At 46.9% G+C, this 263,934-nt stretch overlaps 2 protein-coding genes and 1 pseudogene across 19 annotated transcripts; 1 reads left to right on the top strand and 2 right to left on the bottom strand.

The window, feature by feature from the left end:
* Nucleotides 1-4,008: 4,008 nt before the first annotated feature.
* Nucleotides 4,009-17,813, top strand: LOC123592849 (alpha-1-microglobulin/bikunin precursor). Its single transcript, XM_045468254.1, has 10 exons — nucleotides 4,009-4,247; nucleotides 5,502-5,644; nucleotides 7,350-7,426; nucleotides 8,241-8,357; nucleotides 8,805-8,906; nucleotides 9,661-9,707; nucleotides 15,183-15,264; nucleotides 16,330-16,497; nucleotides 16,819-16,992; nucleotides 17,663-17,813. The coding sequence occupies exons 1-10, from the start codon at nucleotides 4,131-4,133 to the stop codon at nucleotides 17,692-17,694; spliced, it is 1,059 nt and encodes a 352-aa protein (XP_045324210.1). The 5' UTR covers nucleotides 4,009-4,130; the 3' UTR covers nucleotides 17,695-17,813.
* Nucleotides 17,814-21,003: 3,190 nt separating this feature from the next.
* On the bottom strand, nucleotides 21,004-206,974 carry ZNF618 (zinc finger protein 618). 18 transcript variants are annotated; one of them, XM_045469517.1, is made up of 17 exons: nucleotides 177,466-177,770; nucleotides 104,818-104,861; nucleotides 86,603-86,862; nucleotides 76,922-77,017; nucleotides 73,433-73,510; nucleotides 72,777-72,815; nucleotides 67,527-67,616; nucleotides 66,579-66,614; nucleotides 66,409-66,486; nucleotides 59,586-59,645; nucleotides 58,976-59,065; nucleotides 47,619-47,858; nucleotides 43,866-43,949; nucleotides 41,808-41,852; nucleotides 40,763-40,840; nucleotides 29,553-29,654; nucleotides 21,004-28,886 (listed from the first exon to the last, which is right to left on the bottom strand). In XM_045469517.1, the coding sequence occupies exons 3-17, from the start codon at nucleotides 86,769-86,771 to the stop codon at nucleotides 27,370-27,372; spliced, it is 2,802 nt and encodes a 933-aa protein (XP_045325473.1). In that variant the 5' UTR covers nucleotides 86,772-86,862; nucleotides 104,818-104,861; nucleotides 177,466-177,770; the 3' UTR covers nucleotides 21,004-27,369. The 18 variants fall into 18 exon arrangements, with proteins under 18 accessions (XP_045325473.1, XP_045325466.1, XP_045325467.1 ...); XM_045469510.1 differs by lacking the exons at nucleotides 76,922-77,017; nucleotides 177,466-177,770 and adding an exon at nucleotides 206,779-206,974; XM_045469511.1 differs by lacking the exons at nucleotides 76,922-77,017; nucleotides 177,466-177,770 and adding an exon at nucleotides 206,779-206,974 and having other exon boundaries at nucleotides 43,866-43,946.
* Nucleotides 206,975-240,888: 33,914 nt separating this feature from the next.
* Nucleotides 240,889-241,321, bottom strand: LOC123593628 (annotated as a pseudogene).
* Nucleotides 241,322-263,934: the final 22,613 nt, after the last annotated feature.

The raw sequence follows: 263,934 nt of genomic DNA, 5'->3' as shown, positions 1-263,934 counted from the left end.
CGGAAGTTCTCTGCTGCCCTCTAGTGGACACGGGGCACTCGTGCCTTCCAGCAGTGTAATTCCTGCCACGTAATTCACTTACGCTGTGCTAAGTGCCTGTGATGACACGGGTCCCTCCAGTGCGTACACTTGGGGAGCAGGAAGGACTTTCACAAATGTCCCTCACTGAGCTCTTATTTCAGCTGTGTCAAGCGAGGTATCATCTCCATTTGCAGGTCTAGATGAGGAAGGTGGGGCCGAGGATGGAAAGGACTGCCCACGGTCACCCCAAGCAAGTCACAAGGGCTGGGACTCGTCTGTAGGTGGCCCAGCTCTTTGGTGGGGAGGAAATAACAAAGCCTAGAAATAGGTGAGCAGTGAGAACATCCCTTTTCCCAATGGCAGGTTCTAGGGTCCCGGGTGCTGCCCACCTCCAACTTCACCATGAATGGACAGGTTACACTCTGAGTCCAAGGGAACTGGATAGAGTCAGGTATCTGGGAAAAGGTCTGGGGCTGGATACCTCCTTGTGGGGAAGGAAGGTCACCCTGCCATCCCCTTCCCCTGTTAGCAGAAGGCCCAAACCTTGACCACGCCCTCTGGTCTGAGTCCCAGCCAGTGTCTCTGATGTCCCTGTTGGTCCAGTCACCGGGTCCTTCCTTCTTCCTGGAAAAGCTTGTAGGGAGCTGCTTTCTGGGCCTCCCCCGATTCCAAATCTGACCGGCCATTCCCTTCTGAAAACCTGCCGGGACTCCCCACACGCTCCAGACTGACAAGCAGACCCCTCGGCCAGGCGTCACAGTGCCACCTGCTGGGCCTCGGCCCCCTCCCCGGCCTCGCTCTCCCCACTTGTCTCTCCCACCAAGCTCCAGCCCCGTGGTTTTGATGGTTGTGGGTTGGCTGGTTGTGTTTTGCTTTCCAAACGCATCTCTGTTTCTCTCCATTGGCCTCCTCTCTGGCTGTCGTCGTCCCTCTTTCCGGAACACCCTCTTCCCTCCTTGGGCCCCTGCGCACTTTTGTCTGGCGAACCCCTCTCTGGGTTAGACTCCCCTCCCCTGGCCGCTGCTCCCCGATCCCTGCAGGGACCATCTGTCTCCCCATCCTTTCCTCCCTCCCCCCCCGCCCCCATGGGGAGTGAGCACAGGGAGGTCTGTCATATGCTGCATCACACCCCCAGCGCCAGGCACAGAGTGCGGACCTGGTGAATGAAGGAGTAAATGAGTAAGTGATGGAGGAAAGCCTGGGCACTAGAGTCAGGCCCATGTGGCCCCCAGCTCAGCCGTAAGCTGGGTGACCTTGAACAAGTCCCACTCCTTCCCTGAGCCCCAGTGTGTTCATCTGAAAATGACCTTCCATTCCTGCTGCATCGGGCACATCTGAGGCGCTGAGGCCTCCTACGTGGGTAGGTCCTCCCCCTGGTTCCGGAGGTGGCCAATTCCTGCGCGCTCTTGGGCTCTGGGGCCCCAGGAGGGCAGGGGCCCCAGAGCCTCCACCCTCCTACCCTGATGGCCAGAGGCGGAAGAGGGGTCAGCACCCCCAGACCACTGCCGACCTTGCATCCTGTGGCCCAGGGTTAATTTTTAAAAAGCAGCTCAAAGTCCACATGGGCTCTGGAAGAGTTTGCTCTCTCTATTTGCTCTGGTTAATAATCTCAAGAGGGTAAACATCCCCGGAGGCAGGCGGAGAGATCGACATCCAGGCCTCGGTCCTCCCCCAGGAGAGGCCGTGTGGCTGAATGAACAGTCCCCTCCAAAAGAGACAAGGATTTGTCTCTACCTTTGTGTACCCCAGCCTTCCCGGGGGGCCTGGAGGGTCGACAACCCTGATGCAGACCTGCTGGGAAGGTCAGATGAGCCGTGATGGTGCTGTGGGCAACCTTCAGGGGAGGGCTCTAGTCCTGTCGAGTCACTGTTATTTTTTCATTTTATACCAGCTTGGTTTCTCCAAAAAGACACCTGGAGCCCATCACGCATACAGGGCAGTTTGCAGAGCACTTTCACACACTGCCTCACTTGACCTCTTGGCAGACAGAACAGGGACTGTTATCTTCAGTTTACAGGTGAGGAAAGTGGGCTTCAGAGAGGGAAAGTCATGCACAAAGCAGAAAAGAAGCTTTGGGTTCCGGAAGCTCAGGGCTTCCGGTTCCCAGTTCTCTGCCTCTGAAGTCAGACTGCCTTCTTACCACCACCGCTAGCCAAACCATAAAAGACCGAGAAACTTTGTGAACAAGAGGGAAGGTAATTGTCCCAGAAGTCTAACCCGAGACGGTTGCTGTGGCTAAACTTGGAACGTGGCTTTGAGCTCCCTGGCAGCCAAAGCAAAAAGGAAATGCCATCAGTAGCCAAGCTGTCAGTGATGGAGCAAAGGAAACACACTCGCTTAGGAAGGGAGACACACTTGTTCCCGATCCTGGTGAAAGGAGAGGTAGTGGGTGGCTCTTACAGAGGGACACGACATACCATTTGTCGGTGCTACTGTGCGGGGAAGAATTCCCAGATTCTCACACAAGCGTGGGTCTTGCTTTTGGAACCCCCTGTCTGTAGGGGCCATGCCCAGCTGTAGCAGGGGGCCTAGGGTGAGTATGGAATGTTCTATGCCAAGAACAGGGAGGACGTGAGGACAGCAGCTCTGACTGCTGGGAAAGAGATCTTCAAGGAGAGGACCTATAGTATCGCTGGCAAGAGTCTGAGCTTTGGAGACAAACAGGCCTGGGTTCTTTAATACTCTCATTTAAATTGCTTCACGGACCCTAAATAGTTTCCTAAGGCTGCCGTGAACAAAGTACCGCAACTGGGTGGCTTAAAACAACAGGAGTGTAATCTCTCACAGGTCTGGAAGTTAGAAGTCTTGACACCTGATTGTCAGCGGGGCCACGTTCTTCCTGAAGGTTCAAGAAAAGAATCCTTGCTTGCCTCTCCCTGGCTTCACACAGCTGTCTTCCCGGCGGGTCCCTCTGTGTCTGTGTGTCTGAGTCTCCCTCCCATGTCTCTTATGAAGACACCAGTCATTAGATGCAGGACCCGACCCCACCTTAACTAATCACGTCCGCAAATGAGGTCACGTTCTGAGGTTCCGGACGCACGTGAATTTTGCAGGGGACGCTTGTGTTCAACCTGCTATCAACACATTCAGCTCTTACCATGTGCCAGACATTGCCCTAGTGCTTTGCCAGGCGTAATGCCCACGCCCTCCCAACCGTGCTCTGAGCCAGGACCTGTTCTCTCCATTCACTGATGAGGAAACCAAGGCGCTGGGAGGGAAAGTCACTTGCCCAAGGCCAGCAGGGATGCAGTCGGCCTCCTGAGTCCGCGCTCTCAACCACCAGCCGCTGCCTCCTGTCCCAGCAGCGCTGCGTCCCAGCAGAGAGGCCCTGGGCAAGGCACCTTACCTCCCCTTTAAAGTCCCCCGTCTTTAAAGGGGAAAAACAGCACCTACTTTCTAGGGCTGCGGTGGGGATTGAGCTCAGTTCTGCGGTGTGCATGAAGTGTTGGAACAAAGATGGCACACAGCAGGTTCTCGGTGAACGGGAGCTGCTATCGTCATCATTCCTTCTATTATTTGCTCGGGCTGTGGGAAGCCGGGAGTCAGACGGGGAACTCTGGGGACACGATGCCTGAGTTCTAGTCTGGGCTGTGCCTTAGACCTCCCTGCGGTCTGTGCTACAGAAGTCATTTCTTCCCCCTTGGGTCTCGTTTCTCACGTGAGGAAGCGGCCCAATCAGGCTCATTCTGCCGGCTCACGGGGACGTGAGGTCCAGGTGGGATGAACGGAATGAACGACCCAGCGGGCGAGGCTCATCTTCCCCTGTGGCAGGTGGGGAGGTCTCTCCGGGAGCCATTCTGGAGCCTGAGCCTGAGCCCGGCCCTGGGCTGCATCTGGGCCACGTTGTGTTTGGTCAACGCCTTCTCTGAAACAGCCTCCTTGACCCCTTGGGACTACTGACCCCAGGGCAGGGCGCTACAAGGGATCGATCAGACCTGGCCTTGGGGCCCTGATTGGTTCCAGCTGAGCGGGGCAAATACCAAGGTCACCTACAGGCTGCAGGCCCCCTCCCCAGTCTCAGTTCACAGCTGCTGCAGGCAGAGAGACGGTGGCCTCTCTGTCCCCAGACTGAGCTTGTGAGTGACACCGAGGCAGAAGAGCCCAGAACCATGCGGAGCCTCAGGGCTCTGTTTCTGCTGCTGACTGCCTGCCTGGCGGTGAGTGCCAGCCCCGTGCTGACGCTGCCCGATGACATCCAAGTGCAAGAGAACTTCGACATCTCTAGGGTAAGGCTGGCCTCTCAGGCGGCGATGGCAGGGTGTCTGAGCAGGTGGGCCTTGCAGGGGGGCCAGTCTCCCAAGCTGAAACTCGGGGGCTGGGTCCCCAAGGGCCCTTCCTGCTCAGACCGCCCGGAATTCACCGAAACTACAACTTTATGCACCTGCCATTCCGTTGGGCCTCTCATCTGGCGATCTCTGAGTCAGATGCCCTCACGTGTGAACCTGCCTTCTTGGGGGCTCAAGGGGAATCCGTGCTTCAGTTATAACCCAGCCTGGAAAAGGCTTCGTGCTGTCTGCTACCCCTGCAGCCCCCTCACAGGGCTTAGCTTTTCGTGACCTCCTGCCCCCCTCCCCCCGCCCTTCACCTTTCGGCCCCTTCCCCCCCCCCCCCAACCCGTTACCATCCTGGGCCCTCTGCCTTTATGGGCCTGGCTGTGGACAGAGGTCTGGGTGGCACGGGGCGACGTGAGGGGTAACGGGGAGCAGAGAAACAGGACGGAGATCGGGCCGGTGGGATTAAGAGGGCCGGCTGTTAAGTGCTGTGTGGGGGAGCCCCAGGACCACTCTCTGACCCCAGTTCTGTCCCCAGTCACCGGGTGACCTTGAACAGGACCTTGCCCACCCAGGGCTCAGTGTCCGCATCGGTATGAGGGGCTCTCAGACCCTTCTGGCTGTGGATTTTGTCTATGCTAGAGACAAGCAAGGGTTGTGGGTGGAGGGGCCTGGAGGAGCAGGGTCCTGGGGTCATCTGGGGTGGCGAAGCAGAGGAGGCTCCCCGGGGTCTTCGGGGGTGTGACGGCTCTTTCCACCCTTTGCCCTGTGGGCGGGAGAAGGGGCGGCAGGCTTGTCCTGAATTACTAGTTCAAGGAAAGGAGACCATTTCTAACACGGAGCTACGGGCTGCCTCCAAGGCGCCGAGCTCCCTGTCCCCAGAGGAGTGAAAGACGGGACTCCTGCTCTGGGGGCTGTGGTTGACGATGACCTTCAACCACGGGGATTTGTGCCTCATCCACGTGAGCAGCACAGATCCTGTGCCTAAGCAGGCTAAGGCCTTCCCTCCAAGCAGCGTGGGACCCCGTGCACACACCCCCTTCCTAGGCTTGCTGCGGTAATGTGGGGCCGCCGTTAGGCCCCATCCGTCCTCGAAGCTGCGTGGCCTCCAGTTAGCTACTGGACATTAAAGCTTATCCTTGGTGTAGAGAGGAGGGAAGGGAGCAGGTGCCTGAATCCAGATCCTCGGAGCTTGTGGCTCTCTCCTAGATCTACGGGAAGTGGTTCCACGTGGCCATGGGCTCCACCTGCCCGTGGCTGAAGAAGTTCATGGACAGGATGTCCATGAGCACGCTGGTGCTGGGCGAGGGGGCGACGGACAAGGAGATCAGCATGACCAGCACTCGTTGGCGGTGAGAACGGGGATGCGGTGGGAGGGGCGAGGGGGACCAGGGCCCATCTGCCACCCCTGCCCGGCTTCAGTCACCACCCTGTCCCGGAGAGTTAAGGTCTCTACCTCCAGCCGGGACCTTGCCTCCGAGCTCCAGGGCCCTCCGCTGCCCTCCACCACGCAGTGCCCTGACACATGCCTATTTTGCAGCCTGGTTTGCAACTCGATCCTGCGGTGTCCCTTAGTCAGGGCCCTGCCAACCCCCAGGACCCAACCTGGAAACGTGGGTGGGAGGGAGGCATTGAGGCACAGAGACTCTCTCTGCTGCCATAGGCTGTTCAGTCCACCGTCAAGCCCTGTCCATTCTCCTCCTAAATCCCTCCAAGCTGCCCTCTGCTCCCTTCTTTACTATCCTCACCCTGCCAAGCCACCTGCCTTTCTCTCCTTGCTGTCTACGACACCCCGTCTCTACACTTCTCCCCACCTCTAATCTCCAACTGTTTACCCAGCAAACAAAAGACCTCTTGAAAACTCGCATCTGCTCAAACTTTTCCATAGCTCCCTATTGCCCTGGGAATAAAGTTCAACTCCATTAATGGGGCCTTCTAGGCCCCTCCCAGGACTCACCAGGTATTCGGTCACCGACCCAAGTAGACTTTCAGCTCCTGAAACCCTCCACCCTCTTGCACCTGATGTTCCTTCTACTGGCGAAACGTCTCAACGTCTCCCCACCTCTCTGGGCTAATTCCTATGGATCCTTTAGGACTCAGGTTCTAGGTCACTTCCTCCAGCAAGCCATCCCTGACTGCCACCCTCACCCCCACCCCCACCAAGGTTCAGGTTACACACCTTCCTTTGTGCTCTCGGAGCACCTCATGCTTCTCCCCACTTGGCACACTGATTGCATCCGCCTCTGGTCTGCCCATGGGCCCTGCTCAGTCCTGAGGTCCATGAGGGGACAGAGTCCATCTTGCCCTCCTCTATATCCTCAGCCCGTCACACGGTGCCTGGCTCGGTATAGATGCTGCTCGATAAATGTTGATAAGGTAAATAACACTCATCGTAACAACAGCTAGTATGTGCATAGTGCTAACTCTAAGCTGTTGTGGTTTTTTTAATGTTTATCTTTGAGGGAGACAGTGAGCAAATGGGGGAGGGGCAGAGAGAGAGGGAGACACAGAATCCAAAGCAGGTTCCAGGCTCTGAGCTGTCAGCACAGAGCCTAACGCGGGGCTCGAACCCACAAACCGCCAGATCACGACCTGAGCTGAAGTCGGGCGCTTAACTGACTGAGCCACCCAGGCGCCCCAAAGCTGTTTAATAGTATCCTATTGGATCCTGACAATGGCAATTTGAGGTGTCATTATCCCCCTTTCACAGAGGGACCTGGGGCCAGAGAGACACGGAGTAATAAAGGAATTAAAGCATTCATTCATCACTCCCCCCCCCACCGTGTGTCAGTCTGATGGGCAGATTTGGTTCAGGAAGCTGATGTTTAGGGCTGGCTTTGCCAAGGGGCAAGATTAGTCCCTTTTTCCTCTGTCCCTCTGTTCCCTTGTATGTGCGTGGGTCTCCTAGGACTGGCATGAGGATTAAACAGGATGTTTGGAAGTGCTACGTTCCAAATTACAAAAGAAAAACATGTGAAGAGGACCCCGCAGGGGAGTGGGTGTGGGGACCACGGTCTCTACCAGCGGTTACCTTTCTTTTGGTTTGTGCATCTCCAGGAGAGGCACCTGTGAGGAGATCTCCGGGGCTTATGAGAAAACAGACACTGACGGAAAGTTCCTCTATCATAAGCCTAGTAAGTTGAGTTGGAGGCGTCCTCCGCAGCTCTCTCCCCTTTGCCGAAAAAGAACTTGTGGTGTCTTAACCTGTTTTTCCTTCTGCCTCACCTCCCTGTGCCCCCAAAGCCTTCCCTCCCATTTTTCTGAGATGTCCTCTGGGCTTTCTGTATGTATTCCTCCTCTTTCCCTTCTCCCGCCTTCTCTCTCGTGCACTCATGAGCATCCAGAATGAAAGGGGGGTCACTGAATTCTGAGGATAACGTTGGGATTTTGTCAGCATTCATGGTGGCCATCTGCAATCAGTTGATAAAAATTATGCTAAACATCTACCGTGTACAGGGTGCATGGTGCTGTCACAGAAGGAATTTATTCCTTCTGGACGTGAATTTATTCATTCACCCAGCAGATGTTTATTCACTTTGCTCTATGTGTCAAATAACTGCGCTGGAAGTGGAACCTATGAATGTTTGGGTAGGTGGATGTTTGAATAAATAAATGAGAAAATAAGCAAATGATTGGTAAACGAGCGCATGTATGGATGGCAGATAAGTGAGTTAATCAGTCATCTAACAGATAAATCGATGGGTTAATGGGTGGAGGAAAGAAGGGGGGAGAGAAGGGAAGGGAGGTAGAAGGGAAGGACAGAAGGAAGGAAATGGTTTGACGTATGGAAAGGATGGATGGATGGGATGATGGTGGATGAATTAATGATAAATATATGGAGGAGATGGATGGATGAACAGATGATGTACGGGTGAATAGGTGAAGGAATTCAGGCTAGAGGAGCCTTCTGACAACCGATGCCTTTGGCCTCCTGCATCGCCCATGCAGGATGGAACATCACCATGGAGTCCTATGTGGTCCACACCAACTATGACGAGTACGCCATCCTTCTGACCAAGAAATTCAGCCGCCACCATGGGCCCACCATTACCGCCAAGCTCTATGGTAACGGCGTGGAGCTAGATAAGTCCGCAGGCCAGTGATTTAGGGACAGTGGAGCGGGGAGGAGTCGGGAGTTCTGCTCCACCCTTCTGATACAACTGTAGTTGTGGGAAAGGTGGAAACATTTACTCCCCCTGGAGGAGGTAGAGCTCAGTCTCCCGTCTGAGGTGGAATCCTTTTCTTTTGGTTTTTAATTCCAGAGTTTCCGGGTCTGTAACAGAACCAGCAGAAAAAGCCACGCGTGGGGATTTGGGAGACCTGGGGTCGGAGGGAGTCTGGGAGGGACACCTCTTCTTCTCGTGGAGCCAATCTTTCCATAAGTGTATTGAGGAGATCACACTGGGCTGATAGCTTCCAGCTCCTAAATGGCAATCACTGGGCAAAATAATCCCAGGCCTTGCTAGCCTAGGCACCTGTGGTTCGAGGCGTCTTCTCTGCTTCCCATTGCAGGGCGACAGCCACAGCTTCGAGAAAGCCTGCTGGAGGAGTTCAGGGAGGTCGCCTTGGGTGTGGGCATCCCTGAGGACTCCATCTTCACAATGGCCGACAAAGGTAAATGCGACCCCGCCCCGCCCCACCTTTCTGTCTCCTCGTCATCCTTCACGGTCCTCAGAGAGCATCTTCCCAGGCCCTGGGTCTTTCCTGTAACCCTCTGAGATACGTAGGATTATAGTCCCCCTCCCCTCTTTATGGAGAAGGTCGCCGGGGCCCCCAGATTTGTTCCAGGTCACACAGCAAATGTGCTTGGTAGAGCTGAGACTAGAACCAATTCAGCATTCAGCCTCGTGCCACCTGTTAAACTGAGGTTATAGCCAGAATCCACAGGTAGCTTGCAGAAGGCAATCCAGTATTGGGGTCAAGAGTGTGGGCTCGAGGGAGAGTACCGAAATTCAAGTTGAGCTGTGTGGCTTCTGGCTAGTCAACCTTCCGGAGCCTTATTTTCCTCATCTGTAAAATGGGGCATCATACTGCCTCTCTTGTAAGTTGCTGTGGGAAGTCAGTGAGAGGAAGCCTCTAAGTACGATAGCGCTGTGCCCAGTGTCTAGTAAGTGCTCAGTAAATGTTAGCCATTGCTGTTCTTCGATGGTGCCGCTGGCGATGATGGGGCGGCCACCAGCTTGTCGCTTTTCCAACGAATGACCTTCAGCAGGCCACGGGAGTGGAGCCATTCATGAAGTGGGCTAATGCACAAGACAGTTCCCAGCTGAGTGCCCACCCGGCACGCAGTCATTAGCATTATGACAGAAACAAAGCCCTCTCTGGGTCTTGGCCCTCTTACTCACCTCTCTCTTCTGTCCTGGCCTAGGTGAGTGTGTCCCTGGGGAGCAGGAACCAGAGCCCTCTCCACTCACGGTGAGCACCTCTTTTTCCCACCCCATCCCCACCCTGCCTGCTTGATTTTTGCTGCCCTTGCTTAGGTCCCCCTGTGGTGGTGGGTGGGATCATTGAGAGAGGTTGAGAGAAGGCAGTGGTAGGCATGGGGTCTTGAAGTCAGAACCCTCCCCCTGCCCCCCGCAGGGCTCAATCTCAGATCTACCATCTGGGCCAGTTGCTGCCCTATCCAGACCTCACTTTTCCTCATCTGTGAAATGGGGTAGTTACACTTACCTTCCATGGGCTAGAATTCAGTGACATACTGGAAGAATTCTTAGCATAGTGCCTAAAGCCAGTGAAATACTCAATAACGAAATGATGATACCCAATACTTAAGAAATAAAAGACAAAGTCAACTGATCTCCAAAAAACCAGCAAACCTGAGAGCAGGCAGCTTCTCAATCAACTCCTCTATCTACTATTCTGCCTTTTGATGTTTTGGGCTTCCTTACTCTTCTGCTTTATTTTCCTGCCTTTACCATATCGATTAAGCTTTCTTCGTTTTTTTTTCTGTGATTATTTGGAAATTATATATCGGGATTTATTCTACCAATGTGTGTGTGCATATACATGCGTGTATACATATATAAATTTTCAAGGCTATGTTTCTGAACAAATATATATTATAAATATATTACAAACATAGTCTCAAAAATTTTTTTAAAATACAAGAAAGTAAGAAAAGAGCGTCCTTATTCCTACATAGAATCAACACTGTTAACATTGTTTGTTTCTGTGTTTTTAAAGAAAAATTATCATTGATTTTACGAAAACCAACATGTGCTCGTTATACAGAATTAAAATTAAAAACGATAAAAATGAGATAAATAAATGAAAATAAAGAATTAAAATCATGCTGAAAAGGATGCAGAGTAAGAGTTTAAAAAAATGCCACCACCCAAAAACTACCAATATTCACATTAATCCAGCAATTTCGGCACGTGCACATGTGGAGGGAAGGACAGATAGAAGGAATGCACAGATTTATGCACAGATTCAGGCATACTGTTATTAAATGGGATGATATCGCAGATGCTATTTTGAGTTTTAAAAAGCATTCTTTGTAGTTTTATTTGAATTAAGAAAAAAACAACACGGTTGGACTTTTTGAACTTCAAATAAGCATCTGTCGCCATCTTTCCCAGTCACTTAGTAAAAGTTCTGGAATGGATTCTACACTCACTCTTGGTGAATATAACCACAGCGTCTCCATTCCTGAGTTACTTATTTCTATCAATCTCTTCATTAGTGCCTTCACCAAGTGGTGTTTACAAGGCGGGTTCATGGGTGTTTTAATCCTTGGATTCTTCCGTTTGAGAAAAGTCTGCCCATTTCCTTCATACTTGAATGGCACTTTGCTTGGGCGTCACATTCTTGGGTCATGTTTCCTTTCCCTCGGAATGTTGTCTGCACTGCTCTGTTGTTCTCAAGCGCTAATCATCAATCTGGGAAAGCCTGAGGCCAGCCTGCTGTTTCTTCTCCTTGTAAGCAATTTGTTTCTTCTGCCCAGATGCCAGGACAAACTTTATCCTTGAACTCTGTATCTTTTTTTTTCCAATTTTTTAAAGTAAGCTTTAAGCCCAATGTGGGGCGTGCACTCACGATCCTGAGATCAAGAGTCACATGCTCTACTGACCGAGTCAGCCAGAACACTCCACAGTCAGTATTTTAACAAGGACATGTCTTGGTGTTGAGAATTCCATGCCAGAATTTCCTGGAATTCAGTGTGCCCTTCCCATCCATAGATTACATTTTTTCTGTGGGGTTTTGCTACTTTGGGAACACTTGTTCTCTCATCCTGGAGCATCTTTGTCTTCCACACATGCTAGGTGTTCTTAGTTGCTTTCATCTGTATTCACTGGGCTTCTCCCAGGATTCTCACTCGTCTTTCTTCTGGGACAGTCATTCCATTTAGCAGCATCTATTCTGTTCCTTGCTATTTCTGACTTATTCACTAGCTCTGAATGTATGTTGTCTTCGTTCTCAATTTTTTATATCTAAGCCTGAATTTTGTCTTTTATTGCATTCTGAATTTTGTCTTTTATTTACCACTTTGTCTTTGAGTCTTGTTTTAATGAATATATGTTTTCGTTAAGCAATTCTATAGCTTGAGGCCACTGAAGAATTTCCTTCAGCTTGTTGAGTTGTATTTTCTTCTACATTGGTGTCATAGGTGGGGTTTCCTAGATCAACACCTGTAGAGCAGGTGTGAAGGAAGAATTGGGCAGGAGAAGCGGAGCTGTGATGTCTTCATGATGCCTCAGCCAACCCTGTGGGAGCTCTAGAATTGGGGGGGGGGGAGGGGGCTTTGGAGTTGTCTCATGATGGTGCCAAGGGGTGGGGCCTTAATACCCGGATTTTGATCATGTTCTGGGGATCAGCCTGGGGGAGGAAGCATGACCCTGAGTGAGAGGCGTCCCCTTAGCTGAGGCAGTCCCAACAGGGGCTGACAGCTCAGGCTGGGAATGTAAGCCCACTCCTCAGGGGAGGTCTAGGCAGTTCATGACAGGAGCCACCACAGTCGGGCTCTTTCTATAGTGCAGCCTATTTACTCCTTCATCTCAGAAATGGGTCTGGATAGTCTCTGTGCCATTTCTTTTTATCTTGTTCCTGCTCAGTTTTAGCCTGTCTGCTGTGATATGGTGGGGTGGGGGGTTTCATTTATTCCTTGGTCATTTCCCCCAATAAAATTGAGCTGAGCCCCCTCCTACCCAAATGTAGTCTAAGGTCTGGGTATTTTGTGTTCCATCGACTTTTCTGAAGTCCAAGGAAAGGGTGGGAAGGAGCAGGGGTGGAAGAACTTTCCTAAGGCATGCCATCTTGGCTGGAATACCCTTGCTTGCTTTCTCTTTTGAAGAACTACGTGGGGTTCATTCCACCTGATCAGGACAGTGACATCTGTCTGCCCCATGTCAATACCCCTGGTGCATTAGATCGTGTAGTCCCAGAACCTTCACTTAGAGAGAGAAGGCCTCTAGTCTGTTTCCTCTTTTCTTCCCAGAAGTCGTCTTCACGACTTCTCTGTCAGAAGAGGAAAAAGAAAAGGTCCCTCAATTTCCTTCTCTCAGGATTTGGGAGTCTTAGGGAGAATAATCAGAAATTTAATGACTTGGGAGTTAGAGGGCAGAGTTAGGACTTGACCATCCTGTTCAGCTCCAAAATACTTGATTTCTTTCCTTGATCAACAGTTTTACTTTTTGCTTTCAACTACGCCCCTTTCCTTGACTGAGCCATGCTGATGAACATTTGGAGATTCATATTCTGAATTCATTTTTTGCTGTTAGGAATTGGAAAAGGCAATTTTGAGGGAAATTTCGATCCGCCATCTTAATCCCCATCTCGACGGAATCTGTATTTCTTTATCACTGTCAAGAATGAAACCATAACTGGTGTCTCCCCTTGCAGAAAAGAAAAATGGAGCACACTCTCCATTTCTTCTTTCCAGGCTTCCCACATGTCTGTTTTTGTGGATGTAATCTGAGGTTGACATTTATATTTTCCACCTTTTGTTACATTTTTTTTTTAATGTTGATTCTTGAGGTAGAGACAGACTGTGAGTGGGGGGAGGGGCAGAGAGAGAGGGAGACACAGAATCCAAAACAGGCTCCAGGCTCTGAGCTGTCAGCACAGAGGCTGACACGGGCTCGAACTCACGCGCTGTGAGATCATGACCTGAGCCGAAGTCGGATGCTTAACCGAGACACCAAGGCACCCCTCCACCTTTTGTTCTGAGAATTACTTTTAACATTTACATTATGTGACCATTGTAACAACCATTTAACCTCAACTCTGTTTTATTGGCTTTATAGTTTATCATAATTTCTTGCTATTGCATCATCCATTTTTTTTTTGTACTTAGATTCCTCTCTCAATTGGTGGGAATATTTTTGTAGGTTTAAGATTTTATTTTTAAGTACTCTCTCTACCCCACATGGGGCTCGAACTCACAACCCAAAGATTAAGAGTCACATGGTCCACTGACTGAGCCAGCCAGGTGCCCTGGAATATTTCTATAAGTAGTTTTTTATTTTTGTTTTTTTCTGAATAAACACATGGGTGGCAAACTACTGGATCCTTGCATGTTTGAAAATGTGTTTATCACATGGTCAACAGCTTAGATGAGTACGGAATCTTTTCTCTCTTATAAACTTCAGATGTTGCTCTGCAGTTTCTGTCATTTAATGCTGCTGTTTACTACACGGTCCGTTAGGCTCTTTATCCTTTGTCTCTAGGAAGTGTCCGGGTGGGGCTCTTCATTAATTTTACCTCATTCCCTTTGACCCCAATTTATAATTGGACAACTCAAGTCTTTCTTCAACTCAGAAAAGTTTTCTTCTATTATTTCTATATTGATTGCCTCTCCTTCTAGAATTCCTACTATGTGAATGTATTTCTTATGATCATTTAGCCAGTTTATTATCTCTACGGTATGGTTAAATTAAACAAAATCCTTCCCATGTCCAGTAACTTCCTTCTTTCATTCTATTCATTTCCATAACCGTTGGCCCCTGTGATATTGACGCAGTGTCATCATGAATTCATTGATGGTTTAAGTTTTCTCCTGTTTCCTGCTGTCATCCTGCGTGTGATGGAGGCATTTCTCCTGAGCAGCTGCATTATTTCAATTGTTCCATGATTTTTTCTCTCTTCCTTCATCCTCACCAAGGAAGAAGGCCTGTGTGCAACCAGCTTGAGAGACAGTTGGGAGTCCCTGATCATAGTTTTAGTTGCACCTTAAAAGGAGAATGGCTTTTAGTTGTACCTTAAAAGGAGAACATTGAAAGTTACCACAGATTTACTTTTTCAGATTCTAGTCTCTCCCATCCCTGCTGGCTGGCAGTTTCCCTGCTCATCCCTTTTTTAATGGCCTTGGGATCCTGCCTCAGGGGACTCTACACTTAGCCTTTTGCCAGCTTTGGCAGCCTGCCCCGCTCTTTAGTCCCCACCACTCCCCACCACCACAGCTAAGAGTGTCAGGGTCAGTCTGGGGTCCCTTCTACATACCTTCTAGGTGGCTTTTCCTTTGCGAGCGACTGACAATGATAGTCTGGTCAGCCCTTCCTGCAAATCATTCACACCCACACTCCACCGTGTAGAAACACCTTCAAGTTTCTGGCACGGAAATGCTGCTCTTCCCTGGTTTCCAATTCAGATGATTTTTTTTTCCCCCCTCACTATTTTATTTCTTTGGGCATTTCAACTAGAATTTGGATACAGGGGTGTTGTTCTACTCCATGGTTCTGATTTTCCTTTCAGACTAGAAACCTATCTTGTGATGCCCATTCTGGGATTCAGGTTGACACTTTTGGGAAAACCAGTCCATTAACCAGTGTAGTAACTCTGCTTCTGTCTGCACCCTGATTCCCAGAGCAAATGGTTTTTATATATTCCAGGGGTACAGGTGAGCAATAGTGGCGTGGTCCCCACAACAGCTTCTCTTTCTCTCCACCCCAGAGAGCCCGGCGGGCTGTGCTGCCCCAGGAAGAGGAAGGATCAGGGGCCGGGCCGCTAGCAACTGATTTCACCAAGAAGGAAGGTAATGACCACTCACCTTTCCACCCGCTTCTGTCACACTGCAGAGAGGAAGGGCCCATGGGTGGCTCACACAAGCTGCTCTCACCACCACGAAGTCTTTCTTATTTGTCTGTTGGTCAAGGACTGCGACTAGGAAAGGCAAATCAAGGCCTCTGCGTGGTGCCAGGGGTCGTGAGGGGAGAGAGAGGAACATAAGGTGTGGCCCCTGGGCTCAGGAACTCTCCGCTCCATGATGAGAAGCGCGTTCTGGCCCTGTCTGTACCACTGTGTGGCCTCCTAGCCTACGTTTCCTCCTCTCCGCAGCGGATAACAGCCTGCTGTGCTCGCGATCAGGGCTTCTGTGGGAGCAAGTTGGAGCAGGATGTGAGGTTGCCCTGCGTGGTGGACAGTGTTCACGAATGACTCACCCTCCAGCTTGCTCAGCAGACGCTCAGCCCTGCTCCGCCCTGTGCTGGGTCCTGGGGGTCATCCAGACAAACCCGTGCCTTTTCCGAACTTGTGGTCTGGTAGGGGAGGCAGGCAGAGAAGCTGATGGACCCAAAAGGCAGGGTCAGCTAAGGGGGTGGGGGAGCTCAGAGGAGGGAGGAGTCAGGGGATCTAGGAGGACTTCCTGGATGAAGGGGAATTCGTGCGGTGTCCAGGTATCCAGGCAGGGGTCTATGGAGGAAGGTCCTCCAGGGGCCGGAGCAGTGGGAGAAAAGGCATGGGTGTGGGACTTCAGGGGAGAGGTCAGGCCGGCACGGCTGCTTTCGCTGAGCGCACCGCCACCTGCTATTAGAGTCCCTGGATGGACAAGACCAACACGGGACGGTGGGCCAGTGGGTCGCTGGGTTATGGCGTGGAATGGGCATGGATTTTGGAGCCCACGGGGTTTTGAATCTCAGCACTCTGTGATCCTGGGCAGGTCCCTTTACCTCTCAATTTCCTCATCTATAAAAATGAGTTGACAATCCTTCCTGTGAGTGTGGAGGGGAAAACTCAACTAGATGGTGCATGTTAAGCGTCCAGCCCGGTGACAGGTATACAGGAAGCACTCAGTAAGAGCTGTTGTTCTGCCCCTCTCCAGATGCCTGCCAGCTGGGCCACGCAGAAGGCCCTTGCCTGGGGATGGTCACGAGGTATTTCTATAATGGCTCATCCATGGCCTGTGAGACCTTCCAATATGGCGGCTGCCTGGGCAACGGCAACAACTTCGCCTCAGAGAAGGAGTGTCTGCAGACCTGCCGAACCGTGGGTGAGCACAGGCCCCTCACCTCCGTGCATGCTGACCCCACACCCTGTCCTCCCAACAAGACACCTGCCAGGTGAACAGGGAGCTAAGAGAGAGGAGGTTCCAGGGGTAGAATTCTGGGGCAAGCTTCCTGAAGTCACAGGAAGTGCGCATCTGGATGTGGGTGCCCCAGGCAAGTGACTGGTTTCCATGGGTCCCAGCTTCCCAGTCCGGAGGACCCAGGTGCTCTGGACGAGCAGGGCAACCTGGTTCAGGCCCTTTGCCGGGTGTCCCAGGTCGGCCGCGCAGAAGGACTGACGCTCCGCACCCCCCCCTTCCCCACAGCGGCCTGCAACCTCCCCATCGTGACCGGCCCCTGCCGAGGCTACAGCCAGCTCTGGGCATTCGATGCCGTCCAGGGGAAATGCGTCCTCTTCACCTATGGTGGCTGCCAAGGCAACGGCAACAAGTTCTACTCAGAGAAGGAGTGCAGGGAGTACTGTGGTGTCCCTGGCAACGGTAGGAGGACCCGTGGGTGCTACTGGGTCCAGGCGGGAGAGCCCTGGTAGGGAGTGGGGGTCCGGAGAGGTGAGTTCTAGACTCCACCAGATGACCGGCCCATCCGCTCTCTGGGCCTGTTCCCCATCTGTAAAATGGGGCTAAACCCTTACCCCAGCTGGGACGGGGCACCAGGGAGGCACAGGCCAGACCTGAGCTTGGCAGAAACGGCCTCTGCTTCTGGGGCTGCCACGTTCGGGCTGGCCACGTTGGGCGAGTACCAGTTTGAGCCTCATTTTGTTTTCTTCTGTAAAATGGGACAAAAGTACCCACTCGGATTTCACAGTGCCTGGACGGTGAGGACTCGGCTGACGGCAGCCGTCACTGGTCCTGATGGTCATGCTGTGATGACAACAGTAATAGCATGCCAGGGGAACAGCAGCCATTTGATTTCTGTGCCGTGTCTCCCCACTGGGAGAAGAGGCCAAAGACCAGATCATTCTGTGGGATGTGCTTTGGAGACACCAGGTCATGCAGCAAGCAAGCAGCAGTTTCTGGCCTCAAGCTCAGGTCCCAAGTCAGCCCAAGCTGCCTTCCCTCCTCCGTGAGGCATCCCCATCCCGACTGTCCCCATCCACAGACGCCCTGGGCGAGCCCCACACCTACTTGCCGAGCTTCTCTGTGTCCACAGGTGATGAGGAGCTGCTGCCCATCGCCAGCTGATCGGCCTGCAGGCCACACGGTGGCGGGGAGGGTGCGGGCCGTGTCTGTTCCGGTGCCCCACGTCAGGCCGGGCCGGGTGACCCGGGTTCAAATAAAAATGAAATTGTGGACTCCTGAAACTCCACGTCGTGACTGTTCATTGTCACGATAAAGCGTAAGGGGGTAGCAGGGAGAGGGGGAGACAAAGCCGGGGCAGGCGGGAGTTACCCCAGCTTTCCCCGGAAGTGAAAAGCGTGTTGGAAGTGTAATAGAACTGTCCTCGGGCCATGAAATTGGCTGTGCAGATTGAGACCCAAATCTCAGTTCTGTTTACTCCACAACACTATCAAACGGGCCTGTCGTTTTAATAAACCCAGAAAAGGAGAGAAGAAACACCTCTGGGGACTTGTTTGTGGGTGAGGTTCGAATAAGGTTCAGAAGAGAGGACCGTGCCCTCTTTGCCCAGGTGCCAGGCGGGTCACGGCCACCGGCCCACCGTGCCTGAAGCAACAAGCCCTGCCCTTTGCGGCACCAACACCCACGCCACAACCATGTGGCCGCAGCCATGTCCCCAGCACAAGCTGCCAGGGGCCAGAGAGCCTCGGGCTGCTTCTCCACGAGGCCCTGGAGGTCCTGTCTCCTGGGATCGTCACTCTGGCCCTCTGCCCCGGAAGGAGAGGGTTCACTGACCTCTGCATTGTGTCTGGGACCATCAGCGAGGCACTGGACCCGAGCCGGCAGCCCTCGGCCTGGCCTGGCTTGTCCTCCCTTGAGGAAGAGGACAGGTAGACTGTCCAGGGTGGCTCGGTCACCAACTTAGCAGAACGTGACTCCCAGAGCTCCCGAGAAGAGACACGCTGACACCTGACCTATAAATCTCTCTTGCGTGCTCCATCCACACAGAACCCTGACCGGTGCTGCTCCCGCTGCGTCTGAGGACGACAACCCCGGCCCCGAGCTGACCCAACGGCGCTAACGCGGGCACACGTCCTTGCCGTGGGCTGCGTGGCAGTCAAGGGTGCCTCTCACGCCCTCAGCCCATTTGCTTAAGAGACTCATCAGGAAGGAAGAAGGGAGGGGATGGATCCAGATGTAAGGACTTGGCTTGTAGGAAGCTTTGCAGCCCCCTTGGCCAGAACACACATAAAGACCCCCAGCTTCTCCCCCAAAGTCCCAAGCTTGGGGCTTGCGGGTTCCAACGGAGAGGACCGTCCTGAGGGACGAAGTTTGTGGTCACGGCCTGGACTCTCTGGGCAGGAGTGGGTGGTGCAGGGGCAGGGACACAGGTGACTGTTCAGGGAGAAGGGACAGGCTCTCCGGCCTGGAACGAACCAACGTCATCGCGTCCTATGTCCATATCTTGCTTCCCTGCACGCGTGCCTCACATACCAGGGCTGGCCACTCATGGCGGCTTGAAGAGGGCTCTTCTGAAGTGACCTAAAGGACAAATGCCAAAACCAGAGGGAACAAGCCACAGGTAGCAAGGCCAGCTGCAGCTGGGGGATGGGATGTGGGCTCATCAAGTTATTTTTTACGAGCCATTTAAAAACAGGCCTCCCGGGGGCGCCTGGGCAGCTCAGTTGGTTGAGCGTCCCACTCCTGATTTCCTCTCGTTTGTGAGAGGGAACCCCGTGCCACACTCGTGCCCACGGTGCAGAGCCCGCCCGCTTGGGATTCTCTGCCCACCCCTCCCTCCCCACCCCGCCCCACTCACACACAGGCTCTCTCCCTCTCTCTCAACGAACGTTAAAAACGAGGCTTCCATTAAAAAAATCCAAGATTTCTTGATCGTCTTGAAATCCACCCCAGCAGCTCACCACGGGGCAGGCACTGAGGGGGGACGGTCCCTCGAGATGAGGCCTCCCCTGCAGTGCCCCTGCTGGCCTGCCAGGTCCTAGAGACAGGTGCGACAGATGCGACCGGGTTGAAGCACGTCTGTCACCCTGAGTCAGGAGCCCAGGGTACTCGTCCCAGACGGCAGCACATTCTCTCTCAAGTGGCTGCCTGGAATACTCGGGTCTTAAATAGCCTCACCTCCAATTTTCTCCTACTAAAGATCCTGGTCACATCTGTCACGCGATCGACGTGGCTGGTCAGTAAAGAAACATACCCCCCTTTAAAAAAAACTTTAAGGGCGCCTGGGTGGCTCAGTCGGTTGAGCATCCGACTTCAGCTCAGGTCACGATCTCGCGGTTCGTGAGTTCGAGCCCCGCGTCTGGCTCTGTGCCCGGAGCCTGCTTTGGATTCTGTGTCTCCCTCTCGCTCTCTCTCTGCCCCTCCCCCACTCACACTCTGCCTCTCTCTCAAAAATAAACAAACATTAAAAAACAAAACAAAACTTGAAAACCCAGAGACAGGCCCTTGGGCCGTATGAAATCTCTGGGCCATGCCTGGGCCCTCTGCCACCGCGACATTCAAAGCATGGGGGAGGGCCCTCGGCTACAGTGGACTCAACCAACTTGTTCCAGCCGCACGGAAACTCCTCGATTAAACGTCCATCAGCCCCTCTGGGGAACGCCTACGAGGCACACTTCACAGGCTGCTCCCACGTGACGGTTCTGAGGGCAGGGCCGACGGCCCAGCTCGGCAGCCCACTCGCGATGCTCCACAGGATTCGGGGGGATTTGTTCGGCCAATCTGCGCGCCACCTCCTCTTCAAGGGCAGCACCTCGTCATCTGGTTGAGGCAAGGATAAAGCAAGACCGCGTTTGCCTTCGAGCAGACCCCTCACGGCCGCTCACCCTTCTGGCTCACCCAGGCCACGCTGCTGGCCTTCTGCTGGCGTCCTCTCTCCTTCCACTCGCTCGCCCTCCGCCTGACTATTCAAGCGAAGCCCTGAGGCGCGGGTCTGGGGTGTGGCCTGCAGAAGTCCACCCAGGCCGGAACTCGGCAAAGCCACGGACACTCTTCCCCAACCTGAGGGTGATACAACACACAAGTCACACGTGTCCCTGGGGAGGCCGATGTTGCCAGGCTCAGGGTCACAAGAGGCACACAAGTAACCACTGGACAAGGACACCTGGATGTGGCCCTCGGGCACTGGGCTTGTAGGACTCAGATGAAGTCCCTCCTTCTTGTGAGGGACAATGCTCCTCAAAGCAAGGTCCACACGAGCCCCTTCTTTCCCTCATTTATCAACACGTCTGCCGCGCTGGGTCTCGTGCCGGTTACGAGTAACGGACTCAGGTAAGGAGCTGACGCCCCGACCTTACTCCGGCTGTGTCATCCCCGGGATCCTGCCTCCGGCCCATCTCTACTCACCAGGGCCCTGCTCCTCACCGGATGACACGGCCCGACGCCAGACCTAAGAAATGACACCACACACCGCCATCTTCCTAAAGGTTGTTTTATTGTAAAACCATAAATACAACACTGACATGAAATCGTTTAAGTAACTGATCCTCTCTAACCATTAAAAGGATGTCTTTTTGCCTTGGCATCAACCAACTGGGAAATAATGTTGCAAGAATTCGGGGGTAGGGTGTGAATTCTGGGCGGGGGCTTTTGGCGATTTAAGGAACCAAGCGGAACCTTCCTCTTCTTCCTGGGAATGTCCCACTTTTGGACAAGAACAGACAGGTAAAAACAGCAACATTGAAACAGCTCAGTTTTAAATTTTATTACTTTGTAAAAATCTTTTTTTTTTTTTTTTTCCTGTTCCTTTCCTCCATTTCACATCAGAAAAAGTTTTAAACATCACGAAACGGGTTTGGCTGTAAATGGAGATACGGTACCAAAACAAAGTGAAACGAAAATCCCAAAGGACGAACAAAAAAAACCCTAAATAAACCCTCAAGTTTGGTCTCGGGGGTTTACGTATCACAAGAACCGTCAACTCAACCCCCATGCAACGTGACTCCTTGGAGAGCTGTTGGATCCACACCAACGACACAGGAGACCGCGAACAACGTCTTTTGTTAATTAACACAGCAAGGGTGACACTAGGTAACTTTTTTTTAAATACAGTACATGGTACGCAGGGTCCCAAGATGGCCCTGCATAAACCCCTCGTGGAGACTGGAGCCAAGCACTGGCTGTTTATAAAAATATTGTGTTGCTACAAAAGTATAAATTAATGCTACCGGTATTAAGAAATATTAAACACATAAAACTTATAAGGATTAAGAAAAATATTCATTAATACCTGTAGAAAACTCTGGCCTAAAAAAGATATTTTTTTTGTGTTTGTTTTTTTGTAAATTTTTTTTTTTTGTATTTTTTTAAGATGACTTGAGTTTCTTGCACTCGAAGAGAGAGACACAGTCAGATGTGCCTATGGTATTGCCTAGAACGTCTTAACTACTGAGAAAGGATGGGGTGCACGCATGTGGTTACTGAGCGGGGCGCAGGGAGGGAGGGGCACCAAGGCTTTCTCGAGATTTACCTGATGTGAAAGAATCACCGATGCGAAGTTGCAGGGAAAAGAAAAAGGCAGGATCAGAAAACAACTGAAAATAATTTACGCTTCTTAAAAAATATCTCTGCTTCGGGTGGTTGTACAAAATGATTTCCTGATGCTTGGGATCTGAATGGCCCCGGACGCGCTGCCCGGCGGGTCCTCTCTCTCCTGGCTGGCGAGTCCCAGCCCCACGCCAGTCCGCGAGCTGGCTCGCCGCCTGGGAACCCGGCCCCCCCCCCACACCCCCCGGCTGGGCGGAGGGGAGGGCCCCAGGCGGGGACCGGCTGGCACCTGGGTTGTGGGAGGAGGCCTCCTTCCGGCTGGCCGCAGACCCCACGGTCTCTGCCGACCTGGACTTCAGGAAGCGCCACAGGGATCCCAGGCCCCTGAGGTTGCGGACAAGGCTGGGCTGTGCCCCTTTAAGGAACTTTGGTTCGAAGAGTCAAGGTGCCCGGTGGGGACGCACGGGTGGGTAGGACCCTCATGGGTCCTGATGCTGACGCCCAACTGCAGACCTAGCGAATCCTTCTCTGGAACAGGAGCTGGATCTTTAAAGCGACACCCGTGGTGGTGGCCGGTGGCGGCCGTGGGGGCATGAACAGAAGCCAACGGCGACCTAAGGACCTTCCCCCTCATCAAAGCGGGAGCAGGTGCGTCTTCACACAGAACCCACAGGCCCCTCCAGGGAAAGGCAGGCCTCTACTGACCACCGTCCTCAAACCCGAACGAGAGAGGAAGAAAAACAATACCACCACCACCACCACCAAATCCTCCAGAAGACCCTGAAGAGGGGAAACCGGGAGGGAAACATAAGAGGACAAGACACTGTATCATTGGTTCACCATAACTGGCCTAGCAAACGTTAGCCACAGTGAAGAGGGGGGCAGGCCCCCTCCCAGTCCTCCCCGCGGCCCAGCTGGATCCGGGGGCCTGGGCTGGGGCCGGCAGGGCTGAGGCGGGAGCCCCCACCGACGGTCTCCAGGGGACGGCCGGAGCCTGACTCAGCCTCTCTGTTCTACCTAAACCAGCAGCCTTTCCGGGAGCTCCCCGGCAGGTACGCCCCGGGGACACAGGCGCCGTGCTGTGAACTCACCCCAGCTCAGCGGGGCGGGAGGAGACCGCTCCCGATGCCCCGTGTTACACACTCCTCTTCCCGTCTCTGCGAGCACAGCCATCCCGACGATGGCTCCCAGGTACTGCCCCCGTCCTGGGCGGTTGCTCACAGAAGCCCAGCTCCGTCCGCAACCCAGCTTTCCTTCAAGCCTTTCTCGTGAACGTGTGGCCCCCGAGAGTGCGTGATGCATCCCTGACGTCTCCCCAGGTTGCCCCTCGCATAAGCACAGGGGCCTCCTGAAGGCGAGATGAGGCTTCACAGTGGAAAACACGCCTTGCAGAGTTTTTCCCTGGTGTTTCTTGAAAGTGCAGGAGATAAAGAGCAAACTCAGGGAGAGATCACTTGCCAGCCAATGGACCAGATGTAAAAAGAAAGTCCTTCCTCGGACGGTTCTCTCACCAGGAAACCTTTGTACCCTTCTCCCAGCCAAGGGCCGGGCCCCGGCAGCCAAGCCAGAGGCCATCAGGTGGGGACGGTGGCAAAGGAACCTCGCCGGCAGGTATGGCCCGCAGCTTTCTGCACCACGAACCCCCAAGGTGAAGTGCAGGCAGGAGCTCTGCTCGCGCAGCCCCTCCGTTTCGCTTCCCGGCTTTCAGCCCCCATCTGAGGGGGGTCTGGCTGGTGGACCTGGGCACAGGGAGGGAGAACGGCGCTGGGACAAGAGCAGCCACGCCCAGGCTACTCCATCGACCACCTGTGAGGCTGCAGTCCTTGGCCCTGGCTTTGGTGGTGAAGCCCAGTGGCCTCACGGGAGGGGAAAACACCCTGCAGAGGGGAGGCGCGTTCTCTCCACCTCCCCCCTGGGCTCCATGGATGTCACCGCCAGACCATTTCTGTCCTGGGAATCGCATGGCTTGAGGCAGGCCGTGTCCGAGTCAGCAGACGACCACCTTGAGCGGTCGAGAACATGACAGAAATGGCCGTATTTCCTGCTCTGCCAGCAACCAAGGGCCTGTGGTGGAAAGTCCCAAAGTGGTCACAGAACGGGGGTGCAGAAGACAGAATCTTTCTGAAGGTCAATGCCAGGGGAGGTGCCGGGAGATGAACTGGAAGAGTCTACCTCAGTCCTTTGGCTAAACTAGAATGTGGGTAAGGTGGATATTGCTGGAAACGAGGGGCCAGTGGCTGAGCCTGTGAGATCTTTGGATTTTACTAAGCTGTTCACTGCAGCAAGACGTGCACTACGGGAATGGCCTGCGTGAGAAAGCCGACTGAAGGGGCACCTTGATACAGCCTTTCCTGTTCGCGACCCCAGTTTCTGAGGAACCAGTGGCTGCAAGAGAGAAAGGACCACCTGCCACCTGGTCACCATCCTGGAGGAGGCAGCCCCTGGAGACAGCGTTGAGAGTGTCCAGTGGCATCCACCTTAAACCTGCAGAGCAAGCCAAGCCCGAGGGTTGGAAAAAAGAACAGAACGGGGCGGGGGGGGACACACAGGACTTCATACCTAAAGTTTAGTTAACTAGACTTCCTCGAATTTTCACTCTGGAGGGCAGATATCCCCATGTTCCAAAGAGAATGTGGAGTGCTCTAAACGCATTATCTGGGCTTGGTCTCTGATGGCTTTGCAAGAGAGTAAAATGTCTGTTTTCTAACTAACTGGCCCAAACACGGGGCAACGGTGTAACCACTCTGCCTTCAGTAGAGGGAGGACGGGCTCCGAGGCTCTGCTCCCACCCACCACACCAAGTGGGCAACTCTGATCCTCCTCGTGCGGTTCAAAGGGCCAGGTCGCGGACCCTCCCCCAGCAGCAAAGCAAAACCGGAGGGGCCTTCTGCTGCAGGATGCATCTGTCACTCTTCAGCAACCCTGCAGCCGCCTTCTGGAATGTCCTCAAAGCTCCGATCATAAGGTCTGCTGATGCTCCCACGCGCTCTAGAAAGTGCCATCCGGTGACCGTCCAGTGCAGATGGAGGCTCTTCTGGTGACGTGACCCAACTGGAAATGGGGGGGAAATACCCAGAGCTTCTCCAGGAGAGGAAATGGCACATTGGTTCCCGAGACCACGGCTTCCTGGAGCGAAGCTTCGAACAGCCCACTTTGATGCATTTTAGTACGTCCAACACTTGGGAGGGGAAAGCTGGGTTAGTTCTCATGAGGTGACGTGAGCGGGCTCGGCCCCCAGGGACACTGTTCTGGCCTATAATCCTAAGCCTTCTTGAGTCTCTGAACCAACTCGACTTCCCCATCTGCTACGGACCCGGGGATGGGGATGTTGTACAGTGCTTTTTGGAATCGAGGTATCTCACGGCTAAGTAATGCTTTATTAACAGGAAGGGACGGAGTGGAGTCAACCCTCAAAATAGTAAAACGTGCCTTTGCAAAGAGTCCTCCGTGATGGTGGTCGTTCTTCGCCCAAAGCCCTTGGCGTAACCATCTGTATCCTACAGGTGTGGGCACCGGGGGGACAGGCGGCCACCGGCACGTTACTCGTGGAGAGGTGGGGTGGGGGGTGGAGTACTGACCGTGACAGACCACCTCTTGTAAGGGCAAAGGGGCCACCCTCTTGCCATATGGACTGAGTGTGTAAAACGTAAATTCCTCATGGAGAGAAAAGCCATCTTTCACAGCCTCAAGGGGAGTGTGGTCTGATAATGCCATTCTACCTTCAAGACATCAACTGTTAGGCCCACAAGGCACCGTGCTCAACTACTGTCCTGGAAGGAGGGCTGAGGCCCACGTGGGGAACCCCAGGCTGCGGGCAATGGAACCACCGGAATCCCTGGGGTCCTGGGGAGGGGGGAGGGGCCGTGGGTCCGAGGCGAGACAGACGTGAACATGGGTGGACTCAGGAGTCCCTGCGGAGCCGGAAGTGTCAGTGATGGGGCGAGTAGTGTAATGCACTCTGGGTATATAAATCAGACATTCGCAGTACCAGACACAGCGAACCAGGAGGGCGGGCCTTCCGCTTACATTCAGGAACACTCCCAAGCCACATGCTTCCCTATGGCTTCCACCGAACCCCACCTCTGTGAAATCCGTGACTCCAACCCCACTCCTGGTTCCCAAACAGCCAAGCCAAGTACGTTCATGGTCTTGGCTGTTCAAATACATGAAAATGGGACTGTACAGGGAGGGCTAATAAAAACCTTAGGATACTGAGTATACCACTGAGATGAGCTAGTTTACAGTGTGATTTGACGAACAAAAAGGGCAACTGGGAAAAAAAAAAAAAAAAACCTCCAAAACATAAGTTACAGACATTCAGTGCCTCCTAGCAGAGTCTAAAATCAAATTTGAAAAAAAAAAAAGGTAAAAACTGCTAAAATGTTAGGAAAAACAATTATTAAGGAGTGGAGACAGTATCTATACTTCTTTAAAAAATGTTTTTTTTCTATCTTATATTAAAAAGCAAAAAGTCAGCTTTATATTCTTAAAGTCTCCTTTCCTGATTTGGGGAGATAGATAGATGTGTTTCTAAGGCGGCTGCCCTGTGACACCCAAGGGTATCTCGAAGGCAACAGCTCAATGCCCTGAAGGTGAACGAGAACAAAGTCCAGTGCAGAAACTGTCCATCTGATGCAGTCTGGAGAATCCATGGCAGAGCAGCCGGGGAGGGGTGGGTGCATGAGGGTCAGGAGGGCGTGGAGGGGGGAGGGGGGGAGGGTCGGGAGGGACGGGCGGGGACCACGGGGTCAAGGACAGAGAGCGTCAAGTCACTTCAGATCTCAGCTGCCTGAACGTTTTACGACATCAGCTTTCTACCAATCTGCACACCTGAAAACGGAGTCTTTAAAGCCCCCTCACTGAGAAAAGGAGGTGAAGCGTCTTCCCTCTTTCCCACTCAGCTTTCCTGACACACCCAGTTTAATGCACACGCGCCCGCGAGCAGGCACGTGCACATGCACCAGGGCTGTGTGTGTGTGCATGCGTGCACAGAGCTGCCGTGGCTGCGCAGACGAGCACGGGGCCTCCACGCCCCACACCCAGGGTGCACGTGCTGGGACACGTCCACACGTGTGCGGGTGTGCACACACATGCACACACACACTGAAAAAGCACTTAAGTTTCCAGGGGGCATTTATAATGAGGTCCACAGTGTTTAGAACTTAAATTCCTTTTCTTTGTTTGCGACAGTGTTGTGTGTGTGTGTGTGTGTGTGTGTGTGTGTGTTTTCCTAATGTTTCTCTTCTCTTTTTCTTTTCTTTTCTTTCTTATTTCTTTTTGTTCCGAAGTCAAGTCTTAAAGCATGTTGGATTTCAGAAACATGAGTTTGTTCATATCTTCCGGACTGAGCAGTCGCCTCCTTTTGATTAGAAGTGCTTGCTCACACATATTTACACACCCGCTCCTGGCCCCCACGGCCGGGACCGCGAGCAGCCAGAAGGCCAGCTTGGCGAGTTTCGTGTGCTTTTGGGTAACGCACGACCAGTACTGGAAGAGATCAGGGGTGGCCTGGAAGAGGGGCTCCTGCAGGTAATCGTACACTTCATTTTTCCCAAGCCGATCGTCTTCCTGAGCTGCAGGGTTCTCGCCCGCGGCGGAGCGGGGCTTCTTGGCGGAGGGCTCGAAGTCGGCCTCCTCGGCCCAGGACTCCTTCACCTCGTTGATGAGCTCGCACACCTTGCCGATGATCTCCTCGTGCTGGTAGGGCGGGACGGGCCGCAGCTTCTGCTGCGGGTCCAGGATCATGGCCACCTTGTGCGCCGGGTGCACTTTGAAGTTCTCCTTGAGGGCCTCCAGGAAGAGGTGACACAGCTTGCTGACGGTGCCCGCGTCATTGGCCTTGGCTGTGAACAGCTTCTCCAGCCTGACGTAGGTGGGCAGCACGAGCTGCAGGGTGGGCTGGCTCTCGTTGCTCAGCTCGATGACCGCCTGCTTCACCGGCGTCAGGATGGCCGCCAGGTTGCTGAGCAGGTGCTTGTTGAGGCTCTGGATGAGGTTCATCTTCTTGGCGCGGCTGTAGAACTCGCAGATCTGCTCGTAGCGCTCGTGTACCAGCAGCAGCGAGTCCGTGACCGAGTTCCAGCAGGGCGGCGGCGAGGTCTCCTCGAGGGACCCGAAGGTCTCCTTGGCCAGGCCCGTGGAGCCCGCCAGGTCCTCGCACACGTTGAGCAGCTCGATGACCTCGTGCATGCTGCGGGCCTGCAGCGTCCGCTTGCTCAGCACGCTCTGCACCACCGAGTTCAAGGCACAGGCTGAGCAGCGAAGGCACATGCCGGCCTTGGAGAAAGCGGACGCGCTCACCCGGCAGTCGGTCACGTACACTGTCCTGATCTCGGACATCACGAACTCCGACAGCACGTTCTGCACCCAGTGGTGCACCAGGTCGCCGCTGTCGCGAATGTCCGCGCCCTTCACGCCCAGCACGTAGCTCTTGATGTGGTTGCCCTCGGCCTGGTAGGCTGTGAGGATGTAACAGGAGTCGGGGCCGACGCTCTGCGAGTGGCAGGTGACACCGATGCCCAGGCAGGCGTTGCTGCCCAAGGCACACGTCACCTTCACCTTCACCTGGTTGTACATGCGGGGCAGGTGCTTCAGCGCCAGTGTGTTGAAGTTGCCCAGGATCTCCGTGACCGAGAAGGCCCCGTAGCGGGCACCACTGTCCACCAGCGTCTGGGCCAGTTTCAAGAACTCCTTCCCACTCACCACGCTCAGTGCGCCCAGGTCGGCGCACATGACCCTCAGCAGCCGCTCTGCGATATTCTGCCGCTCCTTCTCGGGGATCATGCTGTTGGGTGTTAAACCGCCGGTCATGGCTGGCAGGGGACACAAAGAGAGACGAAATTCAACTCGGCATCTGAGGTTCCTTTCCCTGGCAGCAGCCTGCCACTCTAGGCATCTAGTGTTTGGAATTATGAGTAGGTTTCCTCTGGTACACAAACTGGAGGTGCTGGTGGCCTTTGATGTGTGACGGTCTCATGGGAATAATGTTCTAGGATCGATTAGTAATGTCTGCTGTGAGCACAGGAACAGAATACAGCAGCATGTGTATGACACACGTGCTACATGTGTCATTCACCTAGACCTTCAAGGCCAACTAGTCTACCTTCTTCCTCGATACAGAATTGTCTCCAGTAAAGGGATCTCTAGTGAATAAAAACAATGAGGCCACGGTATCAGGAAAGAGCAGCCAGCAGAAACTGAGGTGACTGTGATTCCAGTCCTGACTCTTATCGCTATTATGTGCTCTCTGACCACAAAAAGATCACCTCCTCTCCCTGGGCTTCCTTCTGCCCATCCCGTGAGGCCACGATTCCCACAGATGAGGTCTGAGGTGTGTAAGAGCTTCGGATGCAGTCTTGCGTCATCAGGAGAGGCACAGGTGGTGGGATGGGGGGCAGAGGGAAACGATGGGAGCGGGGACTAGGGGTGCCTGGGGCGACCTCCGCGAGCCCCTGGGCTCTGGCCTGGGAGACACCTACTGTTGTTGGCGCTGTTCCTCTGGGCCTGCGGTTTCCACTTCTCTTCCACAACAGCAGGTGGCGATCGGGACTGGTTGGAGGCGATGTTGTTCTCGTTGTCCGCTGCAGGCACAAAAGGGGACAGTGTGTGACCCTGAGGTGCAAGAGGCTCGCCAACGAACAAGAACTACAGCGTGGCGGGTGAAGTAAGTCCAAACCAGGCTTCTAGGACCCAGGCCTGGGTCCAAATCCTGGCTCCTGTCCAGACAATCATCTTGTTGTCCGCAAAGCCTCACAAAGCCTCAACTCCGTCACTTGAAAGAAAGAGGACGAGCACAAGGACGTGACCCATGTGCTGGAGGGACTAACCAGAGAAGATGCAGGGAGAGACCTGAGCACAGGGCTGAGGGCACAGCAGGTGCACAGTGGGCGGGAGTCTGTCCGGGGGGCCCCACACCCACACACAACACACATTCGAGCTCAGAAATGTGTGAGGGCAAGGGGACGCCTGGGGGACTCCGTCAGTTAAGTATCCGACTTCAGCTTAGGACATGATCTTGCAGTCTATGGGTTCAAGCCCCGCGTCAGGCTCTATATTGACAGCTCATGCCTATTCTCCTCCCTTCGTGGCTACTCCTTGCCATTTTCATACAATAAATTTTTTTAATGTTTATTTATTTTTGAGACAGAGAGAGACAGAGCCTGAGTGAGGGAGGGACAGAGAGAGAGAGGGAGACACAGAATCTGAAGCAGGCTCCAGGCTCTGAGCTGTCAGCACACAGCCCGATGTGGGACTCAAACCCACGAGCTGTGAGATCATGACGTGAGCCAAAGTCAGATGTTTCGCCGACTGAGCCACTCAGGAGCCCCTATAGGGTAATTTCTGAGTGGAAAAGGTCTGAGTAACATGCCTGTCATTACAAATGGCCACACAGTCTTCTGTCACATGATATACAATAGGTTGCTTAACTACATACCACATGCTGGGCTGTTTCCAATATTACTGCTCTGCTAGGAACTCACCTGCCTCAACTGATATTCTCATATTGTTTCTCTGTGCTTTTGTTGTTGTTATGGGTTTATTTCCCTGAAATATCATGTTACAGGTAGAATCACAAATCTGAGGATACGAACGGGTCAGTGACACTTGTTCAAGGTTGCCGGACATCTTCCATCCTTCTCAATTAAAGGCATCAGGCCTTGGAGGCCAAGGCCACAATTTTCATACTGAGAGAAGAGGATACCCCAATATCTATGTGTTCAGCCCTGCAGGGCTAATTAGGAAACTCTAGGACATCTACTGGAAGGAGCGTATTACCATCACTAGGGCAGGTGGATGTGAAGACTGTAACAACAAGGGAAAAATGCATAATGAAAAGGGAAGACCTCATCACAGTTTTGTACGCATTATTCATATATGCATTTGAGACTTGCAAGTCAGGTAACAAACAAATCTACGCATCAAAAATAGACGGGGAGGGGACTTTCACTTCCACCCATTAAGGACGACCTGCTGTGGTGGTGGTTCATCAAATACAAGCAACTGTGAATGCTCGTACCACTGCTTTCAGACAGGTAAGCCGGAAAAAGAAAAACAACTGTGGTAAAGCAATAGGATGGCCCGGCTTGCCTGAACACCATTCCCAAGTTGCAGCACAGGGACAGGGAACTGGCACAGAGCCCAGTGGTCTTGTGGATTTGAAGAGGCAAAAATCAATGTTTAGAAGGCCCAAGGGAGCTAGAATTTACAGGGAAAAGTACCAGAGAGGAGGGACTTACACACAGAAAGCTCCAGAGACCTTCAGTAGGGCTCCCTGGAGTCTGCTCAATACTCACCTGCCCCAGCACAGGGTCAAATTCTGTAAGACTGGGGAAAGAATCACTAGAAAGCAGGGAGTGGGGCGGGGGGGGGGGGGGGGGGGGGAGAAGGAAACAAATTGCATTCTCTTAACCAGAAAGGAGACCTCAATGCATAAGGAATAATGAGGGTCCCCTCATTATGGGGCAACATTAGCCATAGATTAAGGGCGGCACTAGACCTACCCTAATACGAGTCAGCCTCCAAAGTACCAGGGTGGTCCTAAGTAACTAAACTGTAAACCAGAACAAAGTTCAGTGCTTCTTCAAAATCTAATGCCTAACAATATAAAAATTCACAATGTCAATTATCCAATGAAAAAGCATCAAGCATTTGAAACAGCAGGAAAATATGACCTATCACCAGGAGAAAAACCAATCAGAAGCCGAGCCACAAAGGACACAGATGATGGAATCATCCAGTAAGGAGCTTACGGCAGCAGTCACAAATATCAGAACTGTGCTCAAAGTCATGAAGGAGAACATGAATACCATCAGGAGAGCAATGGAAGATGTGAAACACCCCAAACAAAAACTAACCAACCCAAGTGGAACTTGTAGATATACAAAGAAACTGTATAGTTAAAAAACACACAGTATAGGATCGGGGGTGCCTGGGTGGCTCAGTCGGTTAAGCGTCCACTTTGGCTCAGATCATGATCTCGTGGTTCATGAGTTTGAGCCCCACGTTGGGGTCTGTGCTAACAGCTCAGAGCCTGGAGCCTGCTTTGGATTCTGTCTTTCTCTCTGCCCCTCCCCGGCTCACGTTCTGTCTCTGTCTCTCTCTCAAGAATAAATAAGCATTAAAAAAAAAAAAAAAAAAACCAAACATACAGTAAGAAATAAAAGATCAGATGCCACAGAAGAAAAAATCAGTGAAGAAAGAGCAAGAGAACTACCCAACATGAAAAGCAAAAAGGGTAAAAGGCTTAAAATGAATGAACGGATCATGGGCCCTATCAGTTTAGTATATATATGTAATTGGGGTTCCTTTTCCTGGGAAAAGGAAAATAGAAAAATAGATAGAAAATAGATAAATACAAAAGAGAAAAATAATGAAACTAAAAGCTGATTCTTTGTAAAAATAAAGAAAATGGATAAAATTCTAAGCCAAAAAGGTTAAAAAAAAAAGAGGGCACAAATTATTAGTATCAGGAATGAAAGAAGGGGATAGCAATACATACACAGATATCAGAAGCATTAAAATGATTATGAACAAATTTATGCTAATAAATTCGACCACTCAAGTGACACAAACACCCTAAAAGATACAAAATACTCAAGTTCACTCAAGAAGACACAGATAACCTGAAACAGTCCTATATCTATTACAGACATTGAGTTCATAGTTAAATAACCAGTCACAAAGAAAAATCCCATATGGGTTCACTGGAGAATCTGACTAAAGAATTAAGGCAAAAGCAATACAAATTCTACACCAATTATTCCAGAAAAAAGATAAGAACATCTCTCAATTCATTCTATGAGGCTGGCATTACCCTGATCCTAAGCTAGAAAAAAACACTGCAGGTGAAGAACTATATATAACCTAATATCCCTCACAAATATACACATAAACATCCTTAACCAAATATTAGCAAACTAAATACAGCAATATAAAAAATAATATATCATGACTAAGTGGAATTTACCCCAGAAATGTAAGCTGAGGTTAAAAAAAGAAATCTAATCAGTGCAATTTTCCACTAAGAGAAAGTAAGAAAAGGGGCGCCTAGGTGGCTCAGTCGGTTAAGCGTACGACTTAAGCTCAGGTCATGATCTGTCTGTGGGTTTGAGTCCCGCATCAGGCTCTGTGCTGACAGCTCAGAACCTGGAGCCTGCTTGGGGTTCTGTGTTGTCTCCCTCTCTCTCTGCCCCTCCCCTGCTCTCTCTCTCTCTCTCTGTCTCTCTCTCTCTCTCAAAAATAAATACACATTAAAAAAAAATTTTTTTTAATTTATTTTTGAGACAGAGCATGAGCAGGGGAGGGGCAGAGAGAGAGGGAGACACAGAATCCCAAGCAGGCCCCAGGGTCTGAGCTGTCAGCACAGAGCCTGACATGGGGCTCGAACTCACAAACCATGAGATCATGACCTGAGCTGCAGATGGACGCTCAACCGACTGAGCCACCCAGGCGCCCCCCAATTTTTTTTTTAAAAGAGAAAGTAAGAAGAAAAACAACCTCCATAACCTCCATGGATATACACGTACAGTAAAATGTGACAAAATTTAATACTCCCTCAGGACACAAACTCTTAGGAAACCAGGAAGGAGAAGGAAACTTCCTAAACCTTGATAAAGGAAATCTTAAAATTAAAAAAAAAAAAAAGAAGTTTGCTGACTTGATAGAAACAAAAAAGATTTTAAGGAAATACTACGAACAAGAGTATTCCAACAAATCAAATAACCTGGATGCAACAGACAAATTCTTAGAAAGACTTAAACTACCAAAAACCAACTGAAGAAATAGAAAATCTGAACAGACCTAAAGAAGAAGTTTGATTTATAATCAAAATACTTCCCACAAAAAGAAAGGAAAGCAAAGTCCAGAGTCAGAAGGTTTCACTGGTGAATTCTAATCGTATGTTAAAGGAATTTGTCACAAATTCTTCCCAAAAATAGAAGAGGAGGGGATGTTTCTCAATTCATTCCATGAGGTAAATATTATGCTGATACCCAAATCAGACAAAACAATTACAAGGAAAGAAACCAGAGGCCACTATCCCTTATTGACTACAGACACAAACATCTTCAATAAAACAGAGCAGACCAAATCCAGCAATATATATAACAGATTAAACATCATGAACAAGTGGGATTTATTTCAGGAATACAAGGTTGGTTCAGCATACAAAAATCAATGGAATATGCCATATTAATCCTAACAAAAAAACAAAAAAAATCATCTCAAAAGATGCGGAAAAGGCATTTGACAAATTCAATAACCTTTCACGATAAAAACATTCAGCAAACTAGGAATCGAAGGAACTTTTTCAACCTGACAAGGGGCATCTATGAACAACCCACTACTAACATCATACTTAATGGTTAAACACTGAACACTTTCCCTCTAAGATCAGGGACGAGACAGGAATATCCATTCTTATCTCTTTAATTCAACATGTATCAGAGATTCCAGACAGGGCAAGTAGGAAAAAATAATAATAATTTCAGAAAGCATCCAGATAAGGGGCACCTGGGTGGCTCAGTTGGTTGAGTGTCCAACTTCGGCTCAGGTCATGATCAAATAGTGCATGAGTTCAAGCCCCACAAAGGGCTCACTGCTGTCAGCGCAGAGCCCCTTCAGATCCTCTGTCCCCCTCTCTCTGCCCCTTTCCTGTTTATGCTTTCTCAAATTAAAAAAAAAAAAAAACAACAATCAGCATCCAGATTGGAATGAAAGAAAAAAATACATCTCTATCTGCAGATGACGTGATTGTGTACATAAACAACCCTATGGAATCCGCACACACACAAAACTATTAGAACCAGTAAGTAAGTTTAGCAAGGTTGCAGGAAACAAGATCAACATACATGAAAAAGAAATCAATTTTATTTCTTTATACTAGCAAATGAGCACCCCCTAAAATTAAATTAAGAAACGAATTCCATTTTGTAATGGCATCTAAAAGAATAAAAGTTAGCAATAAATTACAAAGGAAGTGCAAGATTTGTACACAGAAAACTAAAAACACGATTGAAAGAACTCCGAGATTTAAATAAATAGAAAGACATTCCATGTTCGTAGATTGGAGGATTTAATACTGCGAAAATGGCAATACTCCCCAAACTAATCTCATTTTAACACAACCCCTATCAAAATCCTTGCTGGCTTTTTTCTTTTTTTTTTTAACAGAAATTGACAAGCTGAGCCTAAAATTCATGTGGGAATGCAAGAGATGCAGAAGAGCCAAGTCAATCTTGAAAAAGAACAAAGGTGGAGGGCTCACACTTCCTGATTTCCAAACAACTGCAAAGCTACATTATTAATCAAGACAGTGTGGTACTGACACAAGGACATACGGACTGATGGAACAGAGTTCGGATTTCAGAAACAAACCCTCACACATACGGTAAACTGATTTTTAAAAAAAAATTTTTTTTTTCAACGTTTATTTATTTTTTTGGGACAGAGAGAGACAGAGCATGAACGGGGGAGGGGCAGAGAGAGAGGGAGACACAGAATCGGAAACAGGCTCCAGGCTCTGAGCCATCCGCCCAGAGCCCGACGCGGGGCTCGAACTCACGGACCGCGAGATCGTGACCTGGCTGAAGTCGGACGCTTAACCGACTGCGCCACCCAGGCGCCCCAAACTGATTTTTGATAAAGGGTGCCGGGACAATTTAATGAGGGAAAGAATAGTCAATGGTGGTGGGACAACTGGATATCCACATGCAAAAGAATAAAGCTGGGCCCTTCCCCTCATACCACATACAAAAATTAACTCGAAATACAGTCATAAATGTAAAAGGTAACACTCTGATTTCTTAGATAAGACACCAACAGCACACACAGTGACAGAAAAAATAAATGGGGGCACCTGAATGCCTCAGTCGGTTAAACGTCTGACTTTGGCTGAGGTTATGCTATCACGGTTCGTGAGTTTAAGTCCCACATCAGGCTCTGTGCTGACAGCTCAGAACCTGCAGCCTGCGTCAGATTCTGTGTCTCCCTCTCTCTCTGCCCCCTCCCCTGCTCTCTCTCTCTCTCAAAAATAAACACACATTAAAAAAAAAAAAGTGGACTTCACCAAAATTTAAACTTCTGTGCTTCAAAGGACAATATCAAGAAAGTAAAAAGACAACCCACAAAATGGGAGAAAGTATTTGCAAATCATGTATCTACAGAGGTCTTGGGTCTAGAATAATGCGTCAAACAACACTGACAATTCAATACTAAAAAGACAAAAAATTTAAAAATGGGCAAAGGATCTGAATAGGCATTTCTCTACGGAAGATATCCAAATGGCCCATAAGCACGACAGAACGTTCCAGGTCATTAGCAGGAATATACAAATCAAAATCACAATGAAATACCGCTTCCCACACACTCGGATGGCTAAAACAAGAAGTCAGGTAACTGCAAGTACCTTGAGCGAATGTGGAGAAATCAGACCCCACGGTCTGGCAATTCCCAAACACGAGTGATCATGTGACCCAGAATTTCCACTCCCAGCGATACACCCAATAGAGATAAAAAACACATGTCCACACAGAAACGTGTATTTGAACGTTCACAGCAGGTTTGTTCACAATAGCCCCAAACTGGAGACAACTTCGATGCCCATCAATTGGTGACTGGATAAACAAACTCTGGCATATCTAAACAATGGTGTAGTACTCAGAAATAAAAAGGAATTACTGATAACACAGAACATGGATTGAACTCAAAAGTACGCTGACAGAAGCCAGACACAACAAACGAAATGCCATATAATTCCATTTATATAAAATTCCAGTAAAAGCAAAACTCTGGCAAGAGAAGCAGAGAGTAGTTGCCAGGGCTGAGGTCGGGGAGGAAACTGGCTACAAGGAGGCAGGAGGGAACTTGTGGGGTGGATGGTGAACGTGATACATCTTGATAGATTCAATGGCTACCAGTTGTCAAAATGATCAAACCGCACTCTTAAAACTGGTGAATTCCATTCATGCACATTGTATCTTCATAAACCCAGTTTTTAAACAACGGAAAAGAAACCCACTGAAAGAGTAACAACAGCGGTTAAGCTCTGAGTAGTGAGATGATGGCTGATCCTTCACTTGCCAATTTCCCTGCCAGGTTCCCAATTTCTTTTAATGAGTAGATATTGCATTTAAAAGGGGGAAACACAAGTTTGAAAATGGAAACCAGCAGCCGTCCTTGTGGACTCTCTCCACCAGGGGACAGGGGTTTGAAGGCCCCGGGTGTGAACCCGGCTCTGCCACGGCTGTGGGGTGTGAGCTTCAGCTAGTCACTTCAACCCTCTGGGCCTCAGTTTCCCCTCCTCTTCCAAAATGCTGAGGTTGGGGCAAAGCCCCAGGGTGATTTCCTCATTCTCTGCCTTTTTGCAGGACCTGGAATCGAGATTACTCAACCTAGCAGTGGATAACAACGTCTGGTACTAGTTGACTAAAAAAACTTTTTTCTCCATATCCCACCAATACTGCTCCTGACATGGGGGAGGTACTTGGCAAATGCCCCCCCCCCCCCAAAAGCCTTGATTTATAGCTTGAGCTGAAAATAAGGTGGACTCGGTGTGGCTATCCCCTAAGTACCACAGACGCACATGCACACGTGTACCCGCATCTGCTCGCGGCCGGGTGCCAAGCTGGAATCAAGGCCATATCCCGGGGAGGGACCACTGCAGGAAGGAAGAAGCAGTGGTTCCCGGCAGAGGATGGGAAAAGAGACACCACTGGTTGTTCGGTAGCTGCGAACGTACCACAACCCTCAATATTTGACATATGTCACACCTCCAGAACCCTCATGCAGCCTGTGAAGGCACTGATTAGCCCACTTCACAGATGAGATGCTTGAGGCCCAGGGAGGTGAAACACCTCCAAGGGTTCCAGAAATCAAGGGTAGCCATTCCCAAATCCTAACCCCCCAACGGCCAACCTGTGTGCTGCCGGGGGGGGACGTCCCCATGCCTCTTCTGGCTTAGGTCCTCCTGAACTACTTTAAAAAGAGGCTGGCAAAGGTGACCTCTGAGAGGACCTCCATCTCTGGGAACCTTCCACGTACCCGGCTGAAGAGAGTGGTTGTCATGAGTACAGGCTCTGGAGCTCACTGCGAGGGTCACGATCCCTGTCTAACACCGTAGCTGCACAGCTCTGAGTAACTCACTCAGCTCTTCTGTGCCTCGATTTCCAGATCTCTTGAGTGGAGCTAATAGGGACACTTAACTCAGAAGGCTGTTCTGAGGAGTAAATGAGCCAACATGAGTGAAAGTCTTAGAATAAGGTCTGGCACCCAAGGAAGAGCTCAAATGATGTTACATTTTACAAGCTGTTCAACTCTCGGCTGGTGATTATGTTCTGTGAACCTCAATTTCTTCATCTATATAGTGGGGATGATAACGTCCTCTTGTTCAGGAGATGGGATGAAGTCACCTTTTCGGACACATAGTAATTGCTCACTAAATGTTAGTGATCTCCGGTATTGCCACTGCCAAAACATGCTCTTGAACTGTCACCAGGGGCAAGACAAATTTTCCTACAGCACAGAAAAGAAGTTTATTAGGGGGAATTACCCTGTGCCATTCAGCAGGCTCTTAATGAGATTGGTGTTATTCGAGGCTGATCCCCCTTATCAGCGACACCGTGAACTGCACAGATCATGACGCTTAATTTTTCTCTATGGAGTCAATCCTTTAATCCCGACTCAGCCTGGCTGGGATTCAGGCTGGCTTTGCACCGGATTGCCAGCGAGGTATTCTCTGCCAGCACTGGACCAGAACAAAGCAGCCCAAAGCTCTCCCTAGAAAACAAGTCAGGATGCTTGGGAGACACAGGGCCACCGGGCACAGCCTTGATTTGCATTTTAATGGCCTCCACCCAACTGCCTGAGGAATGGGGAAGGGCGGCCTCCCAGACTCTTCCCTAATTAGCCTCAGCTTCCCAAAGCTGGTGGGGGGGGGGGGGGGCGGGGGCAGGTGGAGGGTCTGGGTTTCAGAAGAGGAATACACGGACCCTGGACTGTGGGAGTCTCAGGTCCAAAAGGTATATACTGTTACTGATTCGCACAGGGTCAGGTCTGAAGGCCTTCAGCTGGCACTCAAGACCTTCCACGGCCAAGGACGGTTGATGGCAAAGGCAAACAGGAGACGTGAGGCACCCGAAGACTTCCAGGAAGGCAGCTGGAGATCACAGGTTTGCATGCCCTTGTTTTTGAGATGGAGAAGGCTCAGAGAGGGGGACGAGTTTCCTGCCTGGGTCATGTGGCAAAAGGAGGCACACCAGAGCTTGTAGCTCACGGGTCCTAGCTGCCAATCCAGCTCTGTCTGCTTTTAGAGGAGTTCACCAGAAATAAATAGTAACTCCCCCCACCAGGGAGCATGTGAATGAGCGCCTGGGGGACAGCACACACCCAACGAAGAAGCGAAGAAATGAATGAATGCCAAAAAACGAGAGGTCTCACCAAGAGAACAGTCCCTAGCCGACATGAGAGTCCAGTCCTGTGTTCCTCTGCGCAAGTCAGGCCAGACCTGAGAGATTCTACGAAAGATCTGCAAACCCAAGAGAGGTGCAAGCAACAGTAATAACTGTCGGAACAACAGCAACTACGGTCACTGAAGCGGCACATGTCAGGCACTTTTCTCTCAGCGGTTCCAATGCCTCCCGAGGACTACCTGGGGCAGGGGCGGCAAGGACAGCTGGCTGCCTCCCTCAGGTTCATGTTTCCCTTTGCAGAGTGCCAGGCTGTCCCTGGACAGTGGCTCTGGGCGTGCTCCCGCCTCTGGAATTTGAGCACATATGACATGTGTCACTTGTGATCCAAAGTGGTAAAGGAGGAAGGGTTTCTCTCCCCGGCGCCCAGTCCGAGAGAGAGGCTCTGAGGAGCCAGGGGAGGACAGAGCCATGCAAAGGAAGGAACTCTGCTTCGGTCCCAGAATCACTGTGTTCAAGGCCACCCCACCAGGCCACTTACATTAGGCTGTGATGTGACCCGAGAAGTAAGTGATTATGTTAAACCACTGAGCATCTCAAGACAGGAAGTAGAACAGAAGTGAAGGCGCTACAGTGAAAAAACCCTACAACGGGAGGCTTGGCTTTGAAGGCAGGATGGTTTAGAGAAGGGGGCCAATCCCACGAACTTGGAAGGTGGCAGAAGAGCTGAAAAAAGGTCACCTAGACAGCAAGTCACCAGCCTGCAGCCCCGCACCAGTGGTTCTCCATGTACTCCCTGGACACGCGGCCTGAGGACCTGTCACAGGTGCTGAAACCAGGCCCCGCCCGGGACCTGCAGACCCCGAAATCAGGGTGGGGCCTGTCAATGTGCACCCTCCCCGGCCCTCCAGGGGACCGGGGTGTGCTCCATCAGGACGGCGGCCGTCAAGTGTGGGACAGTGTGACGGCGAATGCACCTCTCCTGCCTCTGCTCGCCCGAGATCTCAAACCACACCTTGACGTCTCTCATGGTCAGCTCCTATCTGGCATTAAGGCTCAGCTCAAGAGCTACAGCCTCCAGGAAGCCTTCTTCAGCTCGTGCCCCTCTCTGTGCACTCACCTCCCAGGTACACACCTCCCCCGTGAGGCCCCGGGGCCCCCTGAGGGCAGGTCCCATGTCCTGTGGCCACCTCCACTTCCGGGAAAAAGGCGGCCTTCGGGCAGGCCATGAGGGAGGGGACTCACAGGGACAGCCCCCGGGGGGAGGCGGCTGCCGGTTCCCTTACCTGCGTGGGACTGCATGTGCTCCAGCAGGTTGTTGTAGAACTGGAACTGGATCCCACAGGCGCCACAGGTGTAGGGCTCTGGGGCGGGAGGGGGAGAAACGAGGCCGTGTTAGGGGCAGAACCACCTAGGATGCCCTGGAAATGGGAACCCAGACACACACTGGGCTCTGGGCCCCGCCTGCCCGCCCCCGACACTGACTAGCGAGGGACAGGCTCGGGGGCAGAAGCAATGCCGAGGGGGACTTGCGGATAAACAGACCATCTAATCCAACCAGGCAGACATTTATTGAGTGCTTACTGTGTGTCAGGCACTGTTCTGGGCACTGGGGACGGGGAGGGGGCGACACTAACGGACCGAGTGCTCTCCGGGGGCAGAGACCATGTCTCGCGTGCTCCACAGCCCACCCTCTGCACACACGTCGCCGTGAGCCAACAAACGAGTATATGAATGAATGAAAACAAGGCAAAGAACACAGAGGGCAGTAAAGGAGGCGGAAAATAAGCGAGAGCGAAAGGTGGAAAGTGGAGAAAGCCACAGAAGAGGCAAGAGCAAACAGGACAGGGTGAGGACCGGGAAGACAGAGCAGGCGGGTGGGAGGGACAACAGCACACGTGGGAACGGGACCACATAGGCGGGGGGGACCTGAGCTTCCACCTCTGTGTCCCCAGCACTCAAGTCAGCACCTGACACAAGGAAAAGAGGGAGGAAGAGGAAAGAAGGGGGAAGAAGAAGAGTGACGAAGAGACGCACGGGGAGGCGGAGATGGGCTCGGAAGAGGTGTCCTGAGGCTGCCCCCTGGGTTCCTGCCAGGGCTGGGGTGGCAGAGGCAGGCTGCTCAAGGCTCCGCCCGCCCCCCCTCCAAACTCCACCTCCCCCCTGGGGCTGGGCCCTCCTCCTGCCTCTGCTGGCTGTCAGGTCTGCCCGAGGGCGGCCTAAGGGGCAGGTGCTCTAGGGAGGTCTGGAGTGTGCAGCTGGGTGCGGCTGGCTGAGATCATTCCCTGCCCTGCCTTGCCCTCTCCAGCCCCCCATGGGACCATCACTTACTCTGTAGGAGAGGGAAAGGATTGGAAATCAGGGGACTTGCAGTTTCTGCAAAAGAGAAACAGTTTAGCTAAGTCTCTTCCCGTCCCAGTGCTCTCAGATAACTGTCATCACTTCTGTTCTTAATAAGCAGTGAGCCACTGGGGCTCTCAGAGGAGGAGGAATATCTGAGAGCCAGGCTCACATTCGGGGCTGGTGCCGGGGCACCGGGCAGGGCAAGGTCAGCCAGGGCCATGCCTCGAGGACGCCCTCAACTCCCAGAAAGTGAGCCCACAGCGCGCGAATGAGAAAATGTCCGTATGTGGCTGCTGCAGGACAGGGAGCTGGGAGCTGCTTCTAGATCCTGGCACTGGACACCCGAGCAGCCGCAGGGAGGGCTGTGCTGTGCCTTGAAGGGTTCTGCTTGCTGGAACTTTCCCCTGCTTCCTGGTGTTGTCAGGTGAGCCTCAAACGCAGAGGGCAGCAGGGGAGGGCCAGCAGGACTAGGCCTGGGATCCCAGCACCACCCCTCGCACACTGGGAACCTGGGCCAATGATCAACCTCTCCTGAGCCTCAGTTTCCTCATCCAGAAAATGGGGATCACAATTACACTGACCCTCCCCCCCCAACACCCAGGGCTGTGGTAAGGATGGAAACAGATAAGACACATACAGCTCTGAACACACGCCAGGCACGTAGTAAGCGCTCAATAAATGCTGGCTGCCGGCGGCAGCGATTCACCCTTCAGTCCCCTGCCCCAGTTCTGAGAGACTGTTCTGGAAGACGGAGAGGCAGGGGGTGCAGCCTGACTGCGGAGGAAAGGCTCCCTGGGAGGTGGCGGCTCCAGTCCTGGCTCTACCTCTTCCTGAGTGGCCTGGGGCAAGTCACTCCGTCACTTCTGGGCTCACCTCTTCGAGACTGGAGGCCATGTCCCAAAAGGGTGAGCAGCTCTCCAGGGTTTAGGGGATCACGGTGATCTTCTCGGGCTCCCACAGCACACCCCCCTCCTCCTCGGGGCACCCCACGTACCACCTGGTTCACTGAAGACCACCACCACCACCCCACCCTACCATGTGGGCACGGAATCTCTGTGGGGCACTGACCGTCCGCCACCACAGGGACGTGTGCGCGACTGATTCCGCCTTTACAGCGGAGGAGAAATTAAGAGGCTGGTCCGAGTCACCAGCTCGCAGGTGGTGCAGCTGGGGTTCACGCTTGGGCTACAGGTCAAAGCTGGAGCTCACTGAACTGTGCAGAAGCCTCCGTGTTCTTCTGGGCTCCTGGCTGTTTCATAAAGGCCCGGAATGACAGTCACCTGGGCCTCGGTGGTGACAGACCAACACCTATTCTGGTGAATTCAACTTCAGCTGTGCAAGAAAGCAAGGAGGTACCCTGCCTTAACGTAACCAAAGGATCAGAATTCTTTTCTCATCTTACCCTGGTTGTCACCGTGCAGGCCGGCTTGCTGTGCCTTTTTTCAGACAGGGGCTGCTCGTGACCACCCACGGCTCTAGCTAGGCTTCCTGTGGGTCCACGGGGGGAGCCTTTGGCTGCTCTGCTTTAAGGGACTTCGGGGAAGCCACCAGGGGGCGCCAAAACACCACCGGGAACCTCAGACAAACCTCCTCGGGCAGGTTGGGGCCTGAGGGGTACCTTTGGAGGGCCTCTGGTCTAAAATGGGGCCAGAACTCAAGAGTCTCTGGCTCTCAGGCTATAGTTCTAACTGCACCCCCATTGCCGCTCCTGGAAAGACCACGTTCACCCTAAAAACACAGCAACAGCGGTCTTACTCCTCCGGGGCCATTGGAGCCAAGGCTGTAGTCTCTGGGGTTAGGGGGAGGAGGGAGAGACAAAGAGCCACAGACCCCTCAGATGCTCCTGAGGCCCAGAGGGAGGCCCCTGGAAGAAAAGGTCCTTCCCACTTCTGCCTCACTCTGACCCCCTTCTGATTCCCCGCCCCCAATCTCCTCCCAAGAACACCAGCATGGGCCACGAGGAGCCCAGCCCAGAACACCCGCCGCCACCGTGGGCAGGAGGGTTGGGCGCCACAGTGCGCGACAGCCGTCACAGGGCACACTCACCGCTGGAGTTTTGGGAACTGCTATTTGTCTCTTCGAAGTGGTTTTGTGCTTTGCCTTCTACTCTCCGACTGAAAGCGCTTTCTGCTGGGTAGGGACAGGAGAGAGCGAGAGAAAGCAGCGGTGACTGGTTAGTGCTACGAGGGCCAAAGGGAAGGGCGTGACAGGGGACGTAGAGGCCAGGGTACCTCGGAACCGCCCTGGCACGAGGGCTGGCAGAGCCCGGGGCTTTATGCTGGGAACCTGCACGCTGAGGGGCTCCGGGAGCCCAAACCAGACCCCAGCTCCTCAGGCTCACCTGAGTCGCCTGATCCCTCATCAGGGCCCCAAGAGACGCCCCCCACACTACCCAGAGGGGGCAGAGGGCCAGGCACGGGGGCGTGTGTGCGTGACCCGTCCGAGCGCGCACGGATGAAATCCAGCTGAGCGGGCACATGGCAGGTGGGCCTGGGTCTCCCACCTTTGGCTCCTTAGGAGCTGCTCTGGCGACACTGAGTAACTTGGACCTGCCACCCACCACTCGTTCTGCCAGGTTCTGTTGCCTCAGGCTCCACACACGAGCAGGCAGTGTGACAGACGGTGTCCTGGTGGAGGCCCTGGCAGAGGAGGAGGGCCGGATGGCCGACCCCAGCTCCCCAAGCCAGGCGGAGGGCATCCTTAGGGAGGAGGTGTGTCGGGCAGAGTGGGGGCAGCCCCACACCCCGGGAGCCCAAAGACCAGGTGAGGCCTGGTCAGAGTTCATCCCGGGGAAGGGACTGGCTCCTCCAGTGATTCCCGGGGCACCTCCGCGTACAGGTGGCGCCTTTCCGGTGCTGCCTGGACACCCTGGGGTGAAGACACGGGGTCCAACCAGGAGGACACATACCAGAGTCTAGTCTCCAGCCCCACCCCTGAGACAGAGTATCTGAGCCAGAAGGTAGCTCTGCTTTTCCTAGTTGCTCTTGGCACTAGGGCTGCTGGACGTTCCAGGAGATAAAGGCTCCTGAGAGCAAGTCAAGTTGGGACGAGCAGCTGACTCGGTCCTTAAGGGGAAACAACAGAGGCTCTGAGAAAGCTCCACCAGAAAGAGACCCATTTAGCTTTGTTTGACCCAACCTTCCCAAATACATTTAGCCACCGAAGCCCATTAAAAAAAATAGCAGGTTTCCTAGAATCCCTCAAAAATGGCGATCCCTGGAACCCACTTTGGGAAATGCCAGTCACCCAGACCACCCTATGTCAGAAGGGCAAGTGCCCAGACCCTGGGGGCCAGGGTTCCCGAAGATGATGGGGTAATGGGGAAAGAAGCCACAGGTGGCTCCTACAGGCCCTGTCTCCTGAGCCCAACGACACTTCCTGAGATGGCCTCCTTTCTGCGGAGGCTATCGGTAACATCACAGGGGAGACCCACTCTTCAGAAGGTATCTATAAAATGCCTGGGCTGACAGCTCCCCAGCAGCCCATCTCAAGGTACCATCTGTACGTCGGCAAAGACCCTTAAGTCTTTGTCTAGCGGAGCGGGGTGGGGGGACTCTCATTTACTGAGCACCTGCTACGCACCAGGCATGGTCCGCACACCTTACGCCTGTGGTCTCCCACAGTCCTCCCGACAGCCCTATGAGGTTCACATTGTCATTCCCATGCTACAGATGAAAAGACAGGGGGGTGAGGCCATCCAGTGCCGGGGCTGGGTATGCTCCTCACTTCTCCGATGGCAGAATAAGGAGAGTTCGTTCCTGAGGCAGATGCATCGTTCTCTTTAAAAAGATCTGGGGGTAAGGAAGTGATTCCTTTCTTCACCTTCACCCTTATGCATTCAATGGCTACCCATCTGTGGAGGAATTTCATGCAGCCTCACCAAGGTTACACACTCCTACAATTAGTCCCCTTTACCGCTCAGCCCATACTGCAGATGCAAATTTTGACCAGCGATCCCTGCGTCGGCACCTCTGGCCTGGAAACCAGAGGGTGGCGCTGTGGGTCAAGTCCCACGCACAGGCACGCACGTACACACAGAGCACGGCCTTCTACCATGGTTAAGGGCGAGGACAACTTCCAGCTCTGACATGCAGATTCCTGTTCACAACCTGACCTCCTCTGCTCCGTGACCTCCACCGCAACTCTCCCAGGTCACACGAAGGCAGCCAGAAGCACATGCCATAGCTTGCTGGACACTTACTCTGAGGCGCTGAGGTCTGAGAGCCGACATAGACCACGCGGCCCTTGCAGGCAATTTTCTGCAGAATCCGCAGGTGTAAAAACTCCCAGCCACAAGGTCAAGAGCAAAAGCAAGATCTACCTGAAAGCCAGGATCCCATTATTGAGTTGAGCCAATACTTATCATCAATGAGCCCACGATGGCCAGTCTGTTTCCAACCAATTTATGACTACTGTTGCAAAAAATACAATGGCTATTGGCTTTTCTCAGCACTGTACCTGGAAAACCATTACCTTCAAGGTTGACTGACTGCTTACTCCTCTTTTGGAAGACCCTAAGCACAATAAGCCTATTTGCAGATGTTTTTAAGAACCAAATCTTTGCCCAAAATTAGCCTCCTGAATCAAAGAGTAAAGGCAAAGGACAACCACTTGGCTATTTCGCTCATCCAAGCTACTGGTTCGCGTAACAAAGTCCTGTTCGGTCGCTTGTGTATTAAACTGATGGCTTTGGTCCTCTTGTGGGCAATGAAAGGCCCATAGTCCCAGAAGGACCACATCATCATTCTATCCTACACCCCACACATCCTGGCAGTCAGTCCAAGGCTCATTCCACCCAGATACGAATCAGGAGTCCTGACAGCCACTACTCAGCATCCAGTGTGTCTTAATCCATTTTCCCGGGAGCAGTGGCTGCTGTGTACCTTTCACTGCCTGTCCACCTTCTGGAGCCAGAGCCCCTCTGTGCATGGACTCAAGAAAACACTGGAGCTGGCATCCACCGGTTTCCTGCCAGGCTATGGCCCAGGGAGGGGCTTCCCAGGTAGTACCAGGCAGGGGGAGGCTAAGAGAACAGAGCTTCTGGTCAACCACTCTGCTTCAAGGAGAGCAGTTCTTCCTAGAAATGAGTTTTTTAGATTGGGTTTTTCAGAAAGTTGGGGGATGCAAATTCATGCCAGGAGGGTCCAGGCAGGCAATGTAGATGGATGAACCGGGCTGAATGCAAGACAGACAACAGTGTGATCACAATGAGGAATGACACCTGCCACGCGGCCACTGTGTTGGGGAGGCAGGAGGGAGTGGTAAGGACTGCGGGATACTGGACAGCTCTATTCAAGGGGGCCGCTGTGGCTCCGCCCAAAGCCAACTGTTGCCCTCCAGGGGAGTGGGTCCAGACCTTCTGGAGGCAGAGCCCCTTTCTGCATGGACTCAAAAACACTGGAGATGGCATCTACTGACCTTCCAACGTCAGCTAGAAATCAAACGCCTTATGTAAAATCTCCTAATGCTCAAATGTTGGCAATTAAAAAACAATTTAACACCTTGGGCCATGACTTTGGGAAAAATATTCTCCTACTCAAAAAAAAAAAAAAAAGAAAGCTTGCAAACCATATACAAACCCTCTGATTTAGGGTAAAAAAAACCTAGCCTCAGAGAGGCTAGGTGGCTCACCAGGGTGAGAGCCAGCCAGAGGCACAGCTGGAACCCAGATCTGTCCCAGAGAGCCACGGGACCGCCACTCGCTCTTGCAAGGGAACAGTGACCTCGGGCACAGCTGTGGCAGGTGGAGAGAAGGGCAGGGAGTGGAGGAAGCGTGAAGGTAACATAGGCCATTGGTACCTGCAGTTGCCTTGCTTGCCGGAGATCCCGAATTTGGAGTGCGGAACGTCTGGGTTTGGGTGGCTGGAGGGGTGCGGTGTAAGAGGGTGGCGCATCGGACCACGGAGGCCGGAGCTTTTTTCCCCGACTGGTTCGTCTGGGTCTTCGCTGCCACGAAGCGTGGAGATGGGGAGACCTCCGGATGTGAACACTCAGAGCCCGTGTCTGGATCGTCCGGTGGCTCCCACCCAGGGGCGGTACCTGAGAGGGTCATGCTCTCAGTCCCCGTGGGCCCTCGGAGCTGGCTGAGTGAGTGGCCTCTTGGGCCACAGAACCCCACGCTCAAGGTTCAAAACCTCTTCTTCGTCCACAGGGTAGAGGACATCACTTCTACTCAAAAGCCTATGAAAGTCCAAGATCCTAGAACCTTCCCCAGCTTCTCCTAGAGGGAAGCCTGATCACCAGCTAACATTCAGAATTTCCCAGAGGCCACTGACCAGCTCAATGGGAAGTTCACCCATAACCCTTGACTCACCCAAGGCTCTCAGCGTCTATGAACGCAGCCTATGACCTGCGCTTGGGGGAACGTGAATTAGTCAACCGGGCACGAGAGCATTTTCTAGAACGTTGGCTCCTAAGCCAAGGCAGCCTGGCTCAGAAGTAATGACAGAAAGCGAACAAGCAGGGACATGCTGGAGTTGACTGGTGGTGGGGGGCGAAAGCAGGGGGGCTCAATGTCGCCTCAGGATTTTAGGGGAAGAGGCCCCTGGCCCCCTGGGCACTGTGGTGTTGCCCCCTGGGCACTGACGGTATTGTTGCCTTGGGGACACCGCTTAAGTGTACCCTGTCACTTTAATTCAAGTAAGTGCAGTAGTTCCCTGGTGGTGTTTTGGGAAGTCTGGGTCACCATTTCCCAGAACCCCTGCCTCCCTCACCTGAATTCTCTGCAGGAGCTGGAGTCACTGAGAACCGGGGGCTGACCCCTCGGTGGCCTCCACGACTGCCCTGGCCGTCCTGGGCGGGCAATGGTCTGCCTCCTTCGCACTGCCGGGGGCCATAAACTACCAGGTGGCCAAGCCCTGAACCTGGCCACACCCCCACATTTAAAACGGACAGGAACGGGGGCAGGGGTCTGCTCACTCAACTGCAACTCTTCCTCCGAAGGTGCAAAGGGGACCAGGCAGCATGGGAAGGGACTGCTTTGGTGCTGGCCAGGGGGCTCATAGATCTCACAGGAACTGGTACACATAACATCCCAGCCACAGCAGAGCTGCCCAAGAAGGCCGCTGTCACCGCCCCCCTGCATCTGGGGGTGCAGGAGGGGCTTCATTATACCCCTGCCCGCAGGGCAGTATCCATCCATCCTGGGCTTCAGCCACTCCACCCACTGCTTTCAGAGCCAAAAAATAAAAAGGCACTTCCTGGGCCTCCTCCGTCGGCCATTCCTGGCACAGATGAGGAAGCCCAGGCCCAGAGAAGCAGGAAGCAGGACTTTACCCAAGGTCACAAGGGAAGCCAGTCTTCGGTGCTTCATTCACCACCCTGAGACACTGAGACGAGCTCAGAGGATGGAGGCTGCCCCCTTGGAGGGTCACCTCCTCCTTCATTCAGTGGTGGCCACATGCCAGGAGCTGGGGGACCCTCCAGTCACAGCCCCCTAAAGCAGGCCCTCACCCGCCCATCCTAGGAGGAGTCCCCAAGGCCGCAGCCCGCAGAGGACACAGGTCTGTCCACTCTCTGCACTCCCATTCTCCAGAGTCTGGCTTCCTTAATCCCAAACTACAGAGGGCTGGGTGGGGAACGACACTTCTTTAAGTTTCCTCCTTCTCTCTCTCCCTTTTGGAGTCAAGGACCTTGGAGGTCCCGGAGTCCAATCAAAAGAGCGGCTCATCTCACGATTCCCAAACAACCTACACATCAGACTCCATGGCAGGTGTCCAGAGTCGTATCTCTGAGTTCCCTACTATCTCCCTGAAGCAGTTTGGGGACTAAGTATGGAGCAAAGTGAAGCCCCCTCTGGGTCCCAGGTCCCTCACCTTTGGCCTCTGAGGTCTTGGGACTCTTTACTTGCCCTCTCTTGACCTTTGTACCCCACCTGTTCCCCTTATGTCCGCCAATAAAAGTGAGACACCCACCTCTGTGCGACCAGCCTCACAGGGATTTTGTGAGGATCCAAGAACACACAAAATCACAGAAGTACCTTGAGTGGTAAATGGCTCTTCAAATGTGAATAGCTGTTACTCGCATTTTTTAGGAATAAGGAAACCGAGACCCAGAATGTTTAATAAGTTTACAGTGGCATAGGAAGTCCATGCCAGGATGGGACAGGAGCTCATGTTTGCCAGCTACTCAAGGAGGCCTCTGCACAAGGCCGTGTGGTCCCCTTTGGCCTCAACCCACACATGCTGGGAACCTGGACACAAGGAACAGAGAATTTCTGAGCAATACACTGAACACGTTGCTTTCTTTCTTAGGCCCCAGACTGTACCCTGAAGGACTGTTTCTAGGAGACCCTCTGATCAGACCTTTCCATGGTCTACAAATCCTGATGTCAAAATCCTGGCCATTTGTGTGAGAGACCCCTCGTTCCCTGTGGCAGGGAGCTCAGGGACACCCACGAAGCACATGATATAATAAATCTTCAGGCCTGGGACCTGCTCATCTCTTGTTTTCCCATTCTAGGACACCCTCTGCGTCTTCCAAGCCCCATGGCCTTTGCACATGCTATTTCCTCTGCCTGGAATGATCTTCCCTCCAATTTTTGCCTGGGTAACTAGTGCTGGTCCTGCATACTTCCACACGAGCATCACTTCCTCTCGTAACTGTCCCTGACACCTCACCTGGTCATTTTCAGTCCCCCGTCCACTTCCCTTCTAAGAACTGATCACCACCTATGATAATGACACATGTTGTGGTCTTTTGGTTGGGGTCTCTTTCCCCATTAGCCTGAATGCTCTGTGAGGACAGAGTCTGCCAGTTAGGCCCAACCATGTACTCAGGACCAGGCACATTCCCTGATACACAGGAAGTGCTCAAGAGGTATTATGGAATCAGAGAACCAATGCCTCAATGTCCAGAAAAGCAAAACTCAGAACCACACTTAAACAGACCACAACAAAGATGGGATGCCCAGGAGGGGACATGAGAAGCTACCTCATGTGTTACCCTCCGGCTGGCCACAGGGGTCTATCTAAGGCAGATGGGCACACGGAGCTCAGAGAGGTATAGGCACCACTCCAGGGTCACACAGCAGGTACGGACCAAGCAGGATGAACTTCCCAGACTCCTAATTCATTTCATTCAGCAGTTTGCTCCATCTGTTGACCTTGTCACATGGAATGTTATCAGGCTGGAATTCCTACCTGAGCCCTCACTGGGAAAAGAACAAAGAGCTTCAGACAGACTGGCTGACTGCCCTTATGAAGAACACACGTGAGATGTTTATATACAGGAGACATTTAAAAATAACAGCATGGGGGTCTCCCCTTTCTGTAAAATGAAAAATTCAATGGGAACAAAAAAATTCAGAGAATGTAAGGATTCGAGGAAAGTAACCACATAGACCAGGTGGTCTCCCTGAAACCTTCACCAGGCAGAGGAGGGTGAAGATGCATTTGAGGCAAATGGGAAGAGCATGCTCAACGGCCGGAGGCGGGAATGAACGGACGATGTGATGCAAAAGGAGTCTAGGTCGGAAACACTTTCTCAGGGATTTCCGTCTTCGAGACAGAACCAGAGAACTTACACTTCCGGCCGTGATGGACCACGGGGTATAGGGCTAGTGGTCCTCCTTCAACTATAAAGCTGGACAAAATACATAAAACAACGGTTTTCAGACGCTGAACAGTAGGCAGTGCAGGGTCGTGATTTACGACAGAAGACCTGTTGTGAGATCACTCCAGTCTCTGCCTGGAGACCTTCTGGACCACAGCACAGGGGTGGAGCCCAAAGAAGGCACTGCAGTCTGGGTGAACAGAGGAGACAGTGATCAGGGTTCAGGGATTCTGACAATGGCTGGAATTGGCGGGACAGAATAACAAAAAGGGATGAATTAAAAAAAAAAAAAAAAAAAAAGACCTCCAGAAATATGCAGAGGGGCCTCTTAAAGCGTCTGATGGGTGCCAAACTGATCTGTACAGAATGAACCTCTGCACAGCCTGGAAGGTAACAGCTTCTGGGGGGGAGTGAGCCGAGAACAGATTCAGAAGTCTCACGAGAGTAGGAGATGTCTGAGTTCCCACCTGCCAAAGCAGATAGACCTTGCTGAACACCTCAAGCATTCAGTTGAAACCCAGAAAGGTCAGGCCTTAGGATTACTCTAACCCTAGAATAAGAACACTCTAGACCCACCCTAACAGTTTACACACAAGCCTTTGAAGTATGAAGCTGATCTGTAAGTAAATTAACTGCCTGCCAGAACAAAATTTAACACCTTTCAAAGAAAGATAACAAAATCCAGATGCTCAACAAATATCACAATGTGCAGCACAGAATAAAAAATTACTTGTGAGGCAAAGCAGGAAAATGTGACTAAATACTCAAGAGAAAAATACCAATCAACAGAAACATACAGAAATGACAGGAATGATGGAATTGGTGGACAAGGACTTTTCAACAGCTTTCATAAATATGCTCAAAGATTTAAAGGATAATATGCACATAATGAGAAAAGACACGATATAAAAAGGAACCAAATGGAAATTACAGAGATGAAAACTAGGATAGCTGAAATGATAAATTCGCTTGATGATTTTCTAATAAAACAGACTGCACACTAGAGAAGAAAAGATCAGTGAACTTGAACACAGGATACTAGAAACTATCCAAATTGAAGCTCGAAGGGAAAACAGGGATGGTAAGCTGAACAGACCTTCATCACCAAACAGTTTAACGTATATGTAAACAAAATCTCAACAACAGAGGAAAGAGAGATTGAGTAATAAGAATATTTGCAGAGGGGCACCTGGGTGGCTCAGGAGTTGAGTGTCCGATTTAATTTAGGCTCAGGTCATGATCCCAGGATCATGGGCTCGATCAAGCCCTTGTGTCAAGCTCCACACTCAGTGTGGAGCCTGCTTAGCATTCTCTTTCTCTCTCCTTCTGTCCCTTTCTCTGACTCATGCTCAATCTCTCTCTAAAATAAAAATTTAAGAAAATATATTTGAAGAAAAAATGGCTGAAATTTTCCAAATTTGATGAAAAATATAAACCCACTGATTCAAAAAATTCAGTAACCCCAAACAGGATAAACACAAAGAAAACTACACGCCATAATCAAACTGATAAAAACAAAAAAACAAAAAAACAACCAGTAATATGTAGATATATTTAAAAGCACCCAGACAGGGACGCCTGGGTGGATCAGTCGGTTGAGTGTCCGGCTTCAGCTCAGGTCATGATCTCGCGGTCCATGAGTTTGAGCTCCGCGTCGGGCTCTGGGCTGATGGTTCAGAGCCTGGAGCCTGCTTCCGATTCTGTGTCTCCCTCTCTCTCTGCCCCTCCCCCGTTCATGCTCTGTCTCTGTCTCAAAAATAAACGTTAAAAAAAAAAAATAAAAGCACCCAGACAAAAAGACACATTAAATATAGAATCACAATCAGAATGATCTCTGACTTCTCACCAGAAACATAAACCAGAAGATAAAAGAGTGACACTTTTAAAGTGCTGGAAAAAAAAACAAACATCTCAACCTAGAATTTCATATCCAGAGAAAACATCTATCAAAAGAAACAGGTAAAATAAAAACATCTTCAAGTAAGAGAATCTTTCCCCAACAGACGTACAATAGAAAAAATGTTAAAGGAAGTTCTTCAGGGAATAAGGGAAAATGATTATAGATGGAATTCAGATTTATTATACAAAGAAAGGAAAAGCACAGGAAATGGTAAATATGTTAGAAATATAAAAGGCATTTTCTCATTTCTTAATTAACAAATAACAGACTGTTTAAAGCAAAAAAAAATTATTGGGCTTATAACTTATGTAGACATAGATGTATGGTAAGAACATAAAGGACAAGAGAGTAGTAAATAGAAGTACACTGTTATAAGGTTCTTACGTTATGTATGATGTTATGAATTAAATTTATGATAGATTGTAATACATTAAAGATGTATATTATAAACCACAGAGGAACCACTAAAGAAAAAGGGGGTACAGCTAGAAAGCTAACAAAGGAAATTTTTTTGGAAGTTCTTGATTAATATTAAAGAAGGCAAGAAAAGAAGAAAAAATGAACAATAAGAAGAGATGGGACAACTAGAAAAAAATATAAGGCAAAATATACAAAATATAAAAAATATGAACTACGAAATACAAAAATCCAACCATATCCATATATAATATTAAATGTAAGTGGATTAAACACTTCATTTAAAAGGCAGGGATTGTCAGACTAGAGAAAAGAGTGAGAACCAATTATATGTACATACTTCAAATAGAAAGACACAGAAACATTAAAACAAAAAGATCGAAAGAAATACACCATGCAAACACTAATTCTAAGCAAGCTGCAGCAGCTATATCAATATCAGATAAAGTAGATTTCAGGACAACAGGTATTACCTGTTAAAGAACTTAAGAAATAAATAAAGGTACTGAACAATTTTTAAAGGGTCGTCAAAACATAATGGTCCCAAGTGTGTGCACCTAAAAGCAAGGTTTCAAAACACATGAATCAAAAACTGACAGAACTAAAGGGAGACACAGCATATCCACAACTACAGTTGCAGACTTTAATGTCTGTCTCTCAGTACTAGATAGAACGAGTGTATTTTTTTTTTCTAAAGCCTGAAAAGGTGTAGAGATTTGATTATTAACCAGCTTAACCTAAGTGACACTACACTCAGGGAATATTCTTCCCAACTCATTCTAAGAGGCCAGTTCTACCCTGACACCCAGCTGAGACCAGGACATTACAAAAAAGAAATGTACACTACTGGTTGGAACGTAAATGGCATAACCACTTTGAAAAACAGTTGGGTTCTTTCTTAAAAGTTAAATACACACGTATCATATGATCCAGCTATTCCACTCCTAGGTACTTATTCAAGATTAATGAACGCATTTGTCCATACAAGGACATGTACACCAATGTTGAGAAGCTTTATTTGTATTAGCTCTAAACTAAAAACAACCCAAATGTCCATCCGTAAGTGAATAAAGGAAACTGTGGTATCTATATCTATCCAATGGAAAGCTACTACTCCTCAACTAAAGGGAATGAACTACTGATAACATGTAACCATGGATGAATCTTAAAACAATCCATGGTGAGTGAGAGAAGCCAGACCCTGCCCCCACACATAAAAAGGGTACATACTCTAAGATGCCATATATGCAATGTGCTAGAAAATGCAAATTGATCTATAGTAACAGAAAGAAAATCAGTGTTTGCCTGGGGATGGGAAAGTGGTGAGTAAGGGATTATACAAAAGCACAAAAAACCTTTAGGGGTGATGAGATGCTCATTATCTTAACGGCAGTGATGGTTTTGTGAGTGCATACATAGGTCAAAACTTATCAAACCGTACACTTTAAATACAGGCACTTTAGGGGTGCCTGGCTGGCTCATTTGGTTGAGTGTCCGACTTCAGCTCAGGTCATGGTCTTGCAGTTCGTGGGTTCAAGCCCCGTGTCGGGCTCTGTGCTAACAAACAACTCAGAGCCTGGATCCTCCTTCAGATTCTGTATCTCTCTCCTCCCCTCCCCTGCTCATGCTCTGCCTCTGTCTCTCAAAAATAAATAAATGTTAAAAAAAATTAAATACAGGCACTGTATTGTGTAACAATATGCCTCGATATTGTTTAAAAAAACTTCACCAGAAGAATTTTATTTTCTTGATTATGATGATGATCATCATCAAACCACTGATTGAACATGGGGCTCTGCTAATTCTAGGATTGTAGCTCCCTATCCTTGAGAAATCAGTTGTGGGAGTGATATTAAAAACCAGGTGAAATCCTAGGGAGTTTTAGATAGGAGTGATCAGAAAATATGTTCTTGAGATCAAATAACTCTACAAACTACCCCAGGTCTTAAAATAATTCAGATGCCTTTCCAAGAAAAATAAGTTTCAAAGAAGAAAATCACTCTCCAAACAAAGAGGAAACATTCCAACATTTTAAGTTTCTTCAGTTCATTTCAGAGTTGGACTTTCTGATACTCTTAATGTGTTTTAATAAAGTATAGGCATTGTGACTTATTTAAGAACAATGACAATAAATCAATCCATGTAATACACATGATCAGAATAAAAGATGAGAATCATAGAATCATCTCAACAGGTACAGAAAAAAACATAAAACACCTATTTATGACAGAAGAGTTCAGTAAACTAGGAATAAGAGGTAACTTCAACTAATAAAGGGCATTTATAAAAACCTACTTCAGCTAATATAATACTTAATAATGAAAATGATCATCCTTAATGATGAAAAACTGAACCTTATGATTATGAAAAAGGCAGAAATACTCACTGAAGTTTTATACTCAACACTGCACTGGAAGATCCTAACCAGTATAGTGAAACGACAAAAAAATACAGACTGGAAAGAAGCAAAGTTATGTATTAGTAAATGACATCAGTATGTATACAGAAAATCCTAAGAAACTCGTAAAAATGTTATTAGAACTGGTAAGTGAATTTAGTAAAACTGCAAGATACAAATTCAATATACAAAAATTATGTCTTTATGTAATAGCAATAAATAATTGGAAAACTGAAAATCCTAATAGTGTCAAAAAACATGAAGTACTTAGAGATAATTTCATGAAATATGTACAAGATCTGTACTCTGAAAAATACAAACTATTGCTGAGAGAAAAAGACCTAAATACATGGAGAGATATACCATATTCATGGATTGGAATTGCCAATATTATGATGATGTCTATTCTCTCTAAATTGGTCTGTAGATTCAGAGTAATCCTAAACAGAATCCCAGGTGGATTTTTTGGTCGAAATTGGGAATCAGAAACTCCCCTAACATTTATATGGAAGAGCAAAGTTCCTAGAATTGACAAATATTCTTTAAAAAGAGCAAAGTCGAAAAACCGAGAGTACCTGAATTTAAGGCTATAAAACTCCAGTAAATGAGACCATATTGGCATAAACATAGATAAATAAATTGACAGAACAGAAATAAACTCATACATATTTATGCATTCAACTGATTGTCAATTCAATGCAATGCAACGGGAGAAAGGACAATCCTTTTAACAAATGATGGAACCACCAGATATCTGTATGGGATAAAATTAATCTCAACTCCTACCTCTCACCATTCACAAAAGTTAACTTGAAAAGATCACAGACCTAAATGCAAAGGCTAAAATTTTAAAGCTTCCAAAAGATAATTAAGGAGAAATCCTCACAATCTTGAGGTAGTTAAGATATTCTGGGTAGGACCCAGAAAGCACTAGCCATAGAAAAAATTGGTAAATTAGACTTTATAAAAATTAAAAACCACTCGTCGAAAGATACTGTATGAAAATCAAAAGGCATGTTGAAGACTGCAAGAAAATATTCATAGTACATATACCTGATACAAGACCTGGCTCTACAATGTATAAAGAACTCTTACAATTTAAAAAAAATTTTTTATTATTATTTTGAGAGAGAGAGAGAGAGAGACGGAGAGACAGAGACAGAGAGAGAGAGAGCAAGCAGGGAAGGGGCAGAGAGAGAGGAAGACACAGAATCTGAAGCAGGCTCCAGGCTCTGAGCTCTCAGGACAGAGCCCAACGAGGGGCTCGAACTCATAGACTGCGAGATCACAATCTGAGCTGTAGTCAGCCGTCCAACTGACTGAGCCACCCAGGTGCCCCAAGAACCCTTACAATTTAATAATACAAAAAACCCAACCACAAAATGGGCAAAAGACTTTAGACAATCTCCAGAGTAAAATACACACATGGCCAATATGCAGAAGAAAGCATGCTCAACATCATTGGTCACTAAGGAAATACAAATTAACACCACAATGACCAGTAAGCACTCATCAGAACAGCTAGAATTAAACAGCCCATCGCCTACAAACTCTGGCAAGAATGTGGAGGAAGTGGAACTCCCATATGTGGCTGGCGGGAGCGTAAGATGCTACAGCCATTTTGGAAAACGGTGTGTAAGTTCTTAAAAAGTTAAACACACTCTCCCCTATGACCTAGCAATTTTACTCCTTGGTATTTTACCCATGAAAAATAAACACATATGTCCCCAAAAAGCCTCCTACAAACACTTTCGTAGCAGGTTCAGTCATAAGAGCCTAAAATGGGAAACAACTGAAATGAACAAGCAAATGGCTAAACAGGGGTATTTTCATACAATGGAATACTGCTCAGCGGTAAAAAAAAAAAAAGAAAGAACAACTGATACATACAACGTGTATGTGTCTTACAGACATTATGCTAAGTGAAAGCAGCCAGGCACCAAAGAGTATCATCAGATGAATCCATTTGTAAGGACTTCCTCTGCAGTGAGCACAGATCCTTCTGGATACTCTCACCAGACCCAGGGTCCTCAAGCCCTAGACCTGGGTACCACCTGATGAAGCCATCCAGTTCAGCCCCTAATTCTACACAGAACCCATCGGCACCCAAATCTCTAGATCCAAAGCCCACTGGAGGGGCTGTTTCAACCTCAGCAAACTAATCCTCTGTTGGATCTAGCCTAAATCTCTCATATCCTCCTAGCCCACATATCTGGGGATCTAAGGATGGTGCCCCCGCTGACATCCAGGAGGGAAGCTGGGAAGTCAATCAGTGGTATCAGGAGAGTGGAAGGCTGGGATGTCCCAACGGAAGGGCCCTTAGAACTCTTTTCCTCCCAGGCCAAGGGAAAAGGGAGAGATTGAGGGCCAGAAACAAGATGGGGCCCGCCCAAGGTCATGCAACCCTGCAACCCAGCTGATTAAACCCAGGGCTTCTGAGTCTTGACTTAGCATCCCTTCCCCCTTGTTACCTTTTCCACCACCGAGGGCAAAAACGGAACTGTCCTGTCTAGTTGGCCATCGCCTAGCCTGGGTTAGGCCATGCGTTGGTTCAGACTGAAGCTGTATCACGGGTCACTGGCTCCGGAGTGGGGGTCTCAGGAACCACAGGATTCAGAGGTGCTTAGGGGTGGGGCCACTGGAGGACTTGGATGAATGATGCCCACCCTGAGTCTACTGAGGGAGACCCAGGCTTTCCTGGCTGAAGGGTGGGGCTTTCCCAGCTAATCCAGCTACTGGGTAAGGTGGCCCGGGTCAGGCCTGGACACCTGGAGGCTGCCCCAGGCCAAGCCCACCTGTACATCCACCCTGCCCTGGCAAAGCCTCGGCCTGTGGCTGGCCCGCCCCTCCCTCCAGCTCCTCCAGGTCCCAAGCAGAGAAGGTACTCACTGATGGGGGCGTGTAAGGCCACGTGCTCCTGGTAGGGCGTGTAGTACTTGTACTGCTTTCCGCAGAATTCACAGGTGTAATTGCCAGTTTCTGTCCAAGGAGAGGCAAGTGTGGGAATGGGCACGTGACCCCCAGCAAGCAGCAGCAGCATGCTCCCTCCCCTCCGGCTCCCCTCATCCTGGGACCAACTACAGCCCTGAGCCCACAGGAGTCAGCCTGCCTGGGTTCAGCTCCCAGCTCCTCCTCCATGTCCAGCCGTGTGACCTTGGGCAAATCTCTTAACCTCTCTGTGCCTCAGTTTTCCTGTCTATAAAACGGGGGTAATAATCGGACCACCTTGTAGGATTGCTGTGAGGATTAAATTTATACGTCAAGTGCTTAGAACAGTACCTGGCACACGCCGTTTCTCCGTCCACACTCCCCCCCCGCCCCCAGACCCTGGTGCTCAGGAAATGTGTGGTGACCAGTGCCAACCTCTCGCTCAGCCCCTCTGCGATGGCCACGCTTGGGTCCCCTCGTCTCCAAGACCTTCCCCGCCCCCAGGCACCCCCACCCCCCCGGCAGAAGGGGTCACGTCTTCCTCTCAGGCCCCACCAGACTTTATCTTTACCTCTCTTTGGGCACTGCCTAACTTCTTTCTTCTTAAAAATTTCTGATGTAATATTGTTCACTGGGGGAAAATTATAAAATACTGATAAATACAAATACAAAACTTAAAGAGTACGAGAAATTTCAATCATCTGTCACCCCCAAACAAAGAGCAGCAGCTGCCCCCTGGGGTGGAGTGTGCAACCTTGCCATCTGCCCCCGGGGCCCACCCCTCACTCCCATCTCCTCCGGAGCGGGCTCCTCTCCCTGACATCAGCTGTCTAGCTCCGGTGGGCCTTGAATTAGCCAGCCCTGATCCGTATCCTCTTTGTAACCTGGTGTATTCAATCGACGATACTTTGTGGACATCTTGCTCAATCAATAAGCATCGATCCCTACTGCATTTATTGGCTGTATGGTTCCCTCTGGACTTTGAAATCTGCTGAGCCAGTCTCCTGCACCAGGGGATGTTCAGATCGTTTCAAATTTTTTTCCCTTACCAAAAAAAAAAAGGCAGCGATCCACATCTTTGTAGAAATGTTTGCACATTTGCTCATCATTTGTCACATCGTTGCAAAGTAAAGATTATTGTGCATAATCTTTGCTCATTATTTCCTCAGGATAAATTGCGGGCATGCATTTTTAAGGCTTTTGATAACCACAGCACCAACTACATATCAAAAGGTTGGGCCAATTTTTATCCCAATCAGAAAGCTGTGCCTTACAGGGAGAATTCTATTGCACTGCTGGTTTTATTTTCCATTTGTTTTGAGTTCTAAGGAAATTGACTATTTTTCATGTTTAATTAACTGTAGTTTTTCTTTCGTGACTTTTCCATTTGAGTTTACAGCCAACGTTTCCATAGGCGTATTTACATTTTTTTAATTGCTAAGAACTCTGCAGATTAAGGACATCAACATTTTGCTCTCTATGTCACAATTTTTCTCAATTTTTTAAAATTGTTTGTGGTCTTTCTCTCTCAATACAGATTTAAACTTTTTCATAGATAACTTTTATAACTGATTCATGAACACTGGAAAAGATAGACGATTTGCTATTTACAGGCTTCGAAGTTGTTAGTTAGATCAACCGTATTAATTATATTATTCAAGCCCTACATGATCCTGTTTGTCTGCCTGCTCTCTCCAAGACGGTCATGATCAACCTTTCTATTTTGTCATATTCCTAAATGTATTTTGTATTTTTAGATGTGATGTTGTATGCCGCATTTAAGGCTCACGAAATCAAAACTGTCAGTGTTAACTAACTAACATGACACGATTTTCTAACACGGTGCTTCTCAAAGGGTGGTCCCTGAGTCAGCAGCACCGGTATCGTCTGTCAAACTGTTAGAAATGCATATTCTCTGAGACTTATCCAAGACGCTGAAAGCAAAATTCTAGGAATGGGATCTAGCAATCTGGGTTTTAACAGTTCCCCTAGAAAACTGTGATGCAGAGGAAAGTTTAAGAACCACTGCTCAAACTTCTAATTATACTCTTGTATTAGTTTGATGGACATTAATTCCGAATAGTTACTTTCTAGGATCTCTCTTTCTATTTGTCTGCATGTGCCTAAAAACACTTCCCTAAACTGTCTTGGGAAAATTCATTAAAAAGATACTTTGCTAAATGTCAGCCAAAAATGATGAGCAAAAGCAGTCATGGTTCCTGCCTTCAAGGAGCTTACAATCTGGGAAAGGAGACAGAAAAATCAAAGAATCACACAAGCTTAACACTGCAACCACAAGAGGGGCTCTTAAAGGAGACTCTTACAGTGCTATGAAAATCCTAACAGGGAACTCAATTTAGTTAAGGAAGCGAGAGCGAGTTCCCTGAGAAAGATAAAAGATGAGGAATTAACTAAGTGTGTTGCTAATAAACCATTATTTCAAATTACCCTGAGAATCTCTGTCTTCTAATAAAAGAGACTATGCCATTTGCTTTTATTTAAAGCTATAATTGACTTGGTTTTACGTCTTTTATTTCTTTTTTTTCGTGCTCCACCTTTTCTGGTTTCCTTTGTTTCAGTTGTTTGATGAATGAAATCTTCTCTCTGCCTTTCCATTATTCTCCAATATTCCATTATTTTCCAATATTCTCCTTTGTTTTACACAGCATGTAAGATACATCTGTCTGTTACAGTTAAGCAGAAAATGGTATTTTCAAGTCTATTACCATTGAGAAAGGCAGTTTAACTCCATGCTTCTCATACTTTTGCATGTTTAAGAATCATCTGGAAAGATGGTTACAACACAGATTGCTGGGCTCCACCCCAGAGATTCTGAATCCGTGGCTTGGGGGTGGAGCCTAAGAATTTACATTAAAAAAATTTTTTTTAATGCTTATTTATTTTTGAGAGAGAGAGAGAGAGAGAGCACAAGCGGGAGAGGAGCAGAGAGAGAGGGAGACACAGAATCCAAAGCAGGCTCCAGGCTCTGAAGCTGTCAGCACAGAGCCTGACATAGGGCTCAAACCCACCAACCACGAGACCATGACCTGAGCTGAAGTAGAACACTTAACCGACTGAGCCACCAGGCGCCCCAAGAATTTACATTTCTAATAAGCTTCTATGAATGCTGCTGCTGCTGGTCTAGGGCCCACACCAAGGGAAGGGCTGGTTTAACCTACCTCTACTGTATCTTCACCTATTCCTTCCTTCTCATGTTTTTAAAATTCATTTTTAGTATTTTACAATGATCTTTGTCCTTTGCCTTCAATTTTGTAATGAGTGTCCAACATTTTAAACTTAGCTTCTAGCTTATCTGGTTTGACCATTTACCACCAGTCCTCCCGAGCTAGGACTTCATTCCTGACAATGGACTCTTCAATGTGCTCTACTGCTTAGTTCCCTGGAGTGTGTTTTTTAAATTTTCTGAAGATGGGTACATAGGAGAAATAGTGGGTTTGGGGGCCCTCACTTTCCCCTTTACTCCTAAATTGTAAGCTGTCTAGATACAAAATTGTTAAGATTACAACCTTTTCCCTTCAAAACGTAGTGTCGTCTTCTGACATTTAGTACCGTACCCAAGTCTGAGGCAAGTCCCCCTTGGGTTCATCTTGGATAACACCTGGCTTTTCTTATGTCTAGATGCCTGTGTATTTCTTCTTTATATTTACAGTTTAAAAAATCACTAAGATCTATTTAGTTATGGGTCTCTTTACATGGAGACAGGTTACACCACAATCATCTGTCATCACCTGAAATATCATGAGCCCTTAAATCTGCACACATAGGTCTTCCTTTAGCAAAATTTTCTTCTATTGTATCTTTGGAGTATTGCTTCTGTCCCACTGGCACAACACCACTAATTATCTGAAACTGGCTCTCCACGCTCTGTATTTAGCTTGTTTTCCTTTCCCCTGGTTATCTTGATCCGTTCAGGTTTCTCATCCCCATAACTAATTCCATTTCTGCAGATCAATTCTGCTCTTTACTATCTATACTGTAGGTTTTAATTCTGCGCTTCTATTCTGTTTCTCTGCAGTCCTTTACGTCATTCTTTTCTCTCTGCCTCTTCGTTCTATCCTCCTGCTCTGTCACCACACTTCAGGATCCTCTTTCACACGGGTCATGCTGTGGACTGAACCGTGTCCCCCTAGCTCTCCAAATTCAATCGTTGACGCCCCACCTCCCCAGGTGATGGTGTTTGGAGACAGGGCCTGTGGGAGGTAACTGGGTTGAGATGAGGTCATGAAGGTGGGGCCCTCACGACTGGATTGGTGCCCTTATTACAAGAGACACCAGGGAGCTTGCTTCCACTGGTCTCCCATCATGTGAGGGCACAGACAGAAGGTGGCCATCTGTGAGCCAGGAAGAGGGTTCTCACCAGAACCTGACCAGGCTGGCACTCTGATCCTGGACTTCTAGCTTCCAGAACCGTGAGAAAATAAATTTGCTGAAACTATCCAGTCGGGTATTTTGTTAGGACAGCCCAAGGAGAGTAAGGTAAGTCATATTTTCTTATACTTGATTATGGTTGTCACAGAATGTTCTTCTAGATTTTGTAGTAGGGTCATCTTCAGAGGTATGCTTGTCCTCAGAGTCTCCTAAATTCTGTGGAATTTTCACAGATTCATGGTTTGGGGTTTTTTTTTAATTTAAAAAAATTTTTCAGTTACTCTTCCTTATCCACATTTTTAAAAAATCAAGTAAACTGCAGATGAATTCAGACTTACTGTTTTCGATAGACATGAGTGAACTGTCCTTGACCCTCCCATTATCATCATAGTCATGAGCACGGAAGACCACTGCCATGGTAGTATTTCTCAGATCTGCAGCAGGAGAGCAGCTGACATGCAAGGCCCGTAGGACAAACTCTCTCCTTCTAGAAGGATTCCTCTGCTCTGTCATGGCTCCAGCTTCTTCCTCCCTAATTCTCCAATTTGCTCAGATGATGCGGATATGGAAGGCGTACTTCCCAGCATGCACTGCTTCAGGGTCTCTCCTCTTCCCGGACCAACAAAACTCTATTCGTGGTGCGGCGTGCCTCTCATGGCTCCTCTCACTCTATGCCTTCTCATTTTTAGAGTTCTGTGGCCTTGGCCTGCTTGAAACCCAAGCAGCAGCGTTCTTACCTCATAAGGCAGCTCCTGAGCGGTGACGGGAGATGGTCACACTATTTTAGCAAGCTCCGCTCCGTAACGTCAAGCTGGGAGCATTCAGGGAGCCAAACCCAGTTCCCTTTGCTCAGTGCAATTCCCAACTGCTTACGGTGTGTGACAATTCCACCGGCCGTCTGTCTGACTCAGTTACTGATCTACAGAACAAGTTTCATCTAGTTCTGTACCTTCCTGGGTAATAGGTACCACTTATTTATTAATGCCTTCCGTGTGTGCATAAAAGACTACGCTAATTCCTGTGCAAACATAACCTCATCTCACCTCCACGACAATCCTGAAAGAACTGTCACCACCCCATTCTCGAGTTAAGGAAAGCATAGATTAGGGAGATTATAGAGGATGTACGCCCTCACGCAGGTATTAAATGTAGAGCTGGGGTTCATAGATGGGGTGCTCTAAAGCTCTTACAATTGGCCGTCTCTCGACAACACCACTCATGTGTTAAGCCCTGGATGCAAGCCAGGTGCTGGGCCAAACACTTCCTGCAGGCATCCTCCAACAGCCTTACAGAACAGATAGACGCTCTTGTCCCCAGCTTACAGATGAGTCAAAGGACACTCAGAAGGGGGATAAGTAGCTGGTAAATTGGAGATGGCAGCATTCAAATGTGGGCCGGATTCCAATTCTACTTTCATAATTATGATGCTGCAGACAGAAGGGCAGTGCTACCCTGGGGCGGCTGGCAGACAGTACTAACATGGCAGGTCACAGACCCCGATGTCCCCGTCCTGTATCTGTCTACGAATGTCCATCATAGAACGTGTCTGATTCCCATGTAGGTTTCCCCACGGTTTAACTTATAGCAGTTTCAGTGTTGAGGATTTCATCATTTTCTGAGGGAAAAAGAAAACGTGTCATATGCACGGTAAACACATGACAAGCGCTATGCTAACCGCTTCGCAAATACTGCTGCCTCTCCCGTTTCTGGAGTGCTTTAAGAGTTAAGACAAAGCAGGCTCATCCTCTACCACGGAGGAGGAAGGAGGGAGAGACAGGATGGGGATCGGACCAACGGCTTCCAAGGGTCAGGGCCAAGCTCCACCCTTGGAAGAGCATCCCCAGCTTCCCTGCTTTCGCTCCTCGACTTTCGTTGCCTTGGATTTCCTCATCCTTTCATTCAGTGTCTGTGTCTATTCTGCAAGCTACCTTCAATCCTTATTGTAGCGAGGCAGAGTCGACAAAGGCCTTTTCCTTTGCAAGGAAGGGGAATGTGAATTCCTGAAGGGCTGGGCCAGACCCCTCTCACTCGTGAGACTCTACTCAATCCATTCTTCTAGCAACAGCCAAAATAGTCTTCCTAAAGTGCAAATCTGATCAAGTCCCTTCCCCATGTGGTAAACTCTCAGGCTCCTTGTCCCTCAGAATGAAGTCTAGATGCCTTCCTCTGGCATTCAAGGCTCTCTCTCAAGACTTCACCTCAGAATTGATCTGCCTTTCAATTCCCAGAACAGGCGCTGCTCTCCCACTTCCGCCTATGACGCAAGAGCTCATTCCCCACCCTCGTCCCCAAACAGAAGCCTCCAGGATTCCCGAGGCTGGCCAGGTACTGCGCCAGCCCCCATGGCTCCTTGCACTTCAGGTTATGCTGGAACTATCTGCTACTGACCCACTGCCCCCTCCCGGTACCCAAGGGCAGGGCCACAAATGCCGCGTCCACTGCTGTGTCCCCACCACACTCAATGCAAGTATGCTGAGAACAGGCAGGCCGCTGTGTGACTCCTGCCCTCAGGGGTTTACTTGGGACAAGGACAGAGTGTCTACATGTGGCTCCCCTGGACAGCTTCATTTGCTGAGGAACCCCTTCAGATGACAAGAGTTATTTTCCGAGCACCTACTATGTACCAGGCACTGTGCTAATAGGTGATTTACATTCACGATCTCATTTAATCCCCCAACAAACCTTCGGGGAAATGTCATCCTCATTGACATGTAAGGAGCCGAGGCTCAGGACGGCTAACAGACTACCAGGGCACCAAGCATGTGTTACTTTCACTGCCCTGACCATGACCCTGTGCTGTTCTGCTGCTCCTCAAAAGCTAAAGTCCTAAGACTGGCCCATTTGACAGGTGGGCAAAGTGAGGTCTAAGGAGGTCAGTGGTCACTGGCCAGCACCACTGTTTCAGGATAAGTGATGTCACCCTCTTCCAATGGCAAGACTTAGCCCTCAGCCAGTCTCCCCCCACCGGCCCAGCCCAGCCCAACCCCAGAGAGAGGCCCGCATACTTGGCCCGATTTTCTGGAACGGTTCCGGGGGTTCCTCCTTCACTTCGTCAGTGGCCACGACACCTTGGTCGAAGGGGTCTGTGGGAGAACACACAGCCCTTAGCGCTCTGGCAACCAGGTCTTGGGAGTCCAGCCGGGCACAGGGAAGTGGGCAGCCACCAAGGACTTACCTGCCCGATTCTCAGGGGCCCCTTCCACACTAAATACTGCACCCGGGCAGGAGGCAGCAGCCGCAGAAGGAAAGAAGCAAACGGGAGGCCTGTTAGTCCCTGCCCACAGCTGCCTCTGCCCAACGCTCCCAGCCTCTGGGGCCCAGGAGAGCCTACCCTGGCCAGCATGGAGGCCCCGGAAAACCAGGGGCCACAGGAGGGCACATCCCAACTGGGACACACAGCCTGTGCCTCCATCCCCCATCCACCCCACGGGCTAGGGTCCAACCCAGAGGCGGGCGATTTCTGCCTGGCCTGTTTCTGGGTCGCCAACAGCTACTTGAGGGGTCAGGGCAGGAGAAAAAAAGGAAGAGACCAGTAGGAAAAAAGAGGCGATGTGAAAAGGACAAGCCAGCGGGAGTGAGTGGCAGGGCCTGGTTGTCACAGCCTGCGACGGGCTGGGGATGTGGGGCTGGAGTGGGAGCCCCCCTCCATCCTTTCCAGGCCCAAGACCCTATTTCTAGGATTGAGATTCTAAAAATAAATTACCTAAATTTATTGTTCCAATTTCTAACTCTATAACCGAAGACACTAAAATACCATCATTCATTTTAAAAAACTGGTTTAATTTCATCAGAGCATGTGAATACTCAGTATGAAACTGTAAAATGCATCGATATGAAATTGCTAAAATTCGACGGATTTTGACCTACAAAATGCAATTTCACTTGGGTTACCCTAATCAGAAGTATGTATGGAGTAGGACAGGGACCTTCTCTCTCCCAGAATCCTCAGGGTTCGGTCACTGTCCTCCTGGTCTGACTGCCCTCTGACCTTCCTCTGGGTGGGAGGAGGGCGGGGACAGCTGGTGGGTGGGGTGGCAGGGGGACAAGCAGCCCTGGGGGCGGTGGGGGGGGGGGGCTCCTCTTTATCTGACTCTACTTCCCGGCAGTGAGGGGCCTCACTCACCATCCACCGCGTGCAGGTCCCGGTGCTCTTGGAAGCAGCTGTAGTACTTGTACTTCTTCCCACAGATGTCACATGTGTACCTGAAATTGTCTGCGGGGGACAGAGAGACACGTGTAGTTACCAGGACTTCGGTCACTCGGGTGGGGTTTCTTTGGGCCAGCTCATCGGCTTCACGACCCAAACATGAGACTAGCCCAGACTAGCCCCAGCTGGTGAGCCACAGAGAATCAGTGCCGGGGACATCAGGGGTCCTCTCCACAAGGAGACTGGAGGGTGCTGAAGCGACTTTCAAACCAACCCGCAATCCCACTCTGTGAGCTGAGACCTTAAAAGGGCCTGACCCCACCTCCCTTCTCGAGGCTCTGCATGTGCAAGGTGCCAGACCAGGCACTTCCTGTCTTTCCTCCATTGGTTCTTGTGACTGAGGGGGAAGAAGTAAGCCATTAAAAAAAAAAAAAAATTTTTTTTTTAATGTTTATTTATTTTTGAGAGAGAGAGAGAGAGAGAGAGACAGAGCATGAGCCAGGGAAGAGCAGAGAGAGAGAGAGGGGGAGACACTGAATCCAAAGCAGGCTCCAGGCTCTGAGCTGTCAGCACAGAGTCTGATGCGGGGCTTGAATTCAGGGACTGAGAGTTCATGACATGAACCAAAGTTGGATGCTCAATCGGCTGAGCCACCCAGGCGCCCCAAGAAGTAAGCCATTTAACACACAGGTAGGCTGAGGTTCAGAAGGGACCTGTCTGTCCCAAGCCCCACAGTTAGGAGGGCCTGTGGTAGGCAGCTTCCCAAAGACCCTGGCCTCCTGGCGTTTACCCCCTGTACGATCTCTTCCCCTTGAGTCTGAACCAGATCTAGTGACTTGCTTCTAATAAAGAGAAGGGAATGAAGTGATAAGATGTCACTTCTGAGATCAGGTTACAAAAGCCCGCGACTTCTGTCTCTCTCACACCTCCTGCCTCTTGCTAGCTGCCATGTTGTAAGCTGCCACAGAGAGAGAGCCACACAGGAGCCTCTGGTGAACAGCCAGGCGGGGAGTGACACCCTCGGTCCAACAACTTGGGAAGGATCCTGCCAATAGCCACGTGCGTGAGTGTGGGGAGGTTGGGCCTTTCCCCGGTTGGGCCTTGAGAGGAGACCACAGTCCTGGCCAATGCCTCACGTGCCTCATGAGACCATAAATCAATGTTTGTTTAAGTCATTCAGCCGTGGGGCAGTGTGTTCCACAGCAATAGATAATGCACGCAGGGCCAGAGTTCGGATGATCCCTACCTAGGTCTATCCAAATTCTGGGGCGGGACTCCCTCAGGACATTGCTCTCACCACGCACTAGCACAGACGTCCTGTGTGTCTTCCTCGGGCAGATCTCGGGATGACCCGCCCACCTCACCTTCCGGACTATGTCCAGCACAGGGAGACAGAGTGGCTTACTCAAGGCTGCACAGTGGGGCGAGGCATAGCCAAGATTCAAATATTCACTCAGCTCCATGCCATAGCTGAATCAGGGCACATGGCCTCTCTCTGCCTGGATAAGCCCACCTTCCGCTCCTGACTGAGGCACCAGCCTTCTGGCCCTCCTTCTGCTCCCCAGCACTCAAATACAGGATTGAGGACGCTCCTTCCATCCCGATGTTGCAATGCCAGGAAATTCTATGGGAAGGTTCTGGTCCCTGCTTAGCTGAACTTAGGGGCACAGATGACATCGGCCATCTCCCTGCCTCTGCCCCCACCTCTTAGACTGCACCTGTGATCTCCCAAAGTGCCCTGGCAACTGCCACAGAGCCTCACTTGGTCCCCAAGTGAGATGCACACAGCGTCAGCACACACAGTCACTCTGAGGGTCTGGGGACCCGGCATGCCACCATCCCACCAGGCCCTACCATTTCTGTGCCCACACCTGAACCAGCCAGGCAGTGGAGGGGAGTGGGGGGAGAACAGGTGGAGAGCAGAGGAGGAGAGGCCTGGTCCTGCTCTGCCTCATCCAGACTGCCAGCAAGGGCTGACCCCACCTTGGGATTCACCTTCTGCTCTTTCCCCCCTAATGTGAGGGCACAGGAAGGTAGTAATGAGCTGATTCCCAGGGCCTCTCCCAGGCCGGCCATTCTAGGATTCCAAGCCTGGCTCAAGTTCCGATCCAGCCTCGACAATAACCTCCCCTCTTCATGTCCCATCTGGACCACAATCCTCTCTCAGTGCTGGATACTGGGGAGCAGGTGGAGAAGTCAAGAGCATCCAGGACCTGCTGGTTCCAGATGGAGCCCCGCCCCAGAAATTCCTCTCGCATACGGGCCAGTGCCAGTCGCACTCCGCAGCTGCCGGCCACACTCGTCTCACATCTGCTCACACGGCCCCTCCTACCACCTCCAATGAACGGTGAACCCCCAGCTTTCTGCCACTGAGACGCGCCTTCGCCCTGCTCTGTCGAGTCCCATACCGCGACCTCTTCTCAATGCGGGTGGGGACCACAGTGCCAGGCCTACCTAAGACAGGAGTAGATGAGAACCAAAGAGTTATCCCCACAGGAAGAAAGGCAAAATAATTTTCTGTCAATGAAACGACACTTTCAGAGCCTCCAAGAGAGCTCAGAAATGTCTCCCGGAAGGGCACCACGAATCCATCTGGAGAGACAGATTCCGCAGTGGGGCCGCATGACTCCAACCCGACTCAGATGCCAATAAGCACAACTAACGCTGGACACACTCCCTAACCCGAGCGCCTTGGTCTTCTCATCTGCAAAATGGGAATGAGACGGTTCCTTCATCTCCGAGTTGTAATGAAAAATGAACAGAGCACAATGCCCAACCGACAACAAATACCTGGTAAATGTTGCCTACTATCCTTTTGGAAAGGGAATCAACGTAACGGCTGCAACAGAAGTAGACACGGAGTTAAGCTTTTCTTTTCTTAGTTAGGATACGGGTGAGCGCATATATGCCTCCATTTATGACGATATAATTTTTCTAACAGCTAAATGAAAGACCCCTGGACTAGAAGGCGTGAGGCCTGGTTTCTATGCCCACCTCCATTACTAACAAGCTGCATGCGTTCTCTCTGGGACTCAGTGTCCCCATCTGCAAAATGGGTAGGCTGGACTTGGTATTCTCAACATGATGCTTTTGGCTCCAGGACTCCACGGTCAGGCTCCTGTCACGAGGCTGGTGTTGTGAGGATGCCAGGCTTTCTAAGCAGGCACTGCTGGCTTGGGTCAGGATAGGGGTGCAGGACTGAGAATAAAATAAAGCACAGTGGCCATGGGGAGAAAACTCCCTCGGGAGGAAGGCAAAAGTAATGGAAGGACTAAAAATACCCTTGGCTACAGAGTCCTCAACAGCCAGGGGGCCTCCGGGAACCACGGAAGCCAGATGGAACACAATGGATCATTGAGGGGCTGCCGGAGAGGCCAGGGGCCCAGAATAGCTAAGGAAGGAAAGACAAATAGAGAAGATCTTTAAATGTGTGGCTGACCACAGGCAGACCATGGGAGCCGGAAGAGAAGGAAGCTTTTGAAGAGGAAGGGAGCCAGGGGCCAGGCTGGGGCAGGGCTCGGAGAGGAGGGACAAGCATTCACTACCTCCTAGCCGTGGCCCTCAGGCAGGTGTCTGACCTACCTGAGCCCCGAATGTCTGGAAAATGGAAGCTTAGCCTCAGCACTGCCTGCCTCTCACGTGCTGTGGGAATCCAAAGAGAGAATGGATGGGAAATGCTTTTTGGACCCAGTGCAATTAAGGCCCTGCTTTAGCTCATACACCTCCTCAAACTGCTTTGTTTTAGACTTTTTTTGGTCATGTCTATAATTTAAAAAAATAACTTTTTTAAGCTGACTTATTTTGAGACACAGAGAGAGCGAGCAGGGGAGGGGAAGAGAGAGAGGGGGAGAGAAAGAATCCCAAGCAGGCTCCGCACTGTCATCGTGGAGCCTGATGCAGGGCTCAAACTCACGAACTGCGAGAACCATGACCTGAACCTAAACCAAGACTCAGAGGCTTAACAGACTGAGCCACCCGGGCACCCTGGACATGTTTATTATTTTTAAAAACCTTTTATGGCAGGAGGAACAGGCTGACGAACTATGGGCTGCGCACCCTCTGTTTTGGTGAAAAATTCATTTCCGTCTGTCTCTGGCTGTGTTCATGCGGCATGGCATAGCTGAGTGGTGGGGACAGAGATGCATGGCCTGCAAAGTCTAAAACATTTACTATCTGGTCCCCACGGAAGGGTCCGCTGACCCCAATGCAGAAACCTGTTCAGCTCCTCCAATTTTCATAAACCAAAAACACCTGCGCCATGACCACCCAGAAACCCCTGCCCACGATTTCTTCCAGGACGAATTACTTTCCCGATCTTGTACTGCCCGTGCACAGACGTTAGAGGAGGAACTCTGTGTCGGGCTTCTTTTGCTGACAGTGTTTGTGGGTAATCCGTGTGGCTAGGTGTGGCTGTACGTCTTTCTCCCTCGTTGCTTCACGTGAACACGCCACGACTTATCTGTCCACTCCGAGCACTGGACACTCGGGTGGTTTCCAGTGTGGGACTGTTGCAAACACGGCTGCTAAGAATGCCCGAGTCGCCGTCTTTTGGTGGCCACGTGCACACAGTTCGGTTGGGATACACCTGGGAGGCGAACTGCTGGGTTCTGGAGCTCAGGTTTGTTGGCTGGGGAGAGGTTCTGCCCCAGCCTACACTCATCTGGCTTCTTACCAGGCCCGTGGGTTTAGACCTGGAGGCAGGGCGAGCAGGGCCCACGAACAGCAAAGCAGAACACTGTCCTCAGCTGGCGAGGCCCTGTGGCTCCCCAGGCGCTGCTGGGATGGCACACCCCAGAGACGAGTGCCCGTGGGTGTTCGCGAGATAACTCTCCGAAGTAGCATTTCCCAAACATCAGCCATGAAGCCCCAGGCCCATCCAGGAATTGGGAGTCAAAAGAACAGAGGAGGAGATGATGCATACACTGGGTTCCGCACGTGAGTGCTTGCCCGTGAAGGGCCCCGAGAAGTCCACAGCAAAGAAACGTGTTCATCTGAGCGGAACCCAAGGCTGCCCCGGGTTATCTGGCCAGAGAACCCTTTGCTGATCGAACACCTATCTGCCGCCCTAGGACGTGGGCCGTGGGACACACCTTGGGAAAGGTTGTTCTGAGGTTGCTACAATTCCATAAAGACCCTGTGGCCGGCCCCACAGCCTGAACCACAGCAACGTGGTTCAGGACTCCCAGAGGGCGGTCCTGAGGGACAAGAGCGAGGGGAAATACTCACTGCCTTGGGAGGCTCCCTCCCCTGAGGTGGCTTCAGTGTCTATAAGAGAGAGAAAATGAGAGGGAAGTGAGCGGACTGGACCCGGACTGGGCCGGGCCAAAAGAGCGAGAAGAGCAAGGGCAGGCGGTCCACCCACCACCGTGTGCCCAGGACGCTCTCTGCGCATTCAGGATGCAGCGCACACAGCCTCACAGCCCTTCTCCGTGCCCCCTGACCCAGCGCCCTTCCTCCTGGACCATCTCTCCCGTCCCCTCAGCCCTCTCATCTTCATTAACGGCCACAGCGCCCCACCCCCGCTCCCGGGGCCGCCTCGAAGAGCACACCAGATGGACCCGCGAGCACCTTCCCTGCAGGGGCCGCCACACCAGGTGGCACTGAAGCATCCTGGGGGGAAGCGGGCCCGCGTGGGGCAGGCAGGGGCACTGGTGACAGAAGTCTGGTGGCATGACCTCCCGTCCCCTCTCCCCTCGCCAGCCCTGTGTGCTCTCCCAAGTTAAGGAGGCCTCTCCTGTCCGCCTGGGTCTCCCGCCTGCTGCAGAAAGAGGGAGAGGACTGCAGCTCTGGGGGAGGGGGGCCCAAGGTCATCCCCAAGGGGGCCCAGGGAGAACACCAGACAGAGAACGGGGAGGTGCGGCCCTCAGCCCTGCCCCACTCACCTCGGTGTGCCCGTACGTGGGTCTGGAAACAGTTATAATATTTGTACTTCTTGCCACAGATTCCACACTCATAGGATCCTGGACAACAGAAAAGGAAGGGACAGGTCAGTCGGTACCCAACATGTGCAACCATGAGGTCCCAGGACCCGCAGTGATGTCCCCAAGCAGCAGGAACTCTGTGACAAGGGGTCAGGGGTCATCCAACGGGCTGTCTCGTCCCCGGCAGGCAAAGGGGCAACAAGGACCAGCAGAAACAGCATTGAGCCGGAGGTTGGGAGGCCAGGGTCTCATTCACAAGTTTTTGCCCCAACTCTCTAAGTCAACTTGGGCAAATCACTTCCATCTCTGGGCCTCGGTTTCCAAATCTGCAAGGCGGAGAAGGCAACTCTCATACTTACTCCTTGAGAGGAAAAAGGAAATGAACATAAAAGTGTTCTTTCAGAATAAGGAATAAATGGCATCCACGGAAGGAAATCAACACGCATTCAAGTAACTTCTACCTCCGCTCCCTACCGGGATGGGACAGAGGTTAAGAGGACAGTCTTCGAATCACATGGATCTGGTCTCTGTCCCTCTTCTGCCATCTACCCACACCACAACCTTGGTAATTCCCTTAAACACACTAAGCCTCAGTCTGCTCACGTGTCAAGGGGCTGTAAGTACCCACCTCACAGGGGTGGCCCCACGATCCCCCTAGGAAGCGCCCAGCCCTCCCACGGATGTGCCCTCCGGGGAGAACACAGAACACCGGGAGGCGGAGCAGCTTTCTTGTTCTCTTGGGCATGCGGAGACCCACACGGCGTGATTGCCTGATTCCAGCCCTCTGCAGGGCCCTTTTCCCGGGAGTGGGTAGACTGAAACGGCCGAGTTGCCAGCAGGCATTTCAGACAGGTCAAGGTGGAGCCCACCCACACGGAGCACGCGGGAAAGGCCCATGGCAGGAAGCCAAGCAGAGCCCCTCAGACCTAGCCTGGCAGGGGCCCCACGAGCAGAGGCCCTGCCCAATCCCTCACATAGGCCAGCTAGCACCTGGGCTCAGGCCGCATCCTTCCCAACAGAATGGCCAGGAAGCTCGCACCAATAGAGGCCCTGGCCCCACTCCGGGGTAAGTGCGCTGGAATGGCTGGGGCTAAGGGCCTAGGAACCTGCCTTTTTCAAAAGGGTCCTCAGGGGATTCTGACTCCCAGCAACGAGGTACGGGAAGCACTGGTTTCAGAGTAAGGCAGGCCCGGCAAGGAATCTCCGCTCTACCATTCACTGGCTGAGCCTTAGTGTCCTCCTGGGTAAAGTATGGACAATGCAACAGCATCGAGTGAAGACTGAAGAAACCTCAAGTGTCCCTGCCGTGAGCCCAGATGTTCGGTGAGTGTAGGCATCACCGGTTCCTATTGTCTTCAGCCCCTCCTGGGGGCAGAGGCCTGGTTACGTGTAAACTCCAGGTATTAAGTCACAAGAGCACTGAGCTTGGAGACTGTTAGCTCCGTTCCACCACCCCCCTGCCCCCGGCTGATCTCAGGCACATCCTTCTTCTGGTCCGAGCCTCAGCTGCCTCACCTGTAACACAAGACGAAGATCCTACACCTCATGACTGAGGTCAGGATTAATAAGACACCACATGTGAGCCGGATGCCACACAGGCAGCCTCGCCACCGCACTCCTGTGGGTCACTAAAGGGGACGCTGTCATCCCAACACCAGCATGGAACTTAGCAGTCTGTCATCCAGTGGTTTTCTATGTGTTACCCTGGTCTCACAGGAAAAAATACACATATGTGGAGCAAAGATCCAGTTGTGTATTTCTTCGTTTTTAGCCCCGTGACTGGCACACAATGGGGGGGGGGGGGGGGGGCTCAATAAATTCACAGTGTCCTGCTGTTCTCCTCATCTGTCCCCGAGTCATAATGACCCTGACTCCCCTCCTATGGCTGGCTATGACCCACTCTCCAACAGTTTCTGCCAGTTTCCCTTCAACCAACTGAGAATTTATGGAGCATCTTAAACATGCCCGGCACCGGAGCCCCAGCCGTGAGCGAGAGTGTGAGTGATCGCTGCCCTCTGTCTGCCAAGAAGCAGACAGGCCACTAGGCAAGGGGACGGGCAGGGTGATGGGGTTACCACAGTCAAGTGCAGGACGTGGTGGGCCCAGTGCAGGACCCTAGGTCAGGGGAGTGAACAGAAGAGGCGGAAGGAAAGGGGGAGATGGACGAAAGGTGCCCCAGGGAAGGTGGAGTCTCTCCCCAGAGGACTGAGGTCACAGCCTCTGACAAGGAAAGACTTGGTTCAGACTTAACCCGCTTCCAGGTGAGGTCTCTATGCCCCAGCCCTGCCACAGCCCTGGGCCTCAGTTTCTCCAACTGCAGTCAATGACCTAAAGACTTTTTTAAGCTGTGTAATAACTGCAGGCTGCAATGGGTCCCCCCACTTGCCAACCCCCTTGATTCTGTTCACAAGCAGGCCAGGTCCCAACTGGCTTCGTGGGGTTTTCCCTCAACCCACAGAGGGAGCTGAGGATCTGTGCAGCCTTGCTCATGGATCTCAACCCACACAGAGTCACAGCGGGTACGGTCATCAGTCTTACATCCTCGCCTGGCTCCCCAGGGCAGAGCGGGGCCCTAGCCCAGTGCACTCCTAGGACTGAGTTCAAGGTCCTGCCTGCCTCCTCAATGCCACTCACCCTAAGCCCTCAGGCTTCAGGTGCTGTGTCTGCAGAGGGGCTGGGTGTGCAGACAGCTGGAGGGTGAGGCATGAGGCAAGGGCACCAGAGTGGCAGCCCCACAGGGCAGTGGTGCCAGCAAACCTGGGCTCAAATCCTGGCTGACCACATAAGCAGCAAGAGGCCCCAGACAAGTCATGGAAACACTCACGCCTCGGGCTTCCTCTCTGAACACAGGAAAATGGCACCCACCTCGGGGGGCGGCTATGAGCAATAATACTGTGGCTACTTAGAGCACAGTACCCAGTACAAAGCCAGCATTCAGTACAGAGAAACTGCTGTGACGATCAGCATTTTCCAAAGTTCTTTACAACCCAACTTCCTGAACGCACCCCGGGAAAGAGAGACCCACAGTCAAGCTGGTGGGAGGCATGGCCGTCTTGGGGAGGTGCAGTGCACGGGAACTTGGAGAGGTCCTGCACTAACCTGACGGTTTAACCCAAGCTCTTCTAACGCATTTGGCCACAGAACTCCTTTATACCCCTGGCCTGTTTCAGAGTTGCAGCCCATAGCAAGTGCAGCCAGAATGTTCCCGATTTCCCGATTTCCACGTGCTCTGTCGTCCCTCTAACGGCCAAGTCTTCCAGGGCCCCTGGCGGGCTCAGATTTGCTGCCCTGTGGCAGCGACAGGGTGGAGGAGGGCGGCCCCTCATGGCCCTGCAGATGCTATAGCAGGTTCAACTTAGCAGGGGTCTGCAGGTGGCGGCTATGTCCAGCCGTGCCCCCACCCTCATGCCGGCCCCAGTCAGGTCCTCCTGCCCCTCAGCCCTCACGTACCAGATGCATATCTCAACGCTTGGTCAAAAATCCAGGTCCCTGAATAGCGGCTTCGCACAGATCCACCGTGGGGGCTGCCTTCGGGCGCTTTTCCATCTGAATTACGTAAGAAATCAGAAAGAGCCCTTAAAGTTGGGGGTGCCTGGAAGGGTGGGGAAGGAGCCAGGTGAGGAGGGGCTCCAAGTCTCAGGTCAGCCAGTCACCTGAGCTCCCGGGGCCTTGGCTTCTCCATCTGAACACGGAAGGGTGACCAAGATCGTGCTGTCTACGTTTTCACTAAAGAACTTGTCCTGGCAGGAGACATCCACACATTCCGCTGGGAGGCTGGCCTATGGCAGAAAGCAGCGGCTACAGGCCCAAATCCCCCCAAAGTTTTGTTTTCTCTATTCTCTGACTTAATATAACATAACATTATTCGCAGTATGGTTATAATGCTTCTCCCCAGAAGCCTTCCAGCAAAATGAGCCTACAGGGAGACCATGCCCTGCGTATGCCATGGTCTTATGTCCCCCAGCCCACAGCCACTGCATACCCCAGTGTGGCGCATGGGGCCCTGACCAGCCTTCCGGGGGATTCTCAGCTCAGACCATCCTGGCCGGATGCCTGACTCTCTGCCAGGTAAGCTTCCTCACTCTGCGGGTTCCCCAGCTACCCTTTTGTCATCACCATCATGGTCTACTAAATGCCAGGTGCTCTAACACTTTTCACTCGAGCCTCTCTTACGTCTCCGCACAGGCTTGGCCTCTGAGCCCAACGCACAGGTGAGGAAGCAAAAGCTGGCCGGGTGCGCGGCGATGTGCCCAGCCCACACAGCCAAGGAGGGCAGGGTGTGGACTCCGTGCCTCGGCACACATCAGCTCAGCTCCCCATCACACACCCAGTAAGACAGGTGATTATCATCCCCACTGTTCAGATGAAGGAAGCGAGGGCTGGAGGGACACATATGGCCAAAGGCTGCCCAGATCGACCTTGATCCAGAACCTACGTGTGTGACCACCACACCTCTGGGAAAGCACCAAAAAGAAATGATGCCTGTTGGGGCGCCTGGGTGGCGCAGTCGGTTAAGCGCCCGACTTCAGCCAGGTCACGATCTCGCGGTCCGTGAGTTCGAGCCCCGCGTCGGGCTCTGGACTGATGGCTCGGAGCCTGGAGCCTGTTTCCGATTCTGTGTCTCCCTCTCTCTCTGCCCCTCTCCCATTCATGCTCTGTCTCTCTGTCCCAAAAATAAATAAACGTTGAAAAAAAAAATTAAAAAAAAAAAAAAAAGAAAAAGAAATGATGCCTGTTAACATGCACCATTTGCCGACTGCAGTCAGGTCTCATGCCCATCCTCCATCCTTCCAGAAGTCCTCGTGTGGTTGGGACAACTCAATACCCATTTCGGTGATGCACATGAAAATTCTAGGGACCAGATGGCTCACGGTTGGGGCTACCCACAGCTAACGGCTGACCAGCCTTCAGGCCTCCAGAACCATCCTACTGGCACGACACCAGGTCACCTCCAGACGCCAAGGTGATTCCCCTTCAGTCCCGGGGCTCCCCCCAAGTGCTGCCGGGCAGCAGATCCCACCCCCACCCCGGCGCCGTGTCTGGTCCTACCACAGGACCCCTGGCGTCCCCTATCCCCTATCACGGCTGCCAGGAGCAGCTGATACAGCATGCCAGCACAAGGGAGCCAAGCCTCTACCTCTCCCCAACCCTGCTGTTGCTACTGACACAAGAAGCCACAGGTGCTGAATAATAGCACCTTTCCAGCATTTTCCAGAAGTACCTGGCAGAAAGCCTGGCTCCTTTCCCAAGAGGATGGGACAGATCAGGTGAGGCCAGCTGAGACCAGAGGGGTCTCAAGGGGGTGGGAATGCCAAGGAACACCCAGCCCTCTTGGTTCCGGGACCCAGCACGAGTTGGGCCCACAGCCTACTGGGGGACAAGGGACCTGGAGAGGTAGTAAATCATGGACAAGTGGGTTTCCTGAGCCTCTCAGGGCTTGGACTCAGACCAAATGTCCTTGGGTCCAGGGTCTTCCGAGCAGAGTACAGATCACCTGGGGATACATGAGCAGTCAGTTTTAAGAGAGTCAATACCCCAATCATCAACTTTCAAATGTATTCTTCCCTAAATTCAATGTGCTGGAGACGTGGCAGTGTCTGGGGAGGCCCCACGCAGCTGGCCCTCCTTCCTACTTCCCTCCTGACCCCAACCCTTATGCACTACAAACAAGGTGGTTCTTTCGTCCCCCATCCCACCATGGTGCCCCCCCCCATGGGGGCTGCCCACCTCAAGGCTCCAAGCACAGAGGGAATCCCAAGTTTAAGAGCAGACCTAGAAAGTGGGTGAAATCTAGGGAGCAACGCCTTCGGCGAATCAGGTGATTCCCAATTCTTTGCTCTTAACAAAACTGAAGAAGCATCTAATGGGGCTGTCAGCAGAGAAACCATGAACAACAGCGTCTGATGACAGACCCCGTGCAATTTTCAGTACACAATTTGGAAAGAGTTCCAAAAATTGAGTGACGCTCAAAACTCCATGCATCCCTGGTGCCTTATGTATGTGATTAAGCTTTCTAAGTACTTCCGCGTATGGAAACCAAAACAGAGGAGTTAAATGAAAGCTGAATGTTGTCTCGCGCAACAAGAAATACTAATTCACTGAAACAGCAGCCAATTGAAAAAGAAATGAAGCCCCATCCATTTCACTAAGAGGTGAATTTTCAATTAATTATTTATTTTTACATTTACTGTTTATCTGAATTTGTTTTTGACAAACTGTATACTAACAATAACTCGATCGGGGGAGGGGGGGACGTTTTAAAAAGTACAGTTTTATGATCCCAACAAAATTTTTAAGAATTTCAATTTATGTACATCTTGTTGTGGGAGATGACTCTAAAACAGTGATCAATAAAAGACTCTCAAGCATAAAAAATATATTACATTAGGATAAAATCCTGCGAGGGAAGTGGACTGGAAATATGAGTTCAAGGAGAGAAAGGAAAGATGTAAAATTTCTGACTGTTAAAGACAAGCTTGTTCGTATGTTTTTAAAATGGATGATGGCAGATATCAAATCGCAGTGGGTTTGGATTCTCTCGGATACATTTAAAACAATGGTTTCACGGTTATATTTCCAAAATGACACTTTTTTTTTTTACACAATACTCCAGAAATTATATCCTTTGAAATTATCTAAACTCTGGATAAAAATGTGAGACGTCAACTCAAAAATATGAAAGAATGTACGATTTCTCAAAATTCTTCTGGGAGGTAATGAACAAAAAGAAGCTGGAAAGCCGTTGGCCTTTTTGGCTCCTGTCTCTCCAGATGTAACCCCAGGTATGTCAATGTCCTGAGGCTTCAGCTAATACTGCTGGTATCTGCTTTGCATTTTGGGTCTCCCGCGTAAAAACGCTTTCATACCTATTACTTCACTCTGCCCCCAACAAGTCTACTGGAAAGACAGGCGGATGTCACTACACCCACGGATCGATGAAGACAGTGTGGCTCAGAGAGGTGAAGGATCCTGTCCAAGACTCCACAGCGGGGCAGGTCCTGGGTCTCCTGGATTATAGTCCGGGGGCCCTTTCCCACGGGGACGCTCTAACTAGGACCCCTGCCCACCTTGAACCAGCAGATGAAGAGCCAGTTGCAGAGATAAGACGTGCCCGGGAGGGCAGCCAGAACTCCCCTACTCTCTGCCCCGCTTCCCTGGTGGCTGTGGCAAAGAGCTGAGTGTTGGTTCTGGCAGGCTCAGGTACAAAGCCCTGCCAACAACCTACTGAAACAGGAAACTATCAGCTGGAGCCACGGAGCGGGACCTGGCACCCCTGCCTGGGTTTGTCACAGACCAAAGCCCGTGTGGCCGTGTCTGAATGATGGCCTGCTCCTTCCAGAGCCGTGGCTGAGCCGCCGCCTCCTTTCCCTGCGCCTCCTCCCCGGGCAACCCTGCACGTGTGCAAACACCTCTACCCCTTGATGCTCAAAGCTCACTGCCTAGAAACATCCATGTAGCCCCCCATCTGAGCCTTCACTGTGCCTGCTGCATCCCGTCCAGAGATTTCCAGGACAGAACTCTCTTCCTCACAGGCCTGTATCCAGTTCTAAACAGTTCCCACAGTCACAGACGCCTTCCTTTTACAGAGCTGAAATCACCTCCTGGTGACGGCCCTGTATCGGTTGGAGCTCAACATTCTAAAGAATGTGTCCGCTCCTTCCCCTCCCCCTCAAATGCTTCAAGTTGTGAATACTTATCCCCCATCATCTCCCCCACACCCCCACTGGCCCTGCTCCCAGTCTCTTCCTCCCCAGGACAAAGAGCGCTTAGCTCTTCTTTGGGGCTCCTCCCCACGCCAAGAATGAACTCTCTGGATATAACCTGGTTGGCCCACACCCCGTATCTGAGGACAGCCCAGCGGGGTGCTTGTTCCCTTCATGGGTTCCTGTACCTGCCGCTCCTCCTGGGCTCCCTCATGTGCAACTTCCCCAGGATTAAGGGCCGATGCTCCCACCCCACAGGGAAGAGCACCCACTGCTCGGTAGTACGTTCTGACCACGCAGATCATGGCATCTGAGCATCCTTATCTCTCAGGAAATGTTCCGGGGACTGAATGTCCTGATTGTTGTAAACTCCGCTTGCCTCCTCTTTACCATCTAGGACAAGAAGGGCAAGCAGGTTTCCACATCGTAGTTTTCAACTCTGGCTGACTGGCAGTGACGTCTTGGTGAGCATTGTGTTGAGAAGGATTCTGAAGCGCACTGTTACAGTGTGCAGGGATCAATTAGCAATGCCTGCCACGACTGTGGACCGAGGTGTATCGACGGGAATACCTTGTGTTCAGAATTCTCCATGGTGTTCTTAAAACCTCAAGTGTGGCTCTACCCTTCCTCGGGCTGCTGTGCAGAGGTCCGCATGCAGCTTGACAGGTGGAAACGGGAAGCTGTTGCCTCACTTCCTTTCACTTCTGGTCTTATCCAATAAAGTCATCAAGTTCAATATTACGATCTCTGCTCTTCTTGCTGAAAACCCCTGAGTTTCCCCACACTGGCTCCAGTGGCAGTGATGTTCTTTCTAAGAGTGAGAGATATCTTTCTCAGCACGGGGAACTTCTGGGCAGCTGGGAAACGGCAGCCGACACTGCAAGCTTGGCAGCCAGCCTCCTGGGCACGGATGCCCCTCCCGACTCTCCCAGCCTGGGAAGCTGCCAAGTGCCACGCACGTGTCCAAGCCCCAGCTCCTCCATGGGAAGTGCCTCAGATGATGTTTGTGTCATTGGGAACACTGTTTGTTTGATGGCAGTTACAGGACCAGTGAGGACCCGGGGGTGGGGACAAGGGGGGGATGGAGCTCAGAGGAAAGGCAAACGGGAGGTTCCCGCATGGCACAGCACGGAGTGACCAAACAGGGACGCTATTCTATTCGGCTACAGAGGCCGGCTCTGAGCCCCGAGCGTGGCTGGGTGAGCAGGGCACTCCGGAGGCCCTTGGCTCTGCAGAACCTCATGCTTCTCTGCCAAGTGCCGGGGGAACACGTTAACTCCACGACACCCGGCCACCGGGGCACGGAATGCACACCGTGGCAGGTGCACATTTAAAGGGATGGCTCTAACCGGCATTCTGCCCCTGGCCACATCCCTGAGAGGGCTTTCCCTCCTTGTTTTCCTTCCAGGTGGGAGGGGTTTGCTGTAAGGGGGATGGACCCTTCAGGAAGTGGAAGGAAACATCACTGACTTGCTGTGTGGCCCAGGACAACTCTTCCTTTCTGTAGAATTGTTTGCCCCTCTATAAAATGAGGGGATAAGGGGGGTCAAATCTATGGCATGTATACCCCACTGACCATCTCCACGTCCATGGCAGACATCAATAATCAATCATGCCACCCTTTAGAATCGTGAACACGGGACTCCTTATAAACAGCAGCAATTACTTGGCCCACAAGACAAAATCTAGTTGTTGTCTTGAGATGAGATGAATTCAAAAAGCTCAATTCTAACTATTTGATTTTTTTTTAATGCTTTTCTTTCCTGGCTCTGAGGCCAAACCAGATTTCTCTGAGCCTGACCGTCGGTAGAAACTACACCCTCGAGGAGGAAGGTCTGCCTTGATGGATGCGAGATGAGCCTCCATAACGAGCAGGAAGTGCTCCCAGGCCCTGCGACAGTACAGGCTCCAAAATGGCGGCTCCACTCCCGACTTGCGGGAGTGGCTTTATTCCTTTTTCTCTTTTTTACTCCTCTGACTAGTGACTTTACTCCTTTTTCGTGAAGAGTTTGCCAAAAGCAGGTTACTTAGAAATGTCCCTGGATTCTAGGGAGGGAGGACTAGAAGGGGCCCCAGGGACAGGACAGATTGCCCTGTCCAGTCCTCAGATGAGAAAATTGAGACTCAAATTAGACGCTCAGAGCCCATGTCTTCTGACACCTCATCCAGTGCCAGCCTTTCCCCCCCCCCCCCATTTTTTTTTCTCTACACCACACTGGCTTATTTCTTAGGCTTTAGAAAAAAGCAGAAACTATTACCACTCTTCCCCCTTGAAGTGGTACTTCAAAGAGGTACTCTTCCCCCTTGAAGAGTCACGCTAATACTACTGATAATAATAGCAAATCATTTACGAAGTACAATGCTGAGTGCTTTATGTACATCATCGTATTGAATCTTCACGGAACCCCAGGAATTTGCAATTGTGAGAACTGAGGCACAGAGAGGTCAAGTAGCCTGCCTGAGGTCCGACAGCTATTACAGCAGAAAGCCCGGATTCACTTCCAGACTGAAGACCCAAGCTCATTCTCTCTGCACAATGCTGTCCTCCTCCACCCGCCTCTTTTGATTTGCACACCCATGAGGTGGGCAGGACAGGGAGCATGCCTCACTGGATAGAAGAGGACACGAAGGCACAGCAAGGCCCAGGACCCTGCTGCTGAGCAGCCGCTGAGTTGGAAATCACCATCAGAGGCTGGCACGAGGCCGTGGGGCCTCTTGCTGTGCAGGCAGCTGGCCCAGGGAGGACTCCTCCCAACACTTGCCTAGCATGGCTGCTATAGGCCTTCCCCACCAAATCCTGGCTGCTGGCTCCAGCCCAAGATTCAGATACAACTACCCTTCACTGGCCGTCTCCGGGTGAAGACACACACATATATATATCTACTGGGCCCCATGAGTCTCAAAACACACACCCCAAAGTGAGGAAGGGCACACCCTCTCTTGGGGTAGCTAACACTAGTGGCTAACACTGGCCTTGGCTCTGGGAGAGTGAATACTGAGGGAAGAAGGACAGACATGGGCTCCTGATAAGCCCCTTCTTCCACTGGGCACTGAGCTAAGTTACTCCTGCTCCTCACCAAATACTTCTGGTTCATTCCAATTCTGTCATGAGGGATGATGGCATTTCCTGGCCACCTGAGATTGGGAGGGGCCATGTGACTAATGAGGCCAATGACAGGGAGAGAACTTAACTTTACTCCTTTCTGGGCTGTAGCAGGTAATAGCTAGTGTGAATCTCTCCAGAGCTTTCTCTCCCTCTGTCCCTTGGCTGGCAGCATTTCATACAATAGCTGCTTTTAGCCTGGGTCCAGAGCAGAGCCCCCAGATGACCCACAATGGGCACGTAATATGACTTAAGAAATAAACCTTTGTGGTTTTGAGCTACTAAGATCTCATCACTCTCAGGCTCGTTTGTTACGGAGGCATAACTTAGCCCCATCCTGACAGTTATGGCCCCAATGTCAATACTTCTCCCTAGAAGCCAGTCCCTACTAGGCATTGTGGGGTGGGAGCAGGGAGCACAGAGGCACGGGGCAGAAAAGTCCAGGGGCTCCTAGTCTCATGGCAGAGGTAGGCACAGGCAAGACCCCTCTAATTTAAAATAGATAATGGGAAAGCCGCCTGGGTGGCTCAGTCGGTTAAGCATCCGACATGATCTCGGCTCAGGTCATGTCTTAGGTTTGTGGATTCGAGCTCCGCGTCAGGCTCTTCACTGACAGAGCAGAGCCTGCTTGGCATTCTCTGTCCACCTCTCTCTCTCTCTCAAAATAAGTAAATAAACTTAAAAAAAATTTTTTTAAATAAATAACGGGAAGTACTCACGTGAGGGGTAGGGTATAAACGGAACTCTGACCAGAAGAGATTAAAGAAAGCTTCTGGAAGGTGGCGGCACAGGAGCCGGCCTTCAAAGATGGGCTGGATTTGGGCATGTGGAAATGGACAAAGGCTTTCCAGGGAGAGGGAACGGTATGAGCAAAGGGCAAGAAATGCTGCATAAAGGCAGAGTGTGCTAGAACGAAAGGTCCAAAAAGATCATAAATAGGAAAGAGGAATCAGGTTACAGAGGATCTCGATACTATGGCCTTGACCTCACACAGCGGAGTGGGAAACCCCAAGTTTATTAGCAGGAAGTGACATGGTCACTGATTTGTTTTTGCCAAGGCCCCTGGCAGCCAGAGTAGAGGGCAGGTGAGGGCAGAAAGACACACAGGCATGGCTGTCAGTGGGATGCCGCAACGACCCAGATGGGGCTGACAGGGTCACAAGGAACCGCAGAGAACAGCCGGGAAAGGGAACACGAGGTTGAGCCTCGGCAGCTGGGAAGAAAAGGCAACAGGACTTGAGCATAAACTTGGGGACACGCAACAGGGGAATCTCTGCACAAGGCCCTGTGTGCCAGACACGTGACGTGAGCCAGAAGTCAGGAGGAAGTGAGCCAGAGCTGGACCAGGAAGGACAGGCAGAGGGGAGGGGGGGCGGCAGCGTCTAAGAAAACACTGAGCACGGGAAACGTGGAGCAGCGCGGATGAGAAGGGAAGTCTGGGAACAGGCGAGACAAGTCCTCCATGGCAGGCGAGGCACGCGGACTTCACAGACCAGGGTTTGCAAACCTGTGGCCTCGGAGTGACTCCGACCCACAGACAGGTTTGTTTTGCTTGGCAGATTTCAAAAGTCAGATTAGTTGCCAACATTTAAAGCCAAAAGAATTCACCTCAGATTTCTCACTTCTGGCGTGTGGCACGTCTACACTGAGCCCGTCTCCCACCCAGTTCCGGCGGCAGCTGAGGACCGAGCCCCTCTGTGTGTGTTTTGGGGGAGGCCTTGCGGGCATCTGGGTCTGTGAGCCCCGCCTGGTGCAGGTGGCCCTGAGGGGAATCCCCTGGCTCCCGCTGGAAAGTGAGGGGGGAGAGAGAATTTCTAAGAAACTCATTTCCACAGAGCTCCTCTGAACCTGACCCAGACCAGAAGAGGCAGGGGAAGGTGCCAGTCTGTCACGAGTCCGGTCCCGAGGGGGCCTGTTCCAAGCAGGACGTGCACTGGGAGCTGCTTGCAGGAGCCCGCGGTGAAGCCAAGGAGAAAATAAATGCAGACAGGCATTTAGGACAACGAGCGACGTGGCGGTGCTAGACCTACCTGGGGCACGGGAGCCCACGCCATGAGGGATTTGCCACGCCTACAGAAAGTTCCGGGCATCTGACCCGAGCAAGTCTTAAAGCACGGATAGGGCTCTGGCATGTCAGGGAAGGAAAGAAGAGGTCCAGACTACAACTGTCCAAGCAGAGGCAGGTCTAAGGAGCCTACGTCCTTCCCCAAGGGCAAAGCAGAGCCACCTAAGGTTCTCTCAGCCACGGACAGGCAGGGCTCTTCTCTCCAGGGCTCCGACCCCACGCCCGGGTCCCGGCCCTGACCCTCCCGGAGAGGCACTCACCGAGGGTCTGCTGGTTACGAACGCCACCGATCACCACGCAGATCTCGGCGGGCACGTCGCCTGGCCCGTCCTTGCTGACCACCTTCTTCTCCTCCTTGGCCTCCCCCTGCCAGATCACCTCCTGGATGTAGTCATCAGGTAGCTCTGTCTTCACCTTCACCTCCGTCATCGTTCCCTGCTCGGCACTCAGGGAGGCCTCGGCCGGCGCGGGCTCGGGCCCCTCCACCTTGGTGCTCTTCTGGCTGCGCTTCAAGCGCTCCCTGGGAAAGAAGAGAGTCTGTTCAGCGTGGACCCCGTGCCAGCCCCCAGACCTATCTGGGAGCCCACCAGCCCAGGGGGTTGCAAAATGTTTAGTGACAGACCCATTTCTCCGTGAATCTCACCTTGAGGCACCGGCACCCATGGCGGCCCCTATGGGTCCTCCAGGGAACCCCAGGGCTCCGAGGAACACCGTTTGAAAATCATTGGGCTAGTATGGCTCCAACGCCACTCAGTTTACAGATCTAAAGAGGTCTAAATGTGCCCAGCAACTCCTGTAACTGGGGTTAGAAAAGACCTACGAGGGCAGCTACGGGTGGTTGAAATCAGTTCTTCTCCAGGCTTGATACGCACATCAATCAGCTGAGAATCTTGGTAAAATGCAGATTCTGGTTCAGCAGATCTGGGGTTTAGCCTAAAACTCTGCTTTTCTTGCTTTCTTTCTCTCTTTCTCTCTCTCTTTCTTCTTTTCTTTCTTTCTTTTTCTTTCATGTTTATTTACTGTTGAGAGGGAGAGAAGAGCATGAGCAGGGGAGGGACGGGGAGAGAGAGAGAGAGAGAGAGAGAGAGAGAGAGAGAGAGAGAGAGAAACCCAAGCAGGCTCCGAGCTGACAGCAAAGAACCTGACACGGGGCTCAATCTCACAAACCGTGAGCCAGGTGTCCTGAGATTCTGCTTTTCTACCAAGCGTGCAGCAAGGCCGATGCTGCTGGTCTTCAACCTGCACTTTGGACAGCAAGGGTTTAAGTGGTTTGATGGGTACAAAGTGCCCAGGGCTGTTCCCTTCCCTCCTTGGCGGAAGGGCTGAAGATTCATCCAAGCCCCTCCCGGTTCCATCTCACGGACGGGAGACTACAAGCCAAAAGCGTCACTCAGGCCTTACCATCTGGCTTCCACATGGCTCTGCAAATACCAGAAAACATTCTCAGGGTAATGAGCTCAATACTGAGGTGGGCAGGGAGGGCACAGACCACCGAACCTCCTTTTGGGCGGGGGGGGCACATTGTGGCCCAGAGCACAACTGGGACTTGCCCAGGGCCACACACAAGACAGGTGGCAGGCCAAGGCATGAAGCCTTGACATCTCTTGAACAGAGCGGTTCAACGTGACTCTCTGTGTTATCATAAGGGGGAGCCTTCTGGCAAGGGGATCATCACGATCACTCCCACCTCTGAGGTACTGAGGCCAAGGTGTGCCACACTGGGAGATCACATCACGTGCCAGCCCAGGGATGCCACCCTGTCACATCCGGCCCTCTCCACTGCTTCAGAGAAGCTTCTGGACTGAACTTGAAGGCCCACACTTGAAGCACACTCAGGCAAGCCCACTAGCATGCCAACCGAGCTTCGTGGAGGTGCCAGGATGGGAGGCAGGGACCCGGGTTCTGACCCTGGATCTGAAGTGGGTTTGTTGTAGGACTTTGGACAAGACTTTTCTCTTCTCTGGGCTTCAACAGCTCCATCTTTCACAGGACCATGAGTTTTTATCACATTCACTGTCCCTCCCAGCTCTGAACTTTCTCTCAGGTTGGTGACTGAGCAAAGAGAGGAGGAGGGTCCCAGCTAATGAGGAGGGGACAGCAAAAGGCCACTGGGGAGGTCCTAGTATGGACTGAACTGTGTCCCTGACCTGCCCAATTTGTATGGTGAAATCTTTTTTTTTTTTTTTAATGTTTATTTATTCTTGAGAAAGACAGAGAGAGAAAGAGAGAGCAGAGGAGGGGCAGAGAGGGAGAGAGAGAGAGACAGACAGACAGACAGTATCTGAAGCGGGCTCCAGGCTCCGAGCTGTCAGCACAGAGCCCAACGTGGGGCTTGAACCCACGAACTGCGAGATCATGACCTGAGCCAAAGTCGGACACTTAACTGACTGAGCCACCCAGGCGCCCCTGTATGGTGAACTCTTAATCCCCAACACAACTACAGCTGGACACAGGGTCTTTAAGAGATAATTAAGGTTAATAAATAAAGTTATAGGGACCTAATGTGACAGAACAGGAAGAGAAATCTCTGTCTCCCCACCACGTGAGGACACAGAGAGAAGGTGGCTGTCTGTAAGCCAGGAAGAGGGTTCTCACCAGAACCCAACTGTGCTGGCACTGTGATCTCAGACTTCCACTCTTCAGGACCGTGTGACAATATATTTCTGTTGTCCAAGCCACCCGGTCTGTGGTCTTCTGTAATGGCAGCTCGAGCTGACTACTGCTCAGGACTCAGATGGACCAAGCCAGAGTGAAAAGGTAGGCTGGGAGTGGCCCGGGTGACTCAGTCAGTTGGGCGTCTGAGTCTTGATTTCAGTTCAAGTCATGATCTCCTGGTTTGTGCTCAAGCCCCGCATCGGGCTCCGCGCTGATGGCACAGAGCCTGCTTGGGATTCTCTGCCTCTCTCTGCTCGCTCTCTGTCTCTCTCAAAAATAAATAAACGTTAGAAAGAAAATGTCTTAAAAAAAGGCAGGCTTGTGGGGAACCAGCCAGGAGCCAGGGCTGTCCGGTCAGGCACCTCCTTGCTGTGTGACTTGAGCCACCAGCTGCCCAACCTCCACGCCCCAGTTTTCCCATCTGCAAAATGGAGCTAACAGGATTGGCAGGCAGATTTCAATCAACTAACAAAACACTCAGCACAGTGGCTGGCCTGTAACAGCTATCAAGACATGGTCATCATTACTGTTCTTAATAATGACGAACTGTTATGGCATCCTTAGCACTCAGTGGGCCCAGTGACGCCTCCTCCCAGCGTGTGCCACATCAGGGCCACCATACACTCTTTGGGCTCTTACTCTTCTCTGCATCAGGAAACATAGATCGGGATGGTTCGATCGCCTCAGTGTTCATTTCTTTTACTTACTGAAGAAACACTGAAGTTGCTTTTTATGTGCCGGGACTGTTCTAATATACGGACTCTTTTCATCTCTTTCATCTCGGTTAACAAATGGTGAGGAAGTCCTGGGATTATCTCTGCTTTACAGATGAGGAAACAGAGGCACTGAGAAAAGTGACTTGACCCAAGTTACACGGGTAGTAAGACATGAAACCAAAATTAGACGTAGGCATCTTGGGTCTTAGCCACGGTGCGCTGAGACTCGGGGAGAAACCTACAGAAGGAAGCCTGTCCATCTGCCCCTGGCAGCTCCCACACCACCCACTCTTTGACCTTCTGCATCTAGAACACTCCAAACCGTGGTGCTAGTGGGTAAGCCAGAGGAAGGCAGACTGCCTGACTTTTCTGGCTGCTGCTTCCTCCAAGGGGGTATCTTGAACCAGAGCCCCCTTGCTGAGGACCAGTGCCCCTGGGAAGGGATAAGCCTACCCACTCCCTGCTGTGTTTAAGAGTCATCACAGGACAAGGGCACCTGGGTGGCTCCGTCGGTTAAGCATCCAACTTCAGCTCAGATCATGAGATCATGATTTCACAGTTTGTGGGTCTGAGCCCTGCGTCGCGCTCTTTGCTGACAGCTCAGAGCCTGGAGCCCGGTTCGGATTCTGTGTCTCCCTCTCTCTCTGCCCCTCCCCGGCTTGTACTCGATCTCGGTCTTTCAAAAATAAATAAATGTTAAAAAAAAAAAAAAAAAAGTCATCACAGGACAAAAAAGCCTCTTAGTTCAGTGAGGCCCCAGGAGCCACGGGAGCCACAGGTCTAAGAAGTGACCAGGGAATAGCTATGGCTTCAGGAAGGGAGGACAGTCTGCAGCCAGCCACAATAGAAGGGGATGTCCTGGGAGCGAGGTCTCCCTGGTGCTGGGGCACCAGAGCAGAGGCGGGCAGACAGCCCGGCAGGAACCCCATGTGATGAACTAAGATGGGAGGTTCTGAAGCTGGATGGTCCCACGGCCAATTTTGGAACTGCCATCACCAAGCTGTGGGATCCTGCGCAAGTGACTCCAATCCCCTAAGCCTCAGTCTTCACACCCGTACGATGGGGATAAACACAGCACCAACCTCACAGCGCTGTGAGGCAGAGACAAGGCAATGTCTGCAAGGTGGCCCCAGTGGAGATGTCCTACACATATCTATGGTCTTATGTAGGGGTGCAGGGGAGGGAAGCATGCAGAGGACACAGGGGAAGGGTCTTACACGGCACAGACGTGCAGGGGCTGTGGAGGTAAATCAACAGGGGTTTAAATCCCATCACCATCACATCCCAGCTGGGGACCCTGAGTGAGCCCCTGACCCTCTCTGAGCCTGTTTCCACATAAGTGATGTGGGGAGCCCCGTATCCGCTCAAAAGGTATTGTGAAGATCAACCACAAAAATGTAAATCCAGGACCTCATCTAGAGTGACTCATACAGCAGAGGTGATCATGCCCATGGGAACCGGTGACAGCTGCTGAAGTCGCTGCTCCCTGACAGAGACGGACCACGGGGATGCTAACCACCAATCCTGCTGGCTCACTGGGCACAGGGGTGGAGCTCGGGGACCCTGTCTGAACCCGAATGCCAGCCCGGCAAGAACAAAGCTCACGGGTCTCAGGGGGGCTGCTAGGCAGGCTGGTGGCTGAGGATTCCCTCTGGCTTGGCCCTGGCTGGTCCTGAACCTGCCTGCACAAAGGGTTAAGCCCCAAGCACAGGGCAGATGAGTTCCCCAGGACAGCAAAGAGGCCCAGTGGAGATGAAGGGTCCAACCTGCTTGTGCTCCCCACAACTGAGGTCACGGAGAGGGAACAGAACAGACCCTCCCCCTGAAATACCCTCAATTCACTGCCGACACCTGGAAGCTCAGCCTGAGAACTACGAATGCTTGTCCACCCACCCAAACAGACTCAGTGTCCTTTCCTGCTCTCAGGCACCCCTGCCAGCATCAGGACGTCCTGGTGGGAGGGAGGAGTTGCTGGAATCAGACAGGCTGGGCATTCACACGCCCTGTGACCTCGGGCTGGGCTCCCCCTCTGAACCTCAGTTTCCTTGTCTGTTAAAGAGGGACCATGATCCTTGCCAATGTGGGGGTGAGAGATGAGCCGGGGAGCTGGGGCAAAGTAGATTTCCATATATGGCGCCTGCCATGATGATGACATCACTGATTCATGAGGACATCCTCACCTCTGGGAGGCCTTTCTTATCTGCTGGAAGTGGAGTCAGACCCCCTTTCTGAACGCCCATCCGCCCCCACACAGGAGACTCTTACTCTGCGAGCTACATGAGCTATCCTGTCCCCCAAAAGGCACTCCCTTAAATGGGATATCCCCGAGCCCTGGAGGTACCAAGGACACTGGCAACTTCTCCCGGATCCATGCTGTAGATTTACAAGCCCAAATGTTGCTTTTCTCGGGTGCTTTGCATTTAATTAGGTGTCCTAATAACAATGGAATCACCGAAGTACTTATATCACTTTGAATTAGTGGTGTAGCATCTTCTAACTTCTTTAAAAAAATTTTTTTCATATATCATTTTTTAAAATAGAGCTCATTATTTTAATTATATCCATTTAAATGTACAGTGGAGCCCTTGGATATTCTCAGCACGAATCATTAGGTATATTAGTGAAAAAGCACTCGGAATCTATCTACATGCTGACACTCCATAATCTATTCTATTTGTGTCGCTGTAAAATAGATTTATATATAGATAACTACAAAATAGTTGCTCAAGATATGCTATGAATTTTATATTTAACCTGAGTCACACTTCAACATAAAATCTAAAGTCAGGCACTAAAAGGATATTTCTCGGTAAGAATATACCGTCTGTGGTCACTGGTTACTGCTCATGCCAGAAGGCCAAGAGAGAAGCCGGACCAAGTGGCCTCCTTGCCCCCTAAGAACGGTGACCCCTCATTAGAGCAATGGTTCTCAAAGTGTGTTCCTTGGAGGCTTAAGGGTTCCATAGCAATGGTCCAGAGGACTGAATGAGGCCTGAATGAAAAGAGTGGTGTTGAGTGGGGCTCCAAGACCCCTACTCTCTCTTTGATTTTAGCCTGATGTACTACATATACGTGCTTCTGTCTCTCTGTAGCGGGGTAAATGGTGCCCCCCCCACACCTAAGATATGCCCACATCTTCATCTCCAGAACCTATGAATGTGACCTGACTTGGAAAAAGCCTCTTTGCAGATGGATGTATTTAATTTTAGGACTTTACGACGGGATCATTGTGAATTACCTTAGGTGGACCGTAAATGCAAGGACCAATGTCCTTGTAAGACAGACAGAAGAAGGGACAGTGCAGACAAGAGAAGCCAACATGGGGCGCCTGGGTAGCGCAGTCGGTTAAGCGTCCGACTTCAGCCAGGTCATGATCTCACGGTCCGTGAGTTTGAGCCCCGCGTCGGGCTCTGGGCTGATGGCTCGGAGCCTGGGGCCTGTTTCCGATTCTGTGTCTCCCTCTCTCTCTCTCTGACCCTCCCCCGTTCATGCTCTGTCTCTCTCTGTCCCAAAAATGAATAAACGTTGAAAAAAAAAAAAATTTTTAAAAAAGAGAAGCCAACATGACCACCAAGGCAGAGATTAGAGAAATGCAGCCACAGGTCGAGGAAGGCTACAGACAAGAGAGCTGCAAGAGGCAAAGAACAGATTGTCCCCTGGAGCCTCCAAAAGTGTGAGAGAACAAGCTTCTGTTTTAAGCTCCCCAGCTTGTGGTAATTTGTTACAGCAGCCGCAGGAGACTAATACCCTCCCTGTGTTAGACTCTGAAGAACCCGCTCCACCGCAATTAAGTCTGCCAACCACCGCCCTCCACCACCTTCAGCCTTCTTCTGCTTCGTTCTTACTCATCCCCAGCGCCGCGTGCGGCCGGTCCAATGTGCCCGCAGAGCCTGCCTGGGAAAGTTTCAGAAACAAATCTCTTCCTCTGGGTTTTGCCAGATGGCTCTTCAAGTGCTTGGGCCCGCCCCACCCCATCTGGCATCCACAAGAGCCCTGCAGCCAGATGCAGACACTGAAGCACAGAAGGAGGCCCAGCCCCGGCACCGCCGTGCGCGGCAGCAACTCAATCAACACTGTGAACGAAGGGCATGCGCGAGGTCACGCACCTTCCAGTGACCAGAAACAATTTTCCCGACTCCTATCCGGGTGCTGTTCCCACTAAACCCTGCATCAGTGGACCGGGGACCCAAAGGCCATGCCATCTCTGGCCATGTGGGAGGAGGAGTTTCAGATGACGTCATGTGCCCAGGAGTCAGATAACTTTGCTTGCGGGTATAATTTCTTCATCATTCCACCAAAAATGCTAATACCTGAAGCTCTGCCAGGTCACGGAGATCTGCCAGCACACCGGAGATCAGTCCTACCCCTGCCTGATTCGGTTTTCCCACCTGCATGACGAGGGACTTGGAATCTAAGGCAGCGGTAGAGGCTGGACCTCCACCCAGCAGGGTAAGGGTCTCCTCGCACAGGGCGGGGAGAGTGTGCCCTGAGGCTCTGCCTGAGGACCACCCACCTCCTGCAAAGGCTACTGCCTCTTCACTCTGGCACTTGAGCCACCGGAAACAATGTTAAGGGTGGTGGGGGAGGGGGCGGATCTCTAATCAGTGTGTAAATAATGACTTAGTTAACTCCCTCTAGAATAAAACTTCATTAAAAGACTCCACTCATTAGCAATGAGGGTTAAGTAGCCTCAAGCTGAGCTTAAACACACTCTCCACAAATGCACGGGGTGTTAAAAGAATTAATGCACATCCAGCCATGACTTCAGGGTCAGCATTTACCCTGATGCACGGGCTGACCGCTGACCAAGTCCTCCTGCACTACCCAAGTGCCTACCTACCGATGATCTAAGAGCAAAGGATTCTTCCTATTCGGGAGTCGGCAGGGCCCTCCTTGGCAATGCTTCCAAGTCCAATGAGGCTTCTGCCTCCCCCGTTCCACCAGGGCTGTTCTTCCCAAGGCCCCTGGTGACCTCCATGCTCCTAGAGCCTACGGTCCCTTCCCGTCCTCAGCGACCTTGTCCTCTGTCAGTAGCCCTGGACGAGCTCCTCCCTCTCTCCTCTGTCCAGCTCTTTGTTCCCTTTGGCTCTGTGCTCGCCTGGTGGGCCCCTCCTCTATCTTCACCAGCCCAACCCTTATACACTGACAGGCCCCAAGGGTCAGTTCTAGAACCTCTTCCATCTTTATCCACACTCACTCCCTAAAGTGATCTCATCCAGACCCATGTTTTTAAATATTAACAATGCGATGATGAATCTCGAATTCTGTCTCCAGCTTGGACTTCCCCCCAAACTCCAGACCTGCACACACAAAACTGCCTGCTGGACACCTCCTCCTGGATGCCCCACAGGGACCCATATTTAACAGGCCCCAACTGAGCTGTTGTAACATACCTCCCCCCAAGTCAAGACAACTATCCTTCTGACTCCCATCCCACTACAGCTTGCAGTCCATGATGCCACCGTCAAATAACTGCAGACTTTATTTCAGTTAGTAGCAATTACGTCCCTCCAGCTTCTCGGGCCCCGGCTCTGGAACTAACCTCTGTTCCCTCTCTCTCACTGCGTACTAATGAATCTACTGGCAGATCCTGTCAACTCCCCCTTTAAGGTATGTCCAGAACCTGACCACCCCCTGGTCCCAGCTGCCTTCCCCTGCCTCCTGTCTTGCTGCCATAACCACACACAACCACACCCCCATACCTCACAGCCGGTCTCCTGCTCCTGCCCCTGCCCAACGCCCCGATGTCGACGTTCAACATAGCTGCCAAGGTGACCCCGTCCAAACAAGCCAGGTGATGTCACCTCTAGGCCCAAAACCCACTGTGGTTCCACATCTCAGCCAGAATAACAGCCAGAGCCCTCATCCCAACCCTCAGGGCTCCCTGCGACATGCTCCAAGCGCCCGCTGGCCTCATCTGCTAACACACCCCCTTGCTGGCCACACCGGACTCCCTGCTCTTCTCTGAGCACATGGGGCCTCCAGTTTTGTTGAGATATTGCTAACATAGAAGACATGAAAGTCTAAGGTGCACCAAGTGATGATCTGTACTGCAAAATGACACCTGCTCTTGAGGCTGCAGGGCCCAAGATGGGGCGCTGGGCTCCCCAGTGGCTGCTCTCTCTGACATCCATCAGGGAGCCTGCAGCCTCAGCCCTGTGGTTTCTGAGAGTGCCCCCTCTGCTTCTAAACGGCTCCTGCTCTGAATGTGCTCTCTGATTCCACGTGCTTGGGAGAGACCTCCAGGGGTAAGGGCTCTACCCCACTGCCATTTTGTATCCCCGTGCCCGGCTCCCAGCAGATGACAGCTAATGTCTGCTGAACGACACAAGCAGACAATCACCGGAGATAGATACGCCAGCGTGAAGGTGGAGGTGAGAACGGCAACGGTACCACAATGAGGGAGTGAGGACAAGGGCCCCTGTGGCGTACTGGGTGGCTGTGACATGCCAGGCATGGTGCTTCACATCGGATCCACGCACCGTCCCACTGATGCCAGGCATATCACAACGCCTGACAGGCTGGGTAGTTTTGCTTTAAGATAAGAAAACTGAGAATCAGAGAAACAGAGTGACTTTTTCATGGCCACACAGCTTCCTAGTGACAGAATGGGATTCAATCAGATCTGCCCAACTCTAACGCCTGGGCTTTGAATCACTTGGAGGACTTCTGTTTCTCTTCTCAAAAGAAGAGACGACTAAAAACAACGGCAACAAAACACCTGTTGAATGAATGAACAAATTAACGACTGATGGACCAGAAATTCCAAGAGACGAGTACGTCCCCTCATCTCCTACTGTATCCTCAGCATCCGGACAGACAGGGGCACATGCTAAGATGCTTCAAACAGCAACATAGAAACGCAATAAAATTAAGGAACGAGGAGTTCCACGTCTGCCACAGAGAAATGTGCTTGGGCTTTTTGTTCACTGTTGACCTCTAACTCTCCTTGAAGTCTTCTAAAATGGCTGCTGTTCAGATACGGCCTTTGGACACAGGGTCTCCTGCTTTCAGTGACGAGGACAGGAATCGTAACCAGGTTAGAGACTGCGGCTTCCACCAGCCAGGAAGGACCAAGAGAGAGACCCCTAGAGCAAAACCCCAGTTTCCACAAACCCTGATAACGAGGCCCGTGTGTTTACTATTCCACCCGTGTTTCAAATCTTCACATCGCCCATGCCTTAATAACCCTCAGAATTATCTGTGCTTCCATTTGTCATGTATCACTGATATATTTTAATAAATAGTCAAGCAGAAAAGATTAGATTAATAGATTAAAACTATTAACCTATTAAACAACTCTTAACAGTCTAGAAATTCAAAATAACCTACAATGCATAAATATATCATTAGTTTGAGATAATTCGTAGGCACTTAATTTTCTTCAATGTATGTTGTCAGTCAGCCACGACGCTGGGTAATACTGCAGTTCCGAAAGACAGCATGAAGATTTAAATATTAAGAGTTAATTCCCTGGTTAATTTAAACCTAAAATAGAGAAAAGCAGGAGTCTTGAGCAATGCTGTCAAGTCACCAACTCCGACATTTAGCAGGATGGGGCCCTCCGGGGACAGCTGGGAACTTCTTTTACGGGTGTCATGGCACAGGGAAGGTTGGCCCAGGTCATTAAAAAGAATTACTGCTAACAGCATTTTAAAGAGACATGCTGCATTCCTCGTCCAATGGGTGTAGCGATGGTACAATTCGGAACCGTGAGGAAGGTGCACTGCTCTCCCAAGACTCACCTTTCTGAGTTTCTCCTCACCCAACTGTCAGGGACACTGCAGACTCAGGATTTCTTACTCGGACAGCATTCCCTCCGCTGGCAGGTGGGGAAGGGGGGGAGTCACAGCAGAGTCCCTGCCCGCAGTCCAGCAGAGACCCTCTGGGGCACCTGCGGGGTCCCATGCAGACCCCAGAGAGCAGCCGACTCAACCAGCGAAGACCGAGACGACTCCTACGTTGGTCGTCACGCTGGCTGATGTGAGAACAGAGAAAAATTACGCTCCCTCTGCCACCAATATGATTCCCTACTGAGGCTGAGACTTAGCTACTATCTCTCTCTCTCTCTCTCTGACGCCCAGCTCCTCCGGCCACTTTCTCCTTGGAATGAAAGGTAAAGAAGCTTCCCAGCAGGACCCCTCTGCTCCAACATCCTGCCCACACTGACAGCTGATGCCCGGAGCTGCCCTTCGGCCGCCAATGTGCCCCTAACGTGGTCCACATCTTCCCAAGGTGTTCGGGGGTAATAAACTAGACGCTGAGCCATTGCCAAGCTTTCTAACCTACTTACGCCCTGCTCTCCTCGCATGGAAGCTGGTGAAGTTAATGCAAACCACTAAGAGTTGTTTAGAAGATTCAAGGACAGAGATGTACACGAGGCACCCAGCACAACACCTCACACATAGTGGGGCTCCATAAATGTTAGCTCTTTTCTCCCATCCTTACCAAGTACTTGCCAGACAAAAACGTGGAAAGTTTGGCCAAACTATGAAAAATATCAGCTCGTAGGCCAATGATGGAGTACTCCTAACTGAATGCAGAGGGGCGATTTTTCAGCCCCAGAAAACAGAAGAAGTGGTGGGCATGGCCGCCCCCCTCCCCAGGCAGCAGCGATGAGGAGGGGGAGGAGGACACACTGCAGCCAAGTTCACTGCAGGATGCGAAGGCGGCAGTGAGCAGGAAGGTAGGTTTGGAGCATAAGGGCATTCTTAAGCATCACGCTTTGCATGGAAAGCTGGAGGAAGCACAAGCTGAGGGTGAGAATCTTTCTGTTCCGTTAGCAGAGCCAGACAAACGGTGAGGCTGTGGAAACTTCCTGAGCTGTCTTCTCAGATCGAGGGCCTTTGACATCAAGGGGCTCAAGAAGCAACCGGGTTGGACGATCCGAGTTACCCTTCTCAAGATGGCGCCTCTTCAGGACGAGGCGAGACTTCTGAATGCCCTGAACGGGTCGGGTAGGGTCGGTGCAGGGGTGCCACTTACTGAATCTGTTCAGGCTCCTTCTGGGTGCGTGCACTGAAAACTCCTGGGTGCATGCACTGAGCACAGGGCTCCCTAGGGACCCCAGTCACCTCCCTCTGCTCGACCACCGCAAGCCATTTGGCAAAAATGATTCACCACTTTCGATGTGCATTAGCTTGCATTTCTGTGGCTGTCTCCACAGGGCAACCTAAGGACATGCCTGAATTTTCCGGAATCTGCCCTATCTGCAGAGCCTAGGTTTAACAGTAACTGATCAGGCAGACAGGAAGCCCTGCCCACCAAAAAAGCACTGGCCTCGTGGAATGGGTACAGGGTCCCCAGAGTCAGCCTGCAATTTTATGGCATTTTGTGGCCCGACTTCGCCCCAAGTTTGGTATGGTGAGCATACACATTTCTGGAAACCAAATCCGAGCTCCAATAACTGCACCATAAGGCTAGAATCAAGATAAAGATGTGCCCTGGCTAAAATATACCCAGCATGCTCTAATAATCCATTCTCCTAATATCGTACTGGTCAGGGACCACCATCGGGGCCAACTGCTACTGTGAGTTTTTTGTCCAAATGAAGTTAATTTGTTCAGGGATACTTTGATTTTACTGCTGAAAACCAAAATGCGAAACAACAAGAAGGTATTCTTTTAAAAGTAATAATAATAATAATTATGCGGCTGCACACACGTGGTAATCCGATTAAGTAATGGTCCACCAGGGAGAAAGCTTGGCCTGAAGGACCGAGACTCAGCTACGTCCAAAGCTATTTTACGACGTGTGTGACCTTGGACAAGCCTATTCCTCAATTCCCTCTGAGGTGGAGGGACAGTATCACACTACCTCAGAGGGGAGGACCAAAGGAGATCTGTGCGTGACTGGATGGGGGTCAGCCCTTGACAAATATGAGCTCCACCCCCACCCTCGTCCCTGACTCCAGTCCTCTCTCCAGGGTCCAGACTCAACAAGAAATCAATCGCCATCCCACTGTCATCTCCTCCTAGGAAGGGAATCCAGCACGATGGTGATAAAAATAAACGTTTCCTGAACACCTACTATGGGCCAGGCATTGTGCTAGGCGTATGCATATTACTATTTCACTGACAACACTATGAGGGAAGGTCTAATATAATTCCCATTTTCCAGATGAGGAAACTGGAGATTGTGTAACTAGCCCAAGGTCACACAACCAGGCAGTGGGTAGCCCCGGGACCTGGACCCAGGCAGTCTGGGCTCCTCAGCACGGTGCTAATGAGCTGCTTGGCCCTCAGTGGGGCTAGAGAGAAGGTGAGGAAGTGACCTGGCAGACCAGCCACGGAGAAGTGTGCATTATCTGGATTCAGAACTCACACAATGCTTTGCTGAACTGGATTCCTCGGGCCTGAGAAGATACAGCCTTCGGAAACTCACTTCCAAGGCTACCTTTTAAGGTCCTGCCTGTCCTGAACTCTTGGCGACACCTCTTTAATCCTGCCTCTTGCTGTTTATTCACCTTCTGGCAGCCAGAATGATCCTTTTAAAACCAAATCACATCATACCATCCCTCTGCTCAAACTCTCCAGTGGCTCCCCACACCTCACGTAGGGTAATGGCCAAAGTCCTGATGACAGCCTCCAAAGCGCTATCTGCCATATCAGCTTCCTTGCTCCTGCTCCAACACAATCTACACACCACTGCCCCAGGGCCTTTGCACCTGTTGTTCTCTCTGCCTGAATGTGTTTCTCCCCAATGACTGCTTGGTTCAGTCCCTCATTTTCTTCAGATCCTTTCAAATGTCACCTTCTGGTGATGCAATACTCCTTCTGGCTCTCCCAATCCCCATTCTGCTTCTCTCTCACTCCCATCACTGTTTAGCCTATGACATACCACACATTGTAGGTATTGATTACATCGCCTCCACTCTCACTAGAAAACGAGCTCCCCAAGGCCAGGGATTTCTGTTTTGTTCACCACTGTATTTCCAGCACCCAGATCAGATCCTGGCCCTTTGTAGGCGCTAAGTATTTGCGGAATGAATGCATGAGATTTGGTCTTATCACCAACCCCCCACTCCCGACCAAATCTCTCTGTTTACAAGATCCTGATTGCTTGTTAGGCAACCGGTCTACACAGCAAGGCAATGAGTCCCTTAACCTCTTCTATCCCTGGTTTCCTTATCTGAAAATGAGACAGTTACTCCAGATTATCTATAGAGCCCTATCAGCTCTAAAAACCTTCAACTGACAAAAAAGGCATAATTCTTCATTACAGCAACCCTGTAGCTACGTTTACTTGGTTACAAAAACTGCATTTCCTTTAGAATTTTCCACAGTTAAGGCCCCACAGCCCCCACGCCTCTCAGAATAAGTGAAGTCTGGCTACAGTTGTGCTATGTGGTTTGTAACCTGCACACCAAGTCAGCACTGACCTCAAGTGCAGGGATCACCGGTCCTGTAAAATCGACCCAGGTTGGGTTACAGAGAAGTAAACCAAACCACATTCGGCTGTTTCTTAGGATCAGAAACACCACCTCTCCTTGTCCCCCTCAATTTAACACTAATTCCTTAGCAGTCCGTGCTGTTGGTTTTGGGGTTTAGCCAGAGGCCCTCTGGAGAAGTAACAAAATTAGGCGTTCTGGGCCAAAAGACAGGCGCTGGGAAGAAAGCAGGCCTTGGCATAATAACCGAGTGCGCCGGGACCCGGCCGGGAGCTGGGGGAGGAGGCCCGTGTCAGAGGGCTGGGGCTCCTTCTAGGTCATTCCTGGCCAGGATGGCATAGCCTAACTCTGACTTCAGGGAGCCCCGGGCCTTTGTTTCTCCATCTGAAACAGGGACTAAATGTGTCTAATGCTCTGCAAAGTGCCGAGGTGTCTAAACCCCACCTGGCCGATCTAACGCAAGGCCAGGGTCAAATTCGCAAATGGCCTCAGCTAAGGCCTGCATTAATATTCTCCTGATATTTAACGCATAATTCACTTCTCAGACTGAATGCTGGGTCACTATACAACAATACTGTTTGGGTCTCTCAAAGATGCTCTATTAGCTTTAATTACAGAATCAGTATAAACTCACTGGTTGAGCTCCTTCAAAGTCCCTGGCTTCTTGACAAGCACCTAGCCGATGGCACAGCCCCCAGCCCCTAACAGGCTCCTCTAACATCTGTTAACTGACCACTTCATCCTCAGAAGTGGGAGGGAACAGTGGTTAAGTGTACCTATCAGAGAAGTGAGACCTGGGTGGGCATCCCGGCTCTACTGCTCACTTCCAACTGGGCAGCCTGAGGCCCGTTAAGTGCTCCATGCCTCAGTTTCCTCTTCTGTAAAGTGGAAATAATAAGAGTACCTCCTTCATAGCGCTATTATAAAGATTACATCAGTTAACAATAATCTAATATATGTGAATCACTTAGCTCAGAGCCTGACACAGAAGTGCTGAATGAATGCTAGTTGTTACCACTAGAAATTTCTTCTTTAAGTCACACATGACCCTAAGACTTGAGCTGGCCCTTCCTGGTGCATATTCATTCTGGCACTGTGGGGATACCACGGCGCTCTGTCACAGAGTATGTGCAAGCCCAGGCTACTGAGGCCGGGCAAACTGATGGTACACGTGCCATCCCCCCCTCCCCTGACCAGGCCAGGCACCTCTTCTCCCTCTGACGGCAGCCTGAGGCTGGTAAGACTCAATTCAGAACTTCAGGCAGCCACTGCCGCTATGGGGAAACCTGCCTGCGGCCTTCTGACCTGGTGTGGGAGAAACTCACGCATCGGAAAGTGACGGCAAGAGCTACACCTGCATGAAAGTCCTGAGAAACAGATGGAGGCTCGTCCTCTGTCCACACTCAAGAGTCTGCTGGATGACTACTTTAGCATCGAATCCGTCTGAGTTCTAACACACGGCACTGGGCCTAGCAGAACAGCTGCTCAATAAACATGGGGGTCAGTGGGAGAGGCTGGCCAGACTCTCACTCCAGCACAGCACTGTTGAGTGGGGAAAGCACCCTGCTTTAGCAGGTTCGAGGCCTGACATCACTTATTCATCACAAGACCCCGAGCAGGGCCGTCCCTCCCCAAGTGTCCAGGGAGAGGGTGGGACTGGACAAGCTCCGAGGCCCCTTCCAGTCGTGACAATCCAATCCAGGAAGCACTTCCAGGCACCCGCAGTCTAGGGACTGCCGCCGCCCCATGCACTGCTCTTACACGAAATCCCACGACCAGGGGCCCAGCAGCCAAACACAAGGCGCTGGGCAGCTGCCGGCCACAGGTGTCACTGCCAGCGTTCACAGGCCTGAGCCTGGTGGTCTACCCCCCCACCCCCACATCATCCCCACATCTCCCATCTCATTCAGGATATCCGTCCCCCAAACACTGAGCGCCTGCTAGGGGTTTCTGCCTATGGATCTGGTACCCTAAGGGGAGAGGCAGAGAAAATTACACAAATACGTGGGATAAATACAGAGCATGAACAGCCTATGAGGGACACAGGCCACAGGCCACAGGCCCTTGAAGGAGAGGTGCAGGGAAGGTTTCTCCCAGGGGAGGATGGAGTCAAGACGTGAAGGAAGATCAGAGAAAAGTACATTCCAGCCAAAGGGAACAGCAGCTGGAAAGGCTCTCAGGCAAGAGTCAGCTGAGGCCAGGGGTTGGCAAACCACAGACTGGGTATTTATGGATCACCTATGGTGCTTTCACAGGCACTGATGGGGCAGAGAAGTTGCCAGAGAGACCTATGGCCTTCAAACTGTAAAAATATTTACTATCTGGCCTTTCACAGGTAAAGCTGGTCGACCCCTGGTTTAGGGGGGTAGATAAACTGAGAGGAGGTCAGGGGGAGCAAGGGGGAGCCGGACACACGAGGAGACCGGGGAAGCGGCTGGGAGCCGGGCCGTGCTGGGTGGTGTGGGTCACGGTGAGCTCCGGCCCGGTATCTCTGCCTCCATTCTAGCCGCCTCTAACCCACCCTGCACACGGCTGCTGGGGTGATCTTCCCAAACCACAGAGCCAAGCATGTGACTCTTTCTCAAAGAGCAATAGCTCCCCGTCGTTTCCCGAAGCGCGTTCCAAGGAACCCTTGCTCCACAGCCAAACTTTCAATAAAAGGGTTCCACAGTTAAACAACTTGGAGAAATACGGAATTCTCATCCCAGATGTTGTCAGGCGCACACGTGAGCAGGTGAGAGACTGAAAACGACCCACAGCAAAGAAATCTGTTGCCTCTGTTGAACCCGCTGTCCTTCACACTCACTTGGCCACAGACCCTCTCTTTTCTACAAAAATCTCTTAACGTTCTAAAGAACCAGCTGTGGACTAAAGGGAAAGTTCCTCTGCCTGGCGTTCATACTCTGACCCCAACTCCAGTAGGTAATCCTAGAGCCCGGTCCAGATCTGGTGTGTGTGGCTTGGAGAGCCAACTCTCGTCTGTCCCTTGCCTTCCTCCTATCTCCAGTGGCCCCCGTAAAGGTCATCTGGCCACTCCAGCTCCGCCCTCCCTGAGGGAACACGGCGACAGCAGAAACAGCACTGACATGTACCAAGTGCCTGCCTGTGCCACCACCAGAGGCAGACATCTGCAGCGTGGGCCTATCCAGCATATCTTCCCGCCTTCTTCGGGAATGACCGCCCAGCTTTCCTTGAGGGACCCCCACCCCGCTCCGTCCAAACTCCTGCCAGCTCCCAGGGTGAGGACACAGCCCTGGTCTGGCTACGCAGAGTATCCCCTCCCCCTGCTGGGGCGGGGGGGGGGGGGAGCGGTTCAGGGAGACGAGCACAGGACTCAAGCTGGGCCACGAGTTCCAGACTAGGATGGGATGGGCAGGCTGCTCTGGAGGTCACTGCACGGCAGCCGAGATGGGATTCGAGCCCGGTCCTCTGCCCAGTCTCGTGCTTCACCATAATTCCCCCCAGCTCGAGCACCCAAAGGCCAGTTCAGAACCCAGTCATCCTTGGTCCATTCGTGGCTGCTCAGAGAGGGTACCGGGGGCTGACCACGACCGCACATCCTCCGGGGAAGTATGGATACTTGTCAGCAAAGGGAGCTGGCCTGGACCACCCACCCCCTTTCAGGGGAAGGGAAGGACCAGAGAGAGGTGGCTGTCAGCTGTGAAACAGGGAGGGGGGGCAGGGAAGGGGACAGCCATGGGCACGGGGAGTGTACCTGCTCGCCGTGCTTTTCCTTCCAGCTGCACTGGCTCCGTCAGCCTGCAAAAGAAACCCAAAACACCTCCATCAGCCATGGGGGAAACCACAGACTCTACCCACTGATGCCCCACCAAGCTCCCCCTCGACACCCGCCTCCAGACGGAAGGGAGAGCTAGCACAAACCCCTGCTCCATTCTTCCAGGTGGGGGAAAATCTGCCCCTAGTGGTAAGAGGGAGTCAGACCACCCACCCCACCCCCGGCCCCCACCCCCGGAATTTGCTTGGCCCTTTAAATCCAGAGGAGCACCCATTGCCAACACAAACCCAGCAACCACAGGGCCCTGGGGACTCAGTGAAAAGTAAGTAACCAGCTAAATCTGAGATTGAATTGCACCATTTTTATTTTCATCTGGGATTTCCAATAAAACAGTAGCCGCAGATTTATTCCTACCAACCGGAGGGGGAAAATCCTATTATGTTAAAATATTCTGTCCCCCAACCCTCCTAGCAGGGAGAGACAAGAGAGTACTGGTTCTTAATCTCTTTTTATTTGGGGGTGGGGGTGGGGTAGGGGTGGACAGGGAGATAAGGCTGACCAAATGAAAATTTCAGAAATCATAAAGTTCTGGTTCAGATGGAGAGACCCAGGGCCTGAGCCAGGAGGGAGCTGCCTGAAGTCTCATGAGGACAGAATGACCAATACCTGGGGTTCCTGACCACTAGGCTGGTATTGGGGGGACCTCTATGCAGAAGCTGAAGTAGGCTGCAGAAATGGGAAGGACGCACTGGTCGAAGATGCGTTTTCCTGGCTTTGTCAAAGCATTTACAATAATAGTAATCACACTTAGAATAATGCAGGTTCAAAACTCTGGCACACACGTGTTTCCAAATTCAGAATCCTTCCAAGTTTAGAAAGGTAATGTAGCGTATGTGTTCTGTATTTTGAAACACCCTGGCACGGTCTGGGGAGACACCCCACCCCCCGACCCCGACTCAAGCACACAGTGATACTTCCAGAGTGAAACGTATGCGGTCAGCCCTACAGAGGCTCAATGAAGACAGAATGAGTCTCTTCTCCCTTCAGGCCAACTTGTGCCACCTCACCAATTACAAAACATCTTTCTGCTTTCAAGGTTTTTGAATTTCAGGATTGTGGACCTAAAAGAAAGACAACAGCAGCCACCTTTGGATGAGCGTGCTTACTAAGAAGTTGCAAACTGGCAAAACCAGATGGTGGACTTCAATGCGGGTCAATATGTAAAAACACCAAGGATTTCACCCAAAGAAGGCCGGATTTCAGCATGTGAAAGCAGCACTCAGGCCCACATGACCACAGCCAGCTAGAGCTGCCATACCTGGTTTTCCACAGTGCCCGCTGCTCCCTCTTGCCTTACGCTCGGCCCTCCAGCCTGGCCCCCAGGGGTGTCCAGACTCCCTCCCCCAGCTAAGTTCCCATCAGGAGCCAGTGTCTGCACATTTAATGCTTCTTATTCAGTCCTCCTGATGGGTCGGTCCCCCAACATACATACACAATATCCCCATTTTACAAGTGAGGCAACAAGAGTCCAAGAATGTAAGTCATTTATCCAACATCCCACAGCTACAAGCCTAGGTCTGGGTCACTCCGGTGCCCTCTTCGCTCAGCTCTGGAATATTTTATCTCCCGCCAACATTCAGAAGAAGAGCCAATCGGGAAATGGAGGAAACCCACACAGCCCCCACTGCCCCGACCGGGGAAATGCAAAGATGAAGGACAAGTAAGGAGGTAGAAACGTGAGGCGTGGGAGGGAGAAATTAATGGGATGCTGGTGTATTACTTCAGTGGAAGAAACAAGAAAGCGGAAAATGGTTTGCATATTATTTCACTGGGAGCAAAAGAATGGGATCAATTACAGCCTCTTTCCGACATCTTGCATTCCCCAAAACTTCTATGGAAAGTGAATGGGAAGAACTTGTTTTAATCTTCATATCCTAAGAGGCAGAAGTGGTAAAGGGTGGAAATTCTGCCCCAGAGAGCTTTAAAACATTATAAAATCCCAAATGATCTCTCATCTTTCAGACTCAACTCTGGGCCATGTATTTCTAGCATTTCATACATATTTTCATGTTGTCTTTTTTTTTTTTTTTTTTTTTTTTTTTTTTGGTCCTTTCCCTTCCCCGTTTCACCCAGGGTTGATCACATGAGGACAGTGAACATGACACCAGGTAGGAGAAAAGATTCTCTCTCTGGCACACCTTCTCATCTCCACCTACGTTTCCCTTTTAATGTTTGTGATACTTGTGCTTTTGCCACCAACAGCAACTCTCAGTTTTGTTTTCCACCAATTTTTATAAAACAAAGACAAAATGCTAAAAAAGTTCAGTGGTCCAAACAAATCCTTGCACAGAAACTCAGGCGGTGCGGCAGAGGAAACGCAGCCGCTGGAGGGCCGAGGGCCACCTGGGCAGATGTGACATGGCCGCTTACCGGAGCTGATGCGGGTGGGCGCATTGGTGGACGACAGGCGCAAGGCAGAGATGTCCGAGAAAGCATGTGTTCATATCACAGCTCCCGTCAATCATGGCACTTGGGCCTGGCTGAGTCCAGACCAGCCGTGAGGGGCCCTCCCAGCCCCAGCGGGAGCCCACAGTGCTGAGGGCGCCGACCTTCAGGTGGAGAGATCTGTGAGATGCCAGGCGAGCTCTGCCTGCATCCTCACAACTACCTGCTGCTTGAATTAAGCTGAACCTCTGAACCTCTGACGGTCATTTTCCAAATGGTCTAATACCAGCCATTTCCTAAGATTCAACCTAAACCACCAACTAACTCACTTTTACCCAGGGTAATCTGACCCGCTTCTCAATTTGCATTGAAGGTGAATGGCACGGGGTCTGGCGTCAATAGACGGTCTTGAGTTTGGAGCCCTGCTTTTGCCATTTCCGGGCTGTATGATTCTTGGTAAGTCACCTGCACCCTTAAGGCCTCAGTTTCCTCAGGTGCAAAATGGCAATATGCCACCCCCAGGACTATCTCCTAGGACTGGCGAGACTTCTGATAAATAAGGTAACGCGTGTAAAAGTACCTAGCACGGACTAAGTACTGATTGCACGGCAGATGAGCGAGGGGCAGGGCCGACCTGCTCTGCTCCAGGGGTCTACCCGGCCTGTCTCAGGGAGTGATCCAAATCCCATGCTACAAGCCAGCATCTCATTAGCATCCACCAGACCCCACAGCTCTGAGGCTTCCCCTGAAGGGCTGGTCAAAACGATACCAAATACACTGAGTAGTAAGTACTTAGTACTTGTTAAGTACTAGGTACTAAACACAGGCCAGGTGTCTGTAGTACCCGCTTGAGCAATGGAAATCCAGCTGCCAATGGACCATGTGCTCCTATAGATGCAGCTTCTGTCTGGGTCTCACCTTGGGCAGGCTCCTTCCTCTTCCACGGACCTGAGGTTCTCACTGGTAGAAACAGGACGGGAGGCATGAGAGTTAAATCAGGTCTCCTGCCACCCTTCATCTCTGTTTCTCTGTATGGAGCTGATCCAATCTTAACCAAGCCCCTCTATGGCAAGTGAAACGGGGCGGGGCACGGTGGGCGCATGAGAGACCCTCCTCCTCACGCTTACAAGGTGGGGGTACAGGCATCCACACACCCCCCAGCTCTCCACAAGGGCACCTGGCCCCCTTTGCCCACCCCATCCATTCCTTTTACACCAGTTTCTCCTTAGGACCCGGGCAAAGCTATTTTCGGTTTCATTCGACCCTCCTCTTCCCTCCCAAATGAATGTTAAGTTGTTCTTTTCCATTCTCTTATTAAGGATTTTCTTGGAAAGAAAATATTATTCCAAACCCAGAAATTTTATTTCTGAATTTGTGCAAATGTAAGTTGTAGGACATTAGCTGCATTTCACATTTTGTGCAAATGGCAGAAACAGGCAATTCGTGTGCTACGGGATGGGGGCTGGCCAACGATTTCGATAAAATAAACCCTTTTTTAATTTAAATGCTAATGCACTGAATTAAAATTTAATAACTGAGGAAATTGAAAAGCCGAGCAGGAATATTGGAAATAAATCCAAGCAGAAACAGCTGAAATTAAAAATTCTAGAGAGTAGGAGGATAGCAGCTAAGCTGTCTTATATGATTACATTTTTTTTTTCAGAATGAAGCAAAAAAAAAAAAAAAAAATCCTATCTCTCGCTGGCTCTAGGGCAGTAAATCCACAGTGCTGTGATTTATTGCTCAATTTTCCTGAGGGAAAAAGGCTTTCTTTCATGCTGAAATATTTCATAAATTTCAAGCCAGCATAAATTCTTAATTTAAAAGTTATGGAGGTCACATTTAGTGCACTGGTACGGTTCCAAAATCTTAAAGGAATAGCAGCAACCCAAAAAAAAAAAAAAAAAAAAGGCAAAAAGGAGGGGTAGAATTTGCTCCTTTTTTTTTTTCTTTTTCTTTTTTTCATTTTGGTTTTAATTCACGAGTTGAAATTTCATTATTAAAGATTCCTTCTGGATGGATAGAACTCAAGCACATGGGGAACTGGTATGTGTTTGGAAATCTGCTGCAAAAGATAAAGAGATAAAGATTTAATTCAATTATAAAAAGGCATTTTTTTTTTTTAAAGCCACTTGAGGAATTTCTGGTAAAAATTTCCTCCCTTCATTGCCCGGGAAGGGGTGAGGGTGGGGGAGGGTGGCCAACGTAATTGCTTCTCTTAGATCTCCAATCTTTTGTGCACACTGATATATTCATTTGTTATACAGCTGTTCAGCGGCGGAAAGAATGCTGGGGCGCCCATAATTCTAAGCAAATCAATCAAAAATTAATGATTTGTCATGCTTGCACAATGGAGGAAAACAGCTCCTTGGGTCCTGGCTGCCTGATCTCGAAGAATGAAATGCCTTTCTGCGATAAGAGAACCAAGCCAGAGGCTCAGCAAGGCTGAGGTACCACTGCGAATGTGGGTGCTCGTGGTCCCCTGAGCCCTGAGAGGATGGAGGAGGGCCGCCATCTTGGAAAGGGCATCTCCAAAATGGCGCCTCAGCCAGTTAAGCCCAAGACAGACCCGATACAGCACATTCCCATGGTGGTATAATTAGGATCTTGCCTTCTCCCTCCCCTACTGCAATGCAAAAACTGCTTCCTCTTGGGAGACATCAATGACTCCCCCCATCTCCCCCGCCAGATTTGACGTGTCCCTATTCACTGTTCCCCCAACACTCCTAACACTCCATCACCAGCACTTCTTACCAACTCTATGGAATGGGATCCACAGTTCCTGGAGCACCAATGTCCCCCAGGCCGGGCGCTCCTTCTGGACAAAGACCATATCCCACACGTGGCCATGACTCCAGCACCCAGCTCGGGGCCTGACACATGGCAAACATTCAGCAAATATGGTTGAATCCATTAGGTTATTTCTCGGGAAACAATGACAATGAAGTTGCTTAGATGAATAAATGATCTGCATTGGCAACTAGGATGAAGTATAACAACTGATCTTAAATAATCACTCACTCCTTTATTCATTCAACAGATATTCCTTGAAAGCCTACTGTGTTCAGCTTTGGGTGGACAAACTCAAATCCACTGATGGACAATTCCAAATACCCAACATTTACTACTTCTTGGCTTTCTCCTCCCTTGGAAGGGAAAAGTGAGTGTGAACTCAGCAGAGAAAAGAAGTTCCCCACATGCCCAAATGCCTTTCAAGTCTCATCGTCTCTCTTAATTCACATGAATGTTATATTCACAGGTACCAAATGCACATTACTCCAAAATAAGCCTGTGTACTTCACACGTGCATATGTTTGAATATAAAAATACTGTTTCATATTACTAACAGGTACAACTGACCCTGTAGGAAGACGCTGAGCCTCAGGACTGAGGGAAGCCAAGTGCACTCGACCTGGAAGCCTGGAGGAGGCACTGCACTTACGAGTGAGAAGCAGACCCTGCCTAGAGGATCATTCTACATCTCCTAACACTCCGGAGGACAGGAGGACAAGTGGGTTCCAAACAACTTGAGCCTCACTTACACACCTCTTTCCTTTCCAGCAGCCGTGGATCCCCAAAATTTAACTTGGAATTTCCTGTCTCTCCCACTGAGGCACAAGACTCAAATCAGGAGAAAGTCATTTGTTTACCCTGCGAGTATTCAATGAGCTCCTTCTATATACACCAGACATTGTTCTAGTCAGTTGGGGTATATCCCTGCCCTCACGGGGATTACATTCAATTCAGAGGAGACAGAGGCATTAGGTGTAATCAATTAGTAAAATGTATCATATACTCGAAAGGAATCAGTTCCGTGAGGGGAAAACAGAGAAGGGGAAGGGCAGTCAATGCTGGGCCAAGGGAGGGGCCACAGGCTGCAGTTTTAAGTAAGGTGAGAAGAGCAGGTGTCATTAGGCAAACAATGGAAGGTAAGGGAGTTGGTATCTGGGGCAAAGGGAATGACCAGTGCAAAGACCCAAGGGCAGGAGTGTGCCTGGTGTGCTCCAGGAACAGCAAGGGTGCCATGAGCAAGGACGAGAGGAGGAGAGGTATGGGAGGCTGGCCCATGTGGGGTCTTGGCGGCCACTGAAGGCCTCTGGCTTTTACCCTAGAGTGCCACTGGAAGGTTTTGGCAAAGTGACATCATTTGACTTCCATTTTTACAAGATCCTTCTGGCTGCTAAGCTGAGAATGGACCAGGGGCAAAGGTCGAAGGAGGCAGGAGGCCAGGTAAAAGATGATGTGGCTGGGACCAGGGGGAGTGGCAGCAAGGGGGTAAGGAAGTGGGTTCTGAATATACTGGAAGGTAGAACCAGCAGGACCTCCTGACGAACTGGATCTAGGCTGTGACAGAAAGTAAGAGTCAGGGAAGACACCAAAAATCTTGGGCCTCCACACCAAGAAAACAGGAATCGTCTCTCCGGTACATGAGAAGATGAGTCACACGCCTGACACGGATCGTCACGCGACACCAAATCCTCCCCCAAACCCTGCTCAGGAGACACTGCAGTTTAACTATCCCCCTTGGCCCAAGAATTAGCCAACGACCCAGTGGGGCCAAGTGACTTGCCCAAGGCCACACAGCAGGTCCCTGACTTGGCCAGGGCTCACACATCTTCTCACCCCAGTCAATGGCCATTTCCTCTACACACTTGGCCCTTCAGATCTAGAAGCAACAAGGCAAACCTGGCCCAAAACAATGTAGATCAACTATTCACCTCCTGAACCATCAGGCCCCAACTCAAGCAAAGGCCACCCCTGCTTTTTCATTCTTGAAAAACATCTATGAAGGGTGACTGTGCCAACACCAAACAACAGTTTTGCATGTTACAAAGAGGATACCGCTCCCAGGAAACGAAATATATTCTAAATTCCCTAATTAGACTCTGTTTCTTAACATCACGTTCAGTGATACGCTTCTAGCACGTGATGCTTGGTTTTTAATTCTGTATTTGCTTTCTACCTGAACGTGGTCACTCAAAGCCACAGACCACTCAGGGATCCGAGCTGGAGGGGTGGGAGTTGGCTGCCGGAGAAGGCTCCGAGTTCAAAGAAGTGCATCTTTCAATGGGTATTCATAGAATGCACAGCAAACATGTGATTCTGAGAAAGGCCGTGGGAAACTGATGCCGAATCAGACCTCATTCCTCATCATTCACCCCGATACGAGCTATTAAGTGCTTGTGTGTGCAGGACACCAGGGTTGTTACTGGGGACACAACGGCCACAAGAACAGTCAGGGAGATGGGCAGTGATTGCTTAATTATTTCACACAATCAACTTATAATTCCCAACCGAGGTATGTGCTCTCAAGAGAAAGGCCTAGGTTCCCCAAGCATCTTTGACAACAGGATCCAAGGAGACTGCAGGGTCGGAAGAGCTTCCCCGAGGGAGGGAGGCTGGAACAGGGCACACAGAGCTCTGGCTCAATAGGGAGAATGTACAGTCTAGATGCAAATGAAGCTAACACAAGCTGAGTGCCAGAGGGCAAAGAGAAGGGCCCCATGTTGCCCAGCAGGGAAGCCTGGGTCACTGAGGCCTACAGGGCCACAGCCTTCTCTGAAGGCCTTACCCCTGGACAAAGGGACCAGCCCACTGACATGCCCAGGTTCACATAGGGAACTCCTGATTAGACCCTGGTCCGGAGCCCAGAGGCCAAGGGAGGCCCAGACATGTCATCAACTGGCCAAGTTTCCAACCACCAGGGAGAACAAAGAGAAATGACCAATGTCTTTATTCCTCTACGTTACAATGCCCTTCTGCCCCTCCCCAAGCCCTTGTTGTCTGAAGTCATGTGGTCAAGAAATAAATCAGATTTCCTAGGAATGGAACCGGTACAGTTTTGTTCCTTTCACAGTCATTGCCAGGTGTAGGCAGGTTCTTCTCCCTCTGGTGGACAGCCAGACGGACCAGAGGACCCTAATGCTGACATCGTCATCATCACTGCCACCACCTTGTCATTACTGTCCCCGTCATACCATCAACAGCTGGTGATTACTGAGCACATGCAGACCAGGCACAGGGGTTTGGGCTTCACTCCAAGGCTCATGGGCTTTCCTGAAGGTTCACGCACCTCCAAAAGCAACCACTGGCTGCAGGATGGAAGCAGGGAGCCCAGCATGGAGGCCACTGTCATCTTCCAGGGAAGAGATGGCAACAGCTGGGGACAGCAGTGGAGGAGAGAAAGCTCTGGGTCAAAGGATTGCTGGGAGCGCCAAGGATCACCTAAGACAGTGTGTGGAGAGCATGTGGGGCAGAGCTGGCACACAGCAGTCACTCAATAAATGGCAGGTTTAAAAACATACAAATAAAGGCAGCTATTGAGGAACCCTGGTCTGTCTTCGACTGTGTGCAGAGGACCTGATCTCTGTGCACAGATCTGGGCACCCGGGAGAGACAGAAGTGGGGCCTGACCCAAGGACCTTAGAAGGAGGGCGGCGTCCTGACGTCAGACAGGAGAGGCCGCAGCCTCCCCCAGGCGGCCATGCGGGACTCATGCCGGACCCCAAGACTCGGTCTCATCCCAGGGCACTGGTGCCAGCACAGCTGGGGCCCACAATCCACACATGGATCTAAAGGATCCATGAGAATTCCTGGTTGTTTAATGTATGCAAATTCTATTCGTCCAGCGGGGGCAGATCACAAGTTCTAAGGCCACATCAAAAAAGGTGAAGCTGTTCCTGGGGTCAGGTCCAGCAAGGTTATGGGTTTTTTTAAAATAATTTTTATATATTTTTATATTTTTTATATATTTTTTTAATTTTTTATATTAAAATAACCCTGTAGGGGTGCCTGGGTGGTTCAGTCGGTTAAGTATCCAACTTCGGCTCAGGTCATGACCTCGCAGTTTGTGAGTTCAAGCCCCGCGTCAGGCTCTGTGCTGACAGCTCGGAGCCTGGAGCCTGCTTCCGATTCTGTGTCTCCCTCTCTCTCTGCCCCTCCCCCGCTCACACTCTGTCTCTCTCTCTCTCTCTCTCTCTCTCAAAAACAAATAAACATTAAAAAAAATTTTTAAATAACCCTGTATTTATAGGAAAGTTACAGAGAAACTATGGGGAGTTCCCTTCCACCTCTCACCCAACACAAAGAGCTTTAGGCAGGGAGAAACATGGTCAGAGTTGTGTCTGCAGAAGGCAGCTGGAGCAGGCAACATGGAGGCATTAAGACCCGACAGGGGGCTGATGCCAGCATCGAGGGAGGGTCAGCTGAGGCCTCAGCCAAGGCCAGATGAGGCCTGGTCTCTCCCCCCAGGACCAGCAGTCAAAAAAAGCCTTCAGGCTCCAAGACTAAATTGTGAAGAAAAACACCGGCAGCGGTGGTGGCGGTCACTGGGAGTCAGGTGGGACACAAGCCCTGCCACTTGCTAGCGGGACCCTCGCCTCTCAGTGACTTGACCTCTCAGTGCCTCAGTTCCCCCCTCCGTAAAATGGGTGTGATGCTGGTGCCCAGCTCATGGGCCATTCTAAGGACTAAGTGAGCTAATCAGTCACATGCTTAGGGGAGGGCCACAGAGCGCCAGCTCGTACTATTAATCCAGCATAAAGGGCCTCCAACAGGGACAATACTAGTGATCCCGGAGCAGCTAGCGTCTATTGAGCACCTCCTGTATTCCAGCCCTGGGCTCAGGCACGGGGTATACCGTCTTGAGTAATCTCCACAACCACCCTGGGTGGTAGGGACAGTCCCCAGTCCCGTGGGCCAGGTCAGGTCCCAGAGGCTTGCAGGGTGCAGGGACCAGTTGAAAGAGGCTCGGCCAGGCCCCAACCCAGATGCTCTGATTCCAAGTCCGTGTTCTCAAACCCTATGCCATGCTGCCTCCAAGGCCTGGCGGGGTGACCTTGGCGAGTGACTTCCCCGTCTTTAAGAGTGGACAGGCTCCTCTGGGTGCATAAATGCTGCTCTGTTTGTTTTCTTTTCAAAAAAGAAATGCGTCTCAGTTCTTTACAGTCACACAGTTAATCTCTCAATTTACAAAAGAGTGAGTCATGTGACTGGATTCCACAAAAATTCTCTCTCCAGGTTTATGATTTTACAGAAAACTCCAGGGAAAACCGCCTGGAGCGAGTTAAAACCAGATCAGCCATAAACCATGTCCTGGTACAGCCTCACCAAGCCAGGACTCAGATTACTCATTAAATATGTGATAAATATTCGCTTCAGATCAGCAGGAAGTGGTGCGGGGGGGGGGGGGGGGGAGGGGGGTGGCAGTTAAAAAAAAAAAAAGAAAAAAGAAAGACTTTTTTGCTTCAAGAGAGGAAAAAAAAAAACTATTATAACTAGAGAGAACTGCAAGCTCCAATTATTGAACCCAGAATTGGGGGACAGGGTTTTTCAAAGTCACCTCCTTAGGTATTTTTAAGTAAGTCAGTAAAGGAAAAGGCTATCCTCAAACCTCTTCAAGGAGGACCAAAGTAAAGGGCTTGGGCCTCCTGTGACAGGGCCACGGTGACACTGACATGCCCAGAATAGCAGCATCCCCACACCAGGAGACCCCTCCCCCTGAATGCTGGCATGGGCAAATTCTGCCCTCCTCCCTCTGTCCACCTGTCCAGGGAGGCTGCTGGACTGACGGCCTCTCAGAAGCCTTCCAGCTCTCACATCTGGAGGCAGGCAGCCTACGTTCAAATCCTGCCAGGATGTAGCTCCGTGACCGGGCTCAAGAAACATCACCTCACAGCCTCGGTTTCCCCCAATGTAAAACAGAGGGAAAAAATCCCCATGAAACACAACTGCTGGGTGGATAAAAAGGTATAAAGTCTGTAAAATTCTCAGCTAGTGTTAACAAGGCTACCTGAGCCACAGATCTGGATGATGTCATTATGATTACCCTGATGGTGGTGAGTAAAATTAATACACTCAAGAAACAAAGAAACCCAAACATATTCTGATCCCTTCAGCAGAATTTACTTGGCACAGTGCCTCCCTGCATAGAATCTGGAGCTGGATGGCCTGGGTTCAAGTCTCGACTCCACCACTTACAAAACCCTCTGAGTGAGACTCCAGTTTCTTCATCTGCCAAATGGGGATCATGATACTACTCACCACACGAGGATACTTTGGACTAAATCAGTTAACATTTACAAAGCTCCCAAAACAATGCGTGGTAGATAGTAAACGATATATGTTTAGAATTAAAATGACTTAGCATTTATTGAACTTTAGGTATCAAATTATCATTTATTAAAATGTGGGCAAGTCCTGTTTTCCTCTGAGCCTTAGTTTCCCTACCTATAAATTGGAGAATTTTGACCAGATGGGTTCTGAGGACCCTCCTACTTCTGAAACTTGCTGATTCTGGTGTTTCTGTCTTTGCTCATGCTGTCTCACCACACAGACTGCAGTCCACTGACCAGCTGGGTCCCAGGCCCTGCCCCACGAAGCCATCCTTGGCCACAGGGACAACCTGCCTGAGCACCTGGGAAACATCACCACTCTCTGCAGCTTTGTTCCCAACCAAAATTTCCACAAGGCAAAATTTCCACAAGGCTAGCTTTCCAAGGCTCCTCTGTGGCTCCACAGCTCCCGGGGCTATGCTACATACAGAAGGGGCTTAATAAAGGTCAAGCAGTTGGTTTAAAACATAAAGGAACCTTATTGCCAATAATCAGAGAACCATGGTGATGAATGGGGTCTAGGGAATCATCTAGTCCAAGAATGGCAAACAGGTTGTATTTTCAGTGCCAATTCTATTCAATTAGTAGTGGCCCCTGGGGGGCAACGCGTTGAGGTGGATTCTGGGGCCACATCAGAGCTCAGGTGAAGAGAGTACTGTGACTGATTACGGATGTCTGCAGTGAGCATGGTAAAGCTGGGGATGGTAACTAGCGTGCCCCCCCTAAACTATTCCAACACCCTCCCTTTAGAGAGAAGCTGGGGTCTCCTGGCCCCCAAAGCACCCTTTATCGGGTACCACGTTCCCATTTGCAAAGCAATCCCTATAAGAAGGAGGAGCTGTGGCCTCTTAAAATTCAGCGTAAAGGGCGCCTGGGTGGCGCAGTCGGTTAAGCGTCCGACTTCAGCCAGGTCACGATCTCGCGGTCCGTGAGTTCGAGCCCCGCGTCAGGCTCTGGGCTGATGGCTCAGAGCCTGGAACCTGTTTCCGATTCTGTGTCTCCCTCTCTCTCTGCCCCTCACCCGTTCATGCTCTGTCTCTCTCTGTCCCAAAAATAAATAATAAACCTTGAAAAAAAAAAAATTAAAAAAAAAAAAAAAAATTCAGCGTAAAGGGATACCAAAGAAGACAGAAGACCAGAAACAAAAGAAATACACACAAGAAACTAAGAAGGAAGGAAGGAAGGAAGGAAGGAAGGAAGGAAGGAAGGAAGGAAGGAAAAAGAAAGAAAGAAAGAAAGAAAGAAAGAAAGAAAGAAAGAAAGAAAGAAAGGAAAAACTGCATACAACACTGAACTTACTTTGGTTGTGAAACAAAAATAATTATAGGAGGGCAAAGTGGATGCTCCAAGAAAGACTTTTCTCTTTTTAAAGAAAGAGAAGTCTGGAACACATGCTCGAAGTAGAAATCTTACAAATTCCTATTGCAAAATAACTCCTGGTCAGCCAACCACAATCTCTATAAATATATCACAAGATCAACAGCCCAGGCAAATAGGGGGAGGGGGAGAATGACTACATGAATTTTTCAAAAATCAAAATAGTCCCTCACATAGTTGGAAAGGAAGGAGCTCATGCATTTTCCGACCAAATGAAAGGCCCATGAAGAAAAGAAAGATTGTAATTCCTCACATCCCAGTGGGTGCCTACTGAGAAATCTACACAGCCAGATTATTCTGAAATTATTCTATAATTCTGTTTTCTTTGCAAGGGGAAAAGAAATCTGGTACCCTAAATTCATCAGCACAGCCATGATCTTACAATGGCTTCCATGGGATTATTCAGAGTGGAAACAGTCAAATACTCTAAGGGACCTGATCTGGGTGGTAAGGTAGGTCCTACAGGGTCTGACCCAGAAAAAGAGAAGGCCATCTAGGTATTTAAAATGGAGGCAATTTAATATAGAGATTTGACACAGGTGATGAATGGGCTGAGAAGTCAAACAGGGGACAGGAAGGCAACGAAGGAGTAGCATGGAGAGAGAAAGGGAAGAGATGGTGTTACAGAAGTCGGGGCTGTTCAGCAAGGGCCGCCCAATGGGAGTGGATCCCAGAGGTAGCTACACAGAAGACGCTGCAAGAGGCAAGAGCGAGTGGGGAGAAACAGCCTGGGCTTGGCCCTTCTTCCCACCTTCCAATCTCCTTGCTGGGCATCCTTCTGGCCCAACTCCTTGAGGTCCGGAGGACGAGGGCACCTGGGAAATGCGGCTCCTTATAATTCAGAGCACAGCAGGGGCAAGGAAAGGATGGAGTCCGGGTCAAGCCAACAGCTGAGCAGCTCAGATCAGGATGCTCGTGGAGGACACACAGCTCAGCAAGGGGTCTGTCCCTGAGTCTAGCTTCCCATATGGACTGTAACTTCCTCAGGGCAAGGACTGTCTCCCCTTGAGTTGTGTCATCTTCTGCACCAGCCAGCAGAGTCACAACTCAGACCTGAAGGGACCCTGAAAGTCTGAGAAATGGACGTCCAGCCACCCAGTCCCAGACTCCCAACGCGTGGGATGTTTGGGTGGCCTTCCGGCATATTTTTACTTCCAGTCTTTGCTCAGAATCTACAATGGACAGCAAATTTATGATGTGAAGGCTAGTTTTTCCCAGCCCATCACTCAGAAGACCCAAGCAACGAGGAGACACTCCAGAAGCATCTCCTGACCAGATCTGGAACAATGCTCACGGGGGTCAGGAGTGGAGGCTCTGTGGTACCGAAGTCTGAGGCCAGCTGGAGGGCTGAGATGGAAATGCTCCTAGGGCACCAGAACTTTCCACCTTCAGGGCCTCTATTCGAAATCCACACTGGAACTTCATGGTGTTGCTTTCTTAACCATATCACGAAAGACAAGAGTGCTCCTGTTCCACAGGGCACAGACTCAGCCTTACGAACCTCTTTGTCCTGGCTGTGGCCAAAGGCTTGCTTTCAAAGTACATTCTGCAAAGGAAGAAAGGGCCCTTCCCTTTCATTGATGGCTCCATTCCTGCCTCCCCCAAGCCACAGGACCAATCTCCCTCCCCTGTTTTCTTAAAGCACTTATTGCCTGGGCCATTCAAATGGTATTGATCAACGAGCTGGTACACTCAGTCATCTTTTTATGACCTGTCTTCCAGGCTGGAGCATACATCTTCTTCGGGTAGGAGCCATGCCTCTGGATTCCCTAGCGCCCAGCACACGGCCCAGCACAGAGAAAACATCTACGCAGCATCCTTAATGGGGAAAATGGCTCAGGTTCCCAGAAGCCTGAGTCTGGGGCGAGGTAGGAATAACACATCCTAACAACGCCTCACATCTGTTTAGTGATCAACAGGATTTTTACATCCATTACTTCATTTAATTCTTTACAATGCAGGAGTCATGATTTCCACTTCAGAGGAGAGGGGGCAGAGGTGAAGGGACTTTGCCCAAAGTCAGTAGTTGCTGGCGGGGTCAGAAGTCAACCCCGTGACTTCTTCTAAGACAAATAGTAAGTTTCTTCCCCCTCCTGGCTCTCATCTCCCTTTCCAAGATTCCATGTCTGGCTTCTCTTTCCTGAAATGAATTGATTTAATGAAATCATGAAGTGGTAAAAAGAGGTAATAAATGTAAGGCACTTAGAACAGTGCCTGGCACTGTAAATGCTCTGTAAGTAACGGCTGCCACTGCCTTCATGGTCACTGTCATTTCTCCATCACCACAAAAGTCATCTCAAAAAGTCGATGCACCAGAGTACCAACAGTTAGCAAACCTCACAGCCAAATATGGATGTATGGAATATGGAAAATGGAAAATGGAATATGGAAAATGCCTATATTTAGTTAAAACAGAGAAATTCTAGAAAGTCAAATGACTTATCAGTTAAGTGGAGACATGTAAAGATATTGCACAATTCTCAGAAGTCTACCCAAAGCACTGACCTCCCCTATACCAGACAACCACCACCATTTTATTCAGAATTAGGCTAGACTCTCCCTTCCTGACTTCACAGAGAACATCTTCAGTACATAACACACAGTACTATCTCATCACTGCACAGTCTTTTGAGCCAGAAGTCCTGATACACGGAGGGAAAAGAAAGGTCGGGGTGGAAGGAACAGGTGCAAGGTCACGTGTGTCTGAATACAATCAACAAGCCCCTTTCATGAGTGTTGGTCTTATCGCTCCTTTGTTGGGTCCAGTGTGGGGTTTCGCAATCATGAGGCTGAATGTGTATTTTAGGCGAGGCACACACAGATCGGTATTCCAGCTTCCGGCTCATGACTCGGCCCAGAGTCTTTGGGCAAACGAAACAAGCAGAAGCTACAAGCCTCGGCTAAGACAGAAGATGAGAAGGCAGCACTGCGCATGTCAACTCTCCCAAATGGGGTTCTTCTACAAGAATATCTAAAGCAGCCGTGTGCCCTCAGCTGTCATGTCCGCTGCTGCCTTTGTCTAACTGTGTTGCCAACTCTCATATCCTTTGACCCAGTAATCTGCTTTGGGGAACAGATTCTATGAATATCATACAAAAGAAGGAAGAGAATTCATGCCCAAAGAGGTCCACTGCACTATTTATAATAAAACCCAGGAAACGCTCTATACATACAACGTGAAAAGGTAACTATTTACAAAGCCATCAGAACAGATGTTCATGAACGATGGAGAGCTGTAAGAAAGATACTTAGGTACCGAAGCGAAATGCCAAGAATAGAACCAAAACTCTCTGTATAACTTCACATACGCTAACATGACATACATATGTGGTACTTCCCAAGGCACTTGCTTTGCGTGGCTCCAAAAGGTTTCCCCCTTTCTGCTTAGCTTTCTATCATCACTGCTTTTGAGGAAAAACTCACCGTACTTGACACATGCCGCACATCTATGAAGGAAGGTACCGGGAAAAGGTGGGATGCTATCCTTCCCCAGAATGAAGACGTGCAACTCTGCGAAGACATCGTTTACAGTCTGTCCTCGAGGATGAGATCACTTGCATAGACACGGTGGCTAAACCCAGGTACACACCCATCCCCTGGGAAGTTCAAGTTCCCCCTGAAGCTGCTCAGCCTACTGCCTCTTTCGTAGAGCAGACCCTGAGACTGAGGTTTTTACACTGTACAGAGCTGCAACCACAACACCCCCACGACTGCTGCTGTGTACTGAGATACTATTATGTGCCAGCAACTCTAAAAGGCTTGTTAAGTATGTTTGAACTCCTCCAACATCCTCATTAACTGGGAATTATTCATCTACTTTACAGCTGGGGAAACTGAAGCCCTGAGAAGGGCAGTGATTTGCTAGGCTAGGGAAGGGATCCAAGTGAGAATGTTCAGAGGAGCAGTCCCACCGCATGGCACAGTCTGAAATGTGCGTGTAGGCCACGGATCATTAGTAAACCAACCTGTTTTCTCCTCACCACTTAACTGTGCAGTGAAAAATACTGTTGCCATTTTTCTGGGTCTTTCCCAGAGTTCCTGATACTATTGTGATTTTATACATCAAGACACTGAGGCTCAGAGAGGGGAAGTGATTTGACCAAAATCACACAGCTAGTTTAAGCAACAGGGCCGGTATTCGAAATCAAGCTTTTGTAGCCCCAAAGCCCACACACTCAGCCATCCTGCCGCACCTAACTCTGCCAAAAGGAAATAAAATGAGAGAGCTGTAAGGAGTCAAACCACACCACCATATAAGAAGTATGTTCACAGCCAGAGTTTGCCCAGAAGTGGTGGGCTCCCATGGGGAGGCATGCCATAAGAGGGTGAACAGACACCTGGTGAAAAAATAATCAGCAGTTATAAGGAAAAGATGGATGAGCTACTGGGGGTGGGGGTGGGAGGGCTGAAAGAGGTGTTCCTCCCCACCAGGAGATTCCAGTTCTGGATCCTTCTGGAAGATACAGCACTTCCTAACACTTCTTCAGACTGGCCTTAATTACCCAGCTTTTTTTGTCCTCCGTATTTAAGGGCCACCATCTTTTAGTGAAACGTTGAGGACCAAATATTTCATTTCCTTTATTCCCCTCTTCCTGGCTTCACAAGTGTAGTAAAAAGTTAATGAATCTATAAATTGCTCACTGGCTTAAAATGAAAAAAAAAAAAAAAAAACAGTTAATGGAAATTTTAATGAAAACGCCCCATCCGCATAACTGATGGCAAACCCAGGCCCAGAACACCTGGCACTGCATGGCCCAAACCGAGTGCCACAAAAGCTTGAAAACATTTACTGGAAGAAAGTCTATCAGCACCGGATAGGAGAAAATCAAACCGTCTCCATTTGCACATGACATGAGTTTACATATAGAAAAGCTAAAGACTCCACCAAAACACTACTAGATCTGAATTCAGTAAAGTTCCAGGATACAAAATTAACAGACAGAACTCAGAAGCATTTCGGTAAACTCACAACAAATTTTCTAAAAAAGGAAGAAATCAATCCCATTTATAATAGCACCAAAACAATGAAGCACTTAGGAGTAAGTGTTAACTATGGCATAAAATAAAATTTATACTAAGGAATAAACTGAACTAAGGCAGTGAAAAACCTCCATTCTGAAAATGACAAGACATTGACGAAAGAAATCCAAGGAGACACAAATAAATGGAAAGGTATCCTGTGTTCACTGATGCGAAAGAATTGATGTTAAAACACCCACTTTACTACCAAAAACATTCCACAGATTCAACGCAATCCCTTTCAAGATTCTAATGACATTTTTAATAGAAGTAGTAAAAACACTCCCAAATTTTCCACGGAACCACAAAAGACCCCAAATAGCCAAAGAAATCCTGAGAAACAAGAACAAAGCAGGAGCCATCAACTTCCTGTTTCGAGCTGTATTATAAAGCTATAGTCATCGAAACAGTGTGGCACCAGCATAAAAACAGACGAATAGGCCAATGGAACGGAATCAAGAGCCTAGAAATAAACCCAAGGATGTACAGTCAACTAGTATTTGACCAGAGAACCAAGAATACTGAAGAATAGAAAAAAAGACAGTATTTTCAATAAATGGTGCTAAGAAAAGTGGATATTCATACATAAAACAAGGAAACCAGACCTGTACCTTATACCACCCACAAAAATTGACTCAAAATGGATTAGACTTAAAAGCAAGACTTAAAACCATGAATCTTCTAGGAGAAAACATACATAGGATAGGAATAAAGCTCCTTGACACGGGTGTTGGTAATGATTTTTTAGTGAGGATACATAAAGCACAAGCAACAAAATCAAAAACAAACAAGTGGGATGACATCAAACTAAAAACCTTCAAAACAGGAAAAAAAAAAAAAAAAAACACCACCAACAAAGTGAAAAGACAACCTACAGAATGGGAAAAAAATCTCTGCAAAACATACGTCTGATAAGGGGTTAATATCCAAGACATATAAAGAACTCCTATAATTCAACAGCAAAAATAATAATAATAATAAATAATAATCCAATTTAAAAGTGGGCAAAGGACCTAAGAGACATTTCTCTAGATATACAAAAGGCCAACAGGTCCATGAAAAGATGCTCAACATCACTAGTCATCAGGGAAATGCACATTAAAACCACAATGGGATATCACCTCATACCTGTCCAAATGTCCACCATCGAAAAAGACAAGAGATAACACATGCTGGCAAGGGTGTAGAGAAAGTGGAACCCCTGTGCACTGTCAGTGGGGATGTAAATTGGTACAACCCCTAAGGAAAGCAATATGGAAGTTCCTCAAAAAATTAAAAATAGAACCACCATATGACCAGCAATTCCACTTTGGGCAATATATCCAAAGGAAATGAAAACTCTAACTCGAAAAGTTATCGGCACCCCATGTTCATTGTAGCATTACTTACAACAGCCAAGACATGGAAACAACCTAAGTGTCCACTGATGGACAAATGGATAAAGAAGCTGCAGCATATACATACAAGCGAATATTATTTGGCCATTTAAAAAAAAAAAGAAATCCTACCATTCATGACAAGACAGATAGACCTTGAGGGTATTAAGCTAAGCAAAATAAGTTAGAGAAAGACAAATACTGTATGGTTTCATTTAATTTTTTTTTTTTTTCAACGTTTATTTTATTTTTGGGACAGAGAGAGACAGAGCATGAACGGGGGAGGGGCAGAGAGAGTGGGAGACACAGAATCGGAAACAGGCTCCAGGCTCTGAGCCATCAGCCCAGAGCCTGACGTGGGGCTCGAACTCACGGACCGCGAGATCGTGACCTGGCTGAAGTCGACGCTCAACCGACTGCGCCACCCAGGTGCCCCTGTATGGTTTCATTTATATGTAGAATCTGAAAGAAAGAAAAGGAGGGAGGGAGGGAAAGAAGGAAGGAGAGAGAGAGGAAGGGAAGGAAGAGAGGGAGGGAAGGGAGAGAGGAAGGGAAGGAAGGGACGAAGGGAAGGAAGGGAGGAAGGGGAGGAAGGGGAGGAAGGGAGGGAAGGAAGGGACAAAGGGAGGGAGGAAGAACCAACCAAACTCAGAAAAAGAGATCAGACTTTTGGTTACCAGAGCTCTGGAGGGGAGGGGGAGAAAGAATTGGAGGAAGAGGGTCAAAAGGTACAAACTTGCACTAGTAAGACAAATAAATACTAGGGATGTAATATACAACATGAGGACTATGGCTGACACTGCTATATGGTATATAGGAAAATGAAGACAATAAATCCTAAGAGTTCTCATCACAAGAAAAAAAGTTATTTTCCTTTTTTTCTTTTTCTCTTTATTGTATCTATGTGAGAAGATGGATGTTGGCTTGAACCTATTGTGGTAATCATTTCACAATGTATGTAAATCACACCATCACGCCGTATGCCATAAACTATACAGTGATGTGTGTCAACGGTTTCCCAATAAAATTGGGGGAAAAAAATGAAAAAAAAATTAAGAAGGAAGTCAGGTTCCAAGCTCCTGGATGTCTAAAAGATGAGAAAGCCTCCAGGCTTCGAAGTGGCATCGTGAGTTACAATTACCCTAAAGGAAACGTCGTCAGCAGATTCGATCAGCCAACTGGGAAACCCTGTTTCTGAGAAAAAGAAAACGGCACAGATCCACGCTTGTTCTGAGGCGTGAAGCCGGAGCCTGGGACTCAACTCCAAAGATGGAAAAAGTCACAGAACTGAAAAGCCACCTCCTATTGCTGGGATTCCCAAGAGAAGTCCATCAACGCAGGACCGCCCGAGGTCCCCTCCTTGGTGACTTGCTAGAGTTGACAGGAGAAGGTACTGTCTGTTTTGGAAAAAGGGTGCCTGTCCATCCAGGTTCATGTTCCCTACTCAAAAGTACTGTTTTGATGTCTGTTCTATGTCGGGCACTGGGCCAGACCTTTACACATTTTGTTTCTGATATGCCCCCTACAACGTGGAATATAACTATGACCATCCACACTTTACTCTGGTAAGGAAAGGGGGCTCAGAGAAGTCAAGTGACCACCTTGAAGTCACACAGCTAGTCCATCTGTATCTTGACAGGCAGATCCTCAGGCAGTCAGCACTCCTGAAAAGCCTCCAAACAGGCCTCCATCCAGCCTCTATTCGAGGCCCTCGGACCAAAGAACCCCCACCCATAGCCTATTTGGTCTTTCTAGGATACAAGTCTGACCCTATCATTCCCCTCTTTTGACCCTTCACTGACTCCCCTCCTCCTGCAAAGGTAAAAACCATGCTCCTTCTCAGCTCCCGTTACCTACTGCTCCGGCCACACCAGGGCTCCCTTGCTCACTGCCTGTTCACTCTCCTCCCCATCTGCTGGGGCCCATCTTAGAATCACTTGCACCCAGGAAACTTCCTGACATCCTGACATCCCCGCCCTCCTCCACCTCCCAGCTCCACCCAGCTACCCAAGGCAGAGTCGGATCCCCTCTGAGGTCCCCCGCTGCCCAATGGCCCCACTGTTCAATTACCTGCCTGTCTCCTTCCCCAGGCCGTGGGTGGCCCCGAGGCCAGGGACGGAGACCTGTTCACCAAGCACAGGGCCTGGCCCAGAGAAGAGACTTAGAAAACACTGAGAACAGGCAGGGTGGCAGGAGATGTCTCCCTGCAGCACCCTTGTCGCAAAACACCCTCGAACCCCAGGACCAGGTCCGGCTCTGCCCAGCCTTCCCCAGCACCCCCCACCCCCGAGGGAGAATCACACGGACCAGAAGCCACGTCACTTCCTCTAACGCTTTCGACCTCCTCGCCTGTTCCCTCTTCTCTCAGCGGCTCTACCAGGATAAACGTGGTTGAGACACGGAGTCAGAGAAATGAGGCCCAGAAGCAGCACAGAGGGACAAGGAGCCACGGCACAGGAATGGGAGGGCCACAAGCACGTGCTCAGGGGAGCGGAGACGGGCCGCGTCTGTCCGACGGGCGGTCTCGGTCAACGGCAAAGCCACGCGGATGCTGACGCCAGCCCGCCAGCCACCCGGGCCCTCGGGGACAAGAAATACCTGGAAACTGTAAAAGCCGCTTTTCGTTTCCAGAGATTTTTGAAGCCTCTTTCTCTTTGTTTTTCCCCTAAACCAGTTACAATTAGCATTGAGGGATATAATTACGTTGTTAGTCTAATTGCCTGTTTGAAGCAGGATCTACGGGGGTTTAATGGAAGATTTGAGGGGGAGGGCAGATAAAATAAAAAGTCGGGATAATCACAGAAGAGATGTGTCATGTGACTTTCTTCCCAGGTAGAGACGAGGCCTGAACTGCGTCAGAGGCCGGGGAATTGCCTCCTGCGCCAACTCCCTCGCACGGCTGGGCGGGCAACGGCACTACCAGGCGGCGCGACTCGACTGGAAATTGATTTTGGAGACGCTGACCTAATTAATCAGGAAACGATCCTAGAAAGGCCCTCGGATGTGGAGCCTTTGCACTATTATTGTCACTGACACACTTACACGTCGCCGGGCAGTATTTTCCCAGGTGGAAGGAGCGTGGTGGCAGCTGACAGGGCCGGGCCGTTCGGAGCCAGGAACCTGCCCTTCCCTAGGGAAGAGCGGCCCTGTGCAGGCGGAGCACACGCCTCTGGGTCCTGGGGACAGATCGCAGGGGGAGGCAGCTCTGAGCTCGGGATGAAGAGGAACATTCTCCTCTAGGGAATGAGGACGACTGAGAGGTAGTGAGCACCTTGACAACAGAGGCATCCAAGCGGGACAATCTTGGGGTGAGGAGGCAGAGGAACCAGCTATGAGGAGAAACCAAATGCCTCTGAGGGACTGTACAAACGGCTCCTGTCTCCAGACCACAGAGAGAAAGGGGATCTGGAGGAAGCATGGAGGGAAGAAAAGTCCTCTCCGTGTCAGAGGAACTTCCCGCCTTCCAGCACTGACCCCTTGAGTTATGGGACTACTACTCTGAAGACCCAGCCCTTATATCTGGGTGGCGATGGATATGCTCCTTCTCTAACTGCTTTTTTCCAAATACAGGCAGCCATTTGCAGGAACCAGAAGCTACCTCCACATGAGGAAAGGGAAGCTCCAATGCCTAAGTCAAGAGCAAGGCAATCTCGAGGGCAATTATGGCCACCACAATGGCCTTACACTTCCAGGGCCTTCTCCTCGCCATCCTGTTTAATACATACACAACATCCAGCCTGGGGACCGAGGATCCCCAGCCTGTATCCAAACCTCATCTCTGCCACTGTGAAGTTGAGCAAACAGGCAGAGATGCTTCCCTACCAAGCTGGGAACTACAGAGATAACTTCACCAGACGGGTCCGAACTCATGTACATGTCTTATCAGTAAGAGGGCACTGCCCTTCTAAAGGTGTTGCCCCTGTAGCCACCACAATGCCAGAGACTCCCATGCACTCACCCCAACCCGGCTGGCTCCTGACACGATGCCTGGCACATCATGGGCACCAAAATTATGTGGATGGATAATGCCACAGAGGGGACACTTAACTGGCCGCTCCGAGGTCGGCTTGATGAAATGACACGTGTCCTTTTAATCCAGTAAGTGTTGGTCTGAAATATCTCAGCTTCAGGTTCAGAGAAGAGGGCCTCCAGATTCCTTCCAGAACCTTCCACCTCCCATGGCCACACGCCCCTCCTCTGAACTGACAACGGTACAGCTGTAAGCCCTGGGCGCCCTCAGCAATTCTCTTTAAGAGTAAAGTGTCAGGATTTGGGTTTCCAGGTGAAGATGGACACTCGGGTGCCCCGGAGTTGGGCGAGGCAGCCTCTGCTTGCCTCCCATGCCGCACCTTCTGACTGGCTGGTTCCCGTAAGCGGAACTGTCATATTCCAAATCTCAGGGCTGCCTGGGAGAAATGGGTTCTACCAGGTTTTCCGCATTTTCCTCATTCAGGGTTGACAATGGCCATGGAGTGTGCATGAGGCCCTCAGTACAAAGGAAGTGAAAATTCCACTGTGCCATTTATGAGCCTGCACTGCACATATGACCCAGAGCAGAAAGACTCATTGAAATCCAATAAAGATGAGGGGCGGGGGCGGCTCCTCCGTTCCTAGAGAGGCCCACAGCATCTCCTTCCACACAATCCGCCTGGCTCCGCCACTGACTGAGGGAAAAACAAGCTGCCATTCTGACGCTGTCAACAGCAACAAAATGGCAACTAAGGGGACTTCCTGGACTCGCCCTTCTCCCCCACATTCTTCCAGGCCTTCGATTTAAAGGCCTTCAAAAGTCTGAGGCGGCTGTGGTTTTCTTGGGAGGGAGTAGGGGGAGTAAAAGTTTATTTACAATAAACATAAAAATAGAGCCGTAGAACTTTTTTTCTAGCAGAGACCATCGCTGGCTGTCTTCACATTCTAAAAGGCTGACAGACCTCGTACCTGCTCAGAAGCCTCCACATCAGGGCTGCTTCCAGCCGCAGACAGCAGCCAGGGAGGTGTGGAAGGCCTGGTCCCAAATGGGGATTCCCAAGGGCCTGACCCTGAGCTTTGTAACACGGGCCAGAATTCTCAGTTCAGTCTGGCATGTGGTCACGGGAATCAGAAGGTTCCAGAAGGAGTTTATGTGTCAAGCCCTGCTCTGGACTTGATGGATACCTCAAGGAACTTGCCATCTGGGAGGACCAAGATGGTGTCGCATGGAACTCATCAATGTCGTGAGAATACTATTATCATTTGTATCACCTGAGTGTTCAGTGGGTGTGCAGCTGATGTAGTATTTTACACGCATCACCTCTTTTAATCCTTACGATAATGCTGCGGGGTAGGTATTCTATACCTCAACTGTCCAGATGAAGAAACAGAGATGACGGGGATTGAGCCACCTGTTCAAGCAGAGGAGCCCAGGTTCAAATTCAGCTCTGTGTGATTCCCAAATTCCCTGAATGATCCCAACCAACCACTGGAGAAGGATTCACTAAAAGGTTCCAGGACAGATTCTTTGTCAGGAGAGCCAAATGGGCATGAACTTGCCTGCTTCCTACCTTCCACAAAGGTGCCCTGAGCCCCTCCTCTGAACCAGGCACCCTACCCACATGACCTGAGGGAAGAGAGGTGTGGGAACCAGCAGGCCTCCACTTGGAAGAGGACAGGAGCAAAGCCACTGATGTAATCCTCAACACAGAACAAAGACGGGAGAACCAAGCCGGCCAGGAGGAGGCAGGCCTTTCCAGAGCCATGAGCAACAGAATGAACGGGCTGTAGGGAAGAACTGGAGATGGCCCATCGCCGGAAACCGGCAGCTCCTGGTCAGGAAGCCTGGGGCACCAACAGGTGCCTGGGGAGGTTCCCCCGGATAACCCGCCACTGGTCACACCTTCGGTTCTGTGAGTACAGAAGAGCGTGAGGGCGTGAGACCCCCCCCAGCCCACACACTGTCACTAACACGGCACATTCGAACACCCTGTGCCATGCGCCTGGTCCCCACCATGCCCCTGCAAGGGGTATTTGCACACCCCACTCCAGAGAGGAGGGCCTGAAGCTCGCACACCCTCCCTCCTTGGCCCACCATCGGTAGAGATGGAAGGGGCTCTGGCGATGATTAACATCCCAGCCTGCCCCCACCTCGCGTAAGTAATTACACACTGGGTCAGGTCTGCAGTCCCTCCCGGTAGGTACCGTGTCTGCAATCAGGGGAATGAAGGTGGGGCGTCTTGAAGGAGTGAAGGGCTGTCTGTCTCCGTGAACTCGCGTGAAATCCCAGGACTCCCTGTTTCCTTGGAAAACAGTTTCTACACTTGTCACCTATAAATTGCCTGAATCTTTCTTTCTTTTTTTTTTTTTTTTTTTTTCCTTTTTAGAAGGTTTCCCCTACTTCACTAATTGCTTTCACTGCCTTTTGCTCCGTAAATTTAATTAACCTGCTATGTGACCTTGGGTTAGGCAGGCTACCACCCCTCTTCAAACTCAGTTTCCTGCTCTGTAAAGTAAGAGTGGAAACCTCTCGGAGCCCTGACAGTGCAACCATCCAGGATTCTGTGACCCTGGCTCGGGCTAAGCACGTGACCTTGATGCTCCTGGCTGCTTTGGCCTGGAGCTTCCCAGAGCGCCTGGACCATCCTGCTCTAAACTTCGCCTGGCCCTCAGTCAGTGGCGCTAGCTCCCAAGGCCTTGCATTATCCGAGATGAAAAGATAGGACGGCCTAACTTGGCAACGTCCCCTCTCTGTCCCCGATGGACCCCCAGAGCTCAAATTTGCCTCTAGCATTTCAGCAGAGCTGCGAGTCCCTGGGTGTAGGAGAAACTCCAGATCAGGGGCTGGATCAAGAGCAGAAGCGTGAGGCTGAAATTGTAATAATAATAACTGACATTTATATCACGCCTTTCATCCCCAAATCCCAAATTAATTAACTTTTTACGAGACATTTTTAAACTAGTGCCATTTAATAAAATTCTATTAGGAGAAGTCTTTTTTTTTTTTCCCCCAGCCCTATATTTTTATTAACAGCCACCAAAAATATAATTTACAGCCAACCTAAAGCCAGTCAAGAGAGAGACAGGGAGTGGCTGATTCTGCCAGCGAGAAAGCAGGAGAGACCTAGCACGGGCCACTGGAGCTGACCCCTTGGCCTCGCCGTTAGGGGTCTGGGTCCTTGGGGGAGGGGGGCCAGTGCAGGCCCCAGTGACTCTACAAGACTGAATCTCAGCCCTGCATCATTCATCGTGTATTTATTGATCATCTATTTTCTGCAGCCACTATAGGAGCTGCCATGCATAAATCAAGCACACAAAGCACTCTGGTCCATGCATTCTTGGGGCACACAACCTAACAGGGTAGAGAGACATGAAACAACATCTCCCTGATAATTAGATAACTGTAACTGTGCCAGGTGCTAAGCAGAAAGAGACCCTGCTCTTCCTCCCTGACAACATCAAACAGGGAAATGTAATCTAGCCTGGAGCTGGGGGCATGAGGATCAGGAAAGACCTCCCTGAACAAATGATGCTGAACCTGAAAAAATGACTTGGCATGAGCTAGGCAAAAACGTGGGGATAAGGGAGGGGGGCACAATCCAGGCAATGGGCACAGGACGTTGTGAGGGCTCAGAGGCTGGAAGGTGTTGGCATGTGTAAGGAAGGAAAACGAGGCCAGCCTGACGAGGCAGAGGGAAGGAGGGTGCGAGGTGGGGTTGGAGAGATGATAAGGCTGGTGGGACCCCATCCTGAGGAGGACGGAGAGCTGACCAAGGTTCAAGCAGAGGAGACACATGATCAAATATGTCCTTTTAAATAACTGGGTCACAGCTGACCTGTATACTCTCTTGTCTGAAGAATACCACCTTTTTATGTGCACTGGTTGTATCTACACCGTCCAATAGGCTTACCACCACCCACATATGACTGCTGAGCATTTCAGACATGGCTAATCCAAAAAGAGATGTGCTATGCATGGAAAATACACACCGATTTTGAACACTCTGTATGAAATTTAAAAACTGTATGGCAGATTAACAGGAATTTTTATATTGGCTATGTGCTGAAATGATAACACTTTGGAGATACTAGGTTTAATAAAATATTAACATTCATTTCATCTGTTTCTTTTTCCTTTTTTTACCGTGGCTACCATTTTCTAGTACCCACAGTAAAAAAAGTTTAAAGTTATATACGTGGCTTGCGTTCTATTTCTGTTGGACATCTCCATGTTATGTATTTAAGAACAAAGGATTTTAAATAAAATACTCATCTACCTTGGGGCGGTGGGGGGCGCGGATGAGCAATCATGGCTACTATGGTTAGTGTGGGCCCAAGAGTGTACTTATCTGGTCCTCGCTCCATTCTCCAACAAACTAGAAAAGGAGGGATGGAAAGGGCAGGGATTCCACATGGGATCAGAACTGTGCAGGGTGGGAGCAGAGTTGGCAAGAGGAGGCTAAATTCTAAGAGGCCAACCACCCCAACTATCACCATCACATTCCCCATCCAGATTCAGTTTTAGATTAAAAAAAAAGGAGTCAAAAAAAAATATCTAAAAACCCAAAACTCGTGGGACTCCCCACTCCCCAAGTCACAGTAAAATAAGGTCAGGAGAAGATCAAGGTTCTCCAGGGTCACCACCTGGACTCTCAGAATTCAGGACCAAGCTCTCTTTTCTGACACTGGCAAGGGACAGGACAATCAAGGCCGGGTCGGGGGACCTAGGCCACTCTTCATCCTCACTTCTCTCCATCCTCTAAGTTTCACAAACTAGTGATCTGGAATGGCTGTTGGGGGGAGGAGGGGGTTCACATTATTTAAAATCATTTTCTAATTAGTGGCCATAATTTGAAATTTAAGAAATCTTCCACAAAACTCCAGATTCAGAATGTCTCTTGAAAAAAAGAAAGAAAAAAAAAAAATCTGAAGATCTGGCCACACCGGGCCCATGTTCTGACACGGCCACGATCAGCTGCCACGATCAGCTGAGCTGAGTGGCAACAGCTCCCGTGAGATGGAGGAGAGGGGCTCCCAGTCCTGCAGCATGCTGGTCTGCTCCCCGTCCAGATGTACCTGCATTCTCGCAGCAATCAAGCTGCTGAGCACATCACACATGCCTGGGAACCTCTGTACATGCGACGTCTGTTGTTCAGAACACCCTTCCCTCTCCCATCCACAGCCAGCTCCTTATCCAACACTGTTCTCCCAACCTCAGCGTCTTCTGACGCCTCCAGGTCTCCTGTGTTGGGCATGAGTTCACACTTCCCATACGCTACTGCAACAACGCATGCCCATCCTGCTTCTTCCACTGGGGGCTGCGCCATATGAGGGCAAGGATCGCATCCTGTCTCATCAGCGCCAGGCAGAAAAGATGCTCAAAAACGTTCGCTTTGTGAACCATGCCAAGAGGAGAGGAAACACACTGCAAATCACACCCTACTCCTGTCTCCTCCCCAGCCACATTTCTTCTGGTGACGTTTCCAGATACATGTGGGAGAGTCGTCAACCTGGTGAAACCAACCTACAACGCCCCTCTAAATAAATTATACTTTCACCAATTACCTTAGAGGCCAAAAAATTCATTAGAAGTTGAAAATTATATGGAGTCTGGAGTGACTTTGAACCCATGTAACCACCCTAAATAGTTCTTTCTGTTGAGCAAACAAGAATTTCTTGATTGCCCTTTTTGAAGTTGCCAGAGCCCTGTCTTGTTGCTATTAAAATGAAGTTTCACAATGGTCCTAAACCAGTTCTTCTCGTTTTCCTGAAAGAATGAACTGTCATTCAGCCACAAATAAAATCTTTTGTAAAACAGCAAACGCAAGGGGACCTGCCCAGTGAAGAGAGAAGCAATCCTTTCTCCACGCAGGAAAAATGGAGCACTGGTTCATCTGCTACTCCATAAGCATTTCCCAAGCAACTACTGTATGCGAGACCTGGGGATGCATGGTGAGTTTATAACCCAACAGAGTGGCAACAGACACAAAGGAGACATCAGAGGACATGCCAGATCATGCACAAGGACATCTAACTTTTCATTTACTCCATCAACACAGACACAGGTAGGCAAGTATGCAGTCCATTCTCATTAGCAAATTAAAGGCTTTCTGAGCCCCTAGATCCTGCCTGCAACAAAGTGACATCAATCAGGAAGACAAAATACAATGGAAAAAAGAAGAGACTTAAGATTCAGATGTGAGAAATGATCTCCCAAGCCATTCCTTTGTGTGAATTAAAAAAAAAGAAAATACACAAGAAAAGTTAACTGTACCTAAAAACTTATCAAGATCCATCAGCTTGAGTAGGAGAATGAGGCTCACAGAAAGTCCTATACTGTCTGTCCTCAAAGTCTCACTCAAGAGACCACTCATCCCTCCATCTCCGATACCTCCAAGGGTTCTAGAAACAGAAGCTCCCATTACTGACTACTTACCCCATGTTGGACACTGCGCTCTGTGTTCTATTAGCTGTCTATTTCATTTCCCAAACGGGTCCTACCACAGAGGAGCTGTTCTCCTCTGCTTCTTCCAGATGGCTTGAAGAGGGTAGACCGGCTGTCCGGATGCATCTGCATCCCAAGCAATCTGGTCGCTGTGGCCTCGGTGGACACCCAACACTGGCTCGATAGTCACTCATCTCTCCAGAGCCAAGAACAGAACAGAAATAAAAACTGGAGTTTTCAGAGCATAAGATCCAAGGGCTGAGGAGGAGAAATGAAATGAGACCCCTAGATACACCCTGATCCAATTTCCCAGCCCCAGGAACAAAGAGGAATCCTAAATGCTTCCACAGCAGGGATAGTGCAACAAGGCAGTCTAGCACTACACTGCTCATCCGCAAGGGCCAGAAGGAGGCAGAAGCTGCAAGGTTCTGGGTAAAAGGACCCTGAATCTAGAACTCAACTGCAAACCACAAACCCATCATTCAAGGGCGAGGAAAAGCGATGACCTCTTTCAATATACAAAGATTTCGCTGCCACCCCAGCAACCTTTCCTGAAAAACATCACGGAAAATGAATCCAAAGAAGATGATGTTGGAGAGAATTTGAAAAAGAGAAAGAAATCCAACAAAACAGGGTTACATCTGAACAACGAACACAGAGCTGTGATGCTCCAGGCAGCTCTTATGAAATACCCCAAAACAGAATGCATATTTTCTTAATCTGGAAATAAAATTCCATATCATATTAGCCAAGAACAGATTATGGAGAGAGGTTAAGGAATGTATAAGTGCATTTAGGGACCAAATATTTAGTGGGGGGGGGGGGGGGGGGAAGAAGCAAGGAGCAGAGAGAGGGATTCTTTGAGGGTAAAGATACGAGTTAATTCTTGCCCGTTTAAATGTTTGTTCAAATTTAAGTATAAGTAAGAAACGAGAAATAGGATCATGACTTCTAAATCGATAAGGGGGAATGACAAGCAGCAGAAGTAGGAATTTAAAAACAGAAAAAAGGAAAAGAGAAAACTAAAGAAAACTCGGGCAATCCAACAATAAGAAGGAAAAAACATGGAAAACCAAAAGCAAAATAAGGTGGCAGAAAGAAATTGAAACTTAAAACAAGCAATCACAATAAATGTGGATGGTATATAAATCCCCTCACTAAAAACCAAGGTATCACAAATGGGGGAGGGAGGATGCAGGATAGGTCAGGATGGAAACAAAAAGACCCAGAAAGGCTAAAGACAAAAGGGAAGCGAACGTAAGATGTTACCAATGAGGAAGCCGGGCAGCGGGCACATGGGAGCAATCCATATTGATCTTTAACTCCTTGGGATGTCTTAAATGGTTGCAAAACAGGAAGTTTTTCAAAAAATAAGGGATTCACAAAATGACACCAGGCGCATGTCAATAAAAAGCAGAAATGGCAACAAACTCCAAGAAAAAAAAAAAAAAAGACAAAGAATTACAAAAGACAGAAAGTTTTTTAATGGATATAAAATTCCACCACCAAAAGGATGTGCAGTAATGACCTTTCACATAGCCATAAAGTACACAGAGCAAAAATTGCTGAAAATACAAAGAGAAATGGAAAAAACAATTGGTTATAACAGGAGATTGCAGCATACTTCCCCAAAATGAAGAGATCATAAGGATTTAAGAAAAAAAAAAAAAGAGGCAATAAAGGACTTGAAAGACACAATAGGCCAGTTTGATATATTTTTATGTGTAGTTACAAGACAATGTGCGTCTTTTCAAAAATCCATGAAACAATTACAAACTGATCACATGATTGGCCACAAAGAAAATCTCAATAATTTTTTTAAATTAGAAATTACACAGGCCATATTCTCTGACCACGAAGCAATAAAACTAAAAATTAAACAAAAAGAGCCACAAAAAGTTTAACCACTTGGAAATGTAACCCAAAGGTTATTTAGAGGAGTTTCTTTTTTTTTTAAGGAATTAAAACAAACTGCAGACTGTTTAAAAAATGAACAATGAGAGCACTATATAGCAAAACCCATGGGACACTTCCAAAGCAGTCACTCAAAATAAAAGAAGAAAAAATCAAAATAAACCAAAAGAAAGTAGAAAATGAACAAAAATAATTAGAAGCTAAAGAAACAAGAAAACAAAAGACCTGATAATAAAAGCAAGAACCAAGTCCTTTGAAATTACTAATAAAATAGCTAACACTACCCCACCCCACACACCCATGCGTCCAGCCAAGAAAATTAAAAATAAAGTATTAAGAAATGAGAAGGTGGCTGTAACTACAGAATAAGAAGAAGGGACAGAGGAAAGGGGAGAGAAAGGAATATGTTATATATTTTTAAATTTTACAATTATATCTTTTAATGCATACAAAAGAGATCAGTTTCTAAATAATGAAAATTACCCAAAATTGACTCAAGAGGAAATAGAAAACCTGAATAGATCAATAATCAGTGGAAGGAATTTGAATTATAAAGTTACTGGGTGTATTCAAATAATTTTACTGGCAAATCCTCAAAAAACAGATCACATCTACATTTTCTAAATTGTTGGGGAGACAGGAGCATTTCAATTCTTACTACAAAGACAACATACTTATCCTATTAAAACTGGGTAAGGATATTTTAAAAGATAGAAATTTGTAAGTGGGGTGCCTGGGGCGCCTGGGTGGCTCAACTGGTTAAGCCTCCAACTCTTGATTGCTGGTCAGGTCAAGATCTCACGGTTCGAGGGATCAAGTCCTGCACTGGGTTCTGTGCTGATAGCACAGAGCCTGCTTGGGATTCTTTCTCTCCCTCTCTCTCTCTGCCCCACCCCCACCGCTCGATCTCTCTCTCTCTCACTCTCAAAATAAACTTTGAAAAGATCATTCTTTATTTAAAAAAAGAAAATTGTAGATAAATCTTAAATAACTACAGATGCAAAATTCCCATGTAAATGTTAGCAAATAAGAGAGGGCACTAAGTTACAAAAGTAATCAACTTCCAAAAATAAACATCAACCTAGGTAGTGTGAGATAAAAGAAAAAATATATAGTTCACTAGGAATTTTTTTAAAACCTCTGCAAAGGGTTCTCTCTCTCTCTCAAAACCCCTCCTCAATCTTAATATAATGCTAGCACTACCCCAATTACAGTTAAGAATCATCAAGAATGCTCAGTGTCACTACCATATCATTCAAAATTATTCTGGAGATCCTAGTCAATGTAGAAAGAATGGAAAAAACAACCAAGAAGCAGAATTACTGGAAAAGAAGAGACAAACCTATTCTTTGCAGATGTGATGGTCTACATAAAAACTCCAAGAAAATCAACTGAAAAACTATTAAAACAAAAGAAAATTTAGCAAAGTAACCAGACATAGATTAAATATTCACATCAATGGCTTTCCTACACACCAACAATAATCAGTTAGAAAACATAAGGGGAAGGGAAGCCTGGGTGGCTCGGTTGTTGAGCGTCCAACTTCGGCTCAGGTCATGATCTCACAGTTTGTGAGTTTGAGCCCCGCGTCAGGCTCTGTGCTGACAGCTCAGAGCCTGGTCCAACTTCGGCTCAGGTCATGATCTCACGGTTTGTGAGTTCGAGTCCCGCGTCAGGTTCTGTGCTGACAGCTCAGAGCCTGGAGCCTGCTTCGGATTCTGTCTCCTTCTCTCTCTGCCCCTCCCCCACTTGTGCTCTGTCTCTCTGTCTCTCAAAAATAAATAAACGTAAAAAAAAATTTAAAGAAAATAGAAAATATGAGGGGAAGAAGAGTCCCATACCCACGAGCAACGCAAGTCATAAAACAACAAGAAGCAAACCTAATATGGTCTGAAGGTATAGTAGTTAAAACAGCTGGAAAAATGGCACAGAATTAAGTAGATTGACCAATGTAAAACAATAAGGTGTCTAGAAGCAGACCCACATATATGTGAGCATTTAGCAAATGGTGACTGTGTCATTTTGGACCAGTGGGAAAAGGACTGACTATTCAAAAAGGAACAGGGCCTTATGATTTAATGTACTGGGAAGGTTGAGCGTCACTTCTAAGTATTCCTGCAAAATACACTTAACCTGAACCTAGCAATAAGGAAACATCAGATAGACTCAAATTGACGGTCATTCTATAAAATAACTGGCCCACACTCAAAAAAAATGTCAAGGTCACAGAAGACAAAGGAAGACTGGAGAAGTGATTAAGATGCAGAGACTAAAGAGAAAGAACAAATGAACGCAGCTTGTGATCCGGGGTTTTCTCTTCTTATAAAGAACATTACAGGGCGCCTGGGTGGCTCAGTCGGTTGAGCGTCCGACTTCGGCTCAGGTCATGATCTCACGGTTTGTGAGTTTGAGCCCCCTGTTGGGCTCTGTGCTGAGAGCTCGGAGCCTGGAGCCTGCTTCCGATTCTGTGTCTCCTCTCTTTCTGCCCCTTCCCTGCTCTGTCTCTGTGTCAAAAATAAATAAACATTAACAAACAAAAAAAAAAAGAACACTACTGGCAGGAGGCCTGGGTGGCTCAACATCCAACTCTTAATTTCGGCTCAGGTCATAATCCCAGGGCCGTGGGATCAAGTCCCAAGTCAGACTCCTTGCTGAGCATGGAGCCTGCCCCAGATTCTCTCTCTCTCCCTCTGCCCCTCTCCCCCACTCATGCACACTCTCTCTCTCCCTCTCTGAAATAATAAAAAAGAAAACATTTTTTTTTAAAAAAAAAAGAACATTACTGGAACAGATGGTGAAACAGGAATAAGGTCTGTAGATTTGCTAATAGCATTCCATCCATGTGAAGTTCCTGATTTTGATCGCAGTACTGTGATTACATAAGGAAACGTCCTTTTTAGGAGGTACATTCTGAAGTATTTAGGGGTAAAGGAATAGCATACCTGCAATTTTGTCCCAAATGGCTTAGAAAAGGAATTACATAGAAAGAACTGTCTATATATACAACTAAGAGTGTTGCAGGGGCAGAAAAGAGACAGGGAATGTGGAAAATGTTATTGTTTGGGGAATCAGGGTGAATGCAATACAGGAATTTTTTGCACTATTCTTACAAGTTTTCTGTAAACCTGAAATTATGTCAAAGTAAGTTTTTAAAAAGGAAAATGTGAGTTGCAAGATCCCTTGGGATAGTTGTGGTTTCATCCATATATAGCATTATTAGAAAACACGTCTTAGAATTATAAACACCAAATTCTAGATTGTCGTTACCTCTGGAGAGGGAGGAGACTGAGCCTGGGGAAGGGGTTTTCAACTCTCTGTAAAGTTTTATTAAATAAAATCACATGTGGCAAAACCAAATAAAGAAAATTTATAAATATGAGTGAGACACCTGGAAAAATACACAAAAATAAATGCCAGATGGATTAAATAGCAAAATAGGAAAGAAAAACACTAAAAAATACTAAATAAATATAAAAGAATTTTTAAAAAAAATATTAGGATGAAGAGGTATTTCTATGCATCTTCAGAAAACAGAAAGTAATGACAAAAAATAATAGTTACCAATATGCCAGTTCCAAGCATTTTATATACATTATTATCTCAACTGATCCTTACAACAACCCAGTGATACAGGTTCTATTACTCCTAGTACATAGATGAGGTTCAAAAAGAACTTTGTCACAGGCCCAAGACACCTTCCAGACTCCAAGTTCTGCACCAATTCCCATCCTTCTTTGCAGCTTATGGCAGAAGGTCCCCAGTTCTTCGAAATTCCCGCAGAGTAAACTGAGAAAATTACCCAGGAGCAGCCAGATTCTAGAAGATTCCCATTTGCTCTTTCAATAAATATTTACCACTCATTTTTTAAAAATCTCCCTTTTTTGGCACCATAGTCAGCACTTCCCTCGTTTTATCTATTCCTCACACCATCATGAGGTAACTTTCCCTATACTTATTTTCAAGCTGAGAGAACAGAAGCTTAGACCCCGGGTTACTCAAGGTAACAGTTGAGTCAGGAAGAGCTGGGATTTGAACCCAGAGCCTGGTCTCTGACCATTAAGCTGTGTCCCTTTTTCTACTGCATGCTCAATATGCCAGGCTCTGCAAGAAGCTTCCTCTGGAGAAGGAGAAAGAGCCTACCCTGTGGTTTCAAGCCAACAACCCCCGCCCCCGGGGATGCTGGAAAGTACAGGCCCAGTCTGTTTCTGATGCAGCAGACCAGCCTCCAGGTGACGACGTGCACGGAGCTGCAAGTAAGCAAACATCTGTTGAGCAGCTATTATGTGCCAGGTCCTGGGCACACCGTGGGGAGTAAGAGAGACTTCACCCCATTATCAAAGAGCTTGCAGTCCAGAGAACGGAATATCCAACCGCCACAGCTAAGGATGAAACCAATCAGGAGAGGCTGGGGGTAGGGCAGAAGGGGGAAGGAGGCTTCACAGAGGCCCCCATACTCCTTCTAACAAAGGCCCAGAAAAAAATTATTTGTTCAGAGGTCACACAGCCAGGAAGCAGAGACCCATATTGAAAGTTTCCAACTCCAGTTCTGGGGCAATGCTCCTTCTCTGGGGTGAAGTAACACAAAGACACTCAGGGCACAGTGCTGTGTGTTTCCAGGGCCAGGCAGAGAGTAGTGGTGCTTCTGTTCCTGTGAATAACTCATCCCAACGCAGCCTCATGGGAAGCTGGCCAGAGGGCACTGGCTGTGCCCTCTCCTGGACCTGCCCCTCAACTGGGAAGCTCCCACTTTAGCTCCCAAAATGGCCCAATTAACCTCGAGCCGGTGCTCCATTCAGTGAACCTGCTGCATTTGGCCACAGTGTAGTCTGAGAGGAAGGGTCCGTCTGTTTCCATGGGGTCACGAGCCTGAAAGGTCAGAGCAGCCACGGCGAGTCTCTCCATCCCAGGGCCTGGGCCACAAAGCAGCTTCCCACCCAGCAGGGGAGCCTGGCCACAGCCCCACGCCAGCCACAGGGGCTCCAGATGGGCCACCCGTAAACCCCGTCATCCCTGACCAGTCAACCAGCCTGGTGGCCATTCATAAAATCAGGCCCTGGGTCTCGGGCCAATCACGCCTGCACTTGGGGAGGGCTTTTGAGCATAACTCAACCGCTTGGAGCCCCATTCTCCTCCACCGCCTGCCACAGCTGCACGGAGTTGCCGTGGCAAATGAGCTTAGACAGCATAAAGGGCCGTACAAATAGGATCGTCCAGCAGCCCCCGGCCTCTCCACGCTCCGGCCAAGGCCAAGCATGTCCTCATGCCCAAGGTCTCCCCGACTCCTCACATCTGCCCGGAACACACACAGCTCGGGAATTAACGTAATCCGGCTTGTACCATTTATCTGTCTCTTCACTCTGTGCCCCTAGACCGGTGCTTAACCAACAGGCCAGAATGCGTATGACCCACAGGATGGGTCCCCTTCGGAGTGCCCCTGGGGAGGCTGTGTGCTCATTCCAGCAATCCCATTTGGGGGAAGACATCTGCAAATCCTTATTTAAGGATGGTTCGGCTCTGCTGAGGAGCTACAAGTCTCTGGGTGCTTACCATAAGCCATGCTCTGGGCTTATGCGTGCTCCGTGCATCAAGTGGGTGTCCCCCTCACTACTCTGCCAGCTCCGAGCACTTTCCCTCTGGCCGCCTTGGAAAATGAGAGCAGTGGAACGAGAAACCCGTTCCAGCAGCCCCCCTGGGGCACCACCTACAGACGCCACCCGCTGAAGAGTTCACCCCGGTTCACCGTCCTTCCCTCGTCCTTCCCTCCACCGTCACTCTGTCTTCACTGCCAGCGACAGGAACAGCTCCCGTGACTCTGGCCACTCAGCTCTTGAATCTCCTTTCTTCCAGCGGCCTTCCTGTCCCCTCCACGCCACCTGCTCAACCAGCCACTCTCATATTCACACCTGGACCCCGCCCTCGCCAGTGACACAGCTCCCCCATGACCTCCGCCTTGAGCACCCCGTCCCCAGCCCTCTCCCCCTCCCCCCTCCCCGCTACCCTTCACCACCACTCCCCTTGGTGCCCTCTGTCAACTCTCCAGCTCCGCGATCCTTTTACTCCCTGGCAAGACCCCAAGTCAACTCCTTGCCTACGTCGTGCTGGAGAAACATACGCAACCACGCGGATGGTCTCACTTTAAATTTACGACCACAAACCTCAAGTGGGCCCTTAGTACAGCCCAACCATTTCCCTCCTCCATTCCCTCTCCTAGGTGAGTATTTGAGACTTTCCCTTTTCCCCTCAAACCTCAAACAACCTGCTCTCCGCTGACGGCTACTTTCCATGAGAAAATAAAAGTGAACAGAAGAAAGCAATTCACCATCCCCTGCACCCCCCACCCCAAATCCAAAAGCCAACTCTGGCCGTACCAAGGAGGCCCTCTTCCTGCAGGTCACACTGCCCGGATGTAACCTCCACCCAAGCCAATGCCTCTCTTGGGCGCTGGGCCCCATCCCCTCTTTCCAGCGCGAGGTTATTGCTCTGGTGAGTCCCCCCCTCCCCCCCCCCCCAGCATCATTTTCCCTCCTCCACTGGATCCTTCCTGTGGCAAGAACAGGTGGCTGTTCCAGCACCAGGGCCAGGGCCCTGTCCACACCTGTCCATGCACGTCGGATTCCACTCCACTCCAGCTGGCCAACCCTGTCCCCGCACAGCACACAAGGTCACCAGCGACCCACCCTCTTGCTGCCATACCCAGTGGACAATCCTCAGTTCTCATCTTGGTTGGCATGCTTGATCTCTCCTTCCTTCCCAAGACTCCCTCTTCCTGGCTTTGAGGACCCCTTACCTCCTGAGCTCCTCCCACCTCGGCCCCATCTCTTGGTGGGGTCTCCTGTCTCTTCCTGGGTCAGGGGCTCATGACAGGACTCCTCTCTACCCACACTCACATCCTGGGTGACCTCAGCAACTCCCACAGAGCTGAATGCCTTGTATGTGCTAATGATTCACTGATGTAATATATTCAAGCCTGGCCACGGCTGGCCTGGGCTCCAGACTCTCGACACCCAACATCCCACTTATCTTAGAGGCATCTTGCGCCTCGCACGTGTAAAGTTTCCCACCAGCTCCCGCTCCTCCCTGAGCCTTCCCCTATCTGGCAAAAGTGTTATCAATCGATCCCCAGGGCTCTGGCCAGCACCTAGGCTACAGAAGCCGTGACTCATTCCGCCTTCCCCACACTATACGGCCAACCTGGTGGTAGGTCCCATTGGCTGTGACCCCCCCTTACTGTCCCTTCCTCCCAGCCGGTGTCACCTCTCCCCTGGACCATCCCTAAGTTTCCCAAGCATTTCTTTCCTTTTTTTTCTCCTAACAGCAGCCGGAATCCTTTTAAAACACCAATCGGCTTCTGTCAACACCCCTACTCAAAACCTTCTAAAATCCTCCCCCGCTTCACAGTGGCCTGCAAGACCCTCCAGGACCCGGCTCTGCCTCATCTCACTTTGCCCCTCCCTTCATCCAGCCACCATGGCCTCTTACCATCCCCTTAACACACCAAGTCCACGCCTACCTCAGGGCCTTTGCTCTACTATTCCCTCCACCTAAAATGCCTTTCCGTTTCCCCCACCAAGCACGAGGTATGTTTCCTCATTTCACTCAGGCCTCTGTTTGCCAGTGGCCTTTCCTGACTCCCCATCTCAAACAGCCCTCCACCCCATCCCCTGTATTTTACCACTATATCCCAACTATGCTTCCTTTATCTTCATGGCACTTAACATTACTTAAATTCCATTACTTATTTAGTTGTTCAGTCTCTGTGAGGGCAGGGACCTTGTCCAACCCCCTCCTGTATTCCCAATGCCCACAACAGTTCCTGGCCCACAGCAGGCCACCTATAGTTATGTGCTGAAGAAACGAATTCACAAATGAACGAATCAGTCACTATACTAACTAGCTTTCCATCTGCCACAGAGTGGAAAACAGCACAGTCGAACAGAAATGTATTGTGAATCCCATATGTGATTTTAAATCTTCTAGTAGCCTCATTTTAAAAAGCAAATCTAATTTTGTTAATATATTTTTTATTTAACCTAACATATCCAAAACGTTAGTTCAACATATCCATATTGAAAAAAGTATTAATGATATACTCTACCTCTCTTTCTTACCAAGTCTTTGAAATCTGGTGTGTATTTCACACTTAGAGCATGTCTCAATTTGGACTAGCCACCGGTCAAGGGCTCAAAAGCCACACGTGGTGAGTGGCTATAGAACCAGAGAGCACAGATGTCAAACGTGAACCTTGTCCAGGTCTCTCCTGAACCAGAACGCTGCCCTGACACTTCCCCGCTCTCAGGATAAAGTCCCAACTCCTCCGCCAGGCATGAAAGGCCCCCAGTGACCGGCCCTGCCGAGCTCTCAACAACCCCCCAGACCGAGAACACCCTCAGATCTCTGAACGTGCCAGCTGCTCGCTTGCCTCTGAGCCTTGGCGCACGGTGGCCCTTCTGCCTCAAAGGCTCCTTTCCTATTCTCCTGAAGACCTCCCACTCTATCTTCAACACCCCTTCAGTCAGCATGCCTTCACTGGCAACGTAAGCTTGGGAGCACTGCCCTCCTCTGTGCTCCCAAACCGCCCATCCGCCCAGAATGGGTGTTCCCCAAGGGCTGGGGCTATCTTGTTCATCTGCGCTGAGCGCATAGCAGGTGCTCTGTGATTACCTGTTGAATTAAAGACTGAAGAAGGCTCCCTCCCCATCAGGTCATAATCCATTCCCACTTCTGCACCCCATCTCTTGCTGTCTCTCTGCCCTTACTCACCAAATAAAAATAGAGCCACAGTCCTGCTCCCAAGTCTACAACCTCTCCCTATTTCTTCCAAACTCAATCATTTTCCTTGAGTCTTATCCTCAGAAAGCAAACTTCCATATACTTCCCCCAGGATTCTGATTTGGGGGAAATGATGAACACGCATTTTAATGTAAAATATATGCATGGGCTTATCTGGCTTTTCCTTCCCTTGATCTCTCCTTCCTTCCCAAGACTCTCTCTTCCTGGCTTTGGGGACCCCCTCACCTCCTGATCTCCTCCCACCTCGGCCCCATCTCTTGGTGGGGCCTCCTGTCTCTTCCTGGGTCAGGGGCTCGTGATGGCACTCCTCTCTACCCACACTCACATCCTAGGTGACCTCAGCAAGTCCCACAGAGCTGAATGCCTTCTATGTGCTAATGATTCACTGATGTAATACATTCAAGCCTGGCCACGGCTGGCCTGGGCTCCGGACTCTGATATCCAGCTTCTCACTTAACTTAGAGGCATCTCATCCCTCGCATGTGTAAAGTCAAGTCCAGGCAAGAGAAATAATTTTATGGGAAGACTGATCCTGCCGAGTCACTATCAATCCTGAACCCAGGAAGGCGCCGGTTCGATACCGACATCAGAGGCATGGCGGCCACCACTGTTGCCCACAAGGGGCACCGTGACTGTCACAAGAGAAAGATGAGAGGTCTGAGCAAGGAAGGCAAGGACTCAGAGCCTTCTTTGCTTGTGGGCACGTTCTTGTCAAGCTTTGATGGACAGAAATGTAGACCTGTTCCTCCACTCACTAGTTCACTCAACAGATACTAATGAGTACTTCTTCTCAGGCACAATGCCAGGTGCTGGGAAACGGTGAAAATTACACCGGAGTTTGTTTTTAAAATGGCAGTAATTTCTTTTCCATTTAAAGACCAATCTGCTTCTTTTGAACAGGATTCAAAGAAGGAAGGAAGGAGAGAGAGGAGAGATAGAGACAGAGACAGAGAGAGAGAGAGAGAGAGAGAGGAAGGAAGGATGGATATCCCTGAACCCACAGAGACCAGCACCATGAAATTCAAGACATGTCCAAAATTATAAACATTTTTGAAGGAATTCGCGAATATATCTGTGATAATGATTTAAACTGTAGTTTTAAATGTATGAGCCTTTTTATGAGCAAACAAAACATGTGCAATGCTTTTCCTGCCCCTAAATAACTGAAGTGACATCCTATTCAGGAAAATAAACAAAAGATAACCCCAACGTATATTTCATTCCCCCCCCCCCCCCGACACACACACATTTTGGTTTCCAGAAGGAAGGCAGTTCCACAAAGTTTTGGCTTCAGAACCTACAGAGGACGGGTTACTGGGTCTCCTCTGCAAACGAGGTTGAATGAATGAAGGCCGCTGGTTTACCCCACCCTGGGAACACTCTACTCTTCTCACAACACGTGGAAGTCCCGTAACCCAGGCCTGATATCAAAGGAAATGCTTTTTTTAAGACGCACTCATCCTGGGAAGAAAAGTCCAAGATAAACACACTCTGGGTCACTGACTATTCATTTGCCCTCACGTGACTGCCATTCCCACTGTTCCTACTAGGAAGCCATTTTATTATTTAACCACATCAACAAAGACAGAGCTGGCATCTGGAAATACTCTCATAAAACACAAACTCATTACAGAATCCCTCCCTCATCTCTGATGAGGCATCAACTTAGTGTGGTGGTATTCTCCAAAAAGCACAGAGTGCTGGAAAAGCTTCCACTCCCCCTCCCCTACGCACAGATGGAAAAACTGAGGCCCAGAGAGCACAGCGTTGACCTGAATGCAAGATGCCCAGCCCAGCTTGGTTCACTCATTCCGTCTCCCAGATGAGAGGCAGGAGTACCACAAACCACAGACGGGGACCAGTCTGGCCAGCCAAGCGGGGAGGGGGAAGGCAGCAGACATTAGGATAGGCCCACACCCTGGCTGCGTCCCCATCTCCTGGAAAAGCGAAGGGCGCCAAGCCCCCCGGCACAACCAAGAAAGAGAACACCAAAACGCACCAGGGTGAGGACTCCCAGTTTCCCGTCTCACACGCAAAGAACACAGAAGTCATCACTCCAGTCCTCGTGATAAAAGAGAGCTGAATAAACTGATTATCAACTTCTCTCTCATGGGAGAATGGAGGTCACAGTCTGAAAACTGGAGAGGCCAGTGCAGAGAGCAGAGCCTACTGGGGACTAGGGCAGAGAAGCTGCAGCCAGCAAGCTAATGACAGGTAGGAACACTTAAACCCTAACTGCCCGGGCGTGAGAAGCACAGCGTGGACCAGCTTGAGAACTCGCCACTCCTGGGGACCCAGTCTTGGGGGAGCCACCACCGCACTTTGTGGGAACCTCAGCCGGTCTGGGCTTCAGTGTGGAGGGGCGGAGGGGGAGAGGGGAAAGTGACCAGTCCAAAACAGTGCAGGGCATTCTGTTCTCCAGAACAGAAGCCTGGGCTCAAGGGCAAACATCTTATCATAGGCTAATGTGACCTGGGGGAGAAGTAACTGGAAGCCAGCCCCTCGAGCCTCCCCCGTCTCACTCACGTAAGGGGGGACAAAAAGAAAAAAAAAAAAAAAAGGAAAAGGCTCAGAAATGCTTCCATGGGTCACATCCCAGGGACTCAGGCCCACTGAAAATCCCTGAGATTTAATCGTAAGAGCACAGACCAATTCCTCTCCCTAATATCCTCCCACCACATGAAAAAGGCTAGAGTGTAACAACAGCGGATTCCAACCCAGAGCTAGCTGCAGGACACGGATTCTGTTTAAGAAGGAGTTCTTAGGGAAACCCAAAGACAACAGGGAGATGGAGGGAACACAAAGGAGGAAGCTGAAGACCCGACACCTACAGCCATAGCTATTTAATGGCTCTTAAACGTGGCCCGGAAACATAACAGACACAGAAACACAGCGCTTCACAGTAAAACCCTCACAGCCTCGCGTCCATTGCTAACATCATGTCTGATAAAAACCAAAACAAAACAGAAACAAAAACAAACACCACACAGGCTGGAGAGACGAAGCAAGCAGATATGACCAGACTCAGATATGACACAGACTTTGCAATATAACCTAGAGTAACTATGACTGATACATTAAGGACCCTAGCAGAAAAATCAGGCAACATGAAGGTGGGCAGCATACGTGAGAGAGAAACTCTAACGGAAAAAAACAGAAGGAAATGTCAAATATGCAGCAACAGAAATGCAGAATGTTCTTGATGGACTCCTCAGCACAATGACCACAGCTGAGGACAGACTCACTGAGTTGGAAGAACAGATCAACAGAAACCACCCAGAAATGCAAAGGGATTAAAGAATGACGTGATTCGAACTAGTTTCCACTTTGACATGCAAACAGTTTGGAGGTCATCACTCCCATTCTCACAACAAGAAACACACAGGACAAGCCAAAAATCGACAATCTGTGTTAGGCCCATCAGAGAATTGAGGTCACAGGGCAAAGCACTGCCCCCAGAACTGAAAAGACAGGTGAATAAAGAAAATCACCATGAGCGGAAGTTGCCAGCAGAGCCAGTAACTGGTAGGAACACTTAGGGTAAGTGCTGGAGAGAGAATAAAAACCCCTGGGTGTCTAACTCTTCCGTAAGTTTTACTTCTGGGAGCCTCCGTAGCTTCTCAAGGTTCTATGATGGAAGAAAACTCTCCCCCTGGTTCCAGCGGGGGGGAAGGGAAAGTAAAAATGTTGCAATGCACCCAGAGTGTCCTGTTCTGTTCAACAAAGACCAACCCTCAACGGAAACTATGTGCCAGAATCTAACCGAAAGAGGGGTTAGACACAGCCCAGAGGCACAGGTCCACTAAAAGACTCCGAACTAATCATCAGACTCTAAAATGCTTCTCCTCCCCTGACACCATACTATCACATCAACAGGGCTCCCGGGTAATGACAAAGGGCTGGAGCAGAAAGACCTGTAAGGGCTCTGACTCTATTTAAGACTTCTTGTAGGAAACCCCAAAGACCACAGAAAAGACAGGACAGCAGAAGAAATTTTAGCCTGTGACACAAATGGCTACAGCAAAATGTTAACACAGCTTAACTCCTAGCCAGATAAACATCAAACCTTGAACAAAACTGCTGATTACCTCAGTTCCTATTTCTAGATGTACCAGGTCTGGCTTTCAAATTTCAAAAAAGTTAGAAGGCATGCTAAAAGGCAAAAAACACACGGCCGGGAGAGAGACAGTGGCATCACAACCAAACTCCGGTATAAAACACAGGTTGTGGAAGTTCCAAACCAGAAATTTAAAATAACTGGGCTTGATATGCTAATGCTCTAGTGGAAAAGGGGGACAACAAGCAAAACCAGATGGTAAATGTAAGCAGAGGGATGGAAACTCTACACTTACGAAGGTGTGACTATAAATTATAAAAGGGACAAATTCTGGAAATACCAGAAAGAGGACGAGGGAGAAAAAAAGGAACAGAGAGATGTTTGAAGTAGTAATGGCTGAGAATTTTTCAAAATTAATGACAGACACCAAACCACAGATCCAGGAAGCTCAGAGAGCACCAAGCAGAATACCAAAAAAATATACACACATCATATTCGAGATGCAGAAAAAAAAAAAAAAATCAAAGACAAAGAGGGAATCTTGAAAAAACCAGAAGGGAAAAAAAAAGTATACCTATAAAGGAACAAGAATAAGAATTACATTAGATTTCTCTCCAAAAACCATGCAAGCAAGAAGAGAGTGGAGCAAAATATTTAAAGTGTTCAAAGAAAAAAAAAAACCATCAACCTAGAAATCCACATCCAAATTATTCTTCAAAAGTGAAGGATAAATAAAGACAAAATTTGAGGAAATCTGTCACCAGTTGACCTGTCCTGCAAAAAGTGTTAAAAAGTTCTTCAGAAAGAAGGAAAATTACATAGGTCAGAAAATCAATATACATAAAGAAATGAATAGTGTTAGAGATGGAATAAATGAAGGTGAAATGCAATCTTCTACCTTTATTCTTAATTTGCTTAATAACAGTCTATTGAAAACAGTAACAGAAATATACTGGATGATCATAGCTTATAGGTTAAGTGAAATGAATGACAGCAATGTTATAAGTAGTAAGAGGGAACAATTGAGAATACTCTATTACAAGTTTCCTGCACTACCTGTGAAGCAGTATAGTGTTATTTGAAAATGGACTTAGAGGGGCGCCTGGGTGGCGCAGTCAGGTTAAGCGTCCGACTTCAGCCAGGTCACGATCTCGCGGTCCGTGAGTTCGAGCCCCGCGTCGGGCTCTGGGCTGATGGCTCAGAGCCTGGAGCCTGTTTCCGATTCTGTGTCTCCCTCTCTCTTTGCCCCTCCCCCGTTCATGCTCTGTCTCTCTCTGTCCCAAAAATAAAAAAATAAAAAAAACGTTGGAAAAAAAAAAAAAAAAAAAGAAAATGGACTTAGACTGTCTATGGCCATGCCACCCTGAATGCACCCGATCTCATCTGAAAATGGACTTAGATTAATTGTTCATGTATACTGCAAAGCCTAGGGCAATCACTAAAAAAGGTTTTTTTTAAACTTTTTTTAAACTTTTTTTTAAAACTGAGATGCTATGAAAGGGGAGAAAATGGAATCATATATAACACTTACTTAAGACCAGGGAAGGCAGAAAAAGAAAGTAGAAGACAAAAAAAGAAAGAATAAGAACAGCAAATAGAAAACAGTTTCAAATATGGTAGATAGCAACACAACTATATCAATAATCACTTTAAATGTGAATGGTCTCAATATACCAACTAAGGAAAAAGACTATCAGCGTGGATTAAAAAAAAAAAAAAGAGCAAGATCCAACTATATATTATATACAAAAAAAAATCCACTTTAAATATAAAGACAGATATATCTGGATTAAAAGTAAACATATGGAGAAAGATATACCATGCTAATGCTAATTGTAAGAAATCTAGAGTAACCATATTAATTTCAAAGTGAACTGGAACCAAGAAAAATTGTCAGAGATAAAAAGTGGCATCACATAATGTCAAAGGGGTCAATTCTCCAACACGTAACAATCTTTAATGTGTATGCACCCAACAACATAGCATCAAAATATGTAAGGCAAAAACTGACAGAACTGCAAGGAAAAATAGACCAATCCACCAGCAATATCCTCTTACCAATAACTGACAGATCCAGCAAGCAGAAAATCAGTAAGGATATAGTTAAACTGAAGTGCCTCATCCATCAACTGAATCAAACTGATATTTATAGAGTCCTTCATCAAACAATGGCAGAATACACATTCTTCTTAAGCTCACATGGAACATTCACCAAGATAGATCACATTCTAGGCCATAAAACACACCTTAAGAAGCTTTAAAAAAGAGAAACCATACAAAATATGCTTTCAGATCACAGTGATTTTAACTAGAAATAAATAACAGAAAATTGTGGCTACATTTCAAACTATTTGCAGGGCGTATTGCTGGAGAACTCTAAAGTATTTCAAAATTAAACAACACACTTCTAAATAACACAATGATCAAAGCAGAAGTCTCATGAGAAACTAAAAATATTTTGAACTGAAAGAAAATGAAAATACAATTATTAAAATTTGTAGGAAGCAGTGAAGGCAGTGCTTAAAGGGAATTTTTAACACTGAATATATATATTAGAAAAAACAAATATCTAAAATCAATAATCTATACAGCCACCTAAGGAAGAAAAAGAAAAGCAATATAAACTTAAAGCAACCAGAAGAAAAGAAATAATAAAAATTAGAAATTGCAAACTAGAAATCAACAGAGGAAATAAATGAAACCAAGGGCTGGTTGTTTGAAAAGATCAGTAGAATTGATAAAGCTCTAGCCAGGCTAACCAAGACAAAAAAAACCAGAAAACACAAATTACTAATAATATCAGAAGTGGAAAAGAAGCCATCATGACTGATCCCATGGAGATTAAAAGGATAATAAAGAAAAAACAACACAAAGACAAAAAAAAAAAAAAAGGACAACAAAGGAATATTATGAACAGCTCTTTGTCTACAAATTTAAGAACTTAGAGAAAATAAGCCAATTCCTTGAAAGATACAATCTACTAAAACTCACACAAAGAGAAACAGATCATCTAAACATGCCTGCATATCTAAAAGAAATTGAATCAATAATTTAAAACCTTTCAAAAAAGAAAGCACCAAGTAAAGGTGGTTCCAGTGAATCCTAACAAACACTTAAGGGTAAAATGATACCATTTCTCTACAATCTCCTCCAGGTAAAATAGAAGCAGAGAACATATTTTCTAACTTGTTATATGAAGCCAGCATTACTCTAATACAAAATCCAGATAAAGACCTAACAAAAAAGGAAAACCACAAACTAGTATCTCTCCTGAACACTGATACATTAACAAAATATTAGCAAACCGAATCCGACGATGTATAAAGAGCCACGTACACCACAACCAAACGGGATTTATTGCAGGCATGTTAAGGCTGGCTCAACATTTGAAAATCAATTTATAATAATCCATCATATCAAGAGGCTGAAGAAGAAAAATGAAGAAGAAAAATCACATTACCATATCAAGAAATACACATTTGACAAGATCCAATACCCATTCACGATAGAAACTCAGAAAACTAGGAATAAAGGGTAACTTCCCCCACTTTATTTAAAAAGTGTACAAAAAAACCCTACAGCTAACATCACACTTAATGATGAGAAGTTAGATGCCTTCCCCCTAATATCAGAAACAAAGCAATGTCCCCTTCTCACTACCCCTATTCAACATTATATCGAAGTCCTAGCTAATGCAATAAGACAAGAAACTAAGGGGTAGACAGATTAGGAAGGAAGAAATAAATAATGGTAATAAATATGACCATCTATGCAGAAAATCCCAAAGAATCGATAGAAAAGAAAAACTGAAACTAATAAAGTGATATTAGGAACGTTGCAGGAGACAACGTTAATACAAAAAAGTGAACTGCGTTCATATATAACAATGAATAACTGGAATTTTAAATTAAAAACACAATACCACTTATATCAGCACCAAAAAAAGCAAGCAAGCAAGCAAGCAAGCAAGAAAGAAAGAAAGAAAGAAAGAAAGAATTATTTCAGTACAAATCTGACAAAATATGTACAGGCTAGATGAAGGAAACTACAAAACTGTTGAAAGAAATTAAAGATCTAAATAAATGAAGAAATATTCCATGTTCATGGACGGAACACTCGATATTGTTAAAATGTCAATTCTTGCCAACTTGATCTATAGAATCAACACAATCCCAATGAAAATTCCAGCAAGTTATTTTGTGGATATTAACAAACTGGTGCTAGAGTATATATGGAAAGAAAAAAGAGCTAGAGTGGCCAACACAATATTGAAGAACAAAGTCGGACAACTTATACTACTGACTTTGAGACGTACTTTGAAGCTACGATAATCAAGACTATGATGTTTTCAAAAGAGAAGACAAAGAGATCAACAGAACAGAGCAGAGAGCTCGGAAGAAGATCCACACAAATACAATCAACAAAAGATCCACACAATACAATCTTTAAAGGGGAAAAGGCAATTCTGTGAAGAAAGACGGTCTTTTCAACAAATGGTGCTAGAGCTGGACAGCCAGCCTGCAAAAACCTCTCTGGACCCAGCATACAGATGCCAATCATTACCCCTTTCCTTGGGCAAGATGTGTCTGCTCTCCTGGCAGCTTCCGACTTAACCTTCCCTCTTGCCCCATCTAGCGCGTTTCCCGCCTGAGTCTGGTCAGAATTCCCAGAGTCTGTGGCAACTTTCACTATCAATTCCAGGCCTTTCCTCAGCCCTAGTACTACTCCAGTATCTTCCCTTCCTTTGGTCTACATAAATTCCATTCTGGAGGAACTGAGTATCTGTTTTTTGGTCCCTGATTCCTCTCTAGCATTGTGCACACAGTAGGCACTCTTAATAAACACTTCCTACGTGAATAAGCTTTTATGTCCATGTCACATGTCTATTGAGTACATACATCAAAATAACAATGTATCAATTATCAACACCCAGAGTGATTATCTCTGGGTGGGAAGGTTATGGGTGATTGGGGTTTTTTATTCCTTTTTTGCTCATCGGGACTTCCTAACTGTTCAAGAGTGAACATGAACTGCGTTTGATAATAAAAATAATAATAGAAGCAAAAAAAAAAAAAAAAAAAAAAAAGAGCAAGAAAACACAACATAAGAAAGGTCAGGTTTATACACAGGAAACACCAGGAGTGATGATTCACTATATGGAAGTCACTTTGGGCTTTGTAAAAAGCTTTGTCATAAAAAGTCTTTTATGTGAGGAGTAGTCCAAAAAAAGGATTTGATTTGCAGGAAACTTTTCAGGATTGTGTGAAGTTCAGAAAGTCCCCTTTCCCCTGAGAAGAATGAAGAAGCTCTTCCTTCTTCCTTCTTTCTAGCCTCTTCTCATCAAGGGAGGTCAGGGCATTTTCCCAGTTCTTCAGTTCTGAGCTCGGCGACTCCTGGCACCATCAGCCTCTGGGGGTTTCTCCTTCAGAGTGCGGGTGTTTTGAAACTCCAGAAAGAGACTGGATTCTCAGCTGCTATAACCAGGAAGGGGCCTTCAACCAACTGGAGGGAGACCGAACACCCTCAGCCTGACAAGTGAAAGGCCAGAGTACTTCTCTGCACCTCTGGCCTCAGAGCAGAACCCACGTATGTAACACTAACCCGATCTGACAGAGGAGGAAACAGACCAGAGAGGTGAAGTAATTTCCCTACGGTCACCCAGCTGTTAACTGGAAAAATCAAGACTCAAGCAACTTTTTTAAATGGCAAAGGAATTGAGTGCCTGATCTGTGCCAGGCTCTGAGTCAAGGCCGCCACGGAGAAAGCCACCGTCCCTGCCCCCAGTGGAGTTTGTATGCTAACAAGGGAAACCCAACATACAATGCCTAACAACCACGCAACTGACTTCTGCCTGTGAAAACGGGCTACCCAGGTAGAAACTGTGCCCTCAGCCAGCTGGAATGCGAACGTGTTGACTGAACAAAACTACAACCAGCCATGTGGCAAACGGCAGAAATCTCCACTGCTAAATCTTACTAATACTACCACACTGTCACCGCTGTGGCTCGTCCCAGGTACCCGGCACTGCACTTCATATCCAGTATTTCACTTAATCCTCATGACCACCCTGTGATGTTAGCTCGCTTATCCCCATTTTATAGGCAGGTAAACTGAGAGTCTGAAAATGAGAGAAAAGTCAAGAGCTACTTCTCTTACAGTATGTTCTTACAGTACCTTCTCCCAGCAAAGAGAGAACCGCCCCAGCAGTGGCTGCGCCCTGCATGAGCCCCTCCCCGCCCCCCCCCCCCCCCACAACACAGTCAAAGAGCCTCCTAGCCTCCAAGGAGCTCCACACTAATGTCTTCTCTTGAGGCAAAATTCCCCAATAACCATGAGGTTAGTTCTGCATCATCATGGCAACTGGCTGACCAAGGCCTGTCAGGAACATGGTGATACAAGGGGCTCAAGGAGGAGAACCCCAGGCCTGGGAGCTCTTCCGGCAGAGATTCTCCATTCTGGACCCAGGAGCTGCAGAGAGGCCCCCAGGCCCGCCCAGGGCCCCACTGGCTCCCCAACTCCAACCAGGTTATCAGGCCCCTGCCCAGTGAGGATGAGACAAGACCCTGGCCACAGGCCCTTAGCACCCTCGTTGACTCAGATCTCAATAAGACTGGATGGCGGGGGTGATGGTAAGGTTTTGGCCCAGCTCTGCCACAAACTGACCATAAACACTTGGCTGTGCTGTCCCTCACTGTCACATCGGGCACATAAACTCCAAACTGGCTCTGCTACGTGTCAGCAGAGCAACTTTGGAGCCTCAGTTTTCTCATCAGTAAAATGGAAATAATGATAGCACCGACTTCATGGAGTTGTCCTAAGAAATACATATACGGTAGGGACAAGGGGCGCCTCCTACACAATGACAGCACGTGTCCTACATAATGTACAAGCGCCTGTTTACCTGCAAACCCCACAGGGCAAGGGACCAGCTGCCTAGTTCAGCCCAGTGCCTAGAACAGCACCTGGCATACAGACAGCACTCTGTGAACACTTCTCAGACAGGCGGATGAATGATGGGCAAGAATGCAGAATGGGACCCTATTCTGGGCTGGAGACCCTGGAGAGGTTGGATATGCAGAGTGCTAAGCTGGGGCATCCCAGGCCGGGCGAAATGCTTGGCTCGGCTGACGGCTACATCCCCAGGCTGAGCGAACAGGCCTCACCAGAGACTACAGAAGGTTCCTTGTCCTTGGCAGGTGGTCTCCCAACACCTGTCGGAATCTCTCCACGCCCTTGCCCCAGTAAGTATCACACAGTAAGTGCTCACCAAACACAGGTTCAGGATAAGCTCACACTGCTCTCTCCCTCCCAGGTGGCCTGGTGACCTGTCCCAAGTAAATGTGGTTCCTCTTCCTGCTCCTCCCTCTTCTCCACCAGCCACATACACCTTCGCTGCTGCCCGCTGAGGGGCGGGCAGCTGGTGTTCAGGTGTCCCCTGTGGCTCCAAGTACTGTGACTTCTGTTCACAATTTCTAGACCCCTCAGCAATAATGGAAAGGCACTCTCCCCTTTTTCTGGGCCTCAATTTCTTCTTTGCAGCCTGGGACAAGCATGCTTGCCTGGCCTGCTCCCATGGACCACCACACAGAATCAGCAAGATTGTCAAGACGTCAAGGTGCTCTGCGAATCTGAACTGCTGGATCAAGGAGGTATCTGTATCCGTATCCATAACTCCTCACAGGGAAGGTTCCACCTTGAGAAGGGGCCAGTGCCATTCTCAGAGGACACCAGCATCAGCAAGCCAGGAGCCAGCCGGGCCCCTCTGGACTATGAAAAGGCTGCCCCTCGCCAAGTGCGCCTGGCATACCAGTCTGCCGGAATGGACGGCAAGAAAGCCTGGCAGCCAGTTTTCCTCTTCAGGGGCGCACACACACAATTCAACTCATAAATAAAAATCTGATTATCACAGGCTTTTCCAAAGCCAATGTGACTGAGTTTTAATCTTTCATAAAGAAAAACTCATAAAATATTCAAGCGAAGCCTGCATGTCTCAGGAGACGAGAAGAGGCTCTCAGCAGCCCCCGGCCACAGACATGCCAACGGGGGCCCCAGGACCTCTGCCATCAACCACTGGAGAGCACCTTGCCGGCCACGGCTGGTGTCCAACCAAGTCATTAGCAGTGAGCGCGTGAGTCCGGGCCCTTCCAGCTCCAGCTAACTCTCCCGCCAGCCTGCTCTCCTTGGATGCTCTCCACGCTCCTGGCTCTTTCTACTCTATGAGATCGGGGATGCCCTGGGCTCCTTTTCAGACTGTGCCATGCTGAGAATAGGTTGAACGGGACAAAATGCGACTATCAAATCTTTAAGGTGCACGAGGAGAGGAAACAGGGAAGAGAGGCTCCCCTCCTACAACTAATTCAGGCTTACCGGGGGGAGGCTAGTACCAGCATGAACTTCAGCATCTGTAAGCTGGCCTAAGGAATCTTCCTTTCCAGGGGTCATTCACTCATACATTCAACCAAAAATTACCTGCTGTGACCTTACTATGTGCCAGACACAGTGAGCACTACGAATCCAACCTCGTGATGGATACAGACAAAAACCCTTGCCCTCCTTCACGGAGTAAGGGTTGATTCCAGAGCCGGGGCAGGGGCAGTGCAAGGTGAACCTGGAGTATCTTGTAGAGCATAAGAAAGTGCTCGAAGAACGATGGGGACCCATCAAAAGGACAGAGGACCCTGCACGAAGGGGCTGCCACTGGCCAACTCCGGACTAATTTGAGCAACAGAATGATAGCGATGGATTCCAGCCCATAAAATAAGTAGCCAGGGGTCTAAACAGATGTAAATAAATAAGGGAATAAATGAATAAATGGGGGAGAAAAGAGAGTTGTTTCTACAGTAGAATTCAAATTAATAAACATAGACGGAATGATGGAAATAGGAAATCAATATCTGGCAAATACCACAGTGGTAACTGTTGCAGGCAAGAACCATCCGTGGATGCTAAAATTAGTATGATGAGAAGCAAGAGATCTGCACAGTTGCAAAGTGCCTCCCCACAAAACATGTATTGGTGCAAAAAGTAAGAGAATAGAAACCGGACGGGTACCACCTTCACCAAGTGTTCAAAATTAACATCCCCGGTCAGAAAGTCCCAGCAACACCCAGTAGCCCCCTGCTGAGATGCTCTGGGGAAAGCTTCACCTCCAGGCTCCTACTGCCAGAAATGCAGAGCCTCAATCAGTGATCCAGTAAACATCCGACACGCCCCAAGGGGCATTCTAAAAAATAACTAGTCAGGACTCCTTAAAGGGGTCAAGGGCATGGAGTTCAAACAAAGGCCAAGGATCTGTCCCAGATGAGCAGAGACTAAGCAGACAAGACAACCAAATGCAATGTGGGATTCTGGGCCAGAAAAAGGCCATTAGTGGGACCAGTGGTGAAATTTGAATAAGGTCTGTAGATTAGTTCATACTATTGCATTACCATTAATTTCCTGTATTAATATCAATTTCCTAGTACCATTTGGTCATGATACTATGGCTATATAAGGTGTTAACACTTGAAAAAGCTGGGTGAAGGGTAGATGGGAACTCTGTATTATTTTTGCAAATTTTTATGTCTGAAAGTCTTTCCAAATGAAAAGTGGAAAAAGAACTTTTTAAGCCCTGTCTTCACAAAGTTTAAATTCTTGGAAAGGAGGGTGGGGGAGGGAAAGGAAGTACAATTTTTTAAAAAAGGTAAAATATATACTGTTAGATGGCAAAATAGTATGGAGAAAAACAGAACAAAAAGGTTGATGGGATGGCAAAGGGTGTAATTTTTTTTTAAGTTTATTTATTTTGAGAGCCGGAGGGCGGGACAGGGGGTGGCAGAGAGAGAGAGGGAGAGAGAGAATGCCAAGCAGGCTCTGCACTGTTAGTGTGGAGCCTGACATGGGGCTCGATCCCATAAATCATGAGATCACGACCTGAGCTAAACCAAGAGCTAGACGCTTAAGCAATGGAGCCACCCAGGCAACCCGCAAAGGGTGTAATTTTCAACAGTATGGTCAGAGAAGACCTGCTGAGGAGGACATATCAAAGTGAGGGAATGAGCGAAGAGAACAACTGGGGAATGAATTATGTGCAGAGGAACAGTCAGTGCAAAGGCCCCGAGGTCACAGCCCCTGGTGCGGCACGCGAAAAACAAGGCCAGAGTAAACCGGAACAATCTCTCAGTTCCATCCCTGCTTCCAGGGGAGCCAGCCACCTCATTCTAACCTCTCCATGCCCCAAGTTCCTCCTGAACAAGCTGCCAGATGGGCTACCTGAAAGTAAGGCACAGTCACATCTGCGACAAGATTAAGTCCTAAAGCAGTACGTAAACCTGAAATCTTACAGTTTAAAGTACCAATCAACTACTCCTTTGGAAGGCACCATGCTGGAGAGTCTGTCCTCCCATTTTCCTAGAATCCCAGTGGCCAGTTTGTCCTCCAGAGCTGGAACAGAGCAATGCTTCTCTGATGGAGCACTAAACGAAGATGTTGGCTTGTATCACGGGATCATGTTGTGCGAAACACACACAGCCTTGCATCACGACAATCACAGTCAGCCAGGCAAGGTGCTCTCGTTGTGAGTGACCAGAGAAAGGTAGTTCTCACCTCCCGGTGATCGCCCCCCAGGGCACCTGCTACCTGCACAATTCCTATTCTCCACAGTTAAATGCACATCTGGTGAGATATTGTTGATTCTCTTTCCTCAAATCATGTCCCTGCTTCAAAACCTCCCCATGGGACAATTTCCAGGCTAGACTGGTACACTTTACATCTACAACTAAACACCTGTGGGCATGTCCTAATGGCAAGAGAACTGCAAATTGGATTTACCGTTAGGCTTCTCTTCTATAAATTTTCTGCTGGGACCTGCTACCTCCTACCTGCAGCTGAGCTTCTCACCGGTACCACAAAGGAACAAATAGCAAGGAACGCTAGCAGAAGGACAGAGAACCGACCAGTCCTGCCTCCACTGTCAGCCTTCTTCGTTTTCTGGGCTGGCTCGTGGCTGTGATTTTTTATTGCAGCCATATAACATGGTCATATTTTCTGCTAGTAAAATTGTCCCTGGGTCATACAATGGAATCAAATTGATCAATATTTCACGGCGCTGTTACAAAAAAAGCTTTCTGGCATCCCTGTGCCTCCCCCTAACACAATACACACACACACGCGCGCGCGCGCGTGCATCCAAGAATGGCCCATCGTCATTGGCGCAAGAGGACAATACTACCTCCTCATAAGGCTGTCATAAAGATAAATGTGATAAATACCGACTAAGTGCCTTCATTCACTCACTCAACACATATTTAATAAGCATTTACTATGTCAGGCCCTTGCTGGGAGCTGAGGAAACAGCGATCACAAGAGATACGGACTCTGCCCTGGTCGTATTCACTTCCGTGGTTAGCAAAATTCTCCACCTGGTTTTTAGGGTCCTCCACAAAGACACCCAATATCTGCCTGTCCATCCGTCCATCCATCCGACCGCATCTCTCTCTCCCTGTTCCCCCCCACACGCCCCTTCCATCCCACCACTCCCAAATACTCTCTGTTCAAGTAGACCACCTGCTATTTTCAGCCTTCCTCAAAAGATATTTTTAACCACTGTGAAATAGCATTTGCATATAAAACCTGTGCTAATTATAATCTTTCTACCTCTCTATTAGTGCCTGGGATAGCCTCTCCTTTCCCCTCCGCCTTTCTCAATATTAAGCACATCACAAGGTCACACTCCTCCTCCAGCAGGTGTCCCTGACCCTCCCTGAGCCCCACCAGTCCCCCTACCCTTTCCCCAGACACACACCTCGGCATCCTCAAAGCACAAAGGACTTCTCAGGAGCTCGCCTCGCCCTTCATCTCGTCTCTCGGACAACAGTAGGTCAAGGGCGAGGACCACCTTCACCATTCCGAATCCTCTGCCCCAGTTCAGCACAGGACAGGCATGGCAGAAGCCCTGGGTGACACCTGGAGGGGGCTGCAAAGCACCCCACGATGGCACCGTGGCAGGCAGCCAGCTCTGGAGGGGTAGGGATGCGGTTTTCCTCAGCACCAACCAACTTCCAGCACTTTGCACAGAGCCCGATGCATAAAATAATGGCTGGCTGGTGTTGAAACTGCTAATCTCTGAAAGTTTTGCTGAACAAGGCAGAGCACTTCCTCTAAGGCCAATGGAGAGGAAATGAGTGATTATATGCTAACCGTGCTCTTAAAATATTGGGGAGAATTATTCTTAGAGAGGCGGGGGCGTGCTCTGCAACAGGTCAGGGGCCATGAGAAGGTCGCTCTCACCGGTTCCTGCAGACTGTCACCAACGGGAACACACGCCCGCCACCACCTGCGTGTCCCGCCTGTCAAACCGGGAAGTGGGAAAAATCTGAATTTTTACAGTGTTGTGGCCGGTGTTTCATCCCAGGTTTAGCCTCTGCTCAAACACTCCTTCCCCTCCTCCACCGAGCCCATCGTGTTTACACGAGTTTTGAACAGAAAAGGTGTTTTCATAATTAGCACCGTGTTTATATTCCAAGAGGAGTTTTCGAAAGAAGTAAAAATAGACTGATTCCTTACACACCTTAGAGTTCCTCTCCTCACCGGAGATCGTGTCTACACGAGCATTTTCCTTCGCAAACCTTCTTTTGCAAAGGTCAGCCGCAGTTCGCGAATTCGTAAAGTGGCAGCTCCGAATTACTGGGATTTTGTCCTACTCGTTCAGACAACTTGCAAGCTGTACCACGGGTTCCTCTGCAGCGTGGTCTGAAGTGCAGAGGATGGTTTCCCCCAGGATTTGCAAAGTGCTCACCAGGGAACCCCAAGCAGGGTGTATTACAGACCTTGAGGACCTCGCTACTGAGGCCTTCTGGAAGCAAGAGAGGCTCCTGGCACTTGGCCAGGCCTCCAGGAGCCTAGAATAAACATGGACTTTTTAGCTCAAGAAAACCCAACTTTGGGGATTCAGACACCGCTTTGCTAAGGGCTAGCTTATCCAAGTTACAGAGAGGGTGTTCTCGCGACAGAAAGCACCAGCAAAGCGACCACCTTAAAAGGCAGGTCTCTCCGAGGGTAACATTTAAGCGTTTCCATCTCTTCACCTTAGCCAGCAGGTCATTAAACAAAAGATGTGCTTGGAGAGCGAAAGAATGGCCGAGTTGGGGGAGGCTGGGTAAACAAAATTAATCTCTCTGCTTTACTGAGGGACTTTTCAGAGCCTGTAAAGGTCCAACGGCTGCTCTGGATCTCGAAGACAGAATATGCTCCGCTCACAGGTGTATCTGGTGCTAAACTCACGCTCTCCCCCTCCCTTCTGCCCCTCGCCCTGCAGAGCACCCACGGGGCACTGCCTTAGCCACCTTTCAAAGATGCGGGGATCGAGCCTAACTTCTAGGATTAGGAAAGTAGGAGCCACAGCTGATTAATGACTGAGGCTGCTCTGGAACCCAGGCTGGCTTAGCTGAAGGGGATCTGATCTGGCACAAGACAGTAACTCCAGTGCCCACGCACCAAGGAGCATTCCTGCCCATTTCCCTGCCGGCTTTCATCACAAACTGATGCTTACATACCTCCAGCGACAAGGATGTCACCCTGTCTTTTGGGTTCCTCACGTCTGGATACTGGCTAGAGAAAAAGAACATGCCTGGTGTTTTCTTTCCCAAGACTGCAATGTTGCACACTGCAGAGTTTGGCCGGGGGGGGGGGGGGGGGGGGGGGGGAGGGCGGCTTCATTTTAAAGACATCTGCAGAAGAAAGCGGTCACCCACAGGGACTCTGAGGCACAGCAGCTCTGAATTCAAATCTCGACTCCACCAGTTACTTGTGGGTAGATCGCCCCGATCCTGGGAGCCGCGGTATCCTCACCAGTAAAAGCTGGGGACACAACACCCAGCTTGGATGGGGTTGTTGCATGAGAAAGTACACGGCTGCTGGGTGAAACTGGCTCTGCTCACTCCTATCTCCAGAGCTTGCACCTCCCCTTGGGCTCACCTGTCCGCACAGTGGCCCCAAGAAACTGCCCAAATGAACTTGATGTGGAGGGAGGGTAGAGACCAGGCAGCGCGTCTGCGGGAACAGCTGCCCTTGACCAGAAGGGGCTGCAAAATCCTCGTAACTCTGGTGCCAAAGGGGTGTTCAAGATACAGTCCATCACTTAACGGTACAGATGGGGAAACTGAGGCCCAAGAGCAGTGGGATCTGCCGCAGCACGCACAGCAGGTCGGTGGGGGCACCAGACAGTGCTCCAGCACCCATGCTTCCCTCCTCTGGCGCATCCGCTCCGGGAGGGGGGGTGGGGACGAGGGGAAAACTCGAGAAAGGTGATGCAGCATCCCCAAACCCTCATCACGTTCCACTGGGTTTTTAATAGACTTTAACAATTTACTGACACCAGCGGAGCTTATGAAGGAGTTTAATTGAATTAATTAGGCAGTCACGACTTACTCCTGAGTTCCCCCTTTGGCTCCGGGGAGGCTGTGCCAGCCGCCTGCTTAACCCCTTGCATCCTAGGGTGGCTGTCACTCGCTCTCGCTTACACAACTCACTGTGGACTTCACCAGTATCGTTCTTCCAGCAGCCCTCACCCTGGGCCCACGTGCATGCCGACGCTGGGCATTCTGTCCTCCTGTGTGGCCGGAACATTCCGATGGGCCAGGTTCCCTCAGGTGGGCGAGTGCTGCCTTCCCCCGCAGGGTTCCCAGGCAACAGCGGCGGCAAGGGTGGGGGGTGTCCCATCCCCAGCCTGGCCCAGGCCACGGCCAGCCGCCCCCCCGTCTCCTTAGCCTCAACTTCCCCCACCACAAAGGAGAGGCTGGTTGATGGCACTCTGTTCCCCCAACACCAGCAGCAGCCCGCCCCGGGGCTTGTCAGAATGCAGACTCCAGGGCACCGCCTCACCCCCCGAATCAGGGCTTGGGGGGCAAAGCCTGAGAGCTGTGCTTAAAACGCCCTCCAGGTGATGCTTAGCACATGCTGAAGGAGAGAAGCGCTCTGGGTGATCCCTGAGATTCTGGAAGAAAAAGTCTGGGAAACAATCCAAAACAGGAAAATCAATTCACTTACAAGATATTCTTCATGGCATTATTTATAATAGGGGAGAAACAGAAATAGCAAAAGATCCCCAAACAGGGCACTGCTGGGAAAACCAGGATACCGCCACGTCATGGAACACCGTGCGGCCCAAACCACAGGGTTTACAAGAAAGTTGGGAAATGCTAATCTTGCAACGTCGAGCCTTTTTTTCCCTTTTAAGCAGGAGAGAACTGTATCTACGAGGGCACCTGGGTAGCTCAGTCAGTGAAGCGTCCAACTTTTGACTCAGGTCATGGTATCACGGTTTGTGAGTTCGAGCCCCACATCAGGCTCTGTGCTGACAGCTCAGAGCCTGGAGCCTGCTTTGGATTCTGTGTCTCCCTCTCTCCCTCTCCCTCTCTCTCTGCCTCTCCCTCACTCATGCTCTGTCTCTCCTCTCTCAAAAATAAACAAACAGTAAAAAAAAATTAAAGCACGTGCACGCATGCACACACACACACACAGGACACCTGGGTGGCTCAGTCGGTTAAGCATCCGACTCTGGATATCGGCTCAGGTCATGATCTCGTAGTTTGTGACTTCGAGCCCCAAGTCTGGCTCTGCACTGACAGAGCCTACTTGGGATTCTCCCTCTCTCCCTCTCTCTCTCTCTCCCCCTCTCTCTGCCCCTCCCCTACTCATGCTCACACTCTCTCTCGCCTTCAAAATAAATTAATTAAACACACACACACACACACACACACCAATTAGAAGGAAAAGGATCAAAATGTCAAAGGTGTAAGCATCTGCTAGGGGTCTACAGGTGACTTCCTTTCTTCCCTCGTACTTTCCTGCATTTTCCAACTTTTTCTATAAAGAGCATTTGCTACTTCTTACAATGAAGTAAGACGAACTGCTTTAAAAAAATTTTAAAAAAGCAAAGATTCTATGAGAAAACACTGCTTGGAAGGCAGAAGGTTGCACACTGACTTGGAATTCACTCAGCATTTGGGCTTATCCCTCACGCCAGACTCTCGATGGCTGGGACAGGAGTGGTCCTGCTCTCGGTAGGTGTGAAGGGAGGGAGAATGGACAGATGGATGGAGGGAAGTGGTTTCCCATAAAACACTCTATGAAACGGACTTTTCCCCTGGCATATAACTGGATGAGGTATTTAAGTGAAAATGTAATGGTGACAGGGGCGCCTGGGTGGCTCAGTCCAACTTGAGCTCAGGTCATGATCTCACTGCTCATGAGTTTGAGCCCCGTGTCAGGCAGGCTCTGTGCTGACAGCTCAGAGCCTGGAGCCTGCTTCAGATTCTCTGTCTCCCTCTCTCTGTCTCTGTCCCTCCCCTGCTCACACTCTCTCTCTCTCCTTCAAGATAAATAAACGTTAAAAAAAAAATTTTTTTTTAATGTAATGGTGACAGAGAAAACAACCCTGAAGAGTCAGACCCAAGAGAAAGGAAAATTCACCTGTGCCCACGAAGATGTCCTGTCCAGCCCCCCACACGCTCCCGCTTTCTCCTGCACACCCCTGGCAGAGACACACTCATTAGGCCAGCAAGAAGTGACTGTTTCCAGAAACTTCTAAATCCCTGAAGCTGGCATTCGGGTGGCAAGTCCACTCCAGCTGGCTCATAGTAAGTGGACGCGGCAGGAATCAGTAATTACAAAGCAGAGAGCAGAGGCTAGGTGAGCAAACGGCAGGCGTGGCCCTGAAGCTGGTTGGGCAGGACGCTCCCCCATTTAGAGGCCGTGACAGGGACTCACCCTACACCCTCTCTTTCTGTGGCCTGGGAAGCCATCACACCAGAACCCCGCAAGAGAGACAACATGTACCAAGTGCAGGGGGCGGAAATCACGGTGTGCTTAGGACTGCCACTTAGTATGGCAAGGACAAGAGGTGGCATGGAGCAGTCTTAAGTCATAGAGCAGCCAGGCTGGGCCCTGAGCACCATGGGGGCAGGGTATGGGATGAAAGCACCCTTTGACCAAGTACCAGGGCCTAGGGAGGCTGGACCAGAGGGGAAAAGGGAAGAAACAGTCCCATTTTGCTGTGCCCAGGCCTTGGGGACAGCAAGCCCCAGGGAAAAGCAGGTCACCAAGCTGAACTTGCTAGCACACAGCACCATGAGGGCACTTAGACAGCTGGCCACTGAGCTCTGGGACAGCCAAGTTCGCCTAATCTCAGGAACAATGAGCAGTCAAGTGGGGGACAAGGACCGAGCGATCATCCTAAGCCACCTGAGCGGTCCCCTTCCTCACCCCACACTTTCTCCACGTCTGTTGTCAAGGTATAACAGGGTCTCGGTAGGGGGACAAGCAGCCTCTGGCCCCTGGCCTCCAAGCAAGAGCCAACAAACTCTCTACCCCGAGCTGTGGACAGCACCTGCCGAGGACATGCCTCAGTTTCCCTTTCACATCACACACTGCATGTATGACAGCACCATCACATCCAACCCACTCCTTTCCCAAAACAAGGTACCTCAAGGTCAGAGAGGAGAGTGTCCTCATGCAGCCACACAGCAACAGAGGGGCAGCACTGTACCTCAAACCCCAAGCTCCTGGACTCCCTTCCCAGCTTACCATGGCTCAGGCCCTTCAGGACTCACTGGCTTAAAGGACAAATGGCGATCAATCCAGGAGCTCACTAGGTACCACAAACTCCTACAGCAGTGGACCAGAATGGAGAACGAACACAGGGTAATGAGTTCCCTGTCCCTAGAGGGGTTCGAGCAGAGGCCAGACAGACGATCATGTGGCAGGAATGACGCTTACGAGACTTTAGGACAAGGGGCACCTGGGTGGCTCAGTCAGGTGAGTGCCTGACCCTTGATTTCAGCTCAGGTCGTGACCCCAGGGTTATGGGATCGAGCCCCGTGTTGCTAAGTGTGGAGCATGCTTGAGATTCTCTCTCTCTTCCTCTGCCCCTCTTCCCTGCTCGAGCTCTCTCTCTTTAAAAAAAAAAAAGGAGAGATATTGAAGAACAAGGCCTGGCTTGCAGGGAGGGGGGATGGGGACAGACAGAAATGACTTTGACATTCCACCCTTAAATTGGGATACCTTACGATTCTTCTTCCCCGGGGAGGCTGGACAGTGTCTGGTAAGATACAGGTGATGAGTCTAAACAAAGTCTTCAAACTGGGTTCCCCTCTTCCAGCCTGGGTTCCCCTCTTCCAGCCTGCCTTAGGGGGCCCCCCAGGAGTGGCCACGCAGGTGGGGCCTATTTGCTCAGGGCTGACCTCCCCATCAGGCAGAGGAGTCATGGCGCCCAGGCCCCACATACCTTTAAGGGCCCACAAAAATATTTTCATTCACTTTTAATGTGTATTTATTTCTGAGAGAGAGACAGAGTGCAAGCAGGGGAGGGGCAGAGAGAGAGGGAGACACAGACTCCAAAGCAGGCTCCAGGCTCTGAGGGTTCAGTACAGAGCACGACACGGGGCTCAAACTCATGCACTGTGAGATCGTGATGTGAACTGAAGTCAGATGCTCAACCAACTGAGCCATCCAGACGCCCCAATACTTTCATTTCTTTTAAAATCAGACTAAAAAGGGGGCGCCTGGGAGGCTCAGTCGGTTGAGCGTCCGACTTCGGCTCAGGTCATGATCTCAAGGTCCATGGGTTTGAGCCCCACATCAGGCTCTGTGCTGACAGCTCAGAGCCTGGAGCCTGTTTCAGATTCTGTGTCTCCCTCTTTCTCTGACCCTCCCCTGTTCATGCTCTCTCTCTGTCTCAAAAATAAATAAATGTTAAAAAAAAAAAATTAAAAAATAAATAAATAAATAAATAAAATCAGACTAAAGAAACTGAACCCTCAGGATGGAGAAAATGCTGAACGTATAATATTAATACACTCATCTTTATACCAATGCAGCCATAAAATACAATTTTTAATATTTCTTATGGAGGAAGGTGCCCACAAAGGCAAAAATGCCTAGGGCTCACCAAAGTCATAAAGTGGCCCTCCCTCCCCAATTAAAAAACTGCCTTTATCTCTTCAATATACTGAGCTCCTATATAAGATTTCATTTATGAAAAGGTTCCTGGCCTAGAAAGAGTTTTGAAATCTCGCAGCAGGTGAAAATCATGCTTTATCCTCCAGAGTTTCAGGGTCTTGACTTAGGAACAGATGAAATGTGGAGTCAGAGTAGTCAACTGAACTTTTCCAAGCCAAAGGCTCCATTTCTCTGACACATCTGCACCTCCCTGCTCTCATGACCAATCCTGACAGATCACTGGCACAGTCACCACCTCCTGGTAAAGAAATGTAGGGGGACGCCTGGGTGGCTCCGTTGGTTGAGCATCCAACTCTTGGTTTCGGCTCAGGTCATGATCTCACAGTTCATGAGATCAAGCCCTACGTCGGGCTCTGCGCTGACAGCTCAGAGCCTGCTTGAGATTCTCTCTCTCCCTCTCTCTCTGCCCCTCCCCCCCCCCCTTGCACACGCACACTTTCTCAAAATAAGCACTTTAAGGAAAAAGTAACGTAGGCACATTGTGTGTTATCCTTCCTTTGCACACTATCTCCAGTGGACGTCTCGAGACGTGGAAAGTGCCAGATGGAAAATAATACTGCTGAGCTCTTTAGAAAGGGATCCCACACATCAGATTCAACCCCAAGCTCAAATGGTGACGCTTCCTTTATCCCGAAAGGAGCAGTTCGAACCTGAAGGAGGGAAATCCTGGAAACTGGATAAGCTTATTAACCAGTCCCATCAGGAGAAAGGAGAATCCTTTAAGGAAAATCCATTCAAGGAAAACAGCGAGTTCAGGGATAGTCGGTCACCTAAGTGAGGCTCTTGGCATGTGGCATGTGTCAGCAGCACTCAGGGAGACAGCTGGAACCTCGGACAGGGAGACAGTTGGAACCTCGGACAGGGAGACAGTTGGAACCTCGGACTTCCGACCTCCCCCTCCCCCAGGACTCGGAACCAGCACGTCTGCTGATGGGGGTTGCACCTGCTAGCTGTTCTAGTGCCAGAGGTCCTGGACCACCCTCGGAGAAGTGCTCACCTACTGCTGGTGACAGATGGAGTTTGGGGGTGTCCCCAGACTGCTGGGCCTTTGTTTCTGGGTACCAATGCCTGGTAAGGTGTAACCTCACAGGGCGTCTTGTGCAGCAGCCTCAGAAGTAGAATGTGCCCATCGTGGTGGGCTTCCCTCTTTTACATGCAACTCAACCTACCCTCCCCCCGCCCTACCCCACACACAATTCCTCTGTTCTCCCAGCCTCAACCACACCCCCGATGGCTCATCCCCATCCTTGTCCTCACCTGCCCGACATGCAAACAGAAGAGCTAATGGTCAGAACCTAGGACGGCACGATGTCACTTCTCAAACGAAGGTCAAACGGGAGAAACCGACACTTCTGTCTCTATCTATTCAGCATCCCTTCTTCCAAAACAGAACTATCTTACCCTTTCCAGAACCCATAATCGGAGTGGCTTCAACGGGCTGTCCCCAGACCCCAACTCCAAGACCCACATCTGTCCAATCCAAAGAAAACAATCCTCTTGGCACCGTGACTGGCTCAGGGAGGAGCCTGTGACCCAAGCTGGGCCAGTGGGAGCCTTCCTTGGGCCTTTTCGGTTGAAATCCTTGGGAAACAGGTACTCTCTTTCCGCCGGGCTTAGAAATCAGCCTGAAGATGCCACCACCGCCACCACCTGGGGAGGGGCTTGCATGAAGGGTAGGTTAACCCCGGGAAGGAAGAGCTGAGACATGGAGAGCAATGCATTTCTAATGCGTCTGGATCCAGCCCTGGACTCTTCAGTAGGCACGCCAATAAATGTCCCTTTGGGCTTATACAAATGTGAGATGTGTTTCTGTCACCTGCAGCCTAAGGGGTCTTGATAAAATGGGTGGTCTGTTTTACGAACTGGCAGACTTGGTTTAAAGGCAGAAAGAATCCATGCTTTGCCGGGAATTAGCTGTATGACACTGGGCCAACCATGCCACCTCTCTGTTTCCATTTCGTCCCCAGCTCCCACGGTTGTGGGAGAGAGTGAAACTATATCACAGTGACTGCACGCAGCATTTGAAATGTTATTTAGAGTCTGTAGGTGCTTAACAGACGTCAGGAAAGAAAGTAGCAGCCTAGCAGAAGATCCCCCTCCCCCGGCACCCCTGAGGCTAGCTTGGCAGAGCAAAATGGCCATCAGACACCCAAGTCACAAGAGGAACAGCTAGGGGAAGCCCTTTTTTAAGAGCCATAACCCTTGGCATGCTGCCAACCCTTTACAGGGCTCAAAGTGATTCCCTATCATCATCTACCCCCACAACCCCTGCTACTAGAACGAGACTCTCAAAAGCACAGTGGCACAGCCCTTACGAAGGCCAATTTGCAGTATCATTAAAATGCTGAATCTCTGGGGCACCTGGGTGGCTCAGTTGGTTAAGCGTCCAACTTCAGCTCAGGTCATGATCTCGCGGTTGGTGAGTTCAAGCCCCACGTCGGGCTCTGTGCTGACAGCTCAGAGCCTGGAGCCTGCTTCGGATTCTGTGTCTCCCTCTCTCTCTTTGCTCCTTTCCCACTCACACTCTGTCTCTCTCTCTCAAAAATAAACATTAAAAAATTGTTTTTAAAAATGCAGACTCTCTTCATGAAGCCTCTTCCAATATGCTATCTTCCAAAAGTACTCTCATAAATGCAAAATAATACAATGTAAGTGGCTTCTACTCCTGACCGAGCAAGAGGGACCAGATTTACCGCCCACCTTAAACAACCAAGTAACTGGACAAAACATACACAACAATGATCTCTAAGAACTGGACAAAAGGCAGCACGGGATAGTAATCCCTAGGAGAGGAAAAGCAATTTCTGGAGGATTTTAGGCTGGAGAATTTCTAGGCTGCAGTGTAGGGATGGAGAACCGAAGCACACAGAGTTCAGGGGATTTCCCCAAGTTGAGGGGACAGTTTAGAAGTGGGGAGGGCAAGGAAGCTGTGATATGCAGGGTAGAGTCAGAGAAGAGAGAGATGCCCAGGGAGTACACTCAAACTCTTCCGTTGCTTTCGTACAAATCAGCACATGCACGCACGGAAACCACCTGAGGCCAGGCCAAGAACCACCAGAAAGAACAAAGTAGAAAAAGTCTCAGGGCTCACATAGAGCTAAGAATAGTTCCCATCCCCAGCAGCCAAAGTAGGGAAAATATAACAACTAATGGCACTGGGTTGAGTACTCAGAAAGGTATGACGACCCCCCCCCCAGACCAGAGGTCGGTACACCTTAAAGGCCAGTCAATATTTTAGGCTTTGTGGGTCACTGTGGAATGAAACTAGCCATAGACAACACAAAAGTGAATGAGCATAGCTGTGTTCCAATGAAATTTTATTTACAAAAACAGGTGGCAGGCCAGATTGGTCCCATGGATAGAGTATGCCAAACCCTGCTCTACGGTAAAGAGAGCTCTGGTGGTCCTACACAGTGTAACAGCTGTAGCCAGAACAATGCGTCCCCCTCAAGGTCTCCACATCCGAATCCCCAGCACCAGCATATTATGTCCCAGTAGTGGACATAATATGTTAGGATATAGGCAAATGGAATTAAGCTTGCTAATCAGATGACCTTGAGGTGGGAGGATTACTGTGGATTAGGTGAGTGGGTGCAAGGGTCCTGCTAAGTAGAAGACAGAACCAGAGAAAAAGGCAGCATGAGGACTGCGCCCAACACTGCTGGCTTTGAAGACGGAGAAACGGAGCCACAGCCCAAGGAATACAGGCAGCCTCTAGAAGCTAGAAAAGGAAACAGATCCTCCCCTAGAACTTCCAGAAGGAACACAGTCCCGCCAACATCTTAACTTTAGCCCAGTGAACTCCAACTTGGACTTCATATCTCCAGAACTATAAGGTAATAAATCTGCGTGGCTGTCAGCCACTAAGTGTGTGGTAGTTACGGCAGCAATCAGGAGACAAGTACGACAGCAATAACGGAATAAACCACAAAAATACTTAAAGGGAGACTAAAACATCCAGCACTGAGCAATGCAAAATTCACAACGTCTGTCAGTCAAAAATCACTGGCCATGAAAAAAGCAGAAGAACTCATTAATAGGAAGAGACCCAGAAACGACCTAGACGACAGACTCGAAGGACATTAAAAGAGCTATCATAAACATACCCCGTAAATTCCAGAAGGAAGGAAAAACATGAGCATGTCAGAAAGAGACACAGGAGATTTAAAGAAGACTCCTTCCAGAGATGAAAAATACAATGCCTGGATGAAGAACAGATCAGACACTGAAGAAGGAAAGGCCTGATGAACTTGAAGACACAACAAGAGAGACTGCTAACAATGAAACAGAGAAAAAAGAGGGACAAAAACAAACAGGGCATCATGAGCTGTGGGACAACGTCAAAAGACCTAAGACATATGCAACTGGAGTCCCGAAAAAAGAGGCAAAAAGAGGGAGAGGAGAGAAAAGGTTATTTGAAGAAATAATGCCCCAGAGTTTTTAATCCGGTGCAAAGTACAAACCCACAGAACCCAGACGCTCAATGAATCCCAAGCAGAACAAACTCAAAGAAAACCACTCTGAGGCACATCACAATCAAACTGCTTCAAACCAAGGATAAAAAGAACATCTAAAAAGTGGTCAGGAAGTTTAAGAAGACATAAGGTACAGTGGAACAAAGTAAGAATTAGTCACCTCCTCACCAAAAACGTTAAAACATAAGACAGTGGGGGTGCCTGGGTGGTTCAGTCGGTTTAGCATCCGACTCTGGATTTTGGCTCAGATCGTGATCTCACAGGTTTGTGAGTCTGAGCCTGGCATTGGGATCTGCACTGACAGCATGGAGCCTGCTTGGGATTCTCTCTCTCCCTCTCTCTCTCTGCTCCTCTCCAGCTTATTCTTCTCTCTCTCTCTCTCTTGCTCTCTCTCTCCCCACCCCCTCTCTCAAAATAAATAAATTTTAAAAATGTACAAAAATAAAAATAAAAATAAGGGCATCTGGGTGGCTCAGTCACAGTTAAGTTTCTGACTTCAGCTCCAATCGCGATCTCACAATTCCTGAGTTCGAGCCCTGCGCTGGGCTCTATGCTGACAGCTCAGAGCCTGGAGCCTGGAGGCTGCTTCAGATTCTATGTCTCCCTCTCTTTCTGCCTCTCCCCTGCTCACACTCTATCTCTCTCTCTTTAAAAAATAAATGAACATTGGGGGCGCCTGGGTGGCGCAGTCGGTTAAGCGTCCGACTTCAGCCAGGTCACGATCTCGCGGTCCGTGAGTTCGAGCCCCGCGTCGGGCTCTGGGCGATGGCTCAGAGCCTGGAGCCTGTTTCCAATTCTGTGTCTCCCTCTCTCTCTGCCCCTCCCCCGTTCATGCTCTCTCTCTGTCCCAAAAATAAATAAACGTTGAAAAAAAAAAAATTTTTTTTAAAAATTAAAAAAAAAAATAAATGAACATTAAAAAAACACAAAAAATAAAATAAAACATAAGACAGTGGAGTAACATCTTTTAAGTACTGAAAGAAAAAAAAACACCCATCAACCCAGAATTCGATAGGTAGCAAAAGTATCTGTCAAAAATAAAGGACTGTATCACCAGCAGACCAACACCACAAGAAGTGCTGATTTGGGGATTATAAGGGCCAGAAAACTGGCAACACCCAAAATACCCATCAGAAAGGGGCTAGTGACATAAACTATGGCAGACCCTTAAAAGAGAACAGTGAACACTGATAAAAACTGCAGCAGACCTATTAGGGCTAACATGAAACGGCGTTATGACATCCTACTAGGTGAGCAGAGCTACGTACGACAACATGAAAGGTTCACATCTGTGCCTGTAAACGTATAAAAAAAGACCAGTATGAGACACTCCACAGTCACCAGTGCTTACCTACCAGAAATGGGGCTGAGGAGGATGTGGGGTCAATGCGAAGGGGCTCTTTCAATTTCGTTCTTTATACTGCTTACTTCTGCATCATCTGAATTGCTTTCAAAGAGCATGTGTATCCGTGTGATTTCAAGTTCAAATATAAAAAACAAAAGCGGTCCTCAGCTGGGATTCAAGGCAAGCCCAGGAGGCAGACAACTTCTTGATTGGCTAAGTACTATTCATGATTTACTCAATTTGGGGTATGACAACATCTATTCCTTTCGCTTCTTTCAAATATCCTCTTTTTCATTCTATCCCAAATTCCACACCTGGGTACACATCGTAACGAAGGTCTCACTGAAGTCCACGTGGGAGCACGGACAAAGATGCTGGTCGCAGCTTTATTTGGGGTGGGGGCATCCGTCCCTGAGCGGAGGATGGGTAAAATCCACCCAGCGGCTCAAAGTAACACGGTGGAGCTCAAACACTTAGAGCTGAGAGGCAAAAGTGAGAAACAGAATGAGATCTGGACACTAGAGCGCTGATGGGACACTTTTTCAACATGCACACAAACGACAGCACACATTTTGCAAGAACACATAAACATACAAAAAAAAAAATGCACGTTAAATATATAGAATATTGGACAGAGCAGAGGAGCAGAGCCAGGAGAATGGATAAGGATAGAAAGAAATAACTAAATAAAGCAGGGGAAGGACTGTAATGAGCCAAAAACGATCATGCGCCCTAAACTGAGTATATTAACTTAACGTGCTACACATAAAAGATAAGGGGCAGGGCAGATGACATTTGAGCGACCGCGTGCCAGTTGCTTTACATGTATTAACGCTTCATTATTAACTCTCTCATAAGGTTCTCTGAGCTCCAATTTATTTTTTAAAAAAGTTTTAATGTTTATTTATTTTTGAGAGAGACAGAGACAGAATGAGAGTGGGTTAGGGGCAGAGAGAGAGGGAGACACAGAATTTGGAACAGGCTCCAGGCCGTCAGCAGAGCCCGACGCAGGGCTCGAACTCACAAGCTGTGAGATCGTGAGCTGAGCAGAAGTCGGACGCTCAACCGACCGAGCCACCCAGGCGCCCCAATCCGAGCTCCAATTTATAAAGAAGAAACTGAGACACAGAGAGGTTCAACAACTTGCCCAAGGTCACACAGGGAGGAAACCGCAGAGGCAAGACTAGAATCTAGAATGGCTGGCTCCTGAGCCTACGGTCTTCCCCCCACCGGGCAGCCACAGCCGCTCCCGACCCGACTTATGATGAGAAAACAGAAGCCCGGCCTTTTCTTAGAATCCAGGATATCAGAATTAGAGCCTGTATCACACCTTATCAGACCCCTTTATGCAGATGCAAAACAAGGCCCCAAAAAGGCATTGCAGGAGCCCCCCGGAAGCCAAGAAAACCCAGGCCAGTTTCTTCCTGCTGGGGCACACTTCCTTAGTCCCACTGCTTCTAGATCTGCCGGGAAAGAGAAGAAATGAAACAAAACAAACTTTATCTGTAGAATATCAGCTTGGAACAAAAGACCTGAAAGGTTAGAGATCAAGGGAGGGGCAGGAGAGAAGACAAAACTCACTTCCAGGTCTGTGACCCAGCCCTGAGGACACCCCAGAGAGGCTGGGTGCAGCACCACACGAGGTGGCATTTATGAGCCACGAGACCCCATGAGAACCCCGAGCCCCGGCGGGGCCCGCCACTTGGCCAGGACGGGGACTCCGGCCAGGGAAGAAGGGACCTCGCCGCGCCGGAGTTTTCACATCCCGGAAAAGCCCGCGAAGCCCTGGCACGGGCGCTGATGTATCAGCTAATGTCTCACTCAAGTTGTCAGCATTTTGTTAGAGCCAATTCAGCGGGTAATTAAGGAAAAAGTTGGGACCAGATGGGGAAGCAGATGCTCACTCAGCCGCGAGTACACTTCCCTGCAAGTGTCTGCGAAGCACCGGGCCGGCCACGGCGGGGAGACGGGCTGAAGCGACAGCCCCGATACGAGTGGGAGAGAGGGGAGGCCCATTTTAAAGATGAAGAAACTGAGGCCCAGAGAGGTCAGCGGACTTGGGGCTGCTGGAAGAACGGCAGGCAACAATGAGAGGAAAACCAGAAGACTGAAAAGAAGGAGTGTTTCTACCCTGAGGCAGAACTGCACACAAGGCAGGACCCCCCCCCCCCCAAGCAGAACGAAGGACCTCCAGAAACGGGGGAGAGGTTTCCAGCCTGGATCCCAGCCTCAACCCTGCCCCTTCCTTGCTGCCTACCCTCAGATAAGTCACCTTTCCTCTCTCGGGCTCAGTTTACTCATCTGCAAAATGGAGGAAAAGATCCCTGTACAGCCCACTCAGAAATGACGGAGTTAATAAGCACTGGGCACGGGTGTCGAGGATGGGAGTCAGGATGCCTGGGTTCGGTTTCTGGCTTCCCTCCCCATCAAATGTGTGACTTGTTTCACTCGGCCTCAATTTCTCCATCTATAAAATGGGAGTAACAGTGCATACCTCACAGGTACGGTGTGAGGACTTAAAAACAGGAAGACTTAGAACAGTAGAAGGCACAGTGTAAATGCTCCTATGACCGCCCCCCCCCTACTACCATGGAGCCAATGAAAAATGACCACCAGACATTCCTGCAGCTGGCCAAGAAAATACTGACGTTTCAGTGTTAAAGGGAAAAGGCAGGGCATAAAACTGTATGCACTATGATGACAGCTATATTACACAAAGGATAAAAGGCCACCTAGAGAAAAGACAAAGTTAACAGAGAACTGCTAATCGTGATTACAAAGCGATAGAACAAGGGATTTACTTGCCTCTAATTCTCTATATTTCAAAATTTTCATATATGGATAACCGCTTTTGTAACAAAAAGGAAGGGCTGAACACACTGAGTTTTAGTTCTTTTTAAACACACTGAGCTTTCAATGTTGGGGCTTTTTCACGGGGCTCCTAATGTAGAACACTGGCTGGGCAAATGAAAACAAAGACCAAAGGCAGTGGCCAGCTAACCTGACAGTGAACCAGAGCCGCAAAGGGGTCAAAGGGGAGAGTCCTGTGTGGCAGAGGGCGTAGGGACCACCAATGCCTCCTCTCCTCCCCACCCTGAGAGACTGACCACAGGGATATAAATAGGAGGCACTATTTATACAAAGGTCTGGACCAGGTAAACCAGTCTAACGTGAAGGTGATCAGAACAGCCACTGCCTCTTGGGGGAAGAGGTGGTGACCGACAAAGGACCCAAGGAAACATTCTGGGAGCTGGAAATGTTCCACGTGGCAACAGGGGTAGGAATTCCATGGGTATATGCACTTACCCAAACCTTCAGCTATGACTGTCCCTGTCCATTTTCCTTATGTGAGTTTTCCTGAAACAGCTGTCATAACATAATAACCAGCATCCTCGCGGAGTGGGAAGTCGGTGAAGGTACAGGTAATAAAGGAAGAGCAACATGTCGATGGCGGCTGAAGCTGGACCATGGGACGTGGTGGGGCGCGACACAACTCTGTTCATTCAGCATACTTCTGAAACTCTGAAGTTTCTTTTTACCTACTCTGAGACAGAGAGATAGAGAGCAAGCGGGGGAGGGACGGAGAGAGAGGGAGACAGAATCCCACGCAGGCTCTGTGCTGTCAGCGCAGAGCCCAACGTGGGGCCCGATCTCACAAACCGTGAGACCGTGACCTGAGCCGAAGTCAAGAATTGGACGTGTAACCACCACCCAGGTGCCCCCGTATTTTTTTTTTAAATAGGAGGAAAACAGTTATGGTGGCTTATCAAAAAATCAAACATGTAATTACTGTACGATGCAGTAATTCTACTTCTCGGTATAGACCCAAAAGAATGGCAAGCAGGATCTCGAAGAGACGTTAGTACACTCACGCTCACGGGAGTATTCGTGATAACCAACATGTAGCAGCGGCCCAAGTGTCCGCCGACAGAGGAGGGGATAAACAAAATGACATCTGCACACACAGTGGAATCTTATACAGCCTTGAGAAGGAAGGAGACTCCGACACGGGCTACAACATGGAAGAGCCCCGAGGACACGAGGCCGGTCACAAAGAGACAAATATTGTATGATTCCACTTGTAGGAGGTACTTAGAGAAGTCAAGTTCAGAGACAGAAAGTAGAATGGTGGTTGCCAAGGGCCGGGGAGGGGGGGAGTTCTTTACGGAGAGTTTCCATTCCGCGAGATGAAGTTCTGAAGATGGGTTAGCACAGCAATGTATGCGTACTTAACACGACCGAACTGTATACACAAAAATGGTGAAGATAATCAAGTTTGTTATACACTGTATTTTAACACAATTAAAAAGTTTAAAAACAAACAAAAACAAAAAAAAAAAAAAAAGAGGTCCTGAAATCTAGAAGGGGATTTCACATACAAACCCACCCACCAAGGAATTTCTGTTAGATGTTAGGGAGGTAAGGATACATGGAAGGGCATCGCGATGACCCATCTCATAGCCGTCATCCTTGAGATTCTGACACAGAACTGGTAAGATGAAAATCAAGTATGTCACCCCTGGGGGTGGTGATAGGACCAATAGGGAATCCCAGACATCACAGTGGTGGCTTACCTTCTACTTTCCAACTCAACCCTGACCCCATCAGGAACGCATCTGGGCAGAACCACTGGGCACTTCACCGTGGAGCCTCACAATGATGGAACCCAGACTGAGAAAACCTATAGCCCCGGCCCGGCCCCCTCAAACTCTGGCTGCCGTGTCGCCCACCCATCCTGTACACGGACAACACCTGGCCCTCCCCTTTCAACCCAAGACCCGAGGAAGCCTGCTGCGGATATCACTGTAGGGTCTACACCACACTAAATCATACCTGCCTCCGTTTAGAAGGATTAAAGGAAGCGAGCAGGGGAGAGGGCAAGTGCAACAAAATTGCGTAATAAAAAAAGGAGAAAAGCGTTCTACTCGAGATTCAGGGAAGGAGCACGTGTAAGTTTTACTCCAGGAAGCTAAAATAAATTTTAGACAAACTCTCCTTTGCATCCCCAACAAAATTAAAGAAAACAAGAACAGAGTAAAACGAAGGGTTAGCTCAAGGAATTCAGAAGAGAATACAAGGAATCAAATAATGGCACAGCGGAATTATAATGAGCATCAGGAGCAGGGACGAGCAGAGTCGTCAGCACAGAAAACAGAGTTAAGGCATCCAAAGGATACACTCGAGAAGCACTTACAAACCTCAGAAGAGAGAAATAGAGGCTCAAATAATCAAAACAAGAGATAATGCAGAAAACTAACAATAGGGATATATGGATATATATGTGGATAACTGCCATTCGAAGAAGAAATGAGCCCAGTGGGACACAATGGAACAAAAATGTTCCTATTATTAAGAGCTAAATCTGTAGACAAAGTACATTCCGTGCACCTCGCAAACTAATGAAAAGACACCAAAACGTGGATATTGCTTGGAATATCCCTTGAATTTCAAGGGGGAAAAGAATACCACAGGCATTCAGGAAGGATGAGGGTGAGAGGGTGCGGGAGTCGACCATCAAAATAAAATACCATGTGGCCTCTGAATTATCCAATATTAACAACATAAGACTATAGAGCATCTACGGAGTACTGAGTGATAAAATACGTAACCCAAAATGCTCTATTCATCCAAGCTGCCATTCACATGAGAAGGAATCAAAAATACCTTCTCAGTTATATAAGTACTTAGAAAAGAGAACACTATAATTAGATGAAAGAAGTTTAAAAAAAACACATTAGGTATTATAATAAATATAACTTGGGGTAAGCTCCATATTAAAAGACACAGGCACTCAGACTCTGAATTTTTAAATATAAAAAACCTACACGCTATCTGAAAGAAATACAGCTATTTTTCTAAAGGGCACAGAAAAGTTAAAAGAAAAAGTAAAATAAGAAGTTAAATGTAAAATTATACCAGGTAAACTCCAACAACAGAAAGCAGAAAGTACTTTATAAAAATCACTGGAATTAAAGGTGAAATCAGGAAATGCTTTATAAAAATGAGAAAAACTACAACTGAAAGCAGAAAACATAGAACAGGTCAAGGAGGACCTATTTTTACAGATTAGGAGTACAACCCATAATAAAATGTGAGCAGGCAGACATATATTTCTGTTAAATAACCCAGCAATAAAATATATAAAGTAAAATAAAAAAAGCAAAAGCTAGCACCAAAAGAAACATTATACTGTTGGAAGACATTAACAGATTCTCAAATTCTTGAAATAATAAATGGAAAAGCAAAATTATTAGGGCTCGTGAGGGAATCTGAAAAATGTGATTAATGTCCATGATATCTGAAATGGAGAAACAGACGTATATGTAGCAAACAGTAAGCCCCAGAACGGAAATGAAATATTTACACAAACTGATATTTGAAAAAAGGAATCCAAAACTTTCTATAAATTAACAAAAGCGGGGCGCCTGGGTGGCTTGGTCGGTTAAGCGTCCGACTTCGGCTCAGGTCATGATCTCACGGTCCGTGAGTTCGAGCCCCGTGTCGGGCTCTGTGCTGACAGCTCAGAGCCTGGAGCCTGTTTCCGATTCTGTGTCTCCCTCTCTCTCTGTCTCTCCCCTGTTCATGCTCTGTCTCTCTCTGTCTCAAAAATAAATAAACGTTAAATTAAAAAAAAAAAAATTAACAAAAGCAAAACCATCGTTGGCAACAGTCTCTCACAATTAACTAAAAATGAATAAACATAAATACTAATGTAAAAAAAGGAATCACAAAGATTTAATACTTTTAAATCATCTTTAAAGAGAACATCGGGGCGCCTGGGTGGCTCAGTCAGTTAAGTGTCCGACTTTGGCTCAGGTCACGATCTCACGGTCCATGGGTTCCAGCCCCGCGTTGGGCTCTGTGCTGACAGCTCAGAGCCTGAAGCCTGCTTCAGATTCTGCGTCTCCCTCTCTCTCTGCCCCTTCCCTGCTCATGCTCTCTCTTTCTCTCTCTCTCTCTCTCTCTCTCTCTCAAAAATAAACACTAAAAAAATTTTTTAAAAGAGAACATCAAAACTAAAACTATGGTATGGAATATTTAGAAGAGAAAATAGTTACGACGCGTCAGAGTAGGTTTATAGAATGTGACCAAAAATGTACTCAGAGGAAAATTCATTGACTAAGCACTTTTATTACTAACCAGAGAAAAAGAAAGAGCTTAAGGACTCAATTTTTTTAAACATCTCAAGAAAGCGAAAGGAGGGGGTTTAACATAAACATAATAATTTGGAAATGTTTTAAGTAGTCAGAGGTGACAAATTACTTCAAAGTTTTAAGAGGTGGGTAAAATAGGCCTGGATATTAGTTTTCAACCAAAAAAACATAAGGGAGAAAAATCAGATTAGAAAATATAACCAGAGGACATTTTTTTTAAGTTGTATTCTTTCTATGCAAATATGGTTCAAATTCTTGATGAAATGAATAGATTTCTAATAAAATATAAATGACTAAAACTATTTTCAACCAGAGCAAGAGCAAAAAAATTACTGAAGAAAGGGTTACAGTGGAAAAGAATCATCTCCAAAAGTATAACAAGATAGAGTTTTAAAGACTAGTCCTTTTAAACTTTCAAAAGATAGATAATTCCCATGCAATATAAATCATTCCTGGCAGAGACTACAAATAAACATCTGGCATGCATGCTTAAACTCTCATTTCCTACACTCGTACAAAACACTAAATTGTTTACACATGACAGGACCTCAGAATCCTTCTCAACACAGCCATCTCAGCAGCTACCACCAACAGGTACACAATTTGCAGTGTATTTATCCACCTTGTTCCAGATCATTGAAAATGATGGAAAGCTTCCCAATTTATAACCCACTGTAATAGCATAATCCCCATTTTAAAAATGACAAAAAGAGCACACCAAAAATAAAACCACAAGACAATTTCACTAACGGAGATGGACACAAAATGCTGCAAAATGGATCCACAATGTATTAAAATAATGGAACACCATGAACAAATGGGTTCCTTCCAGGATGGTTAATATTAGGAAATCTATTAATATAATTCACCGCATCAGCAGATCAAAGTTAAGAAAACCATACGGTCATCTGGGTATATAATGAAAGGTATTTGTTTAAAATTCATCATCCTTTTCTCCCCTCTTATTACTAACCAGGCTTACAGTAGGGGAGGGGATGATTCACACTCCACTGCAAAAGAAAAATTCAAACGCAGAAGAGCTAAAAGCACCCCTAAATCGTACCACTCACCTCCATCTTGATAAAATTAAGAAAAATAAAAATAAACTTAGCAACTCAGAAGATGCTTACTTAATAATAAAGAATATGTAACGGGGGGCGCCTGGGTGGCTCAGTTGGTTAAGCGTCCGACTTCGGCTCAGGTCATGATCTCACAGTCTGTGAGTCTGAGCCCCACAAAAGACTCTGCTGACAGCTCAGAGCCTACAGCCTGGAGCCTGCCTCTGATTCTGTGTTTCCCTCTCTCTCTCTCTGCCCCTTCCCTGCTTGTGCTGTCTCTCCCTCTCTCTCTCTCAAAAATAAACATTAAAAAAATTTTTAATAAAAAAAAAAAAGAATATGTATCAGAAACCAAAATAAAACTTCAGACTTAATTAGAAAATGCTTAAATCCTTCCTACTAAAAGAAGAAATAAGACAATACAAGAATACATGTTATCCCTGCTATTATACAAACTGCCTAGAAGGTCTAGTCAACCTATAAGAAAAAAAAAAGGACAATGTTGTAAAAGAAGGGAAATGAATATTATCTGCATCTATTACAAGCTATCTAAAAATCACAAGAAACCACTGGAATTAAGACGACAATATGCGGCTGGGCTGTGCCCAGGTGGCTCAGTTGGTTGAGTGTCTGACTCTTGATTTGGGCTCAGGTCATGATCCCAGGGTCACGGGATCAAGCCGAGCATCCGGCCAGCTCCATGGAGACCACTCAAGATGCTCTCGCTCTCTCTCTCTCTCCACCCGCACCCCGCTCCCATCCCCCACTGGTGCTCGCTCGTGATCTCTCTCTAAAAATAAAAAAATTAATATTAAAAAAACAATATGGTAAGTTATCCACTAACAAAACAGCCACATAAAATCCAGTAGCTTTTCAATGTACTTGAATTAATTAGGCAAAGTAACACAATGAGGGAAATTATCCCCCTTACAGTCAAAAATACCAAATACCCAGGAATATACTTAAAAATACATGTCCAAGGGGTCCCTGGATGGCTCCATCAATTGAGTGTCTGACTCTTGATTTTGGCTCAGGTCATGATCCCAGGGTGATGGGATCAAGCCCTGCACAGGGGATCACACTGGGCACAGAGCCTGCTTGGGATTCTCATTCTCTATCTCTCCCTCTGCCCTTCTCCCCAGCTCGCATGCTCTAAAATAAAATAAAGTAAAATAAAAGTCCAAAACTTAGGTGGAAAACTTTAATGTGGGTCATTTAAGGGAACATGAACAAAGAAAGAGACAGACCACAACCTTAATGGACAAAAAAACATTATACTGTTAAGAACACCCTTCTATTCAATTAAATGCATACATTTAACACAATTACCATCACAAGGCAATTTTTACCTTTAAAAATGATTCCAGGGGCGCCTGGGTGGCGCAGTCGGTTAAGCGTCCGACTTCAGCCAGGTCACGATCTCGCGGTCCGTGAGTTCGAGCCCCGTGTCGGGCTCTGGGCTGATGGCTCAGAGCCTGGAGCCTGTTTCGGATTCTGTGTCTCCCTCTCTCTCTGCCCCTCCCCCGTTCATGCTCTGTCTTTCTCTGTCCCAAAAATAAATAAACGTTGAAAAAAAAAAAATGATTCCAGCATTCATCCGCTAGAATATGTGTAAGTGAGACTAATGAAAATTTTGAAAACAGAATAATATGGAAAGACATTTACTAAATATTACAATATTTTTAAAGCAAAAATAACCAAAACAGGGTGGTACGGGAACTAAAGTTAACACACATAGTTGGATGTGTTGGGTCTGTTTCTGCACTGTAATCTATTAAATCTATCTGCCTGTATATGCCTATGCCAGGTCAACCCTCATTCAGTTACTATAGCTTTAAGATATTTTAATACATGCATTTAGAAAATACGGACTCAACCCACCCAGCTCTTGGTGGCAGTACTAGACAGCCAACTTCTCAATCCTTTATAACCCTTCAAACCACCCAGCCATAGATTAAGTGGGGCCCACGAAGCCATCCAGCCCAGGAGCAGCAAATGTGAACTAGGCTACCACCACATTGCCTTCCCAGTGGCAGACATCACTAATCAATCTCAGCATCTTGCCCACCGTGGCCTATCCATGGACCCAATAACCAACCACAGCTGGAATTCATAAGAAAACATGGACATCTGTGAAGTCCAATCTCTTCATTTTATGGGTAAATGAGTTTCCATCCTCATGACAATTTTGCAAGGCAGACCAAAAAAGCTCATTATCTCATATTCTAGACAACAGTGCTTCCAAGAGGGAAAATGACACGGCAAACTCAGCCCGGGCCTGAGGGCTGACTAGGGGCAGACTATACAACGCCAGGTCTCTTGCATCCAGCCCTACGGTCCTTCCATCCTCCATGTCCTATAACCCAAATGGGCTCAGACACAGGCTTAGTGAGCCTACAGGTAGCTGCCATTTTCTGTGCAAGAAAAAAAAAAAGCATCCAGATGCAACTGGCCAGCTAACCCTTACATAGGACTTGCTATGTGTCAAGCACTGTGCTAGTGTTTTTAATATTAACCCCGCTAATGCTCACTCTGCCCATTTTGCAGATAAGGAAACCGATGCTAAGTAATATGCCCAAGGTCATGTGGTCTGAAGGAGGCAGATGTGGGTTTTGCATCCCGGAAGTCTGGCTACAAAGTGGACATCCTTAGCCACTTTGCTGTCCCACTTTTCAGAGCAGCCATGTAATGACTGTTTTTCCTGGGGGCATCACGTGTGCCACAGCACCTAGACCCACCCTGCACACTCCCGCCAACTCACGCTGGGCTTTGGTAAAATTACACCATAAAGAACATCTTCATATATAAGTATTTTTATATTTTAAAATCCTCTCCTTTAGATATATTCCCAAAGAGGGATTGCCGGTACTAAGCTTTGGGAACCTCTGTTGATTTGGAAAGGAAATAAACTCTTTTAAAAAGCGTTTTGTTGGGGCGCCTGGGTGGCTTGGTCGGTTAAGCGTCCGACTTCGGCTCAGGTCATGATCTCACGGTCCGTGGGTTCGAGCCCCGCATCGGGCTCTGTGCTGACAGCTCAGAGCCTGGAGCCTGTTTCAGATTCTGTGTCTCCCTCTCTCTCTGCCCCTCCCCTGTTCGTGCTCTGTCTCCCTCTGTCTCAAAAATAAACGTTAAAAAAAATTAATAAAAAAAAAAATTATTAAAAAGCGTTTTGTTGACTCACTTTGTTATTATGAAAGAGGTTCGTGTTCCATGAAGAAAACTTATTATATGCAAAAGAGAAAAAAAAAAACACCCATAATCGTAGGCCTCTCCAAGTTCATCTCCATTAACAGTTTTGCTCCCTGGGTGTCACTGGAAGCCCTGAGACCTCCAGTCAGTCGTCTGTGGGGAGTTGCTCCAAGCCCACGTCCAAGTTGAGTTCACCAACTCAGGAGCTCCATGGCTGCCTGCTTTGTGCACTCGTATCTTCAATGGGAAGTAACAAAGATCACTACTTATCACGAGGATGAGGGAGCCAAGCAGGCAGGACATTTCTGATCTGTTCCTTACCTGCTAGACAGGAGGTTTAGGTAAAGCGGCTCTGGGTTCCACCTGCTCAGGACAGCTGGGAGGTCCTGGCAGGAAAATCCAGTAGACAATTTAATGAATCATAGCCAGCAATTTTTTTTTAATAAAAAAAAAAAAAGAATTAAAAAGCAGCAGAATGCAGGGGTGCCTGAGTAGCTCAGTCAGTTGAGCGTCCGACTCTTGGTTTCAGCTCAGGTCATGATCCCAGGGTCGTGGGACCAAGCCCCATGTTGGGCTCCTCAATGAGCATGGAGCCTGCTTAAGATTCTCTCTCTCTCTCTCTCTCTCTCTCTCTCTCTCTCTCTGTCTCTCTCTCCCTCTGCCCCTCTCCCCTGCTTGCATGCGCACTCTAAAATAAAAAAAATAAAATTTAAAAATTAAAAAACTATATCAGAAAGCATCACAAGTGGTTAAGTGTAAATATTGTTCTCTGCTTTTGCTTTACCTTTATGAGTACATGCATATGAGACGGTGATATAAAATGTATTTCTTCCAGTGGGTCAGTCATGAACATTTGCTGCTGCCCAGCAGGGCACAGGCCCTGCAGAGGTCAGTTCTGTCAGGACACCAGGAGGCAGGAGTGAGATCGCATCTGCAAAAGCACTTTACAGCATTAAGCACTGTTCTGACTTCAGACCAGATCACCGAAGACTCGCTTTCTTCCTCTCATTTGCCCTAACCTTTATTCCCCTCTAACTCCCCACCTACGTGCACCCCCTCAGAGACAAGAGTTCCGATACACTGAATATTCTGGTGGGCTCCCATGAAGGATAATGACATTTGGGCAGAATTTTGTGAGTCATCAGCTTTCAAGGAATTAGATTTATAATAATAAGTACTCAACGCTAAAAATTCACTGAAGTTCATCTTTCTTTGATGATTCATCTAATTTCATCAGCCCAGAATGCTCTATTCCAACCATTTCCTCCCACAGACCCATCTTTAGACCCTCAAATCCTATCTGTCCTTCAAACTCACACTCAAATACCACTTCCTCCAGGAAGTTGCCCTGGATTCTCTTTACCAGGATTCAACTTTCCCTCCACTAAATACCCTCAGCAACCGGTCTTAGAACACTGAACATTTTCTACAGCATGTTGTATGTGACTCTGAACAGAATCCATATTGTTTCATCACCTTGGTGCCTATCAGGAGTCACCAGCCATAATTAGGACAATTATTTAATGGATAAATAAATTCAGAAGGTGTTTAGGATCTTGAAAGAGGAAGGATCATCACCCAAAAATGTTTTATCAGCATAAATGCAGAAAACCAAGTTATTAGAGAATTCTGGCTAATAAAATGAGATTAAAAATAATTTCCTGAAAAATTAATACGTGTGTAATAAGTAAAATATGTAAGAACAGATGTGAAATTAACACAGCTATCTCGGAGAGGTATGCAATTATGAAGTCTTTTTTACATATATGTTCTAGGTTTCCTCATTAAACACGAACCCTTTTCATAATAATAAAGTCAATGAAATTTTTTTAAAGAATCTGCTATATTTCTTTTCCAAATCAACAGAGATTCCCAAAGCCTGGTACCAATAATTGTCCCAAAAGGGGCAGGATATATGGAAATGTATTACACTAATATCTACCCTTGATCCAGTAATCTCTCTTTGGGAATATATCCAAAGGAGATGGCTTTAAAATATCAGAATACTCTATTTATGAAAATATTCGTTACAGTGTAACCATATTAAAGAGAAATTAGAACCAACCTAAATGTGCAACAATAGAGTATGGGTTAAACAAACTACATTCTTTTCTGTGACTATTATGCAGCCTTTAAAAATGACAATGAGGAAGACAAAAGATGGGGGAAGGAAAAGGCAGGAAGCGAAACTAATACATTATGATTCAAATAATAAAAATATGCTTGTAAAATAACTAGAAGAAAATACACCGAAGTTTTAATAGGGAATATAAGAGGGCTGGCATTTATTTACCATAGTCTTTTTATTTCCTTACTTTCTGATTTCTCTGTAATATCATTAGGTTACTTTAATTATTTAAAAATTAACTTATTAAAACAAATATCAGCAAACATCTAACTGCGACCAGGGAATAATCTGTTTAGGAATATCTGTTTTGAATAAACCATGACTACTGCTTCCCATCCCATTCAACAAGCACCTATTAGCACCGCTCTGTGCCAAGGTACGCATGGTCCCTAGGGAAAGATACCTGAGCATCCCTGAGATACAGCGCATTGTGAAAAGTACTCCACAGCCCTAACAGTTGGACTCAGGCTCTGTCACCTCCCAGATGTGGTGAATGAGAACATCAATTAGACACCCACAGCAAGTTCTCTAATGTCACTGAACTTCAGTTTCTGCCACTGTAGTAGCATTGAGGTCAGTCTGGATAATAAAGAGCGTCTGCCTGGTGAAAAAAACACACTAGAAAGCAGCCCAACCTGGTGAACAACATACATGCTATTCTACAGGTCAGTTCTGAAGACATGATTCCAGTGCTCAGGTTTATCTGCAAGTGATCAACTTAAAAAGAGTGTTATACCTGTACACTCAGAGAACATCAGAGTCCAGAAAGACACCTAAGTACATGGAAATTTAATATCAGAGAAAGTCAGCATTTCAAATCCAGAAGGAAAAGGTGGATTATTCAATTCTTGGCATTACAGCAAGAAGCTAGACATTTGGAAAAAAACAGAGCCTAATCTCTATGCCCCTCCTCCAAAGCAAATATATTCCAAAGAGATAATCAATTTAAATGTAAGAAAACAAAGCGTATACAAAATAAAAGAAGTAAAGATGAATTTTTTTTAACGTTTATTTATTTTTGAGACAGAGGGAGAGAGAGCATGAACAGGGGAGGGGCAGAGAGAGAGGGAGACACAGAATCTGAAACAAGCTCCAGGCTCTGAGCGGTCAGCACAGAGCCCGACGTGGGGCTCGAACTCATGGACCGCGAGATCGTGACCTGAGCCGAAGTCGGCCGCTTAACCGACTGGGCCACCCAGGCGCCCCAGGATGAATTTTTTTTAATTCTTTGTTTCCAGGTATTTGATCTTACAAATAATTGTGAGCACTCATGCGTGTTTCACATGGTATACAGACACACCTATTCCTTCTGTGAATGTTCCTGGAAGACGAATTGCTGATTTGTTCAATAACATCAATGTTCAACTTGGTCTTTTCCCCGTCACGGCCATTTCTTTTTTTTTATTTTTTTTTTAAATTTTTTTTTTTTCAGCGTTTATTTATTTTTGGGACAGAGAGAGACAGAGCATGAACGGGGGAGGGGCAGAGAGAGAGGGAGACACAGAATTGGAAACAGGCTCCAAGCTCTGAGCCATCAGCCCAGAGCCTGACGCGGGGCTCGAACTCACGGACCGCGAGATCGTGACCTGGCTGAAGTCGGACGCTTAACCAACTGCGCCACCCAGGCGCCCCCGTCACGGCCATTTCTTAAGCGTACAGTTCAAGAGTGCTAAGTACATTCACGGTGTTGTGCAACAGATCTCCAGAACTTTTTCATCTTGCAAAACTGAAAGTCTATACCCACTAAACAACATCTCCCCATTTCCCCCTTCCCCTGGCAACCACCCTTCCACTTTCTGTTTCTGCCAGTTCGGCTACTTTCGATGTCTCACGAGGAGCAGCATCAGACAGCCTTCGCCTTCTTGTGACGGGCTGGTGTCACTCAGCATAGTGTCCTCGAGGTTTATCCATATGGTAGCATGTGACAGGATTTCCTTTTTTTAAGGCTGAATAATATTCCATTTGATGCACAGACCACATTTTGTTTACACCCTCATCCGTCAATGAACCTGAGTTACTTCCACCTCTTGACCACTGTAAATAACACTGCAATGAACATGGGTGTATAATCATCTCTTTGAAATCCTGCTTTGAATTCTTCTGGATATACACCCAAAAGTAGGATTGCCAGATCATATGAGAATTCTATTTTTAATTTTTTGAGAAACTGCCATACTGTTTTCCATAGCAGCTGCACCAACAGTACACAGGGTTCCAAATTTTCCATGCCAACACTTACTTTCTGGGATTTTTTTTTTTTTATAGTGACTATCCTAATAGGCGTGAGTGATTTCTCATTGTGGTTTTAAATTACATTTCTCAAATGATCAGTGACATTGCGTATATTTCCATATGCTTGTTGGCCATCTGTGTACCTTCTCTGGAAAACTGTCTGTCCAAGTCCTCTGCCCATTTTTTAAAAATCAGGTTATTGGGGCGCCTGGGTGGCGTAGTCGGTTAAGCGTCCGACTTCAGCCAGGTCACGATCTCGCAGTCTGTGAGTTCGAGCCCCGCGTCAGGCTCTGGGCTGATGGCTCAGAGCCTGGAGCCTGTTTCCGATTCTGTGTCTCTCTCTCTCTGCCCCTCCCCCGTTCATGCTCTGTCTCTCTCTGTCCCAAAATAAATAAACGCTGAAAAAAAAAAAATTTAAAAAAAAAAAAATAAATAAAAATCAGGTTATTTGGTTTTTGTTGTTGCACTGTAGGGGGTTCTTTATATATTCTGGAAACTAACCCTCATTCAGATATATGATTTGCAAATATTTTCTTCCATTCTGTAGGCTGCCTTTCACTATAAATTCTTAACGTGGGGAAGTCTTTTTAAGTGTGACACCAAAACAATATAGTCAGAATCCAAAACACAAAAATGTAAGCATTTTAAAAGTAAACATTTTATTAAACCATCACTAAACGGTGCTTTAAAAAAAAAAAAAAAAAAAAAAAAGTCCAGGAAAAGAAATACTTGAAATCTAAACAGCAAACAAAGAGCCAATATCTCTAAAATCCAAAATTTATTGAAAAAATAAAGGAAGTGTGCCTTGGCAGCTCAGTCAGTTAAGCATCTGACTTTGGCTCAGGTCATGATCTCACGGTTCGTGAGTTTGAGCCTCTCATTGAGCTCTCTGCTGTCAGCACAGATCCTCTGTTCCCCTCTCTGCCCTTCCCTCTCTCTCTCTCTCAAAAATGAATAAACATTCTAAAAAACAAATAAATAAAGGAGCTTCTGGGTGGCTCAGTCAGTAAGCATCCAACTTTGACTCAGGTCGTGATCTCACGACTCCTGAGTTCAAGCCCCGTGTCAGGCTCTGTGCTGACAGCTCAGAGCCCGGAGCCTGCTTCAGATTCTGTTTCCCTCTCTCTCTGCCCCTCCCCAACTCACGTGCACGCTCTCTCTCTCTCTCTCTCTCTCTCTCTCAAAAATAAACATTAAATAAACATTAAAATTTTTTTAATAAAGAATAAAATAAAGAATAAAAAAAATAAAAGAAAAAACGGACCACCCCAAGCGAAAAATCAGCCAAATGCTTGAAGAGACAATTCACGTAAGAAGAAATGCAAGTAGTTAATAAAAGTATACTAAGAAATGTTCAACCTCATTAGTTTGCCCATCAGGACATCAATGATTAAAAAGTGGGAATACAACATGATGGCCACAATGTATAAGATGAGCACTCACAATCTCCTAGTAGGAAGGAAAACTAATACCACCTACAGAATGCAAATACGTTATGATTCAGCAATCCACCTTTTAGAGAGTGATGATAAAGAGATGACCACATAAGCTAGAAACCCTGCATGTAAAAGGTTTAGAAATAACCAAAATCCAATAGGGCACTGAGTTTAGGGACATATATGCACAATAGAAATACAACGTAGTCGATAAAGTAATAGGGACACATATACAATAGAAATACAATGTAGCCAATAAAGTAATAACAAAGATCTCTATTAACTGATGCAGGAAGATATCCAGGAGTTTAAAAAGAAAGCTGACTCAGAACAGCATGCAGAATATAATCCCATTTGTATAAAACTGTAATCGTATATATTTAAATATGCCGAGGGATGACTTAAATAATGCTCATCAAATGTGAACAGTGGTTGTCTCTGGGTGGTAGGATTTGGGGTGGTTTTCTCAAATAACAATCATATTTCTTCTATACTGCTTTAATGTTTTATGTAATGAATGTATTATTTTATAACTGCGGGTGGGGGGGGGAAGAACCTGTTTTCACTTGGAAGAAAAATGAAAGTGGAGAACCAACTCTTGGACAGCCATCTCACACTCAGAAACCAGAATGGAGACAGTCTAAAGAATGGAGTCTGAGTGAGGACTCTGACACTAATTAGCTGAATGACCCCTGGGCAGGTTAGCTTCTCTGCACCCTGGTTTCCTCACCTGTAAAATAAATATGATGAAAATTCTATGTCATGGAGTTATTTGGGGGGGATAAAGAAACTAACACTGGGTAGGTTCTCAATAATAATTAGTTTCAGGGCGCCTGGGTGGCTCAGTTGGTTCAGCGTCCAACTTCAGCTCAGGTCACGATGTCGCGGTCCGTGAATTCGAGCCCAGCGTCAGGCTCTGTGCTGTCAGTTCTGAGCCTGGAGCCTGCTTCAGATTCTGTGTCTCCCTCTCTCTCTGCCCCTCCCCCACTCATACTCTGTCTCTGTCTCTCTCAAAAATAAATAAAATATTTTAAAAATTTTTTTAAATAATTGTTAGTTTCATCCTTCCCTTTGAGCTCATTACTAAAAGCACCCTAGCTGTATCTAACCCATATTAGGTACTCAAAATGTGTCAGGTGATTGAATGGGGTAGATGGATGGATGAACAGATAATCCTAAGAAAGACATCTGACGGATAGAAAGATGGTAAGGGGAAATGGGTGAGTGGGTAGAATGGGTGAGATGGACGGATAGGTGAATAGCTAGACAGATGGAATGATGAGCAGACAGATGGAATGGCAGCTTATATTTTCAAAGACGACCACGCTAATATACACACCCTCCAACACGTTTGATGTCACACTGACACAACTCCATAGAGGAGTGGGGCTTACGGCTCTCCTCTCGAAATGGGACATGTCTTTGTAACTGCCTCAACCCATAGATTGCGGTAGAAGTTACGCTATATGACTTCTGACACTAAATCATAAAAGGAGACACTGGGTCTGCTTGACTCTATCTCTGTTGGGACATGTGCCTTGGGAGACTCAAGGTGCCATATAAAGTCAGGCCATGTATGAAGCCTCCATGCTGGAAAGACCCCATGACATGGATGGATGGATGGATGGATGGATGGATGGATGGACAAACGGATGCCCAATGAGTTCTAACTTCTTAAGTCTTCCAAATCCTGGCATCAGATATGAGAGTAAAGAAGGTCTGAAGATGACCCTGGCCACCATATGACCACAGTCACAGAGAAACCCTAAACCAGACCAACCGATGGACCTACTCCCAAATTCCCGACCCACAGAAACCATGAGAGACAATAATCAGCGTTGTGTTAAGCCACTAAGTTTTGGGGTGATTTGTTACATGGAAATTGGTACCTGAGACAGATGGTGAAAGGAGTCTGAGGCTGAATACATGACCTCTCTATGCGGAGCCCCGGAAATCAGCCACATTGTACTAAATACCAGGTCTTGTACACTTCTGCTGTCTGTTCCAAAAGCCTCCCGCTTACCTTTCTATTCCAAGCCTTTCTCACCTCCACTATTTATACTTCCAAAAGCCAGCCCTCCTCCAAGCTCTGACTTGGATCAACTGCCCTCCTGCCCCTGAACAAACTAACAGAACATGCTTTCTGAGCAACTAGTCCAAGCCCTGACTGTATAATAGGGCAAATGGAGGCCCAGAACAGGGAAAAGAGATTACCCCAGGCTCTGGCTGAGTTGGAAGCAGGGCTCAGACTTGAGACTATGGTTCCTACCGTGAAGCCCAGAGTTATTTCTCCTCCAACAGCCCGTGGGCTCCAGGTATCCCCAAGTTTGAGCTGTGCTTCCACTGCTTACTGCCAGTGATGGTAGTCCCATCGGGCAGCCAGCATCGCCGCAGGCCCTGGCTGGGACGTGCCAGAGCTCCTGGCTCCAAGCATACCTTACATCTGTCTGGGCATAAATTTGCATTCTGAATCCAGGAGGCCCCGGTTCCAAGTATGTCAAATGTAATTAATTACAGCAAACCTTCTGCAACTGTTTTCAAACGCAGTATTAAAGGCTCTGTGAGCATGAAACACACAAGCCACCGGCCGGCCGAGGAGCAGGGGAGCTGGGGAATGGGGGACTGGGAGTCCCAGATCCAGGCCCCATGGAGTGGGGAGGGCAAGTTCCCGAGACCCCAGGGTCCAGTTCAGCCCCACTGCGAAGGGGAGAGCATCCAAGGGAACTGGCTTCAAGTCCTAGCCAATCACCAATGCCACAACTTGGACAAGCAACTTCACCTTCTTCGACCAGAAGCGAGAATGTTTAAGACTCAGCACCTCAAAGGGCTGCTGTGAGCCTCGTCTGTGGCCACCATCTGAAGTTGGAGCCGATCACCACTACCAGCTGTGTACCCTTTCACCTCTGATTCTCAATTCCCCAATGTTTAAAAAAAAAAAAAAAAAAAAAAAAGCCTTCCTTTCCAGGGTGACTGTATTCACTGACGTATTAATAGATGTTAAATGATGAGCCCGGTGCCTGGTATGTAAGAGGCACCTGGCAAATGTGCCATGATTACTATATTTTGAGGCAGAAAAATTCTATTTTGCAAAAATCAGGTGAGATGAAGAATGCTCAACTTCAGCCTTTTGACAGAAACAGATCCTGAATAAAAATCAAAAATTTGTAAGGTTGAATTTCCAACACATGGCTCAAACTCCTTTCAAAACACCGACAGCCAGAGAACTAAGTTACAAAGGTGGAGACTTGTGTTCGAGCCTAGCCGAATCTGCCGTCCTGTCCCGCCCCCCTGTCTGTACCAGGTTGGAAATCAGGAGAGCCGGATGACCTCCTCATCCTGCCAGCTCCATCCACTACTACAGTGTGCCCTCTGGTCTTCCAAAAGCCTTGCTTCCCAAATCTCTACACGGAGCACACATGACTTAGCAAGAGAATGACTTGGGGCCACGCGGGTCCCTAAATCCATAGCCCCTAATGTGACCTGGGTTTCTATGCCCAAACCAGCCCACAACTACGCTCCGATTCATAAACCCTGGTTCAACCCCAAATTCTAAATAGACCGGAATTTTCTGGCAAGTGGCGAGATCGCCAGGGGTAATCTTTTAGATTTGTTTTTGCTTGTCTTGTTAGATATACTTTCTTCCAAAGTATTTAATTAATGTTTAGGGGAATGGATAAGCAAAGTGGAAAACAGTTTAAGTTTTCCTTCCTAAATTACCAATCTCTCTGTCTCTCTGTCCTAAGTTCCCTCCATTTAACCACCTAGTTATACTGATGCCTACACCATTACATCATCCTTCTTCCCAATTCCAAACTCTGCATTCTTCACCAGTTACCTGATGAAGCTGGGTGGGGTGGGGGCAGACTTTTAGATCAGCACTGTCCATTAGAACTGTAATACAAACCACATAGGCAATTTCAAATCTAGAAGCAACATTGTTTTTGAAAAAGTGAAATTAACTTTATTAATATATATTCTTTAACCTAGTATAGAAAGGGCTATCATTTTACCTTGCAATCAATATTTTAAAAATTATTACTGAGGGGCGCCTGGGTGGCTCAGTCAGTTAGGCATCTATCTGACTCTTGACTTCGGCTCAGGTCATGATCTCACGTTCATGGGTCCAAGCCCCGCATCGGGCGCTGTGCTGACAGCTGAGAACTTGGAGCCTGCTTCGGATTCTGTCTCTCTCCCTCTGTCTCTCTGCCCCTCTCCTGCTAGCTCTCTCTCTCTCTCTCTCTCTCTCTCTCTCTCTCTCTCTCAAAATAAACTTGCAAAAAAATTATGACTGAAATCTTTTACAATCTTTTTTTCCCTAAGAACATTTCAAAATCCGATGCGGACTTTACACTTACAGCCACATTTCAACTGTTCAACAGCCACAGGTGGCCAGTGGTTACAATACACACTGGATGGCACAGACGTAGATCATCTCTACAAAACTTTTAAGCCCTAGACTCCCCAGATCCAAAAAGACGACTAGCCTTACAACAAATTCCACTTCCAGCCAGTAGACCCCCAGGGAAGTGACCCCTCCCTGGGGCCTCCTTCCAGGCCAGTTTCAGTTTTATTTCAGATCAGTTTCACTTTCTGCTTTTTTCCAGTATACATTATAAGAAACGCCCACATAAACACACTTAAATTTTTACTTATTTTTCCCTGTTGATGAAATTAAAAAAAATTTTTTTTAAATCTCCAGCATCCAAAGATGTGATCTATTCCAAGTACCCTGGCTATGTCCACTTAGCTAACAAAACCCTGAGTCCAAAATAAAAGAAAAGCAAACTCTCCACAAAATTTCACCTGATAAAAATCCCCATCCTTAGTTCTCCACAAAAATGCTGGGACTGGTGAGAATTAGTCCAGCAGAGGGTCAAACCTGAGTGATAGAATGGCTAGCCCCTCGGGCATGCTGTCTTGGACAGTAACACATCCACTAAGCTTCTGACTCTGAATGTTACCAGCAAATCCTAAGCCAGGGGCTTGCCCAGGGACACTCCAGCCTCCTCCGCTCTGCAGAAGTCATTTCTACCCATGGGGTGGAAATGGCAGACTTCTTCCTCTCTGGATCCCCCGACTCCCCCAAAACGAGGGCTGGCCCCAGGGAATTCAAGATTCCATCCCTGACACAGAGCTCAGTTCACTAGAAAGCAGGTTTTTCTGGGTTTTCTATAGCAGACTAGGGGGACCAAGCATCACCTGACTCCATCTATTCTCTTTAGCTCATATATGAAGCCTCCTTCTGCTTTGTCAGCCAAAATATTTATATCATTTTTCTGTCGACTCAATAGCATCCTCACCTAGGCCTCCCTCCTTTCCTTTTTCTTTCTCCCTCTTTTCCTTTTTAAGAAAAGAAAGGAGTTGTTGCTAACATGTTTCTCCAGTTCTTCACTGTTTATAAAGCACTTTTAAATCCATTAACTCGCATGATGCTTGCAGGAAGCCTATCAGGGAATATACAAGTGAACTGTTCTCCCACTTAACAGATAAACAAACAGAGGCTCAGCGCCCAGTGCCTTCCGGGGCTGGGCAGGTCACATTCGTGGGAACTGTCTGGAAAGGCAGAGTACATACCCCGTCCAAGGCCTACAAATTCCAAACTTTTTAAACCTGCAGCCGGCATATAAAATGAAACAAGATAAGGTGCCTTTGTGGGCACCCATCTATGACTCTGGGGTTCCACAATTTCCCAACAGGGCACCTACAAATAATGACTGGTGGTAGTTATAAAAATCCATATGTAAAAAAAATAACACATATGTAGGGCTTCAGTCTCAAAAGCATTTTCAAGGAGGCCTGGGTGGCTCAGTCGGTTAAGCATCTGACTTCAGCTCAGGTCATGATCTCACGGTTCATGAGTTCAAGCCCTGCAAGGGGCTCTGTGCGGACAGTGCGGAGCCTGCTTGGAATTCTGTCTTTCCTTCTCTCTCTGCCCCTTCCCCGCTCCCTCCCCACCCCCATCTCAAAAATAAAGTAATAAACTTTTAAAAAGATACTTTAAAAATAAATAATAAAAAGTATTTTCAAAAAAAAAATAGAGACAGCATATTCAAGAATGTCCTTTCATTTGATGCTTGTGGAGGATTATTTCCATCCCATTTCCCAGATGTAGAAATTAAGATTCCTCAGGGCTGAGAAACTTGCCTGTGGTCTTAAGTATGTGCAACAGCAAATGTGTTACATACCTAGGTCTTCATCTGGGAACCCGGGGGCCTGCCTTGCCCCTCTGCCATGTCACCTATACTACACGAGTGGGGGACACTGCCCAACCCAGTGGCCCAACCACCAGCATCTCCCCCTTTGAAATCTGATCACTCCGGGATCAGGCAGAGAAGCAGGTCACCCAGCCCTGCTTTGATGAAAACCCCAAGGGTATCTAATTATAACAAGGAGGGAAGGGAGGAGTCAGAATCCTCTATTTCTCAAGACCAAATTAACTTTAATTTCATTTGACACAGTGTATGTGCTAGTAGGAAAGGCGATGGTTGAGGAGTTAGGAAATCTAAGGCCTGAAGTTTCATCTCTGCCTATTCACTGAGGTTCTGGGCAAGTAACTCCACCTCCCTTCCTGTGTGCGTGTGTGTGTGTGTGTGTGTGTGTGTGTGTGTGTGTGTGTGTGTGTGTGTCTGAGGAACTAGATCAGCAATGACAAATGACAAATTGGCTTCATGTCCCATACTAAACTCAAGGGCTGGTTGCATCATACTAAGAAAGAAGGACTCTGAGGTCACTGGCCAGACTCCATGGAAAAGACTGCCAAGATCGATTAGCAATGTCTGCCACAGGCTTGCAAATGGCGGGCAGCTCACTTACGGGCCCTGGACTAGATAACGAACAAGTAACATGTTGCAAGTGAAAAACAACTCTGCCCTTTACAACTCTTTCTTCTCACAACCCCTCACAACTTTTTGTAAGGACCCAGTACTGCAGGCATCGTCACCATCATCCCCACTTTACATATAAGGAAACAGCACAGGTAAATGAAGAACTTTGGCAAAGATAAACCGTTAAGCACCAGAGCAGGCAAGGGGAGCCAAGCCTTATCCCTTCAATTTCGACCTGTTTGCTCTACCCTTGGAAATGTCAAAGTGGTGCCCCACCACAGGTGGAAGATACTAAGCCTCCCTCCCACACACTACTTTCAGCTTTTAGACAAGGGGCACAGCAAAGTTACGAAACCCATCCAAAGACATGGAAGGGAAGGGGTGCTAATTCAAAGTTCCAGATGCTTCTTCCCAAGGCCAAGTCCCACCCTCACTGCACAAGTGGAGAAGCCAAGCTCAGAGCTAAGTGAGGTAAGCAAGAGAATTGGAAGTCCATTCTAATGTCACAGTCCACCCCAGCAAGAATATGTCACCCTATCTCAATTCTAAGATGCCTTCTACTATTATATACACCATTGCATCGACAACAGCTTTCAGTGACGAAGAAAATGAAAGGGAACGCACTGACAGAAAACATGTATTGTTAAGACCACCCCAATTTCAGAAAATTTGAACATGTGCAAACATAACATCGAGGAAACATGGTGTCCTTCAACCTGGGACCCTGTGCTCCCTTGCTGGACACCAGCATTAAAAGTGACTGTTTTAGGGGCACCTGGGTGGCTCAGTCGGTTAAGTGTCCGACTTTGGCTCAAGTCATGATCTCACAGTTCGTGAGTTCAAACCCCGCATCGGGCTTGCTGCTGTCACCCAATCAGCACGCAGCCTGCTTCGGATCCTCTGTCCCCCTCTCTCTGCCACTCCCCCACTTGCACTCTCCCAAAAAAATAAGTATTTTTTTTAAACGACAGTGTTTTATAAAGCTTAAGAAAAAAAAAAAACAAGCAAATATACAGAATGTCCTCATATTTCTCCCGTTAGGTTTTCCTTGAATCTTTGGCATCTGCAAACCATCATCCCACCACGGATAAGATCTGACTGAACATCAAATCACACATTTAGCTGCCACTCATTTAAGGTGTTCCAGGTGTGCTACAAACAGCCCCCCGGTGCCCCGTTCCCGGGCCCATGACCAAGACAACCAGCCCCTAGAGCAAACACACAGGGTACCAGGGTACTACCCAGCCCTTCTGCCTCAAGGCTCTCCCCATTCCCTCCACCTCAGAACTGAGTCCATTTGCCATACGTGCCCATCAGCCATCTGGAGGATAGCCCCACCTGGCCCCCCATCCATTTTAAAGAAATAGTTTCTACGGGAGGAGTGAAGAGGGTGGAAAACTCTTTCAAAACTACCCAAAACGTGTAAGGTCAAAGGAGCGTTATCACTTTCCGAAGAGTCCCTCTGATGTATTACTCCGTATGACTCCAAAGAAGGCACGGGCTTCAGCGCCAGCTCTAGGAACATGTGCTTAGTGCACTTCCTAGTAAAAGAGTGCTTTTGACCAAATAGCCAAACCCAAACTGGTCACCTACTCTTCACTAGACTCAAATCCAACGGATTTGAGCTATTTCCAAAAAGTCAAATTAAGTCATCAAATCTTTATTGAGCTGCTGCTCTGTGCCAGACCCTAAAATGAATAACCCATGCTCTCTGCCCTCAAGGAACTCACAAGCTGGCTAGAGAAACAGAAAGGCAAACAATTAAGTCTCATCTGTGGGCCTCCGGTATTTGGGGAGTACTGCGGGGTGGGCACAGATAAACTCCACCTGGGGTCGTGTGGGGACTCCACAGAAGGAGAACATGCCAGTGGTCTTGGGGTGGGGGGGTTTGGTTCCTCAGAGCGGAGATGAATGAGGGGAAGGGCACTAGAGACAGGAGGCCCAGCAGAACAGAAGCTCGAAGGTACACAGTTCACCCGGGATTAAGATTCATCCCTTTTAAAGACTGTGCCACAGGCTTTGAAATGAATCCAGAAATATTCAGAGGAGCTAGAGCATCCCTGGAATGAACGCATTAAGAACACTTTTGACAAGAAAGACACACAAGGTCTAAGAAATGTCTCATCCCCGTGTTTTAGAGCAACAACCAAAAAAGTGGACCTTTTCTAATGTTACCTAACTCTGCCCAGTGAAGATAAGGCCCCAGGTTTCCAGAACCAGAAAAACTGTTGTCACTGCAACTCAGTCTCCCCAAATGGAGACCCACTGGCCACTGGGTCAACAGGTAACTGACATGTATTGACCACCTTCTAAGGACCACCTTCCTAGGACTGGTGGGTGTTTTCACATGTGCTGCTTCACATCATCGTAAAACGGCCCTTCAAGGTCGAGAATATTACCCCCCCTTTCCAGATGTAGAAGTTGTGGTTCCACAACCAGAAGTGACTTTCCCAAAGTGACACAAAGCTAACCATGCCATAAGGTTGGATTCCAAACTCTGGTCTGGTTGATTTCAAATCCCACTTTCCATTTCACCAACTGGGAGGATGTCAGAAAATGTCTAGCTTCTGACCTAAGGCCCTGAGGTCTATCTGGGGCAGTTCTCTGGCAGTCCCATGCTCCGCTCGGAAACGGACCCCACTGACAGACCATCTTTCCCCCTGATCCCCCTCCTGTCAGATCCCAACCCTGGTCCTACGCACCTGCTGTCTTCCGATACCTTCATCTTTCTTTCAGGCAATACTTTATTTAAAACCCATCTACGGGGCGCCTGGGTGGCTCAGTCGGTTGAGCGTCCGACTTCAGCCCAGGTCACGATCTCACGGTTCGTGAGTTCGAGCCCCGCGTCGGGCTCTGGGCTGATGGCTCAGAGCCTGGAGCCTGCTTCCAATTCTGTGTCTCCCTCTCTCTCTGCCCCTCCCCCATTCATGCTCTGTCTCTCTCTGTCTCAAAAATAAATAAACATTAAAAAAAATTTTTTTTTTAAATAAATAAAACCCATCTCCTACAACTGCCTCCTGCACTTGTACTTCTCAACTTCAAGGGCACACATGCTGAGACACATCATCCTGGGGTTTCTAGCCGTCATTTGTCATTTTTAACTAAAGCATTCTGGCCTAATCCTGGCAGAAGACTGCTTGGGGACAAATAAAAGAGAGGTGTGGACCACTTCAGCCAGAAGAGGCTAAATGGTGGAACTCATCACCACTATAGGCTGAAACACCGCAGAGCATCTAGGGCTCAGGAAGGAAGTCCCACCAAAAAAAACCAAGAGCTTTGAAAGATGTGTCACTAACCTTCTGAGGCCACCCTGTAACAACAACTAGATGGAACACTGGTCTGGCCCTGTGCTGTCCAAGACGGAAGCCACTAGCCACAAGTGGCTAGTGAGCACCTGAAATGTGGCTAGTCAATAAAGACTTAATACCTCCCAAAGAAAGAATATAAAATATCACATTAGCAATTCTTTATATGAATGAGATGCTGGAATGATGGTCTGGTGGATACAATGGGTTAAATAAACTATATTATTAAAATGAATTCCACCTGTTTCCTTTTACTTTGGGAGGGGTATCACTAGAAAGCTTAAAATTATGTGTGTGGCCCACATTTGTGGCTCAAATTGTATTTCTACTGGACAGTGCTAGTCTGACACATGTTAAAAGATGAGAAGACAAAGACAGCAAATTCTGGCATTTCTAGGAAGCGCATACGCAAAAAGATACTCCCAGAGTCCGATTAAAATTTAAGTACGGCACCAACACAAAGTCTGCAGTTCCAGAAACATTCTTCTGGCAATCTGAAGTAAACGTGCGGAATAAAAGTAAGCGTGGCTGCTCTCCCCCGCACCAAGCCAGGTATGCCGCGCTTCTTGAAAGTCTCATTTCCGGCAAGAGAACGTGCCAGAGATGCTGCCTTCACCCTGGCACCTGTCTTTCCAGGCTTCTCCAGGGCCAACAGGCTGGGGTGTGTGCCCGACCACCAGGCAGCTGAGACTTCTTCACGGGGCGGCGAGAGCGTAAGGCAGGCTCAGCCAGGGGACAAACCACACACCTACTCCGTGTATCTACTCCACAGGGTTCAGGTTAAGTCAACTGGGATGGTAAGTTAGAAAAGCGTTAAGTGGGGAAGTGCGGGCTGTGTGCAGCATATCCAGATGGATCTGCAACATTGGTCCAGTACCTTGCTGACTCCTTTAACTGCGACTCACAGTTGGGAAATTACACACATAGGTGCACACACCTATCGGCAAATACAAATCAAACCAAGTTTCGCGAGACCACGCTTACCTTCCACATCGCACTCTGCCTCTGCTATTTTGTGTCCTCCTATACTCGCTTCCATTCTTTTCTCTAGGTTTATGCCAATCGCGAGCCACTAATTTCACGGTCATGCTTCACAACCTAGCCTGGGTGTGGTGAATAACAAGCGTACTCTTCACTCTGTGATGGACGCTGCACCCCTCTCTCCAGAATACGCGCATCCAGATGTGACCCTCAGGATCCTTCTCAACACAGTGATCCAGGCAGCTACAGCCAATCACTGAAGTCAGAATCAGAGATGAAATCTATTTTTGATTATTCTTGTTCTGATCCAAAACTCTCAAAAACTGAGGCTCAGGAGGAAAAAGTGATTTGTCCAAGGTCATATGGCGAGACCTTGGGTGAGCCATGGCACCTGTGGACCCACAAAGCCACTTCACTTTACATCACCAGGGAGGAGACACAACTGACACAAAACATTACGAGAACGTGGGAAAAATTTAAATTTTCACCATGACCATGAAAAGTCAGCGTATACATCCACTAAAACATGGCAGGGAAGTTCTTATCACCCCACCAAGAAGAAGACATGAGGATTCTGAGGTCAGAGGAAGCAACATGCCAAGAGCTGAGTCAAAGGTTGGGGGAAATCTGTATGTGACAATGGAAGAGTTTTGAAACTCTGTTTCTCAAATGGAACAAACCATTGGCTGTTTATTTTCTAGAACCAGAGAGAGGTCAGCCTTCCACTGACCAGCCATCTTTGTTGCTTTTCTTCTGCAAAAGCAAGAGCCCTTGTTCAAGTTCACCTCTGTGCAGGGCTGAAAGTATAAGCAAACCCTTTTTCCTAGCTTGGTCCAAAGTCAAGCTATAAAGCAGGCCCTTGAAATTTCAAACCTTATTAGAAAAAAAAAAAAAAAAAAAAAAACCTCCTTAGGCAGAAAAGCAAAACATTAAGTAATAAGAGTCTCTACTGTGAAACAGTATAAATGATCTTTCACCAAAATAACTCAGCCCATCATCAAATTACCACCCCTCAAGTCCAATTTGCCAGATTTTTTGCCCAATATTACAAGAGAGTTTGGTGAACAGACATAGGCTAATAAAAATTAACTCATATATCCATTCTGGTCACACTTCCATCTAAAATAGGAGGTGAGAGAGGCAAGGCCTAGGTCAGATCTCAGTCCTGGGAGACGCCAATAGAAACAAAAGAGAACTGACCCCGCCCCCAACAGTACCATCATGCACCTCTATTTCCTTTACAACAAACATGATCAGAATAACCAATTTTTTTAAAAAAGGAAAAAACAAGTCTACAAAACAGAAATGATTTTCAAGTCCTCACCAGGGGTTCCCTTTAAGCCATAGACAACACGTCGAAATTTCAGCAGAATGGAATTGAAAATCTGAGTTGTGTGTCAGGAGACCCAGGATACACAAAGGACGTGCTGCAATATTTTTATTCCTTGCACCAGAAAGAACCTGTTATCTACAACCCTGACTTTTTCTCAGATGCCCAGTAGGGGTGCCCACCTACCCCTCCCAGCCTGGGGTATAGCTCCCCTCCAACACTTGCTGAACTCAGGCCTACTGTCTCATGAGGCCTCCAGAGCCCTCAGAAATTATAAATTCTTTGACCGTCCTAGGCATCGGCCTAAATAATTCAACAGGAAAAAAAAATTTTTTTTAATTATGCTACTTAAAAAAAAAAAAAAAAAAAAGCTCATTCCAAATATGTCAGAATGTGGCCAGTCAGCCCTGAAGGATTTCGTTACTAAAAAAATAAAATCTCCTAAATGCAACGGCGATGATGGGAAGTGTCGAACCTCTGCCGCTGTCAAATCTATTTCACAGAATTCACATCCCCTCAGAAATTTGAATCTCCACCAAACGGGGTAGGAATGCATGAACTGGGGCCACCATTTTTTCCAAGACCAGCTGGTGGCTGGCGAAAGGGACACAGGGTTTCCTGTCCTAGCCTTGCGTGACCCACCATCAGCCCCCACGCATGGTCCCACCAAGATTCCCCCCCCTTTGGAGAGAAAAATTAAAACTTTTCTTTTTTATTCAAAATCCCCAGCAAGTTCAATCAGATACTAAACCATCACAAATAACCCTTCAACTTTGGGTGGGTACCTTATTTCCATCTGTTAAATTTTAATTCAGTCAATATTGTCTTCTAAAAAAAAATTTTTTTGTTTTTGTTTTCCCCTTCATGTGATTTCATTTTAAGGCCACAAAACTACATCAAATACTGTTTGCATTTGCGTTCCCATGTTCCAACATGTTCCAAAGGCAAGTACGTTTGGGTTTAGCTTTTGTGTGTATTTTTTTTTTTTTTTTGCCTTTAAAAAAAATTAAATTTTGCAGCTAGAATCAGCCAAATTGGTGTTTTACTCCATTTTTTTCAGCAAACTTAAGTGTTCCACTAGAAAAGATGGATAAGAATCAGAATTTTGATCTCCTCTCTGTCCTTCCCTTCTTTTATCTTTCCTTCTTAAGTCAGTAAAATTTGTGTTTTTAAAATCACAACCCCCCCCCCAAAAAAATGATCAAAGCTAATGGATTTTCTTTTCCCCTTTGAAAGTAATCAAATTTGTGAAAAATACCAAATGCTAATAAACTACCAACCCCACATCACAATCAAAGAGGCCTAAAACCAATCTGGATTTTTTTTTTAAATAATAAATTTTTCAAATTGGAAGAGTAAGCAAGCACAGAGAAGGGAAAAATTCTCTCCTACCAAGGATTCTTCAACCCTTGTCTTTATCAATTGATTCAGTTGCATGTCATAAAAAATGAGCTTCTGTGAATCCACTGTTAGTTTTTTCATAATAATGTTAATTATGCATATCTTATTTTAATGGCGGTCTCTCCTACAAATCTGTGGGCTACTCAATTTGTATAATGTGATGAATTTACATTTTTTTCCCCCACTGAATATTGCTAAAAAAGGTTCCTGACATTTTCTGGATAAAACAACAACAGAAAACGAAATGCCTAGACCTTTCAGGAAACAAAATCAGAAAATAGTCTTAATTATTCCATCAAAACAAAAAACAACCAAAAAAACAACAACAACAACAACACAAAACCCAACAAATCAGGGAAAAAAGACAGGATTTCACTAACTTTTCCAGTTTCTGTTTTTCTTTAGAACCTTGGGATTTAAATGCAGGAAAATGTAAATGCGAAATTAAAAAAAAAAAAAAAAAACTACAATTTTTGGGTGTGTCCAAAGCCAACATTTTAGGGTCTATTTTCTCTTTGAAATCCTTCCCCCTCGAAAACAGAAAAACTTTACATATTACCAAATGGTGAAATTAGTCTTTTCTGCCCGCTGGGCTAAACAAGTTCCAAATTACAATGAAGTACAATTTCTAATTGCTTCATAAAGCCAATTCTCCCAGTTTTCTCTAAACTCAACAATTTCCCTCCTTTCCTCATTCCAATTAGTTTTTTTCTCAAACTAAAAGGAGTTGGAAAGCCAAAATGACTTCAGTTTTAGGAGGCTTTCTCTTTTCTCCCCCTCAAAAACTGAATTCATTCAAATTCCAGCTTAATTTTCATTTACATATTATCTGGATTTGGCTTCAGAAATAAAAATTGTCTCCATGCTCCCAGAAAGATCAAAGTGAAAATTTTCACCCCAAAAAAGAAAAAAAAAGAATCCTTTCCCCCTCCGCTGCCTTAGAGTGCAAACTTTTGAAAAAATAAGAAATAAAAAATATTTCTTTTCAATTTTAATTTCTTTTTTTTTTTATTTACAAAATAGTATCCTCTAGGTGGCGTCGTTTTAATGGGAAAAAACTACCGTTTGAAGAAAAATTAGAAAAAAAAATTGAGAAAGGGAAATATGGCCTAAAAAAAAAAGACTGTTGCAAAGATGGGGTGCCAGAGGGGAAAGACCTCCCGGGGGGGTCATCAGGGACCCCGAACGCAGAGGGGGTCAGGGGGAAATTGCAAATTTGGGGGGGAGGGGGGAGAGCTGGAAGGGGTTGCATTTTTGCAAAATGTGAATTGTCCAAACTGAAATGGCTGCTCTGTTCTCTCGCCGCTTTGTTTTCTGGGCTCCGGTCCGAGCCCGGGGCTGGAGGGGGCGCTGGGTGGGGGCCCGAAGAGACCCCCGCGTCACCCCCAGCCTCCTCACGCCCCGCGGCGTCCGGGGGGGGCCTCCCCAGACCCCGACCCCCCGGTTTGCGCCCACAAAAAGCCCGCAAACGTGCCCAGGCACTTTGCATTTTGCAAATCTTGCAATGAAGTGGCGCAGCGCCCCGGGCCCCGGCCCCCCGGGGTCCCCCGCGCGGTGCATGCCCCCGGCCCCCCGTCGTACCTGCGGAGCCGCCGCGCCGCCCGGCTGGTTCATGGGTCCGTGCGGGAGGAGGCGGCCCCGGCGCGTCCTGCTCCTCCCGGGCCGGGCTGGTGGTGCGCGCACAATGCCGCCGCCGCCGCCGCCGCCGCCGCTGCCGCCGCCGCCGCCGCTCCCTCCTCCGCCCGCCCCGCTCAGGCCGGGGGGGCGGGGGCGCTGGGGGCGCGCGGGGGGGGCGCCCGGCCCGAGCCCCCACCCCCGACCCGCACCGGCCGCCGCCGCCGCCGCCGCCGCAACCGAGCCGCCCCTCGCGGGGCCGCCGCCGCCCCCCGCCGCCCTGCCCGCCCCCGGGCCGGCCTCGCTGCGCGGCCCGCGAGCTCCGGGCCTCGGCCTCGGCCTCCGCGCCGCCGGCCTCCGCGCCGTACACAAAGCCGGCCGGCCCCCGGGCGCGCCGCTCCGGCCCGCCCGCCAGCCTCCCGGCCGCGGCGCCGCCGCCCCCCAAACTTTCCCGCGCCGCGCCCTGCCCTCCCCGCGCCCCCCGCGTCCGCCCCCCGGCGCCCCTCTGCCCGCCCCCGGCTCGCCAGCCCCTCGCAAAGGTCATGTTCGCGGTTGAAAAAAAGTTTGGGGAGCCGCCTCTTGACGGAACACAAAGGGTTAATGGGAACTCTTCTGCTCCCCCCACCAACCCCCCAAAAATCAGATTGATTTTTTAAATAAAGTTTGAAGAGCTGGCCTTATGGAAGAATCGCGAGGCTCGGCGGGGATGCTCTTCTTGCCCCTGCCCCCCCCCCCCCTCCAAAACCCTCTAATGTCATTTAAAAATAAAAGTTTGAAGAACTGGCCCTGGGTCAGACAAGAGAGGTTAAGGGGACTCTTTCTAGCCCCCCAATCAGATGGATTTTAAAAATAAATATTTGAGGAGCTGCTTTTATGTGAAATGCGGGATGAAGAGAATTATTGCTGTCTACCTTTGTCAACATCTTTTTAAAGAACAGATTTACTTTAAAAATAAAAGTTTGAGGGAACTGGCCCTGGGTGAGACACTTGGGTTAAAGGTTAAGGGGGGCTAGCCCCCCTCCCATATACCCTACTCAAGTTGATTTTAAGAAGAAAAATTGGAGAAACTCTATATGAAACCGATGGTGAACAAGAATGTTTCTGTTCAACACTCTAAAATACCAGATTTTTTTTTTTTTTTTTTAATTTGAGGAACTGCCTCCTTATGACTTGGGAAGGTCTTAAGGGGATTTTTTTTCTCACCCTCCCCCCCAAAAAATCTGATTTTTTTTTCATTAAAAGTATGAAGGACCTAGCCCATAACAAGACAAGGATTACTGGATCCACCCTACATCTTCCACAGATGATTGATTTTTTACAATAAAAATTGAAGATTTTACATATATGAGATAAGAGAAATCTTTCTTTATGCCTCTTAAGAGAAAAATACATAAGGATACTTTTTAAAACATACAAGCACTGGAAATTAAGAGTAAACAGGTGTCTTTTCTCTGTCCCTACCTTAAAAGATCAAAAAAGTTTTTCTAATGTTTAAAGACTTGAATCGATAGGAAATAGGAGGAGTTACAGAATTTTTTTCCCTGCACCCCCAAAGCTATTATTTTTTGAATGTCAGGAAACTAAGGAACTTTATAGGAAGACGCTTTCTCTCCCTGAAGAAGGAAAATATGGAAATGTAACCCTACAGAGGAGTCAGAGAATTAAGAGATGCAACGCTTCCCCAGACCAAATACACAGATGAAGTTAAAAGGGATCTTCCAACCGTCCTCTCCTCCATGAAAAGTTGGAGTCATTAAAAATAAAAAGTGGCCATTTCCCTCCCAGCCAGCCTGGCAAGTATCTTCCTGGCAGAGATTTGCCATCCTCTGCCAAGGCTGCTGTAGGGCAGACACTGAGGGGGGCAGGGCAGCCTGTGAAGTTTGGCAGAACTGGGCTCCCATGAGCCCTGGACATATGTGATGGCCAGGCAGCCCCCTGCCCGCCTGCCCCTCATTCGCCATGTGGTTGAGGCCTTGCTACCCAGACAGATGCTCCAGGTTTGATGTGTCTCTGGCTCCATCCCCGTGTGAAGATCTCTGGGCACCTGCCTCAAGCCTAAGCTGCCTCCTCTGCCTAGCAGAACCAGGCCAAACTTTAGACCCTGGAGTAGAAAGGAATGGGACCCAAAGAACATGAAGTGTCAGTCACCACGGCTCAAAGCTGTAGGGTGGCAAAGGAAAAAACAAATTCTGCCCTCTCAATCAGGAAAACATGATGCATAAGCATTCACTGAGCACCTACTATGTGCCAGTCATGTTGCGCCTAATAAGGCAGACACACCATCGGGAAGAGGATGGCTTGCAGCTGGTCTTCTCAAATTCAGACAAGCAAATCACCGGGAGGGCCTGTTGAAACAGATATATTGGGCCCCACTCAAGTTTCTGATTCAATCAGTCGGGAGTAGGAACCAAGAATTTGCATTTCTAACAAGTTCCTAGGGGATGCGGATGCTATTGGTCTAAGGACCGCATTTTTAAACTCTGGCAAAGTGGTGCCAACAGAGAAATGCACAGGTGCAGGAGAAAGAAGGGCTCAAACCAGCCAGGCTGAGGCAGGGGGATGGAGGGGGTCAGCAAAGATTCCAGGAGAAATTAATATCCTGCTGGAAGGGTGGGTAGAAGCATCCTTCCTCTCCGGATCTTAATCAGATGGCATTGTCTCTTTAGGTCAAGGATTCTTAAATCCTTGGATAGCTTTGGGGATCCGTAACTAAGCAATTTTATGGATTAAGCACATTTATGTCTTTATGTGCTTTGGGGGGGGGGACAAAATCTCTGTTCTTCACCAATTTCTCAAAAGGGTCAGTGACCCCAACCTTGAATGATCTGCAAACCTAGAATGATTTCCAGGTAGAAATGCCTGGAAAATCCTCATGGGTCTTTCTCAGCCTTCTCCTTCTGGAATCAGTGCAAGCCCTTTCTGCTTCTCTACTACCCCCAGACCACAGGAACTGGGCTTCCTCTCCCATTAGCACATCCAGACAGAGAGCCCATAGTGCACTGAACACCACCTAGAGAGGCATATCCTCAACTGGGGTGCCAGGTCTGGAGGGGCTGCCCCTTCTTCACTCTGTCTCTGCTGGGCCATGAAGGGTATGCTAAGAACGCGAAGATTGAGCCTGATGCCTTCCTGACAAAACCCAGTTTCTAAATGAACACACAGTTTTCCCAACCCTTAGTGGAAACTACATGGTCACCAAGAGCTCTGATTTATCCTTGCTCTGAAGGTTAATTAAGGGTAGACTCACCACAAGCAGTGATGGAACAGGTGCCATGATATCACAGAGAAGGAATGGCATGAACGTTGGTCATAGCTGCTGAAAAACAGACACATACATTAGTTGGCAACAGTCCAGTGGGATCTCCAAAGGCTTACCCATCCTTAAGGGTCCGTCATTCAATTAAAATCATGCGTTCCTCAATTTCTGAACACTTCTGACCCCATCCATGCCCAGCCCACTTCCTCCAGAATCAGCATTGCCACACCAACACCTATATAGCATAATTATTAAAAGCCCAGGCTGTGGAGTCAACTGCCTGAATTCTGAGCCAGGCTCTTGCCCTCACATGCTACATGATCTTGAGCAGACAACTCAGCCTCTCCTGGCCTCCAATCCCCCATCCTTCAAATGGTGTTGACAACAGTACCTGCCTCATGGGGGCGCTCTGAGGATGAAATGAGATGAGACATGTAAAGTCTTTAGAAAGTGCCTGGTATAAAGACAGCATCCCATACGCTTCTGACATTGGAATCACACAGACATGCTTCCCACTTGTGCCACCCACCAGCTCTGTGGTCCTGGGCTCGTGGCTTCATCTCTAAATCTCAGTTTCCAGCTCTATAAAATGGGGGTCCCCAAACTTAAACCAGTCTTATCGACACTCTTTTAGTTGTAACCAGTAGTAATGAAATAATGCTAAACTTAACAAAGGGGTGGGGGGATTATCTTATTAAGTTAGGAGATAGATCATGGTACCCAAGGGCAGGAAATGAAATGAAGCCCGAAAAGGATTGGAGCCAGGAATTAACTCAAAAGTCATCAGGGAGTGGGCTTGCTTTCTCCCTCACTCTGGGCCACAGATCTCTCATCCCTAATTCTTTCTTTCTGTCTCTCTCTCTCCCTCCCCTCCTCCCCACCTCTCTCCAGGTGGGTACTTGTGGCTTCTCGGAGCCCACAGTCAAAATGGCCACCCCACAGTCAACTAGGTGCCAATAGGTGCTGACTGGTATCTCTGTGCTCCAACCCAAATTCTCAGGGCAGAGAATGCGATTGGCTCAGACACGACCAGGAACCAAGCATCTATGCCCAAAAGGAGCAGGCTCACATAATGCCCATAAACTTCTGGGACCCATCCCTGAGGGAAGAGCGTGTGGAGGGTGGGCAGACCCCTCGAATGTTGATCTTCTCAGAGGGCTGTGAGGATTTGCTGAGGTCAGGAGTGTAATGGTGCCCAGCGCAGGGCCCAACAGGCAGAGACACTCAGAAGGTACGCTTCCTCCTGCTGGAGTCTGGAGACATTTGGGAAAACCAGGGGTTGAGGATAGTGAGATTTTGTCAGGTGTCAAGTTTTTGTTATGAGCAGCTGAGGGGAACAAGGAAACGGGAATTTTCCCAGACATGACCTTTGGGTCCCAAACAGAACCTGATGCTTGACTAAAATTTTGTGGATAGATTTTGGTGGAAAAGACGATGTTAGAGTGAAACAGTAGGTTCTCAAGTGCAGAGAACAGAAGGAAGGCAGGGACTTCACGAAATGGTGTCTTCTTCCCCAAAGCCTAAACTATGAAGGAAGTGCTCTTTTGTAACAGCCCAGCCAGGGAGACCCGGGCTCCCTGAGTCTCTACTCTACTCAGTGGGAGAGAACCACACAACCCAGTCGTATAAAATCTCTTAGCAATGTATCAAACAAGATGGTAGCCTTATCTTACTTGAACTGCTACTTCTCTGGAATGGGCAAGGAAGGTACAATTAGCCCCATTTTATTTTCCTAAATTTTATTTATTTTTTAAGTATGCTTCATGCTCAGCTCGGAGCCCATTGCAGGGCTTGAATTCAAGACCCTGAGATCAAGACCTGAGCTGAGATCGAGAGTCGGACACTTGGGGCACCTGGGTGGCTCAGTCGGTTAAGTGTCCAACTTTGGCTCAGGTCATGATATCGTGGTTTGTGAGTTTGAACCCCACATCGGGCTCTGTGTTGACAGCTCAGAGCCTGGAGCTTGCTTCGGATTCTGTGTCTCCCTCTCTCTCTGCTCTCCCCCACTCGCCCTCTGTGTATTTGTCTCTCTCTCTCAAAAATAAATCAACACTAAAAAAAAAAAAACCAACAACAACAACAAAAACCCAACTGAGCCACCCAGGGCCCCACCCCCATTTTAAAGATGAGAAATTTGAGTCTCCAGTCCTTGGCCAAATCAGCCAGTGGCAACCTGGTCCGATTCTCATGCAGTGCTCTCCCCATTGTGCTCCCGCTGCCCTCTTTGGAAGTTTCTGGTGAATGAGATCAAAATCAACGGATTCTTTAAGTCATCTTGCCTCGGCTCTGGAATTTTCCTCTCTTCCTTCCTTTCATACCTCTCTCACCCGCCCCTCAAGTTGAGAAGCTGTGGCAACCATCTGCTTTCTCAAGAGAGGTCCTTGCAAACCATGGTGAAGTCTCCGGAGAGGTGGGTATTTGAGGACTTGGCAATCCCCCAGGGTGGTGAGTCCAGGAGGGAAAGTCAGAAAGAAGGAGGACCCGGGACAGGAGACCAGTGAATCAAAAGAAAGAGAGATCATGCTGATGGCTCAGACCAAGAATCAGAATCGGGGCCAAATATGAGTGTTCTGACCCTGGATTCAATACCAAATGTTTATTATGTACCTACCATGTCCCGGCATGTTTCATACACCTGTTCCACGAGCCTGCCCTTCCACAAAGCCTAGAGAGAGGTAGTCTAGCATCCTAGGGAAGATCTCGCCTCATCCCTGCAGTTAGACCTATAGGAATCCCTGCCCTACACTCACCAGATTGTGACCTTCGCCACCATAAAAGCTTCAGTTTCTTCATCTGCAAAATGGGTAAAATAAGGTACCTCACATGGAGGGTTATTTAAAGGATTAACTCACGTTATGCACTAACCGCACGTCGTTTTCTTGTTACTCGTCCCAGCCCATTTCCACTCTAACATATATAAGGAAATGCAGGCACGAGGCGGGAGGGAGGGCAGAGTCACCCTACGTGAGCTTATTGGTTATCCAGCCGAGAAGAGAACAAAGTCCGTTTTGGAGGCAGCTGTCCCAAGGCCAACAGGCTATGGCCCCGAATATGGTATCAATCCTGATTTCAGTTTGCTGGATCTCAGAATGGAGAAAGACCCAGCCGGAGGGAAGGAAGGGGGAGGAATGAAGACGGCAGAAGGCGGTTCATCTTGTTTTCTCCTAATGCCAGTTGGGGCCCCCCAAAGGAGGCTTTAATCTGTCCTTTCTGCCATTAGGGGATTAGCGGACAGTGACAGTCAGGCTCTGGACTCAGATCACAGCGGGCTCAAATCCCAGCTCCGTTCCTTTCCAGCCGTGTGAGCCTTGGTGCCTCACACGACTATCTCTGAGCCTCCGTTTCCCTTCCTGGCAAATGGGAGTAACAAGAGATACACACACACTACGAAGATTAGGAGAAAACAATGAATGCCGGCACACGGTAGGTGTCCTAGATGTTAGTGGTGATGACTCATCACGACAAGACCTCAATGGCTTGGATCTGCACAAATGTCCAGTGGGTGGGACGTGTCTGAAGTGACAGCTCAGCCACGACACCATTCAGTTCTGCTCCTCAGCTCCGTTAACAGACGAGGAGAGTGAGGCACGGAAGGTAAGTGGAATGTACTTTTACCAGTAAGTGGACAAACGGACGTGATGTACCTCCTGATGTGAGACACCGGGAAGAACCAACAGTGCTTCCATCGAATTCCTGCCAAAAATGCATAACCCAAACCTAATCATGAGGAAACGTCGGACAAACCCAGATCAAGGGACATTCTGCAGAACAACTGGCCTGTGTTTTTCAATAATGTCAATGTTCTGAAATACAAAGAAAGGCTGAGAGACTGTTTCAAATTAAGGGAGCCTACAGAAATATGACAACTAAATGCAAAGAGTGATCTGGAATTGGACCCCAGGGCAGAGTGAAAAACATTGCTACAAAGGACATTGTGGGGACAACTGGTGAAATCTGAATATGGTAGGATATTAGATAGTAATATTTGTGTTAAATTTCTGGGTTGGTAAATGTTCTATGGTTGCATAAGAGGATGTTCTTGCCCTTGGGAAGTACACAGTTTTGTTGTAAGGGACATGATGTCCACAACTCTCATGGTTCAAGAAAACAAATTTTATATCTATGTATCTATGTATCTTTGTATCTATGTATCTATCATCTATCTACCTTATCTATCTACCATCCATGTGTCTATCGATCTATCTATCTACCGTCTATGTGTCTGTCTATCGATCTATCTATACCTACATAAAAGTATGTCATATACCTATGAGATAAAGCACTAACATAGGACCACATATTCACAATTAGTGAATCTGGGTAAAGACAATGTAAGAGTTCTTTGTACAATTCTTGCAACTATTCCATATAACTTTGAAGCTGTTTCAAAATAAAAAACGAAGAAAAGTCATACAGTGGGGCACCTGGGTGGCTCAGTCGGTTGAGCGTCCAACTTCGTCTCCGGTCATGATCTCACGGTTCGTGGGTTCTAGGCTGCATCGGGCTCTCTGCTATCAGCTCAGAGACTGCTTCGGATCCTCTGTCTCCCTATCTCTCTGCCCCTCCCCCACTCGCTCTCTCTCTCTCAAAAATAAACGTTTTAAAAAAAAAGAAAGAAAGAAAAGTCATATATCTGAAATGTTTGAAAAAGCCAGAAGCCTACACTGAAATTACTTTCACCAGAACGAACTCTTTTTTCATTGTATATTTGACAACAAAATTTCGCTCATTGATCACTGGTTTGTCCACATCAAAATCTGCCGATTACTTTTTTTCTAACAACGTGAGTTTTCTTTTGTGACCACTATTCCTACAGGTCCAATTTTCCCAGGCAAATTTTGTGACCTAAATTTTGTCAGCCAGACTTAGGATCTTCCATCAGTTGTTAGTCAATAGCAACTTTTACCACGTGCAGCATCAATCTTGGTCAGTTTTTTTCCCGTTGCTTATTTCTACTAAGTGAAAATTTTTCCAACGTTTGCGATTTTCAGTGTTATCGAAAAGATTTAATTCTGCAAACAGGTTTTTTTCCTCCGAATATTAGTTTTACTCTGTGTGGTTTAGTGGGATTCTCAACCTTGGCTAGGCATCTGACCACCTGCGGGGCTCGTGAACAAGACAGGTTTCCCAGCCTCTAACTCCAGCAACCCCAAGATTCTGAATCAATAGGTCTGGGATGAGACCCAGATACCTGTATTTTTTTTTTTTTTTAATTTTTTTTTTTCGACGTTTATTTATTTTTGGGACAGAGAGAGACAGAGCACGAACGGGGGAGGGGCAGAGAGAGAGGGAGACACAGAATCGGAAACAGGCTCCAGGCTCTGAGCCACCAGCCCAGAGCCCGACGCGGGGCTCGAACTCACGGACCGCGAGACCGTGACCTGGCTGAAGTCGGACGCTCAACCGACTGCGCCACCCAGGCGCCCCCAGATACCTGTATTTTTAACTGGCCCCCACCTCCCACGTTTTTAGCAGTCAGTGGCCCATCGCTTCATCACGGAGCCCCGCTTACCTTGTATTATCGGTAGTCCAATAATTAAACTCTCTGGGCCTGGCTAACCTCATTTCACAATCCCATTACCCTAACTTGACTGTTAGGTTCTTGAGGTTCTTGAGGAGAGGGAACAGGCTGACCGTTTCTGAATGGCCCGCCTAGCCCATTACTTGTCAGATTAGGCAGCAAAAACATTAACTGAATTATTGCTGCCTCGACCCAAACCTTGAATATCAGCAACAAGAAAAGGAACTTCTTTTTCTTACTGTAGTAAATGTATAGAACATAAAATTTACCATTTCAACCATTTTTAAGTGTGCAGTTCAGTGACATTAAGTGCATTCTCATTGTTGTGTAACCATCACTCACCGCTGTTCATCTCCAGAATTTCTCATCTTCCCAAACTGCAATTCGGTACCCGTTAAACACTCTCTCCCCACCCCTTGACTTTCCCCCAGCCGCAGATGAACCATCACTCAACTTTCGGTCTCTGTAACTCCACAATTCTAGTTAGTGCATATAAGTGGCATCATACTGTATTTGTCCTTTTGTGTCTGACTTATGTAGCAGGTGTCAGAACTGCATTTCTTTTTCAGGCTGGATAATATTCCATTGTATGGATGTACCATTCTCATTTATCTGTTCACAGTTTAGTGGACATTTGGGTGGTTTCTACCTTTGCGCTGTTGTGAATAATGCTGCTATGAACGTGGGTATATCATATATCTGTTCAAGTCCTTGCTTTCATGTCTTCTGGATATACATCCAGAAGAGGAATCATTATATTGCCACTCTACATTAATTTTTTGAGGAACCATCATAATAGTTTCTACAGCAGCTAACAAGAAACATTTTTAAAGCTGCTTTAATGAAGGTAGAACAATGATTAATCCTTTCTGATGTTTATTCCAAGTCTATTGAGAAACAAAATCCATATATCTAGCTTTAGCAACTGCAAAGGATCATGGGATGCTACATTTCCCCTTTCGTTCTGTGGTAGACTGATTCCAGGAAAAGCCTCAACTCTGCACACCTCTCTGCGCCTATCCCTCTCTGTCACGTGACTTTGCAGTTCGTCTCACCCAAAACCTGAGGTCTATTTTCTGATCCCTTGAGTCTGGATCTGATTACGTGACTTGCTCTGGCCAATGGGATGTTAGCAGATTTCACGTACGTGGGGGCCTGAAAAGTGTTTAAGAACTGAGTTTGCATTTGTTTTTACACTTTTGCCTTCCCCATGAGAATATGCCCAAGGTAGCCTGCTGGAAGAATAGGAGAGAATGGTCACCCCATCTGACCACCGACATGTATGAGTTCCAAGCCTACCACTAGCCACCGCCACCTCCCAGAATGTGAGAGAGCTCAGAAGAGATTAGCAGAGTCATCCAGAGTGAACCCCCATCAGCCCACAGACTCATGAGCTCAATAGATGCATATGGTTTTATATCATGGAGTTTTGGGGCATTTTGTTACACGGCAGTATTGTGGCAACAGGTAACTGATACATCTCCCCTCCTCCTCTGTTAACCTGCTGCAGGTTCTGCATCATCAAAGGGTAATGAAATGACCGCGTTCCCTGACTTCACAGAACTAACATGAGAGGTAAATGCCAGAATTGGAAGGTCTAACATCTGACAGTTACAATCTAAAGGCTGATTTCTCTTCCCTCTTGAAGATTGCCCTCCTCTAGTTTATTGGGAAAGAGAGCCATAGAGAGCATCTCTTCTCCATTGCCCCATATTCTAGTGATGGGATCTCAACGTTCCTTGGAGAACAAGATTTCTGCCCTGCTTAATCTATGTATTCTGGGTAGAGTTGCTCTATTCAGCCCTGAGTACCATCAACAAATGACCCAGGCCTGACCAATCAATGTATGCCATCCCCTTGGCCCCACATTGATTCGGGGATGGTCACATGGTAGGCCAAGCCAATGAGATTCAGGCGCAAGAATGTCAAAGCAAAGTTTCCTTTCCCACTGAGATTACTGAGAGGGTATAGGTTAAGTCTAGAGGAACTGACGAATAGCATGCGGAAAAAGCTTGCCTAAATATAGCTAACACAGAGAAAAGCAAAATCCAGAGATGGGAAAAAAACAGAGCCTGATGACACAGTTAGAACCCCTAGATCCAGCCATGCCTGAAGCTGTATTCCTTTGAATTTTTGGTTACATGAGTCAATAATATTCTTGTTTTGTTTAGTTAATTTGAGAATGGACTCTGTCCCTTGTCACTGAAAAAAAAAAAAAAAAAAAAAAAAAGATTTTTCTTGCATTTCTCCTGGATCACCTCCCTGACTTCATTGATCCCGATCACCATGGGCTCCTCCACGGTGCTCTTAGCCCCACTGCTGTGAAGAGCCACTGGGCTTATCACTGCTGGTCACCACCTGAGACTCCAGGAAAAGTCTACCCAGTAGAGTGATATTTCTTCCAAACAGGCTCCAGGAGCAGGGAGAATTAAGGCAGGTCTGGGCTGACCTGGCATCCTCCTTTGCCCTGAACAGCTCTGATTTATGCCTGTTGTCCCAGCATGATTACTAATAGCACTCCCTTGCTGTTGATAGTATCATCGTTTGGATAATAAATTATAGGGTTCCCTTTAGCAGGTCACACTTCTTTTTTATTGTGTCGTGCCTTTATTCTCCACTGCCCCCCACATAAAGCTGAACAGTAGTTTCAGACTTTACCAAAAGCTTGAAATCATAGCACAGGAGGTGTGGCAGAATCCAAAGATGGCTACAATATCTGCCATCCCAGTGCTCCTCTACAATGTGACCTCGCCTCTCCCCTTCACGAGCTGCAATCCTAATTCTCCTCCCGTTGGATTTGGGCTGGTGACTGCTTCATCTAGTAGATCACGGTACAAGCGATGTTGAGTCGCTGCTTAGACTGAAGCACAGAAGACAGAGTAGCTTCCGTCTTCTTCATGAGATCACTCCTACTTGGAGCCCTGAGCCATCATGTAAGTAGTCCAGCTTCCTTGGGACTGCCACGTTGCGAAGAAACTAAGCCACACTGAGAGGCCATGCATAGCCACTCTAGTAGGCAGCCTGGTAGACAGACTCAAAGATGGCACCGCCTCTTGGTGTTCGCACCCTTGCATAATCCCTCCCCCTGGAGTAAGGGTGAGACTTGCTTCTAATCAGAATACCGATTAGGGGATGGGCTCCAGAAATGGCTTTGTTACAGAAGACTGTAGCTTCTGTCTGTCTGGAGGACTCTCCACGTTGCTGGCTTCGATGAGGCACGTTGCCGTGTTAGGGAATTTCATGTGGCAAAAAACTGAGGACAGCCTTCAGCCAACAGCCTTCAGCCAACTTAGCTGAACCTTAGCCCTCAATCCAACAACCCAGAAAGAATGGAGTCCTGCCAACAGCCTTGCGAGTGAACTTGGAAGTGGATCCTTCCCCAGTTGAGCCTTCACTGAGACGCCAGCCCTCGCTCGCAGCCTCACGAGAGACGCAAAAGTAAATCCCTGACCCACAACAATTATGAGACGATAAATGCATGTTGAGAATTGCCTCCCCGTGCGGCAAAGTTTTAATTCCAATAATTTGAAGTGGAAATCCTTCCCAGCCTCTTAAACAGCGGATAGCATCATTCCTGCCTCCTCTCCTGAAATCTCACATCAAGCACTGCCCCAAGCCTAGTAAGAGCAACTAACTGAGCCGAACATATATTTGCACAATAGAGTTTTCCAAAGGAAATCAGTTTTTTTCCAGATTTTGGATACCTGTTGAATGTGCATTCAGTTCTTTAGAAGTCATTATCTGACTGTATGAAACGAGAAACAGCCGGCTATGATCCAAATGTATCCTTCTGCCAAAAGACAAAGGTAATCCCTGAAGTCCCCCAGGACTCACTAGCCTGTGGGGATACACGAGGTCACACTTTATTTATTTATTTAACAAATACTTTCCTAGGGCTCGTAATGAGCTATTCTAAGTGCATTGAAACCATCGGGCCTCCGTGACAACCTGATGAGGTAGATGCTATTTATTATCCTCTCTGTTTTACACATGAGGAAACTGAGGCACGAAGAGGTTAAGTAACTTGCCGAGGAACATAGAGCTTCTAAGCGCATCTGGGCTTCGGGCTCAGGAATCTGACTGCAGACCCTGTACTTGTATTTACTTTGCTATCCTGAATCTCCCTGAGTCTGATCCTGCACCTGCATGGCGGAAGCATTTGAAACTCCACAGTAAGGTTCCTTCCTTCCTCTGTCAGTTTCCAGAGGCCTTGGGAGGTGGTGCAAGTGGGCTCAGTGTTCCTTTGGATCCTGTCCCGGGAGGGCCAGTCTGCCACTAGCTTAACCTCTCAGCTATCAGTTACCACGACACTACATCACAAGTGGCCCACGACTTCAAATAATAAGCATGAATTTAGTACACAAGTCTGCGGGTCAGCAGAACGGTTCTGATCTTGGCTGGGCTTGTTCATATGGCTGGTGTTGGCTGCCTCTTACCTGATCTGTGTTTGGCCACGGCTGGGACAACCCGGGCCACACGACGCCGGTCTACCCACTTCTCATCCTCCAGCAGGCCAGCCTGGGGCACGTTCATTTGGCAACACCAGGGTAGAAGAGCAGATAAGCCCAAGGGTGCAAGCACATTTCCAGCTTCTGTTTAAATCCCACGCTGAACATCCCGTTGGTAGGAGTAAGTCCTGCCCCGAGTCCAAGCAGGAGAATACGGCACCGTTGTGTGGCACAAGGCCTGGGGACAGGGAAGGATAAAGAACTGGTCATTAAGGCAATCAGTGTACCACCCTCGGCACCGATTTTCTTTCTTCTCCAAAAACGTCAGAACAGAATTAAATTTCAAACTAAAAAACCATTTCGATGAAGCTGCCCAAGACTCCATAAATTAAAGTTGTGCTCTGAGAGGCGGTGAAGAAGGGATCCAAACCAGGGGCAACGTGCACAAATGGTTTCTTTATGAAGGGAAAACAGCGGCGTTCCTCTGTATCAATAGGAAATGAAACCGAGAATTCAGAACTCAGCCAGGGGGGCCCACATTCTAGTGGCAAAGTGGCAGTCGGCAGGGTAGGCATTGTGCAGGCCTGGTGTCTGAGCACTAATGTGAGCACAAAAGTCACATCAGAGCAGGCCTACAGCAAAATTGACTCAGTTAGCAGCTTCTTAGCATATCAATGTCTTATTTTGTTTCTCAGACAGAAAGCTCAAATATTGGCTTGCCTGATTCAAAATTGGCCCGTAGGCCACCCCAGTTTTTTCCAAGAGAGTATAAATGAATGTATACTTGATTCCCATTCCTGGAAAGCAGAAGCTGTCATTTTCTGGGCTCACACAGCCTGCACAGAGCCTGGTTATAATTATTTCTCTGAGACACGGAGGAGCTCTTGTTAGACAGCCGTGCTGGTCTCCAAACCTACCATTCCATGGCCCCTTTCTTCTACTGTAAGAGTGCCCCGGAAATATCAACCTCCCTGAGGTGGCAAAGGTCAAGGTCTGTGGACAAATATCAACTGATGCTGTTTTGGAAACATCCAAGGAGACTCAATGGACAGTAAAACTTACCAAAAAGAACAGACCTAAAGAGCCTGGCGCATTCCATGTTCCGTTACAGAGACATCAGGACTTTTGCAATGGCCTTAAGATGGGTTTAATGGTGGAAAGCAGATCGTACCCAGCAGGTCCCCCTTCCCAGACTGCAACCCTATGAATCTGTTCTGGATATACTGTTTGCCATAGGCCGGGTGGTTTTCACACATTACCTCAAGTGATTCTTAAAGAGCGGTACACATCCCTATTTTGCAGATGAGGAAACAGAGGCACAAAGCTTCAGTACGTCACCCAAGTCACACAGAATGTTAGTGTTGAGGCGCTGTGACTTGAGAACCAGCCCTCGTAGACATGACCCTACGAAAGCTGTCATTCAGTACCATTCAGATACCATCAAGCCTGTGCCTTTAAATTAAGAGGGATACAATTTCCAAGTAGTTGATGCAGAGTTTTATGAAAATCCATTTCTAGGTTCTTAACTGCCATATGCATTACTTCCTTGCATGGACAACTTTGGGTCGGGGGCAGGGAGGAGAGGGCACCGAACGGAGGGACGTTTCCAAATATTGGGGAACGGAAGTTCCCTTGAATAAGACACCACAACCCTTCTCCCATCCATCTCATTAAGAGACAAACTCTAGGGGCACCCGGGTAGCTCAGTCGATTACGCGTCTGACTCTTGGTTTCAGCTCAGGTCATGATCTCACGGTTTCATGAGTTCAAGCCCCGCGCTGGGCTCTGCACTGACAGCGTGGAGCCTGCTTGGGATCCTCTCTCTCCCTCTTTCTCTGTCCCTCTCCCACTCACACTGTCTCTGTCTCCCTCAAAATAAATAAATAAACTTAAAAAAATTTTTTTTAAAAAGAGAGACAAACTTCTATTACTTTTACCTTTTATGTTTAGCAATTATAGAAATTTTGATTGACAGTATCCTAAAATTAATCCAGAAACATACTTATTAACCCATAGTGCCTTATGATCACTGGAAATAGAAGTATTTTTAAATTTCCACCTATAATGATATTTTCGATTTAGAGACTATTCTGAGATGATCTGTATGAGACAAGCAGAAAAATATATCACATTCCTGTAAAATTCTGTGGGGAAGTGGAATGGAAAAAGTGATTTAAAGGAGAAAAAGGAACATTGCAATATTTCTAGCTGTGAAGAGTCTGTTCTTCTATTTTTTTTAATGGATGACAGTGGGTATAAAATCACTACTTTAAACACTAATATTTACAATATGCAGGACATTACATCCTTTACAACTATTTAAAACCGTGAGAACAAATTTTTTATTTATATGATTATGTGAATTTTCAGAATTCTTCTGGAGGTATATGAGAAAGAAAGAAAGAAAGAAAGAAAGAAAGAAAGAAAGAAAGAAAGAAAGAAAGAAAGAAAAAGGAAAAAAGGAAGGATGGAAGGAAGGAAGGAAGGAAGGAGAAGCAAAGTCCTCTGATCTTGCCCAAGATGAGGCATTTGTAATCCAGAGAGTAACAAGGATTTACCCAAGTTCACACAGAAGAACAGCACCTGAGCTAGGACCAAAAGTAAAGCCTCAGGACCCCCAATACCTCCCCTTTTCCTTATCCATGCTGACTTACTGTGCCATTCAGAGCCCCAGCAGGTCCCAGAACATGAAAGCAATGAAAGGCAGGAAAAGTTGATCAGGTGTCTTTTTACAGAGGTGAGGGCAGGGCCAAGGGAAAGCCACAGGGGCTGGCGAAGGCCCAAGGACTAGCAAAGGTGCAAAGCCATTTCCACCCCTGGACTGGAGGAGCAAAGAGCAAGAGACCTTACCTGGACCCTGCGAGGCCTGTAGCTGGAGGAGAAGGCTACCAAGGGGAGGAGCATGTCTTAAGCAGAACGGGATCTCGGGCACACCACAGCTAGCAGGGAGAGAGCTGGGGGAACAAATGCAACGATCTCTCTTCTCCTGCATGGCTTTCCTGCTGGATCCTCTCGTTGGTCAAATCTATCAGAAACCAGAGGGCAAGGGAACTGGTTGACACATTTCTTAGAGGTCAACCTCCTAGGCACAGAGCAAAACAGAGGAGGGCAGAGTGTGGGTCTGGAGGGGCAACCAGAAAACGTTCACCACGCTTTCCATTTTGAACTTGACATTTGTATTTGAACAAAAAGATTAGGCTTTCCAGTCAAGGTAAGCCGCAGCAAAATAAAGAGATCTGTCCCCAGAAGATTCCAAAAGCCTATATTTATGAGGCAGGAGGAATTTCAGGGACGTTTAGAAGAATTTATATTTTTCATTTTGTAAATATGATACACAACAGATATCTACTTATTTTAGTACAATAATTTTTTTTGGCATCTCTCTTCATTGGAAACTGATCTTTATTTCTCTAACAATTGCCTTGTTAAATCCCCATTCATGGATGCTTTCATAGACTGCTACTAGCTCCAACTAAAACCTGGGAGTTGAGGGAAAGTCCCTGAGAAAAGTAATGCAAGTGGACATTTTAAATAGAATTATATCATTAAAGATAACAATGTAAATTATTAACAGTCGTCTATTAAAGACAGATTAATCCCGCTATAATCAGATTGAAAGAATGCATGCAATTGCCATAATCCAAAATGCTATAAATTTAAATCACCTTTCACAGGCAACCTGTAGAAAGAGGAGCGCCATCTAGGGGCAAGGAGCTTCAATGACCTAATGCCCTTTGACCTGTGCTTTTCCCCGTTTTCAAGTAAGGCCATCAAAGGAGGTGTAGTGGAGGGACGCCTGGGTGGCTCAGCGTCTGTCTGACTCTTGATTTTGGCTCAGGTCGGGCTCAGGTTATGCTCAAGTCATGATCTCACAGTGAGTTCATGAGATTGAGCCCCACATGGAGGTCTGCACTGACAGTGTACCTGCTTGGGTTTCTCTCCTCTCTCTGCCCCTCCCCTGCTCTCACACGCATGCGTGCGCGCTCTCTCTCTTTCTCTCTCTCTCTCTGTCTTAAAATAAATAAACATCTTTTTTTTTTTTTTAAAAAAAGAGGGCGTGTTGGAGCACCTGGGTGGTTCAGTTGGTTAAACACCCACTTCGGCTCAGGTCATGATCTCACTGTTAGGGGGTTTGAGCCCCATGAGATCATGACCTGAGCCAAAGTCGGAGGCTTAACCACCTGAGCCACCCAGGCACCCCTGGATCAGTTAACAGGTTTAAAACTATGGCTACAAATTTAGGGTTTTTGCCACAACTACATAAAGAGATGAAGAAATACATATATTTGAAGAAATGACAGCAGTAAACTCCAAATTTGAGGAAAATATTAACCTAGACATCCTAGAGACTAAATGAACCCCCAGTAGAATAAATACAAAAGATCCATACCTGGACGCGTCATAGTCAAACTGCAGAAAGATGAAGACAAAAGAAACATCTTGAAAGTAGTGAGAAAAATGAATTGGCACAGACAGGAAAGCATCAGTACCTTCAATTACTGACTTTCCATGTGAAATAATGGAGACTAGAAGGACATATGAAAAGCACTGAAAAAAAAAACAAAACAAAACTGTCAACCAAGAATGCTATGTTAAACAAAACGATCTTTCAAAAATGAAAGCTAAACAAAGACATTCCCAGATTAAAAAAAAAAAAAAAAAAAACATGGCCAAAAGAATTCATGACTATCAGATTGCCTTACCAGATACTATAAAAAGTTCTTTGGGCCCAAAGGACTTCATACCAGAGGGCAATCTGAATCTACAGGAAGAAATGAAAACTACCAGAAAAGATAAATATGTAATAAGAGTTGAAATAAGAGAGATAATATAAGAATCCATTTTTTCTTATTCTCTTAATGTTTTAAAAAGACACAAAATTGTATAAAACAATACAAACACTGTATTGTTAAGTACATAATATATGACAATAACAGCATAAAGGAAAAAGTAGGAATAGAGCAAAGTTTCTGCATTTCATCAAAATTAAGTTCATATTAATTTTAAGTACACTTTGATAAGTTAACATGTATATTATATTCCTAAAACAACCAAAAGAAAATAACTATAAAAATAAGAGTTCAAATAGCGCACGGAAATATTTAATACAAGATATGAACTAAAGGAGAAACAGAAGAACAAAAAAGATAAGAGATCCATAGAAAGCAGAATGGCAAACATAAATGTAAATGGTACAGTCACTTCAGTTAAAGGAAGACATTGTCAGATCATGATCCAACTACATGGTTTCTAAAAGAGACATACAAAAATATGACATGCACACAGTAACCAAAAGAGAGCTGGAGTGGTTATATTAATATTATAAACGTAGACTTCAAGATAACAAGAAGTACTAGAGACAAAGAGGGACATTTCATAATAATATAAGGGCAATTACATTAGGAAAATGCAACGGTTTTATATGTACCTTGTAACACAGCCTCATAATACATGGCACAAAACGGACTGAAATGAAAGGAAAAACAGACAGTTCAGCAACAATAGTGGGAGAATTCAATGCCGTGCAAGGCCCAATCCATTCACTTGGAAACCTTTACCCCAGCTCCATCTCCTAACTACCATGACCCCCCCAAACCAGTCTCCTTCCATTGCCCCTCTCAAGTCATTTTATATACCACTTGGGAACCTCCCTCAATTTCTCCAGAAAGCTTCATTATGTAAGTAATAAACCTTTTCCTACCCTTGCTGGTGCATGTGTGGCATCATCAGATTCAAATGCAAAAATCCTCAATGAAATATGAGCAAAGTGAATTCAGCAGCACTGTCAAAGTATTAAATACCATGACTTAAGTGGGTCTTATTTCAGAAATGCAAGGTTGGTGGGGCGCCTGGGTGGCATAGTCGGTTAAGCGTCCAACACTCGATCTCAGCTCTCAGGTCAGGATCTCATGGTTTGTGAGTTTGAGCCCCATATCAGACTCTGCGTTGATGGCACAGAGCCTGCTTGGGATTCTGTCTCTTCTTCCCTCTGCCCTTCCCCCACTCATGCACACACACACACACACACACACACACTCTCTCTCTCTCTCTCTCTTTCTCAAAATAAACAAATAAACTTAAAAAAAATGTAAGGTTGGTTCAACACACAGAGGAAAATCAATGTGAAGCATCTTATTAATAGAATAAAAAGAAAACAAACACACAACCATCTCCATAGATGGAGAAAACTCACTTGACAAAAATCTAACAACTGTTCATGATAAAAACCCAACAAACTAGGAAGAGAGAGGCATCTACAAAAAACCCGCTGCTAACATCTTACATAATGGTGAAAGACTGAATGCTTTATCCTTAAAATCAGGAACAAGGGAAGGATATCTACTTCCTCACAACTCTTCAGCATTGTACAGGAAGTTTCCACCAAGTGCAATAAGGCAAAAACAACGACAAACAAAACCAACAACAACACAACATACAAATTGAAAAGGAAAAAATAAAATCACAAATGACACAATCCTTTATGTATACAATCCCAAGGAATCTACAAAAGAGCTACAACAGCTAAGAAACAAGTTGAGAGAAGTCACAGGATACAAGTCCAGTGTGTAAACAATTATATTTCCATATACTAGAAATGAACCATCCAATTAAGTGATTCCATTCACAGTGAAAAAGAATAAAATACTTAGTGATAAATTTAACAAAAGAAGTGTTATACATGGAGACTACAAACTACAAAACATTTCTGAGCTGGGTACTTGGGTGGCTCAGTTGCTTAAGCATCTGACTCTTGATTTTGGTTCAGGTCATGATCTCATGGTTCATGGGATCAAATCCTGTGTCAGACTCCATGCTGACAGCGCAGAACCTATTTGGAATTCTCTCTCCCTCTCTCTTTGTCCCTCCCCTGCTTACTCTCTCTCTCAAAATAAGAAACATTAAAAAAAAAAAAAAACATTTCTGAGAGGAATTCAAAAAAGGGCTAAAATTGGGAAATATCCAATGTTCATGGATTGGGAAACTCAACATTGTCATCAATTCTCCCCAAATTGATCTGTAAATCCGTTCTCTTTTTGAGGAACTTGCCTAATCCCTTTGAGCCTCTTTCCTCATCTGCAAAATGGACACAATAATCGCTTCTTCACAAAGTAGTCATGCTTATTAAATGAGATAATGTATGTCAGGTGATTAGCATAGTATCTGGCATAGAATAGGAGCTCAATTAAATGGGAGGGGAAAGACAGGGACATCCAGATGGTACTTCTGATGGAGGTCTGAGCTATTTTAAGGAGTTGTCTGCATTTCTGTTTCAATTTTTATCACAACTTTTGCTTTTGCTAAACTTTATCAGATGATTTTCATTTCCCATTTCACAGAGCCCATCGTAATCTGTACAACCAAGTTGAAGGTACACCGATTGGCTAAGAAATTCACGTCTTATTGAAAGATATTATCTCAGACCACTTTTAGGTTGACATCCAGGAAACTTTTCTACTGAGAGGATGGGCACTGAATTCTCTCTTCTCTTTCTAATTTTTTTAACATTTATTTATTTTTTGAGAGACAGAGAGAGACAGAGCATGAGCAGGACAGGGGCAGAGAGAGAGGCAGTCACAAATTCTGAAGCAGGCCCCAGGCTCTGAGCTGTCAGCACAGAGCCCAACGCGAGGCTTGAACTCACAAACGGTGAGATCATGACCTGAGACGAAGTCACATGCTTAACCACCTGAGCCACCCAGGTGCCCCGGGCACTGAATTCTCTTGCAGGAATGTTCATTTATTCAGCAGCATCTATTGAGCACCTACTAAGTGCCAAAGACTGAAAGTATAGCTGTAAAAAAGACATTTTCCACCAAGGAGCTCACAGTTTAGAAAGGGGGACAAATGATAAACAAATACATATTAAAATATCATTCTATAAGTATGTAAACACAAAAACAAATGTGTTTGTGGTAAGTGTTATGAAGGAACACAAGGCAGGGTGAAGACACAGAGAGATATGGGGTGCTATTTTAGCCAGGGGAACCAGGAAAGTCCTCTGAGGAGCCAATATTTCATCACAGACCACACAGAAGGAAGGGAACCAACCACCTTAATGGTTCTTTTCATTCATTTTTATAAGGTTGTATTCCATGATCAAATAAATTTGGAAAATGCAAGGTCAATGTGAGTTGACAGGTTCCCTCCCAAGCATTTCTCAGGGGTTTGTGTCTGTTTGCCACGAACATCTCTGTGAGGGGAATACGGTTTGCACTAACCAAGGTTCCCGCCCACGGCCATCTCTATCCCAGGGTCTCTTACGGAACCACCTTTCCACCGGGCAGGGAAATGCTGGACCGGGAACCTCGGAGGATGGGAAGCAATGATCCTTACCAGCTGCGGCTGTGGTTTTGCTGGAAGCAGACGCTGGTATTCTGACACCCCAGCATGCTGTGCTCTGGGTTCATAAGCCACACGAAGGTGATGGCAGGCTTCCAGCCGAGATGCATCTGTTTCCTGCAGAGAAGGGGAGCCCGCCTCTGCCAGCTCTACAGCGAGCCTATCCGGGGTGCGCCCGTGTGCGGCGGCTGAGCCGAAGTTAGCCAATGTAAAACACGCATCAGCGAAGACCAGCCGGGCCTCGCCACCCACTAATGGTGCAAAGACAGCTGTGCCAGGGAAACTTCAGGCAAGAGAATGGGGGGCATCCCTTCTGCTGGGAACTTAATTTTTTTTTTTTTTAATTTATTTTTGGGACAGAGAGAGACAGAGCATGAACGGGGGAGGGGCAGAGAGAGAGGGAGACACAGAATCGGAAACAGGCTCCAGGCTCTGAGCCATCAGCCCAGAGCCCGACGCGGGGCTCGAACTCACGGACCGCGAGATCGTGACCTGGCTGAAGTCGGACGCTTAACCGACTGCGCCACCCAGGCGCCCCTAATTTTTTTTTTTTAAAGGCTCAACTCTTCTTCAGAGAAAACATGTGGCTCAGTGGAAGGAGGGGACTGGGAGTCTTGATGGCCACAGCAGGCTCACTGGGTGGTGTTACACAAGTCCTCTGCACCTCAGTAGCCTTGCCTGGCATATGGGAGGTCTCAGGCCCCACCATGACGCAAGTCTGTGGGAATGGCAGGTAGTGGTAGGGTCTCAGGAGGTTCTTCAGTCTGACCAGAGCCGACCCATCTAATAAATACAATACCTAGGAGGAAAATAACAGCAACAATGAGGACTCCACTACGAAGCCCAAGTCTATGACCTTTATAGACATTATTTCACATAAAATCGAAACCATTCTGTGAGGTATGCACGATTATTAGCCCCACGTTTACAGGTGAGTAAACAGCTTCAGAGAGGTAAAGTCAGTTGGCCAAGGTCACACAGCCTCTAAGTGGTTGAATTGTTATCTGATCCCCAAATCGTGCCTCTCGGAATACTCTGTCCAAATCCTTGGCTCGCCCCTCTGGGCGAGGGAGCCAGGTGGAAGGAGTAGGAGGAAGGCAGCCAGCTCTTTCTCAGCCCGTGCCAAAACCTCAGTCACTCTGGCTTCTCACCAGTCACTGAAAAGGTTTTTGCTAGCTGCCGGTGGGCACTGCTTAGGCAGAAAAGCAGGTGTGTGTCAGGCACAGAGATGTTCTTCGATGAGCACTTGTTGAATGAGTGAATGGTATTAGGAACAGCAGGCAAAATGAGATTTCATCCCAAATTTTCACAGGTCAGTAAGGGGTTTACTGCATCTGGCCAAGTGCCGGGGCCTCAGCTACCAACCAGGTAGGTGTTTGGGCTGGTGGAAGCCAGAGTCCGATGGAAGATACAGGTCCCTCAGCACGCAATTACGTGAGCAACCAATCCCGTGGCTGTGTTCTGAGCAACGGGGGTTGGTGACCGTGGAAGATGTGACCAGTAAACCAGGCGTGGCCGTGTTCGCCCTTCTCAGTGGCACGGTGAGACCTAAGGAACAGGGGTGGTCCGTCATCCGGGAGACAGAGAATGGAACCAGGGAGGTGAGTGGGCAGTGTGGAGCACCATGCACTTGAAACTGGCGTCTGATCCCCTGGCCGAGGGGACAGAAGCTGCAGATTTGTGACACGGGGCAAGGCAACGCGCAGATCGCTCCTCACTGTCCGAGAGTCTGGGGCTTTCGAGGGAGCTTTTCCTCCAGCCCGAGGAAGATGCACACAGGCTCCAGCTCTCCAGACACCCACACAGCTTGGCAGCCTCTTCTCTCCTCGTACGTTTATGCTATTTGTATTGGCCAACAACAGACGTTCAGAGTCTTCGCCAGTCCTTCACGACCAGTCCCCTGGATTTCCCTCCACGTGGAGCTGACAGAGCGTGGTATCTAAAGTATTTAAGGACCTAACTTATTCGGGCGCCAGCTGAAGCATGCTTTAAAAGAAACACTATTGGCGAAAGTCGTCCATGTCTGGTGTTGAAAAAATCAACAAAAACGGAAAAAAAGTAAAATCATTTTTAAGCCTCCCACTGAAGCTAATGAGTGCTAGTATTTCCTCATACAGCCTGACACATACTTTCTACATTCATATATAATACGGGTATGTAAATAGTAAGCTTTTAAGAACAATGAAATCAGATTCTACGTGCTGCCTGGGATGGTACTTTTACAATTGTATCACGAACCAATCATTGGCTTGGTTTCCGAGCCAATATTTATACCATTTTAATGGTAGCATAAAATTTCATCACATGAATACGCTGTATCCTTATTATATGGTACATATGATACAATGCATGGTATACCAGAATATGCCAAACCCTTATTATATGGTATATACAAATATTCCAGACCTTGATTATTGACCATTTGGGTTGTTTCTGATATTTTCATCGATAGAGACAGTGTTGTGAAGAGCTTCTTGAACATTCCTTGTTATGAACCTTCCTGAATAAATTTTTTTAATGTTTATTTATTTTTGAGAGGGAGGGAGACAGAGCATGAACGGAAGAGCGGCAGAGAGAGAGGGAGACTCAGAGTCCGAAAGCAGGCTCCAGGCTCTGAAATGTCAGCACAGAGCCCGACGCGGGGCTCAAACTCAGGAACCGTGAGATCATGACCTGAGCCGAAGCCGGGCCCTTAACTGACTGAGCCACCCAGGAGCACCCTGAAAAAAAATTTTAATGGAATTGCTGCATCAAAATTATGAACATCTGAAGAATTTACCTAAATACTTCCAAATCCACCTCCACTCCGTCCCAAACCATTGCCCCAGCTTCACACACTAACCAGTAGATTGCGTGATTCATTTAAACTCTTGACCAATGGGAGAGGTGAAACTGATACCTTGTTCTTATGTTCCATCTTTGATTACAAGCAAGTTGAGCATCTTTTCTTGTGCTTCCTGGCCACTCCTGTGTATTCATCAATCTGCTATAGCTGTCCATGTTTCTAGCAGAATATTCAACATTTTCTGACTTTTTTGGTATTTATTTTTTACTCATTATTTTAATGCAATTTTTAAATTACAGTGTGGTCAAATTTTTTCTATGCTTAGAAGAGCTTTTTCTGTTTCAAGATTATATAAATATTTCTTTGCATTTTTTTCTAACTGCTCTAAATATATCTCCTTGATATTTAAATCTTCAATGCTACTGGGACTTATCTCGGTGTGTGACGTGAGTTAGGCATCTAACTTTTTCCCCCCCAAACGACTAGCCAATTGTACCACCATTTATTTATTGACTAACCCTTTTTTTCCTATGAATTTGAGATGTCCCCCTTATTACACACTAAGCTGGTATACACCTTGGGTGTTTGGGTGACTTTCTACTGTTTCAATAATATGCTTATTTATTCTAGCCTCAAAACGACATTATTTTCATATGTTCATATTTCAAATTTCACTGCAAATTTTTTTAAGTAAGGTCTACTACAGCCAACATGGGGCGTGAAGCCACAACTCTAAGATCAAGAGTCACACGTTCTACCAACTGAACCAGCCAGGAGTCCCATACTGCACATTTTTAATGCATTATTAATGTTCAAACAGACCCAATACTCCCACCCTGCTCTTTTCCTCCAGATTTTGTTTTGCTCCCCTTGCACATTTAAATTTTTTTTATCAAATTTAAGCCTATATAAACACTTTCAAAATAATTCTATCAAGTTCAGTGTTAATAGCATTGTTTTGATAGAGGTATGTTGAATATATACATTAATTTGGGAAGAGTTACAATATTGAACCCTCTCATTTAGGGTAATAATACAGCTTCTTTTATGTCCCCAGTCAAATTCTGTTCTTCATATATGTTCTACATATATTTGGTAAGTTTGAATGGTCCTTGCTGTAGGAAAGGTAGATATAGATGTAAATCGATATAAATGTTGATACACACAAAGATATGTATGCATTTTTACTTTGCAATAGGTTTTCTTACATAATGCCCTAATTACTGTCAATGTTTTTTTTTTATTTTCTTGGCTTTCAGATGTCAATACATCACCGACTGGGCGCCAAGGTGGCTCAGTCAGTTATGTGTCCGACTCAGGTCATGTTATGTGTTTGGCTCAGGTCATGATCTTGAGGCTCATGGGTTTGAGCCTCACATAGGGCTTGCGGCTGTCACCCTGTCAGCATGGAGCCGGCTTTGGATACTCTGTCCCCGCTCTCTCTCTGCCCCTCCCCTGCTCATGCTCTCTCTTAAAAAATAAATAAAACATTAAAAAATTAAAATACATCACCAACCAAGAGTGACAATTATAACTCTCCATCTAAAGTATGTATAATTCATGGGGCACCTGGGTGGCTCAGTCGGTTAAGCGTCCGACTTCAGCTCAGGTCCTGATCTTGCACTCCATGAGTTCGAGGCCGGCATCGGGTTCTGTGCTGACAGCTCAGAGCCTGGAGTCTGCTTCAGATTCTGTGTCTTCCTCTCTCTCTCTCTGTCCCTCCCCCACGCTCGCGCGCACGTGCGTGCTCCCTCTCTCTCTCTCTGTGTGTCTCAAAAATAAATAAACATTAAGAAAAAAAATTTTTTTTAATGTATAATTCTTAGCAGAGCTAATATTCCGTGGTAGGTACCGGTATGATCTACTCATTTTCAAATTTTGAAAAACATGCCTACCAGTTGGTAAATAGTGTATCAGTAACAGCAAGGTACAGCAAAATCAGTTAATGATATAGATTCCAATGTAAATCCATTAGTTCACGCTGATGGCTGTAGCACGTGATAACTGCCAGTAGGCGGGTCTCCCGTCACAGTGACATCTGAGCAATTTTGGAGCATTCCCTGCCAGTTTGGCCTGTTTCGTGGAAGGCAGCATGACTTCACGGCACACGCTCTCAGAAGCACTCTATACTTGAGGACAGTGGTTCCCAGCCTGTGGGTTAGTGACCTCTGAGGTTCTCTGAGACCCCTTCAGGAATCTCTGAGGAGAAAACATCTAATGACACCAACACATCATTTGTCTTTTTCACTCTTGTTCCGTGAGTGTAAGCGGAGTTTTCCAGAGGCCATGTGATGAGCGATATCACAACAGATTGAAGGCAGAAGCGGCCCTCAGCATCCAGCTGAATTCTATTAAGCCAGACATTAAAGAGATTTGCAAAAATGTATAACAATGGTGCTCTTCTCACTATTTGGGAAAACAATTATTTTCATAAAAAATTCTTTGTTAGCATTCCCCAGGCTATTATTGTTATTTTTTTTTACTGAATAAATACACAAATGAAAAGTTCTCAATTGTAACTTCTAATACCGTAAGTATTGATAAATGTAACCCACATAAACAAAAGATTTAAGGCTGCCCTAGCTAATTTTTAACTCTGTAAAAGAATTCTGAGACCAAAAAGTTTGAGAACCACTGTGTGGGGAGAATTCAAAATTTATTATTACGCCCAAATTATGTAATTGCCCCGCCTCTAAATATTTCAGTTTTTACTTCGTTTTACAGTTAGTATACTATAATTCTTTGTGTCATACTGCACTGTTCCGAGGTTTATAAACCTAATAATAAAATATTAAAAATGAAACCCAGAGTGAAGACACAGTAGAGCTTGGATAAGTTTCTCCATGTTCTTTTAAAATATTATAAACAAAGGGGTACCTGGGTAGCTCGGTCGGTTGAGCATCTGACTCTTGCTTCGAGTGCCTGGTCCCAGCCAGGGTTGTGAGATCGCACCCCAAGTCCGACTGTGTGCTGAGTGCAAATCCTTGCTGCTTAAGATACTCTGTCTCCCTCTGCCTCTCCCTCACTCACACGAGTGCGTTACCTGCGTTCTCTCTCTCTCTCTAAAAGATAAACAAACAAACAAATAAATAAATATCATAAACACGAATCTTCTGACCGTGGAAGAACAAGGAAGAATATGTTAATATGTTCATGTTAATAACGAGCCGTCCCTGGGATAGCTTCTGATACCAAGTGGAAACCAATACCCGGGACATCTTTCGATGCTGCGTAAGAAACAGAGCAAAATAAAATAAAGAAGTTGTATACATGGAATGAAAACAACTCAGTTATTCCAACAAAAGTAACATGAGTGACTCTCTATAGTTAGCGTGTAAATATTACTCAGATGATCAGGGTACAAAACTTGTTTACAATTAAACCTTGAAAGTGCTATACCTTCATCAAATGTTTTATGTTCTGTTAGAGCTCATGGTTTGTTTGTTTGTTTGTTTGTTTGTTTGAGAGTGAGAGCAGGAGAGGGGCAGGAGTAGAGGGAGAGACTCTTTTTTTTATACATGAAATTTATTGTCAGATTGGTTTCCATACAACACCCAGAGCTCATCCCAACAGGTGCCCTCCTCAGTGCCCATCACCCATTTTCCCCTCCCTCCTACCTGCCATCAACCCTCAGTTTAGTCTCAGTTTTTAAGAGTCTCTTATGGTTTGGCTCCCTCCCTCTCTTTTTTTTCCCTTCCCCTCCCCCATGGCCTTCTGTTAAGTTTCTCAGGATCCACATAGGAGTGAATACATATGGTATCTGTCTTTCTCTGTATGACTTATTTCACTTAGCATCACACTCTCCAGTTCCATCCACGTTGCTACAAATGGTCAGATTTCATTCTTTCTCATTGCCAAGTAGTATTCCATTGTATATAGAAACCACATCTTCTTTATCCATTCGTCAGTTGATGGACATGTAGGCTCTTTCCATAATTTGGCTATTGTTGAGAGTGCTGCTATAAACATTGGGGTACAAGTGCCCCTATGCATCAGCACTCCTGTATCCCTTGGGTAAATTCCTAGCAGTGCCATTGCTGGGCCATAGGGTAGATCTATTTGTAATTTTTTCAGGAACCGCCACACTGTTTTCCAGAGCGGCTGCGCCAGTTTGCATTCCCAACAACAGTGCAAGAGGCTGCCCGTTTCTCCACATCCTCTCCAGCATCTATAGGAGGGAAAGAGACTCTTAAGCAGGCTTCACACCCAATGAGGAGCCCGACACAGGGCTCAGTCTCACAACTGTGAGATCATGATCTGAGCTGAAATCAAGAGTCGGACGTTTAACTGACGGAGCCACCCAGGCACCCCAAAATTCATGGTTTAAATAAAGAAAAATTTCTCTCATCAATGAGGAAGATTATAAAAAAGGTTATAAATCAGTTCATATAAAAACCACTGGCAATAGTAAAAACCTCTGAAAAAATGCATCACAGTATTGATACAGCAAATGAAAACACCATCTGTATGGTTAAAAAATAATTGAACATTGTCAAACATAAAATATTTAATAGAACTTTAAAAAAGAGCAATATCAATATGGGCTTACTGTAGCAATCTAAATTTATGGAGTTGTTTGTTGCAAAATATTTATCTGCTCATATGAGAAAACAACTTTTTGGAAAATGTATAAATCAAGGCAGTAAAATTTCAATCATTATTGATGAAGCTTCAACTGTTTCATATAAACTAGTTTTTAATAATTTACTTAAAATGTGAAATTCAAGACTTTGAAGATAATTTAATGGTTTTTGTTGATCTCATGAAGCAGGAAGGAACAACATCTGAAATAATTTATCAAAATTTATTGTTGACACATGAGAAAAATGGTTTCAATGAGAAATATTTTCATGAAAACCTTATTTGATTTTATACACACAGTGCCTGTGATTAGCAAGGGAGAGAGTCTGCAGTTTCAGCCAAAATTTAGGGAAATTTTTGAATGTTTTAATTTGGCACTGTCCAAGTCACTGAATTCAATTACCCTTGAATGATGCAATAAAATATATAAACCAAGTAAGTAATTATAAAGGTTTTCTTAATTTATTACCATACATCATGTAACATCAGGAAAAATTTATAGTATATCTGAAGATTTGGGAATTGAGACCATGAAAATTAGGATGCTTGGCTGTAATGTCAGAATTACAAAAGCAGTTTGAAATTCATTTCGAGTTTATCAATTGAACAAAAATTGTGTCATAGGAGCAAAAGGTTAAAAATTACTCTTTTTTAAAAAGAGATTTTACTTTAAACTATCCATTAATTTAAATATCGATGATAGGGATGCCTCGGTGGCTCAGTCGGTTAAGTGTACGACTTTTGATTTCGGTTCAGGTCATGATCCAAGGTCATGAAATCGAGCCCCCCAACAGGCTCCATGCGAGGAGCCTGCTTAAGATTTTCTCTCTCTCTCTCTCTCTCTCTCTGCTAAATATAACATATATAATATAATATATAATAAATATATCAATGATATATTTAGCTTAATAGAAAGCTTTACTAAGTGTATGGGACAATTAATGTTCCCAAATTAAAAACTAAATGCTCCCAAATTAAAAATGTTTAAATATATAAAACGAAAGAAAAATTGAAATTTTATAGAAATAAAGAGTATACCCTTTTATTATTTTTAAAAAAATTTTTAATGTTTACTTATCTTTGAGAGAGAGAGACAGAGTACAAGTGAGGGAGAGAGAGAGAGAGAGAGAGAGAGAGACAGAATCCGAAGCAGGCTCCAGGCTCTGAGCTGTCAGCATAGAGCCTGATGCAGGGCTCAAACTCACGAACTGTGAGATCATGACCTGAGCTGAATTCAGACGCTTAACCAATTGAGCCACCCAGGCACCCCACGAGTATACCCTTTTAAATAAGATAAAGTACTGATTCAAAAGGAAAATATATTCAATTGGTAAATTATCAGAAATATATTTGTTATTTAATGACAAAAGTAAAAAGTAATAACTCTTAAATTTCTTTTATTTTTCTTTAATAAATTGTGTTCTTTAATTTATTAAATAATTAATGGTGCTTTGGCCATTATTTGACCAAAAATAGTGTTTATGAAGCCCCATGGATTGAAAGTAAATGAAGATTAATAAATGACTTTTAAAATTAAATACATTATAGTAAATAATTTTGTCTTAGTTAATAGAAATTAAATATATAAAATCCCAAATATTTTAAAGGCCAAAAAATTGCAGCAGAAGCTGAGAGGTGAGTCAGCACTGTGAACAGTGTTTTGGACATTAAGAGACATGCATTTAACCAAACCACTCACTGACCACCAAGGAATGGTAAATCATTTAAAGAATCTGGTACATGGGGCGCCTGGGTGGCTCAGTCGGTTAAGTGTCCGACTTCAGCTCAGGTCATGATCTCACAGTCCGTGAGTTCGAGCCCCGCGTCAGGCTCTGGGCTGATGGCTCAGAGCCTGGAGCCTGCTTCCAGTTCTGTGTCTCCCTCTCTCTCTGCCCCTCCCCCGTTCATGCTCTGTCTCTCTCTGTCTCAAAAATAAATAAACGTTAAAAAAAAAAATTTAAAGAATCTGGCACAATTCAGGTGTTAGATTATAGTTCAGAGAGAGCATCATTTAATTAGGATGTCTATGTTTTACAAAACTGTACCAACAATTTCTAAAAATCAACAAATGGCTTGGAAGTTATTAGAATGATCTATCTGAGGGATGCCTGGGTGGCTCAATCAGTTGAGCATCCGACCCTGGCTCACGTCATGATCTCGTGGTTTGTGGGTTTGAGCCCTGCATCGGGCTCTGTACTGACAGCTCAGAGCCTGGAGCCTGCTTCAGATTCTGTGTCTCCCTCTCTCTCTGACCCTCCCCTATTTGTGCTCTGTGTCTCTCAAAAATAAAGAAACATTAAAAAAATTTTTAGAATGATCTGATTAAAAAAATGAACTATAACCTTTATTAATTGGCAATTTTATGATATATCTTAGTTTCTTAGAAAGCAAAAGAGACTAAATTCTAACTAATGAAAGTATTAGTTTATATCACTATCTCCTTGTTAAATATTTTAAATGTTGCCCATGGGTTTGGTAAAGTTTCTTATCTAATCGTGTTGGCAAGCACTTATATAATGAAGTTAAGTAACATTGATGGTTGAGGGCCTTGTCTTCTTTCTGATTTTAATTACAATGTTTCTAGACATTTGATTTGATGTAGGTTAAAACACATAAAATTGTGTAACTATTATCTTTGGTATGTAAAGAGCTTAATATGGTTCCCCATTTTTGACATTAATATGATTAGTTATAATAGTGGACTTTTAATATTGAGTTGACCTTCTATTCTCATAATGAGCCCTATTTGGTGGTGGTGTATGATTTTTTAATGTACATCTGGATCCAATCATTCTTTTATTTTTTTAAAGAAATTTTATATCCATAACCCAAAGCATGACTCGTTATTAGTTTTCTTTTCTGTGTGTGTATATAAGTGTTATCAGACCTGAGTTTGAGAGATCTACTGATGAAATAATATAGATTTAATGCCTTTTGGTACAATTCTCTGACAACCATCTTGAATTCCGCGATGATTTATAGTCTATACACATTCTCTATTTCTTTTTGAGTCCATTGTGGGAATATACATGCTCATAAAATCATCTAGTTCATTCAAATTTTTAATTTTGGAGGGCACCTGGCTGTCTCCATCAGTTAAGCAACTGACTCTTGATTTTGGCTCAGGTCATGATTTCACGGTTGTGAGATTGAGCCCCACATCAGGCTCCATGCTGAGCATGGGGCCTGCTTGGGATTCCCCCCCACCCCTTAAAAAAAATTTTTTTTTTAAGTTTTTGGAGCATAGAGCATTTTTGTAATTTCTATGTAATATGTGCTTACAAATAACATTTTTCTGTCTAGATCTTTGGTCAAAACTCCTTCATTATTCCCAATTTTTGTATTGAGATATAATTCACATATCATAAAATTCACTCTTTTAAAGTGAACCATTCACTGATTTTTAATATATTTACAGGTTTTACAACCATCACCACTAATTCCAAAATATTTTCATCACTCCAAGAAGAGATCTGGCACCCATTAAGCTGTCACTCCGTCCCCTCCCTCTCAGCCCCTGGCAACACTGATATACTTTCTGTCTCTATGAATTTGTCTCATCTGGACATTTCATATAAATGGGATCACACAATATGCAGCCTTCATGTCTGGCTTCTTTCATTTAGCACAATATTTTCAAGATTCATCCACACTATAAAATGTATCAGTATTTCATTTCTTTTCATGGCTGAATAATATTCACCCTTGATAAGTGTTTGGGTTGTTTCCATTTTCTGGCTATTATGAATAATGCTGAATATTCAGGTACAGGTTTTTGTATGAACACGTATTTTCAATTCTCTTGGGCATATACCTAGAGGTGGAATTGCTGGGTCATAGGGTAACTCTATGTTTATCCTTCTGAGGAACTACTGAACAGGTTTTCAAAACGGCTTTACTATTATACATTACTTCTAGCAGTGTGTGTGAGAGAGTTCCAACTTCTCCACATCCTGGCTAACAGCTTTTATTGTCTATCTTCTAAATTATGGTCATCCTAGTGGGTGTGGAGTGGTATCTCATTGTGGTTTTTATTTACATTTCCATAAGGCATATATATCCTTTGCCTATTGGGTTATCGTAAATTATTTGTCTTTTTATTGTTAAGTTGTAGAAGGTCTTTATATATTCTGGATACAAGTCAGTTATCAGATATATGATTCTCATATAATTTGAAAATATGTTCTTCCATCTTATGGATTGCCTTTTCAGCTTTTTAAATTTCTTTTTAAAACATTTTTATTTAAATTCTAGTTAGTTAACATATACTGTAATAGTGGTTTCAGGAGTAGAATTCAGTGATTTATCACTTATATACAACACCCAGTGCTCATCACAAGCTCCCTCCTTAATACCCATCACCCATCTAGCCCATCCCCAACCCACCTCCCTCCATCAACCCTCAGTTTGTCCTCTATCATCAAGAGTCTCTTATGATTTGTTTCCCTCTCTTTCCTTCCCACTTCCCATATATTCATGTTTTGTTTCTTAAATTCCACATAGGAGTGCAATCATATGATATTTGTCTTTCTCTAAGTGACTTATTTTGCTTAGCATAATGCACTCTAGCTCCATCCACATCATTGCAAATGGCAAGGTTTCATTCTTTTTGATGGCTGAGTAATAGTCAATTATGTGTATGTATTTATTATTATATTCCGTTGTGTGTGTATATGTATGTATATATGTATATGTTTATCAATGTATGTATATAACATACATGTGTATATATATATCATATATATATATGATATGTATATTTATCCATTCATCAGTTGAAGGACACGGGTTCTTTCCGTGGTTTGGTTATTGTTGACAATGCTTCAATTTCTTGATAGTCTCTTTTATTTTTATTATTTTTTAATGTTTATTTTTGAGAGCAAGAGACAGAGTGTCAGCAGGGGAGGGGCAGAGAGAGAGACACACACACAGAATCTGAAGCAGGTTCCAGGCTCTGAGCTGTCAGCACAGAGCCTGATGCAGGGTTTGAACTCATGAACCTCGAGATCATGACCTGAGCCAAAGTCAGACGCTCAACCAACTGAGACACGCAGGTGCCCTGATAGTCTCTTTTAAAGCATTCAAGTTTAAAAAAAAATTTTTTGGAACATGAAATTTATTGCTATCGTGTTTTCACCATCAAAACTCATGATCTTTGTCTTTCCTTCTTGCCTTTGTATAAGGCCAAGAGAAACACTGGCTACTTTGACAACCTTAAAGTGAACTCCAGGAACATCACCAACAGCATGGCCTCTGCGATCAAATCCAGCAAACAGAACTTCATGATTCTCCTCAATAAAATTCAAACAACCATAATTGGGTACAAAGGCTGTGATTTTTTCTTCCCCCATTCTTGATCAGCTGGACCTTAACACACTTTCTGATGGCAGAATTTGGCTGTATGGCTTCCATCTCTACTTGCCCAGCCCAATTCCCTTGGTATGAAAAGTGCCTCCAAGAGGGTTGGCTTGCAGGGCTGCACCCAACTGGGCTTTCTCGTACTATTCATCATGCCACTTCTAGTCTCGTCAGTGGCTACAGAACTTCCTGGCAGTAGGAATACCTGGCCACTTGCCCATGCTGCCGGCACCATGTGTCTGAGCAAAAGAGGAAGTTTTAGGTTTTGGGAAAATTCAATTTATCTCTTTCCCCCTTTTGGTTGCTTGAGCTTTAGATGTTATATCAAAGAAAATAATGTGTAATTAAAAATCCAAATTAAAATTTAATTTTCTTCTAAGGGTTTTATAATTTTAGTCTGTGTTTTACCTTTGATCCACTTTGAGTTAATTTTTCTATATGGTGTGAAGTAAGAGTCCAACTTTATTCTTATGCATGTGGATAGTCAGTTATTCCTGCACCATTTATTGAGAAGACGATTCTTTCCTTATTGAAGTTTCTTGGCACCCTTATTGGAAATTAATTGACTGCCCATAGATACATGGCTTTACTTACTTCTGGACTCTCAATTCTATACCATTAATCTACATGTCTCTTCTTATGCCCTTACCACACTGTCTTGATTACTGCAGCTTTGTACTAAGTTTTAAAATTGGGAAGTTGGTGGGTGCCTGGGTGGCTCAGTCAGTTAAGTGTCCAACTTCTGCTCAGGTCATGATCTCACAGTTCGTGAATTCTAGCCCACTTTGGGTTCTGTACTGACAGCTCAGAGCCTGGAGCCTGCTTCAGATTGTGTGTCTCCCTCTCTCTCGTTCTCTGTCCCTCACCCACTCACGCTCTATCTCTCTCTCAAAAATACATAAACATTAAAAAACTTTTTAAATTGGGACATTGGAGTGTTCTAACTTTTTCTTTTTCAAGGTTGTTTTGGCTATTCTTACTCCCTTGTACTTTCATGTGAGTTTTAGGATAAGTTTGTGGATTTCTGAAGAAAAAAAAGCTGAAATTTTAATGTAATTTCAGAGATTTTGCAAAGCCCAATGCATATCTCATTCCCCAGATTCTTTTTTTTTTTTTTTAAGTTTATTTATTTATTTATTTATTTTTGAGAGAGAGCACACAAACAGGGCAGGGGCAAAGAGAGACGGAGAGAGGGAATCCCAAGCAGGCTCCATGCTGTGAGCACAGAGCCCAATGTGGGGCTCAATCCCACAACGGTGAGTTGGACGCTCAACCAACCAAGCCACCCAGGTGCTCCCCCAGATTCTTTCATCAAGCTTTTTTGTTTTGTCTATTGCTTGGTCCAACTAGTTTCTACCATCTCAGGGAGTCAGGAAGTTAAACAATTGCTGGTAACAGTTTTAGACAAACACCTCTAGGGAAGAGGTTTCTTGCACTGGGCAAGCACTCAACCAGGTCAAATGAAGATAGCATTGAACATGGAGTCTTCCAAGGACGCACAAGATAGGTCAGATCATGAAAAGTGATGGGAAATAAAACTTTGAAGGAGGTACAGTACTGTTCTGCTCAGTCTATTAGCCACCAGGCTACTGTTTTCCACCCCAAAGGCAGACTCTTAGTTTTCAAGTATACTGAAGATCTGGAGAATGGTAGATTGGATTAAATCAATTAAAATATCACAAAGTTTTACGTTCTTACTGAGATTCAGCTGTTTTCCTTGAACAAACACTTCCCACATAACTTCAAGCCTCTGGTAAATTTCCAGAGTTCTGAAAATGTTGATTTTTGACCACTTTTGCCAGTTTTCTCATTGTTTTTATGAAGGAGGGAATTTCTGAATGGCCTTGCCTTGCCATTTTCACTGATGTAACCCAAATATGTTAATTTAGTTTTTCTTTCTTATCCCTCTCTATTTATTAATTTTGCCAGAATTCTGTCTTATTGTTACTATTTTTTAAAACAAAATGTAGGCTTAATTTTTCGTTTCCTTTTTTTTCAATTCATCAACTTTAACCTTATTCATTATTTTTCTTTAGGAAAGTCTAGTAAAATTTCCTTTTCTACTTCTTGAAATGAATGTTTAGTTCATTTATTTCTAGTCTTCTTTGTTTCACAGTAAATAACATTAAAAATTATGAATTATCCTCTGAGCATTACCTTAGCATCTCATAAGTTTGATACAGTGTTATCATAATTATTTTCCAGCCTATAGTTGCAATCTTATTTTGTTTTTGACTTAAGCTTTATTTATGAGGGCATTTTTAATTTTCCAAGTGATGTTTATTTATTATTTTGCAATCCATTTCTTATTTTATTGCATTTCAGTATGTGAACATATCAATGAAATCCTCCTTCTATTGGATTAATTTTTTTCTTGGTAACCTATGAGATCATCAATTTAAAAGCTGTTCTGAGAATAATATATGCATAGAATATTCTATTCATTTTTCTCTCATCTATCATAATTAAATATATTATTCACTTCCTCTATTTCCTTCTTGGATCTATCAAAGGCTGAGAATTGTTTCTTTTAAGTCAATTTTATTGATTTAAACAAAACCTAATTGTGTATAAAATAAAAACATACATTAAAATGTACTCATTTTAAGTGTGCATTTTGTTTAGTGTGACCCATGCTCCAGTCAAGATAGAGAACATCTCCATCATTCCAAAAAGTTCCCTTGTGGCCTTCCCAATCCAACCTCTTCCCTCTCCCCTCAATGTTGATCCAAAACAGCAACTCTTCTGTTTCCTGTTACCAGGAATTGGGTTTGCCTCTTTAGAATTTCATATAAAGGGACTAATAGATATTATACTCTTTTGTGTCTGATTTCTTGGTTTGCATAATAGTTTGAGATTCATCCAAGTAGTTGCTAGTGTCACTAGTTCATTCCTCTTTGTTACTGAGTTGTGCTTCATTGTATGGATATACCACAATTTGTTTATCCACTCACCAGTTAGTGGGCACTGGGATTTTTTCCAGTTTGGGCTACAACAATTAAACTGCTATAAATATTTGTGTACAAGTCTTCATGTGACCTATAGTTTCATTTCTCTGGGTTGTATTCTAAGTGTACGTGTAACTTTATAAGAAACTACTAAACTTTTTTTCTGTGGTGGCCATGCAATTTACATTCTCATCAGCAACATAGGAGTTTCAGTGGTTCCGCATTCTCACTGATATCAGTGTTTTAAATTCTGGACACTAGAATACTACTTGGCAATGAAAAAGAATGAAATCATGCCATTTTCAGCAACGTGGATGGAACTGGAAGGTATTATGCTAAGCGAAATAAGTCAGTCAGAGAGAGACAGATATCCTATGTTTTCACTCATATGTGGAACTTTAGAAACTTAACAGAAGACTGTGGGGAATGCAAGGGGAAAAAATAGTTACAAACAGAGAGGGAGAGAAGCAAATCATAAGAGACTTTTAGCTGCAGAGAACAAACTGAGGGTTGCTGGGGGTTGGGGAAGAGGGGAAAATGGGAGATGGGCATCGAGGAGGGCATTTGTTGAGATGAGCACTGGGTGTTGTATGTAAGTGATGAACCATGGGAATCTACCCCCAAAACCAAGAGCTCACTGTACACACTGTATGTTAGGCAATTTGACAATAAATTATATTAAAATAAATAAATAAATAGATAAATAATAAATCCAAAAAAAAAGAGAAAAAAAGACATGATTCACAGTAGTAACAAAATCTATAACATAACCAGGAAATAAGCTAATAAAGAAGGCACATTCTTTTAAAGGCAAAAAAAAGAAAAAGAAAAAATTTGGCCATTAAAGTGAATGTGTAATGGTATCTCATTGAGGTTTTGATTTCCATTTCCCAGATGATTGATGATACTTGTGTATTGTCACTTTATATCATCTTTTGTGAAATTATCTGTTTCAATTTTTGCCAATTTTAAAAGTTGGGTTGTTTTCCTTCTTATATTTGAGCTGTTAGAATTCTTTATATATTCTTTTTTCTTTTTTTTTTAAGTAGGCTTCACATTCAACATGGGACTTGAACTCATGGCCCTGAGATTAAGAGTCACATTCTCCACTGATTGAGCCAGCTAGGCACGCCACTTTATATATTCTTGATACAAGTTTCTTGTCTGATTTAGGTCTTGATTACTGTGTATCTTAAAATTCAATAGATTGATTCCTTCCACCTCCTTTTTTTCAAAATTGTTTCAACTATTGTAGTTTCTTTGCCTCTTCATATAATTTTTAAAAACTCTTGTATATATCTACAAAAAATCTTGTTGAGATTTTGATAGAAATTGCATTAAGCCTGCTTATCAATTTTGGGGACAATTGATATTTTACTATGTTGACTCTTCCAAAACATGAGCATAATAGGTCTCTCTATTTATTTAGAACTTCTTTGATTTCTTTCATTAGCATTTTATAGTTTCCAGGATACAAGTCTTGTATATGTTTTTTAGATTTACACCTAAGTTTTTTATTTTATTTTCAGCAATTGTAAGTGGTATTGCATTTACAATTTTTGTGCCATGTTTATTGTTATATATTTAGAAATGCAACTGATTAACATTTTTTTTTTTTTTTTTTTTTGGGACAGAGAGAGACAGAGCATGAACGGGGGAGGGGCAGAGAGAGAGGGAGACACAGAATCGGAAACAGGCTCCAGGCTCCGAGCCATCAGCCCAGAGCCCGATGCGGGGCTCGAACTCCCGGACCGCGAGATCGTGACCTGGCTGAAGTCGGACGCTTAACCGACTGCGCCACCCAGGCGCCCCTAACATTTTTTTTTTTATCTTAGAACCTGTGACCTTGCTGAACTCACTTATTAGTTATAGGATGTTTTTGTAGATTCCTTGGGATTTTCGACATAAACAATTATGTCATCTGTAATAAGGGACAGCTTTATTTCTTTCTTTCTGAGTGATATCCTTTGTATTTTTTCTTGTCTTATTGCACTGGCTGGGCCTTCCAGCACTAAGCTGAATAAGAGTGACATAGCAGACATCCTTCTCTTTTCCCCAGACTTAGGCAAAAAGCATTTATTCTTTTACCATCAAGTATAATGTTAGCAGCAGATTTTTTGTATATGTGCTATATCAACCTGAGGAAGTTCCCTGTATTCCTATTTTTCTTAAAGTTTTAATCATGGATTGGTGTTGGATTTTGTCAAATACTTTTTCTGCATCACTTGATATGATCATGTGATTTTTTTCTTTAGCCCATAAATATGGTAGATCACATTGATTGACTTTTATTTATTTTTTATTTTTTAATGTTTATTTATTTGGGGGGGAGAGAGAGAGAGAGAGGGAGAGAATGAGTGGGGGAGGGGCAAAGAGAGGGAGACACAGAATCCGAAGCAGGCTCCAGGCTCAGAGCTGTCAGCACAGAGCCTGACATGGGGCTTGAACCGAGGAACTGTGAGATCATGACCTGTGCTTAAGTCAGAGGCTTAACTGACTAAGCCACCCAGGTGCCCCTTGATTGACTTTTAAATATTGCACCACCCTTTTATTTTTTTAATTTTAACCATGTTTATTTATTTTTTTAATTTACACCCAAGTTAGTTAGCATATAGTGCAACAATGATTTCAGGAGTAGATTCCTTAATGCCCCTTACCCATTTAGCCCATCCCCCACTCCCACAACCCCTCCAGTAAACCTCTGTTTGTTCTCCATTTTTAAGAGTCTGTTATATTTTGTCCCCCTCCATGTTTTTATATTATTTTTGCTTCCCTTCCCTTATGTTCATCTGTTTTGTATCTTAAAGTCCTCATATGAGTGAAGTCATATGATATTTGTCTTTCTCTGACTAATTTAACTTAGCATGATACCCTCTAGTTCCATCCACGTAGTTGCAAATGGCAAGATTTCATTCTTTTTGATTGCCGAATAATACTCCACTGTACATATATATACCACACCTTTATCCATTCATCCATCAATGGACATTTGGTGCATCAGTCTTCATTTTAAAAACAAACTCCTCCTGATCATGGTGAATAATTCTTTTAATACATTGCTAAATTCTATTTGTTTTTTTTTTTTAATTTTTTTTAACGTTTATTTATTTTTGAGACAGAGAGAGACAGAGCATGAATGGGAGAGGGCCAGAGAGAGAGGGAGACACAGAATCCGAAACAGGCTCCAGGCTCTGAGCTGTCAGCACAGAGCCCAACACGGGACTCGAACTCACGGACCACGAGATCATGACCTGAGCCGAAGTCAGACGCCCAACTGACTGAGCCACCCAGGTGCCCCAATTCTATTTGTTAATATATGTTAAGAGATTTTATAATTCTGTATGATGACTGATATCAGTCTGTAGTTTTCTTTCTTTTTTTATTTTATTTTTTGTACTTCTTTGTCTGGTTTTGGTAGAAGAGTAAAACTATCTTCATAATGCATCTGAAGTGTCCCCTTCTTTTCTCTTTTTGAGATGAGATTGTACTAAATTTGTGTGAAATCTTTATATGTTGGGTAGAATTTTCCAGTGAAGCTCTCTGGGCCCAATGATTTCTTTGGGATGAATTTTTAAGTTTCAAATTAAATTTCTTATGTTATAGGCATTTTCAAATAATCTATTTAATATTGGGTTGTGGCAGGTTGTGTTTTTCAAGGAATTTAGTCCATTTCATCTATATTTTCAAATTTATGTGTGTAGAGTTGTTTTAATATTCCCCTAAAACTTTTGATGTCTGCAGTCTGTAGTGATTCTTCTTGTTTTATTGCTGATATTGGTAAAGATGCTTTCTCTCTCTCTCTCTCTCTCTCTCTCTCTCTCTTGCTAATATTGCTAGATATTTCTCAACCAAATTGATCTTTTCAAAGAAGGAGACCTTTGCTTCACTTATTATCTCTATTGTTTTTCAATTTAAAATTTCATTGATTTCTGTCCTTATATTTATCTCCTTGCTCCTTGCTTTGAGTTTATTTCTCTCTTTGTCTAGATTCTTGATATGGGAGCTTATATTATTAATTTAGGACCTTTCCTCTTTTCTGTATGCATTTACTGTTATACATTTTCCTCTTAGCCCTTCTCTAGTTGTGTCTTTCAAATTCTGATATGTTGTGTTTTCACTTTCATTCACTTCAATTGTATTTTTTAAAAATTTTTCCTTGAGATTTTCTCTCTGATTCATGGATTATTCAGAAGTCATTTAGTGTTGTTTAGTTTCCAAGATTTTGGAGATTTTCCTATTACCTCTCTGTTATAGACTTCTAGTTTGATTCCAAGTGCTTGAAGACCACACTATTATTCCAATTCTTTTAAATTTGTTGATATTTCTTTTATGGCCCAAAATGTGGTCTATCTTGGCATAATTCCTGTAGGCACTTGAAGAGAATGTATGTTCTTTTCTTTTTGGATAGAATTTTCTATAAATGTTGATTAAATACTTTTGGTTGGTGGTGGTGTTGAGTTCTTCTACATATTTGTGATTTTCTGTCCAGCTGTTCTACCAATTGTTAAGAGAGGAGTGTGGAAGTCTCCAAGCAGAATTGTGGGTTTTTCTTTTCTTTTTTTTCCAAAGATAACCTTTTTTTAAGTTTATTTCTTAATTTTGAGAGAGAGAAAAAGTGGGGTGGGGTAGAGAGAGAGAATCCCAAGCAGGTTCCACACTGTCAATGCAGAGCCTGATGTGGGGCTCAAACTCATGAACTGTGAGACCATGACCTGAGCCAAAACCGAGAGTCGGAGGCTTAATCAACTGAGCCACCCAGGCACTCCAATTGTGAGATTTTTCTTATTTCATCTTTAAGTTCTACCAGTTTTTGCTTCACATTTTGCAGCTTTTTTTTTTTTTTTTTTTTTTTTTTTTTTTTTTTTGTAAGTAGTGTCCATGCCCAGTGGGGAGCCGAACACAGGGCTGGAACTCACAACTCTGAGATCAAGTCCTGAGCTGAGATCAAGAGTTAGACACAACCAACTGAGCCACCTAGGCACCCACATTTTTCAGCTTTATATTTTAGTGCATACAGATTAAGGATTGCTGTATTGTCTTTGTGGATTAATTTTTTATCATAATATAACGTCTCTCTCTGTCTCTAGTAACTTTCATTCCTCTAAAGTCTACTTTACTTGATATTAATATAGCCATTTCTGGTCTATTTTGATTAATGTTTGCATGATACATCTTTTCATATATTTTTACTTTCAACTTGTCTATATCACTGTATTTAAAATGGGTTTCTTATAGTTTGGTCATGTCTTTTAATCAATTTTGTCAATATCTGTCCCTTAATTGATATATTTAGACCATTTACATGTAATGGAATTATGGATATATTAGGGCTTAAGTTTCCCATTTTACTTTTTTGCTTGCTGTTTGCTCTGTTTTTCATATCTCTGTTTCCTATTTCCTATCATCTATGGGTTACTTGAACATTTTTGGAATTCCATCTTGACTTATCTTTCATATTGTCTGTAGTGTATATCTTTGTATAGATTCTTAGTGGCTGCTCTAAGCATTACTTAGCTATCTATAGGTATTGTGTATATATAACTTATCACAGTGTACTGGTATTCTCATTTTACCAGTTCAAAATCTTACTTGCCTTTATGTCCCTTTATTCTCCCCTCTTTATGTATCATTGTCAGATATATTTCCTCTACAGAAAATTCAAAGCATTTCAAACAGTGCTATAATTTTTCTTCAACCATCAAATACAATTTAGAAGATTCAACAGAAGGAGCGACTCTTGTATTTACCCATAGTTTTGCCTACTGTGTTCTTTATTCCTTCCAGATGTTCCAAGATTTCTTTTTTTATTGTTTCCTTTCTGTTTAGAGATATTTCTTTAGTCTTTCTTTTGTGTAGGTTTTCTGGCAGCACATTTTCTTAGTTTTCCTTCATCTGAGAATGACTTGATTTATTCTTCATTCCTGAAGGATATTTTCTCTGGATACAGGATTCTGAGTTGATATTTCTTTTCTTTGAACAGTTGAAAAATACCGTGTCACTTCCCTCTGGCCTCTATGGTTTCCAATAATAACTCCTTTGTCACCCTAATTGTATTGCCCCTAGATAGGTGTTATTTCTCTTTTACTGCTTTCAAGTTGTTTTTTGTTTGTTTGTTTTGTCTTTAGTTTTCAGAAAGCTGACTATGAAACTCTTGGTGTTTTGTTTAGGGTTCATTAAAGCTTTTTGAATCTGAAAGTTTATATCTTTTGCCAAACTGTCCAGCTATTTTTTTTAGTACTTTTTCATCTCTGACCTCTTTCTCTTCCCCTTCTGTCACTTTGATGACAAAAATATTATATTTTTTGTTAAGGCCTCACAGGTTCCTTAGGCTTTGTTCGTTTTTTTTTTCAGTATATTTTTTCTCTGTTATTCAGGTTGGATAATTTCAATTGATGTGACTTCCAATTTACTGATTTCTTTCCCATATCCTCTCCATTCCACTCTTGAGCCCACCCATTGAGTCCTTTATTTTGGTTATTGTATTTTTCAGTTCGAATGTTTCATTTGGTCTTCTTTATATCTTCTATTTCTTTTTTTTTTAAATATTTATTTACTTTTGAGAGAGACAGAGCATGAGTAGACGAGGGGCAGAGGAAGGAGACACAGAATCTAAAGCAGGTTCCAGGCCCTGAGCTATCAGCATAGAGCCTGAGGCAGGGCTCAAACTCATGATTCGTGAGATCATGACCTGAACCAAAGTTGGACGCTTAACCAACTGAGCCATCCAGGTGCCCCTATATCTTCCATTTCTTTCTGAGACTCTGTTTCTTGGAAATCCCCAGTTTTTCATTTGTTTCAAACATGTTTGTAATTGCTCATTGGAGCATTTTTCTTTTGACTGCTTTAAAATTTTTGTCAGAGAGTTCTAGCATCTTTGGCATCTCAGTGTAGGGATATACTGATTGTGATTTTTCTTTCAGTTGGAGAGTTTCCTGGCTCCTGGCATGATGAGTGATTTTTATTAAAAGCTGGACATTTTAGGCATATTATGAGACTTTTATTTTACCTAAACTTTATGTTTTACCTGATTTACTCTGATACTGCCTTGATATTGCCAGGTAATAGTAGTAATCCAAATTTCCTACTCGCCCTCTTTTGACACCCAAGGTGGGGCACTTTTCATTACTGTTGGGCTACAAGGGAATTCCACATTCCCACTAGGCCTCCACTAATACCTTCCTGGCTGGAAGAGTTAGGAATGCCTTCTTCCTGCTCCCCACATGACCTCTGTTGGCACTACAGGAAGGGATGGCCCTGTTATTGCTGAGTAGTGGCAAAAGTCCTTGCTTCCCACTCAGCTTCCTCTGACACTATCCTACTATGAGAGGGCACCTCATTACCTCCAGGTAGGGGTGGGAGTCCAGGCTACCTATCCACTGATGCAATGGAGGGGTGCCTCTTTACCACCTGACAGGGATGAAAATCCATCTGAGCCTTTTCTGACACCACCCTGGTGGAAGTATTGAGGTTCCTCATGACAGCTTGACAAGGATGGAAGTCTAAGCTCTCCACTCGTCCTTCCTTAGACTGTGTTACAGTGGGGCTTCAGATTTTTCTTTGATGCTGGGATGTAGTCAAGTAGTAATTTTCTAAAAGTTTTCTATCAGCCTAGGCTGCCCTTTTCCTGGTCCTTTGGCTAGAGGAAGAAAGTTTTTGTTGTGGCCTTTTTTTGTCTGCTTCCATTCATGTTTCCACATTGCCACCTACTCCAGCACCCAGTCTGGTGTAGATGTGGCAAAAAGAAAACTGAGGGAACTCACTGCTCTCTTGTTCTTTGAATCTGAGATCTCTTGCCACTCTAGAGCCTTTCAGAGTCTTCTGACTAAAGAAAACAAAACTAATTTTCTGATTTAATGATTTAAGATAATCTCAAAATAATACAAAATGATTTCTTATGGAATTTGACAACATGCATTTAAAAATAATTTTGAGGCGTGCCTGGGTGGTTCAATTGGTTAAGTGTCTAACTTTGGCTCAGATCATGATCTCATGATTGGGTTTGTGAATTCAAGCCCCACGTTGGGCTCTATGCTGTCAGCACAGTGCCCACTTTGGATCCTCTGTCTTCCTCTCTCTCTGCCTCTCTCTCTCTTTTAAAAATAAATAAACATTGGGGCGCCTGGGTGGCGCAGTCGGTTGAGCGTCCGACTTCAGCCAGGTCACGATCTCGCGGTCGGTGAGTTCAAGCCCCGTGTCAGGCTCTGGGCTGATGGCTCATGATGGCTCAGAGCCTGGAGCCTGTTTCCGATTCTGTGTCTCCCTCTCTCTCTGCCCCTCCCCCGTTCATGCTCTGTCTCTCTCTGTCCCAAAAATAAACATTGAAAAAAAAATAAAAATAAAAATAAATAAACATTAAAAACATCAAAAATTAGGGGCATCTGGGTGGCTCAGTCATTTAAGCGTCCAACTTCAGCTCAGGTCATGGTCTCATGGTTCATGGGTTTAAGCCCTGCATCGGGCTCTGTGTTGACAGCCCGGAGCCTGGAGCCTGCTTCAGATTCTGTGTCTCCCTCTCTCTCTGCCCCTCCCCTGCCCATGCTCTGTCTTTCTCTCTCTCAAAAGTAAATAAATATTTTAAAGTTTTTTAATTAAAAATTAAACATGATTATAATAATTTTGAACACTACAGGCAAAATAATAAAGGATATTCTTTTTAAAAATATTTTCACCAGGAAAGTAGCATTTGTATTTATTTATTTATTTATTTTTAATTAAAAAAATTTTTTTTAATTTATTTTTGAGAGAGAGAGAGTGCATGAGTGGAGGAAGAACAGAGAGAAAGAGGGACAGAAGATGTGAAGTGGGATCTGCGCTGAAAGCAGCAAGTCAGATGCCCAGGTGCCCCACAAAGGATATTCTTGAAAAACAGGGCAATAATAATAGATGACGTTTAAACAAGTCATTAAAGGACAATAACTAAAAAAAATAGGGGTACTAGAGGAAATACGATCTAGAACTTGATGAAACCAAAGGTCCAAAAACATGATGGCATAAGAGAATTTAATATATGAAAAGGATATCACAAAATAGGAGAAGGAAACACCATGGAATAAAGGGTTTGGGCAGGAGACAAGCAGAGAAACTAAACCTAAAAAATAAATTCCAGATTTAGAAGATTTAATTGATTTAAATTGATTTAAGACATTAGAGGACCCCGTGAAATACACAATGGTGTATTTATCATATATATAGTTTATAGATATAGATATAATGTCTAGGGTTTTTAAATTGTTTTTTTCAACGTTTATTTATTTTTGGGACAGAGAGAGACAGAGCATGAGCGGGGGAGGGGCAGAGAGAGAGGGAGACACAGAATCGGAAACAGGCTCCAGGCTCTGAGCCATCAGCCCAGAGCCTGACGCGGGGCTCGAACTCACGGACCGCGAGATCGTGACCTGGCTGAAGTCGGACGCTTAACCGACTGCGCCACCCAGGCGCCCCTAATGCCTAGGGTTTTTAGTTACATTTAATGGAAGAAATAAGGAAAACTACATCTATTCCATCTTCCCCACCTTCTACTTACTCTTTGTGTTTCCTTCTTGATAGTTTCTATTGTCACGTCTTCAACTCCATTAATCTTTTCCTATACAATGTCAAATCTGCTGTTAACCCCAACCACTGTAGTATGTTTCATCCCAGATATTGTAATTATCATCTCTAAGAAGGTATATTTGGGTCATTTTTTATATCTACTGTGTCTGCACTTAACTTGCTCTACCTTTTCTAGCTTCTTGAACATATGAAATACAGCTATAGTACTGTTTTAATGTTCTTGTACATACATGTATATCATTTCTGGGTCAGTTTCAATTGGTTGATTTTTCTCTTCTTTAATGGCTTGTATTTTTCTGTTTCTTTACATTATTGGTAATATTTTAAAGTTTTATTTATTTTATTTTTAATGTTTTTATTTATTTTTGAGACAGAGAGAGACAAAGCATGAGCAGGGGAGGGGCAGAGAGAGAGGGAGACACAGAATCTGAAGCAGGCTCCGGGCTCTTAACTGTCAGCACAGAGCTCGACGTGGGGCTCAAACTCACAGACTGAGGTCATGACCTGAGCTGAAGTCAGACGCTTAACCGCCACCCAGGTGCCCCTTATTATTTTTAAGTAATCTCTGCACCCAATGTGGGGTTTGAACTCACGACTCCAAGATCAAGAGTTACAGGCTCTTCTGACTGAGTCAGCCAGGTGCCCTCATGATTGGTGATTTTTTTTTTTTTTTTTTTTTTTTGACCTCAGACTTGCCTGAACTCAGTTGCCTCATGTATTCTGTTCACTTTTCTAGATATTTATGGAAGGAGGGCTGGTCTGATTCCAGTTACTCCATCATGGTCAGAAATGAAAGTGTGGGTAGTGTTTGTAAAGCTTCTCATTGTGAATATTCGCTTCGTCTACTGTAATGTCATGTTATTTTTAGTGCCTAAAGTTCATGATATCATAAATGAGAATTTTACCTTTATCAAAGCAATTTAGCCCTATCTTATTTAAAATTTTGGTTTGAATTTAACTGTTTATATTAATATTGTCCCTGTAGTTCTTTTGCAGACCAACAGTTGCCTTATATCTTTTTACTCATTCTTTTATTTGAAACATTATCATTCTGAGTTTGCTTTTAGACTCAATATGATCTTAGTCTTTTGATAGAGAGGTTGGGTCTGTTGATCTATTTATTGTGATGACTAATATATTCTTAATTCTGTCATGGGTTTTTTATGGTGTTTCTTATTTTCTTTCCCAATCTTTGCTTATAGTGTTCACATTTTTCACTTTCTCAGTTTCTACTCCTTCAGGAGTTTTGTGTATTTTGTTTTTTTAAAAATTTTTTATTGGGTATTCTCTTATTTTTATTTTGGCTGATCCTATTTTTAAAATTCAAATTCTATTCATCTTCGACTCCTTTCTTGTTTGTTTGACATTTGGAAATTTCCCCAGGATGTGTCTAGATGTATACTCTTAATTAATTTTACCTGCTCCTGGTGGGTGCTTTTTTCTCAAACCTTTATCACCACTTAGAGATTTGCTCTGATGTTTTTTTTCTCATCTTCCTTCATTTTGCTATGCTTCTCTCAGAAATCTAGGAGATTTTCTTTTTTTAACAGACAATTTAAATTATTAATTCCGTTTTCTTCAATGTTTAATATGCTCTTCACTGCCCCTACTACATTTAAAAATTCTGTAATCATGGTTTTCATCTTAAAGTAAAATTGTCTTATCTCAGATGATTATCTTTTCATAAATATAATATATTCTACTCTCATGGAAAATATAAATTTTATTTTAAAAATTTCCCCTTCTGTTCCTTGGAGTAAGTTTGTTTCATAGGGAAACATTTGTGCAGCTTATATATCCGATTTAATTCTGGGTGAAAGTAACAATTTGATGCTTGCCCTTGTTTTACTTACCCTTCGGAGGCAGGTCTGGGTTTGCAGAGAAAGTATGTCAGAGGAGCAAGTTCAATTCTTTTGATCTCAGACAAGGAGAAAGAAAAATTTTATGTTTCTGAAGGTTTGGTTGGCTAGTCAGGGCATTCAATTTACCACGCGGTGTAGGTTGTAACTGTTTGTAAGACAAATAGCTTCCCTACTAAATGAAGCTCATTTCTCTGTGGAGCATGTCCTTTCCTCCTCTCTGAGTGTGGGCATGGGCAGACACAGTAGCCCAAGTCATTCTTGGGATTGAGATTAACTCTCCTCTCACTGCCTCTTGGCTCACTCTCAATGCCAGTCCCTAATTCTATGCATCTGGGTGAAGTCTTAGGTCCAGATGCCAGTGAGGATTGGAAAAGGTCTCTACTAAAGAGCCCTACAGATCAGGGACATTCAGTGTTCACTTAAGCATATTTTGCTTTTACCATTTGAGTTAGTGGGGGATACAGGCTTCTTCTCTAACCAGTCTGACTATCCATCTTGACTCAGTGCACCCCCTTTTAGTGTGGCCTATGGGAAAGATGGAGGAAAGGTTGCAGCCAAGCGCCCCGAGTGTGGGCCTGCAGCAATTCCAAATATCTTTTGACTTGCCCCTCTTGATCACCATGTGGTCCTCCATAACAATGGTTTGCTCAGTTTTAGGGTTTTCAAGCTTGTTTGTCTTTGCTTCTTAGGTGGGTATTTTTTTTTGTCCCATCCATCTATCCATCATCCATCCATCCATCCATCCATCCATCCAACCATCTGTTTTGTTTTTTTTTTTTTTGAGCAGTTATGATGTGCCAAATATGTTCTGGATGCTTACTTAAGATTCAGAGGTGGAAGAAGACAGATATGGAGCTTGCATTCTGGAGAAGGTTGCATTATATGATGTGGAGACTTTTATCTCCCTCAACCTGAGCTCATGTACATCACATTACTTTAAAATATCTTTGTATCTAGTGCTGACACAGATGTTTTGAATGCTTTATGAGTTTGACAGGATTTGGGGAGGCAGAATCTCAAACCATGATTATGAAGTAAAAGAATCATCCAGTTGAAGGAAAGAAGAAAAAGGGGGAAAAGAGAAAGGAGGATAAGGAACAACAAGTTCATCATAGAAGTTCCTAGGACCCTACTTTCCCAGATAGCTCATGTGTACAACTAGACAATGTTGGAGGTCCTGGATTTGCATGGCAGCCCCATTCGTCTCTATAATCCCTCCCTTTCTCATATTCTACTGTAGTATGATGCCCTCTCCATAGTTAGCATAAATAAAACTTTTCATGTATAACATTAAGGGCAATTAAAAAAATAAATGTATCATCCACCATCATTTTTGTAATAAAAGCTATACAACTTTATTTTACTTTTTAATTCAACATATCATAATCCTTTTTAGATTTTCATCACTTTTATTTTAATGGCCATATATCATTCCATTGTGTTGCCTCCCAAATTGTTTAGCTGTCCTCTGTCCTTTCTTTTACTATTCAGAGAGTTCTACTTTTGCACTCCCACGATTCATAAATGGTGCGATGAAAGTCTTTGAGGAGATTTATTCCTGAAATTTATTTCATGAATTCCCAGAAAAAGGACAATTAGGTCAAAAAGTATTGATGTTGTGGGGCTCTTGTTAGATATTTTAAATTACTTTTCAAAAGGGACCAGCAATGTGGCAATTTTCCTGAAACCTCATTAACATTAGTTTGCTTTTAAAAATCAGTTCGTACCAATCTGATAATTTAGTAGACAAAAATTGGAGCATATTTTATGCCTATTGATCATTTGTCCTTGAGTTTACTATTTCCATCTCCCTTTAAGTGAATTGTTTGGTCCTGTCATCTGCTCATTTATTTGGCTTAGGGGTGTTCTTACATATTTTAATGTACTCTATTCTGTCCAGATGAGGTATTGTCTTTTTAAAAAAAAGTTTATTTATTTTGAAAGATAGGAAGTGTGTGTGTCCATGTGCGCAAGCAGGGGAAGGGCAGAGGGTGAGAGAGAGAGAGGGAGAGAATCCCAAGCAGGCTCTGCACTATCCATGGAAACTCACAAAACTGCGAGATCACGACCTGAGTTTGTTGTTTAATGGACTGAGCCACCCAGGTGCCCCTAGATGAGGTATTCTTAATCTTGGGGCTACAGGGAGTCTTAGGAAGTCCACCAGCCTTGTACAAGCACACCTACCATTTGTGTGTGTGCATATCTGTGTGTGTGTAGGTCTGCAAGCGTCAGTGTGAATGTGTGTATTCCTGTGTCTTTGTATGTATATGTACACATGTCCGTATATATACATGAAAGGGTCCTAACTTTCCTTAGATTCTCAAAAACATCAAATTTTTAATAATGGTTCAGAGCTCATTTGATTGTAATCTTTTTCCTAGTGTATTCCTTTTCTTTTTCTTTTAGTTTGTGTTTGCATACATTTAGCATTGCAATACAGCTTACTTTATCAATTTTTCCTCTTTGAATCTCTATTTCTTCTATCCTTGGCCTATCATTATTATTTCTTAGATAGGATAAATACACCATTGTGTATTTCACAGGGTCTTCTTTATTTCTTAGTTGATCCCTTCTAAATCTGGAATTTACTTCTAAGTATACGCCTAAACTAATTTCTCTGCTTGTCTACTGTCCAACCCTTTTATTCCATGGTGTTTCCTTTCCCTATCATTTTGGGACATCCTTTTTACATGTTAAATTCTCCTTTTGTCATTGTCTGCTTTTGGACCTTTCGTTTCATCAAGTTCTAGATCTAATTTTGCTCTAGTGCATCTTTATTTTGGTTATTGTTCTTCAGTGACTTATTTATTTATTTTTAAAGTTTATTTTATTTATCATTTGAGAGAGAGAGTGTGTGTGTGAACAGGGGAGGGACAGAGAGAGGGAGAGAGAGAGAGAGGGAGAGAGAGAGAGAGGGAGAGAGAGAGAGAGACAGAGAGAGAGAGAGAGAGAGAGAGAGAGAGAGAGAGAGAATCCTGAGCAGACTCCATGCTGTCAGTGCAGAGCCCAACGCAGGGCTTGATCCCATGACCCGTGAGATCACGACCTGAGCCAAAATCAAGAGTTGGACGCTTAACCAACTGAGCCACCCAAGCGCCCCTTCAGTGACGTATTTAAATGTCATCTATCATCATTGCTCTTTTTTCAGAATATCCTTTGCCATTTTGCCTGTAGTTTTCAAAATTGTTTTTAAGTGCATGTTGTCAAATTCCATAAGAAATCCTTTTGCATCATTTTGATATTATCCTGAATCACTAAATCAGAAAATCAGAATATTTAGATGTTCTGTTTGAGAAACATGATGTTTTTCTATTACTCATATTCTCTACTGTGCTTTCCAGGAAATTTTTGAAGTTTTTTGTTTTTTTTTTTTTTTTTTTTTATCCCATGATTATGGCTGTGTATGTAATTGGTTATATTTGATTATGCTTCATTTTTTTTTAAAGTAGGGTTCACACCCAGCATGGAGCCCAGGGTAGAGCCTGAACTCATGACCCTGAGATCTAGACCTGTGCTGAGATTAAGAGTCAGATGCTCAACTGACTGAGCCACCCAGGCACCCCAGTTACATTTGATTATGAATTGGATCTCATTCTGTAATTTGTTTCCTATCTTGTTTATTTATGAAAGTTATTGATTTTTAAAATACTTATCATGTATCCATAGCGAGCCAGTTATTGAACTTTTGGATTACTGCTAATGGTAGTTTAGATGAGAACATCAGATTTTTAAAGGCTATAATTATATCATCCGCGAATGAAGCTTTCTATCTTTCTAATAACTACTCTCATGGTTTCTTTTTCATGTCTTATTACATCAGCCAGATTTATCAATACGATATTAAATAATAATGGTGATAGAGAGCTTATTTATTTTGTTCCCTTTTCTAATGGGAAAATCTGCAATGTTTTTCCATTAAAAAGGATGCTGGCTTGGTTTTAAATAGATCCTTATTATGTTAAGGAAGTGTCACTCTCTTCCTATTTTTAAAAATGTTTTGACATCTATTGAAATGCATTTTTTGGCAACCATTAGGATGAGCATATGGTTCGTATTATTTAATCTATTGATCTGATGTGTTGTATTAATAGATACCCTTGTGCTGAACTTTCTTTGCATTGCTGGAGAAACCCTTTGTGGTTATGGTGTTTTAGTCCCTTAATGTGCTGCTGAACGCTATTTGCTGGGCCTGTACTCTCAAATGATATTGGATCCTGTTTCCTTTAAAACAAATTTTGTATCAGGGCTTAAAATCAAGACTGCATTTGCCTTGCAAAATGAATTAGCAGGTTTTTTTTAACCTATTTTTCCTATGGTAAAGAATAATTTATGTAACATGGAAATGCACTCTCCTGTAAAACTTGGATAGATTTCTCTACAGACTTCAGCGCTGGTACAAATGTCCTGGGCAGGGGTGGGGAGGGTCATTCTTAAATAAAATGCACATTCTCTGAGTCTTCCTTGTTTGCTGACCTAACTTAACATTTCTTGTAGCAACTGGATTATTTTATATTTTTGTCACCTCCTGTCTGTTTAATTGATAACCAAATAAATTTCCTAAGGAATTACGTACCACGTCCCCCCTCACTATTATTAATCTTTTGGACCTGTCATTATAATCACTTCCTCATTTCTGATTTCATTTGGGCCTTTTTTCTTGATTGTATTTGCCAGAGGTTGGCCTTTTCTATTAACTCCCTCAAAGAATCAGCTTTTGGTTTTATTTACTGATTCCACTGTTTTTGTGTTTCCCAATTTGTTTATTCCTGCTATTACCTTTCTTTCCTGCCTACTGTTGTCCTTCAAGTTTGTGCGTATGGTGGGGGTGGGGCAAGGAAATCTGTTTTCCAAGATCTAAAGCAGTAAGCTTTGGTCTTTTTATTTATTTATTTTTAATCTAAAAAGCATTTAAAACAGAATTTATCCCTTGTACTAACTAGTTGCTTCTCATGATCTTAAAATGCCATGTTTTGGACCCAGTCTGTCGGTCCAGTGTATAATATGGTAGGGACTTGTGATAGGCTGTGGTGTCACAACCAGAGTGGTATCTGACTGAAACAGGTACCCTTGTAGGGACTCTTTTATGCCTCCCCTGTGTCCCCTTCATCATCTTGGGCTCCGTAGGTGCTGGCTCTTTGTGTTCATGTGTTTGTAAAAAGAGAAATCTTTCCTAAAAAGTCAGAGTGATGCAGTATGGGACACTTTGTTACTAATAAAAACAGCTTCCAGGGCACCTGGGCAGCTCAGTCGGTTGAGCATCTGACTTCAGCTCAGGTCATGATCTCCTTGTTTGTGGGTTTGAGCCCCGTGTCGGGCTCTGTGCTGACAGCTCAGAGCCTGGAGCCTGCTTTGGATTCTGTGTCTCCTCCCTCTCTGCCCCTCCCCTGCTCACATTTTGTCTCTCTCAAAAAATAAATAAAACATTTTAAAATTTTTCAGGACGTCCCTAAACTTGGATAAGCAAAACACACACACACACACACACACACACACACACACACACACAAAACATGTTTATTTTTCTTTACTTTCACTAATTTTATAACTGAAATACAGCATTTTCTTCCCCTCGGAAAGTAGGCAGCAAACCACAGTCACATCAGCAGTGCCAGGATATGCCACCAATAAAAATCACAGAAGTCTTTCTAGCACAATACAGTTGCTGCACACATCTTGAAATATCATTTAGAGCCATCATTATTTCAGAATCATGTTAGTTGTTAGACCCGTTGCTACAGCTGGTTATCTAATGTGCTAATAAAGCAACCTATCTATTACTATTTTCCATATTTGTTCTTTTAATATGTTGAAAACTGTATTTCAATATAATTGATTTTCTTTGCTATCTTACAAAATATTTTCATCAAAAATGCATATGCACTTAAATACACACACACACACACACACACACACACACACACAATTTCCATTTAAAAACATTATTCTGGGGTGCCTGGGTGGCTCTGTCAGTTAAGCGTCTGACTTAGGCTCGTGTCATGATCGAGCCCCGCGTCAGGCTTTGTGCTGACAGCTTGGAGCCTGGAGCCTGCTTCAGATTCTATGTCTTCCTCTCTCTCTGCCCCTACCCTACTCATTCTCTCTCTCCCTCTCCCTCTCTCTCTCTCAAAAATAAATAAACGTTTTAAAAAAATGTTTTAAACATTATTCTGACAAGGGTTCTGTGGGCTCCCCCAGACTGTCAAAGACGTCAATGCCTCAAAAAAAATGGTCAAGGGGGCACCTGAGTGGCTCTGTCAGTTGAGCATAGGACTCGATTTCGGCTCAGCTCATGATCCTGGGGTAGTGGGATCAGGCCCAAGTCAGACTCCATGCTGAGCATGGAGTCTGCTTGAGATTTTTCTCTCTCTGTCTCCTTCTGCCCCCTCCCCAACCCCTACACTGTCTGTCTCTTTTTCTCTCTTTCTAAAAAAAAAAAACAAAAACAAAAAAACAAAAACGGTCAGGTACTCTGCTCTGATGCGTGGTTGGAACAGGGCCTTCCTGGACCTCGGTGGGCTTTCAGGAGGGATTTAGAGAACTTTGTCAATTCTTTGAAGACATATACCACCCACAAGGGGAGGGGAGTTCTTCCGAAATGTGACTTAAAAATATTGCCACTTTTATTCTTTCTCTCAAAATGCAGTGTCTGCTATGTGCGTGGCAGAGCTCGAGTCCCGTCCCTGCTAGTGTGAACAGGATAGTAGGGATTCCCAGGGAGTCACCTGCGCCTGCCCCTGGCCCTGGCCTTCCCAGATTTCTAATAATCATGGCAGTGACTTTTATTTCAACTTGGCCTCTTCTTCCAGTTTTACAGGCAGGCTGTGTCTCCTCGAGACACTTCTGTATCTTCTGTATCCCGAGTAGGGGTGGTGTGGAGGAGGCAGTGAGGAAGTGGATGCTCTGCGTCAGGAAACGGACCTTCTAAAAGGTTTGCTCTCTGTCCTCTGGTTTCATATGAAACCTTTACAAAACGCAATCACTTTACAAAACGCCATCTCACTTGACCAACCCTCTGAGGAATTAGTCCCATTTTACAGATGGGAGAACTGAGGCTCTGAGATATTAGGACTATCCAAGGCCACATTGCTCATTGATGAAGGTGCTGGGAGTTAAACTCAGCTCCTCTGATTCCCAGTGAAGTGCTTTGCCTGCTTTGCTGCAATGCTTCCTGTAAATTTTAATTTTCTCTACTCGTACACGTAACGCAGTGATTGTGGGAATTTTTCTTCATTTTCAATATTACTCCATTCATAGTTTAAATGGGACGCCCAAATACGCTTGAGGCTTTTCTAGGTAATGGAGACAACACCCACCAATCTTCTGCTTTAACCCAATATGTCTCTTCTGAGCTCCAGGGAAAATCTACAAATCTGGAAAATTCTCCCTTTGATCTATCTTCGTTCACTCTCAATCCTTGTAGTACCACTGAATCTTTTCTTCAATTGAAAGAAAAAAAAAAACTTGTCACACTTCATGCATTTGTTCAAAACATTTTAATTGAACACCTACTATGTGCCAGGCCCTCCACCTGTAAAGACACGTCCATTGTAGAAAAGTGTAGAAAGAAGACAGCCCAGATGTCCACCAGAACTGGAATGGGTAGGTGAATTGTAATAGAGACACAAAATTTACTACCGCCTAGCATAAAAATGCACGAAGCATAGCCACATGCAAAACAAGGATACATTTTATTTTATTTTTTTTTTTAATTTTTTTTTTTTCAACGTTTATTTATTTTTGGGACAGAGAGAGACAGAGCATGAACGGGGGAGGGGCAGAGAGAGAGGGAGACACAGAATCGGAAACAGGCTCCAGGCTCTGAGCCATCAGCCCAGAGCCCGACGCGGGGCTCGAACTCCCGGACCGCGAGATCGTGACCTGGCTGAAGTCGGACGCTTAACCGACTGCGCCACCCAGGCGCCCCAGGATACATTTTAAAGACATAATCTTGCTTTAAAGGAGAGAGACGCATACGCACGAAGTACAGACCGTAGAATTCCATTTTTATAAATTTCAAAAATAGTAAAAAAAAAAAAAAAAAAAAAAAAAGGCTCTTATTTTGGGATGTCTGCTCCAAGAGTAAAACTATGAAAAATAAAGATGGAGAGACGATTGGCAATCAGCTGCCTGTCCAGAAGCAGGGATGGTTTGTGGAGCAGGGCACTTGTGAGGTCTAAGGGGTGGCAACGAAAGTGTTCACTTTATAATTATTTCTTCCAACTACACATTTATGATTTATGCAGTCTTCTGTATGTGTGTGCCATTTCACCAAAAAAAAAAAAAAGGTTTAAAATTTCAGATAAGAAGGGGGAAAGATAAAATAAAATAAAGGCCAACAACAACAACAACAACAACAAAGGGGAAAATCCACAAGATTCTACCCCTGACTGTGAACACTTTGGGTATATTCTTCCAGCCACTTTTTTCTGTGCATACATTGTTTTTCCTAGCAAAAAGGAGATCACACCGTAA

This window comes from Leopardus geoffroyi, chromosome D4 (assembly GCF_018350155.1).
Source record: "Leopardus geoffroyi isolate Oge1 chromosome D4, O.geoffroyi_Oge1_pat1.0, whole genome shotgun sequence".
NCBI lineage: Eukaryota > Metazoa > Chordata > Mammalia > Carnivora > Felidae > Leopardus > Leopardus geoffroyi.
The sequence above is the reverse complement of the archived record's forward strand: the minus strand, read 5'-3'. Positions and strand labels throughout refer to the sequence as shown.

Bases quoted from the DNA above. Each gene is read 5' to 3' on its own strand.
- ZNF618 (XM_045469510.1), bottom strand. From the start codon at position 206,811: ATGAACCAGCCGGGCGGCGCGGCGGCTCCGCAG. The intron at 104,862-206,778 runs GTACGACGGGGG...TTTCTTTTGCAG, and splicing joins GCGGCGCGGCGGCTCCGCAG to GCTGACGGAGCCAGTGCAGC. The intron at 86,863-104,817 runs GTACACTCCCCG...CTTCTTTCCCAG, and splicing joins AGGAAAAGCACGGCGAGCAG to GGAGCGCTTGAAGCGCAGCC.
- LOC123592849 (XM_045468254.1), top strand. From the start codon at position 4,131: ATGCGGAGCCTCAGGGCTCTGTTTCTGCTGCTGACTGCCTGCCTGGCG. The intron at 5,645-7,349 runs GTGAGAACGGGG...GTGCATCTCCAG, and splicing joins ATGACCAGCACTCGTTGGCG to GAGAGGCACCTGTGAGGAGA. The intron at 16,993-17,662 runs GTAGGAGGACCC...CTGTGTCCACAG, and splicing joins CTGTGGTGTCCCTGGCAACG to GTGATGAGGAGCTGCTGCCC.